General features: G+C 37.4%; 2 protein-coding genes and 1 long non-coding RNA gene across 5 annotated transcripts; 1 reads left to right on the forward strand and 2 right to left on the reverse strand.

Moving 5' to 3' along the window:
* Window positions 1–4,934: 4,934 nt before the first annotated feature.
* On the forward strand, window positions 4,935–81,298 carry JMY (junction mediating and regulatory protein, p53 cofactor). Of its 2 annotated transcripts, none has more exons than XM_028164960.2 (11): window positions 4,935–6,556; window positions 34,544–34,717; window positions 45,392–45,542; window positions 49,132–49,301; window positions 51,896–52,061; window positions 52,547–52,734; window positions 55,044–55,130; window positions 69,286–69,390; window positions 70,893–71,484; window positions 72,549–72,856; window positions 77,008–81,298. In XM_028164960.2, the coding sequence occupies exons 1-10, from the start codon at window positions 5,516–5,518 to the stop codon at window positions 72,851–72,853; spliced, it is 2,979 nt and encodes a 992-aa protein (XP_028020761.2). In that variant the 5' UTR covers window positions 4,935–5,515; the 3' UTR covers window positions 72,854–72,856; window positions 77,008–81,298. The 2 variants fall into 2 exon arrangements, with proteins under 2 accessions (XP_028020761.2, XP_057397093.1); XM_057541110.1 differs by having other exon boundaries at window positions 69,286–69,381.
* Window positions 72,855–89,888, reverse strand: LOC130707286 (uncharacterized). The gene is made up of 4 exons (XR_009007184.1): window positions 89,145–89,888; window positions 87,828–87,913; window positions 82,856–82,987; window positions 72,855–73,011 (listed from the first exon to the last, which is right to left on the reverse strand). It is a non-coding gene; the product is annotated as an uncharacterized LOC130707286 (long non-coding RNA).
* A 15,777-nt stretch (window positions 89,889–105,665) lies between these two features.
* On the reverse strand, window positions 105,666–231,579 carry HOMER1 (homer scaffold protein 1). Of its 2 annotated transcripts, none has more exons than XM_007175868.2 (9): window positions 229,775–231,570; window positions 186,731–186,887; window positions 182,468–182,599; window positions 178,793–178,885; window positions 168,647–168,786; window positions 131,925–132,081; window positions 128,793–128,903; window positions 128,092–128,172; window positions 105,666–108,745 (listed from the first exon to the last, which is right to left on the reverse strand). In XM_007175868.2, exons 1-9 carry the CDS (start codon window positions 229,777–229,779, stop codon window positions 108,557–108,559), a joined length of 1,065 nt encoding a protein of 354 aa, XP_007175930.1. In that variant the 5' UTR covers window positions 229,780–231,570; the 3' UTR covers window positions 105,666–108,556. The 2 variants fall into 2 exon arrangements, with proteins under 2 accessions (XP_007175930.1, XP_007175931.1); XM_007175869.3 differs by lacking the exon at window positions 105,666–108,745 and adding an exon at window positions 108,771–109,875 and having other exon boundaries at window positions 229,775–231,579.
* Window positions 231,580–288,358: the final 56,779 nt, after the last annotated feature.

Raw genomic sequence — 288,358 nt, forward strand, 5'->3', positions numbered from 1 at the left:
TTTACACATCTAATCCCATCATTCTATCTGCTTATTGGAGGATCTTAATACTGTGGTTAAGGGTATGGGCTTCAAAGGATTCCCTAGATGGGACACTGAGAACAAAAGAGAAACAATTCAGTAGGGGCTCAAAGATTTAGGACATAAAGATATAGGATTAGGATTTAGTTCAAGGACGTGAGTGATGACAACTTAAATCTGGTTCTGAATGGACTGATAACATACATTATTATGTAAATATATACAATGGAATTCCTTTTTTTTTCTGGTTTTCACTTTTTATTGTACTTACATTTAAATTACCATTAAATACTAAGCATAAGTATATGCTCATCTTATGCCCAGATTTTTGAAATTACAGATAAATGGATGGATGCCTTAAAAGATATTAGACATTGTAGAGTATATTAAACAATTGCAGAATAAGGGTGTCTCTATACTCTGACACATTTGGTGGTGCAACTCCATAGGGGCAGGAAGATAAATATGAGACTTCAGGCTGCAATTGGAGGAAAAATCTGTTCAGGACTGAGTGAGGAGCTTCTTGCACAATGGAATTCTTTTAAAAACAGTATCAAAGATGTATACCTATTAAAATTTTCAGGAGACATTATTACGTGAAAAAGATAGTTTACAAAGTAGTATTTATAGTGGGATCTCGCTTTTGTAAATAAGTATAGAAAAAAAGTATAAAAATATCCGTATCAAGGTTTTAAAAGTGGTATCTCTAGGTAGTATTTAAAGTTTCTTGTTTTGGTTTATCTGCAGTTTTAAATTTGTCCACAATGAACATGGGTTGCTTTTGTAATAATACCTAAGAAAGTTTTTTTAAGGTTGAAAGAAATATTGAAGTCCTTAATGAAGCATGCTACTCTTAGGTACTGTCAAACATTGAAAGCAGATTTGTATCAGATGTAAATTTTGTTCACCTTCTCAGCTCCCCTCAATTGCTTTTCTTTCTTTTTGCCACTGAGAGGCCCTGGCAAAAGGTGAGAGTCCTCTTTCTAAAATTTTCACTGGTGGTGAGTTGGGACAACGTAACAGTGGACATGTACCAGTGGCTGGTGCGAAGATTTAGGCGTTTGAAATGTAAGGGTAACGATAATATATAAGGATAATGGAAGTGGAGGGTTGTTATGAGATTGGGCTGTCATCCTAAGACTGATAATGCAAAAGCTGTGGGTAACTAACATTGTTTATAGTCTTGAAGGTCACTCTTTCAGGACAAGAGAATTTAACATCCAAGCTAAGACCCTAGTGGATGTTGAAAACTTGCCATGAGGGTGACTCCTAGAAACCTGGAAAAAGCAATGAGCCTCCCAGAGCCTGAATTGAAATGCTTGAATTGCCATGGTATACAAAAGAGGAAGGGAATAAAAGACTCAGGGAAGTGGGAATGCTGGAATGGGTATGTTATGTGAGGCCAGAACAAATATGTTTCCCAGGAAGGTCCCAAGAATATGCCATTCACCAAGGGTGTTTGTTAGAAATGTGTTGGTGAGAGGGGCCCCAGCATCCCCATGAAGTTCACTGTGGCTCTCCTTCGTAGGCCAGGGTTAAAGGCAGAAGTGGTCACAGAATTTGGCTCATTGATAGCAATGGGGATGAGAAGGCCCTGGAGCAACAGAGGCCATTGATAGCATTTCACCATCAGAAGTCAGAGGGTCACAATGTCCACAGTTATGGGATGCTTAATAAACCACAGCATCCCGAGGGGCAAAATAGCAGAGCAGCCAATAGACACTGCTTAATATACATAGTCAAAATAGAGCCAGAATGGATGAGCAGGAGGTTGAGGGAAGTACTCAAAGTAGTCTCTTGCCCAGTTTTCAGTTTTCAGACCTGGTACCATTGACTGAAGAGATGACTGGGTCCCAGTGCAAAGAACTCTGCAATACATAATGATTTCCCCAGTGCTTCCCCAAAGGGATCTAGGCTGTGTACTTGAGTGACTGTTCACTGGGGAAAGGGAAATTCTCAGGCATCTCAAGGACTACTGAGGACAGGGTCTAAGTTGACAACCAGAGACTTCATCGTGGGCTCTGTGGACCAGGTAATAAATGGAGTCTTGACCAAAGTCTGGGTCCACCAGGTATGTGAGGTCACCTGGTACTCATTTCCCTGGTCCCCAAATACATATTGGGATTGACATATGTGGCAGATGGAGTCACCCATACACTGAGTCTGTTGATGAGAGCTATCATAGCAGGGAAGTTCAAGTGGAAGCATCTGAAACTGCCTACCTCCCACCAAGATAGTGAATCAAAAGCACTATAACCCTGGAGAGGGATAGCAGAGATTAATGCCCCTCTTAAAGATGTAGGCATGGTTGTCCCTAGAATAGCTCTGTTTAATATGCTGGTCTGGTTCTTGCAGAATCCAGATGGATTCTAAAGACTATTACTAGCTCAACCAAGAAATAGTCCTGATCACAGCTGCCCAGCCAGATGTAGTTTCTTTGCTACAGCAGATAATATGGTCTCTGGTACTCAATATGCAGCCATTGATTTGGCAAATGTGTACTTTTCTATCCTAGTCAGGAAAGAAGATCAGAAACACTTTGCTCCAGGGCCATGTTAACTCTCCCACCATCTGCCATAATTTAGCCTGAAGACATCTGGACCACCTGGACATTTCACAGAATATCATATTGATACATTACACTGATGACATCATGGTGATCTGGCAGGATGAGTAAGAGGGTGCTGGCATGCTGGAGACATATGCACTCCAGAGGGAGGGAGACAAACTCTACAAAAATTCAGGCACTTGCCAACTCTGTAAAGTTTCTGCACATCCTATGGTCAGGTGTATGTCAGGACATTCCCTTCAAAGTAAAGGACAGATTGGTGCATGATGCAGCCACTACCACAATGACTGTTAAGCCTCCTTGGGCTTTGGATGCAACACATTCCACACCTAGGAAAACTGCTCCAGCTCATATATCAGGCAATGTGGAAGGTGCCAGCTTTGAGTAGGGCTGAAAGTAGAGAATGGCTCTGCAGCAGGTCCTCATTGCAGAACAAGCAACCCTGCCGCTTAGAACAAAAATCCCAGCACACCCTATGGTATTCGAGATGGCAGTAGTAGTAAAAGATACGGTGTGAAGTTTTCAGCAAGTCCCAGTGGGAGAATCACAACCCAGTCTCCTGGGGTTATGGAATAAGGTCAAAATGTAGATTTCTGTAGCTTTACTTATTCCCAGGGAGTATTTATACACTCAAGAGATCTTGCTTGACAATCAGATATAGCCCTAAATAAAGAATTGTAAAGTACTACAGTAACCTGCCATGGGAGTTTCAGTTTGTTTGTTTTTTTTATTTCTAGGATAACAGTTACTAAGATAGAGGAGAATAGAGGAGACCAGAAATATTGAAACAACTTTTTTGACAAAACACAGTTGCCAGAGTATTGGGGGAAAATACTTAACACCTGTGTGACCACAAACAATTTTTCTCTAGCACTATTGTGATAAGACGTAATGTTGTGGATAAATATTGCAATTTTAATATACATGTAAATAAAAATACTTCCCATAAACATATTCTTTTGGCATTCATTCTTAGTATTTATACTTACCTATAATGTATTATAAGAACAGAGCTACAATTATCTCACCACTTCTTATCAGAAAAACTGTTAGTAGTAACTTTTCCACAGAAAAGAGGAAATTTTTCTATAACGTGCTATTGTTTGCTTAGCTGGTGATACAGATTTGCAATGGCTTTTCTCTCTTTCTTCCTGCCTTTCAAAAGGTGTTATTTCTGATTTGCATTTGAGAGTTGCCACAAGTTCAGTTACAAGCTTTGAAAATTTATGGTTCACATAAAGAACTGTAAAAAGGTTTAAAAACCAGTCCTTTTCCCTTTTTGCTCATCCTGCCCTGCCCAAAGTGCCCCCATTTTTTTTTTTTTTTTTTTTTTTGGTCAGAGCAGATCTACAGGTCTAAAATGTCCAGCTGAGTGACAGGACTAAAGCTTTTGGCTGTTTATTCAGATGTTAGGACAATACTGAAGGAAGTATGGCTAACAATGCCAGGTTAATCCAAACGGTCTCGCATATATTTTAGAAATATGGATAAAAGTAACAAATAATTCCCATTGTACTTTACTGTGAATGCAGAATACCTGCAATATGAATTGGATATTAGCAGGAAAAAAGAATGCCAATAATATAAACTAGATTATAAGATCCACTAGGCAATTTTAAGAATTTTCATCACAGTTCAGTATGAACAGAATTCTTCAGATTTACATGATTTTTTTTTTTTGGTATGTGCATTCTGGTAACTCATAATTGAATACTATTTCAAAAGACTCAAGTCAGTGACCTCACAACGAGGTTCACAGAACAGCACACAATGATGAATCCTGAAGCAATAAAACACTGATGAACCGAGATGTAAACATTCATACTATTGGCACATGACTGAATTTTCATTTAATTTTATTTTGTTTTGGAGTTCTACTGGGTTGTCTTCAGACACCTTCCTTTCATATCTTAAACTGTATCGCAAGGGTACTAGGAGAGAACCCAGTAGTCTAGAGGATCCCAATAAAGCTTAGCACATAGTTCACATAACGTTACGGACTACTTCTTTCTGAATATAGGAGTTACCCCTCCGGGCGAATGGAGGAAAATTTACACCTGAGGGTACCTTTGAATGACTGGAGTTCAAAAATTCTCAGCTCCTCCACCTTCGTTCCTCTTTTCCTGGGTTCGGAGGCCACCTGTCCCGCAGAGTACACCTGCCCCTCTCTCTGCATGCGGGTCACTGGCTTCAGACCGCCGGAGCAGGAGGCTGAGTCGGAGGAAGAGAAGACTCAGGCGCGCGGCCGCGAGCGGGCGGGGGCAGGAGACGCAGAGGGGCGGGGCCGACGCGCGCGAGCGGGGTGTGCGCGCCTCCGCCGCCGCGTCACCAGCGTGCGGCACGTGCCCGTGTTTACGTCCCTCGTGGAGCCGCGACGTCAGCAGCCGAATGGCAACATTGTGGCGATACTGAGGCGCAGAGTTTAGGAGACGCGTCCCTCCGTCACGCCGGCTCCAGTGGGTCGGGAAGAAGAGGAGGAGGGGCGGGGAGATCGGTCCGGGCGAGCGGCGGAGGCTCACAAGCCCCCGGTTCCGACCACCTACCCGCCTGCCCGGCGCCAGGCAACCCGCGCCTCACCTCCGGAGCGCCGCAGACGCAGCACCGCGGCCTCGCTCGGGGGGCGGCCCGGGCGGGCGCGAGGCGCTGCCGCAGCGCAGGGCTTGTAAACAGATCCGGCCGCACGTGACCATGTGAACTACCTGCTCCTGCGACGCGTATTGTCTTTCCCGCGAGCCGCACCACAAAGGAGCGCGGCGGGTGCGAGTGCGAAGAGACGGGCGAGCGAGCGGGGAGAGCCGGCCGGCGCGCTAAGATGGCTGAAGGCTCCCGGCGAGGGTGAGCTGGGGGCGCGGTGCAGTCAGCCGGTGAGTCCTCGGGCGGGCAGGGCCGGCGGCGCCTTCCCCGCGGCCTGGCGCCGGAGCCACCATGTCGTTCGCGCTCGAGGAGACGCTCGAGTCGGACTGGGTGGCCGTGCGGCCCCATGTGTTCGACGAGCGCGAGAAGCACAAGTTCGTCTTCATCGTAGCCTGGAACGAGATTGAGGGCAAGTTTGCCATAACCTGCCACAACCGGACGGCCCAGAGGCAGAGGAGCGGCACCCGGGAGCAGGCGGGGGCGCGAGGGGGCGCTGAGCCTGGCGCACCCGCGTCCGACGGGACCCGGGGGCCGGGCAGCCCGGCGGGCAAGGGTCGCCCCGAGGCCACTGCCTCCGCGACTCTGGGCAGGAGCCCCGGGTCCCGGAGGCGTCTGGCCTGGGCGGAGGGAGGCTCTCCGCGGAGTGCGTGCAGCCTTCGGGGGGACCCACTGCTGCGGATGTCGGCCGGCAAAGGGGCGGAGAGCCCTCTTCGGAGCCCAGTGCGGGCCAACTCCAGCCCGGTCCGGAGGACATCTGGAGGCAGGGATGTGGCGGGGGCCGCCGCTGCGGCAGCCCCGCCGGCGCCGAAGGAGGCCCCGGTGTCGTCGGTGCGGGTAGTGAGCGCCTGCGGGACGGTCACCGAGGAGATCGAGGTGCTGGAAATGGTGAGGGAGGACGAGGCGGACCCGGCGGCGCTGGCGCTCTCTGACGCTGAGCAGCCGCAGCCCGCCGCCGAGCTGGAGTCCCCGGCCGAGGAGTGCAGCTGGGCCGGGCTCTTTTCCTTCCAGGATCTGCGCGCGGTGCACCAGCAGCTGTGCTCCGTGAACTCGCAGCTGGAGCCGTGCCTGCCTGTGTTCCCCGAGGAGCCCTCGGGCATGTGGACGGTGCTGTTCGGGGGCGCCCCGGAGATGACCGAGCAGGAGATCGACACGCTGTGTTACCAGCTACAGGTTTACCTGGGTCACGGCCTGGACACCTGTGGCTGGAAGATCCTCTCCCAGGTACTCTTCACCGAGACCGATGACCCGGAGGAGTATTACGAAAGCCTTAGCGAGCTGCGGCAGAAGGGCTACGAAGAAGTGCTTCAGCGGGCCAGGAAGCGCATCCAGGAGGTAAGAACGTAGTCTGGGCTCCACTCATCGCTTTTGGTCCCTCTTCACTGCCGGAGGCTGGAGCCTCGGTCTAGGCTGTGCGCATTTGGGGCGCTTGTGTTTCTAGTTAGACAAGGGAAAAGAATGGTTCCTGACCTATCTCCCTCTTGATTCCTTTCAGTAGTGGGGAAAACCGTGGCTTTCCTTATTTGCCCTCTGAAGGAACTTTGATAAGTCTTTAGATTTCCGCCTCCCACTTAACACATAGATTCTATAAAGTGCTCTGTTTGCTACTAAGTACTGGTAATAAGATTAAAGCCATTTAGCAGAAAGCTGTCCCATAAATATAAGCTAAATGAGCGTTTCTCTTTGTCCCTGAAGTTGTTTCCAGCAATAATTACCCAGATTATTAACCTTACTTTCCTGGCGTCATGTTCATTTATTCAAAATGGTTTGTCTTATGGAGCAAAAACGGTCAGTTTTTTGTCTCCATATGTCATTTGGCAACTTAGGCAAATTTAAAAATCATTGTCCTCCAGATGAGTGGCCTGTCCAAATGAAAAACCCCCTACTGACAATTGGATGCAAATGGACTTTGAAAGGTTTTATACACACTCTAGTAATATAGCAAGTCTTTAGAGAGGGCTCATGTTTCACTCTTGTTTTAGGCAGAAAAAAGGCCCTGGGCAGGAATGTTTATTATGCTTTTGGACTTGAGGAGTAAAAGTAGTGCAAACACTGTTTCAAACGAATCTTTAAAATAACAGGAAACAATGGGAAAAGGTCTGAATGGTTATACACAGGGAGCTCTACGATGTGGAAAAGATACGTATAATTTGGGGTCATGTGTACTTATCAGCTTTTGCCGAAAAAACTACTAAAGAAGTACTCTCGTTTTTAAAGCAATTTATTATTTTTAGTATTAGTATCAGTTGAGGTTGGAGTTGAGGTGGGGAAATGCCCCCTTTTATCATGTTTATATTGCTGACATTGTGTTGTCATCTGTCAGCCTTGCCTACGTTTATGTACTACTTGAATCCTGCTATTAGTGCTACGAAGCTGGAGCCTTGTGGTTTCTTCATAGGATATTACGAAGTCTTTGTTAGACTTAAGGATTTAGGAAATAATACTTTATCACTTATCCCACAGTGCTCTCTTAAAACTTAGAGTGAATCCAGGTTTTGACTTCTGTTAGTTTACTTTATGTTATAAACATCACCCATCATAGTATGATCCTGTAGTTCCAGGAATCTGTTTTTATTTCCCTTTTTATCATCTTAGTTCTGGAGTCTGTGTTCTACCTTAAATCCTTTCTGGAAGGAAGTGACAAATCTTAAAATGGTCACATTCTCTTTAGAGTTTTAATAGTGACCGGTATTTCTTTTAAACTGCAAGGACAAAGTTAGTGCTTCTTTCGCTTATTCATTTTACAGGTATATATTATCCTTTTTTTTTAAACTTTCTATTTTTTAATCCCTGAATGATGTAGGTATGTCTGCTTTCAACTTTACTGATACTCAGAAAAAATAATTCTTTCTGGTTATTTCATTCAAACTGGGTCAAAAACGAAGGCTGCTGAAAAATATAGTTAATTAGAGTTTTCTAGAACTCGTGTACTTTTTTGAAAAAGAGTATTTTTCCTAATTAAGGTTATATTGACCATAATGTTTTATTCTCTTCAACAGAGAAAATTTAAACTTTTAATGAGTATTTTGTTTTGGGAAAAACTCTAAATGAAGTCTATTATAAATGCATTGAACATTAAATACATAAATTTTTGGTTCTTCGCTTAGTTGAACAGTATTTGAAAAATAGCTATCAAGGACAACAAATAGTTTCAGTTATAATGCCCACCCTGATTTCTACTGGAAGGTTATTTTGGAAGAAATTAAGCTCAGTAGGGGGAAAGAATTGCATGATTAATTAGTGATGTCTGCCATGGGCGTGACAGTGGGAGTGTATAGCATAACTGCCATATTTTTTTTTCTTCCCCATCTGCTTAAATTTTTTGCTGTCTTAATAGTTTGCAGTACCATTTTTTTAGGTAAAATCATTGTAGAAGTTGTGTCATTTTTGTTTTATCAATTCTATTGAGTTAGTAATTATGTATAAATCTTTTTTTTTTTTTAATTCCCAGTTCCACAATTCTTGTGGAATTGACTATAGGTTTTTAAAAACTAGGTATATGTGGTAAATCAAACATATTCTTAGGTATGTGTTGCTGGAAAATTTGATCCTTTGGTCATGTTTTTCCTTTAATTTCTCTGAATCTGTTTTCCGGTTCTTTTTTCTACAGTCTTCCTTTTCCTATCCATTTAAAGGTTTCAGTTTAGAGACCACACCTATTTGTGAAAAATGGTCAGTAAATTGTGGAAGGAGGGTTTTTTTTTTTTAATAGAACAGACTGTACAACGAGACTGTAAACTTCTCAAGGTCACCAGCCTTGACAGTATCATGGAATTCTCTTCTTTGCCACCTCTAGTTCAGGGCCACACATCTTGTGAGCACTCTTAATAATAGTGGACAAAGGACACCAATTTTTTGTTGTTGTTGTTTTTTAGTGTTGCAGGAATTTAAAAGATTTACAAGTGTCATTTTAATGTAAAGTTGTGAGTAAATAAAAATTTTGAGCTGATAAATGTAAATTCCTCAAGGGACCATACTGTTTAAAAACTAGGAGAAAAATCTCTTAAAACTGTAAATACTGTACATAACTTCCTAAATAAGGAGTTGTCATCTGGGGTTGGTGAATTTCCTATAAATTGAGGGGAGCTATAGATGGACTTTAATAGAGTACCGTAAGTAGAACGCGTAGGCGCCTGTATATGCATAGGCATAGTCACAGTTTTGGAGGGAAAGGCTTAAAGGTGTTCTTCAAAAAGAGCCTTAAAACCACAATTATAAATTATCTGCTTTGTAAGCTTAGGACATAACCTCTATTGGAATTTAATTTTTGGAATATATTTATGATTTAATATGGGGTTATAAGAAGCAGTCCTATATCTGTCTTGTGGAGTATTGAAGAATTAAACCTTAAGTTTTCTGCCAGAAGTTTTTGTTAATGGTTTACAAATTTGGTCAAATGACTAGTTTGTGAGGTGGTACAATTTATACAATACTAATGAAATTATTTTTAGATGACATAAGAATTGTAGATTGTATACTACTTAGGGCTTTAATCTTGAGTACAAATGAAATGTGAAATTTATTACATGGTAGGCTTGTCTTGGACTTTTACAAGGATTTACTGTAAGTAGTGCTATTTATATAGCGAGCACTAAATCCCTGAATGAATCAAGTGCCACCAAGACCTCTTGGAATGGTTTCTACAGTAGCCTTGGTTGTTGGTTAAAGCTAAGTATCATATTACAAGCCATACTGTGGTTTACCTTTGATGACGTGGATTTTGTAAATAATGGTTTCAGTATAAGGACAACTATTGAAATGATTGTGGTCTTCTAGATAGTAAACCTTAACTATGACGGTAGGCTTGATTAAAATCTAAAAATCATTGTTCACTTTGGAATTTATGATGTTTATAAAACTGCTCAATTCTAACTTTTCTAGTTGAAACCACTGAGAGAAACATCTGTTTTCAAAAGTGCCATGTAAGGCACACAGTAGACAGAGCGTACTCTGTTTGGAGTCAGAAAAATCTGGGCTTGAATTAGTACTCATCACTTCTGTGACCTGTTTAGTTATTTAACCTCTTTAAAACAGAGAAATGGGGGAAATGCTTAAAGGATTTCTGAAGACTTAAGACATGAAAAAGTACCTAACAATGTGTTTGGCACTTATAAAGGAGGCTTCCAGTAAGTGTTGTTTCAAGGCAATGTAAATATTGGCACTACTTAGGTATTGGGGCGCTTCACATTACCTATCCCCTTTCATCCTCCACTCTATCTTTTGAGACAAGTGGCGTTTTATACGTATTTTACTGAAGCAGAAGTTGAGATTTGGCCAATTTTAAACTGCTGAGGAGTGACTAAACTCAGAGATTCAAACTTGATTTGTCCTAATCCAAATATAGGCCTTTTCTGCACATGCCTTGTTTCCCTGATGACATTAGAAAGGATGTCAGTCTCCGCTCCTGAGAATGGGAGGGTGGCATCAATAATTTAAAATCTAGTCAGGTCAATAATGAACTTTTAAATTAAGGTAACTTGTTTGTTTTACTTCAAATTAATCATGATAGGCATAGTGTAGGGCATAGTCCACACGTTGTGTTTTAGAAGAAGTAGGTTGCCTAGGGTGCAAGGATGGGTTTATGTTAGACAAACGTGCCCAATCACTGTTTTCCTTTGTATTTTAAAATGACTATAAACAACTCCTGACTTGAGTTGTTTAAGAGAAGGGGCAAGGAGCTCTATGAAGATTGTTTATTTATCACCCCTCTTCCTAATTATGACTTTACCAATTTTCCTGGAAAACTAAGATTAGCTATAAAACTCCAGAGCACTGCTGAAGCCCCAACTACAGACAGTCCCCGACTTAAGGTGGTTCAGCTTTAAGATGATGTGAAAGTGGTACGCATTCAGTAGGAACCATATTTCAAATTTTGATCTTTTCTGGGTACCTTACTCTTGTAACACTGGGCAGCACACTGCAGCTCCCAGTCAGCCGCAGGATCACTAGGGTAAAGAACCGTTCTGTGCCCATACAACCTTTCTGTTTTCACTTTCAGTACAGTATTCAATCAATTACATGAGATATTTAACACTTTATTATAAAATAAGCTTTTGTTAGATGATTTTTACCCAAGTGTAGGCTAATGTGAGTGTTCTGAGCATATTTAAGGTAGGCTAGGCTAAGCTATAAAGTTCAGTGGGTTAGGTGTATTAAATGCAGTTCTGACTTACAATACTTTCAACTTATGATGGGTTTATCGGGCAGTAACCCCAGTGTAAGTCAAGGAAGATCTGTGTATACATTAGAGAAATGACAGTCGTTTAGGAGTCCTAGGATGCTGGTCTTTGGGCCAGTGAGCCACAACGCATGATTAGGTATAAATAGTAGAAGCAGTCTCGGGAAGGACATAATGTACTTAGTTGCAGAGGAGAGAGCTGTTCTGCCTGGATATTTCCATAAACCTGGTGCAAACTGCTCTTTTACTGTAAAACAGTTAAGGAATAATGAAGCTAAATGAATTTTGTGGGATTCTTGAAAGTTGTGATGAAAGACAACAACGTTATTTTAACAGCTGGAAACTGTTAAAATAATGACTTAGATATTTATCTCTTTCTTCAATTCTATGTCCCAATAAACTTTTGGCCATTTGTCATATTACTGAAAAAAAAAAAAGGTAGGTGTAGAAAAAAAGTTGAATGTATGTTTCTCAGTTAGTGTTTCTGTAAAACAGAAACATGGAGGCTGGTGGCAGGATGGCAGCTTTCCTGATAAATAATTTATGTGGTGGTTTCTCTGCTTGCCATTTAACATCACATGATTCCTGGCCCACCAGATATTTCACAGACGTGTTTCCTCCTTGCTAAAGCAAGACCAACTTGGACAAATACTTTCATAATGTGAGTACTATTGTGTGTGTGTGTGTGTGTGTGTGTGTGTATGTGTGTGTGTGTATGTGTTGAAGGGAGAAGGTGAGTGGGAGGTTTGGTTTGTCAAACATAACAGTTGTTGTGGTTGAATTAGCAATCTTCATTCCCAAAATCTTAACATGTAACTTTAGTCTCACTGTTCTCCATTGCTGCTTTATTTGGCCTTTTATGGATTGTAGAATATTGTTGGAAGTGGTACTTGAAAGCACAGGGTGGCTTTCCATTGATGGTTAGATGTATGTGTGTTTATTTTTTTGTAATGGGAAATTTCCCTGTGGCTCTTTTTACTACTCATTAATAGGCCAAGATCTGCTCCTCTGAATCTACCCAGTTTCCTTAGTTGTCATAGGAGAAAAATTAAGCTGTATGGGTGAGAGGCATAGGCAGTGAAGACTGAACAATAGTTCTTGGTGCTATTTGTTTTTTGATAGAGGTGGTGAAGTTTATTTGGCTTTTCAGGCTTCTTGTAGGGGACTGTTAATACCAAGTAGCCTTAACACAGAGTATCTAAGTTACTAAAACTGCATAGGAGCAGAGAAGGATTCATTCAGCAAAAAGCTAGAAATTTTTGAGTTGTTTTCTTAAGTGTGGGGAATTGCCCTTATGCTTGTCCTTGAATTTTAAATTTTATATAGTTATAATTGCATATAATAGACTTTTCAGACTATAGTGAAGGCTTTGTATAATAGGCTATGAAATAAAAATAGGCCTTGTGAGCTAGACATTTTATAGAGAGTGGTCTTAAGGATAAATGAAGTTCATTTAATGATTTGGGGCTTTATTGTAACTTGTAAGGGTACAGTGAGGGTGATGGCTTGGGGTTTAGTTTATTCAACAAATATTATTAGTGCAATGAAATAATATAGGCACAGGGAGAATACAGTGATAAACAAGAATGGTCATTTTCTTCAGGAAAAAAATTTTAATTAAAATTGGTTACCAAGTCATCCTGCTGCTAACAATTAGTTGAGGTAGGGTACTTTTTAAGAAATGTCTCACTACACTATCTTAATTAGTGCTTAGTGGAAAGAAAACTTACTGAACATGGCTCAGGAAAATCTGTGTTTTTGTCGTAATTGTGATACTAGTTGCTTGACCTTATGCTGTCACTTACTCTTTGTGGGCGTTAATCTCATGTTTGCAGAATGAAATTACAGTCTTCTCTTCCATAAGGATCCGGGGCAGTTTACAAGCACAGTGTGGCAACTGTTGGGACCTGAGCCACTTGTTTTATGTGCTTGTATCCAGTTTTGGGTCCCTCTGTAGTAAGGTGACTGTCTAGGACATAGCACTTCTAATGTTGCTAGAGTTTCTTCAGGCTTTGAAAAAGCTCTGATTCGTTTTTGAGTACACGAGGGCACTGAAGCAGGCAGGAGTGGTGTTTCTGCCTGTTTCTTGTATTTGTTTGCTAGTCCTCACTTTGTTCATTACCATTACTTGAGGGGTTTTTTTGTGTGTGCTTTTCCCTATGAACTTTATTGTTATAACTGCTTTCCCATCACTTTTTTGATAACTTGCTAAAGTTACATTACAAAACCAATGTTTAATTACTAAAATTATTTCTGAAAGCCATTCTTCCTCTTCACCTTGCTATCTGAGTCTGTTCCCTCTTTACTGACTCTTAACAGGGTAATAACTGGGGCAACCAATATGTAGAGATGTATGTGAGGCTCTAGTTTTTTTTAAATTGATTAATTAGTTAATTTATTTGTTTGGCTGCGTTGGGTTTTCGTTGCTGTGCACAGGCTTTCTCTAGTTGTGGTTAGCAGGGGCTACTCTTCGTTGCGCTGTATGGGCTTCTCATTCTGCTGGCTTCTCGTTGTGGAGCATGGGCTCTAGGCGGGTGGGCTTCAGTAGTTGCAGCATGTGTGCTCAGTAGTTGAGCACGCAAGGTCAGTAGTTGTGGCGCACGGTCTTGGTTGCTCCGTGGCATGTGGGATCTTCCCGGAACAGGGCTCGAACCCATGTCCCCTGCATTGGCAGGCAGATTCTCAACCACTGTGCGACCAGGAAAGTCCTGAGGCTCTAGTTTTTAATGATCACAATAACTAACTTTTATTGAATGCTTCCTGTGGGTCAAGCACTGTGTAGAGGTATTTAAATATTGATACATTAAGTTAGCATGTTGATAGGAGTTAAGAGGTAGGGTTCAAGCGAGTTTGAGTCCTGGCTCCTCCACTGAATAGCTTTATGTATTTGGGCCCACCTAATTCTCTCAGTGCCTTAGCTTCCTCATCTGTAAAATGAGGAGAATAATACTGCTGCCTCATAGAGTGATTTAAAAGTAGCTTTTATGTAGGGTACTTAGAACAGTGCCATTTACTCAATAAACACTTGATAAATGTTAACTCTTATTAATATTAATCTTCATGTCAACCTAAGAGATAGGGATTTTACAGTAGAGGAAACAGGTTCAAAGAGATTAGATAAACTTGCCTAAGATAACTTATCTGTGTAAGAGAACCAGATTCAAATCCATGCCTGATTCCAGCTGGTTTTCTTAACCACTAGACTATCTTCACCCCTGTAGAAAGGGAGTAAGGCTAACTGATAAACTTAGCCTTTGTCAAATTGAAATACATGGTTAATGTCTCATCATTGGACAGAAATATTAACAGTGTCTGGCTGATGACTTTTTTTGGACCTTTGTCAAATTGAAATACATGGTTAATGTCTCATCATTGGACAGAAACATTAACAGTGTTTGGCTGATGACTGTTTTTGGAAAACCTTGATTATGTACATATACTGTAATCAACAGTGTTGTCTGTCATTGGAGAACATTGTAATCCCAGAGGAGGTGAATTTAAATTTGTGCATGTATGGTACATAAAACTCTAATGTGAGACAGAATGCATATGTCTTTCTTATACAGACTCATAAAAATAATTTTCCTGTAACCACAGGAAGAATAAATGTTACACTGATGTTTAAATATCTGTTGTAAGTTCTGTTCTATATTAAGCTAGCTAAGGGTGAGTTGGTTTAGATGGTGTGATAATAGCTTACTTTCAAGAAAATTTATTTTCTCCTCCAAACATTTCCTGATACTTTTTCCCCCCACAGTAGAAATAGGGAATTTGGTGTATTCTAAGGTAAGACCTGAAATCTACCTCGTTTCTCATGCTATTTATTCCCATTTCAAACAATTGGTACATAACTTTGAATAGTTAATATTGTACTCCCCTTCCCCTCATAACTATACTTAATAATTATCTTATTTTTCTGGCTAGGCAGAGGAGGAAGGCAGTTAAGGATGTTAACTCTCTTGATTTATTTTCAGTTGGAAATCCTGCCTCCTTTTTTTCCCTTTTATATTAGGTGGTGTGAATTTGGGTATTGGGGTTGCCAGATGAAAATGAAAGGTTATGACAAGTAGGGTTAGAGAAAGGGAGTTTGGGATTGACACGTACACACTGCTATATTTAATATAGATAACCAACAAAGATCTACTGTATAGCACAGGGAACTCTGCTCAATACTCTATAATAACCTAAATGGGAAAAGAATTTGAAGAATAGATACATGTACTATATGTATAACTGAATCACTTTGCTGTACACCCGAAACTAACACAACATTGTTAATCAACCATACTCCAATATAAAAAAAAAAAAAAAAAAAAAAGAAATGGAGGATTAAGAGAGGAAGGGACAAGAATTAACTTTAGCAATATCTGAACATGCATTATTTTGGTAAAAGGAAATTATGTGTCAGCTCACAGTGAAGCCTGTCGAGGTGCTTGATTTTTGTAAACAGTGTGTTAAAAGGTCTCTGGCTCCCTGGAGGGCCTTGGAGTTGGCTCTTGAGCAGGTTTTGCTCTATATGTTGAGTCTTATGAGACCTAAAACTTGAAGGAAAAAAACCCTATTATTTATTTATTTTTATTGAGGTATAATTGATTTTCAATATTATATTAGTTTCAGGTGTACAACATAGTGATTCAAAATTTTTGTAGATTATACTCCATCTAAAGTTACTGCAGGACTTCCCTGGTGGCACAGTGGTTAAGAATCTGCCTGCCAGTGCAGGGGACATAGGTTCGATCCCTGGTCCGAGAAGATCCCACAGGCCGTGGAGCAACTAAGCCCGTGCACCATGACTACTGAGCCTGCACTCTAGAGCCTGCGAGCCACAACTACTGAGCCTGTGTGCCACAACTATTGAGGCCCGCGCACCTAGAGCCCATGCTCCGCAACAAGAGAAGCTGCCTCAATGAGAAGCCAGTGCACCGCAACGAAGAGTAGCCCCCGCTCACCACAACTAGAGAAAGCCCGCGCACAGCAACGAAGACCCAATGCAGCCAAAAATAAATAAATAAATTTACATATAAAACAAAAATTTACTGTAAAATATTAGCTATATTCCCTTTGCTGTACAGTATATCCTTGTAGCTTATTTACTTTATACATAATACTTTGTCCCTTTTAATCCCCTTACCTCTATTTCCCATCCCCCTTTCCCTCTCCCCACTGGTAACCACTGGTTTGTTCTCTATATCTCAGAGTCTGTTTCTTTTTTTTTGTTATGTTCATTCCTTTGTTTTATTTTTTAGACTCCATATATATGTGATATCATACCGTGTTTGTCTTCTCTGAGTTGTTTTACTAAGCATTAATACTCTCCAGGTCCATCCATGTTGTTGCAAATGGCAAAATTTCATTTTTTGTAATGGCTGAGTATTATTCCATTGTATATATATTTCATCGTATTTTCAGTCTTCCTAGACCCAGAAGATTGGTATCATTCACGTAAGGGAAAGGTGATAGACTGGCTATGAGTAGGGACACATAAGGTAGTGGTTAAGAGCTTGAGTTAAGCTGCGGAGGATTCACCTCTATCTTTCACCAGCTACCTAACTTTAGGCAAGTTCTGGTTCTTTGCCTCTGGTTCTTTGTAAAATGGCATAATAGTTACACCTACATCACTGTGTTATATGTACATACTGATTTGTAAATGCGTACTGATTCAGAAATGTTAAATATGAATTTTAGAACTGAAGAACTATGGAGTCATTCATGCATTGGTTACTGTTTTCTCATGTTGCTCCTACACCCACTTTAATCTCACTATTTCATCCTTGGACTATTTCAAGGATGAAAATATTGAAACTATTCAATATTTTGACTAGTTTGGATGGATGGACTATTTCATCTCACTATTTCATCCTTAGCTCTCCTTCAGTGTCTTCCTTGCATTGTAGCCTTTGTATACCTTGCTCCCAAACTATTTTATGATGTGGACCATTTTTAAAGTTTTTATTGAATTTGTTACAATGTTGCCTCTGTTTTATGTTTTGGTTTTTTGGCCCGGCGGCATGTGGGATCCTAGCTCCCCGACCAGGGATCGAACCCGCACCCCCTGCATTGGAAGGCAAAGTCTTAACCACTGGACCACCAGGGAAGTCCCCAAACTATTTTAAAGCATTACTTTGCATATCTTCATACCCAGCTCTTTAGCTGTAACATACACACACCGAACCAAACTCTTCCATTGCTTACCATTGTCCTGTGAACAGATTCCAAATTCCTGACATTCAGAGTCATGCATATTTTGGTTAGCTTGCCAGTCTCTTATCTCTTTCTCTGCTCTACGTGAACCTTTCATTATTCTAGTCAAGCTCTTTTACCCATTATTCACTGAACTCACTGTACACCATGCTCCATTGTATAGGACACCCACCCCACCCATGTTGTCCTTTTTTGTCTAAGTTCCACCCTTCTTTCCAGGGCCAGGTCAGGTGCCCTTCCTGAAGAAAGTCATTTCTGACCACTGTCAGAAACCAGAGGACTTGCTGTCAGAAATTTAGAGATCAGAGAGGCCTTATGTTACATACGGCTCATATCATCCATAACTGCTGCCCTGGTTTTTCTCCTTATGGACCCCTTTTACCCTTTAAAATGCATTTAACCAGGAGACAGAGATGGGTTTTGTTGTTATTCTTTTCTAATGCCTGAATTCCCCAGTGTTTCTGTACACAGCAGGTGCTCGGTAGATGTTCTTTGACATGTTATAAAGCTGGTTTCTGTGTATGATATGTATACATGTACCTAACATTTTAATTAAAGGTGTCTCCTCCCCAGGAGTAAAATGAAATCAAATTTGCCACTCACCTATGAAGTAAAGAATCTGAAAACCAATTTTTAAAATATCAGAATGGGTCATTACTGTCAGTAGCCCTTACACTTTCTAAAATTGGATTTCATCATTAACAGTTGTTGACAATTAATCAGTGATTAACATAGAAATAACAAAAATGATTCAAACAAGAACAGAGTTGAGCAGCGCTTTGTGAATGTGGAAAATGTGTGTGGCATTGGTCCTTACTTGACAGTTGGGGAAACAAGTCACCTAGACCTAAGGGCAGTTCCTAGGGCCACAGATCCAATTTCATTGCTGGGATAGGCCTCTCCCATCTGAGCACCTCATTGCTAGTCTTGAGTCACCCTTTTCCACAAACAGATAATTGTTTGCATGTCTTAATAATTAATGATGATATTATTTGTAGATTTTTATGTTGCTTCTTAAACATCTTTTTTTTTTGGCTCTGTTGGGTCTTCGTTGCTGGGCGCAGGCTTTCTCTAGTTACTGCGAGCGGGGGCTACTCTTCGTTGCGGTGCGCGCGCTTCTCATTGCGTTGGCTTCTCTTGCTGCGGAGCACGGGTTCTAGGCGTGAGGGCTTCAGTAGTTGTGGCTCGCGGGCCCCTAGAGCTCATGGGAGACGTCAGTAGTTGCGGAGTGTGGGCTCAGTAGTTGTGGCGCACGGACTTAGTTGCTCCATGGCATGTGGGATCTTCCTGGACCAGGGATCGAACCCATGTCCCCTGCATTGGCAGGCGGATTCTTAACCACTGCACCACCAGGGAAGTCCTAAAGATCTTTTTTTTTTCCTGGCTGTACTGCGAGGCATGTGGGATCTTAGTTTCCAGACCAGAGATCGAACCCGCGCCCTGTGCAGTGGAAGCACAGAGTCTTTAATCACTGGACCACCAGGGAAGTCCCTTCACATCTTAATTAAGGGAAAAAAATGAGGCACTGTATGGGGTTTGACACATTAAAGTAGGAAGAAAGTTATAAAACTCTGCTCAGGAGAGAGTTTAGCTTCTAAATTTTATACCTAGGACTTCAGAAATTATTCTAGATCTTCAAGGATAGTGGCAGTCCTATAATCCTGAAGTCAGAAAGAGGACTGTAGAACTAACTCTGATTGGCACGGTACAGGATGGGGACTCCACGGGTAAGCACAGGAGGTGCATTCTTTTTCTCTCCTGTATTTGTAACTTTTCACTGGGTTAGAAGCCAAGTTGAATAGGACTAGGGAAGGGAGTAAATGGCACAAGGTAGTTTTGTACTTTCTCTGTTGCAGTGGTTATGGGGAGTCTTGAAAGAAATTGTTTAAAAGCTGTTGTCACTGCCTCCTTTAACAACCTGATGAAAGTTGTGGGTCCTTGCCCTAGCGAAATTTTGCAATAAGCAGAGCTTTGTTTCAAAAATCAGTGTAGGTTAAAAGCTTAGTTTTTATCAGGTTAGATCAGGGGAGGCAAAAAAGGTGTCCATTAGGAAAGCTAGAAAGAAGGGTAGGGGAGAAGTGTTCTACTTATTAGGCTAATATATTTAATTAATGCTTTATATAATTCTGCTTCATTTCTTTTAAGTGAATCAGTAGAGCACAATAACTTTCTAAAATTGCATCAGAGATGTGTCAGATTTGGAAACAAATAATTCAGCTCTTTACTTTCAGCCCCTGTTCCCGCCTGTCCTCCTTTCCTCTGCATCCTGTAGTGAGCATCTCTATATTGTACTGGGTGCAGTTGAGCCCTTCTGAAATCATGCTTTGCAGGCATGTTGTATTCTCAGATCCATCTGCATTCTGACTCCATTTGTGTCCATCAATGAATCTTCTCAAATTAGCAAACAGCATTTTCTCCATTTTAAATTCAGGCCTTCCCTGTACATCCCAAACATCCTTAATCCTAAGCAAGCTGTCTCTCTTTCCAGTTTCTTTGTACTCTTTCTTGTGTGTATTATTTATAGCACCTTTTACATTTCACAGTTCATAACCTGCAAATAGCCACAGTTCAGTTTATTTAGTCCCTGGATTTAGTCAGCTTTGGTTAGCAAAATAGAAAATTAAATACGTTACTATAACAGGTTGTGATTATATTTTACAGTTGAATTCTTTTATCAGAGATTATAGGAAATGGTTTAGACTAAACAGTCTAATGCTTAGTAAATTGCATCTTTTGACATTTTAAAATACATTTCCTTTAAGATTATTTTCGGATCCATAGATTAAAATAGATTGCCAATTGAAGCTATAATTGGTTTTTAGGTAATCGAATGTTAGAAAAACATGAAACTTTATAGCAAAGAAGACAAATTAATAAATTAGCAGTGTTAGGTGAGATGCCTTGAGCTTCTCTGCAGGAGTATTAAGTTTAGTTGGTTCATAATAGCTTTGCAGAAGTACTGCTCTGTTGATCAAAGGCATTTAGGAAATAAATAAATGTTAATATTTGAATTGAATAACTGATTTTCTTTCTTGTGGTTGCATGTCTGTGTAGAGTCTTATTATGATTTAATTAACAAGCATATAGTGACTTGATGTTTTTGTGTTGGTACAAAATAGTATCTGAACTGTTTGGTGCGTTATATTTACTTCAGTGTCTCTGTAAGAAGAGCTCAAAGAAGCTTAGTATTTGAGGATTGTCTTACTGATGAATCCTGTCATTTGAGTGCTTGTAAATGGCTCGGGGAAATTTATTATTGAGAGACGTTGCTGCCATGTTGGGTTTTTCCTCATTCTTTTAACAGTTTTGCTATTCCTAGGACTCGGTAGAAAATCAACGTAAATGTTCCATTTTCAAGTGGAATAAAAAATAAAGGGCTTCTGTGAATGTACATTTTCTTGCAAGGAGAGAATTATTGCCTTTATTAAAACTATAAAAAGATAGTTTAGGGAATTCCCTGGAGGTCCAGTGGCTAGGACTCCGTGCTTTCACTGCTGAGGGTTCGGGTTCGATCTCTGGTTGGGGGACTAAGATCCCACAAGCTGCAAGGCGTGGCCAAAAAAAAAAAAAGTTCATAATTCATTGTAAAGATTACCATTGTTTTGCTGCTATTATACACTCACCTCACCCCCACCCCCCCATTTTCTTGTCCTGTTCTTCCTTAATCTGGTTATTTTATTTCTGATGTGCTGCAGCCTTGGTGTTAAGCTATGGTGGAGGTGAGCACCTTTGCCACGAGTTAGAACTGATTTCTGGGACTTGAGAAGAGTGTCGTGATTAGAAATTGATTATTCACACAGCTCCTATTACTTTCATAATCCTCCTTTTCAATTGTAGCTTAAAATAGATGACTTAACACATGACTTAGCTACTTATGAATAATAAGTAGGTGAGCAAAGGAAGAGAAGCGTGTATCATTTTCATATTTCTCATACTTTAGTAAAAGTTATATGTGTAGTTTTGGATATTAGGGCAAAGAGGATAATTTAATTTTCCTTTTTTGATGTGTAAGCCAGGATACTTTTGGGGTGGGAAAGTAAAGAAGAAATAGAGTATAAGACTTTTCCTTTTAAAAAAAGAGTGTATTTACTTGATAGATCATGACTGAAAAGTGGAATGTAAACCCAACTCCTTCCCCCATCTCCTCATCTCTTCAGAGGCACCTCAGAGGCAGTCACCCATAAGTTTCTTGTGTGTCTTGCAGATTCAGTTACATGTACAAAGACAGAGAGTATATATATGTCCTATTTTCCGCCTTTAAACAACTCAAATGGTAGCATGTTATATACATCTTCGTTTTTTTTTTTCTCTTAATAAACAGTATTTCTTCCAGTTGCTAGAGAATGCTCCATTGAATCGACTTGGTTTGATATATAGGTTTTTCCTGATCTTTTGCTGTTGAAATAGCATATCTTTTCCCACATGTGCATGTATATCTACAGGATAAAATTCTGTAAGAGGAATTGCTGGGTCAAAGAGAAATATGCATTTTGTTAAAATTGCTTTCTGTAGAGGATGTATCAATTTACACTTTTTCAAGCAAAAGGAGGAGGTTGCTATTTGTTTCTGTATCCTTTTAAACACAAGACTGTATTTTCAAAACCTTTTGATCTTATCCATGAAAAGTTTCAGTTTGTGATTTATTTTGAGGTATGAATGAGTCTTCATTTGTTCAGGAGTAATTTCTGTGAACTCATTGATTCCATTTTTTACCTATTTGTTGTTTGGTTTGTTTTGATCTTGGAAATTGTCTATATTGCAAATATTTTTCCCATTGTTATTTGTTTCTTGATTTAGTTTTTTTTGTCTGTAGCCAGATGATTTTGTTGTTTGCATTTAAATTGTTGACTTAAATTGTTGACACTGCTTTAATTTATTTTGGTGTAAGGAATAATGTGGGAATCCAACTTTTTTTATTCCTGACTAAATGACAATTATCACAAACATTTCTTGAATGATTCATGCTTATTGTGCAGTAAACTTTCATATATCTGAACACTTTACTACTTCATTGTACTTGGTGCTTATATTAAATATTTATACTACCTGGTAGGCCATTGCCTTTCTCCACAATTACTCTTTATAAAAAAATTGGGGTGGAGGGGCACTTCATTGGAGGTACAGTGGTTAAGACTCCATGCTTCCAATGCAGGGGGCACTGGTTTGATCCCTGGTTGGGGAACTGTTAGATCCCACATGCCTCACAGCACAGCCAAAAAAAAAATTATTTTTTTTGCTATTTTATTCTCTTATTTTTCCATGTAAACTTTATTTTTTAACATCATTACTGGAGTATAATTGCTTTACAATGGTGTGTTAGTTTCTGCTATTCACTGCTATAACAAAGTGAATCAGCTATACATATACGTACATCCCCATATCTCCTCCCTCTTACATCTCCTTCCCACCCTCCCTATCCCACACCTCTAGGTGGACACAAAGCACCGAGCTGATCTCCCTGTACTATGCGGCTGCTTCCCACTAGCTATCTATTTTACATTTGGTAGTGTATATATGTCCATGCCACTCTCTCACTTTGTCCCAGCTTACCCTCCCTCCTCCCTGTGTCCTCATGTCCATTCTCTATGTCTGCATCTTTATTCCTGTCCTGCCCCTAGGTTCTTCAGAACCTTTTTTTTTTAGATTCCATATATATGTGTTAGCATACTGTATTTGTTTTTCTCTTTCTGACTTACTTCACTCTGTATGACAGACTCTAGGTCCATCCACCTTGCTACAAATGACCCAATTTCGTTTCTTTTTATGGCTGAGTAATATTCCATTGTATATATGTGCCACATCTTCTTTATTCGTTCACCTGTCGATGGACACTTAGGTTGCTTCCATGTCCTGGCTACTGTAAATAGAGCTGCAATGAACATTGTGGTACATGACTCTTTTTGAATTATGGTTTTCTCAGGGTATATGCCCAGTAGTGGGATTGCTAGGTCATATGGTAGTTCTATTTATAGTTTTTTGAGGAACCTCCATACTGTTCTCCATAGTGGCTGTATCAATTTACATTCCCACCAACAGTGCAAGAGGGTTCCCTTTTCTCCACACCCTCTTCAGCATTTATTGTTTGTAGATTTTTTGATGATGGCCATTCTGACTGGTGTGAGGTGATACCTCATTGTAGTTTTGGTTTGCATTTCTCTAATGATTAGTGATGTTGAACATCCTTTTATGTGTTTGTTAGCAATCTGTATATCTTCTTTGGAGAAATGTCTATTTAGGTCTTCTGCCCATTTGGATTGGGTTGTTTGTTTGTTTGATATTGAGCTGCATGAGCTGCCTGTTTATTTTGGAGATTAATCCTTTGTCAGTTGCTTCATTTGCAAATATTTTCTCCCATTCTGAGGGTTGTCTTTTCATCTTGTTTATGGTTAACTGTGCAAAAGCTTTTAAGTTTCATTAGGTCCCATTTGTTTATTTTTGTTTTTATTTCCATTTCTCTAGGAGGTGGGTCCAAAAGGGTCTTGCTGTGATTTATGTCATAGAGTGTTCTGCTTATGTTTTCCTCTAAGAGTTTTATAGTATCTGGCCTTACGTTTAGGTCTTTAATCCGTTTTGAGTTTATTTTTGTGTATGGTGTTAGGGAGTGTTCTAATTTCATTCTTTTACATGTAGCTGTCCTGTTCTCCCAGCACCACCTATTGAAGAGGCTGTCTTTTCTCCTTTGTATATTCTTGCCTCCTTTATCAAAGGTAAGGTGACCATATGTGTGTGGGTTTATCTGTGGGCTTTCTATCCTGTTCCACTGATGTATATTTCTGGTTTTGTTCCAGTACCATACTGTCTTGATTACTGTCACTTTGTAGTGTAGTCTGAATTCCAGGAGCCTGATTCCTCCAGCTGCATTTTTCTTTCTCAAGATTGCTTTGGCTATTCGGGGTCTTTTGTGTTTCCATACAAATTGTGAATTTTTTTGTTCTAGTTCTGTGAAAAATGCCATTGGTCGTTTGATATGCATTGCATTGAATCTGTAGATTGCTTTGGGTAGTATAGTCATTTTCACAACGTTGATTTTTCCAACCCAAGAACACAGTATATATCTCCATATGTTTGTATCACCTTTAATTTCTTTCATCAGTGTCTTATAGTTTTCTGCATATAGGTCTTTTGTCTCCTTAGGTTGGTTTATTTCTAGATTTTGTATTCTTTTTGTTGCAGTGGTAAATGGGAGTGTTTCTTTAATTTCTCTTTCAGATTTTTCATCATTAGTGTATAAGAATGCAAGAGATTTCTGTGCATTAATTTTGTATCCTGCTACTTTACCAAATGCATTGATTAGCTCTAGTAGTTTTCTGGTAGCATCTTTAGGATTCTCTACGTATAGTATCATGTCATCTGCGAACAGTGACAGTTTTACTTCTTTTCCGATTTGGATTCCTTTTACTTCTTTTTTTCTCTGATTGCTGTGGCTAAAACTTCCAGAACTATGTTGAATAATAGTGGTGAGAATGGGCAACCTTGTCTTGTTCCTGATGGTTTCAGTTTTTCACCACTGAGAACGATGTTGGCTGTGGGTTTGTCATATATGGCCTTTTTTATGTTGAGGTAAGTTCCCTCTATGTCTACTTTCTGGAGGGTTTTTATCATAAATGGGTGTTGAATTTTGTCGAAAGCTTTTTCTGCATCTGTTGAGATGATCGTATGGTTTTTCTCCTTCAATTTGTTAATATGGTGTATCACATTGATTGATTTGCGTATATTGAAGAATCCTTGCATTCCTGGGATAAACCCCACTTGATCATGGTGTATGATCCTTTTAATGTGCTGTTGGATTCTGTTTGCTAGTATTTTGTTGAGGATTTTTGCATCTATGTTCATCAGTGACATTGGCCTGTAGTTTTCTTTCTTTGTGACATCTTTGTCTGGTTTTGGTATCAGGGTGATGGTGGCCTTGTAGAATGAGTTTGGGAGTGTTCCTCCCTCTGCTATACTTTGGAAGAGTTTTGAGAAGAATAGCTGTTAGCTCTTCTCTAAATGCTAGAATTCGCCTGTGAAGCCATCTGGTCCTGGGCTTTTGTTTGTTGGAAGATTTTTAATGACAGTTTCAATTTCAGTGCTTGTGATTGGTCTGTTTATATTTTCTATTTCTTCCTGGTTCAGTCTCGGAAGGTTGTGCATTTCTGAGAATTTGTCCAGTTCTTCCAGGTTGTCCATTTTATTGGCATATAGTTGCTTGTAGTAATCTCTCATGATCCTTTGTATTTCTGCAGTGTCAGTTGTTACTTCTCCTTTTTCATTATTGATTTGAGTCTTCTCCCTTTTTTTCTTGATGAGTCTGGCTAATGGTTTATCAATTTTGTTTATCTTCTCATAGAACCAGCTTTTAGTTTTATTGATCTTTGCTATTGTTTCCTTCATTTCTTTTTCATTTATTTCTGATCTCATCTTTATGATTTCTTTCCTTCTGCTAACTTTGGGGGGTTTTTTTTGGTTCTTCTTTCTCTAATTGCTTTAGGTGTAAGGTTAGGTTGTTTATTTGAGATGTTTCTTGTTTATTGAGGTAAGATTGTATTGCTATAAACTTCCCTCTTAGAACTGCTTTTGCTGCATCCCATAGGTGTTGGGTCGTCGTGTTTTCATTGTCATTTCTTTCTAGGAATTTTTTGATTTCCTCAGTCATCTCTTGGTTATAAAGTAGTGTATTGTTTAGCCTCCATGTGTTTGTATTTTTTACAGATGTTTTCCTGTAATTGATATCTAGTCTCATAGCGTTTTGATCGGAAAAGATACTTGACACGATTTCAGTTTTCTTAAATTTACCAAGGCTTGATTTGTGACCCAAGATATGATATATTCTGGAGAATGTTCCATGAGCACTTGAGAAGAAAGTGTAATATGCTGTTTTTGGACAGAATGTCCTATAAATATGAGTTAAGTCCATCTTGTTTCATGTATCATTTAAAGCTTGTGTTTCCTTATTTATTTTCATTTTGGATGATCTGTCCATTGGTGAAAGTAGGGTGTTAAAGTCCCCTACTATGATTGTGTTACTGTCGATTTCCCCTTTTATGGATGTTAGCATTTGCTGTATGTATCGAGGTGCTCCTATGTTGGGTGCATAAATATTTACAATTGTTATATTTCTTGGATTGATCCCTTGATCATTATGTAGTGTCCTCCTTTGTCTCTTGTAATAGTCTTTAAAGTCTATTTTGTCTGATAAGACAATTGCTACTCCAGCTTTCTTTTGATTTCCATTTGCGTGGAATATCTTTTTCCATCCCCTCACTTTCAGTCTGTATGGGTCCTTAGGTCTGAATTGGGTCTCTTGTAGATAGCATATGTATGGGTCTTGTTTTTGTTTCCATTCAGTCAGCCTGTGTCTTTTGGTTGGAGCATTTAATCCATTTACATTTAAGGTAATTATAGATATGTATGTTCCTATTACCATTTTCTTAATTGTTTTGGGTTTGTTATTGTAAGTCTTTTCTTTCTCTTGTGTTTCCTGCCTAGAGAAGTTCCTTTAGCATTTGTTGTGGAGCTGGGTTGGTGGTGCTGAATTCTCTCAGCTTTTGTTTATCTGTAAAGGTTTAATTTCTCCATCGAATCTGAATGAGATCCTTGCTGGGTAGAGTAATCTTTGTTGTAGGTTTTTACCTTTCATCACTTCAAATATGTCCTGCCACTCCCTTCTGGCTTGCAGAGTTTCTGTTGAAAGATCAGCTGTTAACCTTTTGGGGATTCCCTTGTATGTTAATTATTGCTTTTCCCTTGCTGCTTTTAATATTTTTCTCTGTATTTAATTTTTGATAGTTTGATTATTATGTGTCTTGGCGTGTTTCTCCTTGGATTTATCCTGTATGGGACTCTCTGTGCTTCTTGGACTTGATTATTTCCTTACCCATATTAGGGAAGTTTTCAACTATAATCTCTTCAAATATTTTCTCAGTCCCTTTCTCTTTCTCTTCTTCTTTTTGGGACCCCAATAATTGGTATATTGGTGCGTTTAATGTTTTCCCAGAGCTCTCTGAGATTTGCCTCAATTCTTTTCATTCTTTTCTCTTTATTTTGTTCTGTGGTAGTTATTTTCATTATTTTATCTTCCAGGTCACTTATCCGTTCTTCTGCCTCAGTTATTCTGCTATTGATTCCTTTTAGAGAAAATTTTTAATTTCATTTATTGTGGTGTTCATCATTGTTTGCTATTTAGTTCTTCTAGTAGGCCCTTGTTAAACATTTCTTGTGTTTTCTCCATTCTATTTCCAAGATTTTGGATCATTACTGTCATTACTCTGAATTCTTTTTCAGGTAGACTGCCTATTTCCTCTTCATTTGTTCGGTCTGGTGGGTTTTTACCTTGCTCCTTCATCTGCTGCGTATTTCTCTGTTTTCTCATTTTGCTTAACTTACTGTGTTGGGGTCTACGTTTCCCAGGCTGCAGGTTCGTAGTTCCCGTTGATTTTGGTGTCTGCTCCCAGAGGGTAAGGTTGGTTCAGTGGGTTGTGTAGACTTCCTGGTGTAGGGGTCTGGTGCCTGTGTTCTGGTGGATGAGGCTGGATGTTGTCTTTCTGGTGGGCAAGACCACGTCTGGTGGTGTGTTTTGGGGTGTCTGTGAACTTATGATTTTAGGCAGCCTCTCTGCTAATGGATGGGGTTGTGTTTCTGTCTTGCTAGTTGTTTGGCATAGGGTGTCCAGCACTGTAGCTTGCTGGTCGTTGAGTGGAGCTGGGTCTTAGCGTTGAGATGGAGATCTCTGGGAGAGCTTTTGCTGTTTGATATTATGTGCGGCCAGGAGGTCTCTGGTGGACCATAGTCCTGAACCTGGCTCTCCCACCTCAGAGGCTCAGGCCTGACACCCGGCCAGAGCACCAAGACCCTGTCAGCCACATGGCTCAGAAGAAAAGGGAGACAAGAAAGAAAGAAAAATTAAATAATTAATTAAATAAAATAAAGTCATTAAAATAGAAAAAATTATTTTAAAAAAAGTAATAGAAAAAAGAAAAGGAAGAGAGCAAGTAAACCAAAAAACAAATCCACCAATGATAACAAGCGCTAAAAACTATACTAAAAAGAAACAATGGACAGTCAGAACCCTAGGACAAATGGCAAAAGCAAAGGTATACAGAGAAAATCACACAAAGAAGCATACACATACACACTCACAAAAAGAGAAAAAAGAAAATTTTATATATATATATATATATATATATATATATAAGGAAGAGAGCAATGAAATCAGTAAACAAATCTACCAATGATAATAAGCTGTAAATACTAAAGTAAGATAAACATATAACCAGAAACAAATTAGATGCAGAAAGCAAGCCCCAAGTCTACAGTTGCTCCCAAAGTCCACTGCCTAAGTTTTGGGATGATTTGTTGTCCATTCAGGTATTCCACAGATGCAGGGTACATCAAGTTGATTGTGGAGATTTAATCCGCTGCTCCTGAGGCTGCTGGGAGAAATTTCCCTTTCTCTTCTTTGTTCACTTAGCTCCTGCGGTTCAGCTTTGGATTTGGTCCCACCTCTGTGGGTAGGTCACCTGAGGGTGTCTTTTGGGAAGTCTGAGGTCTTCTGGCAGTGTTTAGTAGGTGTTCTGTAGGAGTTGTCCCACATGTAGATGTAGTTTTGATGTGTTTGTGAGGAGGAAGGTGATCTCCGTATCTTACTCCTCCGCCATCTTGAAGGCACCCCCTCCATGTGAACTTTAAAATTGGCCTTTTCTTGTGCCATGAAAGTGTGAAGAGGTTGTTTTATTACCATGTGAAATGTATAGATTAGTGAGAATTGATATTTTAATTTTTACTCTTCCATTTATTTACTTAGTTTTTTTGTACCTTAACATTTTATTTACGTGGCTCTTAAAAGGTTTAAGTTTATTCTTAGGTATTTTTCTGTTTTGTTGCAGATGGAATCCTGGCTGGTTGTTTTGTGTTTAATATGAAAGGGGCTGTTGGTTTCTGTGTGTAAATTATAACACCTTACTGAATTCTATTTCTCTTGTGATTTTCCAGTTTATTCTAAATTGGGATTCTCAGTTGCTAGTTTTTAAATTAATAGAATTCTATCAAAAGAACTGGAATATTTTCATGATCATTTCACTGTTTCTTTATAGTAGTAAAAGGCTAAATTATAATTTTAAAAAAAGGAGTAAACACATCAGAATGAAGGGAGTTAATTTGATGATTTTAATGGCCATCGCTTTTATTTTTTGTTTGTTTTCTTATTTTTTGTTTATTCTTATTTATTTATTTATTTAATGTATTTGCCAGGGGTGGGGGGGTGGGTTATTGCTTTTAAACATCCAGTTTCATTGAATGGCCCATGTATTAGAGGTAACATCCTGGCCAGGGCTGGAGGTAAGGCCAGGCTGACTTTGTCTCTTTGTACCCATCTTCTTTTTTTTTTTTTAAACAGGATTTTCTTTTTCTTTTTGTTTTTTTGTTTTTTGTTTTTTTGGCCACTTTGGGTCTTTGTTGCTGCATGCGGGCTTTCTCTCTAGTTGCGGTGAGCAGAGGCTACTCTTGGTTGCAGTGCACGGGCTTCTCATTGCAGTGGCTTGTTGTGGAGCATGGGCTCTAGGTGCTCGGGCTTCAGTAGTTGCAGCATGTGGGCTTCAGTAGTTGCAGCACGCGGGCTGCAGTAGTTGTGGCTCACGGGCTCTAGAGCATAGGCTCAGTAGTTGTAGCATACGGGCTTAGTTGCTCCGTGGCATGTGGGATCTTCCTGGACCAGGGATTGAACCCGTGTCCCCTGCGTTGGCAGGCGGAATCTTAACCACTGCACCACCAGGGAAAGTCCCTGTACTTGTCTTCTAAAGATGAAGATCATTCTGGGGTTGGCTTCAGTAGTAACTTTTTTTCTTAGATTAGCTAAAAATGCTTTAATAGGGAACTGAACCATAAGAAATGGGGAGTTTTGGCTTAATTTTAATTGAGCTAAAATAAAATAATACTTAAATAGTAAGAGAAAGAGTGAGAGGGGAAAATGATTTTAGATCCAGGAAAAAAATGTTACATACCATAATTCTACAGTTCTCAGTTTGAAAATGGACTACATAATTTGTATAATTTACAGAGACTTTTGCCTCATGTTGTAGTTAATGTGGCCATATAAGGTGTTTACTGAAGCAGTGCTTCTGAAACTTTGCTGTGCATACTCATCACTCATTCTGATTCTGGGGGTCTGGAGTGGGCTCTGAGGTTCTATATTTCTAACAAGTAATCAGATGATGCTGATCCCAGACCATGCTTCAAGTAACCAGGTACTAAATGACCATGACTTTAATATGGTTATTTAGATAAGTTTAACTTTGTAAACTAAAAATCAAACAGGTCCCATTGATCAAATGCATCATTCTTTTTTTCTACTTCATCATTGGTTTCACTGCTTATTAGAATGTGCTGCCTTTACAGTCTCAATGTGATGTCCTGCTCACTAGTGTGTACCCCCTACCCCAGAGGGCATGGTGACACTCTGCCACCCCCGTCCCCCCATCCAGGATTCAAATATGTGACGCGTTTATTCATGTGATTTCTCCAGACTGGGTTGCTCTTCTTCACCTGTCTAGCACTTCCCATCCTTCGAGACCCAGTTCAAATCCTAGCTTTAGAACATCTTTTTCAGCTGCTTTAGCCCACTATGAACCGTGATTGTCTTCTACAATCAGTATTTTACTTACATGTCTGTTTGTTTCCCTAGTTAGATTGTAGACTTCTTAAAGATAAGGTTTATCTTGGACATTTTGCATTCCCTTCATGACCTCTTCTAATGGATATCTAAAAAACACTTTGGACACAGTGTCTCTGAATCCATAATTTTTGCCTCTAAAAACCTGTTTCTATTCCTGTGTTTTTTGTATCAATGAATACCAAAGACCTTAGGGTAAAGAGAAAATCCACTCTTTCATCAAGTCCTGTTAATTTTATCGCCAAAGCATTTCTTAAATCTTTGCTTTTCTCTTCCTCCAATCTAGGCTTACATGGACTGACCCAGGAGATTATGAACTGATCTATCTGCATCCACTCTGGTGCCCCTTCTCACCACTGTAGTATAACTCAGGTCCATCATGTATGTTAGTGTCTCCAGAATTGTCTTTCATTATGTTTCCTTTCTCTGTTTACTCCAGTTTGTAAACCTTATTTTATGGTATCCAGGGATATGCCCTTCTGTCTTTCTGACCCAGTCTTCCCTTTACACTTTGCCTAGTTTATCCCTTTTTATCCTTCAGAATAAAAGTCAAGATTCCCTTACTTGGGAAAGTATTTATTCCCTAATGCTTCCCTGGAACCAGAGAGGTTTTTGAAGGAAAAACAAAACAACAATCCTTTTATGGCATCTCTTTGCTTTCGGCATAAAGCAAGATCCCACTTGGTCTGGCCTTCTGTCTGCATCTGTAAATTATTTATGTGTTATCTGTTGTTAAAATCCCTGATGTTTGAATTGATTCTCTTTCTTCTAGTGGACCTCTATTAAAAACAAACAAAACCAACCTACCGAAAACTACTTGTTAACAAAGCAGAAAGATATTGTTTGATTGGTCTGATCACCTTAAAACAGTAGGGCTTAACAGGGATGAAAATCAGTGTTAATTGGATATTACGGATTTATTTTTAATGATTCTCGGTTTTATTTAAAAAATAAAAAGCATGCATACAGTGAAATATAAAACTATGTCTTTAAATAGGTTTGCTATCATTTAAAAGTTATTAGACTGTTTTATCACTTTCAGGTTTATAGAAAAATTGAGTAGAAAAGCATTGTGCTTTTGTGTTATATCTAAAAAGTCATCAAACCCAAGCTTACCTAGATTTTCCCCTGTGTTAGTTTCTAAGAGTTTTATAACTTTGCATCTTACATTTAGGTCTGTGATCCATTTTGAGTTAATTTTTGTGGAAGGTGTAAGGTCTGTAGATTTCTTTTTCTTTCTTTCGTACACGAATGTCCATTTGTTTCAGCACTATTTGTTGAAAAGGCTGATCTCTTCATTGAATTAATTCCCTTTGCTCTTTTGTCAAAAGATTACTTGACTATTTGTGTGTGGGTTTACTTCTGGAATCTCTTCCATTGATCTATTCTTTTACCGATACCACACTGTCTTGATTACTGTAGATTTATAGTAACTAGTGAAGTTGAATGGAGGGTGTCAGTCTTTTAACTTTGTTCGTCAATATTGTGTTGGTTATTCTGGATCTTTCGCCTTTCCATATAAACTTAAGAATTCATTTGTTGATATCCACAAAATAACTTGCTGAGACTTTAAATGGCATTGCATTGATCCTATAGATCAAGTTTGGAAGAACTGACACCTTGACAATACTGAGTTTTCCAATCCATATGTGGAATACTTCCATTTAATTTGGGTCTTTGAGTTCTTTCATCAGAGTTGTGTAATTTTCCTCATAGATCCTGTACATAATTAGATTTATACCTGTGTATTTCATTTTTTGAATACTTGTATGCAGAACTGTGGATTGGGAGGGAGGGTTGTCTGTAAAGTTATACGCTGATTTTTAACTAGGCAGGGGTTGGCGCCCCTAACCCCATATTACAGTTGTTCCAGGGTCAACTGTAATATGTACAACACAATATGATAACCAAAGCAAGAAGCTGGGAAAGAGGATAGTAGTGGAAACTTTAGGTATGAGAAAGAATAGCAGAATTTTGTGCTTTTGAGGAGATGAGACTGTCACCGAGTAAATGGACACCAATAATAAGTATATAAAATAGTGTCCTGGGAGTTCCTGGCGGTCCAGTGGTAAGGACTCGGTACTTTCACTGCCGTGGGCCTGGGTTCAATCCCTGGGGACTAAGATCCTGCAAACCATGCAGCATGGCCAAAAATAAAATAGTGTCTTGCCACATGGTTCATCCAAAGGTTCTTTAAATTTCAGCTTAAGCTTCCGTGGATAGCCTTTTCTCTCTAAACTGCTCTGAATTAGGTCATAGTTTTTCAGCATCTCCCCACCTCTTATTCTTTCTCATGGAACCCATTGTTTCATTGTGTTACTTTTATTCTTTACTTTTTAAAAAGTAATAATTTTCGTAGCATTTATCACAGTTTGTAATTTTTTAAAACTTTATTTAGTTTGTTTATTTACTACACAGTAAACTCCATGAAGAAAGGAACCATGTTTTTTTTAAATTTAATTTAATTTATTTTTTTATACAACAGGTTCTTATTAGTTACCTATTTTAAACATATTAGCGTATATATGTCAGTCCCAGTCTCCCAGTTCATCCCACCCCCAACCCCCACTTTCCTCCCTTGGTGTCCATACGTTTGTTCTCTGCATCTGTCTCTCTATTTCTGCTTTGCAAACCGAAGAAAGGAACCATGTTTTTGTATGCCCAGTGCCTAACATGTATTAAGATGCTCAGTCCTAACTTGTTGAGAAATGAATGAATATCTTTATAAACGTACATATACACGTGAGTACCAAGGAATGCAAAGTAAGAAAGTTATAAAAATCTATTATAGTCAGTCTTAAACTCTTCAATAGAGTTGAGGGGTGTTTTCACCTAGATTTTGAAGGAAGTGATAGGCATGAGTTGAAGTTTTTGAGGGAATGTTCCAAATTTGGAGGAGGAAAAGAGTGGCAAGATTATTTGGGGAAATTAGTAAAATAATGTTGGCAAGTGTTGATAACTACTTTGTAGATTAGCAATGATTATATAAATATGGAGAAAGCTACTAGATGCTGGGAAAAAAATCTTAAGAGTTAAGGGTAGGCAGATAGTGTGGAATTCCAGAAAATGCAGAGAACAGGAATAATATGGTGACAGTAGTTAGAAAAGGATGCTTTAGGCAGTGGTCTTGTAGTAAGACACCTAAGGCATGGAGATAAGTGATGAAAGCAGTTAGTGCTCCTCATTCTCTTTAATTCTGCATTTCAGAGTTCCAAGGTCCTGAGGTGATAGGGAATTTGCAAGTTTTATAGGCTATTACAGTTGGATTTCTTTGTAGTGAAATTTTCTTGTTCCACAGCTCTTGGATAAGCACAAGAATACAGAGAGCATGGTAGAGCTTCTGGACTTGTATCAGATGGAGGATGAAGCCTACAGCAGCCTTGCAGAAGCCACAACTGAACTCTATCAGTATTTACTACAGCCATTCCGAGACATGCGAGAACTTGCCATGCTACGAAGACAGCAGATCAAGGTATTTTTTTTTTTAATCTAAATAGTAACCTGCCTGTTTCATAGTTCTCAGCGTGGCTGGCTATACATTTTAATTATTAGAGGAGCTTTTATAAATGTAGATATCTGATCCATTGTCCCCAGAGATTCTAGTTTGGTAGTTTTGTGATACATAGAGCCTGAACACCTCATTTTAAAAGCATCTGAAAAGGTGACTTTGCTGAGTAGCCAGGGCTGAGAAAAACCTTGGAAATTTGTAAGTACATTGAGATTCCCATTTTCCCCCCTTTCCTGTGCTTTTTTTCCCCTCTCCATCTACTCCCGTCTCCCTTCTAATGTTTTGGGTATTATCTAGTCTTAGACTTCTTTAGCAGGAGTTTTGAGAACATTTGTTTTGGGAAGACCTTGTTTTGCAAGTTACAAGTTATTAATGGTACAGCTTTAAAATTCATGACATTTGACTTTTGTGTGTAAAATATATATTACATTTTTTGAGGCAAGTGTTAAGGGTTTGGTTTTATAGCTGACCTCAAATCAATGTTGCTGTGTTTAATTCACATGGAAATATTGCTGAACTAGGATATTAAAAAACTGTGCATTAATGCGTGAATTTGGAACATTATTTACGAAATTTATATCTGGGAAATTGCCACTTATTCTGAAAACTTTATGCTTGGGGGCAAGAATGAGTAGTATAATATTTGAAAAATTATTACAAGGTAAAGCATGTTTGTGTGTCTTTTTCTCTTTACTAATGAGGCAAGATATGGAGCAGCACAGACTGTCACATAATTGATACACTCTTCTTTATTAATACTTTTGAAAAATATTGGGTTGTTAAGTCAGTTTTATCATAAACTTGGCATTTTGGGTAAAATGGTAACTAGTAACTAAGAATTTTTAGACACTACAGTGTCCTCCAATTTTAAAAAATGAACTATAGATATTTGTCCATTGAAAACTTGACTGGAAGGCTAGGGATGAACTGGATGATATACATGGAGGCCCCATCTACTTCTAAACTAGGCTGCAGTGTTTAGCTGAGATAATCTATATACAGCTTAACATTGATTATCAGAATCTGTGTGAATTTTTGCTTTCGTATTATATCATGGTTTGTATTGAGTATTAACATTAGCAAATGGATTGAACCTTCTTGTCAGGCTGTATTGTCCACTCGCGTCACTTATTACTCCATTTTTTTCCCCTGGGAAGCAGAGTATAGGTGAGGAGGAACAGACAACATATTTCTTAAACTGTTAACATTTTCAAAGGTAAAAATCGTATTTTACTGCATTGCCCCTCAAATGCCCCATCAACTATGATGATGAGCTAGTAAGAGAACATGAACAAATTTGTGCCAAAAAATTCTACAACTTAGATGAAATGGATACACTTCTTAGAGAAATGCAAATTGTCAAAATAGAGTCAAGAAAAAATAGAAAAAATTTGGTAGCTCTATATTAACAAAGTTGAATTCATAATTTAAAACCTTCTCACAAAGAAAACTCCAGGGCCAGGTAAAGGATCATTGGAGGATTTAAAAGAGGGAACACTTCCCAACTCATTTTTGAGGCCAGCATTATCCAAATCAAATGACATTATAGAAAAAAAGAAAACTACAGATAAACATCCCTCATGAATGTAGATGCAATAATCCTTAACATAATATTGAAAAATAGGATTCAGTAATATACTGTGATTAGGGTTTATCTTAGTAAGGCAAGATTGGTTTAACATTTCAAAAACTAATCAATGTAACTTACCATATTATTGATAAAGGAAAAAAAATCAATATGTCTGGGTGCAGAAATGCACCTGATAAAAAGTTCATTGCCCATCCATGGTAAAATCTCAGCAACCTGGGAAAAGAAGGGAACTTCTTTGAGCTGATAAAGGGTATGTATGGAAAGCCTATCTAACATCATACATGATGGTGAATGACTGAATTCTTCCCCCACTAAGATTGGTAACTAGGTAAGATTGTCTGCTCCCACAACTTTTATTCAGTATTTCTCTGGAGTTTGTCGCCAGTTCAGTAAGGCAAGGAAAAAATAAAAGGCATATATAAATTAGAAAAAAAGTAAAGCTTTCTTTATTTGTAGATCATGTGATCACACATGTAAAAAAAAATTAAGAATCTAAAAGAGCTACTGGAAATAATCTGTAAGTTTAGTTACAAGGTCAGTATTAAAGATTCAGTTGCATTTTCTATCTTCCAGAAATGAAGTTGAAATCAAAATTTTTTAAATGCCTTTTACATTAGCATCTCTGAACATGAAATGTTTAGGGATAAATTTTATAAAATATATGAAAGGACTATATACTGAAAAATTATAAGACTTTACTGAGAAAAATTAAAGCATACCTAAATAAATGGGAGATAGACCATGTTAATAGATTGGAAGATAATCTATTAACAGTAATCAATAATGTTTAGATGTCAGTTATCAACTGATCTGTAGATTCAAATTAATATTCCAGTAGGGTGTTTTTTTTTTTTTAAACTAACCAGCCAATTATAAAATAGCTAGAGAAATCCAGACATTGTGGTGATAGTATAGGATAGATGTGTAAATGAATGGAACTAAACAGAATCCAGAAATAAACCTGTGGTTATATAGTCAATTAGTTTTCTGCAAAGGTGACAAGGCAATTCAGTGTGGGGAAAGAATAGTCTCATCAACACATGGTGCTAGAAGTGTATACCCATATAGAAATAATGAAGTCCAGGCTTCCTTATCTTATACCATACACAAAAATTAATTTGAAATACATCTTAGACCCAAACATAAAGCTCATAGTATAAAACTTTTATAACAAAACTAGGAAGTTTTGACAATCTTTCAGAAGGAAAGGCAAAGGTTTTTTAGATAGGATGCAGAAAACTTCAGCCAAAAACTAAAAAAAAAAAAAAAAGATAAAATTGGACTTCACTAAAATTAAAATTAAATACTTTTGCTATTTTAAAGATTAAGAAAATGAGGAGGCAGGCCACACACTGAGAGAAAATAACTTGTAGTACATCTGAAAAAGGAACTGTACAACTCAGTAAGACAAAACCCCAAAATTTTCAATATGAGCTAGATATTTTAAAAGACACAAAGAAATGGCTAATAATCACATGTGAAGATGCTCAACATACTCATCTAGGAAATCCAAATTGGTACCACAGTGAGATACTATTACACACCCATTGAAGTGAGTACAGTGAAAAAATTCTGGCCCTCCCAAGGGCTAGTGAGGATGTAGAGTAACTGGAATTTTCATACATTGCTAACAGAATTTTAAAGTGGTACAACCACTTTGGAAAACAGTTCGGCACTTTCTTCAAAAGTTAAACATATATGGTTGATCTTTGAACAACCCTTGGGTGTGGTTCCAGGACCTGGACCCACCAATGATACCAAAATTTTCAGATGCTTAAGTCCCAAAGTGGCTTTCCAGATCGTGGTTCCCCATCCGTGGATTCAACCAACAGCAGATCTTGTAGCACTGTAATACTTACGGGGAAAAAAATCTGCATGTAAGTGGACTCATGCAGTTCAAATCCATATTGTTCAAGGGTCAACTGTACAATACCTTACAACTCAACTGTTTGTCTCTTAGCTACTTGTACAAGAGAAACAAAAACATCTGTTCACAAAAAAGACTTACATACCGGTGTGCGTGCCAACTGTATTCCCGGTAGCCCCAAACTGGGACAACCCAAATTACCATACACAGGTGAATGGATAAACAAAATGTGATATTTCCATATAGTAGAATAATATTCAGCAAAGCAAAGGAATTAACCATTGATAGACACAACAACACAGACACATGTCAAAGTCATGCTAAGTTGAAGCCATATACAGGAGGGTATATACCCTCCTGTATATGTGTGAAGGTATGGATGGCAAAGCAGTACGAGAAGGTATGGATGGCAAAGTAGTACAAGAATATTTTGGAGGTGATGGAAATGTTTTATATCATGATTGTAGTGGTTGTTTCTTGGGTGTATACAGCAATCAAAACATCAAATTGAGCACTTTAGATGGATTCACTTGAACATAGTGTATGTAAATTAAATCCTGATTAAATAGCTTATAAAAAATTGTGCTGAGCAAAAGATGCCAGACAAAGAGTATAAACTGTGCCTCCATTTACATGGAATTCTAGAAGATTGTCCTAAACAGCTGTTGCCTGGGGTGGGGCCGGGGAGATCCACTGAGAGGAAGCAGATGTAACAGAATCCTTTGGGGAGATTGATGTGCTTTAAATCTTGATTATGGTGCCTGTTATCATGGGTATATATATTTGTCAAAATTTACACTTAAAACAGGTACATTTTGTTGTATGTAAATTATAAGTCAGATGATTTTTTAAAAGAAAAATGAGCAGTATGTACAAGTTTATGTAGAGATGCATTATGAGGTGATCACCATTGCCTGAAGATACATGGAAAAAGGGGGATTATCAGGCTTCACCACTGAAGAATAAGAATTCAGTAGGAAGTGAGTACGTATGTCTGTATTGGAGATTGGAATTGAGAATATTCCAGATAGGTATATAAGAACAGGAATGGTATAGTGAACAGGCATAATACTAGGGCTTTTAGTCACAATAAGTTATTCAAACATTACTGAGTCACCAACCCAGCACCATGAGTGGAGGCCAGTAAGTGGCATGGCTGGGATTGAAACACATGTTTGGCTGCAAAGCCTGCTTTTTTAGTTATACCACAGGGTGTGAATTGTTTGATATGCCTCAGTCTAAGGATTTGTAGGAGAGGAATGATGGTCAGGGGCTAGAATGCTATCTCATCCTATGGAATTTGACTTTTATTCTTTAGCCTCTTTAAAATACACACCCCTTTCGGAAGCTCCCAGACTCTAATACACTGGTTCTTAAAATGTGACCCCCAGACGAGGAGCATCAGTATCACCTAGAACCTTGTTAGAAATACATATTCTTAGGCCTCACCTCAGATCTCCTTTGCTGAAACTAGGGAGAAGCTCAGCAATCTTTGTTTTAACAAGTCTTCCCGGTAATTCTGATATGAAGTTTGAGAACCACGTGTCTAATAAAATTTGAAACAGCTAAGGGATGGAGCACACTAAATTCAAAGTTACATTCTCTCTGGGCCCCAGTTTTTTCATCCATAAAATGAGATTTAAACTAGATGATCCTTGGGGAATTCCCTGGTGGTCCAGTGGTTAGGACTTTCACTGCCGGGGCCCAGGTTCAATCCCTAGTCGGGGAACTAAGATCCTGCAGGCTGCGTGGCATGACCAAAAAAAAAGCTTAAATAAATAAATAAAAATAAATAAACTAGAAGATCCTCTCTAGATTTTTAGGCCCAGTGTCTTAATGAGTCAGGGTTAGTTAGCGAGTTGACCTACTGGTAGTCTTCCTGGATTAACTATAAGCACTTCAGACACATTGTCCAACTTATTTCTAATGACTTGCTGAAAGTACATAAGCTAGAAACTAGAAGACACCCTCAGCTTTTCCCTCCCCTTTGTAGCCAGTCATGTCATTTTGCAATTCAGTTGTCTTCTAGTTGAAACTTGAATGTACTCTTCTTCCTCCACCCTTCCCCAGGACCAAGCAAATCTATAGGTGTCTTTGTGTGAAATAGAAAAAGTCACCCACCTCCACCCTTATTCCAGCAGACAAATGGGCATATGCAGCAGTACACATGGCTTGGCAAACCCCCCTGGTTTTGTGCAGGGTGCAATTTTTACACCATTGGACCACTATATACTTTACCACGCACACTATGAAATATATAGTGCTACCACTGTACATTAAGGTACTTATCTGTTACCTCAACTATTTTTTCTTTTGGTTTCCTTGTCTTTAGATGTCTCTTACCTTCAAAAAATGCCTCATTTCACACTCTTTCCTGGGAATAGTACACTTAATATTTGCTTTGAATGTAAAAATGCATGAAATAGATGATGCCAAGTCTAATCATGTCATTCTCTTAATCAAGAGTCACCTTCTGATGACTCCTGGGCCTGGAAAATTCACATTAAGGTCTCTACTACATCAGTATATTGACAAGTTTATCTTGACATTTGTTTCACCTAAGAATTGGAATTTTTTTTAAATTACAATCTCAGCAATAGACAGAAGTAACACTTCAGCTTCTCATATAAAACCCAGTATCCAAGCTAGTGATGTACTTTATAATAAGTATTTCCTTGCCAAGAAATTTGTGTTTATAAACTAGTCTCACTATCCTAGCTACCTAAACTGACACATTTTTTTCCATCTTAAAAACAGATACTGTTTTCTTTCTAGCCCTAAAATTGAAAACAGAGGTGTCATTGTTTTTAGCACATGATCCAGCTGACCAGTGCTGTACATCTTCAAATTTGCCAAGTTAGGAAGAGAACTCAGTATCCTAGCTTAATGTCTTAGGTACAGTAAACTGTAATCATGTTTTTAAACAGTTGGCTGCAGCATTAGCTACTGAGTTTCAGAAGTCAGTTAAAAAACCAGCATTTAAGCATAGCATGTTTGTTTTCTGTATATTTGAATATACATGTACAATGAAGGTAAAAATAATCCAACAACAAAGAACAAGTTATCGCCAAATAATTACCACCAGATTTTTTATATTAGTTTTTCTCTTCAAAAGGCCATAATGCAAGGTTTCTCATTTCTGTACAGTGTTTAACTATGAAAGTGAAAAGGGTTTCTATCTTCATGATCTGAGTTAAGATTTTTGAATTTTGAGCACTGCCTGTTCTGGTTATTACATTTCTATTCCATAGTTGTGTCTGTTGGTCTGACCAGAAGATCAAATCAGTTATTTCAACAGAGGGAATTTTAAGAACCAGGTATAAAGTTGTTAACAAGGTAGATAAGAAGGCAACTCTAAGATATCAGAGTTAATTGCAAAAGCAGCCGCCACTCCTAGGATCGGGGGTTACAAAGGGAAGAGGTGGTAATTATTAAAGGATAGGACCTGTGGAGCTGACCTCTGAGAAAGAAGACATTGCTCTTCTAGTGCTGGTGTGTTTGATCTCAATGGAGAGAACCAGATCTCTGGGGATAGGGCAGTGGTGGACAGGTGCTGGTTTGTCTTGGGCACACAAATGAGGTCAGTTCTGCGAAGGTTAAAAAACTGCAAACTCGATTCTGTTAACTCCTTTAAGAAGGTACTGCAGATGCTGGGATGAAGAAGCGAGTCTGGGATGACGATCACAGGAACAGCAAACAGGAAAGTCAAGTGATACAGATAGGAAGAAGCAAATCTTCTCTTCCCTTCAACTCTGAAATCTCCTCCAACCCTTTCTGTTGGCAAAGGCTAAATGTGGTTTTCAGAGCCTGAACCCTAGCATCACAAGGCAGAAGGTTGAACTTGGGAGTTGATAGAATCTAAATACATTTTGACTTTCAAAGTCAGGGAAAAAACTTAGCTAACCTAGCTTATGGTCTTAGGTATAATAAACATACAGAGTTTAATCATGTCATTGAAAAGGACTTCCATCATAACGTGCCGAGTAAGAATTTAAATTTTTGCTACATTTTATTAAATTTATCATAATATCAATTTATTAAATTTCTTTTTCATACTTGTGAACACTAATCTTTTGCTTTTTAACTTGTTTTAAAAATCAGAGGCAATCACAACAAATGAAAGCACGAAACCTTGATGGTTTTATTACAGAAAACAAGTTTTCTAAAACCTTAAATGTAAACTGAAGTCTAAATATGCCACTTATTGCTGAGAATCCCTCAGTGGTTTCCAGTTACCTGTCCTATGCAGTACAAACTCCTCAGCCTCCTCATAGTGATCATAACCTACTTTTCTAGTCTTATCTCCCACTACCTTCATCTGTTTTACCTAAACTCCAGCTAGGCTGGACTGCTCTCTGTCCTTTACCATGCATTGAACTTACTTGCCTCAAGGCTTTTGTTCAGGTTAATTCTTACCTACAGCATCCCTTTTGGGTGGTTCTCTTTTCCCATATGCTCCCCATGTAACTGTCAAAATCCTACCCCTCCTTCAAAGCCCTCTGCAATTAATGGGCCTCAATAAAGTTTGTCCTTATCTAAACAGCTAAATGTGTTCAAAGATTATGGTATCATAAAATACTTCCAGAAAAGGTTTTAATCAATTTATAGTTCCACCAGCAGTATATTATGTGTGCCTGTTTCACCGTGACTTCACTAACCTTGGTTAGTATTGTTTTTAATATTTGCTTAATGAGTCTTCCTACGATAAATGGTTTGTCACCCTACCATCTAAAAACAGCTGTCTTGTGTCTTCTCTCCTCCTGTCTCCTCTACCAATTTATTTTTAACTGGATTCTTTCTTTCTTTTTTAAATTTTTATATTATTTTGGATTATAGTTGATTTACAGTGTTCTGTTACTTTCAGATGTACAGCAAAGTGATTCAGTTATACATATACATAATTCTTTTTCAGATTCTTTTCATAACTGGGTTCTTTCTTCACAGGGGAAGACATAGGTTCTCCCTCTCAACCTGCTCTGTGATCTCCCATTAAAATAAAGCAGAGTGCCTACCCTTAAGCCTTATCCTCTTCTCCACCCTTTTCCCCTCTGTTCACTCACACAGATTTCTCAAAAGAGTATTATACATGTGTCTACATTTCTCTCCTCATTAAAAACATGTATGGAAGTGAATTTTTATTCACTCATTCAGGAAATATTGTAGGTTACCTAGTTCATGCCTGGCAGTGTGCTAGTGAAAAGCAAGCAAGCAGAGATAAAAACCACTTGTGCATTCTCTGCCCTCATGGAACATTCAGAGCAGAAAGCAGGTGATATAAAATAATATGGGGCTTCCCTGGTGGCGCAGTGGTTGAGAATCTGCCTGCTAATGCAGGGGACACGGGTTCGAGCCCTGGTCTGGGAAGATCCCACATGCCACGGAGCAGCTGGGCCTGTGAGCCACAATTGCTGAGCCTGCGCGTCTGGAGCCTGTGCCCCGCGACGGGAGGGGCCGCGATAGAGAAAGGCCCGCGCACCGCGATGAAGAGCGGTCCCCGCACCGCGATGAAGAGTGGCCCCCGCTTGCCGCAACTGGAGAAAGCCCTCGCACGAACCGAAGACCCAACACAGCCAAAAATAAATAAATAAATAAATAAATAAATAAATAAATAAGAAAATCCTTTTAAAAAAAAAATAATAATATGAAGTATGATTGTGATAAGACTTAAGAATGAAGGCTATTTGTTAGATTGAAGAGCTTATACTGCCTATAACGGTGAGTCAGGGACGACATCCATGAACCAGTTAATTGAACTGAGGTCTGAAGATATGGTGGGAATTAATAGGCAAAAGGAATTTGCCTGTACTGCAGAACTGTTGTCGCCAAGTTCATGCTGTTAGGTCCATGGATACTTGTTGTGTATCTACTTGACCCCTAAGCAGTGTTTGATAGTGTTGATTTCTCCTCCATTGAATCTTGCTACTTATATGATTACAGTTCCTTACATGAACTCATTCACTGTTGTTGCTTTAAATGTCTTCTAGTGTGTCAGGGGTACTCAAGCTTATATCTCTGGGTATGACTTGCGAAGTTAAACTTAGCATGCAAAATGAAATCCTTGGCAATTCCATGTACATATTTTTTCCCAGTAACCCTAGGATCATTCTGGACCTCTTCCTCTACCTTGCCACTGTCCCCTTAACATTGCTAATTAATTGTTCTGTGTGTGCTGAGCACTACAGTGAGTGCTCATATGTTTTTCCCTCTTTCTGGAAGACTTCATTTGCTTAAGGAGCAGTATATTGTTGCTTCAAGACTAAATCAACTGTTTTAGACTGTTCCTTTGACTTCTATTTATTGTACTGTTTAGAGACTATGACCTGCATTATTTCTACTTTTGAAATTCATTATAATTTTTTAGTGGTGTATGATAAATTACTTGATCAGTTTTTTTTTTAAGTGTGCCAGGGGTGGGTTAACATTTTTCTCTATAATATTTTTTCCCCATCATCCTAATATGGTGTTATTGTTTAAGTTTTAAGTCTCTTACTCAGTATGTGGTAAAGCAGTACAGAGGGTCTATTGCTGTTCTTCCTGGACTGTACCTTTCTTCCATATTAACATACTGGTTTAGCACTTTTCTATACTTTAATATTGATATTGTTACTTCTGTGACATTCACTTGGCACACCTCTGTCCATCATTTGATTTTCAACTTTCCTTTGTCCTTTTGTTTTAGTTGTGACTCTTATAAATAATACATAGCCAGTTTTTCTGTTACTTATATCCAGAGTCCTTCAGTAGGCAGATAGGCTGATTTTTATATATTGTCTATCTTATTTTATTTATTTATGTCAATGATTAAATAAGCATTTTATTGGCACAAATAATTCTTAACCTGAAAATACAATTATCATAAAGGAGGAAATAAGTTTCTCATCCCAGTACTTGAAAGTAATCAGTCTTAAACATTTTGTTATATGTCCTTTATTTATATATAGAAGAGGGAAGGATGAAGAAGAAGATAGAGGAGGAAGGGGGAACAAATTTCTGCATCAACTATCTTCAACATTATTGTTAAATTAATTGTTTTGTAAATTGATAGCTTCTACTGCAGAGCAGGGAAAAACAAGTATTCTTTCTTTTAGTACCAAGCACAATGCCTGATATATAAACGTTCAGTAAATGTTAAAAGAGAGAAAGAAATGATCTTTTCCATTTTTCTTTTTTCTCTCTATAGATTTCTATAGAGAATGATTACCTGGGTCCCCGAAGAATTGAAAGTCTACAAAAAGAAGATGCTGATTGGCAACGGAAAGCTCATATGGCTGTGCTGTCCATTCAAGATCTTACTGTCAAATATTTTGAAATAACAGCTAAAGCTCAAAAAGGTGAGTTTCCCAGTAGAATTATTTTTGTTAGGTATTTTCAAAATGGATGGAGGTATTTTCAAAAATGAGTGGTTTAAGTATTTTATGTTCGAAATAGTTATATAGAAAAGAATTAAAGACCACTCATAATCCTAGCAGTTAAAGAAGACCACTATTAACAAGTTAAGGTATATCCTTTCAGTCTTCTCTAGGCATATGTGTTTACATATAGCCCACCTTTAAAAAAATTAAAAGTGATGGGTATTAGTATAGCATAATTCAATTCCGACAATAATTGTTCACAGTTACAGACGTCATAGCTTAAAGGCCCAGTCACCAACAAGACTCCCTGCCCTTCAGACACTACTTGCAAATTTGGGGTGTCCTTAGGCCATCTGTACGTCTAACCAACTGGCTACAAATTTGGGGTTCCTATAACCCTTTTAGGTTCAAAAATTCACTACAGTGACTTGCAGAACTCAGGAAAACACATACTTACCATTACAATTTATAAAGGATACAAATCAAGCCAAATGAAGAGATACATCTGGCAAGGTCTGTCTGGCAAGGTCCATTCCTTCCAACTCCCTTCCATAGGAGGCCACAGAAATCGTTCCATCACTCCCTGAGAAGCAGTTTAAATTATTCATTATTTTAATAATCTCTCTGTATACCTGGCATTAAAGTAGTTATTCAGGTTATTCTTTCAGCAAATCCACGTTTCCTTAAAAGTTTCACTCGAAGCAATTGTGCTGAATGAGAATACTTTCCTTTATTCCTCAGCCTCATTTGGCATTGTCATTTAAAAAACAAAAACAAAAAAACCAGTTTAATAGATGAAAAGTAGCACCATGTTTTTAAAATTTGCATTTCTTTGGTTATTACTGAGTGTTCATCTTTTTTGTTTTCATGTAATAATTGGTATTTGCATATCCCTTCCTTTTTTCCCAGTTACTGTCTTCTGCCTATTTTTCTATTGGGCTATTTTCCCCCTATTGATCTATATAAGATCTCCTTGTATTATCTATATATTAGAAGAGGAGTAAAATAGGCCTTTATTTCCTTCCTTATGCAAAGCCAGGTGTAGCCCAATTTTACTGCTTAGTTTTTAAAAACATCTTAAATGGGCCCTTTTCTGACAGGTATATGTATGTTAGAACATTAAGGTTTTTAAAACAAATTTAACATGATTCCGTGTAAACACCAGGACTGTTGCCTTCAGAGCTTTTTTACATATAATCATCACCATAGGATGTTATTACATGGTTGTTATCCTGTTAATGTTATCAGTCATCTTAGCAAGAATCTTTATTCTTGCCAGCAGAGGGAGAGAAGAATCTGTTTTCAAGGTGTTCCAATATTGTTCTAGGGGTATTCCGAGCATTCTGTATTCATAATTTTCTACATTATCTTCATATTCCTGAGCTGTTGGAAAATAACTCCAGGCGAAGTGAGCAGTAATTAGGCAGAAGAATACATTCTATCTAAAGATGTTGGAAGACAAAGTATTGACTAGCTCTTGTGGTAGGTAACAACCTGAGACTGAATTAGGGCAGGGAACTGCTCCACAGACACGGTCCTTAAGTGGGAAGCAAGAGATGAGGCTCCAGACTAGTTCTGATTATGCAGAATGTTTGACTATATGCTGTGATTACAAGTTCAGGTAAAAATGATAGAAGCAGCAGACTAGGTATTTAAGCAACTTGGGTACTAATATAACTCTCCTTTTATAGGTGTGTAACCTTGGTCTTAAGTCACCAAGTTTCACATATCTATGTTGAAGGTGTTGATAATGCATACCATGCCTATTCTATAGGATTGCTGGGCAGATAAATAGAACACTTGGAAAAAGCACTTTGAAATGAACACAACATCATATAAATATGAGTGATTGTGGTCGCGTGTGCATGAGGGAGAGAAGAAACAAAACAGACCATGTATTTGATTAATATTGCCATGTGAAGTGAGAGAAACATTTGAATATCTATTATTCTCTCATTTAATTTCCACAAGTCTTCCGAGGAGGTACTGTATTTCCTTATGTTTATCATTCAAGGGAATTTAGCCCAAGAACAGTTAAGTTTCTTCTGAAAGTTACATGTTGATGGGTAGAAGTGGGAATTTAACTCCAAGCTGTCTAACTCCACACCCCCTGCTGTTATTTTTTCCCCTGCAGTGCACTACTGTATTGATCTTATGGTTGCATAAATATTATCATACATTTTTAAAAGAGATTTAAAATGGCAGAATCATTTGATATGTAAGCAACAGAATTAGTTATTATTTGTTAGAAACCCTAAAATAAAGGATCAGATCAATATTCAAATATGTTAGCATTTAAAGGCCAAAGAAAAACCAGAGAAACCAAAAGAACTATATTGAGAGGAGATTCTGAGTGAGTAGATTGCTCATTTGTCATAAGAACTCAACAGATTTTTAAGACTAAATCAAGAAATGGTAACGTTCTTGAATGGAGGTAACTACCCAGGAGCAGGTTCCAAGTTGGTTGCATTTAGGCATTGGGACTAAGGGTGGGGGGAGAGCTGAGCATGAGAAACTGCTCTTTTCCACTATCAGCGTCTCTGTACAGTTTTAATTTTCAAGTATGTACTCGTATTATTGTAAAAAAATTAAAATTCTGAGACAAATGTTACTGAGATACTTCTTGCAAAGAGGGTTATGATATAGTAGCATTACAAAAGTATTAATCACTTACCTCTGAACGTAGTAAAGAAACTACTAGAGAATGTACACTGATCTAAAGACTACATTAGGTACTGCGTAATCAGATTGCCTGACTCTTTTATGATAGTTAAAGCATGTCTGACCTATTAGGCATAAGGGCCATAAGGATGGTTGGGTTCATTTGTATAAGGACCCAAGATGAGCCAGCACCATGCTGTTATCAGTGATAAACTTCTTTAACTGGAAGATACTAGGTGTTTGATTGTCAAGAAATGTTTCTTGAATGAGGCCTCTATTGTGGCAAACTAAAAAGTTCTTCCTTTTTTTGTGTGGTGGCAAGGAGAAGTTGGGTGTCTTCCTTGTGGCTTAGTTAGTTAAGCCCAGCACTAACTGATTCTGCTCCAGCACTAACCTTAGCAGAATCAGCTCCATGCTAATGTCTAGGATTTATTTCATCCTATGTCATATCGTTAAAATACTTTTGGAGAACTCAAAAGTACATGAATTTAAATAATTTTTAAATACCGTTTAATAGTTATGGTTCTGCTTTCAACTAATATACCTAGGAAAAAGTATAAACCGTCACAGAATAAAGTTTTATAGAAACTTAGAAATTTAATAACACTGGACAATGTGAAAAGAATATTTTTTAAAGTAAGTTTTAAAATTAACCTGAAAACTCAGTTTCATCTTCAGAAAGTTATTTCTGAGAATGATTATTTAAAATTCTTATTGGAGACATTAGAGAGAATCTAAGATACTGTTGAATTATATTTTAGAGCTGTTATAGGTAATTTATCATGAGGGTAGGATTTGTGTGTTTATCTTTGAGTGTGTGATCAGTGGAATCTAAGACTTTCAATTCTTTAGTATCAAGTTGTTTCATGTCTTAATGTCTCAATGTCTTTTTAAAAATTATCAATAGCTGTGTACGATCGAATGCGAGCAGATCAGAAGAAATTTGGTAAAGCATCATGGGCAGCAGCCGCTGAACGTATGGAAAAACTCCAGTATGCAGTTTCTAAGGAGACTCTGCAGATGATGAGAGCTAAAGAGATCTGTTTGGAACAGAGGAAACATGCACTAAAAGAAGAGGTAACAAAAGCCATGAGAAAAATATATTTAAAAATTTTTTTAAATAAGATGTGCTATTTGACTTTTTTTTGGTATAAGACTTACATTTTTCTGACTCTACAGGCAGTTGTTAATTTTGCACTATCTCCATGAGATGATGATAACTTTTCACCATGGGGCCTCTGATAGGAGAGTTAGAGTTATGGCATTTTCACAGCATGCCAGCATGACTGTAGGCAGCAACTGTTAAAAGAAAAAGGAGCACTCGTTTCCTATCTCCCCTTCGGTCCTCCCCACACCTAGGCAACTATTTTCTGTCTCTATAGATTTACTATTCTGGACATTTCATATAAATGGACTCATAAAAGATGCGATTTTTTTAATGCTTTTTCCCCCTCGTAGTGTAATGTTTTCAAGGTGCATCCATATTGTAGCATGCATCACTACTTAATTTACTTTTTTTGGCCAAATGATACACACCACATTTTATGCATTCATCAGTTGATGAACTTTTGGGTTCTTTCTACTTTTGGAGCTTTACTAATAAAGCTGCTATGAACATCCATGTGCAAGGTTTTCATTTATCTTGGCGTGAAATGCTATTTAACCTATTGAGGAACTGTCAGACTGTTTTCCAAAGCAGCTGTACCATTTACATTCCCACCAGCAGTGTACAAAGGATAGAATTTCTCCACATCTTTCTTTACATTATCACTAAACACTGTCTTTTTTATTATAGGCACCGTGGTGGGTGTGAAGTGGTATCTCGTGGCTTTGATTTGCCTTTCTCTGATGGCATTTATGTCCAGTATCTTTCCATGTGCTTCTTGGCCACTTATATATCTTCTTTGGAGAAGTGTCTATTCAGGTCATTTGCCCATTAAAAATTGTTTTTTTTGTGGGGGAGCTGTGCTGCTAGGCTTGCGGGATCCACTGGACTGCCGGGGAACTCCCTAAAATTGGGTTTTTTTAAATCACTGAATTGAAAGAGTTCTTTACATATTCCAGATACAAGTCTTATCAAATATATGATTTGCAAATATTTGCTCCCATTCTGTGGCTTGACCATATTGGCTTCTAAATACATTGAGTATGTATTTGTGAAAGTTGTATATTCTCTACAGAAGAACAAAATGTCATCACTGCTTTTATTAATACAGCTTTATGTAAAATATATTGTTCTACGAATGTGCATATGCATGTCTAACTCTTGTTTAAAAAATAGTGTATGAGGTAATCTATAATATTTTAAGGGTACGATCTAGAAAGATCTTTTTGTTAATGGATTTTAAATTATGGATTTAGATTTGTTAATGGATTTATTTTTCCCTTACATTTTCTGATTTGCTACTATTGTTAAAGGAAAAATTAGAACTTGTTCTGAACTTTTCCACACTATTCAGAATCTCTTCACGGATTTCAGCTCCATCTCTCCTTCACCTGAGGCATTTGCACTCTAATCTTCTTTTCTAGTTAGCTTTCTCCTTTATGTTACTAGGTATCTGGAATTTTCTTAAGGTCTTGAACTTTAAAACTTGAAATGCTAGCATTTTATTGACTGAAATAGAGTGCCACTGTCTTCATCAGATTGACTAGCTTTATTCTAACCAGGATGAATTGTAATGACAACATAGGGTGCCTAAAAGAGCTGCTGAGGTAAGATTTATAACTATGTGCTATTGCAAGAACATTTCTTACTGGAATTGGTCTCCTATGGTAGAGGAAGGATGAGGCTGAAATGGGCCAGGGAGTCTGTCATGTTTATCTGTGGGGTCATTTTCCCTGGGGTTATCCTTAATAGTACCTTAATAGTCTGTATTTGAATGTTCTCGATTGTGTTTGAATTCTTCAAAGGATTTGGTAAAGCTGTCAGTTAGTCATTCTTGCCAGGTTTATGCCTGTTGAGTGATACAATATATGCATTGTGCTTTTTATATATATCTGTGATGATGACTGCACTAGTTTTATTAGCATTAATTTAACATGACCACATGACTCATGAGAAACAGACCAAATGGGATTTATTAAGCCCAGCCGAAACAAATCCCTTGCTTTATAGTACAGTACTACTCTGTGGTTTAAATTATGGGGAGACTTTTGTTCTTTAAAAAAAATGTTGATATGTCACATCTCCTTAGGTTATTTTAAAAACAAAAACGTCTTCCTGATGTGGCAGTGGTATTTGCCATGGTATAATGCTAAACATCAAACAATTTGTAAAGTGACGCTGAAACGTTAAATATCACCCAGGCAAGCAAAATTCTATTTGACTTAAAAAAATTTTAACCACACTTAGGAGTAAGTACTATTCCTTTTTAACCGAGTCTTGATTATCGTCATTCTCACCTCTTTTAAGTCACAGACTTTTGTCCCTTTATGAATTTGAAAGCTAGGAACACTACTCAGAGAAAAATATGCATGTACACACAGCTTTATACACAAATTTAGTAGGTTCTTAAATTATCTGTACATGAGCCTCTGATCCCACATTGTCTGCTGGTGTTCAGTTGCTTCATGGATTTATCCTGTCTGAGTAGTTAGTATTCATTTCTAATCATAACTTAATTTCTTGTTCTCTCAAACTAGATATGTTCTTATTTTTATTTTCAATGCAGATGCAGAGTTTGCAGGGCGGTACAGAAGCCATCGCTCAGTTGGATCAATTAGAAGCTGATTATTATGATCTGCAACTTCAGTTGTATGAAGTACAGTTTGAAATCTTAAAGTGTGAAGAGCTACTGTTGACAGCACAACTGGAAAGCATCAAAAGACTTATATCGGGTATGATGTGTGTCTAATACATAAGTCCACAAAAATACATTTGAATGAATGATGGAATTTCCCCATGTATTTGTTTGCATACATAGGGAAAATGTACATGGACACCAGTTTTATTTCTTCTGTTGAGGCTAAGAAAACTTAATGTAAAGTCAAACAAGTGATTTAGTAGATGTAGCAGTGCAACTATGTTATTCCTTCCTACTTACTTTGTAAGTAACTTGCTTTGTTGCTTCAGCCAGAATCTGTATTCTCAAATTTTTAATTTGGGAGACAAGGTTCTTGGCATTTTACATTGAGCACTTAACTATGTGCCAGACACTGGCACACACATTCCCCCTAAGAGGTATATTTCCTAATCACTCTTTTACAAAGGGGTAATGGCTTTGCCTGAGGTTATAGAATCAGTGAGTGGATCAGAGCCCTGTTCTGTCTGGCTCCGTAGCCCATGCTCTTAACCACTACCCCTTGTTGCTGTTTTGTAACAGAAAAGAGAGATGAAGTGGTATACTATGACACTTACGAAAGCATGGAGGCCATGCTGGAGAAGGAAGAGATGGCAGCGTCTGTGCATTTACAGAGAGAAGAGCTACAGAAACTTCAGCAGAAAGCACGGCAGCTGGAGGCAAGACGTGGACGGGTTTCAGCCAAGAAAGCATACCTCAGAAATAAAAAGGTATAATAGGTTACATATTTATTGAATATAACCTTAATTTTACATCTTGCTTTTATTCATTACTTAATCTTTGACCCATATCCAATAATTCTAACCCAATTTGTCACTAATGCACATACCTTTTAAAACTGAGTACGAGTTGTATCTTCTCAATACTTGGGCCATTATATTGACATTATATGGTTGTCTGAGCATTACTCTCTTAAACACATTGGAACAGCCAGTGGTGATATGCTGTTTGCCTCAGCCACCCAAAGGTGACTCTGATCATGACTACAGGATTCCATGTAATGCAATTCCCGGCTCCTTTTTATTTTAAGGAGGCCAGGGATGCTCTACAATTAAGTTGACTGGTTCTGACCTCAGTCTTCAAGGAAATTTTTATTTATATATAAAAGTGTGTACCAATTTAATCTATCTTCTTCACTCTTCATTCTTATATTAAACTAAATCTGAGGTAGGGAAACTCAGCCCTGTAGATTCTGCCCATTTACACCGCAGCTTCTGATCTGCTGTGACCTATCACAGCACACAGCCAAGGGTCTCTGAATGGTCTTACCCCCTGTCCTCCCCTTTCCCTGCCCCCAGACTCCCAAATCCAACGGCTTAGGTGACAGAACTGCAGAGGGAAGGAGGAATGACAAAAGAAGGCTGGAAAGAGAGGAACTTAGAAACACTGTTCTGAGAAGAAAGATCAGTCATACTTTACCAAAGATCAGAATGGCTCTCTTTGTAACAGCAGCCTACATTCCTTGTTGTCCGCATGTCAGCATCCCCAGGGTCACAGGCTCCGTGGTTAATCTGGCACCCACACTAGAATTTCATACCCAGGGGTAGTTCTCTGGCTATAAGTAAATCATGCCCTGCTTCTCCTGTTGAAAGAACAAAGATGGTCTCTGGCTGTGCCATGAGGACTTGAGGTCTATGCTTTGTGATTAAACTTTTCAAGAAGAATAATAGAAATAACATCGTTCTTTATGTATATTATCTTCTTTTATTCTCCCAGTAGCCAAAAAGCATTCTGATACTTGATTTGGTGGCAAACCCAGACCTGAACATTTCTTTGTCCTACTTACTTTGACTATTCATCTGTTTCGCTGCAAAAACATCAGTAATACTGCAAAAACATCAGTAATGCTTATTATGGGGTGTTGCGTCAGATCCTGCTGGAGTTACTGGGCAATAGATGGTGTATGCAACATATCACCTTTCTAAAATTAAAAAAAAAAATTAATTTTGAAACACATCTGAGTTCTGTTCTTGATAAGGAAGTGTAGACTTGTATCCTCATTTTATAACCAAGGGAACTAAGGCTTCCAGTCGTTAAATAAATTACCTAAGGAAAAGCAGCTAGTATGGGTCAAAGTAGGATACTATCCTAGGTCTGTGTAACTTGGAAGCCTGAGCCATTATATCACTACATCATGCCACTTTTCCCCCTTGGAGACTGCCTTGGACAGGTTCAATCCATGATCAATACTTGTTAGGCAGTAGAGTCAACACAGTGTGGGTAAAGATAGGAAGGAGATAAAAGAGCTGCTTTAAAATACAGCTTCCTGGCCTGAAAGGTTATTCATGTATGACTTAACAAGGTTATAAGACTAATCTTTTGGTATAGCTTTGAGAGTGTTAGAAACTAATGTTTATCTGGAGGACTTCTCCGGAAGGACCCAGAGAAAATGAAGACTTAGCTTGGTGCCAGTAGGAAGTTGCCAGATGATAGGGTATGTGTAAAGAGCACATATCTCTTAATATTATTTTCATGTAAATCTGTAGCATACTATTATTGTACTTTCTAGTCTTTAAGGTGTCTTTTTAGCTCTGAAGTCTATGATCAGAAGATTCAGATTTCATGATATTGTTTAAACCAATCCAGGCAAAATCATGTTCTTTACTTCATCAGAGAGCACTTAAGAAACAGAGTTTAAGTCAAGAGTTATGTGTCCTTTTTTGCTCAGACTAGTTTAAAGAGTACAATAATACTTAGAATCTTCTGGCCACAGTCTTCAGATTTGAAAGAAACTTTTGAGATTATCTAGGTACACCCCCCTTCCACTCTACCATGCCCCATTCCTTCCCTTCCAAAAAAAGGGAGAAATCAGGAATTCTACGGATGTTAAGTAGTTTAACAGAAGAGTCTTTTAAGATCCTAATTATTTGGCTTATGCTGCTTTGATATTCCAGATGAGAAACCAGAGGTGGCTTACTTGCTGTGTAGGTATATGTTAAGATTAAAATTTATCAAATTGAATTAGATTTTGAGTCTTTCAAGTTTCACTTATATTAAAACACATTTCATGTATTTATAGGAAATTTGTATTGCAAAACACAAAGAAAAATTCCAACAGCGCCTTCGGAGTGAAGATGAATATAGAACCCACCACACAGTACAACTAGTAAGTTTGCACTCTGGAAGACTTAGAATAAAACTTCGAATTTTACGTATCTCAAAGTGAATAAAATCTGTAGAGAATAAGAAAATGTTATAGCTAGATGTTAGCATTAAGTCACTGTACAGCCATTCCTCAGTGTCCATGGGGAAATTGGTTCCAGGACACCTGCCCTTCCAACTCCCCCAACCTCCCCACCAAAATCTCCAGTCCCTTATATACAATAGCATAGTACTTGCACGTAACTTGTGCACATCCTCCTATATTCTTCATCTCTAGATTACTTATAATACCTTATATAATGTAAATGCTATGTAAGTAGTTGCCAGTAGGCAAATTCTTCGAGTTTTGCTTTTTGGAACCTTCTGTGGTTTTTTTGCCCCCTGAGTATTTTCAATCCGAGGTTGTTTGAATCCAAGGATATGGAACCCTCAGGTTCAGAGGCCCAATTGTGTATATACTCCTGATAGCACAGCTTCCTCTACCAGTGCAGTCCCACACAAGAGTGGTATGTTTGTTACAGTCTGAACCAACACTGGCACACCATTACCACCCAAAGTCCACAGTTCATCCTTAGTGCTGTACATTCTGTTGGTTTTGCCAAATATATAATGACATGAATCCACCATTATAGTATCATACAGAATATTTTCACTGCCCTAAAAATTCCCTGTGCTCCACCTTTTCATACCCCTCTCTCCGCAAACTCCTGGCAACCACTGATCTTTTGTTTTGCCTTTCCCCCGAACGTTTTAATTGGAACCATATATGTAGCTGTTTCATATTGGCTTATGTAACTTGTAATTTGCACTTAAGGTTCCTCTTTTTATTTGCATGGCATGGTAGATTATTTCTTAGCACTGAATAATATTCCATTGTCTGGATATACCACAGTTTATTTGTCCATTCACCTGGTGAAGACATCTTGCTTCCAAGTTTTGACACTTATGAATAAAGCTGATACTGTGGGAAGGTTTTTGAGTGCACATTAAGTTTTCAGCTCTTTTGGTAAATAGCAAAGAGCATGATTGCTGGATCTTATGGGAAGAGTATGCTTACCTTGTAGGAAACTGCCAAATTGTCTTCCAAAGTGGCTGTACCATTTTACATTCTCACTAGCAATGAATTTAGAGTTCCTTTTGCTCCATATCCTCCATTTAATGTTGTCAGTGTTTTGGAATTTAGCCATTCTAATAAGTGTGTAGTGGTACCTCATAGTTGTTTTAGTTTGCGGTTCCCTAATGGTGTAGGATGTTGGGCATGTTCTCACAAGGCTTATCTACCATCTGTACCTCTTCTTTAGTAAGTGTTAGATATTTTGTTCATTTTTAATTAGGTTATTTGTTTTCTTATTGTGGATAATAGCCCCTTTCAGATATGCCTGTTGCAAATACTTGCTCCTAATCTATGGCTTGCCTTTTCATTCTTTGACATTATTTTTGTTTGTTTCTTTTAATATTATTATTATCTTTTTTCTACAGCAGGTTCTTATAAGTCATCTATTAGTGTATATATGTCAATCCCAATCTCCCAATTCATCCCCCTCCCATGCTGCTTTCCCCCCTTGGTGTCCATATGTTTGTTCTCTACATCTGTGTCTCTATTTCTGCCTTGCAAACTGGTTCATCTGTACCATTTTTCTCGATTCCACATATATGCGTTAATATACGGTATTTGTTTTTCTCTTTCTGACTTACGGCACTCTGTATGACAGTCTCTAGGTACATCCACATCTCTACAAATGACTCAATTTCGTTCCTTTTTATGGCTGAGTAATATTCCATTGTATATATGTACCACAACTTCTTCATCCATTCGTCTGTTGATGGGCATTTAGGTTGCTTCCATGACCTGACTATTGTAAATAGTGCTGCAATGAACATTCGGGTGCATGTGTCTTTTTGAATTACGGTTTTCTCTGGGTATATGCCCAGTAGTGGGATTGCTGGGTCATATGGTAATTCTATTTTTAGTTTTTTAAGGAACCTCCATATTGTTCTCCATAGTGGCTGTATCAGTTTACATTCCCACCAACAGTGCAAGAGGTTTCCCTTTTCTCCACACCCTCTCCAGCATTTGTTGTTTGTGGATTTTCTGATGATGCCCATTCTAACAGGAGTGAGGTGATACCTCATTGTAGTTTTGATTTGCATTTCTCTAATAATTAGTGATGTTGAGCATCTTTTCATGTGCTTCATGGCCGTCTGTATGTCTTCTTTGGAGAAATGTCTATTTAGGTCTTCTGCCCATTTTTTGACTGGGTTTGTTTTTTTAATATTGAGCTGCATGATCTGCTTGTATATTAATCCTTTGTCCGTTGATTCGTTTGCAAATATTTTCTCCCATTCTGAGGGTTGTCTTTTCATCTTGTTTGTAGTTTCCTTTGCTGTGCAAAAGCTATTAAGTTTCATTAGGTCCCATTTGTTTATTTTTGTTTTTATTTCCATTACTCTAGGAGGTAGGTCAAAAAAGATTTTGCTGTGATTTATGTCAAAGGGTGTTCTTCCTATGTTTTCCTCTAGGAGTTTTAGTGTCTGGTCTTACATTTAGGTCTTTAATCCATTTTGAGTTTATTTTTGTGTATGGTGTCAGAGAGTGTTCTACTTTCATTCTTTTACATGTAGCTGTCCAGTTTTCCCAGCACCACTTACTGAAGAGGCTCTCTTTTCTCCATTGTATATCCTTGCCTCCTTTGTCATAGATTAGTTGACCATAGGTGCGTGGGTTTATCACTGGGCTTTCTGTACTGTTCCATTGATCTATCTTTCTGTTTTTGTGCCAATACCATATTGTCTTGATTACTGTAGCTTTGTAGTATAGTCTGAAGTCAGGGAGTCTGATTCATCCAGCTCTGTTTTCTCCCCTCAAGATTGCTTTGGCTATTCGGGGTCTTTTGTGTCTCCATAGATTTTAAGATTTTTTTTTTTCTATTTCTGTAAAAAGTGCCATTGGTAATTTGATAGGAATTGCACTGAATCTGTAGATGCTTTGGGTAGTATAGTCATTTTCACAATATTGATTCTTCCAATCCATGAACATGATATATCTCTCCATCTGTTTGTGTCATCTTTGATTTCTTTCATCAGTGTCTTATAGTTTCCTGAGTACAGGTCTTTTACCTTCTTAGGTAGGTTTATTCCTAGGTATTTTATTCTTTTTGTTGCAGTGGTGAATGGGATTGTTTCCTTAATTTCTCTTTCTGATCTTTTGTTTTTAGCATATAGGAATGCAAGAGATTTCTGTGCATTAATTTTGTATCCTGCAACTTTATACCAAATTCATTGATTAGCTCTAGTAGTGTTCTGGTGGCATCTTTAGAACTCTCTATGTATAGTATCATGTCATTTGCAAACAGTGACAGTTTTACTTCTTCTTTTCCAATTTGTATTCCTTTTATTTCTTTTTCTTCTCTGATTGCTGTGGCTAGGACTTCCAAAACTATGTTGAATAATAGTGGTGAGAGTGGGCATCCTTGTCTCGTTCCTGATCTTAGAGGAAATGCTTTCAGTTTTTCACCATTGAGAATGATGTTTGCTGTGGGTTTGTCATATATGGCCTTTATTATGTTGAGGTAGGTTCCCTCTGTGCCCACTTTCTGGAGAGTTTTTATCATAAATAGGTGTTGAATTTTGTCAAAAGCTTTTTCTGCATCTGTTGAGGTGATCATATGCTTTTTATTCTTCCATTTGTTAATATGGTGTATCACATTGATTGATTTGTGTATATTGGAGAATCCTTGCATCCCTGGGATAAATCCCACTTGATCATGGTGTATGATCCTTTTAATGTGTTGTTGGATTCTGTTTGCTAGTATTTTGTTGAGGACTTTTGCATCTATATTCATCAGTGATACTGGTCTGTAATTTTCTTTTTTTGTAGTATCTTTGTCTGGTTTTGGTATCAGCGTGATGGTGGCCTTGTAGAATGAGTTTGGGAGTGTTCCTTCTGCAATTTTTTGGAAGACTTTGAGAAGGATGGGTGTTAGCTGTTCTCTAAATATTTGATAGAATTCACCTGTGAAGCCATCTGGTCCTGGACTTTTGTTTGTTGGAAGATTTTTAATCACAGTTTCAATTTCATTACTTGTGATTGGTCTGTTCATATTTTCTGCTTCTTCCTGGTTCAGTCTTGGAAGGTTATACCTTTCTAAGAATTTGTCCATTTCTTCCAGGTTGTCCATTTTGTTGGCATAGAGTTGCTTGTAGTAGTCTCTTAGGATGCTTTGTATTTCTGGGGTGTCTGTTGTAACTTCTCCTTTTTCATTTCTAATTTTATTGATTTGAGTCCTCTCCCTCTTTTTCTTGATGAGTCTGGCTAATGGTTTATCAATTTTGTTTTTCTTCTCAAAGAACCAGCTTTTAGTTTTATTGATCTTTGCTATTGTTTTCTTTGTTTCTATTTCATTTATTTCTGTTCTGATCTTTATGATTTCTTTCCTTCTACTAACTTTGGGTTTGTTTGTTCTTCTTTCTCTAGTTCCTTTAGGTGTAAGGTTAGATTGTTTGAGATTTTTCTTGTTTCTTGAGGTAGGATTGTATTGCTATAAACTTTCCTCTTAGAACTGCTTTTGCTGCATCCCATAGGTTTTGGATCATTGCGTTTTCATTGTCATTTGTCCCTAGGTATTTTTTGATTTCCTCTTTGATGTCTTCAGTGATCCCTTGGTTATTTAGTAACGTATTGTTTAGCCTCCATGTGTTTGTGTTTTTTACAGTTTTTTCCCTGTAATTTATTTCTAATCTCATAGCATTGTGGTCAGAAACGATGCTTGATATGATTTCAATTTTCTTAAATTTACCGAGGCTTGATTTGTGACCCAAGATGTGATCTGTCCTGGAGAGTGTTACGTGTACACTTGAGAAGAAAGTGTAATCTGTTATCAGATGGAATGTCCTATAAATGTCAGTTAAATCTGTCTGGTCTATTGTGTCATTTAAAGCTTGTGTTTCCTTATTAAGTTTCTGTCTGGATGATCTGCCCATTGGTGTAAGTGAGGTGTTAAAGTCCCCCACTATTATTGTGTTACTGTTGATTTCCTCTTTTATAGCTATTAGCATTTTCCTTATGTTGGGTGCATATATATTTATAATTGTTATATCGTCTTCTTGGATTGATCCCTTGATCATTATGTAGTGTCCTTCCTTGTCTCTTGTAATAGTCTTTATTTTAAAGTCTATTTTATCTGATACAAGTATTGCTACTCCAGCTTTCTTTTGATTTCCATTTGCGTGGAATATGTTTTTCCATCCCCTCACTTTCAGTCTGTATGTGTCCCTAGGTCTGAAGTGGGTCTCTTGTAGACAACATATATACAGGTCTTGTCTTTGTATCCATTCAGCCAGCCTGTGTCTTTTGGTTGGAGCATTTAATCCATTCACATTTAGGGTAATTATCGATATGTATGTTCATATTACCATTTTCTTAATTGTTTTGGGTTCGTTTTATAGGTCCTTTTCTTGTGTCTTCCACTTAGAGAAGTTCCTTTAGCATTTTTTGTAGAGCTGGTTTGGTGGTGCTAGATTCTCTTAGCTTTTGCTTGTCTGTAAAGCTTTTGATTTCTCTGTCAAATCTGAATGAGATCTTTTCTGGGTAGAGTAATCTTGATTGTAGGTTCTTCCCTTTCATCACTTTAAATATATCGTGCCACTCCCTCTGTCCTGTAGAGTTTCTGCTGAGAAATCAGCTGTTAAGCTTATGGGATTCCCTTGTATGTTATTTGTTGTTTTTCCCTTGTTTTTTTAAATAATTTTTCTTTGTCTTTAATTTTTGTCAGTTTGATTACTATGTGTCTTGGCGTGTTTCTCCTTGAATTTATCCTGCCTGGGACTCGTTGTGCTTCCTGGACTTGGGTGGCTGTTTCCTTTCCCATGTTAGGGAAGTTTTCGACTATGATCTCTTCAAATATTTTCTCAGGTTCTTTCTCTCTCTCCTCCTTCTGGGACCCCTATAATTAGAATGTTGGTGCGTTTAATGTTGTCCCAGAGGTCTCTTAGGCGGTCTTCATTTCTTTTCATTCTTTTTTCTTTATTCTGTTCCGCGGCAGTGAATTCCACCATTCTGTCTCCCAGGTCACTTATCCGTTCTTCTGCCTCAGTTATTCTGCTGTTGATTCCTTCTAGTGTATTTTTCATTTCAGTTTTTGTATTCTTGGTTTGTTCTTTAATTCTTCTACATCTTCGTTAAATATTTCTTGAATCTTCTCGAACTTTGCCTCCATTCTTTTTCCAAGGTCCTGGATCATCTTCACTATCATTATTCTGAATTCTTTTTCTGGGAGGTTGCCTATCTCCACTTCATTTAGTTGATTTTCTGGGGTTTTATCTTGTTCCTTCATCTGGTACATAGTCCTCTGCCTTTTCATTTTGTGTATCTTTCTGTGAATGTGGTTTTCATTCCACAGGCTGCAGGATTATAGTTCTTCTTGCTTCTGCTGTCTGCCCTCTCAATAATTGATATGTTAATAGTATTGAGTCTTCCTGTACATGAACAAGGAATATCTCTTTATTTAGTTCTTCTTTGATTTCTTTTCTAAGAGTTATAGCTTGCCTCATTGATCTTGTTCACATTTTATTAGATTTATACCTAAATTTATCTATCTGCTTTTTGGGGTGTGGTAATGTAAATAGTATTGTAGGGGTTATATAAAAGGTTCATAATTCTAGTGTTTCATTGCTGTTACATCAGAAAGCAGTTGGCTTTTATATGTCAACCCTGTACCTTGCAATCTTGTTATAATTGTGTATTAGTTCTAGTAGCTTTTTTGGTTGTTCTTTGAGATTTTCTACATAGACAATCAGGTCATATGCAAATAAAGGCAGTTTAGTTCTTTTGTAGCAGTCTGTATACCTTTTACTTGCTCTTCTTATTGTGTTAGCTAGGATTTCCAGTAGGGTGTTGAAAAAGAGTGGTGGGAGGAGACTTCTTTGTCTTTTGCTGGTCTTAAGAAAGCTTCTAATTTGTTGTGATTAAGAATGATGTTAGCTGCTGTAGGGGTTTTGATGTTATTCTTCAAGCTCATTTCAGCACATATTAGCTAAAACTCTTCAATTTAAACACGTAAGAGTAGCCAAACTACCCGTAAACTGTAAGATTCATCTTAAATCAACAGCAAATTTATTGTATTTTTATTGTTCAGTACTGTTTTCATGGGCCAGGAACTGCTTTGTAAGGAAAGTCAGACTGTGGGCCAGCTTAAGAGTTAGATGAATAAGAATGCCTCCTACTCTCACCATCAGCCTCTACGCTGTCAGCTTTAAACTCCACACTTAGAATGCGTTCCTTATTGCATGAAGGTTTGGATTCTGATAAAATGCCAATATTTTTATGGATGGAGGAACTAATTAGCCTTTTAGAATGAATGAGTATCAAATCCTTTCTCAAAGAGTTTTACGTGGCAAAGATGAGTAAAAAGAGGAAATTGATATTTGGGGAAATCTCAAAGATGAATGTCATTTGCCTTATAATTTTGCCTACTACCGACTTTGGGTGGAATACCTCACTGTAGGAGAATGAATCCATTAATCATCAATTCTTAACATGCAAAGCTAGAGGAAAATGAAAGTTGGCTTAGATCAAATCTGGCTTTAAACCACCTTTATCACACACACAAGTGTACAGCTCATAAGTTTTCATTTTCACTAGATGAACATATGCATACAGCTAGCACCCAGCTTGTTAAACAATGTTAACAGAAACTCAAAGCCCCTTGTGTCACCATCTAGTAAGTATTCCCTCCCCACCTCCCCTCCACAAAAGGGTAAATTATCTTCGTTAAATAACTTTCCCCTAGCTAGCCAGAGGGGGAGAGGTGATATTCACCCCAGGCCTGTTACTCACTAGGCTCTTAAATACAGTACTGTGCTCTATGAAAAGTCCATACAAACCCATCAGTTCATGCCTGAACATGTCTGAAACTTTCTCTTTCCATTTGGGATCTTTTAGATAATAGTATGATGTGACTCTGGTTATACCGGCTGACAAACCAGCAAAATGATTGATAAGTTTTATTTCTGAACTTCACATTCAGCTATTTGTATATTATGTTTAGAGATGCAGATTCAGAGTTTGAAAACGCTGAATATCTCTTAGACAACTAATTTTTTTCTCAAGTACTAAGCACTATATTCATTAGATAAAACACTCTAAGTATAGAAAAATCTCTTCATCTCTGAGCCAGTGCTACTCGATAGGCCTTAGAAGACCCTTTGTTCCTGAGTATCCCATGGCATGTATCCCAGTGTGGGAAAGTACAAGCTCACTCCCAATTCCAGGTGGTTACCAGATGTAAATATGAGATTTTTTCAGTTCCTTCCTTTTTGTTGGCTCAGCTATGTGAATGGAACTGAGTATGCAGTAGAGGTGAGGAGTTGGGATAAGTTCTTGCCTCACTGTGTCCTTGAGCCATTCTGGGCTTTCCTCTGTAAAGGACAGAATCTACATGGGACGTGTATTTCTTTTTTTTTTTTTAAGATTTTTAGAAATTTCATGTAATGTCTGAAACATTTATATTAACATATTTCCATACAAATACAAATATAAGATTTTTAGAAATTTCATGTAATGTCTGAAACGTTTATATTAACATATTTCCATACATATTTCCATACAAATACAAATATAAGATTTTTAGAAATTTCATGTAATGTCTGAAACATTTATACTAACATATTTCCATACAAATAACCCAATGAAAGTTTAGTATTAGTTGTTTTGTTTGTTTTTTTATACTGCAGGTTCTTATTAGGCATCAGTTTTATACACATCAGTGTATACATGTCAATCCCAATCGCCCAATTCAGCACACCACCATCCCCACCTCACCGCAGTTTTCCCCCCTTGGTGTCCATATGTCCATTCTCTACATCTGTGTCTCAACTTCTGCCCTGCAAACTGGCTCATCTGTACCATTTTTCTAGGTTCCACATACATGCATTAATATACAATATTTGTTTTTCTCTTTCTGACTTACTTCACTCTGTATGACAGTCTCTAGATCCATCCACGTCTCAACAAATGATCATGTCATCCGCAAACAGTGACAGTTTTACTTCTTCTTTTCCAATTTGTATTCCTTTTATTTCTTTTTCTTCTCTGATTGCCATGGCTAGGACTTCCAGAACTATATTGAATAATAGTGGTGAGAGTGGACATCCTTGTCTCGTTCCTTATCTTAGAGGAAATGCTTTCAGTTTTTCACCATTGAGAATGATGTTTGCTGTGGGTTTGTCATATATGGCCTTTATTATGTTGAGGTAGGTTCCCTCTATGCCCACTTTCTGGAGAGTTTTTATCAGAAATGGGTGTTGAATTTTGTCAAAAGCTTTTTCTGCATCTATTGAGATGATCATATGGTTTTTCTTCTTCAATTTGTTAATATGGTGTATCACATTGATTGATTTGCGTATATTGAAGAATCCTTGCATCCCTGGGATAAATCCCACTTGATCGTGGTGTATGATCCTTTTAATGTGTTGTTGGATTCTGTTTGCTAGTATTTTGTTGAGGATTTTTGCATCTATATTCATCAGTGATATTGGTCTGTAATTTTCTTTTTTTGTAGTGTCTTTGTCTGGTTTTGGTATCAGGGTGATGGTGGCCTCATAGAATGAGTTTGGGAGTGTTCCTTCTTCTGCAATTTTTTGGAAGAGTTTGAGAAGGATGGGTGTTAGCTGTTCTCTAAATGTTTGATAGAATTCACCTGTGAAGCCATCTGGTCCTGGACTTTTGTTTGTTGGAAGATTTTTAATCACAGTTTCAATTTCATTCCTTGTGATTGGTCTGTTCATATTTTCTGTTTCTTCCTGATTCAGTCTTGGAAGGTTATACCTTTCTAAGAATTTGTCCATTTCTTCCAGGTTGTCCATTTTATTGGCATAAAGTTGCTTGTAGTAGTCTCTTAGGATGCTTTGTATTTCTGCGGTGTCTGTTGTAACTTCTCCTTTTTCATTTCTGATTTTATTGATTTGAGTCCTCTCCCTCTTTTTCTTGATGAGTCTGGCTAATGGCTTATCAATTTTGTTTATCTTCTCAAAGAACCAACTTTTAGTTTTATTGATCTTTGCTATTGTTTTCTTTGTTTCTATTTCATTTATTTCTGCTCTGATCTTTATGATTTCTTTCCTTCTGCTAACTTTGGGTTTTGTTTGTTCTTCTTTCTCTAGTTTCTTTAGGTGTAAGGTTAGATTGTTTACTTGAGATTTTTCTTGTTTCTTGAGGTAGGCTTGTATAGCTATAAACTTCCCTCTTAGAACCGCTTTTGCTGCATCCCATAGGTTTTGGGTCGTCGTGTTTTCATTGTCATTTGTCTCTAGGTATTTTTTTATTTCCTGTTTGATTTGTTCAGTGATCTCTTGGTTATTTAGTAACGTATTGTTTAGCCTCCATGTGTTTGTCTTTTTTACGTTTTTTTCCCTGTAATTCATTTCTAATCTCATAGCGTTGTGGTCAGAAAAGATGCTTGATAATGATTTCAATTTTCTTAAACTTACTGAGGCTTGATTTGTGACCCAAGATGTGATCTATCCTGGAGAATGTTCCGTGCGCACTTGAGAAGAACGTGTAATCTGCCGTTTTTGGATGGAATGTCCTATATATATCAATTAAATCTATCTGGTCTATTGTGTCATTTAAAGCTTCTGTTTCCTTATTTATTTTCATTTTGGATGATCTGTCCATTGGTGTAAGTGAGGTGTTAAAGTCCCCCACTATTATTGTGTTACTGTCGATTTCCTCTTTTATAGCTGTTAGCAGTTGCCTTATGTATTGAGGTGCTCCTATGTTGGGTGCATATATATTTATAATTGTTATATCTTCTTCTTGGATTGATCCCTTGATCATTATGTAGTGTCCTTCCTTGTCTCTTGTAACATTCTTTATTTTAAAGTCTATTTTATCTGATATGAGTATAGCTACTCCAGCTTTCTTTTGATTTCCATTTGCATGGAATATCTTTTTCCATCCCCTCTCTTTCAGTCTGTATGTGTCCCTAGGTCTGAAGTGGGTCTCTTGTAGACAGCATATATATGGGTCTTGTTTTTGTATCCATTCAGCCAGTCTATGTCTTTTGGTTGGGGCATTTAATCCATTCACGTTTAAGGTAATTATCGATATGTATGTTCCTATGACCATTTTCTTAATTGTTTTGGGTTTGTTTTTGTAGGTCCTTTTCTTCTCTTGTGTTTCCCACTTAGAGAAGTACCTTTAGCATTTGTTGTAGAGCTGGTTTGGTGGTGCTGAATTCTCTTAGCTTTTGCTTGTCTGTAAAGCTTTTGATTTCTCCATCGAATCTGAATGAGATCCTTGCTGGGTAGAGTAATCTTGGTTGTAGGTTCTTCCCTTTCATCACTTTAAGTATATCATGCCACTCCCTTCTGGCTTGCAGAGTTTCTGCTGAGAAATCAGCTGTTAACCTTATGGGAGTTCCCTTGTATGTTATTTGTCGTTTTTCCCTTGCTGCTTTCAGTAATTTTTCTTTGTCTTTAATTTTTGCCACTTTGATTACTATGTGTCTCGGCGTGTTTCTCCTTGGGTTTATTCTGTATGGGACTCTCTGCGCTTCCTGGACTTGGGTGGCTATTTCCTTTCCCATGTTAGGGAAGTTTTCGACTATAATCTCTTCAAATATTTTCTCTGGTCCTTTCTCTCTCTCTTCTCCTTCTGGGACCCCTATAATGCGAATGTTGTTGCGTTTAATGTTGTCCCAGATGTCTCTTAGGCTGTCTTCATTTCTTTTCATTCTTTTTTCTTTAGTCTGTTCTGCAGCAGTGAATTCCACCATTCTGTCTTCCAGGTCACTTATTCGTTCTTCTGCCTCAGTTATTCTGCTATGGATTCCTTCTAGTGTAGTTTTCATTTCAGTTATTGTATTGGTCATCTCTGTTTGTTTGTTCTTTAATTCTTCTAGGTCTTTGTTAATCATTTCTTGCATCTTCTCAATCTTTGCCTCCATTCTTATTCCGAGGTCCTGGATCATCTTCACTATCATTATTCTGAATTCTTTTTCTGGAAGGTTGCCTATCTCCACTTCATTTAGTTGTGTTTCTGGGGTTTTTTCTTGTTCCTTCATCTGGTACATAGCCCTCTGCCTTTTCATCTTCTCTGTCTTTCTGTAACTGTGGTTTTTGGTCCACAGGCTGCAGGATTGTAGTTTTTCTTGCTTCTGTTGTCTGCCCTCTGGTGGTTGAGGCTATCTAAGAGGCTTGATGTGAGGCTCTGGTGGTGGGTAGAGCTGACTGTTGCTGTGGCGGTCAGAGCTCAGTAAAACCTTAATCCACTTGACTGTTGATGGGTGGGGCTGGGTTCCCTCCCTGTTGCTGTGGCGGTCAGAGCTCAGTAAAACCTTAATCCACTTGACTGTTGATGGGTGGGGCTGGGTTCCCTCCCTGTTGGTTGTTTTGCCTGAGGCAACCCAACACTGGAGCCTACCCGTGCTCTTTGGTGGGGTTAATGGCAGACTCTGGGAGGGCTCACGCCAAGGAGAACTTCCCAGGACCTCTGCTGCCAGTGTCCTTATCCCCACGGTGAAACAGAGCCACCACTTGCCTCGGCAGGAGACCCCCCAACACCAGCAGGTACATCTGGTTCAGTCTCCCCCAGGGTCACTGCTCCTTCCCCTGGGTCCCGATGCACACATTACTTTGTGTGTGCCCTCCAAGAGTGGGGTCTCTGTTTCCCCCAGTCCTGTCACAGTCCTGCAATCAATTCCCACTAGACTTCAAAGTCTGATTCTCTAGGAATTCCTCCTCCCGTTGCCGGACCCCCAGGTTGGGAAGCCTGACGTGGGGCTCAGAACCTTCACTCCAGTGGGTGGACTTCTGTGGTATAAGTGTTCGCCAGTCTGTGAGTCACCCACCCAGCAGTTATGGGATTTGATTTTACTCTGATTGCGCCCCTCCTACCGTCTCACTGTGGCTTCTCCTCTGTCCTTGGACGTGGGGTATCCGCCTTGGTGAAGTCCAGGGTCTTCCTGTCAATGATTGTCCAGCAGCCAGTTGTGATTCTGGAGCTCTCGCAAGAGGGAGTGAGAGCACGTCCTTCTACTCCGCCATCTTGGTTCGGCAGCGACGTGTATTTCTTTTAATGAAGAGCTCAGGTCGTATCTTCTTTAATTTCCCATCTGGAAACCTTTAGGATTATATATAGCAATCTGGGACTGTTACTGAGAAATACCTGATTTTTTATCTACTAATAAATGGCCTTTTTGACCTCTTAAGACTCCCCAAGTGAGAGCTCTCTAAAGGGAAAAGGTCTTCTTGACCTGCCATAAGAAGAGATGGAAGAATGTTCATCTTTACTCACCCTTGGCACACCCCTGCACCCTGACCATGAGTTCCATGGGCTGATTTATATACAAAGGATTCAACCCACCTCACCAAGAGATAGAAAGTGGAACCGATCTGTATTGTATGTGATAGTTACATCTCTCTGGGGACGTGGTTGGCCATCGTGGCACTCTTCAGTGCATTCCCTAATTGGTAACTACCTGTCTGTCACCTGACCCTCAGTAGTGAGGTTGTCAAAAGCACTACTCCCACTCTTTATCCTCCTGCCAAGAATGCCACTTTCTTTCCTTTAGAAAGAGCAGTTCGTGTTTAACTTGGCCAACATTGGGTGGGTGGTGATACTGTTAATCCAGTTTGGGAATACAAAATCAAAGAGGTTTGGGATTGGGGAATGGGAAGGAAAGAAATTGAATGAGGTATTAAAACACACACTTAGATTTGTGGCAAGAGGAACAGGTTCAGTAATAGTAGACATTATCTGCAGAACATCAGGCTTAACCCGTATATAATATCTAAATTACCAAACAAGTGGTTGTTTTTTGTTTTTAAGGTCAACTATTTGAGTAGCAGAATATAGCAGTTACAAGTATTGCATAATAAAATTGTTCAAGCCAGAACCCCAAAGATAAAACATTTTTCAGTTCAGAGAAAATATTTACTTTACAGAGTAAACGTCTTTTAATTGGTAGGTCATGCAGAAAGTGAAACAACAATATCATTTCAATTAAAACTGATAGTGTTTCATGCCACAAAACAATGCTTAATACATCATTCTTTGGAGTAATCCAGCTTACATATTGGGAGAACTCTCTTTTTTTCTATTAATGATAAAATATAATGGGACACATTGTAATGGAATTACTCTTTTTTTTTTTTACCAGAAAAGAGAAAAATTACATGATGAAGAAGAAAGAAAAAGTGCCTGGGTTAGCCAAGAAAGACAAAGAACACTGGATAGACTTCGAACCTTTAAACAGGTAGTAAAAGTATGGTCAATTTATTATTTTTCATTGCTTTTTAAACAGAGCTACATATATACTCCTATTGTAAGATTTCTTTTATGAGAAAAACTTGATTGTCCCTTTATTATCTAGAAAACAATTTTAGTTATGGCAGTCCTTGGCTTACCACTTCAGCGATAGAAGAGGAATGGTCAGGGCCTCTGGGAAGCCTGGATTCCTCTTGAATTTAATAAAGTTAGTTCACAACTGACTATCCATTTTAAGCATCAACTTGTTATTAATTCTGTGTACATCAACACTGTGGTAATAATCTGACCAATGGCATAATTAGACGATGGATCAACATACGTGAGAAATGCTTCAGCAGTTCTCTTGCCAGGCTTATCCATGACTCTGGACACTGACATCACAGCAGCTAAGCATTTCCTTGGAATGTGCTTAAACTAGGTAGTTCTGGTTCTTAGCAGCACTCAAGAGCCTTACTTCTACTCTTTATTCTGAGGGGTCTCCTTATAGGTGAAGGGAGCTTTTGATCAAGTGAAAGAGTGGGGGTGGGTGGGAATGGGGTCCTTAACACAAGGATAAGCTTTGTGTTAAGAAAATATTGTCTGCCAAATGCATTAATGCTAGGTTTTACCATAGTAAAAGAATGAGAGTTCTGTGTATCAGTACTCCAAAAAATTTTATTCGTTCTCTTTCTATTCTATCATAAAATGCATATATTGTTTTCAGAGCTTTAAAAAATGCCATGTTACCCTTTGAAGAACATTAATGTTTTAATTTTTTATCTGTAAGCATTTGAAAATACATGTAAGAATCTAAGAATAGTTTTTTAGCTTTCTGCATACCAATAGCATATATATGTTTGACATCATTTGTTTCGTATTTTACACTGCTGCTATTTTTCCATTTAAATTAGTACTTTTATTCACTAAGGATCTTTCTTTTTTTTTTTTTTTAATTAATTATTTATTTATTTATTTATTTTTGGCTGTGTTGGGTCTTCGTTTCTGTGCGAGGGCTTTCTCTAGTTGCGGCAAGCGGGGGCCACTCTTCATTGCGGTGCGCGGGCCTCCCACTATCGCGGCCTCTCTTGTTGCGGAGCACAGGCTCCAGACGCGCAGGCTCAGTAGTTGTGGCTCACGGGCCCAGTCGCTCCGCGGCATGTGGGATCCTCCCAGACCAGGGCTCGAACCCATGTCCCCTGCACTGGCAGGCAGACTCTCAACCACTGCGCCACCAGGGCAGCCCAGGATCTTTCTTTAATCATGTGGTAATTCTGAACAGTTGACCTCTTAAGTGGATAAGAGGGGAGAAGGATTTGATGATAAGCAAATAATAAAGAGTTTGGTGATAATTATTTGTAAGGTATTATTTATTATATTTTGGTATTTTGGTTTTCAGTATATTTTCCCTGAAAAATCACAAAAGCTCTAAAATAAAATCTTGCATTGGAGGGAGAAAATAAACAGCCATTTGTTCATAAATTATAATCTAACCAGTTATAATAACTTCTGATTTCTTAGAGATACCCAGGCCAGGTCATACTTAAATCAACCAGATTGCGACTGGCTCATGCAAGAAGAAGAAGTGCAGCCAGTCCCGTGTCCTGTGAAGACCAGTGCGACCCTCTGCCAGGAGCGCTACAGGTAGAAGAGAAAAGTGAGGGAGTGGAGGAAGGAAGGGGCAAGCTCAGGTCATCACAGACAACAGAAGCCCTAAACCTCACACAGCTTGAAGACAATTCATCAGCACAACTTGAAGCTACTTTGTTACCTCCCGGTGGTGTTACCTCTGAACTGCCTCCCGCCTTATCTCCTCCACTTCTGAGCAAGATTGACCCTAAACCAGGTTCTGCCACAGCAGATCCACTCCCCCCACCTCTTCCTCCGGCACCTCCCCCGCCACCTCCTCCTCCCCCACCGCCACCACCTCTGCCTGTCGGAAAGGACGGCGCCCCAGAGACACTGGAGAAAGGTCTGCCTAGAGTGGAGGGGAACGAGAAGAGGATCCCAAAGTCAGCTAGTGCCCCCTCAGCACACCTCTTCGACAGCAGCCAGCTCGTCAGTGCCAGGAAGAAGCTCAAAAAGACTGCTGAAGGTTTGCAGAGGAAGAGAGGTGAGTTAAAAAAAAAAAAAGATTTTTGAGTTCATCTGTTGACTGAGGCATGTAGTTAAAGGACTGTTTATTTCCTAGGACATTACAAAGCTTTAAACATTTTATTTTTGGACATTATTTGCTAGCAAACAGGTTTTCAGGGTCTCAGCATGGCAGAATTCTTACCAACCCATGTTTGCAAATGTGTACAGACACAAATATGGACCTGCTTGAGCTCTTAGGGATGCTTTTTAAATTATATCTTTTGACTTGATCTATTTGGTAACATGTATTAGGTGGCTCCTTTTGTGTTAGAATATGATTTTAAATCTCAGAAATACAAGAAAAGGGAAGCTATCTGGTCAGGAGAACATTGGCAAAACCATGTAACATTTGGCTACATATTTATTGAGGACCCTGGCATATCTTGTATAAAGAAGCAAAGAAGAATAGGGAGTAATATGTATAATTTATTGCATGTCAGATATGCCTTAATAAAGATGTTTTTGAAACAGCAAATAATTTTGACCCTTAGGAGCTATAGCATTCACAGAGAGAACATTTTGTTTGTATATTACGATTTAATCTGAGAGACCATCCTATAAAATATTTCTTACCATAGCCCAAGTGGAATTTCATATGTAAAGCAGTTATTAAAGAAAAACACACACACACACACAGTCACCATAATGAACCAGAATTTTATTTTTTAAAATTAAATGTGCAGTCCAGTCACTGTCTGAATTTAGATTGGACTTCTGCATTATGGAAACTCTTTAAGAGTCTCACCCATAATAATACTAAAGATCACCCCCCAGCCCCCAGTCTGCTCACTTCTCTCACATGGGAAATGATAGGAATACCAGTAATGCCTGACATGGAATTTGGGTCTTGGAATTTTTTTTTTTTTTTTTAAACAAGCATAATTAGTATCCCCTGTGTTCTGGCAATGTTCTGTCCATGCTTCATGGTCCCTTCTGTAGATGTGTTTTTAGCATCGTGGGCTATCACAGTCCTAAAGTCTGGAGGTTACACAGTTCCTGACTCTAAGTGCAATCGTAATTGTTCTCTTTCATTTTCTAAAGTGAGCTCACCCATGGATGAGGTGCTGGCTTCCTTGAAGCGTGGTAGTTTTCATCTGAGAAAGGTTGAACAGCGAACTCTGCCTCCTTTTCCTGATGAAGATGATAATAATATCTTGGCACAAATAAGGAAAGGGGTAAAATTGAAGAAGGTACAGAAGGAAGTCTTGAGAGAATCCTTCACGCTTCTGCCCGACACGGACCCTCTAACACGGAGCATCCATGAAGCTCTTAGAAGAATCAAAGAAGCATCCCCTGAGTCAGAGGATGAAGAGGAGGCTTTGCCTTGCACAGACTGGGAAAACTAACAAGTAAATGGTCTTACTTTTCTTCAGTAGTGTTCAGTAATACAGCTTTTGTATTGGATGATGAGGTCTGTTATATTTCATTGAATCTGAGGTTCATTATTTATTATACAGCTCAGTTATAGCCTGGATCATAACTTCAGGTTTTACTTCTGTAGTTTCTGGAAACATAACAAAAAAAGTACTTTACAGAGATGTTCCTGGGTAAATGCTGTGTTTTTTTGTATCCTGCTCATTAAAAATTTCTTCAGTACAAGCTATATCCCAAGTAAAAAGGATAGTCTTATTCTAGTAAAGTGACAGTCTTATTCTAGCTTTAAAAAAACAGAAAAGGCTTTTTCTAACTTAGGTATTTCAGTTGCAAACTGTTATGCATATTGAATTTTGATGCTTTGTTAGCTGCCCACAAGGGAATCTAGAGAAGTCATTGCATTGTCAGATTATTTAGCTTTCTAAGCCTTTAAAGTTTATCATTTAGGGCTTATTGTAATTACTGCATTGTCTAGATAAAATGGCAGCTGACATATATAAAATGGCAGCTGACATAATATACATATCTTATTGAGTACCCTGTGGGAATTGGTACACATATGGCATTCTCCCAAGGTAATACAGAGTTGTCCCCCACTACGCTTTAATAAGCTAATTTATATAGTTATGTGGCACAAATTATGCTAAATACATAGAATTGGTGAAGATAACACATGCTATAAATCAAATAGTATATCGAATTGCTGATGACCATAACTGAAATATTATTTGTGTAGAATATAAAGTATGCAAATATATTCTATTAATCATTATGCTCTTTCTTTTTTTTTTAAAATGGGAATTATTTATTTATTTATTTATTTATTTATTTATTTATTTATTTATGGCTGTGTTGGGTCTTCGTTTCTGTGCCAGGGCTTTCTCTAGTTGCGGCAAGCGGGGGCCACTCTTCATCGCGGTGCGTGGGCCTCTCACTATCGCACCCTCTCTTGTTGTGGAGCACAGGGTCCAGACGTGCAGGCTCAGTAGTTGTGGCTCACGGGCTTAGTTGCTCCACGGCATGTGGGATCCTCCTGGACCAAGGCTCGAACCCGTGTCCCCTGCACTGGCAGGCAGATTCTCAACCACTGCACCACCAGGGAAGCCCTCATTACGCTCTCTTGATGGAATATGTATCTATGGGCTTTACTAAAGGGGGAAGTAGGTGGGAGTAGGTAAAGGAAGAATCACTGTGCCTGATCTTAAGAACTACCAGGGGGAGCTTATTAAAAATGCATATTCATGGCCTTCACTCCCAAAGATTCTGAAAGAGTAGAACTGAGTAGAACTATATGTAGGCATACATCTGGATTTTAAAGACTTATTACAAAAAGATAAAACAAAACCCAGAAACTGTGTCATTAGTTTTTAAAATATTGATTAAATGTTGGAAGATACTATTTTGGATATATCAGAATATTACTAAAAGCAGTTTTTACCCTTTTGGGCATGGGTCCATCAGGAAAATGTGCCGATTCCACACTCCCCAACTCCACCCCTCCCCACCAGCATCTGCACTGTAGCTTAACAGAAAGCATGAAAAATCTTGATAAGTGGTTGGGTGTTAACTTTAATGTGCTCTAACCAACATTTGATAGTAACACTGTCTGCCATGGCCATGGGTCTTGGGACTGTTGGCACCCTTTTTTCCTGTTAGTTGTAGAGGCCTTAATTATCGGTCACTTACTGTTTTTGGATCCCCAAATAATTTCAAACTATTTGTGCTTGTACATATGTACACCATGCTTTGTAGAGGAGTGTAAATGTGTCCACTCAAGTGTGTGACTGTGTCTAGAGACTCAGGTGTGCCTGACTGGGAATCTTTCCCACACTGGATGACTGTAGATTGTGTCCCACTTCACAGTGCTTGCTACCTCTTGCCTTGTCCCATTCAGCATGTAGCTTCTCAGTAAACCCCTAAACCTATGCCAAAAACTACCATGTTGGCACTGATTAGGTAATCCCAGTGCTGGACCTTTATTTACATAAGCATGCATTTCATATATTCAAGTAGCTGGGATGTTATTTATAGCTTTTGGCTGCTAATTTAACCTTATGTCAGGTGTTAAGAATATGTCCATAATGAATACCACTCTGAAAATTGCCTAAAACCTTCCCTTTTTTTGGCTGATTGTTCATGGCTGGTGTAGGTAGTATAATGTTGAGAGGAACAATGAAATACTGCCAGAAAATGCATGCACTGGGATAGTGGCAAAGTCACTGAAGACTAAATGTATCCTACACCAGAAGCAAACCAGACTAGTTGTGATCCCTGCCAGCTGAGCAGCCATTGATAAAGAGCTATCTATCACTGCCTGTGTGTGGTCTTAGGGAGTCTTTTTTTTTTCTTTTTTTAATATTTTATTTATTTATTTACTTATTTATTGGTCTGTGCTGGGTCTTAGTTGCGGCATGCAGGATCTTTTTAGCTGCGGCATGCAGGCTCTTAGTTGTGGCATGCGGGATCTAGTTCCCTGACCAGGGGTTGAGCCCGGGCCCCCTGCACTGGGAGCGTGGAGTCTTAACCACTGAACCACCAGGGAAGTCCCTAGGAAGTCATTTTTAAAGGCTCTGAACTTTTAGACACTTTTCTACAGATGGCTAAAAAGGGTGTAATTTGTATTTCCTATTAATTGGTTTCTTTCTTATAGATTCAAAATAATTAATGTAATTACATACTTGTTTTTGAAGAACTAATTTCTTAAAACTTCATGAAATAAAAACTGAAGGTCCTGGACATGTTCAGCCTCATCCTCCTCTAAAAACTCATCTCAGACCAGCCGTAGGTAATAGTGTCTTTGAAGGGGATTTCTAAACATAAGGAAATATATATAATTGTATAGGCTTTTTATTATTTCTAACTTGTTTCCTGTGGGGGTCCTTCTTAAACTCATAAGTAACTATAATGATGGTGTCCAACAGAAATATAATGTGAGCCACATTAAAAAAGTTAAAAGTGATGGGTGAAATTGATTCTAGTAATATTTTACTAAATGATATATCCAAAAAAGTATCTTGTCAATATCAAATTCCGCATTGTAGTTTACTTTTTTTTTTTTTTTTTTGGGTACTGAGTCTTCAAAATCCAGTGAGTATTTTACACTTACTAGTAGCACCATCTCAATTTGGATGCCAAGTATTCATTGGTTAAATTGAATAGTCGTACCAAAACAACCAAGTTGTGCTTAATGGAAAAGTATTTTTTTACAAAGTTTTAGATTTTAATTTAAGTCCAATTCAAATCAGTTTCTCAGTCACACTAGACATATTTCAAGTGCTCAAAAGCCACATGTCAGCTTTTATCTGACAAGTAGGCCATATATATATGTTTCTCCTGTGCTGTGGGTCAGTGCATGGATCTCGAACACAACTATTTTGAATTTTACAAAGTCCTCGTAAAATCATCCATTTAAAGACAGTACTAGCTCTGTCCTCTAAATCTCAATTATAATGACAACTCTCTCTGGTGTATTTTAAACTTGCCGTTTGATAGTTCTTATTATACTGGCAGTTTTGAGGCAAAGATTTTAGATTGTATTTATCTTTTTAGTGTATAGTTTTGACATAAAATGTTAAGAGTATAAGGAAGAAAAGTGAAAGTGAATCTAACGTACAACCTTTTTAAAAAACTCTTTTCCCCAGCTTTATTGAGAATAATTGGCATATATCACTGTATAAGTTTAAGGCGTACAGCATGATGGTTTGATTTACATATATTGTGAAATGATTACCACAGTAGGTTCAGCCAACATCCATCTTAAAGAAAAGAAAGAAAAAGGAGAAAAAAAACATTTTCCTGTGATGAGAACTCTTTAGGATTTACTCTCTTAGCTACTTTCCTGTATATCACACAGCAGTGTTAACTATAGTCATCTTGACATATGACCTTTTAACAGTGATCAAAATCAAAATCCATGTTCAAATTTTGTTTTAATTTTTTTTTAAGAATACAAACATATCCTTTTGTAAGATTTTGTTATATAACATCTATATAAAAAGGTCATTTGAAAGAAAAAACCATCAGTGTTCATACCGGATTTTGTGAAAGGTGTGAGGGAATATATATACATACTGTCTTTAATAGGCTGTCCTTTTTAACATACAGTATTACTTTTGTTTGTAAACAGGTGACTCAACAGAACGAAAAAAATACCTACAGTTGAACATCGGCTCTTACAAAATTGTAAACGTGGTTCCACAATTGGATTCCATTAGATCCAAAGTGTATTGGCTCAGTGGTGTGAAAAAGGAAGCACAATCGGCAAGTTACCACTTTTCCAGTCATTCCAACAGATGGTGGTTAACATGAGTTTTAGATGTGCAATGTTCCTGACTGCAACGGAGAAAAGGCCTTGTGAAGATTCCTGTTTTTTAAGCACCTTCCCCACCTGTCTACCCATTTACATCCTTGTAGTGGCCAGTAAAGCTAGGGGTCGCTATGAGTTGGAAGAACACTGGGTTGACAGATCTACTGTGAGCTGCGTTGAGATTCCTTTGAAATCCATCGTTCAGTGCACTGAATAGTCGTCTGCCCAAAATACAGAGCTTCTTCCATATCAGCTTAAATAGTGTGACATTCTGAAAAAGAAGTTAATCATGATAGCTATAGGGCAGGAATTGGAAGAAATCAGATGGAAATGCACTGATAATTCCCACATTAGTCATCTCCAAAGGAATTTTCATAAAGATGTTGTGCAACATCTGAAAAGATACATAACCATGGAGATACACCTATAAATGTGTTTACCACAACGTGATGCATTTAACATGGCCTATTTTTAGAAGCCCACACACTTACAATTTGTAAGGTTTCAGAGTAAAAATTTCCATGCTTTTAAATAGCCCTTCATAACTGTGAATTTATAATAGTTTGAATTTTATGTGCAGCATTGTTTATGAGAAGCAATACTTTGTAATTTGATATTTCAAATTATTTTTAGTCTTTTTGTTTGAACTATTGCTTGATTACTATAACTCAACATGACTTTCCTATTGAGAATCAAAAATCAGGATTCAATAGTAGGAATGCAGATCTTAAGTCTTTTTTAACATGCACCATTTGTTTTTATTTTTATGCTCCACAATGGAAAAAAAAAAAAACCATGCTCTACAAATGTACAGAAAGTAGACAGGCAGAAAAGCCTCTTTGGCTGGCATTTCACTATCTTCACATGCTTGGAGTTGAATTTTGGGAGACAGCCTTTGTTATCGTCACTAAATTCTTAAACATATGTATGTAGCTCTAGGTGCTGATTTTGCTGTAATGGAGTCCTGAAGAATGCATGGAGCCGATACTAATTCTCAGCAGGACTGTTGTGGGCTTGAATGAAGGTAGATATGTTGGACCCAGTTTACAGTACTCTGTAGAGTGTAATTCTGTGTAAGACAGGTCTTGACCATTATATGAATGGCTGACATACCAAAATGAACTTTATTTCTTATGAGGCAGTTCTCTGGCCTAGACCCAGAAAGCAGTCCTGAAGTAAAAGCCCTCAAACGTATCTGAATTAGTGATCCTGAAGGAAAAAAATGCTCACACCTTTGTTACTTGAAAATGTTATTTCCTTTGAAATAATTATGGAGAAAATTTTCTGGCAACAGGTTATATAAAACAAAATCTGCTTAAATGTTGACTATGTTTATTGATGAGAATATGAGCATTTTCACAATATATTGGCTTTATTCTAGCATCATTCTTACACCTTGTCTGAGAATATTAGAAATACAGATCTAATATAAAGTTAATGTCAATCCCCTGATTACAGTGGGGATGGGTTGTAGATTTTTGTAACACACCTTCAGTAATGCATTGAAACATGCCTTTTAACCTAAAGAATGATTGATTTGATTGATATATTTGAAAAAATTTTTAAAGCAAATTGGCAAATCTTAAATCATGTATCGATTTTATGCCTTTGGATGCTTGTTCATAACGGTTTTTTCAGTTTTGTTTCATTTATTGACATTTAGAAAAATATAGGAGGATCTTATGTCATTATTGACAGCAGAAGCACTGGAACCTTAATATGTCTAGAGGAAATTGCTACCCACTTAGTGTTGCAGCCAGGATTCCATTAAGAGACAATGCTCACTTTTAAAGGGTCCTATAATCTGTTTTCCTGAGCCATGTTGTAATAAGTCTCTAGCAAAGAATGCAGGGTGTTCAGATCTGCATGAATCCTTCAGGAGTGCATCCACAGCTGGAAGCGTACCCCACCACAGCACTCCTTGGAGGTTGTCCTCACACTTGTAGAGCCTCACTAGCAACCCCTATGCTCATTCTCTGGTAGCAACTTTCTCTCCAACACATCCACTTCCCTTCCTCTGGATTCAGGTTCCTCCTTCCACAAAATTACATGTTACTGTAGGTCATCAACCTTTGGAGTTCTCACAAATATTAGAATTTCAGATAACTACAGTCCATGTGTCCAGTTGAATCTACATGATAATTAAAAAGCAGTTTCAGAGCCCAACAAAAATTGTATAAGCGTGGTTTCCTTCTTATCCTTGCCCCTAATAAAATGAGCATCTTTGTCCTTAGTATAAAATTTGTATATATTGTTATGATGGTACTTATATATGATCATGTTTCCAGTTCCAAATTTGCCTGTACTACTTATATGGTTTAAAATACTTGACAGTTATATTTCTGTTAATGTATCATTTCTGTATCAAGAATCTACAAACAGCTGCTTGCTTATGCTGAATCAATTTAGAAGTTAATTTACCAATCTCGTCTCAACTGCAGTATACTTAAAATAGGGAAACAAGTAGATGATGACTTGGATGTTTGGTGGTTAATGTTACTGCTCACTTGAATGTCAATTTTGAATATTTCTTCTACTAATACAACTAAAATTATGTATATATAATCAATGTGGCCTGTATAGAAAAGGTATTCCTAATGATTTAAAATCCTGGTGGTACTGTAGGGTAGCAGTCTGAGGAGGAAATACCTGGCTAAAGAGGAATTTTAAAAGATGAGAATTGCTCACTTCATGTATATTTTATAGGCTTATTGAGTTTGTGAGCAGTATAAAAACAATCATTCTTTAGTTCTTCATTGTGGAACTGAGACAGTTCTATAAAATGCACAGCTGTAACAGTTGATCAGGTGTAGTATTTCCACAGTGAGAATATGGGGGCTTTTCTCATTATGCGAACCCACAGAAAATTTTCTACTCTGTATAATGGGGGTGGGGGGAGCCTTGTTTCTACGAAGCTGAACTATGTAGCAATATTTGTTAACATGTGGCATGACGTCTCTATGTCATAAAATGTGATGTGTTAGATTGTAAAGCATACTTTGGCCATAGCAGACACTAAGAATTAAAACTCTTGTATCAGTGGGACAAAAATCAATGGGCAGTACCCTCTCTGTTCGGAATGGGACCAGTATACAATTAATACAATTTAAATTTATACATTCCCTAAGACTCCATTTTTAAATTACGTTCATTGCGTGTGTGCATAAGGAAAGCTTTTCTTTCACTAAATACAAGCTTGTTTTTTTAACCTTTATAAGTTAATTATTATGTACTTAACATCAGATACCAACCTGTAAAGTGCTAATGGGTCCCTAAAGGCCTTGTCAGGGAGTTGAAATTTCATATACTTATACCAGGTTATTTATAAAAAGTCTTTTTGAACAGCTGTAAAACATTTAAAAACTGTGGCAGATGCATTGTTAACATGCATCCATTTGATAGTGAAAGCAGAAACCTGAACAAGTTTTACCTAACTCTTGCACTGAATTTAAATAATATAAAATTAAATGTGCATTTTAAATAGATTTTATTTCCCATTTATTGCTTAGCATAGAAGAACAACTATGCTTAGTGTTAGAGGATTGACCACAAGATTGATTTTTAGATAGAAGAGAGGTAAGAAAGTAGAAGCACCTTACTATTGGAGCATGTTGCATTCATTTAGTGCTACTGAACAATTCAGTAGTTATTTCTGAACTTTGCTGCAAAGTGCTCTTTATTTAAAGCACATTAAAGTCTCTGCTTAATTGCTTTGTAAAATGAAGCAATGGTATTTTTTATCCTATAAATATAGTCTAATTTAAAAGTTTTTCCTACAAAATGAGTTTATATTATTGCCTAAACTATCATCTATGTAAAGGATTTTTAAAGGCAAAAGGGAGTCTGGATTCCGTGTGTGTGTGTGCGTGTGTGTGTGTCTGTCGGTCTGTTATAAATGTTTGCCCATTGAATTATTTCAAAGATATGTTCATTCTAAAATTTTCTGTTTTACCCACAGTAAATGTTCAGCTTGGTATTTGAGGGACTTAATTGATGGAAATCCAAATTCATGTGTCTCTCCCCTTCTCCAGACACATTTATTATGCCACTGTAAGGCGCATGTACAGAAAATACTTCTGAGGCTGATATATTAAATATTTTATCAATGTTATGCTGAATCTCAAAGCAGTCATTTATTTTGAGGGTTAAGAGAAAGTTTTGGGTTTTTTGGTCAGGTATGACTAAGAGAGGCTCCAACTGGTGAGTTAAGGAAAGTCTGTGGTAAGTGATTTGAGATGTATACTAAAAAGGTGTGGGTGTTGGTTAAAGAGTTCAATTTTAACAAGGGAAGTTTTTTTTTTTTTTAATTTGCATGTTCTATGGTTAACTATCAAAGAGTGCAACAGGTTATTCCAGCTTTTCCGAGTACTAATTATATTGGTTTTAAGAATTCTTCATAATCACAAGATGACATTTTCCCTTCATTTGTGACCAAAGAAGGGTAGACAGTACAACCCATGCAAGTGACTTCTGACTTCTTCGACTTGGACAGAATCCTCACTGTTCCATTGAATTTCTTATTGTACTATATGTCTTGCAAAGTGTGAAACCATAATATATAATTTATGAAAAATCGAAGGCTACAGATCTTTTTGCATGAATAAAAGTCCATTAGGGTGAATGAAACTGATATGTTCTTTTAGCCTTTCTGGTTAAATGAAAATTTTAATGGCAAACCAATTCACCACTTACTAGCTTTGTGCAATATTAAGCAAAACACTAGCACACTGTGCTTGGCTTTTCAGGATGGCTTTAACACCGTTACACTAAATGGACAGTGTGCAAAATGTAAGTGACAACTCTTGCAAATTTACAGTACTTAAATATGCTCAGTTAACATTCTAAAGTATTAAAAGTACAAAGAAAAAAAACTAAGCAAGCATTTAGAGCAATACTATGAAATCTCCAATAATGGTTTTGACTGTTGCCTTTTGCTCTTTAGTGCAACTTTCTGCATTGTAATTATTGTATCGCTTTGTATTTCATGTTTTTTACACCCACGACTTCAAAGTACTTGTACACTAAGTATTGCAATCACCGTTCTCTTCTTGTACATGCAATATAACAACATACAGTTTTGGTGCTTAACAATATTCCTTTTTTTCTTTAATAAAAGATATTTATTGAGTTAAGCTCATTTTGTTTGTTTAAAATAGCAATGGTGGTATATAATGTCACTTCATTTCTAATAAGAAGGAGCATAGCAAGTTGTGCATTTGTTACAACACGATGAACAGGATTCAGACTCTCCACCCCTGTACTTCTGCCTCTTCCTGACCACTGTTTGTAACAAAATATGGTTTAGAAATGTTGACCTCCAAAGTTGGAAGGTCCTTAAATGCCTTTCATTTTAACAGTCAATTTGTGATCATCTAAATTGGGGGAGATTAAGGGAGACATTTCTCCCAAGGAAGGGCCTTTCTTCCATGTATTCCCTCCATAAATATATCTGAAACTAAACAGAGGGCTTTGATTACTAGACAGTTTTTCTGTGAGAGTTTAGAGAATGGACTTAATAGAAGTGCTTTAGCCAAACTGATAGAATCACCTTCTGCCTCAAAATGAGTTAGTTAATACATTAATTCAGCTCTCAACACAGTACACCCTAGTCCACCCTTGTGAAAATCATGCTGTGGCTGGTTTGGAATGGGCTTACTGGGTGACTTACCAAGACAGGCGAAAACCTCTCCTGGAAATCTAGGCCCTGTGGAATTCCTTAGTCCTTTGTGATTCCGTCGTTCATCCTGACCTTGCTGAGTTCTGTAAACTGGTTGAAACTTCATTTTTTTGCTACAGGAGTCTGTGTGGAAGAGGTTTAAAATTCTTTGGTGCAAACCCACCAACATACCATCGCATTCTGTTAGTTACTGAAGTTTAAGCATGTTTCCCAAGCGCTCTGTCCCAGTGCCAAGTGGATGCCTTTCCCACAGAGAGAGACCCACAACTTTGTTGCTCACCAGAAACTTAGTTCTTCCTCACTGCTAACATATTCTCCAGATCTCTCTACTAATAATCTTGCTTGTTCACAAGAGCTCACCAGTTTTGTGCTCTCATCATTCTCTGAACTCAACTATTTGTCAGCTTAACCTCAGACTGCTGACCCATTAATTCTTCTACAGAGTTCAAGCGGGTCCGTCCTCTAATCACATTCACTTCCTACTTGCCCTCATTCCTGCCTCTTCCACCTGCTGTTGCTGTTGCTGTGGAGGGTTTCATAATACTCAGGACATTATGCATCTTTCTTCCCTGTCACCAATTCCAATGGCCAGGCCTTGCGGTAGAGTCCTGGGCTTCCTGGCTGCATGCTGGTTAAGGAAATCGTGCGCCAAGGCCACAAGGCGTTCTGCCAACTTTGGTCTCCTAAGTCTACCTCTAGTATCTGCATTTTCATGCTCAGCTCATGCCTTTCCACCTGCACGTTTCTAAAATGCTGTTCTTACCTCATCATAATCTAAATTCCGTCAAGTATGTTCATTTGGAAAGCACATAGGCAGTATGTGTCTGGCCCTCCTTGTCTGTCAACATTCTTAATCAGAACATTGAAAGGAAAACAAGACATGAAAGGAAGAATCACAGAATCTGATTTAATCTTCACAATTCAAATGAGGCACAAGAAAAGGGTTAGATATTAAACGTGTCTGGGGTGACAACTACTGAGTGGCAGGGAGCTTTGCTTTAAACACTGCCCCACCCAATTAATCTCCCACAGCATCTTCAACTTCCTCTTAACCCTAACCCTGTAAGGTGCAAGTAGCACTTCAGATGGTCTGGAGAAGAGCACTTCATTCTAGGCTAAAACTAGGCCTGAGTCTCCTATGTTGAGATGTGCTAGAGAAACACTCGATCACTAAACATTTTCAAGAAGAATAAAAACAAAGAGTATCAAAGACATCAAGATGCGACTTCAAATAATATTCAAGTAAAGTCAGTCCAAAAAAAGCTATTAAGTTCAAATCTCTTCAGAGGCAACTTATTTTAAGACATGAATGAGTTATATAGCAGATTCCTTTGAAGTGCTTTAGGTGTAACATAGTGCTATTATGCTCTGTGGATTTAGGAACTTTGTTCCCCAGAACATAGTTCCTGCAGGGAGAGTCATGGGGACATATATATCCCCACATAAAAACTCCTAGACCATTATTTGTCTCACTTCCAGTGACGTCTCAGAGTTTCAGATGCTGGGGTGTTCTCTTAGCCTCGGCAGCTTATCTGTATTCATGTGCTTCTAGAGCTAGAAAATTCCCGGTGACTGCAGCCAGGTTGAATTGTTTCAACCCTGAATAAATGCCTTAGTCTATCTCTGTGGTTATCTGGAGGCCTTTTATATTGAAATAATATTTAAAAGTCCTTTTATCAAGTTATAGCAAGTCTATGAGTATGATAATGGTTTTTGAGGAAAAGCCTTAAGCAACTAAAGCCACTGGCCAATTTCTGTCAGAATAGTTTACCACCAAGAACAATTAAAAAGTTACTCATCCCCAAGGGCATTGAACTTCCTCCACTGACAGATGTTTTGTGTAATTGAAGATGATAGATTGGCAAACCTCAAAGAAACCTTAGGTTGTTTGTAACCATTTTCCAATGGAAAGAAAATGAAGTCTAGCAGGAATCAATCAGTTATTCCTAAAACTTGTTAATGAAAGAGTTAGAATAAGCACTACTCTGAATTATTTTATTTTGCAGATATTCTACAGTGTGTAAATATATATTTAAGCTAGAACAGTAAATTAACATTATTGACTTGGGAGAGGAGTGAGATGAGGGAAAGTAGCCAACATGGGCATTTTGCAATATAATCTTATTCAAAATTACATTATGCAAAAGCCACACTATGGCTCTATGGTGGAAGTAGTCCAGTTGGCAAAAACATCCCATAAATGTTTTAGGCCAAAATGATCTTTTTCATGCTTAAAGACCCAAACCTCTGGAATCTTCTTTACGTAAAAGTTCAAGTGTTCCAGTGGCTCAAATCTCAATTTAAAAATTCTCTGGTCTTACCTACAGGCCACTTTGTGACCCACCTCTTGTCTGAAATAGGATGGCCTATCCAGGCAAGTGTGTGGGTCAGGGCCAAGTTTTTGAAACAGAAGGTTAACTCTTCCAACAACCATCAGAAGATGCAACAATAAATTCACTGTGACCCAGAACTTGCTGAAAGGTTTTTACATTTCAATTATGAGTTTCTCTAACGTTATCTAAGCTTTGGTATTGCATTAAGGTGAATCATCAGAAGGTAATACGTAGAATATTATCTCCCCAACTCCAGCAATTCTTTCACTGCACTATAAGCAATATTTCTAGACTTTCTTCATAACCCTTTTCTCTATCTTCTTAGTCTCACCTTTCCCCATGGTTCTAAATGACATTTGTGTCATAATGATTCCCAATTTTATCTGGCCTATACCTCTTCTCAGAACACTGGATCTGTATGTATTCAGCTGCCCCGTGATCTCTTCATTTGGATGCTTCATGCAATTTCAAGTATAACATGTCCAAAATGGTTCCCTTGACTCCTACTCTATTAAAACCTGGACCCAATCCTTCTCAGTTTTATCTTTTCTTTCTTTCTTTTTTTTAAAAAATTCATCCAGTTCTGGAATTCGGAACCTGGAAGTTATCCTTGCTGCCCTTCTCACCCTCATCCTCCATATCCAACGAGTCCTATCAACCCTAACTCCATTTTACATCTGGCATACATCCACTGCTTTCTCTGTCCCTAACCCCTACACTGGTCCAGACCACATTCATTTCTCAAGTAGGATACTGCAGTAGCCTCCTAACTGATCTTTCACTGCCACTCTTGTCTCCTTCCAACTTATCCTCCACTCAAAAGTGGTGAGATCATGTCTCTCCACTGCATAAGACCCTCTAGTTACTTTCCATCACACTTAGAATAAAATCCAAATCTCCTTCCTATGGACTATAAGGCTGAATGTGATCTGGCCCTTCCTACCAGCCTCATGGCTTACTGAGCTCTAGCATTGTGTATAATCTCTCTCTTACCTTAGGGCCTATGCACAAACTGTCCTCTTTCTAGAATTGTTCCTTGTTTTAGTATGGCCAACTTCGTTGTGTCCCTCAAAATTCATATGTTGAAGTCCTGACCCTCAGTATGTGTCCTTTTTTGGAGATAGGGTCTTTACAGAGATAATCAAGTTAAAATAAGGTCATTAGGGTGGGCTGTATTCCACTATGACTGGTATGTTTATGAAGTGGGGAAATTTGGATATAGACATGTATAGATGGAACATTATGGGAAGAGACATAAGGAAAATATGGTCACCCAATGACCCAGTTGAAATATGTGTATCCTTGAATCAGAAGACATATGCAAGAATGCTTATAGCAGCATTCTTCCTAATAGCCAACAACCAAACAACCCAAGGGTCCATCAGCTGATGAATGGACAGTTGTAGTATATCCCTAAAATGTGGTATAGTTAGACAATGGAGTACTATAGAATAAAAATGAATAGAGCTACACAAAATAATTTGGATGAATTTCACTGACATAAAGTCGAGCAAAAAGCAAGAATATCTAATACATGATTCCAGTCAAAGTTTTAAAAAAAATACGCAAAACTATAGTGTTTAGGATATTATTTAGGTGGTAAAACTAAAAGAAAGAAAAAAAAGATGATTGGCACAAAAGTCACGATAATGGTACGTTTGGGGAGAGCAGAGCTTCATGACCAGAAAGGAGCATACAGAGGGCTTCTGTGGGGCTAAGCTTTTCTTTCCTGACCAGGGTAGTGGTGAGATGGGGGTTTGCTTTATAATAATTCAGTAAGCTATGTGTTTATGTTTTTGTATTTTTCTGATTATGTATTACATTTCCAATAAAAAGCTTTTTAAAAACCCTAGAGTTCTTTTATTAGCGTTCTAGAAATTGCTTCTAGAATTCAGTTGCCAAAAATTTTTTTCTCTGCAAAATAATGTGCATGCTTGCTCTACAAAACAATGAGAACCATATAATCTAACATTTCACTTTTTAAAATTAGTTGACAGTAAATCAGAGCCAAATTTAGTGCTCCAATGGAAAAACCAACTCATCTCAGACTTCCGGTCTACACAGCTTCCTTTAATTGGCTCTGTGTGTGTATGCATGTGTGTGTGTTTTAAACTCTATCTCTAGGTGTTTTAATATTGTAAGTTTCCTCTGGGGAAGTAGGTGGGAAAATCTTTAGAAATTTCATCAGGTAGAAGAAAAAGATTTTGCAACAGAGCATGGCATAGTGGTGAAGAGCAAGGACTCTTGAGACACCAGCCATGTGAATTTGGACAGATTACTCTCTGTGCTTCAGTTTTGTGTTCCAAAGGGAGAGACAAATAATGATATCATCTTCATATAGTTGTTGTACGGGTTAAATGAGTGCACAGAAGAGTGCCTGGCACATATATGAATGTTAGCTATTATTACTCGGAAGATCTGATACCAAAATCCTTCACAAAGAACTACAAAGATTTGAGTAACTTAGCAGCAAGGACATCTGAGAGTAGAATAGATGCTCCTGGATAATTTGAAAAAGCAGCAATAACCATATAGATTTCCTTCTTCAATAGAACATAATTTTACTTACATGACACAAAATGAATATTACATAACAGGCAACATTTTAAATTAACAACAAAAATCCTTACCTTCATGTTTACTCTTTGTAGAAAGAACTGGGTGTAGCTGAAAAAGTCAGAATTTCTATTTTCTGACTTTCTGTGGAAAGGCAGACCTAAAGAATCAAAATATAATCCGAAGTTATAAAGAATGCCAACATACTTCCAGTTAAATATGGTGGCTTGAAACATGCCTTTATTGATACTCCCTCCTAAAGCCCTAACATGACAGTAAAGGAATAAAGAACAAAAGAGGAGAAAATTATGGACAAAAAATGTCCAGCCTTTGAAAGATGTATGGGAGGTAAATGGCTTAAGTGAGTGGAGGGAGCTGACCTGAGAGTGTGCAGTGAGACACTTGAGGGGCCGGCGGAGTCCTGAGGGGTGTGGCACCACTAGGGGGCGCTGTGTTCTGTGAAAGGTGGGGAGGAGGTATCAGGTGAAAAGAAGGAGAGTGGTGGGAGTCTCAAACAGGAGCAAGAGACCTTCCCTCCCCCCACCTTCCAGACCCTCCTTTCCCACAGCAAGAGTCTAGAAGTTCATTCCCTGGATAAAGTGAGCCAGGGAAGATCTAGACTCAAATAGCAGTCCAAGAGGAGGTCAGAGGTAATGCTGAACACAGTAGGATCGAGTTACAATCTACCTTCAGAATCACAAGGCCCCTGGCCTCCTCCTCCTGCCTGGTTCTGAGATGGCTCTCAGCTAGGCATCTATACCCTCCCAGAGGAGTCTGGAAGATCCCTTTCCGGAGAAACTAAATCACCCCAGAGAAAAGACCAGCACATGTTAATATTTGGGTGTGAGGAGAGATGGAGATTATCGAATGACAAAGCTGGCCTCCCACCCAATCAACCTACCCCCAAAGCCACCAGTCCACCAGCTCTGCCCTCTTGGTCCCCTAGAGCTCCCAGGGTCTCCCTGTAGAATATGAACAGACTGCTTTGAGTCACACACATTTTCGGAAAGTCCCCACACAATAGACAGAGACCAAAACAAACAAGGTAACTCAGAAAACAGACAATTCAGGAAGTAGTAGGAAAAATTAAAATTAATTTTGTCAGAAAAGTAAGGCAAAATACTACATCCATGAAACAAGAATGTGTTGCAATAAAAAGGAACCATCTGAGAACAAGGGATGACACTGAGAAACAAAAACTCTGACAGCTGACATTACACATGCAATACAAGGTTTAAAAGATAGGCGAGGAACTCTTAGAGCTGAATAAACAGCTAAGGAGATAGAAAAGATAGAGGATCGATTCAGCTAATCTAATATCTGATTAATGCCAGAAAGAAGGGAGAAGTGGAGGGGAGAAAATTATTAAAGAAACCATACTATAAACTTACTGCTTTGTTTGCCACAGTTTGAGTTGGTTTTTCTTCCGTGTGCAGTAGAAGGATTCTCAGATGGTCCTCTAAGGAGCATTCCAGGAAGATGAGGACTCAGAAATGCTCCCCAGAAAGGACGACATAGAGGTTACTGGTTACCTTGGAGAGAGCACTTTTGGCAGAGCAGTGTGGGCAGAAGCCAGAGTGGAGAAGTCTGAAGAACAAATGGAAAGATAAGAAATGGAGATAATTCATGAGCCCACAATTCTTTCAGAAGTTTTTCAGTGAAGAGGGGAGAAATCAACTGATAGCTCTAAGGAGTAAGGGTGGATTTTTTTTTTTAAAGGTAAGAGACACTAGAACATGCTTGTGTGCTGATAAAAAAAAAAAAAGTAAATAGAAAGTAAAAGTGACTTGAAATAGCAATTGTATTCCTGTCTCTTAGGTAAACAGAAGACTACATTTATAATTAATAAATCAATAGAAAATGGAGAAGAAAATTAATTCTGTACTTCAGGTGGCCCAAACACCTTTGACCTCAATGATGGGAATGATTTAAATTCAAAGGATTAGAGGAGGTGGGGAGAATATGTTTTTTTTCGTTGGTTTTTGTTTTTCAAGTACCCATCTCAATTCTCCATGATTGTATATAGATTATATAATCTATTCTGGTCATTAATGAACTTTCTAGAGAGTTTCAGCTCTTCTCCCACAGTTTTTCAATGATTTCTTGTGTCACTGGTACACTGGTTTGATTAGACCATTAAGGCCAGTACCTTATTATCCACTTGCTCAACAAGGAATTCAGCGCTGACAGATGCCCTCGTGGACGCACAGGTGTCGGCAGTGTGAGGGGGCCTGTCCCTCACGGTGCTCAGTGGCGGGACGCACTGGGTACAGGGTCAGACCCGCCCACCCACGGTGCCCACACACGAAAGGTGTGTCCCGCAGCCACGGCACAGCATGGCCCTCAGGACAAGACAGAGTGACCCAGGAAACACCACCACGGGGCAGGGTGGGCCCCAGCACTGTCGACACCCCCAGGACGTGCCGTCGCTTGGTGATCCAGGGGCCCCCGATGTTGCTTCTTCGGCTTGGGGTGATTCCAACAATCCGAAGTCTTCTTCCAGAAGTTACTGTCCTAGTCATTCTACCAAACTCTACAACAGACCTTCTGCAGAGTCTGCGGGAAGAGCAAAACATGTTACCAGTGCACCGGCCAACCAAAGGGCCAAGGCCATGCTAAGTTACACCGCTATCATCTTTGTCTCCCCTGCACCAGCACCAGCTGGCAAGTGCCATCCAGATACCACTGGGAAGCAACCTCACGACCCCCGAGGGGACGTCTCGGCCCCGTGAAACCCCACGCCTGCCCAGGCGCCGAGGGGTCAGATGCAAGAGGAGGAGGTTGCCAAACTGCCAAACTGTAGTTTGGAAATTAAAGCCATATTAGACTGGGTGGTAGTGGAGCTTCCAGAAAGGCCTAATTTACTCCCTGGCAGTGGCTGCTTCTGATGGCAGAATCTGACTCAACTTCAGTCAAGAATCTGCTGTGATGAATGTTCTCTCTGTATGAAATATCTGCTATTTCAACAGCCATCAAGGGGAAATACATGAAGAGTAAAAGGAGCAGTAACGAACAAGAAGCACTTCCCAGTCACAGAGAATGCTTCTACCCAAGAAATAATTTTATTCTATTTCTGCAAATGCAAATAAGAATGGAAATTTAACATGGTCATTTCCACCATGGAACAGGCTTTTGTAATTGCTGCCAAGTTCTACAAGAATCATAAATGCCTCGCATTCATTCCCGTGCCGAGGTTTGATCCTTACATTTCCTCACAGTAGGCCAGAACTGAGAATTTGCTGCTTTCCTCTCAGCTAGAATCCAACCATTTTCCAGCTTTCATTAAAAAAAAATAAAAAATTTTTAAAAATTTAAAAAAATAAAGGTGCAGCAGGGTAATTAAGCTCAGATTTAGGATCTGGCTAGAGATTTTGGGTTGTACTTTTTCAATACGTGAGGAGCCACTGTATTAAAGTGGAGAGACTCCCGGAGAGCAGTGATTTTTAGTCCTGCTTGTGCTTTGTGTTCCTAGGCCAGTCACTTACGTTCTCTGGGCCTCAGCTTCCTCCTTTGGGAAGTTGGACAGGAGAATCTCTGAGGTTCCTTCCAAATCTCACATCCTGTGATTCTACAAGTGGTGCCAACTAAAATCGGTCGCCCCATGTAGCCTATAAAGGAAGAATATGCCCTACAGCTTTCTAGCTTTTCTGAATAGACATTCAAAAAGTAGAATGGAATCCACCCCTGAGTAGACCCGTAAATACCACCTCGGGCAGAGTGAAGGAAGAAATCGGTATGAAGGAGCCTGACTTGCTGCAAAGACAGGAAGCTGCGCACCACCATGTACTTGCCTTTGTTCGTGGAGCAACATACCTTGCTTAGCTCCCAAGGCAGTTCTTTGTTCTGGGCTTTACCTGAAATCAGAAGATAAATTCTTTTCCTACAAATTCATACATGCTGCCCAGAAACTAAAGGGCTTTCCAGAATGTTTAAGAATATTTTGGGTTTATCAATCCTTTTTTGATATCATGGCCCCTCAAAACTTTATCCGCTGCCCATTATGTATTTTCTTCAAGCCTCAGATTGAACAGTCAAGGGCTTACAAAAAAATTTTCCCTGATAACTTTGAGAAACAATTTACATAAGTCGTATTCATTTAAAGTGTGCATTTTGATGAGCTTTGACAGTTGCATCCACCTGTGAAACTACCGTCGCAATCAAAATACAGAACATTTCCCTCCACGAAAAGATCCCTTGTACCCTTCTGCAGTCCACAAGCAAGCACTGACCTGCCTTGTGTAACTGTAGTAGATTAGTTTGCATTCTCCAGAATCTTACATAACCAGAATATACAGTATGCAGCCTTATGTCTGGCTTCCTTCATTCAGCGTAGTGAGATTCATTTATGTTATTGCATGTATCATTTTGTTCCTTTATATTGCTCAATAGTAATCCATTGTATGGATGTACAACATTTTGTTTATTCTTTCATCTATTAATGGGCATTTGGGTTGTTTCCAGTTTGGGGTTTTTGGGAATAAAGCTTCCTGTACAAGTCTTTGTGCAGACATGTTTTTATTTCTCTTGAGTAAGTAGCTAGGAGTAGAATGGCTGGATCATATGGTAGGTCTATGTTTAAAGAAAGGTCTTAATTTTTTGAGACAATAAATGACTTGCAGGCCCACTTTTGCCCCCAGATGATTGAAACCTTAGAGTTTCTTTCGAAGCAATGATTCTTAACCCTGTCCTCTTAATGTATTGAATATTCTAGAAATGGAAGAAGAGGTTGGAAGGAGTTATAGACCATTTCCCTCAGTTGCAGAGGAGGAAACGGGGGCCTGGGGAGATGAGGGGCCTGTCAGAAGCAGAGTTGCAGGGCGCGTTAAAGATTTTGGCAGGTCCCACGTGTGTGAAGAACACTGAATGGCAAACACAAGTGTGTGGACTTGTGTGCAATTGTTCATGGAAGGAAATGTCAGGAAGAACTGCATAGTCCTAAGACGTGGCTCGTATTGTCAGAGTCTGAAATGATCCAGTCATCATTTATAGTGGATGACATACCTCTTCTACCTAGAATCTGGTGGGGAAAAAGATCGTTTTTAGCATGAGCTTCTGACCAAACCCCAGAAGCCCCTGGGACTTAACAGATGTGCAGAGAAGGCCACTTCTCCCAGGCCAGCACTGCCCACCAAAGGGCTGGGCCCTGCTGAATTGGAGCAAATCGGCACCTCTATGGGCACAATTTTACACCTTTGCCAGATGCAAAACCACTAGTAATGAACTTTGCTTGAATTCATTCAAGGGGAATCCAGTGTGGAAATATTTTTTCTCTTTTTCATTCTTGTTTGCAATAAAAATAGAATAAAACCATTAACTGACCACATCTCTTTCTTAATCCAAAACATAAGGCTAACAAAATTCTAATTTAAAAAATCAGTTCATGTCTGCTTTCTGTTGTCACTTGGAGGGATATTTGTAAAATCATCTTTAGCAGTAACAACAAATCATTTTAGACAGGACGCCACTGGATGCATGACATTTTAAGTATTGCAATCAGGTAGATCAGAAAGTGCCTATTTCATGGAAAAAAACATGTCATTTGCAAGTACTTGACCATAACCCAACAACGAATAAAATTACTTTCATTCCTCTCAGAAAAAAAAACTTTGAGAATTTGTGATATGAAAAGAATATATTGGTCAAGTCTTTCTTGCTATGACTGTTTTTCTTGATACACAAAGTGAAAAGAATTGGAATGAAATTCAAAAAATTATTTGACCCAAATAATAAAGAAGGAGAAACAAGAGCTTATTGAAAAGTGTTATCTCTACCACATTTACAAATTTGTCAGTTCTCTCAAAGGGAGCCCAGGCTCTGCAAAGAAAACAAAAGCCCCCATCATCACGTAGCTGGTTTCAGAGCTGGAAGATTAAGTTGATTCTCAGAAGCATTTCTAAGGTTTTCATGCTGCTCCATGCTGCATGTTTTTAAGGAATTCTACATATCCTGGCTCTGAAGAGCCGCTGCCAGCTCCCAGTCTGCAACGAAAACGGTCTCAGTGTTTAGACAAGGCGGAACCTAAATCTTCATTTTGAAATCTGTGGATCCCAGCAAGGCTGAAGTGGAAGGAGTTCTTTACTAGAGAACATGTCTGGGGAAAGGCTAAGAAGGTTCTCTAGGCGGAGGAATGAGGGAGTGTCATCACCTTTGCTACTACTAACCCCTCATTTGACCCCAACTCCAGCAACCCCGGACTCTTTCCAGAGGGAAGAGGAGACAGGAACAGGAGCGCTCTGTAGTAAGAGCACTAAGCTTCCAGAACCCCAAGGCCTGCTTTTCCAAAAACCTGTCCCTGAGGCTCCTCTGAGTCCACATGAATTAGTCTGTCCTGGCACAAGTCGGAAGCTGTATTTGGAGTGTTGTTCAATCACGGCATGCAACTTCCTTGTATGCGTTTCCCCCATTCTGTATAAAGTAGGCATCTCAGGAATCAAGGCATTAGATGGGAGTTGTGAATACTGTATGGATTCTTAGCTTTGTTTTTTTCACCCCAAAGTTACAGCACAGTCTTAGGATCAGATGATAAATCAGGCAACAAAAAGGACTGAATGAGTCACGGTCAGCAATTTAGGAATCTTCCTAAGGACCCTGCCCTGGAGACTCTAGCAATAGCCACCAAGCTCCAATCTTGTTACAGCCTCTTAAGTAAGCAGTCACTCCATTTTTTAGATTATCTTTCTGCCTCTTTTTCTCTCATTGTTGAGGTTGGCAAGGAAAAACATGCCTCTTAGAGAAAAAAAGGAATTAAGCCCATCTGAGTTCAAACTAGATTCCACTCTTTGCTAGTTATATGGCATTGGGTGACCACTGGTTTCCTGGGGTCCCTGGGTGCTATTCTGTGAAGCAGAGCCACTACTGCCCTTCCCAGGGCTGTTTTAAGGACCAAATGACCTGACATGTCCAGGGCCCAATACACACTCTGTGGTTAATAAAAGTTCTTACTCTCCTCCCCTGAAGCTATTGCTCTTTCAAACAGAATGCAGTCAATTAAAACTAGAATTATAGGTTTGAGACATCTTGGTTTGACAATCAAATCATTAGCCAAAAGGAGAGTTTGGACCTTTTTTCTCCTTGTTGGGGTCCAAGCTGGTATTTAGCAGGCATTGGCTGAGGAACCAGGCTACATTAAGTCCTGTGATGAGCCTTATTCAAAGGAGAGTTTCATCCAACTTTCAGTTCAGGTGGCTCAGCGCCATGTAAGTTGGGAGAATTAAAGCAATGGTGATTGGTGACTGCATTCTAACCTGGCATATGTGGCTTAAAGGTTAACTTAGTAGCCAGTGGAGGAAAAGGAGAATTACATGGTATGTTCTTCACTCTCTGAAGGAGGCTGCATCCTCCCCAGGGGCCAATCTTTGGCAGGACTCTTGGGGAAAAATTTTGTCTTGACATAGTCTCTTTCAATCGTTCAGTCTTCACCTTGGAGGGAAGCCTTGTATCTTCCTCACTGGTGATGGTAAAAGTAGATCCTGACACCTAAAAAAGATGTGATAGTCCAAAAGATGTGACAAATGAAAGCATGCCCACAGTTATGAACCTAGCACAGTACATATGCTATTATTTATTTTTGTTGAGTTCTTGCTCATGATAGTTCAACAGTCAGAGCAAGAAGCTTGTTATCAGCTCTGACATGAGATATGGAGAAAAAAAATTTATATCAATGACATAAGATTAGTGGCCACTATTCTAACCAACATGCCATGACAGATAAGCAGAGCTAACAGACAAAAGAGGAAAGCTAATTTTATCACTTCACTGGGGTTACCTTGTCTTCTTAAATGCTCTATAACATAAAGCATGTTTAAGTTTTGCTATTGTTAATATATGGGTTGACTATAGAGAAAAAAAGATTCTCTGAATTATTCAACAGAATGAACTTTGCAACTAATAAATGAAGACAGTTACTAACATAGACCAATGGTTAGCCTTAGACATACAGGTTAAAAAAACCCTGCAAAATTATGATGACATATCTTTAATTTTTTTGTAGCTATTCTAATTCTTGCCAAACTCAAAAAAAGATTTGAAGTAGCTTACTATAAAAATATAAGTACCAGGACTTCCCTGGCGGCGCAGTGGTTAAGAATCAGCCTGCCAATGCAGGGGACACAGGTTCCACCCCTGGTCCAGGAAGACCCCACGTGCCGCGGAGCAACTAAGCCCGTGCACCACAACTACTGAGCCTGCGCTCTAGAGCCTGCGAGCCACAACTACTGAGCCCATGCACTGCAACTACTGAAGCCCACACGTCTAGAGCCTGTGCTCTGCAACAAGAGAAGCCTCCGCAATGAGAAGGCTGCACACCACAACGAAGAGTAGCCCCTGTTCGCCACAACTAGAGAAAAGCCTGTGCAGCAATGAAGACCCAACGCAGCCCCCCCCAAAAAAAAATATATATATATGTTTATATATATATGAGTACCATCAGGACAGTATAACAAAACCAAACTACTGATCAAAAAAACAGGAACAGTAACAAATAAGTAAGGGCCAAAAGGAAGAAAAAAACCTAGAATTCTAAGAACACCTATCTGAGGAACCCTACAGCAATTAAGCCCAATATCTGGTCTTGAGCTTCCTAGCAGCCAGGGTGATAAGGGAATAATGGATGTATATAGTTGTCAATGCCTAGAAATAAGAAGCACAGGTCAAAAGAACAAATTATTTTAGTCTTAATCTCTGAAAATAATTTGTGAGAGCTCTTTTCTTAAAAGGGGAATTGGGTAAGATAGTGAAAAAAAAAGTTCTGACAGCTCCTTGGCATAACATGCAAAAATGCTCTCCGTGTACATGAAGTACGATCTACCTTGCAGGAACACTATGGAAATAAGTAAGGCTTCACCATTTTAACACAAATTAGGCCCTTGTAGTTGGAATCCTGGCATCCTCAGGCAACCAGAATGTGGCCTTGAGTTTGGACATGAGGAAGATCATTTCCTGGATAATAAGGAGAAGAGATGTCACAGAGAATTTTAGTTTGTATCCATGAACTATCCTGGAGCTAGATCCTATTGATTTAGTATAAAATTAAATGAGAGCTATCAATTGGATTATCTGGTGTCACCTGCTAGTTCTTCTCTAGTTTATTTTGGACCTTTCCTCATGAGCTCTTTTCTAATTCCATTTTCTCTGCACACCGTTTTACATGTCAGGGCTTTCCAGGGCTCCGGTCCTGTAATCCTCACCCTCTGTTTGATTTCCTCTACTCATGGCTTCACCAATAGCCTGTTTTCTGGTAACTTTCAAATTCATTTCTTCAGCCTACACTTCTCTCCCAAGCTTCAGATCCATGAGGCTTCTGGAGAAGTACCTCAAACTCACCAGATCCAAACGGAATTTATCTTTCTTCAAACCCAATCTGGAAACCTAGAAGTCCTCGACATTTACCAAGTCCTGCAATGTCTACTGCTAGTGGATACATTTTCCCAGGCCACAATTAGAGTGTGCAAAGAATATAATTTTATTCTAAAATACATTCTGCATAGCAGCAGAAACATTGTTTTTGTCAACATAAACTCAGCCAATCAGAGTTTCCCTTCTACCACCTCCTCCCTGCGGTTACAATTAAGTTTCACCTCATATCAACTGCTTGGGGGGGCTTGGAGAGTATGGGTCCTTGCTCTTTATCCACTTCTGTTGATGCTGCATTTGCTTACATGGCTGGGTTCCCTCTGGCCCTGGTCACTGGCATGTTTCTGTACCAGCATCCACTGAGATGTCCGTCTGGTCATTGGTGCCGGATCCACGCAGGTGACCCTCTATCCCAATTCACTGGCTCCTTTGCCAGTGGCTTCTGTGCCTCCTAGAGAGGGTGAGGCAGGGGAACTTCTCAGCTGCTTCCCTACACCACCCTGGACCCCCAGGAAACTTCCAGGCAAGACTTGGAAACTGAGGCAGGGCTGTCACTTTGATCCTCCATCCTCTCTGGGGACTCACTTATTTGTCCCCCAAACTCTCATCTCAGGCAGTGTTGGCAGGAGGGGCAGTGCTTGGGGCTCCTTCTTGGTGATACTTGCCGCCCTCTCATTGTCTTGTTTCCCTTCCATTCCTCTTCCTTGACATAAGGAGGGAGGGTCTTTTAAAAAAAACCTCATTTGAGGGGAGAAATTCAAAAGTAGGGAGTTGACTCTCTCATTACTACAGCAACGACCCAGTCCTGAGAGCCAGGGAAGAGGATATTTGTGCTGTTGCCTGAACTGCTGAGAGCGCAGGGGAGGGAAAGGAGCAATAAATGCCAGGAAAGAAGGAGAAACTAAAAATTCCAAAATATCACCCCAACACATATCTCTTGAACATCTCTCATATTTAGTTCAGCTGTTTTTGCATCACTTTTTTTTTTTGTCTCTTACCTGGATTGCTACAATTGGAAAAAAAAAAAAAAATAAAGCCACCCTGAACCCTGAATCTGGTCTTGCAGAACCTTTCTTTAACCCATTCTTTTCTCCAGCTTTACTGAGATATAATTGACATGTAACATTGCGTGAGTTTAAGGTGTACAACGTGATGATTGGATACATGTATATGTTGTGAAATGATCACCAGGATAGGGTTAGTTAACACCTCCATCACCTCACATAGTCTTGAATTCATTCTTGATACTGTGGCCAGAGTGACTTACTTTTTCTAAAATGTAAATCCAGTCTCATTACTTCCCTCCCCTGAGGTTTCAGTGGCTTTCCACTCCCTTTAGGAAGAGTCAGAACTGCCGAGAACACAAGACAAGGTCCCATCTGGAATCTGTCCACCGTTGTCTGCTCTGATGCTCCAAGCTAAGCCACTGGGCATTAACCTGAATTTGAGCACGTCTCTCTGTCCTTGTGATGAGCCTTTCTCCTCGGCTCTCCATCCGTTCACCTGATCTTCAAAGTGGACTGCTATTCATCTTTTACATTCAAACGCCACCTCCTCAATGACACTATCTCCCCTCTCTGTATATTCCCCAGAAGCTATGACTCCTTCCATGATAAGGTTAGTGTCTTATTGCACTTATTGGCTAACATACATGCTTCCTCCTTCACTACAGTATAAGCTTCTTGAGGGTAGGGACTCTGTCTTATCAGCTTTGTATTTCCAGGGCCCAGCACAGTCCCTTGTGACATTGTAGGTGCTCAAAAAATCTTTCACTGAATGAACAGCCAAATGGCAGGGGATGGACCAGAAGCAAAGCCACCAATAAGGTGACAAAAGGCTCCTGGCATAAGAGGGAGACAGTAGCTGGATACACCACAGTTTAAGCATCTCCTTATTTCTCCTTTCCTTTTTAAACATATGTCCTTCTTCCCCACTTTGAAGGCTATAAAGCACAGCACTTTGGGTTTTAAACTGTCCTACACACCCTTGGGGGTCCTCCAGGCATCCCCAGATGGTGACCCTGTACGATGGTTGGTGGACCAAGTCACTAAGCAAAGGTAAACATTTACACTAAGCATCCTCTCTTTTCTAAGACAGTAAGCGTGTTCGGTCATGCAGCACATTTACTGAGTGATGACTACGTCCAAAGTATGCTGCTGGTTGCTGCCTGTAGTGTAATTTAGAAAGATTTTCATCAAGACCAGTCAAAAATTTTTTGCAGTTTTAGTTTTCAGGAAAAGTTATTTATCCAGAGTTCATCCTGACTCCCCGGGGACACAAGAGGGACTGTGGAACATTTGATTTGATTAACTGATGATTAATCAATCTTGAATATCCCTAATACTTGAAAAAGTAGCATCAAGGTCAGAAAGAAGGGGGTAGAACAAAAAGTAAGAAAAAAATATGGAAATGCTTAAACCATCATCCATCCATAAAATGTAATACTCTGAAGAAGCTAAAAAGCATGAGGTAGGTCTATGTGTACCAACTTGGACAGATCTTCCCAAGAGATTAGGTAAAAAATAGCAAATTTATAACAAGACATACCATTTGATGAAATTTATGTACTCCCTCCCCTCCAAACAACTAGTTATTTCTATAAGCACATATATGTTGTATATAAGTGCATATAAAAATGCTGGAGGGACGTACATGGAATAGATTATACTAGTAATTTCTGGGGCTGGAACTGAAAGATCAAGGGTGACATTTGCTTTATCTGTACTTTTAAAGACATTTGAAAAAGGAAAGCATATATGAGCCACTTGCATAATTAAAATGAAAATAAAAGGGTTTTTTATCTAAAAAAGGAGAGAAGCAGGGAGATAAGCATTCAAAGACATAATACCTTTGTGAAATGGAAAACGAACGATTTTTCTCATTAAGTGATAGATTGTTAAGTATCGTGAGTTGATAAATTTTTGTACCTGCCTTCTTACAAAAGGTCTGCAGTTCATAGTTCACACACGATGGAGTGGGAAGGGAACACGATTAGCGGGCAGAGGACCTGCGTTCTACTCCTCCTCCTGCCTCTTACTTGGCCCATCACTTAATCTTGCTGAATCTCAGACTCTACAAAATCTATAAAATGGGGATAACAATAACACGTAGGTCATGACATTGCTGTGAAAATCTGTTGTGAGATGGCCACGTGTCATAGACAGTGACATTCCGTTTTATACTATTACATAGAACATGGGATTTTAATGCACAGAATACATTCTAAAATAAAGGCTCTGCCACAGGAGACCAAGATTAATCACTACATAAGAAAAATATGAACAAAGGTGGTTGAAAAGTTAGAGTTTATTTGACAATTCACAAGTGATTTGCAAGTTTTATGGATTAGTTGGAGCCAAATTTGAAAACCAGTAGCTCCTCTTTTCTTCCTGGAATGTCTAACATGCTCTAATTTGTTGCCCAAGTAGTGCAAGCCGTGCCTACTCAAGGAATTCAAGCTAATTTTAACTTAAACTAGAAATAAAAATCAAATATACCACACAGCATTCTAAAACCAAATACAGAGAGTATTTTGTGCTTGTTGCCCTTGTTTGAGATAATTTCTACCAGAGATAATTTGTATACAGTTATCTGTTTATGAATCAGTATGAAAAAAAGAGTAAGGATCATTTAAGATAACAGAAATATTAACTCTCAAAACTTTCTATAGCAATGCAAACACAAACACCGTCTGGTCCTAGTGGTGAATTTAGTATCAAAATAACACATTTAAAAAGGTACATGTAATACACTTAAGCCTCTAGAACTTGACTTTGAGGCGAGGCAGCTGAGCCACAGAAAGATAATAAGCCAAGTTCTACTAGGGAACAGTGACCCTCACCCCTGTAACCTTTTAGAAATGACAGCCACCTGGAAAACCAATATATTAACAGAAAGAATGGTATGTAACATTTAATTTAATAAGTCAATAAGAAAAGTGAAGTTATTTTCATAAACAGCATTTGAGACTGGGTTTACAGAAGACAGACATTATCTTACGTAGACCCTATTTCTGTATTTTGTTTCAGTTGCACAGTATTGAGAAAGTCCTGATTCACATTAAGAAATGGTAGCAGTTCTTTAACAGCTCACCTTGAAATACCAAGGCGCTCTTCAGTTTACCAGAGATGGCTTTATCCTGGCATCTGCACAAAAAGAGTTAACCTGGTACTGATGTTTGCTGGATTTCAGTATTCTAAAATGTTATAAACTGCGTATCTGAGTTTGTTGGCTTTTAATTTTTATGTTCAAATATATTTATCAAATATTAATGAAGAGTTTCAACAGAACACAGTTGGAATATCATTGCCTCAAGACATGAGTTGATTTGTTGATTTATTTATTCGCGTGTGAAATCTGGCTACTGTGCGCTTCCACGAGTCCTTCACTCTGTCTACTCACTGCTCTCGGTCATTCCTTCTGTCTCTTTCACAAGCTCTTGTCTTGTACCTGGCTCAAAGTGACATTTTCATCTTGTAATCTCCCCATTTCTCATGCTCTCAATTACAATTATCAATACATATGCTGACAATTCCCAAGTATCTATCTCCAGCTCATAATTTTCTCCTAAGCTCCAATTAGAATTACATTTCTACTTGGATATTCCATAGGCATCTTAAACTCAAAACAGATCTAACCCATCATTCATCTCGCTTTGTCTTGCCTCCACCAAAACTAACCCTTTCCCCATGTTGAATTCACTATCTGAGTAAATGGGATGGTAGCACCTGGCTGTCCAACTCAAGAGATCTAGGAGTCATCTTACATTCTTCTCTTTTCTTTGCCATCTACTGATTCCACCAAGAAGCCCTACTCATTCTACCTCCCCAATACTCTCTGAATCCATTTCATCTTTTCCATCCCAGTACAACCACCATAAAGCCACCTCTCAACAGGGACTACTGTGATTTGCAGAACTACCTAGACTTTTAAACCATATATTTTAACACTGTATCACTTCTTTACAAAAAAAAAAATCCTTCAATATCTCTAGATTATCTTCAGAATAAAACCCAAATCTTTCATATGACTTACAAAGTCTTTCCTGATCTACCCTTCGCCTACTCCTCCATCACCATCTTTTGCCATATACCTTTCCCTAACACCCTGTGTGTCAGTGTACTAACCCATTCTAACCTTCTAAATGTCTCAATGCTTTCATCCCTCTAAGCCTTTGCACATGACAAATTCTCTACAATTCTCTCACACCCCTTCAACTAGCTAGCTCTTACTCCCCCACCCAAACTCAGCTAGGTATCATCTCTTCTGGAAAAGATTTCTTGACTCTTCTTCCCTCTGGGCTTCCTCATGCTAGTCCTCTGGGCTTCCTCATGCTAGTCCTCTTTATCAGAGTACTTATGCACTGTAAACTGTCTGTGTCCTGCACCGAAGTATGAGCTTCTCTCTTGTGTCTCTATTCCTGGGATATACCAGGTGCTCAACAAATATTTTAGGTAAGAGAATAGAAGGCATGACTTAAGACACCAATGGATCACTTACAGGCCTATTAACAAAATACTAACCCCACAACTGTGATTTCCCAGTGAGAAGGCACCTTGCTCTATGAGTCTTTTTAATTAATTCAATTCAAACCCAACCCTTCCTTAAAAAGTTAAACATAGAATTACCATATGATCCAGCAATTCCACTCCTAGGTATATATTCAAAGAAATGAAAGCAGGATTCAAATATTTGTATATGAATGTTCACTGCAGAATTATTCACAATAGCCAAAAGGTGGAAATGATCCAAATGTCCATCAATAGATAAATGGATAAACAAAATGTGGTATATCCATACAATGGAATATTCAACATCAAAAGGGAATGAAATTCTGACATAAGCCACAACATGGATAAACCTTGAAAACATTATGCTAAGTGAAATACGCCAAATACAAAAAGACAAATATTATATGATTCCATTTATATGAGGGCTACCACCCATCTAAAGAACCTAGGGCCATGAGTCACTTCTGTGAATGATCTAATGGCCTGATCAGTCACAGAGGCCTTAACTTCTGTGGAAACAGAACTGACCACAAAGTTACCTAGTACTGACTGCAAAACCCATATCCTGCTGAACTATTATTTAGTGTTGGAGGATGAGTTTTACAGGTTTACAACTTACTTCATTAGGGAACTTAAGAGATAAATTGTCTTCCCAAGGCCTTTATAAACAGTTTGCTACTTAAATTTTATAGACTGAAATTCTGCATATGAAACTTACTTTCCTTGGATTATCTGAAGCCTGTAAGTTTAAAAAAACTGGGGAGTAAAACATATTGCATGAATATAACACCTGCAAACAAAGTATGACTTGCAACTGAATGATGACAAGCATTGTAAACATCAAATGAGCCTGAAGGAAGACGTTCAAGAAGAGCAAATATGAAATATATAGTTAAGAAGTGTCCTAACAGAGGTATTCCAGACAGGCAAGCTCAAGGGAAAAACGGTACCAGCAACATGAGTAAGATCTCCACCTTCTGACAGTGGGCTGGATGACCAGACTGACTGCTGTGGGAACATAGCAGGTGCATCATCTGAGCCTTTTTCCCTCATCCCCCCTCCAAAGGAAAACCCCTGGCAGGGACCCTATACGTAGAAATGAAATGTCAAACAGTTAGTACAGTGCCTGTCACATAGCAGATATTCAACAAACACCCATTTCTATTCCATTTTATACTGAAGTTGTTGGGAAAGCATTTACTTCAAGTACGTCTGCTTTCTAGCCCTGTTTTCTGAAACAGTCATTCCACTTAAGGTATAACAATCAAATAAGTCATATACACAAGTCATATAGATATGACTTACTATATATATATACATATATATGCATATATAGTAACATAGTTATAAAACACGGATAACAAGATAAAATCATGAATGTAGTTAGAAAAAATACCCACAAAAGAAATTTTTCTATATTACAGAAATGGGCTTAATTTTTGGGGGCACCCATTGTCATCTTAATTTGGTTTTATTAGGAGAAAAGAGAGTAACATTTCTGTCCCTGGGTAGATCTGACGTGAAAATAATTGACAAAAGTAGGTCAGAATCCCATGGAATGGTGAGGTCTGAATGTTAGGTGTCTTATATTAGGTTATAAATCCTGACAGGCAATAATGACAGGATCTTCTGAAAGCCTTTGAAATTCACTAGGGCAGTCCCAACTTGTTTAGTTAAAAGCAGCAGCAAGGTAGGAAATAGAACTTCATGTGACTCTGGCTACCCTGATGTGTCTTAGATAAAAGCTGAAGTCATCATGCTCCTACTCTTTTTGCTGGCTTTGTTTTCACAAAAAATATCCTCTCCTTACCCACATACACTTCTGGTAGCCTTTGGAATGTGTCCTTTAATCTACAAGATAAAAAGGGTACTTAAAGAGATCAACGAATTGACTAGAAATCTGTTGGGAGCTTATGGCCTGTCCCCTATTCTAGATGCAATTTCTCTCCCTGGGTCACCTGTTTTTGGTAAAAATAACTCAATTCTTTTTTATCTAATATACTAAGCAGAAATCGCTTGGCAGTGTAGTGCTGATTTTTTCCTTGGATAAAATTGTTAGCAACTTGTAGTTACTTTACTAAGTAATATCAATATATAAACAAAAAGAGAAAAACATTCATTTCTTTTAATTCATTAGCTATGCTTATTTGTGTGACACCTATATATTGGTTTCCCATAGAGAAAAACTGCCATAAAAATTTAAGGTCCAATTTAACATGAATATTAGTTAAAAATACACTTTCACAATTTAGAGTAAGGTGAATGATACATCTGTTTCCATTCTAAAATGATCCTTTTCTAGTCATCTTTACAATATTTTCTCACATGAAAATTATCTTCTCAACAAATACTTATTATAGCATAGTATCCTACTTGAGAAATTTTTTAAAAATGTGTCATTCTCAACTACTTCTTACCTGAAAGTTTTCCTCTTTAAGATTTATATAAATTAATTGACTTCATGAATGATAAAGGAACAATGTTAAATATCCAGAAGAAAAAAGTTCAATGAAGACTATTTCATGGCTTTAAGCACTGAATATCAGGATGTTAAAATCATTTGATATCAAATAAACAAAAGGATTTCTTTAAAAAACAAAACAAGAAACCACTGCCACCAAACACATTTTCCCAAATGGCCTGCCTCGCATTCCAGAGCTGACAGAAAATCAGGTCTGCAAGGAGACAGCAGCTGAGCTGCATACTCCAGAGTTAAGCAAAAACATGGGAGGCCGGAGCACACATGTGAAAGAATACATTTAATTTTAACAAGGCAAAGAAATGAGTTTTAAAAGGTGGTGGTGGTTTAACTGAGTGTCTCTTTTAGTTCCACTTGAAAAAAAGGTGTAAGTTTTTCCTCTAACTGCTTCCCAACAGTTCAATGACAGCAAAACTTTAAATCTATGGTGGTGCTGGAGTTCTTCTATTAGGGACAAGAGGGATGCAACTTCATGAACTTTTTTTAATCTGCAGAAAGAAAGGGGGAGAAAAAAAAGACAGAGAGAAAGAGAGAGAGAGAGGAGAAACAAAAACTAATTTTCCAGGCAGGGAAATACTTATAAAACCTTTTATGTCAAAGTTAGGATTTCACAACATAACACACTAATGCAAAATCCAGTAGCACCTGTAAGATTTAAGTAAATGCTGCCATCACTTAAATGCTTTTTAAAAAGTATCTGTAAAAGACTGAAGGAAAAAAAGATACATTCTCCAGAGAACAACAAATGTATTTCAAAATAAAAACTGTATTTTTGTTTTTCTTTTTTTCAATTTTTTTTTGTACAAGAATTCATAGTTATCATATAATAACTTACACACAAATGGGATCAATCTCTGCTCTCCTTTTCTGTGTCACTTCAAGTCCACATATTCAGGCTATAGTCCCCAACATTATTTTCTGATAAATATATTACCACAGTTTGATCTAAATATACATTATATAATACTTGTCTCTGGGAAAAATCAAATTTTAATATGCAAACTTTTATTTATATAATACAGAAATGAAGAAAACTACAGTAGGCACACAACCTAATTATGACTTGTAGATGATGATTTCTAGATACTCTCCTACTGTAAATGAATGTTTAAAATAGTCTTAATAAGAAAATTTTATTTATATGTGCACTTGTGTCCACCTTATCCCATATACTGTACACGTCTAATGACAATCTGGGAATTTAAAGGTGCAGCCCTCAAGAAATTGTTTAATCACTAAAAAAAGAAAAAATTAGACTCTATTGGAAAGGAAAAAACTCACAAAATTTCCAATTTTAGATTTCATGTCCATAGGAAAATATTAAAAATAATTTTCTGTATATACATATGAGTATATGTATATATTGAATTACAGATGTCTCATATATCAATACAATTCAAGTGGAGACATTTTGGTGAGTTATTTTCCCATTAAATGACAACTATGTCAAAATTTAAAAATATCTTATTACATCATTAAAATAATTCACTTACCATTTCAACAGCTTACCCTTTTTTTTTTTGAATTTTTAACTCTTCATAAACAAATTTTCTGATCCCTAGCGTTAAATCCCCTATTTAAATTAAAATCTGGTGCTCTGTTACTCAGAAACTGATGGATAAAATCACATCTACTTCAAAATTCCATCAATCAAATAAATTTTATTACCTGATTTATCAGAGAAATAGCTCTGAGCTTGTGTACCTAAATTATCCTCCCTATTATAAACAGGTGAGGAAAATACCCTAAAATAGATGGAGGTAACTTACATGATATTATACCACATATAATACAAGATGATTAAGTGTCTGATATAAACTTTTCAGAGACACCTGAAAACTCACTTTAGAAACTAACTTTAGAAACAAACCATTTATTTTTCACTCTAATATAAATTAATATGTATGTATTTACATACATACACATACATATATAAAACAAAATTGTCTAGTGTTGATTAGCTGTGAGTGAAAAAATGGTTACAAATTGATTAACCAGCTTAATTCTGTACTTAACAATTCAACTGTTTTGGGGTACAGACAAAAAGTCAGTGCAATTGTAAACTCCATGGAGTCAGATACTCAAGCACACACTTTAAATAAGAACCCTCCTCAACATCACAAGCATTGGACAGCAAGAATATATGGACTCTAATGCAGTTCCTACTCCAAAGCAGACTAGACAGCACTTGACTTACTTTTAAAACAGTTTCTTAAAAGAAATATATAAAGAAATGCATGTTTGCTAAAAGTCCTTTAAAATTACCTCAAAACAACATTAAATCCTGTTCACTGAGAAGAGCCCGCTGAATTGAATTCCTGTTTTGAAATGCCTAGTTAACAGTTTAGAATATTGCCTTGTGAGGATTGACTAGAGACGTGGTTGATGTGAAGACCCAGACAGAGTACACGGCTCCAATCCCAATAGTCCTCTGATTGGCTGCTTGATGGAAATGGATCGCCTTTAAAATAGCTATACACCTTAAAATGATCTATAATAAACAGTTTCCCAACAACCATTATTATTTGTAAATTGAAATGCATTAATCATTCAGAAAAGATTTCTTGCAAAATATATAAATAAATGTAACTGCATATTCTGTAAATATACTTAACATTGCTAGACCAGACCGCCAGGGACGGGCTGCTGTATTTCAGTACTGTGTGTCAAATTTATTAGAAATTTAAAAAGAAAGATTTTGGAGGGACTCAGCTGCCTTCATTAGTTGGCTTTAAAATGTGTAATAAAATGGGAGACAATATCTTCTCATAAATACATGGAATCAATATGGAAAAGTAAACTATACAGCAGACAAGATTAGAGAACACCAGAGTGTACCAGAGTGGTCACCAGAGTGAAATATCTTCCAGTATAAAAAAAGGGAAGAACTCTATACACCCAGTTATAGTAAGTATGTTTCAATTAAAGATGCAGCTCACTCTCACTCCTGGCAAGAATTAATTGGTAATGGCACTGCTGCCAGCAGTGCAAAAATATCCTGAGAAATTATTCAGATTACAACAAAAGACAGGGCTTTCATCACTAAGTTTTTGCACAAAACACAGCTTTAGATATCATAAATAAATTAATTTAAAAAGCAGATAACCTTCACTGTGTTGAACACAAAAAGGGGATGTGACCCAGACATTTGTTAATTCTCCCATTGGCTAATATCAGAAAAAAAGATTGCATTAAGTGTCTGTTTATAACTTTCTAGTTAACTATGGCCAATAATATACATGGAGGTAATCTGTAGTTCAAGTTTTTCATCTCTTTTTCCCCAACTAGCTACAAGCTGAACTCTAAAATTTACACTGAAATATACAATTCCAATTTTCAAAAGATCCTCCTCCTGGACAAGGGATATTCAAATTTTTTGTGCAATCTTGATGCAGAGCCCAAACAGTCCTATGAAGAGAGACAGTATATTTTTTAATCAATTGGCACTGAAATTTAACTTTCCTTAGCTGCGTTCTAGTAGCTTGGCCAAGTTATCTCGTAATTCTGTTAGTTCAAAGATTTTTCCATCAAGAATTTCTAACAGTGTCTTCAGGTTATTGCGAAAAGCTTCTTGTTCATTCTGACTTTTCTCCAGACGTTGCTCCAAGTCAGACAGTTGTCCTTCCAGGTCTTTGTTCCGAATTTCTACTTCCTTTAGAAACAGAAGTGTGATATATATATGTGTGTCAGTTTAAGACTTAACAAACAATATAACTTTTGTTATGACTAATATTGTGGTAGTTAATGCAGCTTGATAATTAGGATGACCTTCTGAGTCTTAATGCAACTTAAGGAGGTTTTTAGATTTTGCCATCTGAGAAATCCATGTGGTTTTATTGATTGGCTTGTTCATGAACACATCTGTCCCCCCAACACAAATTTCCTGACTGCTTGCTTTGTGCCAGGCAACACTAGTCTAGGCACTTCAAATACTGAGATCGGATGAAGACCCATTTTGTGGATTATCGCATCTCTTTTCTATTTCTGCCCATGTCCTTTTCCTCTGGCACAATTGTTAGCAATCTCAGATGAAAGCAGGCAGAGAAAAAGAGAGAAATTAATTTTTTCTCCTTATTGGAAATTTTGGAGAAAGATTTAGAGAAGAAAAATGACTCAAATAAGGTTTTAGGATCCTCTGAATATGTTAATTATTCTTTGTTTCGCCTCAATATCAAATGAATGCATATGGTAGAGAATATAGCTCACCTGCTAAAAACTGTAGTGAAGATATATAATAACTGTACATATAAGAGAATTATACAACTAACAATTCCAATATACTGCAGATTAAGGAAAGAAAAAAATGACAAAAGGGAAGTAAAAGTTCATGACAACAAAAACATTTTTAACTTTTGAAACAGAATAAAATCTGGCATACTTAAAAATTATTTAGAAGTTACTATATATTATATCTGAAGGACAGTAGATTTAAAAAAAAATTATTGAAAGGCAATCTGGTAAATGTTAAATGAAAATAACAGAACATGAAGCAGCACACTGCAACAAGGCAAAAATTTGTATGCATGAGGACAAACAATGGGAATTAAAGTACACACAGAAAATAGGAAACAGTTCTGGTTGTTGGCATTATGAGCACTTCTTTCCAAAATGTATTTGTCCTATAATACCAGTAAAATTAAACTTTTGAGAAAAATAATTGGAAAATTGACTTGAATACATATAAGAAAGTAACCATTGATTTAGCATTCTCAACACAAAGAAATATTCACATGTTTAAGAGCAAAGCTCAAGCAAAAGGACACCACAGATGAGTCGAAGAGCCTGGGAAAATACAAAAAAAAGGAAGAAAGCAGTTATAATGACTTATAAAGAAAGAATTTAGGGAATTCCAATCTAATCTTAAAGTATTTACTGTTAGATGTTAACCAGGTATGTTTCTAATCTTTTTCCTTTGAATAATCTACAAGGTGAAGATAAGTAAACTGAGAGCAGATTCTGAAACCAATAAAATATTTATAAATTCAGAAGCCAAGTTCATGGAGGCTCTAAACTATGGGGGAGAAAACAGACCCTGGGATCAAATGTAAAAATTCCACTCATGATTGCACAGCATGCTCTCTTGCCTGCTTAAACAATAAGCTTAAGAGTACTGTAGAATGTTTCCAACTGTAAAAATAGACCAAATGTCATTCACTAGAAAACACCCACTTCACCAGGCACCGCCCAGTTTGCCCTCTAAAGCCGTCCTTAAAAATGAAAGGCTTCCTTGTTCTCCTTGCCAATCAATGAAACATCCAACCATTTTCAGTGGAAGCAAGCAAAACACCAAATTCCCTCAGCTATTAAAATTGAGCTGTTCTCTCCAGGAGTCTTGTGCTCTAAGCCATTTCTCTGATGGAGGAATTTCACTAGGCCCATAACAAAAGGGATCCAATACAATGCAGTTGGTGCTGGTCTATTCTGAGGCAGAGAATAAGATCCCAGAGGAAGAACAGACAACCCAGGATCAGTATGAAGCAACCTGATTGGTGGCATGTCCCAGTTTTCTACCTTCTGTCTATATTTTCCATCCCTTCTTCTTGACTTTTATTCTTCCTCCCAACTCATTCTTCTGCTTATTATCATTTTTGTGCTAGTATTTCCCCTTCTCCTTTACCGATATGTGAGCATATGCCAGGGGCACCAAGATAAAGCATTAAGGCCAGAATTTGCTAAATCCCTTTTGAGTGCTTTAAAAGGCAGTAACTGAAAGTATATAAATACAAATGCTCTGTATTTGTTAGATATGGAGTCTACAACACTACAGTGATTAAAAAAATGTAAACAATTATTACCACCATCAATGGGACCAGGTCAGGTTATAAATTTAAATCTTGCATAATTTAATCTAAATAAAAGCTACAAAAACTTGTCTTTATTGATATCTGATTCACACCTTAAACTCTTAAAAGTAAGATATATTATTGTTCTATTAGATTATTAACCTTCATATATAACATGACATAAATCATCAAAACAAGTATTAATAATTCAACAGAAAAATGGGTAAAAGAAGAAGTTATTCAACAATTATTACTGTCTTCTACATACTAGGCACTGAAGATAAAGTAGAAAATAAACAAAGATGGGCCCTGTTTTGATGGAGCATGCATTCTAGAAGGAAGATACTGGTAACAAAGAAGTCAACAGAACAGACGTCTGTGTAACTAAGGAAATCACTGTGTACACTGAAATCTTTCAACCATCTTTCCAAACTGTGTCAACCAATAATAAGAACAAATAAAATGACATGAATTCCACAACTTCAACTAGAAGAAAGAGAACAATACAAACTTCAAGTTACCTGTAATTAGGAGATATAAGCACCAGTTTCTAGCAAAGATATTTCTCAAGTTCTTACTCTCTTCACAGAGGGCAAGGCAGGGCTGTGGGAAAATGTACAGAAGAAGGAAGAGGAGAATGAAAGGCCTAAGACTGAACTCTAATAATCCAAAGAAAGAGAAAGAGAAAGAGAAAGACCACTGAAAGTGCCAAAATACTGGTGGAAAACAAAAAGTCCTGGTAGACCAGAGCAGCCTACAAGAAGCGAATTCACAGTGTACAGGACACTCGAGAAAGCAACCTTGGAAAGGCATACTTCTGAGAGTAAAAAGAAGAGAAAGGGACTTTGGGGATAGCTAATCATAAAATAAATGGTCCTTCCACTGGGAAATTCATTTAGAAAGTCCAAAAATTATGATATGGGCAAAGGTATACCAGGCAGGGGTTGTAATAGTGGTAGAAAAAGTGGCGAAGAAAGACACCTTTAATGCTAAAAGTGACAACACACAATGAAGATATAACAATTATGTTTATGTACCAAGAAACACAGTAGCCACCTTTATAAAGTAGAAACTACAGGAGCTGTAAGGAGACACAGAAAAAAATACACTGATAAGAGCTTTTAATATTCCACTCTCAATATAGGACAGATCAAGAGGAACAACAACAAAAAAGGTAAGGATATAGAAGGCTTAAACTACAAAATCAATAAAGAGCATTCACAAAATTGATCATATGCTAGATTACACAAAAAATTGGTAAATTATGCAAAGCAGAAATTACATAAACAAACCCTTGTGATCACAACGCAGTAAAACTAGAAATAAGTAACTAAATCATAAAACTAAAAGGCCCTCCCAAGAGCAAATTAAAACATGTTCTTTTAAACACTTCTAGCGTGAAAGGGAAATAAAACCAAAATTACATAATTTCAAGAAATAATGATAATGGAAACACTGTCAGAATCTATGGGACACATTAAAGCAATGACCAGAGGAAAATCTATAGCCTTAAACACAAATAAATAAAAATGAAAATAAAGGAATTAAATTCCCTTCTCAAAATGCTAGAAAAAGAATAAAAAAGTAAACCAAAACAAAGCATAAGGCAGAAATAAAGATAAAAGTAAAAATTCACTAGGTAGAGGACAGAAAAAGAGTAACACTGATTAATAAGTCAAAATCTCCTTTCGCAAAAAACTTAAAATAGACATACCATTACTTAAGAAAGAAAAGGAAAAAAAACAACTATATAAAATAAGAAATTATAAGAGTTCCCACCGAATATTTGAAAACCCAGACGTAAAGCTTAAACAGCCCAATATCGGCAGAAGAAATAGAGAGTAATCAGGGAATTACTCCATAAAAAGCACCAGGCCCAGATGGTTTCAAGGGGAAGTTCTATTAAACTTTCAAAGACTAGACAGTTCCAATATGACGTAAATTATTCCAGAGCATAGAAAATAAACAAAATCTTCCAAATTATCTTATGAAGCTAGTATAGCCTTGATACCTAAATTTTATAAATCAGCTCCCAACTGAAAAAGGAAGAAAGTTACAGACCAATATTACAAATGAATATCATGTAAAAACTGTAAATAATAGGGAACAAAAATCTGGTACCACATTAATAAAACGATACACCACAGCTAAGTGGTATTTATTCTAGGAATGCAACATGGTTCACTTTTAGAAAATCCATTAATAAAATAAACCATATTAATGGATCTGGGGAGAAAAACTATGATTATCTCAATAGATACTAAAAAAGCTATTAACAAAATTCACTCATTTGTGGTAAAAACACTCAAGAAAATAGGAATAAGCCACTCATAATATGGTAAGATACATATATTTTAGTGGTAAAGCCAGCATTTCAATTAATGGAAAAATATTAGAGGCATTTCCACAAAGATGAGGAACAAGATAAGTCTGTCACCTCCACTACTGTTTAACACTGTACCTGTATTTTTTGTTTGTTTACTCCTCAGTGCGTGAGATCTTTTTTTTTTTTTAACATCTTTATTGGAGTATAATTGCTTCACACTGTTGTGTTAGTTTCTGCTGTAAAACAAAGTGAATCAGCTATATGCATACGTATATCCCCATATCCCCTCCCTCTTGCATCTCCCTCCCACCCTCCTTATCCCACCCCTCTAGGTGGTTGCAAAGCACAGAGCTGATCTCCCTGTGCTGTGCAGCTGCTTCCCACTAGCTATCTGTTTTACATTTGGTAGTGTATATATGTCAATGCCACTCTCTCACTTCGTCCCAGCTTACCCTTCCCCCTCCTGGTGTACTCAAGTCCATTCTCTATGTCTGTGTCTGTATTCCTGTCCTGCCCCTAGGTTCATCAGAATCATTTCTTTTTAGATCCCATATATATGTGTTAGCATACGGTATTTGTTTTTCATTTTCTGATTTACTTCACTCTGTATGACAGACTCTAGGTCCATCCACCTCACTACAAATAACTCAATTTCGATTCTTTTTATGGCTGAGTAATATTCCATTGTATATATGTGCCACATCTTCTTTATCCATTCATCTGTCGGTGGATACTTAGGTTGCTTCCATGTCCTGGCTATTGTAAATAGAGCTGCAATGAACATTGTGGTACATGACTCTTTCTTTTTTTTTTTTTTTTAATTCTTTATTTATTTATTTTTGGCTGTGTTGGGTCTTCGTTTCTGTGTGAGGGCTTTCTCCAGTTGCGGCAAGCGGGGGCCACTCTTCATTGCGGTGCATGGGCCTCTCACTATCCCGGCCTCTCTTGTTGTGGAGCACAGGCTCCAGACGTGCAGGCTCAGTAATTGTGGCTCACGGGCCTAGTTGCTCCACGGCATGTGGGATCTTCCCAGACCAGGGCTCGAACCCGTGTCCCCTGCATTGGCAGGCGGATTCTCAACCACTGTGCCACCAGGGAAGCCCACATGACTCTTTTTGAATTATGGTTTTCTCAGGGTATCTGCCCAGTAGTGGGATTGCTGGGGTCGTACTGTAGTTCTATTTTTAGTTTTTTAAGGAACCGCCATACTGTTCTCCATAGCGGCTGTATCAATTTACATTCCCACCAACAGTGCAGGAGGGTTCCCTATATTCTCCACACCCTCTCCGGCATTTATTGTTTGTAGATTTTTTGATGATGACTGTTCTGACTGGTGTGAGGTGATACCTCATTGTAGTTTTGATTTTCATTTCTCTAATGATTAGTGATGTTGAGCATCTTTTCATTTGTTTGTAGGCAATCTGTATATCTTCTTTGGAGAAATGCTTATTTAGGTCTTCTGCCCATTTTTGGATTGGGTTGTTTGTTTTTCTGATATTGAGCTTCATGAGCTGCTTGTATATTCTGGAGATTAATCCTTTGTCAGTTGCTTCGCTTGCAAATATTTTCTCCCATTCTGAGGGTTGTCTTTTTGTCTTGTTTATGGTTTCTGTTGCGTGCAAAAGCTTTTAAGTTTCATTAGGTCCCATTTTTTATTTTTGTTTTTATTTCCCTTTCTCTAGGAGGTGGGTCAAAAAGGATCTTGCTGTGATTTATGTCATAGAGTTTTATAGTGTCTGGCCTTACATTTAGGTTTTTTTTTTTTAACATCTTTATTGGAGTATAATTGCTTTACAATGGTGTGTTAGTTTCTGCTTTATAACAAAGTGAATCAGTTATACATATACATATGTCCCCATATCTCTTTCCTCTTGCATCTCCCTCCCTCCCACCCTCCCTACCCCACCCCTCTAGGTGGTCACAAATCACCGAGCTGTTCTCCCTGTGTTATGCGGCTGCCTGCCACTAGCTATCTATTTTACGTTTGGTAGTGTATATATGTCCATGCCACTCTCTCACTTTGTCCCAGTTTACCCTTCCCCCTCCCCGTATCCTCAAGTCCATTCTCTAGCAGGTCTGCATCTTTATTCCCATCTTGCCCCTAGGTTCTTCATGGCAATTTTTTTTTTTTTTTAGATTCCATATATATGTGTTAGCATACGGTATGTGTTTTTCTCTTTCTGACTTACCTCTGTATGACAGTCTCTAGGTCCATCCACCTCACTACAAATAACTCAGTTTCGTTCCTTTTTATGGCTGAGTAATATTCCATTGTAGATATGGGCCACATCTTCTTTATCCACTCATCTGTTGATGGACACTTTGTTTGCTTCCATGTCCTGGCTATCGGAAATAGAGCTGCAATAAACATTTGGGTACATGACTCTTTTTGAATTATGGTTTTCTCAGGGTATATGCCCAGTAGTGGGATTGCTGGGTCGTATGGTAGTTCTATTTTTAGTTTTTTAAGAAACGTCCATACTGTTCTCCATAGTGGCTGTATCAATTTACATTCCCACCAACAGTGCAAGAGTGTTCCCTTTTCTCCACACCCTCTCCAGCATTTATTCTTTCTAGATTTTTTGATGATGGCCATTTTGACTGGTGTGAGATGATATCTCATTGTAGTTTTGATTTGCATTTCTCTAATGATTAATGATGTTGAGCATTCTTTCATGTGTCTGTTGGCAATCTGTATATCTTCTTTGGAGAAATGTCTATTTAGGTCTTCTGCCCATTTTTGGATTGGGTTGGTTGTTTTTTTAATATTGAGATGCATGAGCTGCTTGTAAATTTTAGAGATTAATCCTTTGTCAGTTGCTTCATTTGCAAATATTTTCTCCCATTCTGAGGGTTGTCTTTTGGTCTTGTTTATGGTTTCCTTTGCTGTGCAGAAGCTTTTAAGTTTCATTAGATCCCATTTGTTTATTTTTGTTTTTATTTCCATTTCTCTAGGAGGTGGGTCAAAAAGGATCTTGCTGTGATTTATGTCATAGAGTGTTCTGCCTATGTTTTCCTCTAAGAGTTTGATGGTGTCTGGCCTTACATTTAGGTCTTTAATCCATTTTGAGTTTACTTTTGTGTATGGTGTTAGGGAGTGTTCTAATTTCATTTTTTTACATGTAGCTGTCCAGTTTGCCCAGCACCACTTATTGAAGAGGCTGTCTTTTCTCCACTGTATATTCTTGCCTCCTTTATCAAAGATAAGGTGACCATATGTGCGTGGGTTTATCTCTGTGCTTTCTATCCTGTTCCATTGATCTATATTTCTGTTTTTGTGCCAGTACCAAACTGTCTTGATTACTGTAGCTTTGTAATATAGTCTGAAGTCAGGGAGACTGATTCCCCCAGCTCCATTTTTCGTTCTCAAGATTGCTTTGGCTATTCGGGGTCTTTTGTGTTTCCATACAAATTGTGACATTTTTTGTTCTAGTTCTGTGAAAAATGCCAGTGGGAGCTTGATAGGAATTGCATTGAATCTGTAGATTGCTTTGGGTAGTATAGTCATTTTCACAATGTTCACAATGCTGATTCTTCCAATCCAAGAACATACTATATCTCTCCACCTGTTTGTATCATCTTTAATTTCCTTCATCAGTGTCTTATAATAAGTTTTCTGCATACAGGTCTTTTGTCTCCTTAGGTAGGTTTATTCCTAGGTATTTTATTCTCTTTGTTGCAATGGTAAATGGGAGTGTTTCCTTAATTTCTCTTTCAGATTTTTCATCAATAGTGTAGAGGAATGCAAGAGATTTCTGTGCGTTAAATTTGTATCCTGCTACTTTACCAAAATCATTGATTAGCTCTAGTAGTTTTCTAGTAGCATCTTTAGGATTCTCTATGTATAGTATCATGTCATCTGCAAACAGTGACAGTTTTACTTCTTTTCTGAATTGGATTCCTTTTATTTCTTTTTCTTCTCTGATTGCTGTGGCTGATACTTCCAAAACTATGTTGAATAATACTGGTGAGTGTGGACAACGTTGTCTTGTTCCTGAACTTAGTGTAAATGCTTTCAGTTTTTCACCACTGAGAACGATGTTGGCTGTGGGTTTGTCATATATAGCCTTTATTATGTTGAGGTAGGTTCCCTCTATGCCTACTTTTTGGAGAATTTTTATCATAAATGGGTGTTGAATTTTGTCAAAAGCTTTTTCCGCATCTATTGAGATGATCATATGGTTTTTCTCCTTCAATTTGTTAATATGGTGTATCACATTGATTGATTTGCATATATTGAAGAATCCTTGCATTCCTGGGATAAACCCCACTTGATCATGGTGTATGATCCTGTTAATATACTGTTGGATTCTGTTTGCTAGTATTTTGTTGAGGATTTCTGCATCTATGTTCATCAGTGATACTGGCCTGTAGTTTTCTTTCTTTGTGACATCTTTTTTTGGTTTTGGTATCAGGGTGATAGTGGCCTCGTAGAATGAGTTTGGGAGTGTTCCTCCCTCTGCTATATTTTGGAAGAGTTTGAGAAGGATAAGTGTTAGCCCTTCTCAAAATGTTTGATAGAATTTGCCTGTGAAGCCATCTGGTCCTGGGTTTTTGTTTGTTGGAAGATTTTTTTTTTTAATTAATTAATTTATTTATTTAGTTTTGGCTGTGTTGGGTCTTCATTTCTGTGCGAGGGCTTTCTCCAGTTGTGGCAAGCAGGGGCCTCTCTTCATCGCAGTGCACGGGCCTCTCACTATCGCGGCCTCTCTTGTTGTGGAGCACAGGCTCCAGATGTGCAGGCTCAGTAGTTGTGGCTCACGGGCCTAGTTGCTCCGCGGCATGTGGGATCTTCCCAGACCAGGGCTCGAACCCGTGTCCCCTGCATTGGCAGGTAGATTCTCAACCACTGCGCCACCAGGGAAGCCCTGTTGGAAGATTTTTAATGACAGTTTCAATTTCAGTGCGTGTGATTGGTCTGTTTATATTTTCTATTTTTTCCTGGTTCAGTCTCGTAAGACTGTGCTTTTCTAAGAATGTGTCCATTTCTTCCAGGTTGTCCATTTTATTGGCATAGAGTTGCTTGTAGTAATCTCTCATGATCCTTTCTATTTCTGCAGTGTCAGTTGTTACTTCTCCTTTTTCATTTCTAATTCTATTGATTTGAGTCTCCTCCCTTTTTTTCTTGATGAGTTTGGCTAATGGTTTATCAATTTTGTTTATCTTCTCAAAGAACCAGCTTTTAGTTTTATTGATCTTTGCTATCATTTCCTTCATTTCTTTTTCATTTGTTTCTGATCTGATCTTTATGATTTCTTTCCTTCTGCTAACTCTGGGTTTTTTTTTGTTCTTTCTCTAATTGCTTTAGGTGTAAGGTTAGGTTGTTTATTTGAGATGTTTCTTGTTTATTGAGGTAGGATTGTATTGCTATAAACTTCCCTCTTAGAACTGCTTTTGCTGCATCCCATAGGTTTTGGGTCATCGTGTTTTCATTGTCATTTGTTTCTAGGAATTTTTAAATTTCCTCAGTCATCTCTCGGTTATTAAGTAGTGTATTGTTTAGCCTCTATGTGTTTGTATTTTTTACAGATGTTTTCCTGTAATTGATATCTAGTCTCATAGCGTTTTGGTCTGGAAAAGATACTTGACACGATTTCAATTTTCTTCAGTTTACCATGGCTTGATTTGTGACCCAAGATATGATCTATCCTGGAGAATGTTCCATGAGCACTTGAGAGGAAAGTGTATTCTGTTGTTTTGGGATGGAATGTCCTATATATATCAATTAAGTCCATCTTGTTTAATGTGTCATTTAAAGCTTGTGTTTCCTTATTTATTTTCATTTTGGATGATCTGTCCATTGGTGAAAGTGGGGTGTTAAAGTCCCCTACTATGATTGTGTTACTGTCGATTTCCCCTTTTATGGCTGTTAGCATTTGCCTTATGTATTGAGGTGCTCCTATGTTGGGTGCATAAATATTTACAACTGTTATACCTTCTTCTTGGATTGATCCCTTGATCATTATGTAGTGTCCGTCTTTGTCTCTTGTAATAGTCTTTATTTTAAAGTCTATTTTGTCTGATATGAGAATTGCTACTTCAGCTTTCTTCTGATTTCCATTTGCATGGAATATCTTTTTCCACCCCCTCACTTTCAGTCTGTATGTGTCCCTATGTCTGAAGTGGGTCTCTTGACAGCATATGTATGGGTCTTGTTTTTGTATCCATTTAGCAAGCCTGTGTCTTTTGGTTGGAGCATTTAATCCATTCACGCTTAAGGTAATTATCAATATGTATGTTCCTATGACCATTTTCTTAATTTTTTGGGTTTGTTATTGTAGGTCTTTTCCTTCTCTTGTGTTTCCTGCCTAGAGAAGTTCCTTTAGCATTTGTTGTAAGGCTGGTTTGGTGGTGCTGAATTGTCTTAGCTTTTGCTTATCTGTAAAGGTTTTAATTTCTCTGTCGAATCTGAATGAGATCCTTGCTGGGTAGAGTAATCTTGGTTGTAGGTTTTTCCCTTTCATCACTGTAAATATGTCCTGCCACTCCCTTCTGGCTTGCAGTTTCTGCTGAAAGATCAGCTGTTAACCTTATGGGGATTCCCTTGTATGTTATTTGTTGTTTTTCCCTTGCTGCTTTTAATATTTTTTCCTTGTATTTAATTTTTTTTTTTTAATGATATTCTTGTCTGCTTACATTCTTTTTATGTATGTATGTATGTATGTATGTATGTATGTATGGCTGTGTTGGGTCTTCGTTTCTGTGCGAGGGCTTTGTCTAGTTGTGGCAAGCGGGGGCCACTCTTCATCGCGGTGCGCGGGCCTCTCACCATCGCGGCCTCTCGTTGCCGCGCACAGGCTCCAGACGCGCAGGCCCAGTAATCGTGGCTCACGGGCCGAGTTGCTCCGCGGCATGTGGGATCCTCCCAGACCAGGGCTCGAACCCGCGTTCTCTGCATTGGCAGGCAGATTCTCAACCACTGCGCCACCAGGGAAGCCCTGTATTTAATTTTTGATAGTTTGATTAATATGTCTCGGTGTGTTTCTCTTTGGGTTTATGCTGCATGGTATTTTCTGTGCTTCCTGGACTTGATTGACTATTTCCTTTCCCATGTTAGTGAAGTTTTTGACTATAATCTCTTCAAATATTTTCCCAGACCGTTTCTTTTTCTCTTCTTCTTCTGGGACCCCTATAATTCGAATGTTGGTTTGTTTAATGTTGTCCCAGAGGTCTCTGAGACTGTCCTCAATTCTTTTCATTCTTTTTTCTTTATTCTGCTCCCTGGCAGTTATTTCCACCATTTAATCTTCTAGCTCACTTATCCGTTCTTCTGCCTAGTTATTCTGTTATTGATTGTTTCCAGAGTATTTTTAATTTCAGTAGTTGCGTTGTTCATCACTGTTTATTTGCTCTTTAGTTCTTCTAGATCCTTGTTAAATGTTTCTTGTATTTTTTCCATACTGTTTCCGAGATTCTGGATCATCTTTACTATCATTACTCTGAATTCTTTTTCAGGGAGGTTGCCTATTTTGTCTTCATTTATTTGGTCTTGTAGTTTTTTACCTTGCTCCTTCATCTGTAACATTTTTTTTTTGTCGTTTCATTTTTGTTTCTTTTTTTGATGGGTGGTGCTGTATTCCTGTCTTACTGGTTGTTTGGCCTGAGATGTCCAGCATTGGAGTTTGCAGTCAGTTGGATACAGCCGGGTCTTGATGCTGAGATGTGGACCTCTGGGAGGCCTCACTCCAACTGATATTCCCCGGGGTCTGAGGTTCTCTGTTAGTCCAGCAGTTTGGACTTGGAGCTCCCACCACAGGAGCTTGGGTCTGACCTCCGGCCTGGGAACCAAGATCCTGCAAGCTGGTCGCTGGGGGTTCCTCCTGTCCCCTTAGGTGTCCATGGTCCCCCACTGGTGCCTGGTAGGTGCCCTAGTTGTGAGGAGACGCGAATTCCGCGTCCTTCTGGTAGGCCACCTTGACTCCGCCTCTGTACCTGTATTTTTAACAGGTGTAATTCAACAGGAAAATCAACAGAGGCATAAGAACTGGAAGAAAAGAAGTAAAATTATTTCTATTTGCAGATCATATGTTAGTATACCTAGGAAATCTTAGAGAATAAATGGAATAAATGACAAAACTAGTTCAAACAATGAAATAATTTAGTAAGGTAGAGGGATATAAAATTAGCAAACAGAATTCAACAGCTTTCGTATATTGGGATGGCCAAAAAGCTCATTCCAGTTTTCCGTAACATCTTACGGGAAAACCCGAATGAACTTTTTGGCCAATCCAATATATAAACAATAATCAACTAAAAGATACGATGGTAGAGAAAACTTCATTTTCAATAGGAAAAAAGAATATTAAATATTTACAAATAAACAAGAAACATGCCAAATTCACAGCATGAAAATCCTAAAATGCTCCTGAAAAACACAAAAGTAGATGTGAACAAATAAGAAGACATCCCTTGCTCTTGGACAGGATGGAAACCACACTTCTGCTAAACTAGCATTATAAATTTTAAGCAATCCTAATGAAATTTTTTATAGAGCTAAACTTTTCATTGATACTAAAATTGGTACTAACGTTAATACTAAAATTTGTATGGAAAAATAAACATGTAAGAATATATTAAAAAACAATGAAAAAGAAAGCCTATGAGGACTGATTGGCCTTATCAGATATTAAAACATACTGTAAAGCCTCTACAATTAAAGCAGTGTGGTACTAGGAATAGATAAGAGTGACTAGTAGAATAGAATAGGAAGTCCAGATATACACCAAAACACACATGGAAATTGAATATCTCAAATCTCTGGAAAAAAGGATAAAGTTTTAAATAAATGGTAGTGATAACTAGATAGACATTTGGAAAAAGATAAAGTTAGATCCATATCTCACACCACACACAGAAGGACAAACCCCAAGTGACTCAGAGATCTAAATGTAAAAAATGAAACCACAGAAGTACTAAAGGGAAATATGGATGGATTCCTAAGTGATTTGAGTTTGGAAAAGAGCTATCTAACTATGATTGACAGCTAGAGCAATGAAAGAAAAGAATGATATATTTGACTACTACATAAAACAACACCACCATCTTATGCAAAGTCAAAAAACATTGACAAACTGAGAGAAAATATTTGTAACATATAATTGCAGATATATAAAGAACTCTTGAAATTTTGTGGAAGAAGGACCAAAAAAGGGCAAAAACAAGAATACACAATCTACATAGGTACAAAAAGATACCAAAATGGCCTTTAAGCTTATGAAAGATGTTTAATCTCACTCATAATATGGGATACACAAATTAAAACTATCATTTCTCACCTATCATACATTGTCACAAGTTAAAAAAGTACGAGAACACATTTTGTTGGTGAAGCTGTGGAGAAACAGGCACTCTCTCACACTGATGATACAAGGGAAAACTGGCACAACACATCATGGAGAGGAATTTGACTACATGATCTTCTCACTTAGAAATCTCACTTCTAAGAGTTCACCCTGTAGATACACCTCCAACAATAACAAAACACCTATGCGCAAGATTACTCATTGTAGTACTGCGGCAAAATACTGGAAACAACCTAAATACCCATATAAAGGAGTGTGGTTGAAAAAACTATCACACATGCAAATGAAGTACTATACAGCCAAAAAAAAAGAATGAACAAGGTCTCTATGAACTGACAGGACATAGAGTGATTTCCAGGACATACCTTAGATTAAAAAAAAGCAAAGTGTGGAAGAGTAATCTAGAGTATGTTACCATTTGCATAGGAAAAAAAGGGGAGGAAATTAAGAAAGAGACATATCTGTTCATTTGTGTAAAAAGAAACACAGAAAGGTTAAACCAGAAACTAATGAGATTGGTTACCACAGGGGGCAGCTGGGAATGGGGGGCAAGAATGGGGGTAGACTGGATTGGACAGGATGACGTGTCCCTGAAGATATCTTCCTGAATAGTTCTGATTTTTAGAACCATGTTAATGTTTCATACGCTCTGTAAATGCACACAAATATGAAATAAAGAAGGATGGGGAAGAAGAAACTAAAATGGAATATAATAAGATACAAATGAACATAAGTGTGTTTCAAATGAATAACTAACCAATTGAAAAGGGGGAGTGGAAGAACTAACCTAACTTTTGAACACAGGCTAAGGACAAAAAGAATACTGATCTCTAGTTAGTAGAGTTTTGTTGTCATTGTTGTTTTGGCAGTAGTATGAATTAGAAACTACTTTCTGTGCTTTCAAGGACTAAGCAAGCAAATAAACATATTGTGGTTTCTTTTTTTGTGTCTTATTTACTTATTTATTTATTTGTTTATTTAACATCTTTATTGGAGTATAATTGCTTCACAATGGTGTGTTAGTTTCTGCTTTATAACAATATTGGGGCAAGGAGTTACTAACAGGAAAATGGGGAAGGCTAAAATGAACTCCATAGTACTGGACTGCAGTGGGAGGTATGAGTATGATTTCAGGTTTGTTTTTTTCAATATAGCTATTGTAATGGACATAATGTGCTATGTGTGTACTTCTAGCTCTGATCATTAATAGAGCCTAGAAACAATGACATCTCAATAGCAAAAGGTATATCTTGTGCCCAGAACTTGGTTTCTAAATGCCAAACTTCGCTAAAAAAAATTTTTCTTTGAAGAAATAGCTAATTTCAAGGCTGGAGCTGATAAATACAACTAGGAATATCTAATTGAGCTAAAACATGAAGTTCTTTAAAAAATGATAGGGTCACATCCAAAGGACACAGAAGCAGGATTAAAAAGGTTCCCACTTGCCAAATCTGGGACAACTTAAACAACAAAATAAATAGACATGACAACTAAATGCAACTTGTGATCCTGGAATGAATCCTGGACCAGAAAAACAATTTTAAAAATTTTGTTATAAAGAGGATTATTAGGACAATTATGGGAATTTGAATAAAGTCTTTAGATAATTTCTTGATTTTGATGGTTATCTAAGAGACTGTCCTACTCTTAGAAAAAACACATTGAAGAGATTGTCATACTGAGTGAAGTCAGACAGAGAAAGACAAATATCATATGATATCGCTTATATGTGGAATCTAAAAAAATGGTACAAATGAACTTATTTACAAAACAGAAATAGAGTCACAGATGTGGAAAACAAACTTATGGTTACCAAAGGGGAAAGGGGAGCAATAAATTGGGAGGCTGGGATTGACATATACACACTACTCTATATAAAATAGATAATAAGAGCCTACTGTATAGCACAGGGAACTCTACTCAGTACTCTGTCATGACCTATATGGGAAAATAATCTAAAAAAGAGTGGATATGTATATGTGTAACTGACTCACTTTGCTGTACAGCAGAAACTAACACAACATTGTAAATCAACTATACTCCAATAAAATTAAATAAAAAATTAAATATGAAAAAAAAGAAAATACACATTAAAGTGTTTAGAGGCAAAGGGATAGCGTATTTGGAACTTATTCTCAAACGTTTAGAAAAAAAATATGAATATATACAGAGAGAGTTCCATAATGATAAAACAAAACAAATATGGCAAAGATGTTAACATCTGGGGGATGTGGGTGAAAGGTACATGAAAAATCTTTGTCTTATTCATGCAACTTTTCTGTAAGTGTGAAATTTCTTCAAAATAAAAAGTTTAAAAATAAATTAAAAAAACAAGATCATTGGGACTTCCCTGGTGGTTGAGAATCCTCCTTCCAATGCAGGGGATGCGGGTTCGATCCCTGGTTGGGAAACTAAGATCCCACATGCCGCAACTACTGAGCCTGTGCACCACAACTAGAGAGCCCACGTGCCACAACTACAGAGCCCACGTGCTCTGGAGCCCGTGCGCTGCAACCACTGAGCCTGTGCACTCTGGAGCCCGCGCACCACAACTACAGAGAAGCCCACATGCTGCAATGAAATATCCTGCATGCCACAACTATGACCCAAAGCAGCCATAAAAAATAAATATATAAATATTTAAAAATTAAAAAAAAAAACAAGATCATTTCATACGATGATAACTGCTACAAGGAAAATAAGACATGGTAATATTATAAAGAGTACTGGGGGAGGGGGCGTGGTGGCCTGCAAAGTAGTGCTTAAATTGGGAAATCAGAGAAATTAACATGTGAGCCAAGACCTAAATTACATTAGAAACCAGTGCATTTGAAGATCTGGGGGCTTAGACCTCCAGGCAAGGATACACCAGGTACTCTAAGGTGAAAATGTACTTGGTGTCTCCAAGATACAGAAGGATGACAATAAGCATATGGAAAACTCGTAATCAAAAACATGATAATACTAAAAAAATAGTAAGCTACCCCTTTGTTCCTTATCAGACAACAAAGATGGGAGGAGACCAATATCCAGAGGGTATCCTGCTGTTCCTGACATCAATTTCTCAGCATAAGTAATTTAAAAACATTGACACCTAGTAATTCTTCTTAAAAAGCTCATCTTAAAGAAATAATGAGAAAGGCAAGGATTATGTAAAAAGATTCATTATGACATTATTTATTACAGCTAACACTGAAAACAAATAACCATCCCTGTAAGAATGTTGGAAGAATATTATGGTACGTCTATATAGGAGAACACTATACAGCCATATGACATATGCAGCTTATGACATAATGTTAAGTTAGGAAAGTAAGACAACAAATTGGTATCTATATGTCTCACATAAGGAAAAAGTTGTCCAAAGAAACATTGGGGGAATAAAATTCTAAACACTTGCCTTAGGATGATGGGATTATGGGTTTTTTTTCCCTGCTAAATTACACTTTTCTAAATTTTTTACAATGAGCATATATTACATTGACATTTGAGGAAAAAAACACTTGCAAATTGGAAAAATCATATCATACTATTTTTAATTTACCCATAACTATGAATTTTTTATCCATATTCATACCTACAATCCAAATCCATGCACTGCAATTTCAAAGTTCCTCTACCATTCCAAATATTTAATGATTACAATTTTTGGACTGAATTTATGAATGGAGGTTCAAGAGTGTTGGAACTTTTGACAAGCAGATGTTTAGGTAGGAGGGGCCAGGCTATAAAGGAGGAACTTTCTTCAAATTGGAAAAAATACAGGTTATTTCTGTGGCTTGGCCTTTTAGAATTCACCCTTAGGTTTTCTGGAAGTTTCCCTGTCCTATTCCAGGTAGGCTGTCTTGATAAGTATTTTTGATATTCAGTGAAAGAACAGGTAAGAATTGATAGTCACAATTCTAGGTGCCAGCTGTAAAATTCAATTACTGCTCAATCAATGATGAAATACATTTAGAAGTTTGATATGAATAAATCATTTCTTGGTTTCTCTGGGACAATGTAAATGTATACATAACTGAAAAAAAACTTCCCAAGAATTGTTAGGGATGGCTTGGATGCTTGGCTGCTGAAACAGTGTGGTAATGCAGAAAGAACAGAGATTTTAGAATCAAAACAAATCTAGGCTTCACTACTTTCTAAGTGCTTTAATTAAACTTGTTAACACCTCTAAACTGCTACCTTCTCTTTGAAAATGGGGATACCATACCTGTTACTGTGAGAGTTAGAGCTAATATGTGTAAGTGCTTAGCAACTGCCTGTATCAAAGCAAGTAATTAAACAAGGGGAGCCAAACCAAAACAAAAGACAAAACTAGCCTGCATTTCTCCCATTTCTTCCAGCACTGATTACATGCTTCATATTTTAATTCTACACCAAGGTTTTCTCAACTTTGGCACTCTTGAAATTTTGGGCTGGATAATTCAATGTTCAGTAGCAACCTTGGCTTCAATTTACTAAATATCAATTCCATTACCCTAGCTGCGAAAATCAAAAATGTCTCCACACATTGCTGAATGTCCCCTGGGGCACAAAACTACCCCCAGTTGAGAACCACTAATCTACACAAATGGTTAAATATAGGAACACTGTTTAATAGGGCAGACCAAAACAAGCAACTTCATTTTTCCCAGACTGCTGAAAGTCAGTGATGGGAGAGAAAGAAGGAAATATCTCATTTCATATAAAGAAACTGTTTGTTTTATGAAGGGTCTCTGTTACAGAATTTGCGCTCATTTAAATGTCGGTTGGACAAGTTAACTTATCCAAGCCTTAGTTTCCTCATATGACTGTTCTATGGATTAAATGCATAATATAAGTAAAGCACAGTATCTGGTACATAGTAAGCACTCAATAAGTGTTGGTCATTCTTATAATAATCTAGGTACTATTTCCAATCCTAGGCTTTCAGGTCCCACTTATCACCCTTTGTCCCAAATTCATCACTTTATACATACATTTATAACTACTCCAAACCCTGAAGTGGTCCTAACCCTTCTTGAGGACATGGGGTATAAGAAAAGTGCCTGAGCTGGCAGCAGGAGATTTTGGTTGTAATTTTGAGAAATTTTCCCCAACCAAGGCTAATTACCACTGACACAGGATATATATATGTGAATTAGAGTCAGGAAGCATACTATTTATGCAGAGAAAAGTGAGTAAAATTAGTTAGGGCAAAGAAAGAAAAAGAACACTACATTGGTTTCCATTAGGGCACAACTACTGCTGTAATTCATACATTAGTTCAGAGTGAAAAAAAATGAGCAGAATTCCAAAACTGAATATAATCCATTTGAGAAATTTTCTTTAAGTTCAGAGTACTTTTTATGTTAAAAAGTAGACATTTCTAAAATAATTTACTAAAGACAATTTATAAAATGACCGTCTATGATGATAAGCTATGTAGATGAAGTTATCAAGTAATATTTGAAAAATCAATGATCAGGCATGAATCAGAAGTCCTGGAAAAGAAAAGTGACCAATAACCTACAAAATGGAGTTGCAGAAAAAAAGTCATTACTAAGTGAAAGAATGATTGATGACTCTCATTTATGCAGAAATGAATAAAAATTTTATTGTAGCTCACCTGTAGTTTCTGAGTCAAAGAGTCTCTCTGTTCTTGTAGTTCTCTGGCATTATCAATTTCTTGTTTTAATCTTTCTATTTCCTAGAAAAAGTAGAGCAATGTCTTTAACAATATTTTAACTATATCAAGGAAAGAGAAGGCCTTATTTTTCCCTGAAATTATTGTCCCAGTCCGTAGAAAAAAGATGACTTAAAAAACATTCCTTTATACTGATTTCAAGGGGTAAATTCATCTTTATGGGTATGTTGTCTAGCACAGCATAATCTTAAGCAACAAATCAGCTTGGTTGCTTTGGTACAGCACTGCTAAGAAACAGCAGTCTGAACATTTTAAGGTTGCTTCAAGCTTTGTGGATATAATTCTTTCCTGAGATATTAAATCTTTTGACTGGAAACTAGAGAAAGGAACAGCTTGTAAAATTCATTTAACTTCTAATGGTTTTCTGTTGATTGTATGAATGCAACTCTCATACAGAAGGCAAGAGGCAGTATCTCAGTCTGACTGCCTCACTGTAGTTCATAACAACAGACACAGGGATGGGAAAAATATGAACAAGCTTAATATCATTCAAGAAAAATTTCATCCTAAAAACACCCCACAACCTGACCTTACTGCATAAAGTACCTTTAAATCTGACATAGACTGTAATGTTTGTACACATATTTTAGTGAGATTACAGACAAGTGAGAAGTAGCAAATACCTCTTCCTTCTCTTTCAGCGTCTCTTCCAATTCTTGTATTGTCTGATTTAATTCTGTCTTATGGGTATGCACGGCATTTGCTTGACTACTAACACATTCAAGCTCAGTAACCTAAAATTAAATGAGAACACCGGTTAAATTACACGACAATTTCAAAGGATTTCTTGCTGAAGACATATAAGTCCCTGATAGGTGACTAATGAATTTTGAATCAATATATCAAAATTAATTTTGAGAAATACTGACAGAGTAGAATGAATAGAATTGATTCTTTAAAAATATCAATTTAGGGGACTTCCCTGGTGGCACAGTGGTTAAGAATCTGCCTGCCAATGCAGGGGACACGGGTTCCACCTCTGGTCCGGGAAGATCCCACATGCCATGGAGCAACTAACCCCTGTGCCACAACTACTGAGCCTGCACTCTAGAGCCTGAGAGCCACAACTACCGAGCCTGCGTGCTGCAACTACTGAAGCCCGTGCGCCTAGAGCCCGTGCTCCGCAACAAGAGAAGCCACCACGATGAAAGGCCCACACACCACAACGAAGAGTAGCCCCCGCTTGCTGCAGCTAGAGGAAGCCTGCACGCAGCAACGAAGACCCAATGCAGACAAAAATAAATAAATAAAATTTAAAAATTAAAAAGAAATATCAATTTGGGACTAAGGAAAAAGACCAAAGGAAATAATTAGACTTGGTCATGAAAAGGTTAGGAAAACTTAAATTAAGTGATTAATGACAGTAGAGAACCCCTGTAACGAAAGTCTTCTTTAAAAGTTTCTTCTGAAAACAAATCCAAAATCAGCCATCTGCCCTCCATCTGTAGCCTTCAAATTAAATATGGGTTCTGAAAACTGGCCTTGTAGAAGTGAAAAATTTTTCAAAGACATTTCTAAAATGTAAAGGAATCTGGAAGAAAAGATATGCTTAAAATACAACTTAAATCATTTGATACTAGAATATCTTCACATCAATTTGTTCTTAGAGCAAAAGAGAACAGTTCTCTACTCAATACAAATTTACTGAGGGTCCAGAGAGCAACGTAACTTCTAATGTGCACTTGCTATTTTTTGAGAGAACAGAGAACGGCATTATCCCTAAAAGTTATACCATCCAAAAACAGTCAAAATAGACAGAAGTCAACATAAACACACGCACACCTTATCAAAGCTCTCTACACGTCAGGATCTCATACATCTTAATTGACTAAAATATAATAAATTGTAGACTACTAAGGAAACAGCAAATCTCTCTCCTTCACATTTTCCAAATATTGAATTAACCTCCATATTCTGTCACTCTACCTCTCATATCGCTTTCTTGCTTTCTATTCACGCTCTAATAGCCTTGTGCAGACCCTTATCATCCAGGTGTAAACAAAAACAATGACCTGCCAGGGGACCTAATTATATCCTTTGTCTATTTTTATCTCTTCTGCAAACTGCTAATAACCATCTTTCATTGTGTGACTGTCCAATTAAAAGCCTTTCAATGGCTCATCTTTTTCATAGTATCAAATCTAAACTCTCAGGTCCTCCATAAGCTAGCCACAAACTACTTAAACATCTCATTGCTCAAGACACCTAGTTATGCACTTTCAACTAAAAGCAGGCAAATCTCCTTGTCCTAAGAACAAACCATGCTCATATCCATCTTGTTGACTTAACTAGAATGTCTTCTCTTACCTTTGAAAACCATTCAAAACTAACCAAACCTTCAACTCTCAGCTCAGAATGCACTTCTCCAGAAAGCCATTCCCATCTACTCAAGTGCTCAAGGTTCTCCTGACCTCTGGTCCACAACACTGAACATCTGTTCAAAAATCTTGAGAATTATTTCTCTACTGTTTAATATATATTAGTTTTCTTTGCTCAGTTAGGTAGTATATTCCTCACGAGGAGTTCTAGTTTTGATAATGATGCAGTAGCTTGTACTGGATTACCTTTCCCTCAGATAACAATTGCAAATCATGGGCAAAATGTAAACATCAACTGTTAGAAGGCCCTAGTGAATGACCAAATTGGGCAAAATTTTTGCTATTTAAAGCAAAAATCCCTCAAGGGCAGGGAATACATAAAAAGGATAGCTCCTCAATGAATGTTTTTTGGATTATGAATCAGTTGTCCTAAGTTAATTTTTTTTATTGTGGTAAAAAACACAATAAAAAACACAGTAAAAGTTTATCATCTTAACCATTTTTAACTGTACAGTTCAGTAGCGTTAAGTATATTCACATTGTTGTGAAACAGATCTCCAAAGCTTTTCGTCTTGCAAAATGGAAACACTATATTCATTAAACAACAACTTCCCTCTTTCCCCCTCATGAGTTGACTTTTATACTTAGGATAGAACGGTGTTTACTCAGGGTTCTTACTCTCCCTCCTGTCTCTACTCAACTTCTATCTTACTTCCCTGGTCATCCTGGTCCACTAAGTACACCCCTCAAATTGTGCTCTAAGTCCATTTCCTTTTGTCTATGGGGTTCACTTCTTTGGCAGCTGTTTGAAAAACAGAAACTAGTGGCATCTGCTTCCTATTGGGTGAATGCATATGCTTTGAATAAAAACCTTCTTTATTAAGTAATTGTTTAGTCTTCTGATATTAATGGTATTGTGATGTCTGATTTTTCTTTTACTGCCCCATATTTGTATTGTCACCAACTTTTATAAAGAATTTTCTACCTGTATTTTTCAAATTTACTGTTGTTTCTTTAAGAAACAACAATAAAATAAAATAATAAAAGCATCATTAACTCAGTGGAATTACATGTCAATTCAGTATCTCAATTTTCACAGGAATTGTACAGAGTCTATGTTATTATTCCTATTTTATAGATGAGAATACTGAGCAGAAAGTGGGGAATAACTTACCAAAGGTCAGACAGCTAATAAGTGGCAAAACAGGAATTTGAAATCAGGTGTTTGGACTCCAAAAGCTGTATATTCTTCATTCCCATTAAACTGCAGAAAATATTTTTCTTAACCAATAAACATATAATACAAACCATATATATGTTTTGATAACCAATAAAAATCTCCATAAGATGTTCCTGTGCTGAATCTACATGTAAATTTCCTCTGATCAAGAAAATCTGTTAGCCATAAATCCTTACCGATAGCAGCCCTGAACTTACCCGTTTGTGCAGACGTTCTGCTTCCTCTTGATATGCAGCAAGTTGCTGTTTCCATTGTTTCACATTGGCAGTGGACTCCAACAGGGCTGCAGTGAGTTTGGCATTATTTCCTTTGAGGGTAGCCAGTTCAGCCTCCCAATGTTTGCTGATTGCTGAACTAAAATAAAAGAAAATTCTACCCATTACGCTGAATATTGTTACATTGAAGAGACAGCAGTACTCACTTCTATTATTTGGTTTATAATCCATGAATGTTTCAAAAACAACCCAAAAAGAATAAAAACACAAATATTTCACTGAAATGTTCCTAGTGAATAAAACCTACCAAGTAAAGAAATATAAAAGCTACCAAAGTAGAAGGCTTAATATGGAAGAGTTCCCTTCTTTATGACAGATACAAGTATCTGCAGAAGAGATTCTACCCATTCTCTTTTGAGGAATAAACATTATATCTTGAAAAATATCTATAAACAAAACCTAACAACGTACTATATTTTTTAAGAGCGTCAAAGCCTGAAGTACAATTTCATTCCTTCATATAAAACATATGAGGATGCTTCAATGTTAATAAGGTCTGGAACATGTAATACAGTATTTCTTTTGAAACTGCTGATTTACGTCATCTTATTCAGAATTTTTAATTGCCCGAAATACAAAATTTACTGCAATAAATTGAATTCAGGTCATATGATAGGCTAGACCTAGAAACTGGTTCTAAAAACTTAACTTCTGATAGAATTCCAGTGTCACTTATAGAACAAAACTAAAGCAATCACCTTTTTCCTCATTTAATGTTCTACTTGATAAGTTACCCAGAGTTAAGTATCTCAACCAAGATAATTTTCTATTACAAAGACAATTCTATTAGGTGAGAAGACCCCTCTCTTGATAATTCCTTCTTAACTTTCCAATGAAGAAAGAATTACCTTATTTGAAAGAAAAAGATGGTTTCTCTTTCTCATTATTGAACAGTTTATTCCTATTAGTGAAATTCTACTAACTTCATCCCATTAACTAGTGATGATAATAGCTTTCTTTAATCAGCATTTTGGGTTTTAAAAAGTCATTTGCATCACAGAGCAAATGTTTTGGTGGATTGATATTTTATAGTAATCTTAATATATATTGTATAAAAGAAAGCATCATTTCAATCATCAAGATTTCTAGAGCTCATCACCAGTAAGAAGACATATCAGCATAACAAGATCATTTCTGTGGCATTCTTCCCAAAAATGCATAGCCATCATTCCAATTTTGAAAAAACATCATATATATTCCACAAAATAACTGACTGGCACAATTCAAAAGTGTCAAGAAAAGGTAAGTTTGAGAAACAGAATGGAGGAGACTAAGAAGAAATAATTAAATGCAATGTGGGATCCTGGATGGGTTCCTAGAACAGAAAAGGGACATTGGTGAAAATTGAGACCTGTAGTTTAGTTAGTAGCATTATATCAATGTTAATTTCCTGATTTTGATAATTATATTATGGTTATGTAAGATGTTAACATGAAGACAAGCTGGATGAGGGTATATGGGGATTCTCTGTACAGTTTTTGCAATTTTTCTGTAAGTCTAAATTAGTTTTAAATGAAAAGTTAAAAAATTTTCTAAAGTTTACAGAAAAAACTTCATCAAACATGAAAGGACAAAATCAAACAATAAGTTAAGCTATTAATTTAATCCATTTCTATCCTTAAAAAGAAAGCTCTTGGGCTTCCCTGGTGGCGCAGTGGTTAAGAATCCGCCTGCCAATGCAGGGGACACCGGTTCGAGCCCTGGTCTGGGAAGATCCCACATGCCGCGGAGCAACTGGGCCCGTGAGCCACAACTACTGAGCCTGCGCGTCTGGAGCCTGTGCTCCGCAACAAGAGAGGCCGCGACAGTGAGAGGCCCGCGCACCGCGATGAAGAGTGGCCCCCGCTCGCCGCAACTAGAGAAAGCCCTCGCACAGAAATGAAGACCCAACACAGCCATAAATAAATAAATAAATAAATTTAAAAAAAAAAAAAAAAAAAAAAAAAAAAAAGAAAGCTCTTTCGATTTCTTCTTTTGTGGAATGATTTTCCAGGTTCAGATTTTCTGAGTAAACCATGCACCGATTCACCTGCCCTAACTGAATTACAGATTTTTAAACCATCTACCAATTTTTCTGCTACAGATGTTAGTTTTATTTAAATGGACTCTACAATCTGACAACAAAAATCTTACTGAACTAATTTAAACACTTGATACATGCAAATGTCAAACCTCTTAAAAATTAAAGAGCAGAAAAAATGATTTTGAATATTTCTAAAACATATTTGTTGAAAATTTCACAATTATAAAGTAAGATTACTGTCTTTATAAAAGGAAAAAGAACAAAAATGAGAGTGCTTTATTTTTTATTTCTCTAGGTTTTATTTTACAATCTGTATGTAGCAAAGTCCATTAAGAATTTGAGAACTCAGCCTACATCACAATTATTTCAGTCATTATTTGTGTATTGTCCAAATGTTAGCCGCTAGCTGCATGTGGCTATTTACATTTAAATTGCTCAGAATAAAAGTAAAAATTCAGCTTCTCAGTCCCTTTGGGCACATTTCGTATGCTCAACAGCCACACGTGACTAGTGGCTACCATACTGGACAGCAAAGATACAGAACTTTTCATCATCACAGAAAGTTCTACTGGACAGTACTGTCCTAGATGATCTCTACATTTCCGTTTTTTTCCCCCAATTCTTTGCATTATGGGCGAATTGTGTCTGCTCACAAATGAATGTGTTAAAATACTAACCCCCAGTACCTCAAGATATGAGTATATTTGAAGACAGGGTCTTAAAAGAGGTAATTAAGTTAAATGGGGTAATTAGGGTGATCCCTGATCCAATATGACTGGTGTCCTTATAAGAAGATGAATTAGAACACAGACATGCACTGAGGAAGGTCATGTGAAGACACTGGAAGAAAGCATCTGCAAGCCAAGGAGAGGTCTCAGGAGAAACAACCCTGTCAACACCTTGATCTCAGACTTCCAGCCTACAGAAAATAAATGTCTATTGTTTAAGCCACCCAGACTGTGGTATATGTTAGGGTAGCCCTAGCAAACAAACTAATACTACATATAACTTAAGAAAAAAACACTATATATCTGTTAATATTGTGATTTATAATAAACATACATTTTGGTCTTTGTCCACGGTTCCTAGTTCAACAGTTCCCCAAACCCTTAGACTTTCCTAAGCAATACAGCAATGGGAGCACCTTTTTTATAATATTTGGTCTTTTGTCCTTAGTTCCTGAAACTGATCCAGAGCCATAAAGGTGAAGTGTGTCTTGTTATTCATAATAAGCCCTGTTCAGCCACAAGTAAGTTTATGTTAATGAGGTGATTTTGGGAAACCCCTAAAGATGGGGGGACTGGCTGCCAAGGGAACCAACCATGAGAACAGAGTTGGAACTTTCAGTCCCAATCCCTGATTTCCAGGGAGGAAAGAGGGGCTGGAGACTGAATCAATGACCAATGGCCAGTGAGTTAATCAATTATGTCTACATAATGGAGCCTCCACAAAAACCCAAAAGGATGAGGTTTGGAGAGCTTCCACGTCAGTGAACCAGAATGCATTCACGTGCCACTGTGCTGGGCCCCAAACTCCACAGTGACAGAAGTTCCAGGGATCCTTGGGTGAGGGAAGAGGCCACCACTGTGGAAAAGCCACAAAGCATAGTCAGGCAAAGGATTAATCTCCAAGATTTACAAGCAGCTCATGCAGCTCAATAACAAAAAAACAAACAACCCAATCCAAAAATGGGCAGAAGACCTAAATAGACATTTCTCCAAAGGAGATATACAGATTGCCAACAGACACATGAAAGAATGCTCAACATCATTAATCATTAGAGAAATGCAAATCAAAACTACAACGAGATATCATCTCACACCGGTCAGAATGGCCATCATCAAAAAAATCTATAAACAATAAATGCTGGAGAGGGTGTGGAGAAAAGGGAACACTCTTGCACTGTTGGTGGGAATGTAAATTGATACAGCCACTATGGAGAACAGTATGGAGGTTCCTTAAAAAACTACAAATAGAACTACCATATGACCCAGCAATCCCACTACTGGGCATATACCCTGAGAAAACCATAATTCAAAAAGAGTCATGTACCAAAATGTTCATTGCAGCTCTATTTACAATAGCCAGGACATGGAAGCAACCTAAGTGTCCATCGTCGGATGAATGGATAAAGAAGATGTGGCACATATATACAATGGAATATGACTCAGCCATAAAAAGAAATGAAATGGAGGTATTTGTAGTGAGGTGGATGGAGTTAGAGTCTGTCATACAGAGTGAAGTAAGTCAGAAAGAGAAAAACAAATACAGTATGCTAACACATATATATGGAATCTAAGGGGAAAAAAAAAGGTCATGAAGAACCTAGTGGCAAGACGGGAATAAAGACACAGACCTACTAGAGAATGGACTTGAGGATATGGGGAGGGGGAGGGGTGAGATGTGACAGGGTGAGAGAGTGGCATGGACATATATACACTACTAAATGTAAAATAGATAGCTAGTGGGAAGCAGCTGCATAGCACAGGGAGATCAGCTCGGTGCTTTGTGACCACCTAGAGGGGTAGGATAGGGAGAGTGGGAGGGAGGGAGATGCAAGAGGGAAGAGATATGGGAACGTATGTATATGTATAACTGATTCACTTTGTTATAAAGCAGAAACTAACACACCATTGTAAAGCAATTATACTCCAATAAAGATGTTTAAAAAAAAAAAAAAAGAATAGTCAGGATTCTTTTCCTCTATGGAAACAAAGCCTTAAATCACTGGGAGAAGGGGAGAAAATCTTGTTACCACCACCCTCCCAGACACAGATGAAGACCCGTGATGGCTAGGGGAAAAGTAGGGAATAAAACTCTATAATCCTGTGAAAAGAACAAAAAACAGTCCTAGACTACTAGAGGTCCTAGACCATTAGAGGTCTCCAACCTTGGGGGATGGGGCAGGAAACTCCTGTACAAGACTGTTCGATTTACAAGGTTGAATTTGTCTGCTACTTGGAGGGGTACAGGATCACTAAGAGAACCCCACCCTGATACCCCAGGACACAGGGCCTGCCCAAGAGTGAGGCTGGACAAGGACAATAGAGAAACCTACCCTATCCCCTACCACCAAGCTGATAGCAGCCTTCTACTGGGGGAAGGTCAAGAGACAGACCCCCTCTGAGGCAAAGGTACATAGAAAAGACCAAAAGCTGAGGGTGGAGCAGAAACAGTAAGAAAACCTTCTAGCAAGCCAAACCCAACTCTAAGCACATGGTGATGCTAGACATGTTTAAAGCCTGTGATGTACTCATGGTAACCATAGCAACAATAAATTCCAAATCCAGGTCAACTCCTGAATAAACCAGCTTAACCTTCACACTAAGAACCTAGCAGAAGAGTCAGGCCCATCTCCAGGAGTAAATACTATTTATCTTTATTGAATGCCTTACTTTTGGCATTCAATAAAAAATTATAAGACATACCAAAAAGCAAGGGAAAAAACCTACTGCCAAGAGAGAAAGCAGTCAACAGAGTCACACCCATAGATGACCACAATGTAGTATTTATCAAACAAGGAATGTAAAATAGCTATGCTAAAGGTTTTAATGGAAAAGGAGGACAACCTGTATCATCAGATGTTGAATTTCAACAGAGATGGAAACTATAAGAGTCAAATGGAGATGCTAGAAGTAAAGAACATGATAATAGAGATGAAGAATTCTCTTGACAAGCTCATCAGTAAACGTGACATGGCTGCATAAAAGTCAGTGAATTTGAAACCAAATAGAAATTAGCCAAACTGAAACACAAATAGAAAAAAGAATGAAAAAAGAAACAAGGTATTCAAGATGTGGGGCAATATCAAACTGTTCAACAAATGTGTAGCTGGAATCCCAAAAGGAGAAGAGAGAAGAAGGCAGAAGAAATATTTTGAAGAGAATCTGGCTAAGAATTTTCAAAAAATAATAAAAGACATTAAACCTCAGATCCAAAAAACTCAAAAACATATTACATATAGAGGAACAAAAGTAACAATTACAGTAGGTTTCTGATCACAAACTAAGTAATTCAAAAGACAATGGAGTGACAGTCATGAAAGAAAACAATTCTCAGCTCAGAATTCTACACGCAACAAAAATACCTCTCTAAATGAAAGTGAAATAAAGAGTTTTTCAGACAAACAATAGATGAGAGAATTCATTAACAGCAGACATACACTATAAGAAATATTAAAGAAAGTTCTTCAGGTTAAAGACTATGATACAAGAGTAAAACCTGGATCTCCAAGGGAGACAGAAAAGACAGGAAAATATCTGAAAATGATTAAAATGAAGATAGTTATAAAGGGTCTAAGACAATCCAAAGGAGAAAGAATAGTCTTTTTAAACAAATGGTGCTGAAACAACTGGATAACCACATACAAAAGGAAAAACAAAGAATCTTGACTCATATCTCATATTCAATACAAAAATTAACTCAAAATATAAACTATAAACTTCTAGAAGAAACCATAGGAGAAAATCTTTGTCTCCCTCAGTTAGGCAAAGGTTTCTTAGATACAACACCAAAAGGATGATCCATTTTAAAAAACTGAGAAAAGGGATTTTATAAAAATTGAAACATTCTCTTTGAAAGACACTATTTAAAAATGAAAAGAGATTCTGGAATGCAAGAGTGGATCAACAAAGCAAAAATCAATATAGTATACCACATTAACAGAATAAAGGGGAAAAAAAACCATGTGATCATCTCAATTGATGTAAAAAAGGCACTTGACAAATTTCAACATTCTTTTGTGATTTTTCAAAACACTCAGTAAACTAGGAATAGAAAGAAACTACCTAACATAATAAAGGCCATGTAAGAAAAGCACATAGCTAATATCAGACTCAAAGGTGAAAGACTGAAGCCTTTTCCTTTAAGACCAGAAACAAGAGAAGGATGACTATTTCACCACTTTAAATTCAATATGATACAGGAAGTCCCAGCCAGAGGAATTAGGCAAGAAAAATAAATAAAAGGCATTTAAATTGGAAAGGAAGAAGTGAAATTATCTCTGTTGCAGATGACATGATCTTACATGTGGATAACCCTGAAGATTCCACAAAAAAGCTGTTAGAACTAACAAATGAGTTCAGCAAAATTTCAGGATACAAAAATCAGCACACAAAAACTAGTTGTGATTCTATATACACTGAACAATCTGCAAAGGAAATTAAGAAAACAATTCTGTTCACAACAGTATTAAACAGAATAAACTACTTAGGAATAAACTTAACCAAGAAGGTGAAAGACTTGTACAATGAAAACTATAAAATGTTGCTGAATGAAATTAAAGAAGACACAAATAAACAGAAAGACATACCATGTAGAGGGACTGGAAGATTTAATATTGTGAAGATGTCAATACAACCCAAAGTGATCTACAAATTCAATGTAATCCCTATCAAAATCCCAACAGTGCTTTTTGGAGAAATAGAAAAATCCATCCTAAAATTCATATGGCACCTCAAGAAACTCTGAACAGATAAAACAATCTTGAAAAAGAAGAACAAAGTTAGAGGTCTCACATTTCCTGATTTCAAATGTATTACAAAGCTACGGTAATCAAAATAATGTGGTATTGACATAAAGGCAGACATATAGACCAAAGGAACAGAGAGTCCAGAAATAAACCCTCACATATGTGGTCAAATGATTTTCACATACATGGTTGCCATGGCCATTCAATGAGGAAACGAGAGTTTTTTCAACAAATGGTGCTGGGAAAACTGGATATCAACATGCAAAAGAATGAACTTAGTTCTGTGTCTCACACCGTATGCAAAAATTAACTAAAAATGGATCAAGCATAAGAGCAAAAAGTATAAAACCCTTAAGAAGAAAACATATGTGAAAAGCTTCATGACATTGGACTTACGATGATTTCTTGGATATATCACAGAAAGCACAGGTAATAAAAGAAAAAAACAGATACAGCTGGAGTATGGCAAAATTTAAAACTTCTGTGCATCAAAGGATACAATCAAGAGAGTTAAAAGGCAACCCACAAATTGGAAAAGATATTTGCAAATCATATATCCAGAATATATGAAGAATCCTACAACTCAACAACAACAAAAAACAAGCAGCCTGATCAAAACATGGGCAAAGGACTAAAATAAATTTTCTCCAAAGGAGATACACAAATGGCCAGTAAGCAATTGAAAAGATGCTCAACATCGCTAATCATTAGGGAAATGCAAATCAAATTCAAAATGAAATACTACCTCACACCCATTTGGATGGCTACTGTCAAAAAAACAGAAAATAACAAGTGTTGGTGAGAATATGAAGAAATTGGAACTCTTGTGCACTGTTGGTGGGAATGGGGCAGCTGCCGTGGAAAATGGTATGGCAGTCCCTCAAAAAATTGAGAATAGAATAACCATATGATCCAGTAATTCCACTTCTTGGTAAATATCTAAAATATATTTGCATAACAATGTTCATAGCAGTATCATTCAAGATAGTTAAAAGGTAGAAGCAACCCAAGAATCCACTGATGCATGGATAAACAAAATGTGGTACATACATCATACATACAGTGGAGTATTACTGAGCCTTAAAATGGAAGGAAATTGGGACTTCCCTGGGGGCACAGTGGTTAAGAATCCGCCTGCCAATGCAGGGGACACGGGTTCGAGCCCTGGTCCAGGAAGATCCCACATGTCGCAGAGCAACTAAGCCCGGGCACCACAGCTACTGAGCCTGCGTGCTGCAACTACTGAAGCCCACGTGCCTAGAGCCTGCACTTTGCAACAAGAGAAGCCACTGCAATGAGAAGCCCGCACACCGCAATGAAGAGTAGCTCTCGCTTGCCACAACTAGAGAAAGCCTGTGTGCGGCAATGAAGACCCAACACAGCCAAATCAAACAAACAAACAAAAACTTTAAAAAAAAGAAAAAGGAAGGAAATTCTTATACATACTACAACATGGACAAACCTGGAGGACATTATGCTAAGAGAAATAAATTAGTCACAAAAAGACAAACACTATATGATTCTACTTATATAAGTTAGCTAGAGTAGTCAGATTCGTAGAGACAAAAAGTAGCAGGGTAGTTTCCAGGTGCTAGGGGGAAGAGAAGAATGGAGAATTTTTGTTTAAAGGGTATATAATGTGTCAGTTTTGCAAGATGAAAGAGTTCTATAGGTTGGTTCCACAACAACGTGAATATACTTAACAATATTGAACTGTACACTTAAAAATGGTTAAGATGATAAATTTTATGTTATATATATTTTACCCCAGTTTTTTTAAAAAGGAAAAAAAGGCTACATACTGTATGATTCCATTCTTTCTTTAATGTATGATTCCATTTATATGACATTAGGGAAAAGGCAAAACTATAGCGACAGAAAACAGATCACTAGTTGCTAGGAGCTGGGGGTAATGGGGAGAGGCTGACTACAAAAGAGCAGGAGAGAATTTTGCGGGGTGATTGAACCCTTCTTTACCTTGATTGTGTTGATGTGTACACAACTGTACAAATTTGTCAAACCTCATAAAACTGTAGAGTAGAAAAGGTGAATTTTACTATACATAAATTATACTTCAAATAAAAATATCACACAACTAAAAGAAAAAAAAGTCTATCGAAGCACTCCTAGATACTCTTTCTATGACTTGTAGGATTACAAATAATAGGAGCTCTGGAAAGTCAGGTCTTCTTAAAATGGGTAGAATGGTCTCTAAGCTGCTCCACTCATGTCTGTATTTGTTGGCATAGGAAGAGACTGGGTGGGCAGGAAACAGAACAGCTGTGACACATAATAAGAGAGTTGAAAATTAAAAGGAAGGAGATGAGGGCAACTGGAGATGGTGATAAGAAGTAGATAGGAGAAATAGGATTAGAGAGGCAGAGATACACGCAAAGGAAAGGAATGGGACATAGACAAGGTATAATTAAAATTGATTTGGGCAGGAAAAAATTAAAACAATGCCTCTGGAACAGGAAAGACAAAGATGAACAAAGTTTTGATATACTATATCTTGTTTACTTCATATGCCTGAACATGTTTTGAACCTCTAATGTATTAAGTAGTGATGTCTGGCCACAGATAAGCTGATCAATGGATTCCCATTAACCTTTTTCTTGTTTCCTCTGCAGAGCCCAAAGTACTGCTGATTGCACTAAAAAACAAATGTTGAAAAAACTGTCCTATCAAATACTTTTACGCATGTTGCACAGGAGTACAGTAAACCATAACAATTTGAGACTTAATAGTGCCGAAATGAATACTATTGCAGAGCAGTTCAATGCTAAGTTTTTGTTTCTGCATTTTTTTATACTTGGTTCCAAGGTAAATAAATATGTGTTGTTAAGGCTATTTTGCCATATCAACCAAAATTTCATCTTTGTTGGTAAATCTGAATCTTTCAGAACATTCTTGCTTCCTGTACTTTATGAGCTGCTCCTCTAATAATCTTTCTAGAGCACCACTTAGGAAGTAAAATGTTTTTGATTTTGGTCAGTCTGCCCTGTTTTCTCTCTACAGCTTCTTTATATATTCCTTTCACCATCCAGTATATTAGAATACCTTCCACAATTTCGGTTTATAATGAATTCTAGAGTGTCCTGAAGGAAGTTCCACACGTGAGCTATCTCAGACATGTTCAGCCCTTACATATAATGTTAAATACTTGGCACACTTTCGCAACTTTGCAAAAACAATGTTCCTTGCTTTAGTCTACAACTCTAAGGTATCATGTTCCTGATATTTAGCGGTAATGAATACCTTGGGATTAATTCTGATACCAACATTTTAAGTTAGCATTTTACATTTCAGAACACTTGTTTTTTTAAAAAAATATTGGGGTTCTCTGGCTACTAATTTGGTCCTTTTTTACAGGTACAGTTTTGATAGTTTCACATTAACTGTTTGCAAAGAAATTGCTTAGCTGGAGACACCGGTGAGTCAGAAGATATACTGAAATACAACTATGATCTCATGTCTGAATGCTGGAGTAAAGGGCAAAATAATTCTTTATTCTTGTGACTGTTTGGTAGAGTTTCCCTTCAAAAAGGACCAGCTGATTTCCTGTTGGCTTGAGATCTAGAAGTCAGATGAAGGAGTTCAAAACACTCCAAAAACATCATTTGAAAGGTTCCTTAAACTGGAATTTTACTGTTTTCCTTCATCTAACGTCAGAGTTCTGCAAGAAGGTAGTAAACTTCATTAAATCAGTTACATAAAATCTAGAAGAAAAAGTACTTCAAAAGTACTATCTAACAAATAGACTGTCTAACAAAATAAGAATCTTATGCACAAACAATGCACTTATTTAACCTGTGGAGTGAATCCTCTATGTGGATGGTCAGTTATAGCATTGAAGAAAGATGCCTCTCTCCCATGCCTCCAGGGCCCAGGATCCACCATCAGAGTCTCTGGAATGGTAGCCCCTTGTATTGATATATATTTCCTAATAAGCATGTTAATTATGTAGAACTGTTAAAAATATCCAGATAAGCTTTTAAAAGAGGATTTAAGATTAGGTTGCAATAGGCTTACTTCTTAACATTAATTTTGGTAGTGAGGTCACTCCCTAACTATGAAAGGAAGAGGGCTGACGTGAGCACACCACCATACTGCCTTGTCTCAGGACCTGCCTGTTGGTTTCTCTCCTCACTCCCTCTCCACACCTGTGGATGCAGTTGCAGCCACCATGGCCTTCAACCTATTTGTGTGTCACTTCCGGGCTAGGTGCTCTCATGCCAGCTTACTGGCCCCAAGCTAGTGCCACTGAGAAACTAAGGCCTTCTTCAACGGTTTGGATCGAAATTTGTTTTTCTTAATACAATGTAAGTTATCCTTTTAGAGCAAAGAAATACCTCTTAAATGAAAACAGTAATTTTGCATTGTGTATAAACAGTATTTAAAGAACCTAGTATACTAAGAATTTTTCTACTAGATATGGCTGAAAGCCCCAATTTGCCTAAATGCTTAACAAGGTGCCTCTCAAAGCTGATTGGAATTTTGGCAACTTCCTTCCTTATCTTTATGCTTATCCTTGGGGCCTTTTTATCAGATGTTCCCTTTGCTCTGTTCCTTACCCTCCTGTTGGCACCTGCTTCTAAAAGCTGCCTCCTCTGACCATTGCTTTCAATGTTTGCCTTGATAATCTCCCAAATTTTACTTTGGAGCTCAGATTCCTTCCCTGCCTCACAATCCATTATCTTTGCACAGAGCCTAGTGTCTCTGGATTAACATACAATATAGAAAGTGATCACTACTGGTAAACAGATGAAGATATGTTTGCCAATAAAGTTTTAAAGACAGCCCTGTCGTGAACTGGAAATCACATGGTTATAATTGGGAAACACAGTTTTTAGAAGTGAAATGGAATTTAAGTATTAAAGCTTTTAATAAACAGTGGTTTGGAAGAAAATCTCAGAGATAAGAGTAAAGTAGTTTTTAAAGAAACACTGTATCACTAATGTTACTGACAGCCCCAAAAGATGATACTGGGTTGTAAAACTGGACATAAATTATAGAATCAGAAAGTGAATTGAAGAGTTGGACTCTGAATATGATGAAATTATAGGAACACCTTAAACCATTTATTTTACATGTATTACGTATGTACAAAAGTGTTACATAGATATATTAATATCTATGTTTAAATATACCTGAAAGAGCTGTTATAGTCAGTTTAATTGACAATGCTTTTTCTTGGTAGTATATAAATAATAGTGTGCCTTATCAAAGGCATCTGGAATCAGATAAACTACAGAATTTTCCTTAGTTCTGGTAAAGAAACTGAAATACCACTGACTTTTCTGAGGAAGTTATGAAACTAATCTGAAGCAAATTACTTCCAAATGTATAATGCATGTCTGTATCAGTCTATAAATAGAAATTTCTAAGTTGTGAAGAATTCTGTTAAAAGTACACATTAAGCAAGAACCAACTGTGAAACAGTGATTAAAAGTATAGGCTCAGATACACTGAAAACTAATACAATGTTATATGTCAATTATATCTCAATTTAAAAAAGGCACAGGCTCAGGACTCCGTTGTTGACATGGTTCAAATCATGGCTCTAGCCATTTGCTAGTTACAGGACTTTGGGCATGTTATCTAACCTCACTGGGTCTCAGCTTCCTCATCTGTAAAATTAGGATTAATACTAACTCTCCTCATTAATTTTGAGGAATAAACAGCCCAAATAAAAGTACCCTTGAAGAAAGCATCTAACCGTCATATGTTAGTGCCTTTTGTACATGTACAGGCAATAAAGAATCCTGCAAGAATCTTCAGTAAGCTATAAAGCTAAAAGAGATTTAACATTAAATATTTTAAGGGAGATATTTTTGATTAGTGATGTAAATAACTTAAGTAGATACAACTCAAGTGAAACCACATCAGGTGGGCACTCCATGATTTCTGCTGTCACCCTTAGGTAAAATAGGTGTATTATTTATACGTTTAAACCTTTGGTGTAGACCTCAGAATAAATTTATCAAGCTAATGAAGGAGTGAGAAAATCAGTTAACAAAAATGATTCTCATAAAGTGTTAAGGTTGCTTTCTGATTGTGAGGGGTGACAAGAGAAGGTGAAATCTGAATTTGAACTACGCTATGTTTACCTCATAAAAACATCATACACTTCAATGCAGAGTTTCCCATTTGACTTTAGAGGACACAAAAAGTCTAGCCCTAGGCCTGTTTTTATTCACTAAAATGGAGGGACCCATAAACCCACTAAAAAGAGGCCCTTAGAAATCCCCTACCACCCATAACTGTGCTCCTAGCAGTAATGGAAGCATATCTATGTGCTAGAGTAGCTTTCACTGGAGATGGCTTCATACTATAGTATCTGCTAAATCTGCACACGGCCTGCCTGGCACAGTAAGGTCTGTGGTCTCTGCCATGTGCCTTAAAGTACCTGTGGTCAAGGAATGGAGATAACAAGGTGAAGGGACAAGGGAGGTCCCAATTTCATTTTCCCTTTTTACTCTCACTGCAACTCCCTACCTCTTCGACCTCTAAAACCTTTAAAGAGATTCCCTTTGAAAATGTAAAGCAGCCTATTCTCTTTAAAGTAAAGTAGGTGTGGATACCAACTTCTTGCTCAAAGATATTTATTTGTGAAAGGCTCAAACTACATTATAGGTGTTTAAAATATTTTAATGTATATCATACTTTCCCTACCATCAGTGAATTTGGAGGGTTGGATGCTGGATGTAAGGGAAGGGAGAAAAAGCTATTTAGGCCTACTGCTAGTTCATAAATGAGAAAAGAAAAGAATTTACTCAAGGTGATACTGTGAATTGTGCATCTACTGCCTTCAGGCAAGTCAATAATTGTGTTGGTTTCCCTCTTATAAAAACTGATCAGTGACTAAAAACTTTCTTTGGAAACTTATTCAGAGAATGATGTTAGATTATCCTATTGGGGAGATGTCTTCAGGGAAACAACCTTACATACTAAGAATTATGTTCCTCTTATCTCTTGTGAATATACATCTATCTTTTACAAAGAGTGAGATCAATTAATATTGAGGCTGTTCTTTTATTTACAGGATAATAGCATTATAATCATCATACTTTATTCAAGACAGAAATGCATATTTTTACCTATCCATAATTTGATTGAGTTTTAGAGGCTAAGATGCCTCTATTTCCTTGCAAAGTAGGTCACTTAAAGAAAATCCATGCTAAAAATTGTTCAGCAATAATTGTTCAGCAACAATATTTAGTATTGTTGGGGAAAACCAAAATATATAAAATACAAATCTCGCTCAGTACTAGCAGAATGGAAAAGATGCTATTAACAGAGATTTTGCAAAAGCTAAAATTGAGTAGAAATATATGGATAATTTTACAGTAAAATCTGTTTTCCAATTTCTTGTCATGAAAACTTTTCATTTTTTTAGAAACCAATTGTAATAAATAATTTAATTGACCATTACTTAATACTCAGAATCAGAGAACTTTTACATTTCAGTTTAAATTTGTTTTTAAAGGTAAGGTCAGAGTCAAAAGACATAACTTCAAATTACTTAAAAGTTTGAGTTGTAGAATGAACAAAATTTTACTTGCAACTATTATTGCTTTTTAGTTGAGGCAGATCATCATTACTAACTTCAATTATTTAATGTATATGTGAGCTATGTAAATAATATGCAAAAGTAAAGGCCCTGACCAGAAGTATTATGCAAACGAACTTTAAAAAGGGGGAGATGATAAGTGAATATACCTCAGAATTAATAATAGCTTAGTCTAACTACTGATTGATTGGCTATTATCAAGACAGGCTTTTTTGGTTTTCCCTCTAAAGCCTGCCTACTCAGCCTGGACGGAAGCCAAAGTAAGTCCAAGAACCAACTTTATTGGCCAAGTTGATGAAGACTGGTTGTACTCCAACTGCAGATTAGTTCTGCAAGAGTCACCACTAGCAATAGAAAGATGATACAACTAAAATCACTGTCAGCAGGATATGTGCTTTGTGTTGTTTTTCTAGTAACAGTGACAGATTTGAACATAACCATCCCACAAATTTAAGTTTCCCTTTTGCTCTAACACCTCTTCCGTAATCTGTGACTTGGAAAGAGTTTTTGTTTGTGTGAAGCTATCACGTATGATATCAAGATCAGTGACGCGGGTTTCATTTATACCAAGCTTAAGTAACTGAATTAACTAACTCAGACTATTGAATCCAAATGCTGTAATGGATGGGGACTTTCTGCCTTCTATATAGCAGCAACAGACCTAAAACTTGAATAAAGACTGCTGCCTTAAAGTTTTTCCAACTAAACCATAAAGCCTTTTTTCACATGTGCTCCTCTGCTCTATTATTTATCACAATAGGCTATACGCAATCATATGTAAGGGTGTTGAGAATGCCATGCAGGTGACTACTTTTCAACTAGCTTAGAATGTGGATTAATAAAAATAATGATCAGATTATACTAATTTAAACAGATTAAGTTTGGATTAAGCAGATTAAACAGATTTAAGTTATTGCTCCAAAGGTCTTCGACATCATAGCAAAATTTGCAAAACATATTTTGAAATGGAGAACGGTTACAAGTATGGATTGACTAATAAAGCAGGATCTCTATACTTCTTTTTGAGGATATGAAAACAGTAGACATCCATATCACTAAATAACTCAAAATCAAGAGACTTTATATTATAGAGATGGATGACTTGTTTTACTTACATTTACATGTAAAAGTAAATAATTTTATAAAACATATAAATGTGAATATCTGCCTAATTACTTTAAGGGCCTTCTATTACTTTTTGCTTGCTGTTTTCTACAAATGAATGCAGATTCTACTAAATCTAGGCTCTTAGCACTAAAATATGCTTTGAGGTTTCCTTGGTTTATTAACAGCCTTTGGCAAATAACCCCAAATAACTACATATCACAGGCTTCAGAGGAGCTTTTATCATATATATTAGTTTGCCCATATTAGTGAAGTCCTTATGTAAATATTTTATGAGCTTGTAATGACTGATTTTTTTTTTGCCTTTCAATTAGTTAAGTTATATCTCTATGATTGTTACTGATTTATAAAAAATAAGTTAAAGGCTTATGATCCCAGGGTCACTGCAGCATTATTCACAATAGCCAAAATATGGAAACAACCTAAGTGTCCATCAATAGAGGAATAAAGATGTGGTATACACACAATGAAATATTATTCAGCCACCAGAAAGAAGTACATCCTGCCAGTTGCAACAACATTGGATGGACCTTAAGGGCATTTATGCTAAGTGAAATAAGTCAGACAGAGAAAGACAAATACTATATGCCAGCGGTCCCCAACCTTTTTGGCACCAGGGACCAGTTTCGTGGAAGACAATTTTTCCACGGAAGGCGGGTGGGGGGCGGTGGTGGTTCAGGCGGTGATGCGCGCCATGGTTCAGGCGGAAACGCAAGCGATGGGGAGCGATGGGGAGCAGCAGATGAAGCTTTGCTCGCTCACCTGCCCACCGCTCACCTCCTGCTGTGTGGCCCGGCTCCTAACAGGCCGCAGACTAGCAGTGGTCCAAGGCCCGGGTGTTGGGGACCCCTGCTATATTCTATCACTTACATATGGAATCTAAAAAAGCCAAACGCAAGCAACAGAGACCGCAATGGCAGTTACCAGGGGATGGGGTTGGGGAAAAGGAATCGAGATGTTGGTCAAAGAGTGCAAACTTCCAGGTATTAGACGCATAAGTTCTGGGGATCTAATGTACAGCAAAGTGATTACAGTTAATAATCCTGTATTATATACTTGAAAGTTGCTAAGAGTAGATCTTAAACGTTCTCACCACAAAAAAAAGAAATGGTAATTATGTAACCTGACACAGGTGTTAGCTAACACAATCATCTGCAATATATAAATGCACCAAATCAACACATTATACACCTTAAACTTATACAATGTTATACAGCAATTATATCTCAAGCTGGAAAAAAAAAATACTTAGGAGAAACTCTGTGCAAATATAGATCTGGAAAGCTAGCTTCCATGCTGAGGTTTTTCAAGAATTATATTAAAATGACATGACTTGTGGCAGCTAACTTCATAGGCAACTTAAAAATGTTAATCTTTTGAGAGTATAAATACTCTTTCAGATGCATTTTTGTAAAACTGAACAGGGAAATTCAAGAAGGAAGACAAGCCTATTTTAGATTCCATTTACTGATACCACTTAACACTAAATAGATGTATATGATATTTTTCTCGTCCTCAAAGGAATTTCTACCCTAATTGTAGAAAAAAAATTCTAATACATAAGGAACAATTACTCAGTCACTTGAGTCAACAAATGTTTTTTGCACACCTACTATGTGTCAAGCACTCTACCAGGCAATGTGAATTTAAGGATAAATAATCATGGCTATTGTTCTCAAATGGTTTACAAGCTCGTGGAGTAGAAACACCTTCATTCTTTTCCTATTTCCTTGCTCTCAGAGCTGCAGAGTGAAAAAACCCTCTCTTTTCTTCCATCCCAGTTTTTCTCTACAGATTCTGTCCATTGTCACTACCAAGACCTCAGATAAGGGCACTAAACACCCAAGGGCTTCAAGGCGGAGGCAGGCACCCCTCCCTCTGCCTGCAGTGCTCCTCCCCCAGTCTTCTAGGTGGTTTCTATTCTCTGGAAGGATGACTGATAAGCGACCCCTCAAGGAGGCCTCCTCTTCTGATCTAGACAGACTACTATGTGCCCTCTCCCTCTCCCTTTGATCTCCTCTTACACGATACTTTTCATAACAGTAATTATACAGTCATTTATTGCTTTTTCTTGCTCCCCCCACTTAAGTTTAAACACCATGAGGACAGAGATGTTTGCCTTGTGCACTGAGGTATTCACAGTACCTGGCACTCAAATATGCCAAAAAGAGTATAAAGGGAAGCATGAGGTCAGAGAGTGTTGAAGTAGCTATGAAGACAGCTGGGGCTCTTTGGGGCTTGCAGAGCACTCCATGAATCACTACCTCTGCATCATCATCATCACCAGCAAATATATGTTCTATTGCCTCACAAAGCTCCTTGAGGGCAATCTTAGTCCCTTTGTCCTGGCACACAGACACGCTCAATAAATGATTTTGAACGAATGAGTATTAAAAAGGACCTATAGGGCTTCCCTGGTGGCGCAGTGGTTGAGAATCTGCCTGCTAATGCAGGGGACACGGGTTCGAGCCCTGGTCTGGGAAGATCCCACATGCCGCGGAGCAACTGGGCCCGTGAGCCACAATTACTGAGCCTGCGCGTCTGGAGCCTGTGCTGCGCAACAAGAGAGGCCGCGATGGTGAGAGGCCAGCGCACCGCGATGAAGAGTGGCCCCCGCTTGCCGTAACTAGAGAAAGCCCTAGCACAGAAACGAAGACCCAACATAGCAATCAATCAATCAATAAAATAAATCTTTTTTTAAAAAAAAAAAAGGACCTATACATGGATAACTTCCAGAAACAGCTGGTCATGTTTATTTTGACCACGCTTTTGCATGTGGCTCATGGTAATTTTTACATATATAATGGGTTAGCTAAATGATTTCTAATCCATGTGATTATATATGTGTATATATATATATATATATACATATAAAAACACTCCACAAAGATAACTGTTCTTTCCAGGTGCTCCTCACCTCTGGACACATCTTTAGAATCACTGGTTTATAGTAGAGCTACTTTTAACCTCTTTACCTTCAAATAAAATTTAGAATCTAATTTTGAACTATTCAGGGCCTATGACCATATTTTGTAGAATACCTTTGAAGCTATTTGCAAGTTTCAACTTGCTGCTCCTAAGAAATGACCTTTGCTGTGAGACCCTCTCTAGATGCTATTAAGTTACCATACCCTTACATGCAAATCTGAGAACTCTTAGGACAAGTGTTCCAAATGTTTGTTCATGCCATGATGGTTTTGGAAACATAAGGGTGAGCTCTAAGCAGTATAAAACCATTAGCCAGCTACTCAGTAAACACCCAGATTGTATTCTTAACTATATTACTAGATCAATAGACTAAAGAGCAAAGAAAGCATATAATGTTTACTATGACACTAATATAAATTACCTAAATCTAAGATTCCCTAATGATTTTCCTTTGCTTGCAGCTATATAATCAAGAATACTATGACTATACACATATACAAGCACACACGATAAACTATTAAAATATTTGTCAATGTAAATAACTCTAAAATCAATATGACCATGCTGACTTAACCAAAATATATAATACATTCTCAAATGAATTAAATGCCTACAGACCTACCACTTACTGGTGAATTTCAACCACATATTTAAAAACTATTGTGCCAAAAAACAAATGAATTTTGTTAATTATCTTTTTCAACTTTGGTCTCCACATGGGCTTAAAATTTCTTCAGGATAAACTGCAAAAAGACTGGGGCAGAGAAGCAGAGGGTTAGAGACAAATTCTAATTCTGATATCTATAGATTTTAGAAAAATTCCCTAACCTCCTTACACCTCAGATTTTTTTTTCCTGGAAAATGAAGAAATTGTATCTGTTCTTCTTCTCATGAGACAATTATAAAATAAAATGAGTAGAGATAAAACTATAAAAAAAGTAAAATGTATATGTATATACTCATCTAAGGCCCTTTAATAAATAGACTTCCATACACACCATACCACTTAATCTTTAGAAGCACTAAGGATAGTGCACATAGCCTAGCATTCAGAGTTCTGAACTGAAATAAACTGACTATTATAAGGTGAAAATGGATAAGTAATAATAACCTATTGTATAGCACAAGGGAACTCTTCTCAATACTCTGTAATGACCTATATGGGAAAAGAATCTAAAAAAGACTGGATATATGTACATGTATAACTGCTTCACTTTGCTGTACAGCAGAAACTAACACAACATTGTAAATTGACTATACGCCAATAAAAATTTAAAAAAAACCAAACAAACACAAGATGATCTCTTGAGGAAGAAAATAAAGGAAGAAGAAACACAAAGATGATTTTTCCCTCAATTGGTATCACTGAACTTCAGTGAATTAAAAGCAAGGACTATTCTCCCCTTGCCTTTTTGGGCATAATGCTTTCTACAAATTAGTTTAGAAGTTGTATTAAACTGTGAGGTATGATTCACAGATGAGACATCAAACAACACTATTTGAAGTGTTAAATGCCTACACTATTATTTCCAGCTGTAGCAATATATTACTTATTAAATTTTTACATCTTACTTTCTCAAAGGACAGCATATCCGACCTCACCATTTTCCATTGGTTAATACCATGTTTCAAAGTGAGCCACTACATAAAGCAAGTTTCTTTCAGTTTGCTGTTTATGATTTGATACTGCTAAAAATCCATTCCCAAGTATAGAAGATTTACTTGTCATTATGGGTTTCAATCTATAAGTCTAGTTATTAGGTAGTATTTAGTGCAGAAATTCATCCCATTATAATAATCCAATCCAGGACATTACAATACTATGCTATCTCCTGTGCTAGCACTCTGATTTTAAATGAAAATTATTATTATTGAAAAGTAATAACTGATGGATCACACATTTTGAATCCACAGTGTCATCTGGAAGGAATTTAAATAATTTTAATTATGTGTGCACATAATGCAAAAGCATAAGACTTCTTTTTCCTAATGTTCTATTTAAAGACAGAGATGGCTAATTTGACTTACGTAGTATAATTTTTTATGTAGCACAGTAACATATCAAAGTTCTTAATGATTATAAACTCAGTACTAAATCTCACGCCCAGCCACAGAACACTGCAAGAGGATATCTTATTTCCTGGATTAAAGGCAGGATCACTTCAAGATAATCAAGAGAAAGGACCTTATAAATCATTACTCACCCCCACCCCTCCGCTTTTACTTAATAGATAAGGAAACCAGCTCAAGTAATTTGATTAAGTAATTTGCCTGAAAGAATAGTACTGGTGGCATAGCCAGAAGAACCCAAGTTCACCTTTTTATTTTTGAGAGGTATATGATGGTAAGAACATGTTTTATTTTTAGAGACCAACAAAATAATCACAAAACCATTATATTATTCACATTTCCTCCCAGGAAATTATTCTCTCTAGAATTATGTCAGGCTCAGGATGTATTTTATAAACTGTTCCCATAATAAAATGGACGCTCATACAAGATAGCCCTTCTAAGTTTTAAACATCAGAAAAAGAATACTGTTAAGGTAATGACTAATATGGTTATATTTCTTCATTATTTCTGAAGCACATGTTCACCAACTTTAATATTTGCTTTCTATGATAGATTGGTTAGAAGAACACACATACTATATTAGATGCTATCATATTTGAGGGGAAAAGAAAGCACTCTACTTTTTTTAATCAAAAAATAACTTCTCAGTGTTTTTGATGTTAAAAAATATCAGTATGGGCAAGAGAAACCAGGTTCAGAATTATTCTTAAAGGAGTTTATTTTTATTAATGCTTATACATAAAATTTATGAATAATTTCATAATTATCCTCAAACTAGCTGTTTACACAGTGTTTTTCTCATTATTATGAGGTTAGAATTTCCAAAATATTATTCTCCCTGCAGTATGCAAACATATCAGCATTAAACTGGATAAAGAATACACTATGAACCAATGTATTTGATTCATATCGGTAGTTGATATGAACATATGCATAAAATGCTTAAAGGAGGGCAAATTATAAAATGTTGAAAAGAGGGATAAACCAAGTTAGCCAAAGAAAGGCCCCTCAACAGTCACCTCCCTATACAAGTTAAAGAAACTAATAATTTAAACAACATGAGTGAGTGAATTTTGTGGTCTATACGACAGTAGGGAGCAGTAGGATCTCTGGTAAAATGAAGCATACAAAGTTCATCTAAAGCCATTCAATTTTTTTAAAGTGAGGCATTCAAAAAATACGGTATTCTGGTTTCAAATGCTTTCTTGATACTAACACACTTAACCCAGGACTATGTCCATTCCCATTTTTAAAGCATACAGAATAAATTATAAAACACACATTTAAATAATATGGCAATTTAGAAAAGATTTTCTAAATTATTTGTTTACAAATGCCAGATTATAAGGCTGACTCCAAAGATTCACTTTGAATTGATTTGTCTTTTGATACTATACACAGTGAAAACAAAGCAGCAGAAAGTAGACATTTGATAGCAATTTAAAAACCTCACTCTGGGAGTCATTATCTGATAATTCACACACTATATCTAAGTTTGATTTGCAAAATCGGGCTGGTTGATTTATGTGGAAGAGAATATGTTATACAATTACTTTCTAAAATATGTTATGAAAATGAAATTGTATAAATGAAATCAAATTCTGCAGGCTAATAAGTTTTTTCTATGCATGAATTTTAGCTAATATTTAAACATTTTTCCTTTACTTAATAAGGCAAATTTCCTTTATAACCCTTTTTGCTGTGATGTGAAGCAAGTGCTTATCAAATCTCTATTCCTATATTAATCCTATTTTTAATGAAAATGTTACTAAAATTTCACCTCTATCTAATTAATAACACAGAGTTTTACTCAAAACCCAAATTCTGGGCACCTCTCTATAACTTTTTCCCTTAAATTATATCTATTTCATTGTATTTTTCATTTTCTATTCATTAGAAATTGATGAATTGGGTTACCTTTCATCTCTCTAAGACATATGAGTAATTAAATCTCAACTAAATAAAAGGGGAAACCAGACACTTTTACTTTAGCTTTTCTTTAATTATAATTGTATAAAAGCTCTTCGTTGAAAAAAAAATCAATGCAACATTTCATTCAGTTAAATTATTTACAAGGATGCTCAGTGATAAATCAAATACAACTTCATTATCTTACTTCCATTTTAACATACCTAATATCCATTTATAACTATAGGAAAGCACTTGTAAATTTTAAAATAAAATCTTATGATTGTAGAAACTACCAACAAAGAGACAGTCAAGAGTTATAAATTCTACACTTTTCTTAGAAACATTTAAAACTTGCCTCACAACATCCCTGTGAGGTGGGGAGTTAAGTGTTGTCATATGACGACAAAAGAAATGGACCAAGAAATGAGTATCAGATTACATGTAGGAAAATAACTACATTAAACTCTTAATAGAAACAGCATCTATGAACCACTTCTACTCTGAAGTCCAGGAAAATTAGGTTGCTTTTTTTCCCCACTATCTTTATCAGGAATAATAGCTATTTTGATTTTTAAGAAACAGAAAATTTTCTCCATCAAGGGCTTTTAAGACTTCCGAAAATTAAGTGGAGCAAGTATAATAGCATTTTGCCAAAGGAACGAAACACAAGATGCCATGCCAAGTCATTTTTTTTTCCTGCTACTCAGAGGTATCTTAAATGCTATCTAGGCATAGTGAGGAACTGATACATTTCAGTATCTTCCTTATAGGTACTAATTCTTTTGGCTCTTCAAAGTTAAATCTGTGATGACTGGGTCTTTTTAAAGTGTCATGTTTCTTCCATGCCAGTTATTCTCTCTTGTCAGGGTCTATTTGCATCTTTTCAATTAGGATAAACTGCAGATCCTCTTCTTCCATGGAAATGGTGACTCCACTACGTTCCAAAACTAGAGGTGGTCACAGAAGTCATCTACCAAGGAAAACTGGTTGTTTCCACAGTAGGAAAAAAATCCAAATTGGAGGACTGATCTTTTCTGACTTTCAAAAAAAAACCCCTATCCAGCAGGTATAAGGATGTAAGGAAGTAAGGAGTCCAGCTTTTCCATAAAAAGAAAAAACATTCAAACAGAAATTTTTCTTAAAGTGGGAAGCGGGGGAAAGGGAAATGAGTTCATTTAGGTATGTGATTTTTCTTCTTTATTGTTTCTGCCCAAGATACCTATTTCTCTCCAAAAAACCAAAATGTGATATATGTCTAGTACTAGTTAAGGGCTTGACACCTAGTAGGTCCCGTGGATTGTGAGACCTGTAGGATAAAGTACATCTCCTTTGCTATGGAAACTAAGACTTTCTGACAATATGTAATAATGACAGAATGGCTTAGCTACACCTTTTAAAAGAAGTTGAAAAGGTATGGCTACTATACAATAGCAGTGTTTGTGCACTCAGATAATACCCAATGATGTGTTTCTTCCTGTAATTTAACAAATTACTAATATTCATTCTCTATATCTCTAGAGAAAAAAAAAATCTATTATTTCATAGAGCCAGAGAGGCTTCAGGTCGTCTCTTTAATAATAAGTTAGCTTGTGAGTAAAGCATACCCTAAAATGATCCAATTACAAAAAACTATTAACCCAAAGGATCATATATACTTTCTAAAGTCACTTTTGCTAACATGCTTTTCCATAAACCTCATGTTATAGATGCCAAAGCAGCTATGAAGGAAATCTCTCTATATAACTGTGTCTAAGGTTTCATATTAAGTATCATGGAGAAATTTTATTGTTAAAATTTTTAAATTAATAAAAAAAAACTTTGGTTCCCCTGGTAAATGACACTAAAAAAATCTGACTAAATTTACCTAGTAACTTAATTTTCTACTTTGTATGCAAAGGCAGGCTTTAAAATGTCCTGCGGCATGATTATAACATGCTTATGTTGCTTAAAGGTTAATGTACAACTATGCTGAAAACTCTTTTAGACTATATGCATCCAGAAACACAACTCCTTCATGGTAAACTAGGTAGAACACTATTGGCATAAAACAAGTACTGATCACGTAACTGATGATTTAAAATAATCATCAGCTAACATTTCTATAATGCTATAAGGAAAAAATGTAGGATTAGTCTTTTCAAGAGTAATATTTACACTAGAAATCAGAGTTATTTGCAATGAATAACTTAATATGTGTATTTCTATTCATATTTAATAAGGACATGCTTTATATTTATTGAAATAATGCTATGATTTATCCAGTTATCATTTTAAAAAGACTATTTACATTCTTTCTCTTCTTAAAAAAAAGGGCATTTTAATCAGTTTTCTCTTAATTAAAAAATATGAGAAAAAAGTCAACTATATCACTTACAAAATCAGATAAGAAGTGAATGTACCACCATTCCCACTGTCTATAAAAGCTGCTTCACATATTCTGGAGATAAAAAGCTAGAAAACTGGAAGGTTTCATATTTTTAGATAGGAAAACTGAAGCCTAGTGATGAGCTTTTAAAAATTAATGACAGTTTTATAAAGAAAATTCTTCCCCTCAAATCGAGTTCTTTTTTTTCCTTTAAACTATCAAAAATGGTACAAATGAACCTATTTACAAAACAGAAACTGAGTCACAGATGTAGAAAACAAACTTATGGTTACCAAGGGGGGAAGTGGGGGAGGGATAAATTGGGAGACTGGGATGGACATATACACATTACTGTATATAAAATAGATAACTAATAAGAACCTACTGTATAGCACAGGGAACTCTATTCATTACTCTGTAATGACCTATATGGGAATGGAATCTAAAAAAGATTGGATATATGTATATGTATAACTGACTCACTTTGCTGTACAGCAGAAACTAACACAACATTGTAAATCAACTATACTCCAATAAAAAAATTAATTTTAAAAAATTACCTTTTAAGAACAATTCCATGTAAGGAAAGCATATGGCTACATTTGTCAAAGCAGAGTTTCCTAAAGCTACCAATTGAGGGGAGGTAATCATTAACCAATCAGAATAAATATTAATGGAAAAAACACTAAAAAACTAGGAATATAGGGGAACTTCCTCAACATCATAAGGAGCATCTACGAAAAGCCACAACTAATAGCATACCTAATGATGAAAGACTGAAAGCTTTCCCCCTAAGATCAGGAACAAGAAGGAGATGTCCACTCTTGTCACTTCTATTCAGCATTGTACTGAAGGTTTTAGACAGGGCAATTGGTCAAGAAAATGAAATCAAAGACATCAAGAATGGAAAGGAAGAAGTAAAATTATCTCTATTTGCAGATGACATGATTTTGTATATAGAAAATCTTAAGGAAGCTACGAAAAAACTATTAAGACTAATGAGTTTAGCAAGTTTATAGGCCACAATATCACTATACAAAATCAACTGTATTTCTAGATACAGCATGATAATTAGAAAATAAGATTAAGAAACAATTCCACTAATAACAGCATCAAAAAGAATGCTTAGGAATAAATTTAACAAAAGAAGTGCAAAACTTATACTCTGAAAACTAAACAACACTGTTGAAAGAAATTGAAGAGCTAAGTGGGAAAACATCACATGTTCATGAATTGACAGACTTAACATTATTAAGATGGCCATCCAAATTTTTCTACAGATTCAATGGAGTTCCTATCAGAATCCCAACTGATTTCTTTACAGAAATTGACAAGCTGATCCAAAAATCACATGGAAATCCTAGGGACTCGGAACAGTCAGAATAATCTTAAATCTTAAAAAAGGAAGGATAAAATTGGAGAACTCACACCCCAATTTCAAAACTTACTACAAAGCTACAATAATGAAGAATGGCATGAGGATAGATCAGTGGGATAGAACTGAGAGTTCAGATATAAACATTTATGGTCAACTGATTTTTGACAAGGATGCCAAGAGAACTCAATAGGAAAAGAACAGTCTTTTCAACAAATGATGCTGGGATAACTGGATATCCACATGCAAAAGAATAAAGTTGGGTCTCTATCCTACATCATATACAAAAATACTCAAAATTGCCCAGATCTAAACATAAGAGCTAAAATCACAGAACTCTCAAGGAAAACAGGTGTAAATCTTTGTGCCCATGGATTAGGCAATGGTTTCTTAGATATGACACCAAAAGCACAAGCAACAAAAGAAAAATGGGACTTAATTAAAATTAACAGCTTTTGTGTTGCAAAGAACACCATCAAGAAAGTGAAAAAGATAACCCACAGAATTGGAGAAAATACCTGCAAATCATTTATCTGATAAGGAGTTAACATCTAGAATATATAAGTAATTACAACTCAACAACAAAGAGACAAACAACCCAATTAAAAATGGGCAAAGGATCTGAGTAGCCACTTCTCCAAAGAAGATATGCAAGTGGACAATAAGTAAATGAAAAGATGGTCAACATTAGCCATCAAGGAAATACAAATCAAAACCACAATGAGATACCACATCACACCTATGAAGATGGCTATAATAAAAAAGAGATAATAACGTGTTGATGATGATGTGGAGAAACTGGAACACTTATATACCACTGGTGGGAATTTAAAATGGTGCAGCTGCTTTGCAAAACAGTCTGGCAGTTGCTCCCAAAGTTAACCATAGAATTACCATATGACCTAGCAATTCCACTACTAGGTATATACGTGGAGAACTGAAAACATATGTCCGCACAAAAACTCGTACACAAATGCTCACAGCAGCATTATTCATAACAATAGTGGAACTTCCAGAAAGTGGAAACAATCCAAATGTTTATCAACTGATGAGTGGGTTAATAGAATATTATTCAGCAATAAAAGGAAATGAAGTATTGACACATTCTACAACATGGATAAAACTTGAAAACACATCCTAAGTAAAAGAAACTAGTCGTAAAAGACCACATATTATGTGATTCCATTTATACACAATGTCCAAAACAGACAAATCTACAGAGACAGAAAGTAGATTAGTGGTTGCCTAGGACTGGCGGAGGCAGGAAGTGTGTGAAGCGAAATAGGGAAGTGACTGCTAATGGGTACAGGCTTTGGGGGGAGGTAATGAAAGTGTTCTAAAATTGACTGTGGTGATGGTTGCAGAAACTCTGTTGTACAATTTTGGTTGTACCAAATATCACTGAATTATACACTTTAAACAGGTGAATTGTCTAGTATGTGAATCGTATCTCAATAAAACTGTTATTAACAATATTAATGGGAATATTAATAGCTAAGTAGACCCCATTAGAATTAAAAAGGTAAACTAATTATTCTTTATATCAGTATTTTTTTTAGCCCTGCCTAGTATATGGTATGTTTTTGATGCTAATGATCAAGTTGCACCAATTTATTTACCCCTTTCTGTCATCTCAGTAACAGTAAGAGCATATACATTTTTTTTTATGCAACACATTTATTCCTTATCTCTTACATGCCTAAATGACTAGAAACAATATGGGCTACCAAGAAATACTGGTACCAATATAACCAATATAATTCTAATATTGCACCAATACAACTCAACAAGGCTTAGCCGGAAGCTAAGACTCTAGCAGGGGAATTTGGCAAGTGGTGTTAAATATGCGTTCAACAATGATTAAAAACTGAGACGTCGAGTATCGGAAAGGTCATACAGAAAACAAACCCTCTTGGAGTTTAGTAGAAGGAGAGTTGCCACAACCAGGATGGACCCTAATGACCACTGACTCTGGAGTCCTTTCTGGTCTTATCTAGCCATCAGCAAATAGTGATGCTGAATACCTCTTCCCTGGACTTGCTTCCATTTCTGTAAAATGAAGTAGCTGGACTATTAATAGTGGAGGTTCCTTCTATCTCCAAAGTTCTAATATCAACATCTCGACTTCAATTTAGGCCAGAGTCAAAAAGATTAACTATTTTGTCTACAATGAATATACGGCTAATCTAAACTGTTAAAGGAAAACGGCAAACTGATAAACAAATAAAAGTAAAATTTACACGTATTTCAATGGTTTAGTTGTATTCACATTTTACATACTCTACAAGGAAGACAGTCCCTGGAACAGGACTACTTTCAATACGTTTCAGTGAATTACTTGTCAGCTTATTTCCTTGTGAAATGTGTTATCCCACAAAGCAAGAGTTGGTCTCCATTTTTACTTTTGCCAAATGTACATAGTACAATTCTCAATTTTAAAAAATCTGTAGTCCCTAAATTCACTTCTTTGAGTCAAATAGTAAGTACTTGTGCTGAACTTTATAAGAGATGATATTTTTAAAAACACAGTTTGCTTCTAACTGGTTTTAAAAACACAGAATATAAATACTGCCTAATTTCACAGAAAATACATCATTGAATTACTCTGCACTGCTTTTGAAATAAGAAAAATTATTCTCAAGAAAGGGATGAAAAATGATTCTATTACATTGAAAATGCACATTTTAGTATCCTTCACATTATTAGGTACTTAATAACACTGTTTATTAATAACACTATCTTTAACATTTCTTTACACAAACTACGAAATTTTGAAGAAAATTAGACTAAGTCAGTTAAACTCAAGTCTTAAGTTTGACAAGAGTGACTGCTTTTCAAAGAATATAACTAGTTTTACATTTTAACTTCAAGGTCTTATGAAATTGTAGGTGTAACTTTAGCTGACTGAAGCACCGTACCAAGGGCATTCAGAGCATATATTCAATTTCTGTGAGGGAAATTGTTTCCTTCGTATGTTTAATGGATGTCTACTGTACTAAGCACCAGTGATACAAATGAATAAAGCACAATCCTTGTTCCAGGAGAGACTGAAAAGCTAATGTTAACCTGTATATGTCAGTTTAGAGGCAAAAGGGATTTAATAGAGGAGACATAATTCAGTCTGAGGACATGAAAGAGAGCTTACTGGAGGAGACGATGCTGGACCTTATGAGGATATACCAGGGTTCACCAGCTGGTGATCAAGTTAGAGGCAGAGGTGGGGTGCAAGGAAGTATGGAGTGTGTGTGTGTGTGTGTGTGTGTGTGTGTGTGTGTGTATGCAGCCACTCTCAAGAGAAGGGAGAACGTTGCAAAAACGAGGGAGCAAAGACTTGCAGATGAGCAATAGCATGGTTGCTTGGTTGTAAGTAGTTACAAGCAAATGCAAGTAACTACTACAGAATCACAAAGTGATGAGGCTGGGGAAGCCTCATCTGATGACCATGGATTGGTCTACATACATAATGCCATGGAAATATTTTAAGGAGAAAAGTGACATGGTCAGATTTTTGTGTCTGAGAGTAGTAATAACACCTATCAGAGTAACATGTCACCAAAGAGCAAATATCCAGGATTCCAAATCTGCAAATCATATCCTCCCAAATACCACCACCAAGAATTTAATAAGGCATCATGACAACGGATATTACTAGCTGGGAATTTTCTTAAAATCCTTACCTTGGGCTAAACCATATGTAAATCACAAAGATTTCTTTTGAAAGTCTAAGCTAGAAACCAGATGGGTCATCTAATCCTCATCTCTCTGTTTGGCCTTATTTTAAAAACTTTAGTATCTTTAGATGAACCGTGTACATTCCACCTTACCACAGACCTCACAATTCCCTACCATCATATACATCACAAACTTCACACATTTATGTGACTTGCTTGGCCTCTGCCTACGTTCACTACTTCATCTTGTCCCTTACTATTCTAGTAAGAGGAAAGATAGAAAGCCAAATCCAAAGGAAGAGTATTTTTCCCTAAGTCCTAGAGCAGAACTGTTATCACACACCTCCCTTCCAATGGAAGCCCCACTATGGTCTTCTAAGAACAGAAATGGAAGGAAAAAAGAATTTTTAGAAGCCCTCCACGGGAAAAAGGTCATAACTAACCTAAGATCAATCTGTTCCACTGTGAATGATCACACCTCTAACTTCAAGCCCATCATCCTGAGAATAGAAACTAACAATCACTAGGGATGGACTGGTGAAAATTCTTCCCATTAATTACAATGGTAAGGCAGAGAAGAAGAAGGGGAAGGGACCGATCCCTATTGAAGGTGGGTTAATAATGTCCTTATCTCATACGAATAGTATTTTTCTTCTTGCAAATAATCCATATTAAGTGATAATTCCCAACAAAATGCATTAGCAAATTTTTATATTTTCTTCAAAATCTTTTAGAAGACATTAAAATAGAATAAAAATTAGTTCTTAAAAATTTAAGATAGGAAATTTAAGTATACGTATGTAAAAACCTAATAAACAGTCTTAGTCACTAAACTGTATTTTTTATTGTGTCTTATTCAAAAATATATGAATTGCTTCTTAGTTCCCAGAAAATGCAGACCTATATATACTGCCAAATTACCACAGCACCTCTTACAAAATGCTATCTGTTCACAATTATGGTACAGGAAATTCTGACATCTCCAAATTGTTTAGTTGCGATCTCTCACAAATTGTCTTGGCCTTCAAATTAATTTTTAAAAACGAATTCTAATTTTGAGCTTCGATGGTAGAGGAATAACAATATTCAAGTCAATTGTAACTAATAATAAGGGGAATCCTACAAGTTAAATTTTTCATCTGTAATTTTATCAATGATAAGGCACTTCTTGTGAAATCAACCCCCAGTTTTATACACAGTTTTATTCAAACAAGAGTTATCCACAGAAATTATTTCTCTTTTACTTCATAACTATAATCTTAGAAGTTTTGCTTACTATCCATAAAAAAGAGAGACAAATGGCACAGCTGTGGAGAATATAGTACCCCAGAGCTCATAACAGTCTTCCAGTTTTTTCCTGTTTGTATCATCTTCAAAGCATGAACAAAATATATTTGATTCAAGATAAAACACTGCTTGTTTTTTTAACATAAAACTAAAATGGTGTGTATATTTTCCAATGAAATTTAGTTTTTGAGATTACAAAAATCCCTAATCACAGTTTTAAAGTAGTAGCTTTTGGAAACTCTGATAATAAATGAAGAAATGAATCTATTAAATACAAATGGAATAAACCCACCCAGACTATGGTAAAATTGTAGTTATACTGATCTAAAGCAAAATCAACATACTAAGGAGTGATGATTCTACACATATTCTTTAATGAATATCTGTTGGAAACACACAAAGTGGCAGAAAAAAAATCTCTTTAACAGAATAGAAGATACATGCAGAACCCCCAAAATGCATAAATTCTAGCAGCACCATGAGAATACATTATCTAAACATTAGAAGAATTTAAATATAATTGGTGCTCAAAACAGCCTATTTTCCATTAAGATAATCAAACTTTTAAAAATGTATCAGTATAAAAATAGCTTCACGAACTACTGCTGTATACACATACCTGCTTTCAACTCTCAAAAATAGGATAACAGCAGTTACTTATCAATATATCACTATATATCTGAGGATCATAAATTCACAATGAACAAAATAAAAAGTTTCAGTTTTCAGTATTATATTTCAGTATTACATTCTAACAGCACTGGGAAACTATAAAATTAACTATTTCCAAGAGAATTTTAGATAGTTTTAAATCTTTTAAAAAAATCCTAGAATTTATTAAGAAATAACAAGTAAATTCCAGACAGCTGATGCTATGAAGCAAATCCCTCCTGGAATGAGAGCACAAAACTTTCCTCCATATATATATATAAATACTATCAAGCATATAGTAGTTATTTTATTTAGTATACAGATGACCCTTGAACAATGCAGGGAGTTAGGGGTGCCTACCCTCCGTGCAGACAAAAAGCCATGCATAACTTTACAGGTAGTCCTCTGTATCCATGGTTCCACATCCACGGATTCAACCAACCGTGGATTCTGTAATACTGTAATATTTACTATAGAAAGAAATCCACTCATGAGTGGACCCTCGCAGTTCAAACCTGTGTTGTTCAAGGGTCAACCATATAGCTAATCTAAGACTACAGTCTCAAAGGATGCCCTGAACACTTCAGTGGGTCAGAGTGTACACTTGTTCAGTCCCAAAAGGAGATTATCATTTAGGTTAAAAAAATATTTTTTAAGAAAAAATAGCAATTTAGATAAAATTTATTACCATTTCCCCAAAGAAATTAGTAAACATTTTCATCCTCATAATCTTCCTATTTTACACACCTCTAGACTTTTAAAAGCATTTAAATAAATATACTAAAAAAAAGTGTTAATTTATCTAAACTTATTCAATGAGAATGTTTTTGCATAGTTTATAACAAGGACACAACACAGTACTATATAGCACTTGACTAAGCATTGAGCAGCCCATACATTTTAAGATTTAGTTCAGCAGTGTAATTTTTAAAAAAACAAAGAAAAGAGTAAATAAAGGTAACTCTATAATGCCAGTGAGTTAGATGGAATATAAAAAGTTGTACCAGCTTAGTAAATAAGTTTTTTAAAAGTTCAAAAGTAATTTTAAAAAAGTATTTGTGGATGAAATTATATGTCTGGAATTTGCTCTAAAAATAATACAAAAGTGGAAGAGTGGGTAGGATTAGAAACGAAACAAGCCTGGCCATTTTTTCCTAAATGTTGAAGCTGGGAGACGTGTTCATGGGAGTTCACTATAGTATTATCTCTTTCAAATATACTTGAAAATTTGTGTTAGTTTAAAGACTAACAAAAAAATCTTGCTTTTCTCTTTAAAGTTAAGTAATACTTTTTAAAAAATAAATAAAGTTTACAGAGAGTAAATAAACTATAAACACATTACTAAATTTTCAGGACCAAATGAAAATCAGGGTTTTCTTTTGGTATGTTAATTAATGAATTAATAAGATTTAGGTATAAAATTTAAATTTTAAGAAGAGCACAAGCTGGCTTGCTAAGTAGCTATCACTACAATCAACTCAATCAACTTGACTGACTAGATCATTGTTCCCTATATCCCTCCATCTTTAAAAGAAAAAACAAAAACCACACAGATATTCTAGTGATTTTGCTCCTAATTTAGCAATAAAATGGTATCAACCAGAACAGAGGAATGTTGGCAAAGTATCTTTTTTCCTATTCATTCTTTTCTGTTGAAATAAGTACTAAGGAAGAAAGACAAAAATAAATAGTATAAGTAAGCCTTAAAAACATAGATTTTAAATGTTCTCTGCTATGGGAAAAAAGGATAGTGTATCAACTTTAAACATTTGTGAGTTTCAGATTTGAATAGAAATTATTTTAATATTCTTTGTGTCTCTCATTAAAGAAACACTGATCTTATTTCTATATAGTTCTCCCAAAATAGAAACAGTTATTAACTTCCTGACACAACAATGTGCTTGTTTTGGGGATTAGACTAAAATGCACTATTAACTAACTGGCAGTACATAGTAGGGTCAAAAGAGCTGAGCTGTAGTTCTAAAGCTGTTACTAATGAACTGTATGACCTAGGACAAATCACCTAACTTCTGGGATGTGTCAAAGGCCCATGCTTTCAAACTTTGACGTTTTACCCTATAATCCAGCCCACACTTAAATATGTATGTTACTGAAACACAATTTCATCTCTTAATGTGGGTTTTATCCTGGTGTTTCTTATTTCATTTTATATTTCATTTTTTCAGAATGCCATGAATAACCTAAGTTGATTTCAAACCACTGCAGTTTGAAAAATCCTAGATTACACCATCTCTGAGGTCCCCTCTGTTATTTTGAGGTTCTAACATTAGCTGTAAAATACTCAATTTTCTACCTCAGGTAGAAATCTTAATTTCAATCAAGTAACTAGGCGAATATTCATTGATACTGATTGATGTAAAAACAAGTTCAGAGAATAAGTTTTCTAAAATCCTATGCTAAAGTGTTTTTTAAATAATAAGAAAACTGTAAGATTATATAATGCCTTTAACATAATTAAAAGCTTAAATTGACCTGTTAAATTTCATTTTCAGAAGTCAAATATCTCCTTGGCTAATTATATATTCCAGTAGTCAAAGAAGCTGTACCTTCACATCAAAGAAAGTAAACTCCTATTTGACTCCCCAAAACAGAGAAAATCAATAGATGACCAATCACAGTTAATAACTCCAAACACTAAGGATTAGCAAAATAATAAACAGTCAGAAAATTTTAGGTGCATAAAGTAAACTAGAAACAGCTTTTACAGATGATAAATATAAAAGTTCTTATTTCATAATGCTACAGTATCCAATGCACATGTCTCATTTAAGTGTCAGCCAAAGAAATCAAGTTTATAATTATGTTCAGTATAGTTACATCTATTTATTAATTGGACGTGTTAAATATAATAGGAAAGAAATTGTTGCTTCCCTCAACACAAATATTTTTTAAACTGCATATGAATCACATTGCTCTTTAGTAGTAATTGCGTATTTTAAAAACCAGTATGGTTTACAAATCAATGTAAACATATAGTCTTCAGATTGGAAGAACCAAAAATGTTCACGTGTTCAGTCATTTTTTAGCTATAGAAAAGAGAACACACTTATACTGAAATAGTTAAAGCATTACCTCTATGAAAATTCTAAAATATGCCTAACTCTTTTATGCAAAATTATTAGCATTTTTAGGAACAAATTAGAATAGCCTCATAGTCAAAGAGTTTTTCCCCATTCATTCCTAGAAAAATCTTAACAAATTCCTTCTTCTTCCTCAGCCTGACTATGAGGTCCCTCAATGTTAGTCTCTAATAAGTTTCGTCCTGTGCCCCTAATATTCAACCAATACAATCAAAATTAAAATTCTCATGAAAAAGAGAGTTTAGAATATCTCACTTCACAATTCTTCTGAATATGCTAAAGAATTTGATCTTTTTGAACTGGTCGAAAGAGATGCACAACAAAGGAAAACTTTTTTCTGAATTTTAATTAAAATTATCTAGGTCAAAAGTTTCCAAAGAAGGATAAAAATTAACTTTAAGACAATGACTGAGAGGTATTTGCTTACATTTACAGTTTCATAGACCTCCTTACATCCTAAAAATACCACAATATGGCCAATAATTAATGTAACTGGTTTTGAACATATTTAGGATAAATTGCATCTTTTAAAGTATCAAATTCTTTAAAATTCAGAAGCATGTGAAGATTTATCTCCTGTTAGGTGGTGTGCAAAAATGAACCTGACATTAACATTAACAGGTCCATACTGGAAGTTATACCAATAACTTGTCTTCTTCTTTGAAATAATACAGTGAGATCACCTCTAAGACTGGCAAAGCTTAATTTCAGAATAGGAAACCTATTTTAAAAAAAAAATTTTTATAACCCTCAAGAACATACATGAAAATGGAAACCAGGTTAACAAAGAGGGCCTTTTAGGGGCTGGGTTAAGAAATAAGTAGAAGAGATTTGCAATAATATGTTGTTTCACTGAAAAACAATTTGTACTATAATTAGCTCAGTAGCCCTTTTTCTACAAAGATAATGGAAATGTCCACTCCAGTCCATCTAGGCAACTATAAATTATTAAAACTTTTCTGAGGTTAACAATTAAAAAAAAAAGTCTGACCTGGAATTTCACTCAGGGTTGTAACTTCGCAAGATTTATCTGAAACCAAGTAAGTTTCTACACATTTTACTTAATCATGATGGTTGAATTGAATCTGTACCTATGTGAAAATGGCAATGCATTCTGAGTCGGTTCAGGCCTTGGCTCTGAGTTCTGGGTCACATCAGGTGTTCTTTCATCATCTGTCCCATTGATACTTTCTGGTGTTAAAGGAGACTGAAGATCCCCTCCTGCTGATTCCTTTAAAAAAAAAAAAAGGGAGTGGGGATAAAAAAGTGTTACACTTTTGTTAAAATACACAAGATCATCTAAAAGTTAAAACTGACTCTGATGTATGCTTACTTATGAAATATAGTTATATTTCAATTGAAATTGGAGTCAAAGACGCAAAAGTGAAATTTGAAGGAGAAAAAATTTTAAAGCAAAGCAACGCACAAGAAAACTAACTGAAACAATACAATTAAAAAATGTAAACATAACCAATTTAGAAATGTAGTTTCAAAGAACTGAAAAACTTTTAGGTTATATAAGCAATTAATTGGTTAAAATAAGATATTCAAATAATTACTTTAGAAGAAAAAGAAGATGGGACAAAAATGCAAGAAGATTTTATTTTTTATTTGGGAGGGTAGGAAGAGAAAGGGAACGAAATCTTCAACAAGTCAATTTTTTTGATCTGCCATAGCTTTCAATTCCAAGAGTCATTTAGAAAAGTAACTGGAAATATTTCTATAACACATTATATATAATGTATTTCAGCTTTTCTTGCCTGCTACTCATAATGAAATTATTTCTCTTTGCAATATTTCCTGTCTTATTTCTATCAAGGTAAATTTAGTTTATCCCACTGGAAAATAGATGGGATTTAAAACAAAGGTCACTCTGACATCTACTCTTATGACTGCCATCATCAGATTATCTAAATTTGATATTAGAAGGCAGAATGAGGAGTCATTTGATAACCCTAGTAACCAGGGAACATCCTAGCACCAGATTGTTAAAGAGCAGCTTGACAGACCCCTTGCAATCTCTGACCAATAAAACGTCACAATAAAACATCAGTGTCCAATAGGGGAGTAGTTGGGGATGGTCATAATTTGTCAACCTGAAAGAATATAAGATTTCCTCAATTAAAAATAAGAAGAATATGTGTAATATAGGAAGATGCTTATAACTAGAAAAAAGAGGACAATATAAGGAGATATCTAGATTATGCTAATTTATATACTTTACATAAAAATTATTGCACATGAAGAAACACTAGAAAGAAATATGGAAAATATTGATATTAATGTGGTGAGACCAACTTTCTTTTCTGGGGCTTCTGGTTTTATATTGCTGTATGTGTTTTATTTTACATTTAAATATTTTAACTAATAGTACCATAGTGCTATAAATTATACAAGCTATCAAAGATCAAAAGACTACTTTCTTGATTCCACATCCTCCCTTAACTATTTTTCAATTATTAATGGGACCTCTAGTTTGACCTTTAATTTCATTCTTTTAAAATCTTTTCTCTGAATTTACTGTTTCTATTAACTGATAGTCAGTGTATGAATAGTTTGTAGTATACTGTGAAAACATGATATTTTGCTTTACAACAAAGTCAAATCCTACTGAGGGAATAGTATCCAAAATGACTATCTCTAGATCAATTATGGACCATGTCAATTAGCCTGAAAAAGTTTAAGCAGGCAGTAAGAGACCATGAGGTATTCATATTTGGTTTCAATAAATCAGGAAAATTTTTCTCCAAGAAAGGCCAAACTAAAATAATCAAGATTGACTGTCCAATCAACTAAACAGTAAGTTGGCCAAGACCTAATTCAGTGGAAGTGATAACAGAAAAAATTACCTTGTTAACCTGAAAGGGCATAACCAGTATTAGCAACTAAGGATTTGTTAGATTTGGTTGATAAGAGTGTGAGGGCCAAAAGTGGATTAGGATTACAAGAAAGAGTCAGAGGAGGAGTAGTGTGATTTCTGGTTCTTATTACCTTCTGGGGTGAAATAAGAAAGATTATGAGGCATGGGTGTTGGGGAGGCTATAACTGTTGCTGCTACTGAAGTAGACACTTCTCAGAGACAAGCTAAGAAGGAGAGAAGGAAGAAAGGGACAGAGGTTGCAACAATTCCAGCATCTCAACAGGGCAAGCTTTTCTTCTGAAAGCTCGAATATTAGCTATATTTAACAAAAGGCATATTGAAATTACCCTAGACACTATACCTAAAATGAAAACAAAAGCCCAAAGCATGTTTCATTTTTAAGAATGTTTAAAAAAAATTAACATTTGCTCAAGAGAACAAGAAATAGTTCCAACAGTACATAAGGGAAATGAAACTCCTTTGCCTTCCAACTACTCCAACTAGGTAGCCGCACAGGCAGCCAAAAGTGTTGTGTGAAACCTTCTAGAAATTTTACATATGCTAAAAATAGCACTGTGAAACTTGTTTTATTTAACATGTTCCAAGCATCTAGTTGTTTTTTAGTTTAAATTTTGTGTAATTTCCTCAACATTCCACTTTAGTTATTCCTTAAAAACCCTAACTTTCATAAAACCTACATTTTACATCTTTAAATCAAACATTAAAATAAAAAGCATGGAGGTATATCTGTTAGACTATGAACTTTTGAGAAAGTAGGATAATTCCTCTTTAGAAAGAGATTCCTAAACTAATATGGCTAGCCACTTCTATGGTAAATGTTTAAGGAAAAAATTATCAAATAATATATTCTTTGATCACAGTTGATAAAAAAATAAAAAGTGCAAAATATAAAAACTGAGATTTAATCAACTTCTATCACCTCTCCATCCTTATTTTGAGAAAATAAAACTCACATCTCACTGTTTCTGGGAAATTTCCCTCACACCCCACACCAAAATAAATAATCTGAAAAAGAAAAATAACAGTCAGATTGAAAAAAAAGTTTGCATATTAAAATGTGAGAGTAGCAAGGAAGCCAAAACTAACACATGTGACCACACTATAAAAAAGGAACCTGAGCAACGACGTAAGACTCAGAAAGTGCTTAAGAATTCTCTCTACTCATTTATGAAGTGGCAAGAAAGCCCTCCCCCGCAAAAAGCAAAAAGCTCCAGAAATATCTTGAATCACATGGAAAAGAAATGATGTTGGCCCTCACTCCAGGCCAGGCCTTCAGGGTGGTGTCACCAGCCTACTCTCAGGTGTATGTGCCGTAGAAGGAGGATGGGGTGTCAAGGGTTAGCTCTACTTAAAGAAAAAAAAACTCAGGAAATTGCAGACGATCAATTACTGGTATGATTTATGTAAGAAAGATTAATAATCAAAGAAAAGCCTTCAGCTTTAAATCAAAATACTGGTGAACAAATGAAACATAATATTATTGAATTTTAATTTATAAATGTAAAAGAATCTTTTTTTTAAAAAAAGTCTTTAACTGACTTTTTAGATTAACTCATCAACTACTGGTTTTGATTCCAACAGATAAGAGGGCTTACACTGTACAACCTCCTATCCTCCCAACCTGTCCCACTCCCTTTCCACCTGCTCTTCAACCTCATCAAGTCTTACATCCTCTTGGCCCTCTGCTATTATGCTAGTTGTCAGGCTCAACCTGGCTTTATTTCTCTCCATACCCAGCCTGCAATAGAAAGTCAATCACCTTAATTATATTCTCAGTAGCATCATCCCAACTTCCGGGCTTCCTTACCTTCCACAACACCCGTCTTGCCAATTTCTAATTCATATCATCATTCCCTATTCTCATGTGCCCAAGCTACCAAATGCTATGGGAGAAAATACGTTAAATATGCTGGTTAGTGTCATGAAAATAATTTTGAGCTCTGACTTCAATTATGCTCTTGAAGTGCCGAGTATTCTTTAATTTTACTTATTCCCACTTGACTCTTCTTTTTCTTTAACTAACAGCAGTCTCAAACCTCTGTTCAAGCTTTCTCTTCCTTCGGTTGTCCTTTCTCTCAGAGAATGATCTAACTCTTCCTTCACAGAAAAAATGGAAATAAACTGGCATAGACTTCCTCGATCTCCCACCTATCTGCATCTAAATCTGTTTTTATCCTTCCCTCTTGTCTCAAATCAAGTAGCTAATTTGTTTCCACCCTTCCCTCTCACATTACCCTCTTCTGCACAATGCTCCATCAATGATCCTTTCCTTCTCGTCTCTTTTTCCTTATCTAACTCCTTCCTTCCATTTAAGAACACATTCCAGTCACTCCCACACATACATTCCAGAAAAAAAATTCTTAGCTCCATATCCTCCTGAGATTATCACGCTAACCCTTTTTCTCCTCATACAAGAGAACAAAATATTTGTTACCTTATTCTTATTACTAAGCATTTTGGCCTCAAGAATAACCTAAAGTCACTATCTCTTTTCATTCTAGAAAGTGCTTCACATTGCCCTTCCTTCACCAACAGTCCCTGTATTTACAAGTGGACTCCACTGTGTTAGGTTTAAAGTCCTCTTAAAGTCTCAACCTAGTGGAACTCTGCTCCCTGCACTGCCAAGTCATTGTCTCCAACTTAAAATGCTCTTCTCTTGACTTCTGTGCTAACATTCTCTGCTGGTTCATTTCCTACTTCTGTGTCTTTCCCTATATCTCCCTCAAATTCCTTAAGTGACCATCTTTTTTTTGTTTAAATTAATTAATTTATTTTTATTTTTGGCTGTGTTGGGTCTTTGTTGGTGCACGCGGGCTTTCTCTAGTTGCGGGGAATGGGTGCTATTCTTCATTGTGGTGCACAGTCTTCTCATTGCAGTGGCTTCTCTTGTTGCGGAGCACGGGCTCTAGGCGCATGGGCTTCAGTAGTTGGGGCTCACGGGCTCTCGAGCGCAGGCTCAGTAGTTGTGGCTCACGGGCTTAGTTGCTCCGCGGCATGTGGTATCCTCCCGGACCAGGGCTTGAACCCGTGTCCCCTGCATTGGCAAGTGGATTCTTAACCACTGTGCCACCAGGGAAGTCCCTTTAAGTGACAATCTTTAAGTGACAATTTTTGACCCTTGTCTCTCCTGTCTTTCCATCCTATTTTTTTCTGGATGATATCATTCTCACCTACAGCTTTAACTATTACTCATTTGTTGATGATTCTTGAGACTTAGTTCCAATTCTGAATTTCTAACTACACACTATTCACCTGTATGTCCAATAGGATTGAAATTCATTCTCTGAAGTAGATATCCTCCTTTGAAGTTCATGTTACAAACCAAGAATAGAAGTTTCAGAAACATCTAACTTAATATCTTACTTTACCATTCTCTCTTGCCTTCACTATCTCCTCAATTCTTACATTTCCTCCAAGTTCAGTCAAGTTCACCATTATGTCTATTCCCTCCCTCTCTATTCTCACTGCCAATACCTAGCAGGTAAACCCAATAGAGAAACAGATAAATACTCCATTGGGACAAGTAACAGGATTAATGACACATATCTCCACTGCCCTTACTTTGGAGAGCAAAAAAAAAATATCCAGGGAACTCTAGCGAAACTTTCCTGAAGTTGTAAAAGTTGTTCTCGTGGTATTTGGTTCAGTAAAACCACACTTGTCATATGATACTAAGAAGGCATCATATTAATGTATAGGCATTCACTAATTCTAATGGTATATTTGTGGGCTAGATATATAAATAATATAGTTTACGATAGTAACAGTTGGCTAATGCAGACCACTTTTCAAAAAATCCATTTATAGCAGGAAAATCTAAAACATTCGAGATTTACTGCACTTGAAATGTCCTTAGAAATGATATAGTTCAAACCTCTGACCTTACAGATTCAAGAACCATGGCCAAAGAGATCAACTGACTTTCATAGGATCAAATAGCTAGTCACAGAGAGCCTAATAATCACTTACAATAAACCAGTGCCATTGGGTAAATATAATTTATCGTTAAAATGAACATTTTAAAAATTATGGTATTTATAACAAAGCTAAATAAACTTTATTTTTCTTTGAATACACACACTCACAAACACATGTAATCCGTTTTTCTATAAAGTGAATTCTAAAAAATCTTGAGGAAGAGGTTTAGACATACTAAATATAAATCAAGATAGCTACTACAATATGTTTAATGCTATACAACCTGATATCTTAAATGGAAAAAAAAAGCCCATGACTTTTGTTTGGTTACAAACAAGTGATGGAGTAAATAGATTTTACTCAATTTAAAAGTCTTAGTCAACTGACAGCTAAAAATAATTTTTTTTCTAAACTCCAATGAAGAAAAATGTGGATTATATGATCATATAGCCCCTTTTTCTTCAATGCATATTCTGAGGAAAGTGCCTAACAAGTTAACTGAAATACAGTATTTTTAAAACTGTGAACTATGTTAGAAATTTCAAGTTTAAAGTCAATCATCTCTCTTGATTTTATATCAAGTTGACTGTTTAAAATATTCCCATGGAAACATGAGAACATAAGATCTCCAACAGAGGAAAAGTTCTAAATTAATGTCTGTTATTTAAAGAGAGATGTGAAAGAAACTGACAACTAATATGTGATTCAAAGTATTCCTAGAGATGTTACCTTGATGAAGACAACATGAAGATTATCTGATATGACCACATATTTATATCAAGTATACAACCTTAGCTCAAGAGTCTAAGAGGGAATTGGCCAACTTTGTTCTAAATGCCAGACTCCTTTCATCACAAGCCTTTAGGGAGATGGAATGGTTTGTCTACAGCACTATTTCTCAAAGTCTGATTCCCCAAGCCATCAGCATCTCTTGGAAACCTGTTAGAAATGCAAATTCTCAGGTCCCATCTCAGCCCTTCTAAATCAGAAATGCTAAGGTTGGGACCCAGCAATTTGTGTTTTAACATGTCTTCCAGGGGCTTCTGATATAGACTTTATTCAATTAAGGCATCTGTATTTTTCTAAATAACTATGTCAAGGCTTTACATCATCATCTTCACCATTACAGCCACATTGGAAACTCAGCTGTTAACATTTATTAAGCCTTTACTATATGCTAAGCACTTTGTAATCCTTATTTAATTCTCACAATAACTTTGTAAGAAAATATTGTCCTTATTCCCATTTTATGGACTAAAGAAAATACTATCGTGCCTAAGTTCAGAAAACTAACAAGGGTTAGAGCCCAGATCAAAGCCAAGCTCTAGAGTCTACATTACTGCCATTATTGTATGACAGTGTCAACATGACATTGCCATTATCATACTTATTCCACCCAACAATCCTGTAAGGTAAGTAATGTAATACTCATGCTGCAGATGTATAAACAGACTTGGGTTAAGCAATTTTTCCAATATCACATAGTGGCAGAAAAAGAACTTATGTCTAAGTTTGTTTGACTTGAAAATACATACGCCTAACTGGTCTGTTATACCACCTCGAATAAAAGCAAAAGCTATGACCAACTCAGTGTCTACTATTATCAATTATCCCATTTAATCTCTCTATCCCCTTTGCTGAATTCCTGAGTAATATTCTAGTCTTCAGGCAGAGCGTTAATTTAGTAGATTGGGTTAAACCAGTGAGACTCAAGCTGTGCTTTCTAGCTGAATAGAATCAGAGTGACCAGAGGTCATAAAATTCGAGTCAAAACAGAAGTAGTAATGACCTCTGTAAGGGACTGTCATAAAAAAAAAAAGAAAGGAGAGGAAAGAGAAATGAAAATACCATTTTCCCCCTATTTCTCTGGCTCTGTAAATTAACAATCAGACTTCAAATATTTTAAAAATATAAATTAAGGTCAGTATATTTTGGCTCTCAAATCCTAATGAACTTAAGACATTTCTTTATTCCTTATATTTCACAGCACTTTCCAAATACAAACATCTTTGATATATTCTTTTGATAGAAAGTAAAGGCTTAAAGACATTCCTTCCACCAAAGAGAAGCAGGTATCTTAGCAGCAACTTTTAACACTTTATGACCAATTAAACAAAAACAAGTTATGATTAGAGAAGCAGGAACTAAGTACGATGGCAAAGTGTAAACTATTACAATTTTATTGGAGTTTTTTCAGTATTCTCTTATTGAATGTGTTATAGCATCCTCCTGTGACACTAGAATCATTCACCCGAGGAACTGGAGCTCCCAACGTGTACTGGTACTAAATTTTAAATAGGCTTTTATGCTTAAGAGCATCACTACATTATCACAGCACTTAGGGAAGATAGATTCAAGGGAAGTTTCAAAATGATCATTCTTGTTATTCCAGGTCACTGCAAGTACAGAGGAGGTATCATGGAGCTTTGACTTCAATCCAGAGTACACCTTTAGTTTATAAGGAAGTATGTACTTTAAGCATACTCAATAGAACTCTTCTTTCCTCTGAAAACACTCAAAGCTATTTATACCAGTAGGGTTTACCAAATAGAGTTGGGTGCCAGGGGTGGGGAGGAAGGTGAAGAGCAAAATATTTTCTAAAATGTTCCAATCATTTGGCTAGTCACAAAATTCCAAGGCAATTACTATTTACTTACTTAAGAAAGTTTTATGTAAATCAGCTACTACTGACATACTTCACAGAAACATTTGTAACATCCAATCCTTCCTTTTATAAAATCTCTTAAGTACACTTCAAAAACAATTACTCTAGAGAAGAACCCAGCACAAAGCTGAACCTTACTCTTAAGATGACAATTGAAATAAAGATTAACTTTAGAAAAGTCTATTATTAAAAAGCTGAAAATTATTGGCTTTCTATGAGTCATATTATTACATTAAAACCTTTGTGAAAGTACTGAAATGTAACTATTTAATGTATTTTATTTGGAGATGTAATTAATTTCCAACTGAAGAAAGACTACAATGGACAAGTAATAGGTATTAACTCATTTGTTAAAGGAAAAAGGGATGCTTTTTCTTTTTTTTTCTTTTTATTTAATTTTTATTGGAGTATAGTTGCTTTACAATATTGTGTTAGTTTCTACTGTACAGCAAAGTGAATCAGCTACACGTATACATATATCCCCTCTTTTTTGCATTTCCTTCTCATTTAGGTCACCAAAGAGCACTGAGTAGAGTTTCCTGTGCTATACAGTAGGTTCTCATTAGTCATCTATTTTATACATAGTATCAATTCCAATCTCAAAAAGGGATACTTTTTTAAAACCTACAAGCTTTGGGTCTCAGTGCTGAGATGTAAAATGTCCCAACTGTCAGATTTAAACACACCTTAAAATCAGGTAGAACAAACTATATTGTTTATATATTTCTATTTTCTGTATATTATGATGTTTTTGGGGTTTTGGTTTTTTTTTTTAATATTTTATTTATTTATTTATTTGGTTGCGCTGGGTCTTAGTTGCGGCAGGCGGGCTCCTTAGTTGCAGCTCGCCGGCTCCTCGGTTGTGGCATGCAAACCTTAGTTGCTGCATGTGGGATCTAGTTCCCTGACCAGGGATCGAACCCGGGACCCCTGCATTGGGAGTGCGGAGTCTTAACCACTGCGCCACCAGGGAAGTCCCTGTTGTGATGTTTTGACATCTTAAAAAACCTTTCTGGCAAGCCAATTCTTAGAGATAGCAGGGGGCTAAGGTGGGAGCATGGCTTTGATATGCAAATTAACCACTCCAGGCCATACCTCCTCTATCTGGCCCCTCCATCCCAGGAGACAATATTCCTCTGCCTTAATCATCCAAGGGGCCCAGCACCAGGCAACTAGGAACTAACTCTATAGTTTACGGCCCACTGAAATCATTCAGACTAGCCAGTCCTAAACTGTTCACCCTGCCCTACCATTACCAACAGAAACCCCAATACAGGCTCTAGCCTTAGTGTTCCCCTGTACTCTTGCTTTCTGCCCTCTGACCACCCTGAGGCATCCCTGATGCCCCCCCAGAGGTGTGTTGTGCCTCCTGTTTCTAGGACCTGTGAGGACAATAAACTTTTATTTTCCCAAGCCTCTCCTATGTCTTCTCTTGTGGGGCTGCACCCGACTGACCATCACAGAACACAGAATACAAAAAATAGGGCAATCTATGTTTTTTATATACAATTGTTTTTAAGTTGTATGCACATTAAAAAACTAAGTTTTAATTACTAAACAGATTTTTCCCCCTGAGATTCTTGTACACATTGGTATATAGGAAAAAAACCCTTTCTCCACTAGTACGGATTAACTGAAGGGTGCATTTCTGTGTCTACTTTGGAATCCAATCACCTTAATTTTGCCATTATTTTCCTAAACTTATCTCTGGCATAAAGGATACCATCTAAAATGAACAAGGCTTATAAGTAAGAATAGAAATTAGATACCCACCTGTGAAGGTGTACTGGTAAGTTCCATCTTTTCTTGTGATTTCTCCTTGGCTAGTCGAGCAGCTTCTTTAAATTCCTGAAACTTTTCTGCAAACTGAATGCAGAAAGACTATATACATTAATCAAATACAAATAGGTCTTAATGCCCACTTTTATCTTAGTTTTCTTCCATTTTACGGAATAACTGACTCTTACACAGCAACTTAGCCCTCAAATCAATTACAGGCATAATATGAAAATGACAGGAAAATAAACCTAATATCAAACATTTGCGTACTATAAAGTACTCTGACAAATCTCATTAAAAAAAATCATGATACAACTAAGTTAAAATTTGGTGTCAGCTAACTTAGTTTTGTCTCTCCGTGGTTGTTCAGATATACCTTACTAAGACCAAGGTGGGGGTACAGGTTGGGAGTGGAATCAGTAAAGATGGGTATACTATGTCTGTTTCTCATGGAGAAAACTAAATCGCTTAAGTGTCCACTCCTAATCATCTCTGTATCTGGAGCATGCTTTTAACTTTTACCAGAATATAAACTCTTGTATTATGTAAGGCATTTTATTTGCAGCAGTACAAACAGCAACGTTTACTACTATCACTAACTGACATTACTAAAACTTCATTTCCAAAGATTCCTAAACAGCTAATGCACAGCAGCAGAAAGGAAAAGCAGGACCCCACAAAGGTATTTAAGATTGGTAACAATTAAAAAAAATTACTTTATATGAAATGCTAACTCTTAGGAACCCATGGTAATCAAATGTCATGGCCACAAACAGTATCTATTTAGGAACTGGAAGTGGAAACCAGTCTGCCACTGTTCTCAGAGAGAATAACGTAAGGCTACAAAATAACCAAATTTTAAAAATCTAAAATCTTTGTGCAACTCAAAACATCTGTTATAGCTAGCAATAAAAATACGAAATTATAGGTCCCTCTTCGAACCCCGTAAGCCAACCCTGATTTCACTGCCATCTTGGGAAGGAAAGCTTTGTAAGGAAAGTCTCATGATACTCTGACCTGCCAATAGGGAGACGGAGGAGGGTCAAAATAAAAGTTGTCATTATTACAACTTTCCTTCTTAAACCTTGTTACCCCCACCTACAACTTGTAGATCAGGAAACTGAATCTGTATTATTATACTTATCTAATTAAAGAGACTATCTCATTACTGTAAAAAAAAAAAGTCTGAATATAGAGCTAAAAAGGTCTCATTCACATTGTTGGAACTGAAATAAAAGCAAAACCATAATTAATTTCTCTTTATGTAATTTGAAATAATACACAAAGTTTTTCTTACACTAATTTGGCATTCCAAAGTAGTTAATGTTTAAAAGTCTTCTCAACTTCATAAAGACCCATGCTGTTGCTAATTTTTATAGGTTTAGGTTTCCATGATAACAAAATACAACTTGTAAGCACTCTAACAATCCAAGCATAGTTGGAATTTTCCTCATACATCAACCTTAGGAGACCACAAATTTCTTTCAATGCTGCTGCTCTCTCATATTTTGAGAGTATCTTGTCTAGAATTGCCTTCAGAGCCTTCTCCAAACTCTTACAATGTTTCATTTCATGTATGATTTTAGTGAAAAAACAAGCCAGAATATTTACATGCTTGCTTCATTCATGTAAAAGATTATGTACTCCTTTGGGTCCCTTATAGTTTACAAAGCACCAACATTAATCTTCAAGGTAGCTTGGAAAATAAGTCATGATTTTGTGATCTCTGGACCAAAACATTCTGAAGAGACTGATCATAAGCTCTTGGAGCCAAGTCTAGTGAATAAACAAACTAGAGTTGGCTCCAGGAGCTACTGAGTTGTTTCCTAATGGTTAATCCACCCTCACAATACAATACTAGAATTCACTACCAGTCAGTTTGGTCAAAAGCATATGTTAACTTTAAAGAGGAAAAATAAAATTCTTTAACTATAAAAGCTATTCTCAGAAAAAAGATCAGATAAGCGGAGACAATATGATTGACAGAATTTAATAAACTATTTCTTTGCCACATTAGCTATCTGCCCAGTAACTTGAAAGATGTAGTAAAAAAACAACAACAACTTAATATAGTCAAAATTACTTAGGCTCAAAAATCATTTCATGCAGGTTTGAGAAATTAATCCACAATTTAGTTCCTTTGTTGTCAAGAAATTCAGCAAGTGTAATATAATTATAGTTTTAATGTTTTTGCTATGGGCTTTAATAGACAATTTCAAAAGAAAATTTCCAAAAAGGTTCTGAGTAACGGCAAAACTATTAGAATAAACGTGTAATTTCCTAAGGGGATTGTTTATGGAGGGGCAATGCTTAACTCAATGCCTGTGTCCCTGCTATGTTGAAATACTTTAAGTCTAAAACTTATAACTTTACCACAGTTCAAGAAATGTATTTAGAGAATATAATGGGTGTAAGAGAAATGAAATCAGGCAACACTTGTTTGTTTTAATCATCTTACAGAGAATGACTTATAATCATCAAGACAAAAGTTAAAATAGTCATAAAATTGAGCTTTCAACTCTAATTTATATCAAAAAGATAACAAAAGCACTTGAAAACAAGTGTTAAGGAAAGTTTACAACTAAAACAAAAGGAAAGAAAGATTATTTTAACTATTGAACTATCTAATTATAACTTCAAGTCAATAAATATTCACAAAAGTGTAAGAGTTTTTAAAAGAAGTAATTTTTAAGAATCTCAATGATTTCTATAACGAACAGCTTAGGTTTAACTTAAGTATTAACGGTGTATATCTAACAAGAGCCTGATTATCCTGCACTTGAGCAATTTCAACTCTCAAGCCATCAGATCCTATGTATACCAAATCATACATAAAATATGGTTCAAATGTAGGGTTATTCTTTTAACTGAATGCTTCAAACAGAGAAGTTTTAAGCATAACTCTTTGGGTCTGGTGAGCATCAAATGTGAAGGGTAAAAGTGAGTAATCCTCATCTCCTTGATCATCTTGTTATCCTGAGATTGTTTCCTTTTCCTTATAAACTCTTTCTTTGTGACATCCACAAGAACTCAAGATGCTGCTGGTATGAACACTGCATGGCTTTTGTTTATATGCAGGAAAACTGTTTTATTTCCAGTATTTAGCCTGGTGATGCTCTGTATTTTATCAGCCGTTCTAGCCACAGTAATTTACTTGGTCAGTTCCGAGAACTCCTCATGGTGTCTCTTAGATCTTACTCTGTGTTGCATCAGAGAGCTCAGAGTAATTCTCACCCAGCCAAAGCACCACTTTCCTAAACAGTAACTTATGTGTGCCTGCTATTATGTCTGAAATATCACTATCAGCTTGAGTTTTCACCATTCAGAAGCGTTTGGTGTCTACTTATCTTACAGAACATCAACCAAGGGTGCTAACTCCCGAGCGAAGTCCATTCTGAAGTGATAATTCCCACAGTTTATTTCCTATCATACCTAGTTAACCACAAAAACCCTCCTCCATCAATGGTGACTGTTTTTAACGTATACAATGTTTCCAGCTGACAGTGGGATCCACTGATCTCTCACTTCTTGCTCTGTTGTCGCTACAGCCGTTCTGAAAATATCAAAGACATTTCTCCTACATTTTATACTCTCCATTTTCTATTATATTATTTAAGACATCTGACTTGAAGATGTAGATTTCCACTCAGATCTTATGATTTAACTTACTTTCGAAAGATGATGCTCAGAGGAGAACCCCAGTCCATAAACAGTGTTTGCCCTGCTATCAGCCCACTGGCCAAACTTCTGAGATGTTTTAGTAAATGTCATGTTTGGGGTGATGGTGCTGTTAATTATTGCCTGAAAAATAAAACAAGTATGAGTAACCAGCCCAAAATTCGCAAATAGGAATTTAAGCACAGGACTATTCAGTTACATAAAAACTCAGGACTCCTACTGTGCCACAATGTTAAATATATAAAGAGAGTTAGAGAAACAGTTTTTAACATTTTAAGTGACAGTATGGCAATATGGTAATAATAGAACTATAAATATAATGGCACTCTTATCATAAATTTTAATACTTTACAAGCAAAATAAGTTTTCCTGTGATGCAAAAACTTTTAAAGAGTTTTTAATGTGGTCAGTGTCTTCTCTTTGAACATTTAGGATCAATATCTATGAATTTTGGATGATATTCACCAGTAGCAAGTAGGTTTTAATAGTTGTTTATTTAAAAGTAAGGTCCCCCTCTCCAAAGAATCTTTCAAAAATGAAGGCAGCAATAGAACAAATTTTCTACTTGATCACTATTTTCTAAAATCCATCAACAAGAATTTTCTTAAAGCCAACTTACCTGAAATATACTGTGATACAGAAAAGACTTTCAATCCTTTAGTAAGTTTTCCTTTACTCAAGAGAAAAACAAACCCTTAAATATATACTTTGCTTCTTTACATATAAAGTGGTATAAAATCATGGTAATGAGAATCACTATCACTTCTGTTTATAACAGAGTTTCTTAGAAAACTAGTCTTTTAGTACTTTATTAAATATTAACTTTGCTGATCACTTTAATAAACTTCAACTATTCTTTAACACATTAATTTCAGTTCATTCATGCCCTCTGCCAGTACTGTTAAGGTGTAGAATCAGTTTTAGTTAAGTAGTCTAATGACTCTGTAACTGAGATTGAGATTACAAAGTGATCCCAGTAATAATAAAAATAGATACGTTATCAAATCCATAAGCAGTTATTTGGTGAACTATTAAATGTGGAATAAGAATCAAGCATTCCAGAACAAAACTAAATCTGTATACCACATGAACAACAGTATAAACAGTAAATATTTATGAGCTATGCAGGTATTGATGAAGTTATAATGGATGCATGACATTTGTCCTACTAAAGTAGACAGTAAGACAGTGGTGGCTTGCCTTCTCTCACAGACAGTAGACATGTTACCTGTTGTTACATGAGAACCCTTATTCTCTATAAGCATTTTCACCTCCGACAAAATTAATACACTAATATACTGCCTTACCCTTTGGTTCAAAAGCTGTTTTTCCTGGCATGTCATTTTAGATTCTGTAAAACGTAGCTAACAACTGCTCTAACATGCAGGGTTGTCATCAAATGAAAGATTGAGTGGGAAAGAATATACTAACGAATGGTAAGGACTCGTTTGGATGTGCAACTTTTCGTGTGTGCGAGTACCTACTAAATGCCAAGCACAACTCTAGGAACTTGAGATACAACAGTGAGAAGCAATGTAATTGTGGATTACATTCTAGAGCAAGAAGAGTCAGCCACTGAACAAGTAAACAAGTAGCTGACCAATGAAATTTCAGAGAGTGGTTAAGTTCTGTGAAGACCATAGACCAGGATGGGATCAAGACTGAGAGGCAGGAAGGCAAGGGCTGGCCAGCACTACTTTAGATTTGGTGGTCCTTGAGTGTTCCCTGAGGAGGGTACATGTACATGTGAGCTGGGATCTGAGTGTTTCCAAGGAGAGATGGGCATCTTACAGCTGACCCTAATAACTCTCACATAGTGAGGCGACCACAGGCTTTATAAGGCATGTAAGAGCTGTGACTCACGAGCTGCTGGTCACTGACCTTCTGGTTTGGCTATTTCAGACTAACTTCTTTCTGCTTTTATGTTTAAGAGTTCCATTTTAATCCCCATTCTGAACCTTTCCTTGCCAACCATATGACTTGTTTGGGGATTCTTTAATCAGTGAATAAAACTTTAAAATAATAGATGATTCTGCACTTAAAATTATTTATTAGAATTCTTAAAATAGAATGCTACTATAAATCCATTTTTAAAAATTTTTAGTTCTTTAAAATAAATATGTCTCTCAATCCCATGGTTCTTGTCTTTTCAAGGAAAAGAAGTAGAAATGCTGTGTCATTACCAACCATATAGTGCCCTGATCCTGGCCCTTGGCCATACTGATGTCTCTGCAGCAGGATTAGAAAACCTTCAAGCAAACTTGACATGCACAGAAAAGGCCTTAAGTGAGAACAAATGGACGTTTTCTAATTAGGGGCACCTAAGGTTTTCCCAACTCATCATGTTGTGCAGAAATAGAAGTGAGGGTGGGGAGAAGAAACTCACCCACTTAGCTGCATCAAATAAACCACTACTGCTTACCAAAAAACTACTCCTGCAGGAAACTGCAATAGTTAATAGCATCAGATTAGAAAAGTAACTAGAAAATGGAAAATGTGATAGAAAATATAACTCCAGTACAGAGAGTAGATTTTATTAAAAGAAATAAAAAAACTTTTTCACAAGAGTTATATAGAGCCCAATAATTACAAGCTACAAAGTATTCAAAAATGGAAATGACAGAATAGTTCATACTGCTTCAGGAGAAAAACACATGAGGATTATTTAATCACAATGGACTTGGGCCTACTTTACTTTTATATATCATTTAACTGCCCTCTCTAATAAAACCACATCTTATCCATGGTTTGGGCCAAGAGAGAAATACAAATTACAGAGAACTGAAGGTTCAAGTCAGGGAAAAGAAATAAATTAACACTCTAGGTTCTGAGATTATAATAATTAATATCTGTTAATTTCACTAAACAGTTACAAAATGTGGCAAAATTATTCTTCATTAAATAAAGCTTCAGAGACATTAACTATTGCTATTTCCCAAGTCCTATAAATCCTGAGTAAAAATGAAAAGAGGATCAATTATTCAAATAAATACATGTTAGTCACTTATATACAAGACAAAGTGCAAATAGCCCCTGGAGTCCTATAATCCAGTTAAGGAGATAAGGAATGAGCACATACAAAAAACAGACTGAAAGTTCAGCATTAAATTAAATTATCTTTTATTCCCCCAAACCACTAGGCAATACATAATTAAAAGCTGAATAATATTAATAATAACAATAGCAGTAAGTGTTTGTATAGTGATTACTATACACGCTTTAAGTGCTTTTGCCTAAATTAATTTATTTAATCTTCACAATAATCCCACGGTGTAATGATGTAGTTATTTACATTAGTCCTTTTTTACAGATGAGAAAACTGAGACATGAAGACATTAAATATCTTGCTCTAGGTCACATGGCTACTAAGTATTAAAGTAAAAATTCAAACCAGATGGTCCAGCTTCAGAGTCTGTGGTCTTAACTCTACACTGAACTGTGAAAATTTCCTAGGAATTATCTACATGTATTATTCAAAATTCATTGAGGAAAAAATGGAACTTCCCCCCTATTGAAGGGTATACTCCATCAGGCACTGAGGTAACCAAGTGCTTTGTAGATACTAACTCAATCCTTACAACTACTACTGAGGTGAGAACAGTGAAGCTCAGAGAAGTAAACAATAAATAAATAATTTGCCCCAAATCGAAAACTTCGTAGATGGTAGAATTGAGATAGAAACCCAGGCAGTCCATGCTCGTAAACATTTTACTATCTGCCTCTCCTAACAAATAAAAACAGGTCTTGTCCATATGCTTCTCTTCTGAATAATGGATGTCAGCTTTATTATTGAATATTGAACTTAATATTGAAAGACTTCCTATGATTTAGGGATTTTGAACTGCCTACTAGACTATAGAAGTATTTCTGAAAAGAAGTCTAGTTCCTCACTAGATTACATGCTCCAAGAGTAGAAACTGTGTCCATTCTGTTGAAAACTATATTCCTAGCACCTAACACAGTGCCTGACACAACAGATATGCAATGAATATTTATCAAATAAACTGACTTCAAATTTGTAGAATATTTTGGCATGTAACTCAATACATATATATAAGGTGGTTAATCCACGTAACTTAGGGGATGAAAAAGTCGCTACCCTAAAAATGAGCAATTTTGTTTTTTAAAAGGTAAGTTTTTAAAGCTCAAAAGGAAATATTTTATTTTAATGAAGAAAAAAATCTTCTGAATGAAACTGAAGTGTATACTATACAAAGCAAAACAGCAAGGTTATTTAATGTAAATGTAACTTACCTTTGAGCCATCTAAACTGATTATCCTATACACGTTTCTTGTGCTGTCATAGAAATAAGACACAGTAACTGCGTGCTTGCTGGTGGGTACCCAGTTCTTCTTTGTGTTTGGGTCGATCTGGAAGACATGAGCTCGAGTGCTGAAGATGGGTTGTTCCCTGTGGGGGAGAAAACAAAATGACAGGATGAAAGCAGCCACTTTTATTCCACGGGACAATAGAACATGAAAACTGTATGATTCCACTTACCCAAAAATTCCCACATCCTTGAAAATAAGAGAAACTTTCTTTTAAATTTGAATACTCAGTATTATAAGCTTCTTTAAAACAATTACAGTCAATCCTTATTATTTGAAGATTCTGTATCTGTGATTTTGCCTACTCAATAAAATGCATTTGTAACCCCAAAATCCATACTTGAGGTACTTCCTTGGTCTTTTCCAGTGACCTGACATGCACCTTTCCACCTGAGGTTGATCAAGGCAGCACTCTGCCGTCCAGTTTCAGCTCTCATACTATAAGCTAGTGTCCTTTTTGCAATCTGTTTAGCACCATGAAGTCTGCATTTTTGTTCTTTTTGTTGGTGCTTTCACTGTTTCAAGTGGCCCCCAAGCACAGTGCTGAGTGCTGTCTGCTCCTAGATGGAAGCAGGCGGTGATGTGCCCTCATGGAGACAAAAGGTTATATACGTTTTGTTCAGGCCTGAGTTACAGTGCTTTCGGCCATGAGTTCAATGGTAATGAATCAACAACATATATTAAAGAGGGTGTCTTTAGACAGAAACGTACATCAAACCAGGTCATTATGGATTGGCTGATGAAAATGTTGTGACCAGAGGCTCACAGGAATCTAACCCTGCGTTTCCCTCCGGACAATGGTTCAATAATACTCATTAATTCAGTGTTTGTGGTGCCTTTATAGAACAAAACCACGGCAAATAATTAGAACTGACGATATGCTGTTAAAATACAAGTATCTTATATGTGACTCTCACTAAGTTAAGAGTTTTTACCCATTTAAAACTACATTATTCTGGTAACAGGTACAGAATTTACTGGGAAAGTTTACTATCAATATAATCTCTACTATACTGAAAAATAGATGGAAAAAAAAGTAGCCCATCATCACAGTATCTTTTACTTAGATCAAGTAAGGCCTTAAAGATAAATAGAGGTTTTTAAAATTATAATTTCAAGAACCAAAACTTATCAAAAATATATATTCAAAATATGATCATTACAGATTTCTTTTACTTAGTATCAAGTAAGGCCTTAAAGATAAATAGAGGTTTTTAAAATTATAATTTCAAGAACCAAAACTTATCAAAAATATATATTCAAAATATGATCATTACAGATTTCTTTTACAGTCTGAAAAAAAACAAGCATGAGATGATCTGTATGTGATAGAAGCATTATAAGGCAAAATTTTCCAAGTTCTCAGTAAGAATTCTCTTGTAAAGAGCATTTACCAAAAATTTTTTTGGAGTCCAAATGTTTCTTTCATTTACATAACACTTTTCTTTCCTAAAGCAGCTTAAGGTCCTAAAGAGACTTTTAACTGGTATTATATATACAATGTTAAAATTAAGTAAGTTTAAATTTTTTAATTTTAAAGAATTAAAATTTTTTCCAATTTTAAATTTAAAGAAGGGAAAAGAGAGTATGGAAAAGAGTGAGATTAGAAAACAGGCAAGGCAAATCTTGGTCTTTGGCAAAATGATTCTTTGGATTAATAATAATGGGCTGGGTGTCACATATGTCTCCTATGATTTACTTTAGCCCTTAGAGAGCTATTAGGAAAGGGAGGTACCTTCCCTGTATGTAACTGGGCTCTTTGAAAGGAAGTGAGCGATACATTTTATGCCCCTCCCTAAAAAATGAAGCAGAAAGTCATCACTTCTGGCTTAACTGCCATTATACATGGGTTCATTCAGCAAATAATTATTAATAATCTGGCAAGGCGCTATGCCAGGATGCAGAATTCTTCCAAATTAGGAGTAGGCCCTATTCATTCCCTTTCCCCACCCTCAATGCTTGACTTTCATAGTAAGGCTGGTGCTACATTTGGGTTATCGTCCAAAAGCCCTGCAACCTCTGCTTTTCTTTTTTTCACCTTTTAATTAAAGTTCAGTGACTGCAGCTAGTTCCAATTCACAGGGAAATTCATTCACACAAAATTCTATGTTTTAAGACACATAAGGAAGGGAAGTGGGCCATTCTTGTCTCTATTGACTTGATAATATTTTTTTCATTTGACAGGGGATAAATTTCTAGATAGTGTAGGCTGATAATTATAAGAATGTGTTCTAATAAATGTATTTTCCAAAAAAGTAAAACTGTTAAGACAATGATATTGCTTTTGCAAGCCTTATATGACCAATCATCAAATCCTTATTCAATGGAAATGCGATGTTTTGAGTCCAATAAATACTTTCCACACCATATTAATTCACACAGTGTAATTAATCTGCACGATTATTCCACACAATTTAATTCCATTCTGAATAAAAACCTTTAGGGTAAACTAGCTATTTTACAAGCAAATGACATCTGACATCAACTAAACACGCTGTTTTCTTCAATTCTTTTCTGAATAGCTGATTTCTTAAAGAAAGTTATAGTTCATTCAAAGAAAAAAAAAAGTTGTAGTTCAAGATCTCCGTGGCTAAAGGCCTAGCCATCAACATCTGGATGATAAAGACTAGGGAAATAATTTTACAGTTGATACACAGGGAAGAGAATTCCTAGAAGTAACGAGGATGTTACTACATCTGTCAGGGCATACAAGCAGATGATTCACCCTTTTACGGAGTATCTACTACATGGTAAAAACAGAGAGAGATGGTCTTTGCCCTTGAAAAGTTCAATCTGGTGAGGGAAGAAAGATATGTTAAACAAATAAAATGCTCTTCACCATGACAGAGTCTCTGAAAATAAGTGGGTAAAGGCTACTGTGGAGAAACTGATGCCTAAGGAGAGTCTGAAACCATGGCACAGTGGTTAGAGGGCATAGTACTTACGCATGTGTAGCAAGAACCTCAGTGAGTATGTGTGCCTTTGAAGAATGAGGCTAGAGATAGAGAGAGAAGCCAGTTCATGAGGGTACCCGCTAGAAACTACTGAGAGATGTAAATAGGAACAGCTTTGCATTTTAGAAAGATAAATTTAGTAGCACTGAAAAGGGTGGGTTGAAGGGAAACAACATTGGACATAGGAACACTAGTCAGAACCTTACAAAGGATCCCAAGTATTAAAAAAATAAAAAGAATAGGAGGTTAGGGAGTGGAATGAAGACATGAGGAGGGGTTAAAGGTAAGTTTAGAAAGTAGAATCAATAAGATAAAGTAACAGTTTGGATGTAGGGCAGTGGTTTATCAAACAGGGGTGAGTTGTCTCCCAGGGGACATTTCACAATGTCTGGAGACATTTTCGGTAGTCACAACGGAGGGAGATTGCTACTGGCTTCTAGTGGGAAGAAGCCAGGGGTGTTGCTGAACATCTACAAGGCACAGGACAGCCTCCTACAACAAAAAACTATCCAGCCAAAAATGTCAACAGTGTCAAGGTTAACAAATCGTGATGTAGGAGATGAAGGAGGAATCCGAGTCTCCTGGGCTTCTGGTCTGGGTGACTGAAAAGAAGACAGTGCCACTAGGCAGTATGGTAAACAGAAAATAAAGTCTGGAACAGGGGGGATGGTGAGGGAAAGCATGAGTTCAGTTTTGACCAAGTTCTGATGCCTACAGGGTTTGCATGTAAAACTGTCTGGAAGGGAACTTAAAATGTTAGTTTGGAGCTCAGTAGAGAAAACTAGGCTGGAGTGAAAAGTTTTGGGAATCATCAAGAGAACTTATCACTAGTCTGTTTAAGGTACATTTCAACACTAAGCATGTGGATAAATTTCATTTTAGAGAAAAGCTGTAGAAGCAGAAGTAGAGAAGCTATACCTGAAATCTTAAAGCACTTATCTCTTAAAGGATCTGAAAAGCATTTGACATTGATTATCCCAAGTGTTCAAGTGCTAATACTTTTTCAAATAAACTGGATGGCACTCATAAATAAAGGTTAGACACACTACTTCCTTTATAACAATTCACACAAAACTAACTGCATCAAATACCAGCATTTTCCAAAGTATGTTCTATGGAACAAAAGTCCTAGAATTGAGTGTTCCATACTTAAATAAGTTCTGCAAACACTTACGTGTTCCACTCTGAAACATTTATAATGCACGTTAACATATTAAAGTTTCTGAGAAGTCCTGCAGTAAAGAAATCCATTTAACTCTGAATAACCCAGCATGCAGCAAAGTGATCTGATCCTAGAATTCTGTTTCACGTAACACAGTAACATCTCATAGGACTTACATTTATAACCACAATATGAGAATCAAAAGATAAATTTTGAGGTAAACACATCTCACTGAAAGCCAATCTGTATATTCTACCATCTTTATTGACATTACTGTTACTAGAATATATACATATATATGGCATAATATAAAATTGAGGCCTTAGTCATGACTACAGTATTATTTCTTAAACAGATATAACAACACAAAGTAATTCTCCTAAGAAATTAAACATTAATCTAAAAATCAATTTTGAAAGCAAATAGATTTTTGCATGAAATGCTTTTAACTAGCTTAGAGAAACAAAACTAAACACAGAACACACAGAGAGAGAGACACACACATTTTAATCCTAGAGAATCATCTACTTTCTAATCTTTTACATCAATAGTCAAGACAGGACTTCCCTGGTGGCGCAGTGGTTAAGAATCTGCCTGCCAGCACAGGGAACACGGGTTCGAGCCCTGCTCCAGGAAGATCCCACATGCCATGGAGCAACTAAGCCCATGCGCCACAACTACTGAGCCTGTGCTCTAGAGCCCGTGAGCCACAACTACTGAGCCCACGTGCCACAACTACTGAAGCCTGCACACCTAGAGCCCGTGCTCCTCAACAAGAGAAGCCACCACAATGAGAAGCCCACGCACCACAACGAAGAGTAGCCCCCGCTCACCACAACTAGAGAAAGCCCGCATGCAGCAACGAAGACTCAGTGCAACCAAAAAGAAAGAAAGAAAGAAAGAAAAATTAAGAAAAAAAAAAGTCAAGGCAATGAGTAGTTCAAATGATCTTACTGTTAGAAGAGGTTACTGAAGTATTTTCCAGAAGGTTCGTAAAATAATTCTAGGAAGTTGGTATAAGAAGAATTCTGAAGGTCTTAATTGTGGGCTAAAACTCTGTAAAAGTATTGATAATACACACATAGCAAAGCGGATATGAAGAAAGTTATGGTTTCAAACAATTGCCAGAATTTCCACTTAATTTTCCAAAAGAAAGTAGCCTGGCAGAGGTTAAAGGTATAAGGTAGATGATACCTTCCACTAAGAGTCTGACATTGCTACAGACACTGCTGGCTGACTATCCGCCAACTATTCCTCCTGGCTCCTTCCTAACACACCTCAGATGTTGTTCTCTACCCTCCTCCACATGACTGTGAGCTTCACTAAGATCATCAATGCAATCCCATTCTCCTTGCCAGAAGTCTGTTTAGGAATGGACCTCTGAAGCAGTTCTGGCTAATGAGATAATCAGGGAAAGTTTGCTGGAAGCTTCTGGGTACACTCACAAAAAGATACACACATAAGAAGGGACGTTCTTTTAAATAACGTTGTTTGCAGTGACACTCGGACCTGAAGAGTCATCTTAGGACCTTGAGGGCAGCTAACCTGAGAACAAAGCCAACACTGTGAACAAGAGCAGATGGAAAAACCAGGAATCTGTTTCCTTGATTATGTCATTGAATCGATGACTCAGCCTCTAGGCTTTTTATGTGATAAAACAAGTTTCCTAGTTGTTCCAAGCAGTTGTCATTTAAAAAATTACACAAATAATAATTGAGGAAAGAGGTTTACATATAATAAATTCTGCAATAACGTGCTCCCCAATAAAATGTGATTGGTGGTCTTCCAGTTCTCCTGGCTAGCTAGCACACACTGGTCATTCATTAACTTTGTAACTCAGATCCACATACAATTAGATTTTTAGGGCCCCATTTAATACTGTAGAGGTAATCAATGGAAAAATTTATAAGACTTAACTGATTGAGATGGGTGGAAGAAATATGGAAATCATAAAAGTTCATTATCAATTGACTTTCTGCTATAAGGATTTAATCAAAAATAGCAGTATAACAGCGTATTAGAGATATGCAGACAACTACCAAGAGAAATAAAAATGGGAATTTGTAAAAAGCAGTTGCCTGGGGGGATGGGGCTAGATGAAGGACAAGATGAGATAGGAAACTTAGTACTTGTCTTTACAAACCTTTAAGTACTATTTAACTTTTAAAACTTGTTCTAGTACTAAAAGATTTTCTTAAGTGGCACAGTGTAGGAAGCTACACTTACATCACAGTTAATGCTGAGAAACGAATGCTTTAGGGGCCACTTTTGAAGACTGCCAAAGAACCATAGAATAAGTGACAATTTTTAATAGCTTGGAACTCAACTAACTTAACAGGACATCATCTGAAAGCATTCTTATTATTCATAAAGAGGAATAAAGGGAAAGTAAGACAGGAGCAGAAATTCCAAATGTGTCCAACTATGGCTCTGGAAGTGCTGAAGGTATGTCCACTTCCCTCCTTCATTAGAAGTAAATACACAGGAAGTAAGACAAAAAACATTCTACCTTTAGCTTGGTTTTTGGAGTTTGAAGTGGGAAGAGAAGTGGGACAATATGTGTTAAAGGCCAAAAGGACATGGGCAAGGATAAGACAAGGAGTGGATGGACACTAATGACCATTTAACCTCAAATGCAATGCCTGAAGAATTTAGTCTCAGTGCCATTATGAGCTGGCAGAGCACGTCTTCAGACAAGCTGGAGCTCAAGCACTGGAATGTCCTCAAAAGAACTGTCCTGTACTAGTTAATAATAGAAAGTGTAATTCCACTGGATTATCAGGTAATTGGTTTACTTCCCCTATCCCACCACCCAGCTCTACTCTCCCAGCACACGCCTGTAAGAAAAATCTTACCGACTAAAACAGCTGTTTTGATGCGGCTCAAAGATTATGACTGCATATTATCAGCTATGTATTTCTATTACCATGTTATGTGTTTAACAGGTGATTACTTATCCATTTTGAATTTTCTTTAAAACAAACAAACAACACATGCTTCCTCTGAGGCAAGCAAAGCTTATCCGACTAATGGCTACCCCACACATAGTTGTACCACAAGAGCGCCATCTAGTGATGAACCAAAAACACAGCAGGTGTTTGTTTAAACTTCCAAGTTACTTATACAGCAAATACAAAATTGTAAAGGATATTGCTATAACATAGGTATACAGACTTAAAATGTGACACCAACAACTACAAAACGTCCTTTCTGGAAGAATTCTTAAAAAGTGTATGATCTGAATTCCTTGGTCTTTGAACTGGTTAATTACACATTCAAACGAAAGATTTTTTAAGAAAATCATTGTATCATAACAATTGCGCATCAGAAATATCTTCATGACATCAGGTATTTGACTTAATTAGCATATCTGAAGAAAATATAATCAAATAAATTAAAAGTTTCAATCTGGAGTTTAAGATTACTAAATTATAAAACTGTACTTCAACAGTAACAACATTGTTTATACTCCTTATATACAGCCTTCATTTTAAGTTTTTTTTTTCTCAGTCTCAGTCCTTTCATTAAGGCACAGCACTAGTTATTAAAAGGGATTACAGTACTCATTTACCTTGGGCACTTTAATCAGTAGCTACATTTAAAAGATCAAAGGAATATGTTCAAATTCATAGGAAAGAGCAAGTAAACCCCCTCAATGCATATATTTAAGCAACATCTTCAATACTCAAAGGACCTGGCTTGCTAGGTCCTTTGAGTATTGACTCCCAAGTGGTATCATCTCTGCCCCACTCCCCCTTTTAAAACCCTATTTATTTCAGATAAAATACTTGGTGTTTTAAAATATACGAGGAGGTATTCCTGGTAACTCAGTTACATTTAAAATTAGTACTGTACTTTCAACATTCTTCTTTTCCCAGTTGATTTCCACTAAATAAAGCTATATTCTGAGAACTCACAGTATACACTAGGGAAATCTAAGGAAAAGAGCCTCTTGTTAATGAGAATTTAATCTTGTTAATACATATGGCACATTCCTAAAAATCCAAAAGAAGTAATTTTCTAGTAGACATCCAATTCCTAAAAACTTTTTAAGTGAATTCAATGTTAAAAGATTATTTAAGTTCTAATACCAACAATACTTCAAGGAACAATACTACTCTTAGGTACTCTTTTCCTTCACACTTAACTACAAACTAACCAAGTGAATATGCAATCCATATTCTATCTGAACAAGCAAATACTCTAAAAAATAAACCTATGATTGAAGAGAAAGATCCAAAGGTATTTTGGCAAAATATTAACATTTGCTACATTTGAATAGTGGTTGCATAGATGTTACATTATTCCCTGTATTATTCTGAATATTTTTAATGGATCAAAACAAACAATAAAACCGCACACCATTTCTCTAGAATTCTTATTAACACCGAGAAACCTGACTAAATCAGCCACATTTTATTTTATGCATATGTAGATTTTTTTTTTTTAAACTGCTGTGCAAAAGTTGGCACTATGATCAGAACTGCACTATCCAATACGGTGACTACTGAGCATCTGAAATGTGGCTCGGGCAATTGAGAAAGTGAATTAGTTTATTTGATACTCAAGTAAGTCAGTTACTGAAATACTTTTAAGCATGTATGGAACAACTTGGATATGTGAATCTACTGTTTCAAATGTAAACTTTATGAAATTTAAATTCAGATCAAGTATTTTTGATAAAAATTTTAGCATCCAAACTGAGAGGTGCTCTAAGTGCACAATACACAGTGGATAGCATGAAAAAAGAATGTAAAATCTGAATCTCTTTACATATGTTAAAAATATTATGGATATACAGTTGACCCTTGAACATGGATTTGAACTGTGCAGGTCTACTTACACACGGATTTTTTCCAGTAAATATATTAGAAAATTTTTTGCAGATTACACAACAGTTTGAAAACACTCGCAGACAAACCACATAGCCTAGGAAAATTGAAAAACTAAGAAAAAGTTAGGTATGTCATGAATGCATAAAATATATGTAGATACTGGTCTATCCTCACATAGGTATAAGGTGAGTAATATTTAATATAAAATTAATAATGAGTTAGTTTTCTTACTGTTTTTTAACTTTGCTTTCAAAGAATTACATTACTGTACAGTATGCCCCTCTCTCTGATAAGTGGAGAAACTGCATTATCAGCCTATCATCACAGGTAAGCAGTTTAAAAGAAAGTAACAGCGGTCTGGTGGTTAAAACTCCATGCTTCCAATGCAGGGGGTGCGGGTTCGATCCCTGGTCGGGGAATTAAGATCCCACATGCCACTCGGCGTGGCCAAAAAAAAACCCAAAAAGTAACAATGTTTCTAATACTATATTATGAATATGACTGTAATACTGTATGCCATAAAAATTTTATAATAATTCATTCATTAGTGTATAGGCAAGGCTACTGTGAAGCAATTGTATTGATTATTAACACTAGGCTACCATAAAGCCATCACATTGTTGCCTCTTCGTTATCAATGCATGAATTGTTACACCTGTAAATAAAAACGAATTTCTTTTTCACATTATCTTATCACTTTTGATGTCTAGTGTTAGCAATATATATAACATCTACACTGTTTTGTATCATATAAGACAATATCAATGTACGTACTGACAGGTGATTCATCTTGTAAGCAGATGATATATACTTAATGATATTGATAAATACAATACTGTAAATGTATTTTCACTTCCTTATGATTTTCTTAATGACATTTTAGTTTATCTAGCTTATTGTATCATAAGAATACACTATATAATACATATAGCATATAAAATATGTGTTAACCAACTATTAATGTTACTGGTAACAGTACTGGTCAATAATAGGCTATCAGTAGTTAAATTTTTGGGGAGTCAGAAGTTATAAGCAGATTTTTGATTGCGTGGGAGGTTGGTGCCCCTAACCCCAGCACTGTTCAAGGGTCAACTGTATTGTCAACATATATTAAAATTTATTTTACCTTTTAAAAACTGTAAAAGTACATTTAAAATTACATATATTACTCATACTGTATTTCAAGTGGAAAATACTGGACAATTTTTGTAGCCACTTCCTTACTGACAGACATATAAGTTGTTCCAATTTTTGCACTATTACAAACAATGCCCCTGTATGTTCACTTGTGTACACATTCAAGAGAGATACTAGAAGCTGAATTCCTGGTCACGGGGTATGCACCATAGCATATTTCCGAATTACTTCTCACAACACATGTACCAGTTTATACTTTAATAGTCTAATATTATTTCCTCACAACACTTGGTAAGGTCCAAGTAATGTGTGCCAACTTGATGGGCATGAAATGGTATTTCACTATTGCTGAATTTGCACATCCCTGATTACTAGTGAGGCTGAGGAGGTCTTCATATATTTCTGGGCCATTTGAGCCCCAAAGATTTCTACCCTTATTCCTAAGGTTGTTTAAAACTCTATTTTAGCTGCAGAGCGTGAAAAGACCGGAATCCAAAGTCATCACTCAAACTATATGCATGGAAACATCTCATATATACAATTCTAACCACATGTTAGAATTAAGGTGAACTAAATTAAGGTGAACACCCACTAACATAGAGAAAGGCAGAGTTGCTTATTTTTCTAAATCTGATGACATTTAATGTTTAAAAATCAATATAGTATAGATATAGCATAAATATTCTGCTATTTTTCAAAGGTAAATTACAGTTCTTTGGTATAAAATTTAGTTTTCATATTTTTGTACCAAATTGTTTCTGACATGCCTCAGAATTTTCTCCTTTGTGGAGGGGCAAGTAGGAGAATGGTAAATGTGTATTAGTCAAACTTTTAACTTAGAGTCATCAAAAAATTTTTCTGTCTTAGCATCAAAAAATAATTTTAACAGATAAAACATATTTAATGTTAAACTAGAGGTCAAAAGTAACAACACAGTTCTCTTCTCAAAGACGTTAAACTCCTGGATGCTTTCCAAATAGTAAACGCCACCAGTCCATTCCCACTCTGTTTCTCTCTGCAATTCTCATTCCAACAGCCCTCAAGCTTGGAAGTGATTCTCACTTTCATCTGATCAAGTTTCCTCTAGTCAAAGCTAATAATTAGATTTATCTCCTTTCTGAGTGGTCCTCAAGTAGTTTAGCTACAAGTCCTACCAATGAACAGCATCTGGTATTTTATGCATGGTCGCCACACATTCCCAGTATCTCAGGATTACCTAGCTTTCATACTATTTTATTTTTCCATTGAAAAGGCTGTATTAAATATAACTAAATGTGATTTATGTTTTCCATTTTTGTCGGCTTTTCAGGTAACAAAAATTATAGGCAAAACTAGCAGATGCTGTGTCCCAATTTGGGGTTTTGCAAATACAATCCATCCCTGTAATGATGTGGTGTTTTGCTCAAATGCATTAGATCTATCACACAACAACTGTGTTAACAATTCAGTCATTATGGTATCACAAAAGCCCAAACAAACAAATTTTCTGACTGCGAAGTTATTTAACATTTTTCACTGACCAAAAATTTGATTCAACAGTACAGTAAGCTAGATTTGGTTGTTTGTTTGTTTCCTCTTTAGCTTTCCTGAAAATGAATTTAGTAGAGGTAAAGGGAGGCTGACTTCTGAGCTACCTGGAAGAGATAATCACTAAAGACAAAAGAGCACCTGACAAGATATAGTACTCCAGAGCTTATGAGAGTGTTTTTCAAACACTGGGTCACAACCCAGAGGGTTATAATTAATTTAATGGGCATTTTAAGAAATGAATGAGAATGTAAAACATCAGAGTGTATCACACTTGGTAAGGGTATATGTATCATTTCATGAAACTTTTGGCTACATATTTATATATGCTTGTCACAAAGCAGGATGTCTTTTTTTTTTTTCTACTGTGGATCATGGTCAAAAAGTTTAAAAACCTGGAGATAAAAAATGCTTTTATTTAATGTTCATGAAAACTCTGTGAAGCAGGTATACAACACCCATTTCATAGTACAAAAGCATAGGTCCTAAGTGACTTATCCAAAGTCACACAGCTAGAAAATGATATATTAAGCATATTTTTTTTAAAATGCAAATGGAAATGAAATTCAACCTCACTAGGAATCAAAGAACTGCAAATTAAAACCACGAGTTATCATTTTTTCACCTGTCTAAACAGGAAACTTTTTTTTTTTTAATGAAAAAATTCAATGTTAGAGTTTAAGGAAATCTGACACTTTCAGAAACACCTAGTGGGAGTATAAATTAGTAAAGGCTTTCCAAAAACACTTTGACAATGCATATCAAAAGGTTTAAATTTCTGTGTATATCCTTTGACATAGCAATTCCATTCTAGGAACTTACCTTAAGGAAATTATATATATATATGCAGAGATTTAGCTATAGGGATGTATCACCACACTGTTTATGATAAGCAAAGATTGTAAATTAAAACATCTAATGACGTAAGATCAAATAAATCATGGTAGATCCACATAACGGAATCCTATGTAGCCATTAAAAAACAAAGTTCCAGAATATTCAGTGACATAAGGTGTCCAATATAGTAAGTGAAAAGAGTTTATGTAAAACTGTTAACACAGCATAATTCAATTTTTGTTTAAAAATTTATCTACAGTTGAATCCTGAACAACGTGAGGGTTAGGGGCACCAATTCTCTGAGCAGTCAAAAGCCCGAGTACAACTTTACAGCCAGCTCTCTGTATCCTTGGATTCAACCAACCTTAGATCGTGCAGTATCGTGATATGTATCTAGCGAAAAAAATCCAAGCATAAGTGGACCCTCGCAGCGCAAACCCGTGTTGTTCAAGGGTCAACTGTATATTCAGAGAAAAAAATCCATGGAAGATATACTTATATTCTGCCCTTGCCCTGCCTTGCCTTTTCCCAACACAGAAACCAGAGTGATCTTTCTAAAAACTGAAGCTAGTACTAAAATACTCCAGGAAAAAAAAAAAGGGGGCGAGAGGTTAGGATAAACCAAGTAAGGCAAAATGAGGCTGCTACTGAAGTGGGTGGGAAAATCGTGGTATAGGAGACTGTATTTTCTACTTTTTTGTATGTCTAAAAAATTTCCTAATATAGAGTTTTAAAGTAATAAAACCTAAATCAGGTGGAGCATTGCTCAAAACCCTCCAATGGCTTCCCATCTCACTCATAGTAAAAGCCAAAGTCCTTAAAATGGTCTAAAGACCTGCCATCAGTGTTTCTCAACCCTGGCTGCATTACAAACACCTGGCCCCAAGCCCTAGAATCACTGGTCTGGTGGGCAGTCCCGCTTCCAAGGTGATTCTCAGGTGGAATCACCTCTCAGGAGGAAAAACCACTACAGGATATGACCCCTGCTCCCGCTCCAACCTGTCTGTAGCTTACTGTTTTGTTTTGTTTTAATTTTTATTGGAGTATAGTTGATTTACAATGTTGTGTTAGTTTCAAGTGTAGAGCAAAGTAAATCAGTTATACCTATACATACATTCACTCTTTCTTTTTCTTAGATTCTTTTCCCATAGAGGCCATTACAAAGTATTGAGTAGAGTTCCCTGTGCTATACAGCAGGTTCTTATTAGTTATCTATTTTATACATAGTAGTATGTATATGTCAGTCCCAATCTCCCAATTTATCCCTCCTCCCCCTTACCCGCTGGTAACCATAAGTTTGTTTTCTACATCAGTGACTCTACTTCTGTTTTGTACGTAAGTTCATTTGTACCCTTTCTTTTTTAGATTCCACATATAAGTGATATCATATGATATTTGTCTTTCTCTGTCTGACTTACTTCACTCTGTATGACAATCTCCAGGTCCATCCATGTCGCTGCAAATGGCATTATTTTGTTCTTTTTTATGGCTGAGTAATATTCGAAAAGATACATGCACCCCAGTGTTCACTGCAGCACTATTTACAATAGCCAGGACATGGAAGCAACCTAAGTGCCCATCAACAGGTGAATGGATAAAGAAGATGTGGCACATATATACAATGGAATATTACTCAGCCACAAAAAAGAACAAAATAATGCCATTTGTTTACTGTTTTTTGCCCAGCCACAATGGCCCTTCTTGTTTCTCAAACAATGCCAAGAACCCCTTACCTCAGGGCCTTTGCCTGAAGCACTCTTTCCCCTCAGATCTGTCTAGAATCTTCCTTTGCCTCCTTCAGGTGTTTGCTCAAATGTTACTTTCGCAGTGAGGCCTTCCTGGTTGCTCTATATAAAAACTGTAGCCCCTTCCTCTCCTCTCCCAGGACTTCCTATCTCCCTTCTTTTACTGTTCCCCACTGCACTTATCACCATCTGACATACAACGTATTTTCTTATTTATTATCCCTCTCCCCCAGCTAAAGTGTTATCTCCTCAAGGGCAAGGATTTTGCCATTTTTAATCAGGGCTGTGATCCCAGCAACTCAAACACCTGGCACATATTAAGCACCCAGAAAATACTTAATAAATAAATGAATAAATGATTATATACCAAGACATTTAGAGTTCTTGGTGGTGGGATTACAAATGACTTATTTTTTCTTATCTCAACTTTTCAATATGTGAACATGTACTATATTTATAAGAAAAAAAATTAAAGCAAACAATTTTAATGCAATATATTTCCTTGCTTTAAAAAAACACAGTTAGTGGAATGTTATCTCGGTGATTACACAAATAAATAGCTATGTAAACATCCATTGAGCTTTAGATTTGTGCACTTTACTGAATATATGCCTTAAATTTTTTAAAAAGTGAATGACAGTTAAAAATATTACAGCCTGAGTGATAATGGATTCATCTGGCAAACAGAGATTTGGAGACACTTGCCTGTGGAATACTTCCTACAAATCATCCACAAATCTCCCCTGACGCAAGTTTTTTCATCAACTAGGTCTCCTCAGAATTCTCTTTATGGTGTGTAACAATACCTAGAGTTATCCTATACAACAGTAATCTAAAACTACTTGTGTGCCTTTAATTGTGAACCAGCAAGCTTGTCCTAAGAAATCCTGTAAAATATCAACTCTAAGAAAGCCAATCATCTAAATCTGGAGAAAGTTCCCTAACTGGTTCTCCAGCTAACAGAGCATAGAAGATGATGATGGATTAACTAAACATTAAGTACAAGTATTAGCTGAACCAATTGATAAATAGAAAAGTATCAATTCTACTAAAGGCTTTGTGTTTGGCAGACATTCCACACTATCTAAGTGGACAATAACAGAACTCGGATTAAGGTTGCCTCATCCAACTATTCAGTGACCATTTAGGAACCAGTTCTCTTCGGTTCTTCTATAAAAGTCTATAACCTGGATTCCGGACAAAGTGGTAAAATCTACTCTTAAATCTTTCCTACTCAAACATAGCCTCTCATCATGTGAAAAAGAGCTCTAGAGCCTCAATTGAATGCTCTTTTTGAGACATTTGAGAAAAAACAAGTTAGCCTTATTTCTCAAGAAGAGAGCAGTGGTCTTAACGGCAAGGGTACTACAGATAGCACATGAACACGGCATGTTATCCTACTACAATTTTCCATCATGGTAATAAAAAAAAATCATATCAAAAATAAATATGGCTAGACTATGGAGAAAAATGCAAAGTTTATATGAATTTATAAGCTAGGCCATAACACTTTTAAAAAAATCAACACCTTCCTATCCCCAGTATCCTAAATGCATTCACTTTTTTCTACTATTTTCTACTTTGGCAGAAATATCAAAAGTATTTGTTGAGTCATTTGTAGTGATGTGGATGCACCTAGAGTCTGTCATACAGAGTGAAGTCAGAAAGAAAAAAACAAATACCGTACATTAACACATATATGGCATCTAGAAAAATGGTACCGATAAACCTAGTGGTCGGGCAGGAATAGAGACGCAGACGTAGAGAACAAACTTGTGGACGTGGGAGGGGAAGGGGAGGGTGGGACGAATTGAGAGAGTAGCATTGACATATATACACTACCATGTGTAAAATAGGTAGCTAGTGAGAAGGTGCTGCATAGCACAAGGAGATCAGCTCGGTGCTTTGTGACCACCTAGAGGGGTGGGATGAGGAGGGTGGGAGGGAGGCCCAAGAGGGAGGGGATATAGGTATACATATAGCTGATTCACTTTGTTGTACAGCAGAAACTAACACAACATTGTAAAGCAATTATAATCTAATACAGATAAAAAAAAAAGAACCCTGCTAACTATTATAAATTCTCCAAGACTAAACCTTCCCTCCCCCTATATTATTAATAGAGTCAGAAGGCAAATTTCTGCTTATCGCAATTCCTTAGAAGAATGCCTTCACTGAATTAAGATTTAAAGTTCTCCCTTGAATCTCTTAACAGACTAACAACAAACTCCCTTTGGATCCCCATATTATTCAGTATTTCATATGACAGTGCTAGGGAAAATCTTGTCTGCTTGCTGTTATACCGAAACAAGACTACAACTCAACACACTTCTCACTCATTTGTCAAGAAGTTCAGCCATGTTCTGTTTTCCACTAATACTGATCTTATCTCAGGTGTCTGCTGTATCTATTCATATTTCAACACTGTATCTTTAACCATCCTGTTTTACCTTGTTCCTGATTTTACAAATTACTGGAAATTCTCTGTAGTAACTGAAAGATTACAGAACTAATATAATAAAAACTGAATAGCTTAAACACTAGTTATTGAATTTTAAAAAGTAATAGTGACAAAAAAGTTGAGTTTTTAACCTTCTGCAGTTGGAATGATATAACATCTTAACCGTTTCCCTTTTTTAAATCAATAAGCATACGACTTCCATCATTTGTGCCAAAGGAAGAGATCCGTAGATTGGATAATTCAAACTAAGAAATTCAAATATGTCGCTCTTAAGCCTGAAAACAAAAGCCTAAGCTTACAAAATGGATATGTGGTAAATTCTTTGGTTATAATTAACATTTTTGAGAGCTCACCATATGGTCAGACACTGTTATACGCACTACGCCTGTGTTATTTAATCCTCTCAACCTGTGTGAGGTAGTTACTATTAACCCTCTTTTGAGGATGAGGAACCTGGGGCATAGAGAGGGTATGTGATTTGCTCAAGATGACACATGGTAGAGCCAGCACACAAACACAGCCTGGCTCCAGAGCCCACATCTTTATCCTGTACTGACTCCTTGGATGGGAAAAGAATTCTTTTACCAGGTAAACCCGAGTTCACTGATGTAACCAAACTCTCGCATGGCCCTTGAGCTGAAATTTTGTTGACAGAAGTGGGGTAGTATAGCTAGACAACTATGCCTACTATGCATGTTAAGCACTGTTAAGAGTACTTAAGTGTTTTCACGGGACATATGTATGTGCACTGGCACCACTTACCTTTTACTTGTATTTTGAAGACAATTTGTATTATAACACTTTATTGGAATGATAGTGTGGTTTGGAAGAATCCAAAAACTTACTTTCAGTCATGCCAATTATCATAGTTCTTGAGCTTTCCTTCTGCAAGGGAAGATAACTCTCTGATCTGTATTTTGATACAATGATTTCACCTCTGTAACAAAATACAATAATAACAACAACAATAACAATAATAGTGTTAGCCTGTCTGAGGTGAAAACATTGGTCTTTGAGACTAGAAGTTACTAATTCCAATGTATCTTATATCTGCTTCAGACGTTAACTAGGTTTCATCACACATGGCATTTCTGAAAAGGATTATATGACAGGAATAATACGCATATTTTGATGACAGAGGAGCTATACACTTGTGAAGATACTTTCTACTTTCTCCTTGTTGTTTTTCCTGCCTTGATTTGGTTTCTTTCTGGCAAAAAACATCTAAGAATTTAATTCTTCCAGCATTTTATTGAACACTTCACCTCTGATAAAGAAGTTTTTCCGGGAAAGTGTTTCCCTTCAGTTTTAAAAATGTAATTCCCTATCTAGTTGTACTTTATACTTTCTGTAAAAGCTGTCTGAACCATTACAGGATTCCTACACACACATGCACGCACACACACACAGTCAGAAAGGTTAGATTCCATAAAAACAAGTTTTATAAATTGGGCTATATGAACTACTTCAGGAAATACTTATCAATTCTTTGAAAATGATGTGACTTTTAAACAGTCTTTTTCTTATCAATCATCACAACTAAGTATTTGTGACGTGGACATAGAAAAAAACATACTTCACTAGGTGAAATTGTAAATAATCAATGTAAAATGGGAGAGCAACAGAAGACTTCAATAAATTGACAGATCTTTTAAATGTAGGGCTGCAAATATACCATTTGAAAAATAGGATTTATTGATATCCTCTTTAAATGATTGTGGAAGGTTTAATAATTGCCCCCAAAGATATCCAGGTCCTAATACCCAGAACCTGTGAATGTTACCTTATTGGTAAACAGGATTTTGCAGCTGTGATTAAGACTCCTTAGACGGAGAGATTCTTCTGGATTATGCTGGTGGACCCGAAATGTAATCACAAGTGTCCTTATAAGAAGGTGGCAGAGGGAGATTTAAGTGAAGAAGAAGCTTATGTGACAAAAGGAGAAGAGTCAGGGAGATTGGAAGATGCTACACTGATGGCTTTGAAATGGAAGAAGAGGCCATGAACCATGAATACAAGGACTGCAGCTCTAGAAAGTGGAAAAGGCAAGGAGACCATTCTCCCCTAGAGCTTCCTGAGGGACTGCAGCCCTGCTGACACCTTGGTTTCACCCCTGTGAAACTGATTTTGGACTTCTGACATCTAGAACTGTAAGAGAATAAATGTGTGTTATCTTAGTACCAACTTGGTGGTAATTTGTTACAGCAGACATAGGAAACTAATACACTAATAGACGGTACAAATCTTCAGTTAAAATCTATTAACCCTCTGCCATTTATAGAATTAATTTATTCTAAACTATGTTAAAAATAAGTTTCTCATCATATATCTCAAATAATATGTTTACTTAATAGGGATAGAATAACTGAAAAAAAATAGCATAAAATCTTAATAGAAGCAAATTTGAATGTATTAAAGCAATTTTAGGCAAGTTGTTTGCCAACTGGGTATTTTCAACTGCGGGTAATTTGATGAAAATTAAAGCTCAAGAATAACTCTTGCCATGGGAAGAGTTACAATAATTGTTCAAGAGTAACAAGAGTAGTTGAGTAGTGACTATTTTTCTCCCATTTCAAACCAACATGTGATTCAAAAGCAGCACTGTTGCAAAATGAAACAGCTAAAAGGAGAAAAGGTAGAGGAAGAAAGTAACATTTTGTTGAATTCCTATTACATATAAATACCTTATATAAATTCTCATTTCCATCTCAAAACAACTCTAAGATATAAAAGAAGTTAGATTAAAAACAAACAAACAAACAAACAAAAAAGGACTTGGAGGAGGGGATAGTTTAAATAATTGGCCAAAGGTCACAGCCAGTACTGGTATCTCTAGGATTCAAATCCAAGACCAACTGCAAAGCCCAGGACTTTTCACTACTTCCAAAGAAAAGAATGTTGTCTGGCAATGAAAACTAGACTTAAGTTTCTTTCTTCTTCATTTTTGAATTACTGACTGACTGATTCAAAATCTCATAGGTTATAAATCTTTGTTATTGTCATGCTAACAAATACATTTTACTTCCTCATTCCCTCTGAGATGAGCGTTATAACTATACAAGTTATTATCTCCATATAAATATTAGAAAATATCCTGCTTTTTTCATTAGACTCTTCTACAAGAATATTTAAAATACAAAAATATTCAGCACTCAATAAACTAAAATTCTAAATATCTAACACTCAGAGAATTAAATCCATAAAGAACAGAAAAATCAGTCAACAGAAAGAGACCCAGAAATGACACAGATGATAGGACTAGCAGACAAGGACATTAAGATAGTTATTATAATGATAGTCCACATGTTCAAGAAGGCAGAGAAAAGCATAAGCATTTTAGGGAGAAACTTGAAGATATATAAAAGCCCCAAATCAGTTTTCTGGAGATGAAAAACATACTGGATGAAATTAACAGCAAATTAAACACTGCGAAGAAAAGAAAACTAATTTGAAGATACAGAAATAGAAACTACTCAAAATAAAGCACAGAGGAAAAGAACACAAAAATAGAGTATCAAAGTAATTTTTATGGAACGACTTCAAGTAGCCTAATATACATGCAATTGAAATCCTCAAAGATGGGAAGAATGGAAAAAAATATTTGAAGAAATTACGGTTGGAAAATTTACAAACTGGAAAATATCCTAAAGCCACAAACCCAAAAAGCTTGACAAATGTGAAGCACAAAGAAACATGAAAAAAAACTACACCAAGGGACATCATAATTAAATTGCTTAAAACCAATGATAAAGAGAAAATCTTAAACACAATCTCAGGATTGTGGGGCACATTACATACAGAGGAACAAAGAGAAAAATGATAGCAGACTTCTCATTGGAAACAACACAAGCCAGAAGACAGTGAAACAACATCTTAAAAGTATGAAAAGAAAAACTCATTAAGAATTCTCTACCCAGTAAAAACATATTTCAAAAATGAAAGTGAATTTAGGGTGATGAAAATATCTTAGAACTAGACAGAGGCAATGTTTACATAACCTCGTGAATGTGCTAAATGCTATATGCTTTAAAACAGTTAATGGTTACTTTCATGTTACATGAATTTTACCTCAAAAAAAAAAAAACCTTTAAAAAAATGAGGGTGAAATTATTTTCTCAAGACACACAAAAGCTGAAAGAATTCACCATTGGCAGACCTGTACTGTGGGACAATGTTAAAGGGAAGTTTTAGGTAGAAGAAAATGATACCTTATGGATATCAATATCTAGAGCTACTCAAAGGAATGAAGAGCACCAAAAATGGTAAATATGTGGGTAAATATAATGTGTTTTTCCTTATTTTAAAAATCTCTTTAAAAATAATCAAGGGACTTCCCTGGTGGCACAGTGGTTAAGAATCCACCTGCCAATGCAGGGGACATGGGTTCGATCCCTGGTCTGGGAGGATCCCATATGCTGCGGAGCAACTAAGCCCATGCGCCACAACTACTGAGCCTGCTCTCTAGAGCCCGCGAGCCACAACTACTGAACCTGCATGCCACAACTACTGAAGCCCGTGCACCTAGAGCCCATGCTCTGCAACAAGAGAAGTCACCGCAATGAGAAGCCCGCGCACTGCAACGAAGAGTAGGCCCTGCTCGCCATAACTAGAGAAAGCCCATGCGCAGCAACGAAGGCCCAACGCGGCCAAAAATAGATAAATAAAATAAATTTTAAAAACATAATTGATTAAGTAAAAATAATAACAATTTATTTTGAGGGTTATGTTATTAGTAGAAGTAAAATGTATAACAATAGCACAAACACTATACTATTGTAAGGTTCTTATTATATGTGAAGAGATATAATACCACCTGAAGGTAGAGTGTGATGAGTTAAAAATACATACTATAAACACTAAAGAATCATTAAACAACAACAAAACATATTTAGAGGTATAGTTAGTAAGCCAACATAGTAAATAAAAGGAATTATAAAATATACTCAAGTAAGTATGCCAAAACAAGGCAAAAGAGCAAGAAGAGAGGGGAACAAAGAATAGATGGGACAAACTGCAAACAAGTAAGATGGTAGACTTAAACCCAAATGATATCAATAATCATATTAAATGTATATGGTCTAAACACCCCAATTAAAAGGCAGAGATTGTCAGACTGGATATAAAGGAACACCTAACCATATGATGTTTATAAGAAAATCATTTTAAAAATCATTTAAAATATAAAGACACATGTAGGTTAAAAGTAAAGGTAATCGTAAAGTCTACTCCCATCCCCAGATCGCAAGCTCCATGAGTTTGTTCACCCTTCTGTCTCTAAGACTCAGCAACTGGCATGCTATGTTTATTAACTAATAAAAGCCTTTAGAATTTGTGAAAACTTCTGCCCCACCTAACTACTCCCAGGCCACAATATCTGAGGCACCAACAGCTGTTTTTCTTGCTGTTATCTATATCTCACTTCGAAAAGTCTATTCTCTCTTTCCTACCCAGTCTCCTGGGGGCTGAGAAACCTGGAACCTAATCTTGTTAGATCTGTGCCAAAAGTAAAAGAACACTGTTTCTGAGTGAGGGTCTGGTTAGCTTTTCTTGGATAAAGTACATCTATTTGGCTGCTCCCTGAGAGTAGTGAGTATTTCTTTGTCAGACCAGCTAGAAGCCTTTTGCCATGAACTGGATCCTAGAGGAATAGGGGAATAGAAAATAGACTTGTGGGTTTAGGTTTAAAAGTACAGGGAGAATAGTAGGAATTCAGCCGTTCAAACTGCTTCCTCCTCCTACCTACTCTCCCTCACAAAATTTATATATGTGTTTCTCCTCTCTACCCCATCCTCACCCTAAGCTAACAGGAGATGAACTCTGAGGAGTTAAAGGACTGACTCCTGGTGTTTCTATATCTCTGTTCCTTTCTTCCAACAAAGTTTGGAATATGCTATTGCTAATGAAAATGTGATATATGATGCTTATATTTGTAAGTTACTAAGAATACATTTTAACATTTCAAAGGATTCTATGCAAGGTACTGGGTATATAACAGGCCTTAACCTTCATGGACTTAAAGAGATAATTACAAACTGTGATCAGTATTGCCAAAGAAAATAGAGAGCTGTGGGAAAGAGAGTGCACATCAGGAATGGAGGAAGAGATTTAGATTGGATAGTTAGCTAAAGAGTGGGAATCGGAGTGATAATAGTGTTTCATAGGCTCAGACAATAGCATGTGTGTGACAAAATGCATTTTCCAAAGATGGCTGCAACAATAACTCCTGTCCCTCTTCCAGAACCATGTCATCCGCCTATCAGGAGGTGGAGTTTATGTCCGCTTCCCTTAAATCTGAATAGACCTTTGTGATTGCTAGACCAAAACAATGAGGCCAAAGTGACGCTGTATGACTTCTGAGACCAGGTTGTAATAGGCCATCCAGCTTTCAGCCTGGTTCTTGTAGGGCACTCACTCTTCAAACTTGACCACGATGCAGAAAGGAAAGCTAAACAGCCTGCGGAGAAGAACCAAGGTCCCTGGCTGAGTTCTCAGTCAAGAGCCAACACTATCTTGCCAACCATATGAATGAGCCATTTAAAAGGAGATCTCGCAGCCCCCAGTTAAGCCACCCCAGACAGTGCCACATAGAGCAGATATGAGCTGTCCTCACCAAGCTCTACCCAACTTGCATACTGGTGAGCTAGATAAATGATACTGTTGTTTTAGGCCACTAAATTTTGAGTGGTTTGTTATGTAGCAAGAGATAATCAGAACAATGTGGATAGATCTTGAGGCTGGCAAGAGCTTGGCAGTTCCAGAAACTGAAAAATACAGTGTGGCTGCAACACAGAGAGAGAGATAACACCAGCACCAGCAACAACCAACAGTTAATATTTGGTATTTATTATTTTGTATGGCATTGTTTTGAGTGATTTATATGTATTACTTTATCATTAGAATCCTATTGCATATACTCTTAAAACACTGACTTTAACACATGCGGAAACCGAGGCACAGAGCAGTTAAACGACTTGCCCAAGATCACACACTCAGGCAGTCTACTACAAGAGCCTATGCTATGAACAAAGGCGTACTTCCACTCAAAGGACAGAATGGCATAACATGAGGTGTAGAAAGGCAGATCAAGCCCAGGTTATGCAGATCTTCACAGAATGGGTGGAAGTTCAGGTGTTAGTTTATGAGTAATGGGATACTACTGAAGAGTTTTAAGCAGGGTAGTACATGATCTAACTAATATTTAAAAGATCATTCTGTCTGCATGTGAAGAACAAATTAGAAGAAAGGCAATAATGTTTGACAGCAAGGTACTCCTTGAGAATAAAATTAGAAATAACTAAACTATAATGGTTTCACTGAAAGAATATAATTGATGGATCAAGTTGATAATACCGAGTCCCATGATCAACGTTAACATACAAAAAGAGAACTGCCAAGACACTGCTATTTGCCTTCTGGTATAATGCAACAGACAGGAAGTAAACCACAACCACCTATGACATATTCTTGGGGGAAAAATTTCAAACCTGAATCCAATCAAGCCTAGACCTAGCCACAAGTTTACCAAAGATAGGAGAACAGAGGAACAAGTTAAACAACACCGTGAGGATACTGCCTGCCAAATCCAGAATATGTAAAATTCTAGATGACAAATTTGATAAATAAACAGCAAGAAAGGGAGGATGCTGTTATAGATTAAAAGAAACCCAAGAAATGTATCAACCAAGTGCAATGTGTGAAACATGTCTGGAAGCTGATTTGAACAATTCAATGATTTTAAAAGACTGATGAGGTAATTGGGGAGCTCTGATCACTGATTAGATGTTAAGAAATTATTAGTGGGATTTTTTTGGTATGATGATAGTACTGTACATATTTTTTAAAATAGTCCTATTTCTTAGTGATACATACTTAATATTTACAGGTAAAATTATATCATGTCTAGAATTTGCTTTAAAATAATGTGCAGAGGGACAGGCAGTATAGATGAAACAATATGTGCCATATGTTAATAACTGTTGAAGCTGGATGATGGATGCAGAGGGGTTAATTATACAAATCTCTTTAGGTTTTTGTATGCTTAAAACTTTTCTTAATACAAAATTTAAATCTTAAAAATTTAGGAGTCTATCTAAGCTCCCCTAATCCAACCAAAGTGAGGCTGTAAACTCAGGCAGAAATGACAGGCTAATGACTAAGTATAAAACCTCCAAGTGTTTTGCTTTTTCCTTCAAGAATATGCAACACAAAAGCAGATAACGCTGTAAGAACAGGTGATTCATGAGAGGTGATTAGGCAGTGCCCCTAGCACTCTCTGGGGGTGAGGGGGTCCCAACAATCCCAGTGGCAGGTGAAGATTGATTCATGAGACTACTGTAGCACTAAACATCCAATCAATTACCTTTACTCATCAAGCAACCTCCTGATTGCAAGGGTTCCACTGTGGCATTTTTTTCTATGGGAGAGGATGTATTTCTAATGACTTATTAATAAATTGCCATTCCAGTTTATTTATCAGTCGCTTTTAAGTTTTCGTAGTGTAAATCAGTCCATAGAGCCCCAAATCAGACATCCTAAATAAATAACTAGTAAGCCAAAAAGCCCAGACTTTACAATCTGATAACCACACTGAAATATTGTCAACTTTTCACCACAGAACTTCCTGTATGTTATTATAAATCCTGCACATAGTAATAGAGCTATTACTAAAATCTGCACATTTATAATAAATAGAAAATAAATTTCAAAATGGAATAGTTACCATTTATTGAGTGGCTATTAGTACATCAAGCACTAGATCCTCTGGATACATTTTACTACCTAAATCTTCAATCTGGATGGAGCACATACTATTTCCATTTTACAGATGAAGAAAAGGATGTAAGTGACCTATTCAAGATCACAAAGCCAAGTTGAGGATGGAGCCAGAATTCAAACCTAGATTTGAGGCTAAACCAAAGAGCCTCTTAAATTGTTGTAGGCTAAATAGATTCTTGTGGGTTTTCATGGTTACCAGACCCAAAATATAATCTCTGTGAGTACATGTTTAATAATTTGAGTACCTAGTGAATACCAGGCATTCGGTTAAGAGCTGTGGGGAATATGCAAAGAGGAACCACATACATATCCTATTCTCACAGAGGTTTCAACTAGAAAAAATTTTTTTCTAATAGAAGATAATTATGTAAGAGTACAAAGTGATAAATGCCACAGGAGAGGTAATATAAAGTGCTAAGAGGATTCAGAAAAGGGAGAGATTTCAAAATTTCAAAATACAAGAAATGTATAAACTTGTTAAACAACTGATTTTTAGGTTGGCTTGTACTAACTAATGGATGGTGTACTGAGTGGTGTATGTTTCTTTCTAGAGGAAAGAACACAAGGCCAAGCAATAGAAGGCTAGGCTCTACCAACATCTAACATTGGGACTTTGGGCAAAGCCCTCACCTGCTTCACTTAAAAATAACACAGGTACCGACTTACAAGGTTATTTCTGCATCTGAAAACAAAGGGAAACAAAACATTAATTAAAAAAAAAACCAGGCAGAATATCTCTAAGGTTCTTTCCTCCATCTACATGAAAACTCTACTTGAAAAAGTTAATATACTACTTTAATTTTTAACTTACATTCAAGTTAGACCCAACATTCAGTTACTAAAAGAGGAAAAACAGGCCCTCTGGGGTCAAACAAGTATTTCAACTGCATAAATGCAACACTTTGACATGAACTGAAATTTCACTCTGCTGCTTAAAATCCTCCAGGGTCCTATGACCTCTGCAGACAGACCCATGGAGGGGACATATGAAGCCCCCTAGCATAACTTGACTTGTAGCCCCTAACAGTAACTGGCTAGGGAAGGAGACTATTTGCACCTTTATACTCAGCCTCTGGGGCAGCTAAAGGGTATAGAGGAACATATTCTTGAACACCTGTCATGTGCCAAGCAGTGCAGATACAATTTACATTAAAATGTGATCTCGTGAGGACTGGAATTTTTGTCTATTATGTTCCCTGAAATATCCCCAAGCACTTCAAAAAGTGCTGGTGCACGGTGGACGCTCAATAAACATCTGTTACTTGAATTAATAGACAAGGCAGTCCCTGCCCTCATGACACTTATGGTCTAAACTAATGCTATCATAAGACTTTAGACACATATTTTCAGGTAATAAGTATGAGTATGTTCTATTGTTTTGTTTTTTTACTTAACTTTTCCTATATTAAACTCTAATCTGAGTAATTTAATAATATCTGACTTTAAAGATTCTTGTAATTGGTGAACATGTCTAATAAGAAAGACCTAATCAGGTATTTAAATAATCTTCTGTAGACCTATTAAGGTGACCAACAAGATGGCTTAACTATACAGAAGAGTTTTCATAAAAACAGTTGTATGTGCATCTTATAAAATTAATTACAGTAGAATAGGTGATTATTCCTATCAAATATAATATTTATGGCTGTGTTGGGTCTTCATTTCTGTGTGAGGGCTTTCTCTAGTTGTGGCAAGCGGGGGCCACTCCTCATCGCGGTGCGCGTGCCTCTCACTATCGCGGCCTCTCGTTGCGGAGCTCCAGACGCGCAGGCTCAGTAATTGTGGCTCACGGGCCCAGTTGCTCCGCAGCATGCGGGATCTTCCCACACCAGGGCTCGAACCTATGTCCCCTGCATTGGCAGGCAGATTCTCAACCACTGCGCCACCAGGGAAGCCCACATATAATATTTAAACCTCAACTTCCTTACTGAGAATTAATATTTTCATGGTTCCATCAAGGCCTCCCAAATCAGGATGTTTCAAGATAATCAATGAAATTAGAACATTAAACAGCTTAAGTTCTTTGGATATAAAATACAGGAGGAAGGGGTTTTTTAATGGGTATTTTATTAGAAGGCGATAAAGTCTACAATCTTATCTTTGGCTTTCAGTAATACTAGAACTTAAAAAATTTTTCATGTTCTTTATTTGTAAGTCAAAAAAACACAAAACTTAATTTTAATACCAGAAATGTAACTGTATAAAAACTCTAGTTATAATAACTGTGATTTATTAAGTAGTTCCTATTGCCACAATGTTTTAACAACTTGTTTATATGTGATCCTTTAACCTTCATAATTCTATCCCCATTTTACAGATGAGGAAACTGAGACATACAACACTTAAGTAACCTGCCCAAGATCACAGAGCTAAGAGGATCAATAATTTAAATGCAGCCACTGGCTGGTTCAAGAGACCTCATTTGATTTCTAAACTGCTCTGCCTGTATTATGCTATGCTATTCTATATCACAGCTAGAGCTTCTGCAGCCTAAATCCATCTCTCGATGTTAAATTAAAAAAAAAAAAACACTTTAAAAAATGGTGCCAGTCCCATCAATTTATAGCTTGATGGTGAAATTAAAGTTTATAGAACAAAAGATGAAGTAAAATTTATTTCACTTCAAAGTCTCTGTTTCTTAACTGATTCTAACTACTACAAAAAAAGAAAAATGCTGTTCAATTTGTTATTTAAGACATATTCCTCCAGCATGAAAGTCCCCATAAAAAATAAAATGCTATCCAAGCTGTCATGATAGTGAAATTAGAATTAGCCAAGGAGTACAGGTACTTTGAATGACTAGAAAGAAATCAAAGCCCACCCATCCAAGAAGACTAAGAGTATTTACATTTATCAAGAGTAAGAAAGACAGGGTAAGTTACAGTTGCAAAACTGCTTCCAAAATAGTAATACTGTACTGAGTTCTCAATAGGCATCGGAGCAATGCTCGAGTGCTTACGCCAATCAATTAACCTCTGTGACTTTCCCCAGTATGACAGAAGAAAAAATTCAGTAAAGGACCTCTCTGCACTCTGGTTCCCCATGAGTGCATGTGTGTGTTGTGTGTGGCGTGTGTACAGGGCACAAGTCGGGGATGGGGAGATAAATAGTAAATGGAGCCCCAGAACTCAGGAGAGCGCCAGGACATGCCACAGGACTAGGCTCCAGGATGCTTCCCACAGAAAAGGCTTCAAATGTTAAGAAACTGGTGCCTTTCTGGCAAACTTAATACTTACTAGGTTGGTTTCCTAATATAAGAATGTTCTCTACAGGAGGAAAAGGGCCACTGGGGTGGGGAAAAGTGGCATATGAAAATAACTCTAAATAGAACACTACCAAAATTGGACATACCTCTTCTGTGCTTCGTTTTTAGCAGAATGGAGGCCAGGAAAGCCCTTCTAAGACACAGTTCTCTGCTCCTCAGCTACAGGAGCAACCTGGATTTAGACTGTTTCCACAACAGGAGCACCAAAACCTGTGGCTTTAACCTCAGGTGGGCCCTCCAAGCTCCTCACTGTTCATGGTCGGTAATCTCTCCCATTCTTCACCTCTCTTCCCAAGGCTCTGACCAACCTTCATCCTCTACACCAGGGGTCCCCAACGCCTGGGCCGCGGACCGGTACCGGTCCGTGGCCTGTTAGGAACCAGGCCGCACAGCAGGAGGAGAGCGGTGGATGAGTGAGCAAAGCTTCATCTGCCGCGCCCCATCGTTCCCCAGTGCTCGCATTACTGCCCAAACCACATCCCTCCCCCAACCCCATGGAAAAACTGTCTTCCACAAAACCGGTCCCCCGTGCCAAAAAGGTTGGGGACTGCTGCTCTACACTCTCAGAAGATGGCCTTGTCTTTCATCATTTTCTAGAATACATGCCCATGAAGGCAAGGCTCTTTGTTCACAGATGTAGCTCATATACTTAGAATAGTGCCTGACGCATAGCAGGCATTTAGAATAAATATTTGTTTATTACATGAATGAGGGAATGAATTGAGGAAATGGAGTCCCCCAGCTAAGGAACTCCCTCCCAGTCTCCTGCCCTTTAACTTACAAACTTAACCCAATCATATCCTTCCATACATACTTCCCTCCAGTCTACAAGGAAGATATGCCTCCTATTTAAGGTTAACTATTTCTCCTGTGCTCCAGATTGCATTCTCTCCCATCTCCTTTCTCAGTAATTATCCCTCTGTACTCTAATTTTTAAATACCCCTAGCTATGGACTCCTTTCTCAGGGCCTAAGAAGAATGCTTAGTCCCATTTTGAAAACAAAACCACAACAACTTCTTGAACTCTAGAGCTTGCTGAAGCTACACTCTATTTCAGAGAAGCTTAGTCTTAAAGCAGAAGCCTACACTTATGATCCCTGCTTCCTCATCCTTCATTAGCTCCATCACCCGGTGGCAATTTGGCTTCCATCCCAGGCTGCTCAAACTTCCCAAGGTAAGGTCTTAAAGGACCACTACTTACCCAACCTAATAGATACTTTTTGCCTCATTTGATGTTTCTGCTACATTTGATCCTAGCTACTCATTTCTGGAAACTCCCTTTCTTGGCTTTTCGACACTGTTCTCTCACTGTTCTAGCCTGACAGCTCTCTCAGCTTCTTTGCTGCCCCTTAAATGTCTATTCCCCCAGAGAGGCCTGATCTGCCCTCTTCTATAAATATCCTGAATGAGCTCATCCACATTCAAAGTTTCAACCACTACTTATATATTCTAATGACTCCCAAAACTCTATCATCAGCCTAGTTCTCTTTTCCTGAATACCAGACCTGGATACCCACTATAAGACATTCCCACATAGTTGGCCATAAATACATCAATTTTTACTCAATTTGTCATCTCACCTCACTGCAAACTTGCTTTTCTCCTTGTTCCCCATCTCAACTAATGGCTGACCAAGCCAATCTCCTTACCCCTCTATATCAACAGAGTTCATTGTCAACGCCTATAGATAGTACTACTTAAATCTCTTTTGAATTCAGCCCATGTTCTACTCTACCTTAATTCAAGCCATTATTCTTGACTAAGCTGCTGCCATTAACCTATTACACAGTTAAATTTGAGGATCTCCAAGACCCCCACTCATTTCTCTCTCATATACACACACCCCTCCTCCAAGTCTAAAACTTCTTCCCATATTGTAACCTGAGTAGTTAATCTAAAACACGAGCATGGTATTAACTCTACCAGCTTAAAATTGTTCCTTTGCTCACCACTATGTAAAGCAATGGCCTCTAAAGTGGGGTACAGGAATAAGTTGTTTCCTCCTCTTTCATTTCTATTTTTATGTTTTATAATATATATGTATGTGTGTTTACAAACACACAGTAGGACATGCAACTTATAAATATACACATATGAAGGAATATGCTCAACATCTTTCATTGATATGGGTGCCACAAAAACATGTGGAGACCACTAATCTACAGAAAGTACAATCCTCTAACATGACACAGCCATCATCTAGCCCTGGACTAACTTTCTAGCCAAATCTACTTTTATATTATATCTGAGTTATGCCAAACTACCTTAAACTTTCTAACTAGCATATGCCGCCTTTGAAGCTAGCTGTACCTTTGCCACTCCCCTCCCCAAAATACCCTAACAACCTCCTCACACATTTTCTCTCTCCTCACTGGCCCCCCCGGCCCTCATCAACTCTTGTTTGTTCTTCAATGCTCCAAACAAACATAATTGGCTACGTGAAGCTTTCTCTGACCTTCCCAGGTAGAGGTGGGCACTTCCCTCTCTGTGCTGGCAGATACAATATACATCTCTATTACAGCACTTAAGTCACAGTAATGTAATTTCTTGTTTACATGACTGTCTACTCATCTTTGTATTGCCAGCGCCTAGCGTGACTCATGACACAAATAAAGTGCTTAATGTTTGTTACAAGTGCTCAAGAGGCACAGTGCTAAGGAACAAACTGTAGCAACACCTTAGCTACCTGACACGTTGAGAGAGTAAGTGCTCTGCTTTGCTGCGGTTTGGGCTGATGATCAACTTTAACTTTTAAATTTTAAGATGTGGTTACATCATGAACTGAGTCTTCCGGTGAAATCAGAGAGATTTTTAGAAAGTCAACACTTCATCACCCACCAAATGCTAATCAATTAACCATCAACAGTGTCAACACATTCTGAAAGATGCCCTATATAAATTCAAAAGCTAAGGCTCAGTGATTCCGGTCAAACATGGCAAATTAATTGCACACATATATCTTCCGTTCCTGAAACTACACTAAAATGAAAGTGAAGGGAAAAAGAAGGTATAAACCCATGAAACCAAAGAACAGAAGTGACTCCACTGTGTAATTTTAATACAATTTTGAAAGAAGTAATTTGGAAGAAGGAATAGTACGTGATTTGGCAAAGCCAAGGAAACTGTATAGTGCCTGCAAAAAGGGAACTAAAGAGTGAACAACTTGCTGGCCAGAATTCAGAGGCAAAGGAATTGCAGGAGAGGGTGTGAGGTATGGGACTGATACTGGGGAGTTGATCCAAAGTTTAAGTAACAGAACAATAAGAGTTCCCTTCCCCCCTTTCCCACCCTCCATAGTCAAGCAACTACCTTTGCCAATAGCAGAAAACAAGGATGAAGCATTAAGAGAAAGGCTGCAAACCCTCCCCTTCATGGTTTTCAGTTTACAGCAGGTAATATGCCTCCTGGGTATATACTTTGCTCTCAGAATGCCAAGAGGTATATACATTGGAAGATTGTTCTCTAGAGTGAACAGTCTCAAAGAAAAGACCTACAATCTCAGAGAACAGATCTCTACTACTGACACCTGGAAATCACCCAAGAAAATGGCCTGTTCACCACCTAAATGCCTAACATGAAGCCCACCGGTGACAGGACTCACTGGGTCACAGAGAGCTTCTAACCAGCTTTTTAGTATCTTACTCTTACACACAGCTCAGGATTACCAGATATTCCAGGAAAGTTTCCATCATGAAAGAAGAAACTAAACAAACAAAAAAGGAACACAAAAGAAAATTTAGGGAACAGAAAACAAAACTTCAAAACACTATAAGTGTCCTCAAATCGATGACATATTGAGAAAGAAGACCTGGAAATTTAAAATTATGTGAAAATTAAAAATCCAATAAAAGTATTAGAAGATGAAGTCAAGGAAATTTCCTTAGAAGCCAGGATAAAAAGAAAAAAACTGGTAGATAAGACAAAAAGAAGGTTACCATCCAACTAATAGGTCATAAAGAGAAAAAAATGTATGAAATGATATTTTTTAAAAAGAGAAGAAAATCTCCCAAACTTAGGGAAGTTGACAGGCTGAAATGGTCCAGCAGTGACCAAAAGAACAATTTAAAAAAAAAAATACAAACAAAAAGCGCCACACCACATCATCGTGAAATTTTTGAACAGCAGAGGGAAAAAAATAAATCCTAAAACATTCCAAAGTGGGGTAAGAGTAACACGTGAAGGAATAGGAATCAGAAACAAGCAGTCTTCAACAGGAACACTGGAAACTAGAAGACAATAGATCAGTGCCTTCACAGTAATGAGAGAAAATTACTTCCTGTCTAGAGATCTAGCCTCAATTGAGGGGGAGGGCACTTTCACATATGTCTCAAAAAAGTTATCTCCTACCTAGTCATTTTCAGGTAACTACAGGAAAAGGAGATTCAGTAAAACAAAAGGATAAATGAAGAAAACAAACAGTGTCCAGGAAACAGGAGATATGATGCCTCCCCACCGCCCCCCAAAAAAATTAAGGGAAAGTCTAGTATGAGGACTATATAATATGCCTAAAGAGTAACCAGTCCATAGTGGAGCAGGAATGCAGAGGACTACAGATTTTTAAAAGTTGAAAAAAAACAAAAAAAAAAAATGGAATGGTCATACTGACACTTGAGCATTTGGAAAATATCCATAGGTATTTGATGTGGTGCAGCAGGCAGAATTCTAAGATGGCCCCTAGATTACTGCCCCCTGGTGGGCATTTTCTGCATAAAACTCTTACCTTAAGTATGGGTAGAAGGGTTGAATACGATGGGATGTCACACAGGTAATTAGGTCACTAATCAGCTGACTTTCAACTAATCAAAAGGGAGGGTACCCTGGGTGGCCCTGACTTATTTAGGCGAGTCCTTTAGAAGAAGATGAAGCACCAGAGAGGGGCTCCTCCTGCTGGCCTTGAAGTCACAGTCACTTTGAGTTCTATAGCTGCAAGGAAATGAGTTCAGCCAACAACCACGGGAGCTTTGAGGGAGATGCTGATCCACAGATAAGACTCTAGTCCCAACTGCCACCTTGACTGCTGCTGCCTTGTGAGACCCTGAGCAGAAGACCCTGTTAAGGTGCCTGGATTCCTGACTCACAGAAACTGAGATAAATGGGTGTTGTTTTAAAGCCACTAAAATTACGGTGATTTGTCACACAGCAACAGAAAACTAATACGATAGGATGTGGACAAACTTAAGGATAGCTAAACAGGATAAACAACTTAGAAGGAAATCATACTTCCTCCAAAAGCATAAAAACTTCAGGAGTCAGACTTCCCTGGTGGCACAGTGGTTAAGAATCCGCCTGCCAGTGCAGGGGACACGGGTTCGAGCCCTGGTCCAGGAAGATCCCACATGCCGCGGAGCAACTAAGCCCGTGCGCCACAACTACTGAGCCTGCGCTCCAGAGCCCGCGTGCCTAGAGCCCGTGCTCCGCAACAAGAGAAGCCCACGCACTGCAATGAAGAGTAGCCCCCGCTCGCCGCAACTAGAGAAAGACCGCATGCAGCAACGAAGACCCAATGCAGCCAAAAATAGAAATAAATTAAAATAAATTTAAAAAAAAAACAAAAAAAACTTCAGAAGTCAAAGCAGTGTCAGGTAGTTTCAAAATAATACATTCCGAAATGCCAGAAAGCAGACGTCACTCTGAAGAAAGGGGCGTTAACTGGTAAGTACTGCTGGAGGTAATCAGGTTTAAAGAGACAGAGATCAGTTTCAAGTTGTCCTGGATCTTTTAGCTTATAAACAGTAGATAAAAGGTTCAATCAGGGTTTCCCCCTTTAGTTCAAATTTATAATGTTTTGCAATTTGCAAGCAGAGAAAAGAAAGCTTCAAGAATCATCGAGGCTTCTGAATGGACAGAAGTTTCTCAAACGTAAGCTTCGTTTTTCAAACGCCATGACTCTCTAAGTAAGGTCCTTGGACCAACATCAACATCACCTGAGAAGTTATTGGAACAGCAAATTCGTGGGCCTCACTTCCAGACCTACTGAATCAAAAACGTGGGTTGAAGTCCAGCAATCTGTGTTTTTAACAAGCCCTCCAGGTGATTCTGATGCAAGTTCAAATTTGAGAACCACTAATCTAGTGTGAATTTCTGCCGCTACCCTGCTATGCTCTGGTCTTCCTTCTTGAGTCAAGAGTTAAAGCATTTCCAAACCTACTGTATCCAACCTAGATCAAAGTATCACAGTCACTAACACATGGTAGGAGCTCGAAAAGTGTTTGCCAAATAAATAAGAGATTAGGATTCAGGTATATTTCTTTCACCAGAGGGTTTTTAGAACACTGGCTATGAATGCCTTCAGGCATGACATGCTCTCTTCACTTTCCCACAGTCCCCACCAATCCTTACTACCTTCTACCTTATATATTCACACATTTTTCTGCCCAGCCAATGATAGCATTACAGTTTGGGACCTCTGGGGGAAAAGATTCAGAAAGAATAACAATTTTAAATCTGTATACAATATGGCCCAGCTGTCTCTTACAAATTCTAGGGAATCAAACAACTTACAGCTGTTGCATGATGATTCAGGAATTGTACTGTATGCTACAAGTGATCCTTCCACTTGTGGGTCTCATGGTCCAACATTAAGCTCTAGGAAAAGTGTTTCAAGATAACATCTTAAGCATTCTTTTTCTGGTCTGAAGTCTTCAGAGAAGTAGACCCTGCTTCCTCACATATTCTTGAGGCTCATGTGTCCAGTAACTACAAGAGCAGTTAACAGGGCTTTGACTGATGGAATTTACACTGTAGAATCAACTTTGGAAACTATACAAAACACATGTAATAACATTTCAATTCATTTATGAGAAAGACTTCAGTGTATTTAAAATATAATGCACTGAGCAGACAATGATTACGCTAAAATTAGAATGCACTTTCTTTCAGTACCATCTAAAAGGAAAACAACATACATTTAGTTAAAACTCACTATCAAGACACTAAGCTTACATTAAATTAGAATGTTTTTTTTTTAACTATGAGGGGTTAGAAACCCCCCCTGTATATGTGAGCATCCACTTAGGATCCCCTGAGCTAATGGTAGGAACCCCAAGGAGCTGGAGATATAGCACATGTTCTGCCCCTGCATAACCCCCCCTAGTCACATTTTCCCTTTGAGCTCTAGCTCCAAAAAAAGTGGGGATTAGTACTAACATTCTGAACTACTCCTTACACTTAAACAAGAAACTATTTTTGCTATCATTGGTGTAATTACTTCTTTAGCCAATTTTGAAAAGAAAAATAAAATTTGAAATAAACAAGCTAAAATTGATACAAACACATAAGTATCTGTATATGTAGGAACAGTGACTGATCCTGGTAACTTTGTACTGTAGATATTAGTATTTTTTAATACCTTCACTCTTTAAACCCAAGAGAAGCTCTAAAACTTAATACATTAATCACAGAGAAACTTAAAGATTCAGAAAGACTCAACAAAATTTCACAATCGTATGTCCCAGAAATAAACATGGTAGCACTTTAATGAATTTCCTTCAAATCTTTTTATGCATGTACAGATGTATTTTATATAGTTGAGAATATACAGTTTTGCATCCTGGTTTCTAAACGACCACTGCACCATCTTTGAAAATATTTTTCAGGCTAGCTTCCTACCATATGACTAGCCTATAGTTTACCCACAGATCATACACTAATTACTCCAAATATACTAATATGCTACCAAGTAAAACTAAGTAGCAATATTGCCATTAATGTCTTACTACCCTCACATTAACATAGGCATAGCAATAAATATCAATTTAGCATTAAAAAAATAGTAAATGAAAGCAACAATAAAAATAGACAACTAAAATCCTATATATTTTCAGTTGAGTAGGGAAAAAAGGCAGCCTGCAAGATCCAGAACTATTTTTTTAATCAACAGAACCTCAAGGAAGATGAGTTGAAGGGTGATTTGTGAGTCTTCCCATTCAGCTGAATGTATACAGATCCCTGGCAAAACTGAGTACACAAGAGTAGGTGGAATCCTCATTCTGTAAACATCTTGGGAGCTGGCAGGGTGATTAAGCAAAGCACATGAATTTTAATGTTAAAAGTCATATGACAGAGATTCATAACTACAGAGGACAGAAAACAGCAGTTTTACAAGATAAGCAAAAAGAAAGCACAGAAACGTAAAAGGATAAGCTAAGCACACTCAAATATTACAGTTGGTTCAAAATAATTGTCCTACCTAAGTTTAGTCATGTACAGACTTACCTTCCACAAAGGAACACGGACAGAAATTTTCTAATACGAGTACTTTGAGCTCTTTGATAGTCAAATCCACTTAAGAGAATTTTGTAGAGACCGTTATTTTTTATTTTTTTATTTTTTTTATTTTTGGGAGACCGTTATTAAGAGCCTAATGGGGGAAACTGAAAGTAACTAGGGCAGAAAATACCAACTCATAGAAAAGCCTTATTCAAAATAACCGTCTTAAACTTCATACTTAAATGAAACAGAAGGAAAGCAACACTACTTAAGTAAGATTGAGGCATGCTTAAATGTAAAGGTTAAAGGATCCAACAATTCACCAAGAAAATTTGTCAGAAGAATTGGTACATCCAACTTATACCCAACTGCTAGGAATCGGCATTTTCTGTACACTAAGAGTGGGGTCTAATTCCCCAGATCCCTTCAACTTACACCGCACGTGTGAGCTCTGCTACAACCTAGGTGGTTAGGAAACACACTGTACAGTACTCAGAGAGATGCGTACCAGAGCTGCGGCTCTCTATCTCTGCCCTCCTACTAAAGACAGGGACAAATGAGGAGCAAGCCCTTCTGTGGGCGGGGCAGGGGTCAAGGACACTCTCTTCCACAGCCCTCTGGACTCTGAGGCATGTGGACACATGGATCCAGATGTGCCCATAGACATGACATCATAAACATGACTTAAAACAACCTAATAAAGGAATAAAAGCTGTTTGGTATCTGTGATCCCTCAGCACACTTTTTTGTTTGTGTTTAATTTCTGTCTAACTCTTGTTTGGTAATTTTACAGAAAGCCCTCAGTTCTTAAAACTGCTCTGCCTTGAGGAACTGGTGCCAACTCTTTTCAAAGATAACACGGAAATGCTTCATGGTTTATGGAAGAACATTAAAAGAAAATGTCCATAAAGCAAAGCAATTTTTAAAAAGCTAATATTAGGTGTTAAAAGACTAACGTGATTTTTCAAAAGCTAGAGAAAGTGCAAAGGTAAACTGTACTATGAAGAGAAAGTACTGACTAGACTGCTAATTTTTCGGATTTTATAATTTTATTTTCTGATACAAAAAAGAGAACAATGACGCTTTGCCTTCTTCCAGTAGCCTATCTTAAAAGAGAAAAGATAATTATGTGTAAATGAAATTCAGATCTTAACTAAGTCAAATGTTTGTTTTACATATTTAAAATTCTTTTAGCTACACAAGAGCCATACTGGGTTCACAATTAATCATTGGGGGGAAAAAAAACCCTCATGAGAAAGAATAGTTTGTTTCTTTTCCTTTGCAAGGTCACTAAAAAGTAATTTAGGGACTTCCCTGATGGCTCGGTGGTTGGGAATCTGCCTGCCAGGACACGGGTTCGATCCCTGGTCCAGGAAGATCACACGTACCATGGAGCAACTAAGCCTGTGCGCCACAACTACTGAGCCCGTGAGACGCAACTGCTGAGGCTCGCACGCCTGGAGCCCGTGCTCTGTGACAAGAGAAGCCACCGCAATGAGAAGCCCACACACTGCAGTGAAGAGTAGCCCCTGCTCGCCAAGAAAGCCGGCAAGCAGCAACAAAGACCCAACACATCCAAAAGAAACAAGTAATTTAGTTTTGTACCTGTAAAAGTAATTCTAAATTATACCTACCAGAGAAGTGAGATTTTTAAAAACTTTTAAAAACAAGATGAGAAATAAATAAAACACAAGTGGAGGGTAATGACAAAGGACAAAAAAAGGTAACATATACATGTGATTAATTTCAACTGCTTCCCTAAAAAATGTTGCTTAAAACAAGCAGCACTGATTCTCATCAATTTCATGTTATTTTCAAATCAGATATTTTATTAGGGAGCACAGAAATAACCAATGTGTTACACTTATGATGGATGAAGAAAGGAAAATCAAACTGCAATTAAGAGCACAAGGTCACTGATAAATCTGTCTCTTTTAACAGAGTGATAATGGATGTCCTAATTTTATAGTATACAGAGATATGTTGTGAAAAGTAAGATTTTTTAACCTAAAAGTAAGACTCAGTTCTGTATGATTACACGTTAAAGACCACTGAATGATTAGCCTTTAAAAAGTTTTACTTACTCTTGCAATGCCCATTCAATAAGATTGGAAAATTTTATCTCAATTCCTGTAATGTATATAAATGCTGCTTATCACATGGAGATTCTTTCGAAATGAAGATACTTAATGAGCATGAAACCTTATATTGTCTCAAAAAGCACTCAACTTTTCAAACCTCAACCGAGAAGTCTTTTTGATTTCTAGGAAAATCTCAGTCATTCCACAAACATAATCAATCTCTTAAACTATAGGGTCACTTTACTGTATAAGCCATGGGTCATTACAAATATGCAACACAAACAAGAAACTGCACATTTCATTCAACTAAACAGATCCTAACTGAGAAATAAAGCTATTTAAAATGCCTTATATTCAGTCATTTAAAAATTGTATCAGGAAACACTTAAATATTTGGAACTCATTTTCCCTACTCTTCTATCCAGTGAGTTGGATTAATCTTAAATAACAAAACAAAGCAATGGAGTAACTAAAAATAAATATTTCAACAAAACACCATAGGTCTGGAAAAACAAACACACTGCAGTAGGGATGTTGGACCTTCTGAGATTTTAACCACCTTTTCATCTGAGACATTTAATCACTTAAAACTAAACTGAGTTTACAACTAAGTATAAAGACACTTTTGTCAATCCCTTAACTGCCATGAATTCCATTTCGGGTAATTATCCTAGATCAACTTCTAAGCTATAAACTCCCTAAGGGAAGAAGCACATGTTACTAGTCTCTGTATCAGCAGTACTGAGCTGCTGTACATGCCATGTGATAGGGGTTCAAACCTGGTAAAAAGAACAAATAATTAAGACTTCCATCTAACTTTCCTGATGTTAGAAATGATTGAGTGGTTGCCTTTGCAACAAAGCCCATTCAGATTGCAGTGCATGCTGGATCAAGATTTCTGCATTTTAGCTAAAGTCCCCGGAGAGCAGCACCCAGTAGCCTGGGGCAGAAAGAGGTGTCAGCTTCCTCTCCCAGCAAAGAAGCGACTTGGTTCAGGTTGCAATGAGGCAGCACCCACTTCCATGCTTCAGGAAGTTATCTGAGGAAAGGTGCAGAAGAGGGTTTCCAGAGGCGCCCACAGGCAGGTGAGATAAATCACAAACAGCTTATCAACCTCATTTGCAGGGAAAATCACATTTTAAAAATAACTCACTCTTAATAAGAGGTGGGAGGGAATATTGCCTTGCTGAGGTCACTAAGTTGCCAATGTGAGCTAAGTAAAACAAAAGGTAGCATGAAATACCTCACTGAAGTTATGTGATTTCTGTTGCCTACTCTAATCATTCCAAAATAGCTCCTGACTCACTGCTCTCCTTAGGAGATACTACTTGGAGGACTGGGGGTCATACCTAACAAGGGCTCCTCGCTGGGGCCCGGAAGTTTTCCTAGACTTTACCTTACATACCTGCTCTCATTTTTAGGGGTTCTGATACACCTATTTCACAAACCAATACTTCAACCACCTTCACTGTAATTAAAAACAGTTCAGGCAGCATCCAAAATACTTTGACAGATTCTGCCAACTGTCAGTTTCAGCTGTTCTTTTTCATTTCCACCATAGTTCATAAACTACTATTACAGGAGCCTTAGATTTGTTTTTTGCCTGAACTAATCACTCATTTTCTTTCAAAATCATTCCTTTTGTTTTGATTTTGCCCCTAGACTTGCAATTATATCCAAAACTAAGGCAGAGATAAATTTTTATTATAACCTAACATTAGTCAAAAAAGTATTCATAAGACATGAAACTCTTCACCCACAATATTAAATTTTAGATACCTGTCAGAGTAAGGTAATTTAGGATTGCCTAGGTAAAACTTTAAAGGCCATTTAAAGCTGTGTTCCCTTTTGTTTTAAGTAGGTGCAGGAGGCTGTGCTTATTCCACAAACACTTATTAGGTACAAACACCTACTAAGTGTGGAAACTTCCACAAATGCCTTCTCTTGACAACTTAGATGAAACAAGTCACTATTACTGAGAATTGCAGCCCCAAACGCAGACTTGCAGAAAAATTATGCCATAAACATTCACTCCTTTGCCTCTCCAGTCCACCTTTAAGACTTTATTAAGGACTAATAAATTAGTTTATAAACATTTAATTACACTGAAGTATCTAAAATCCGGGCTATGTGCAGGGGCTTATTTTCATGTTTTAAAGACCAATCCCCTTCATATTAAGTTCATCTCAAGCTTCCCTTGGTAAAACCATGGACATTCATGCAGCTTAAAGGTTGTGGAAAACCATGAATTTTCTTTCTTTCACGATGCCACCACTCCACAGCTTAGAGAGAATGCCGCCTTCAACATGAAAAACTACCACTTGATTTTTCTTCTCTGACATGTTTTAAACATAAGAGCTGCAGACTCTCAAGGGAAGCCATATTTCAAAGGTTTTGAAAAGTAGTATTTTTCAGTATTTTCTCTCATTAAAATTGGTACAATTCATCCAAAACATTTTTCAAATGCCATTATTTTCCAGCTTACATGCTTCAAAACTGCTTAGAGAAAATCTCTCCATCTGAGAGATTTACTTCAAGAAACCAACAGCAAATATGAAAACTGAAGGAGAAAAAGAAATAATTCACTTTTACAGGCTGGAAAAAATTTTTAAACTCACCTAAGACCTTCATTTTACAGGTTAAAAAAACAAGAGTCCACAAAGGTCAAGCAATTTGCCTCAGATCACCAAGCTACTAATAGCAGCACTAGAAATAGAATGAGGTATTTTAATTGCTGTTAGCAGTATCCCAAAACATGCAAGTTATATACATTGTCATCACTTTGTCATTTAAGTTTTAAAAACAAGTATCACTCTTTCTCATCAGTTCCTGATGGACTCCTACAACGTACGTTCTACATCTTCAAATTTAAGTTAATAAACTTCAAGTTCTAATTCCAACAAAAAAGGGTAGTACTATTAAGAACTTTCCTCTGAACGTTTTAAGAATGAAAGTTTAGGTGTGCACACCCCTAAACTGTCACAACGAATTTCAGTGTCTGTCCTTTCAATCTCTGTCCCTTAACTACACTTTAGATGTGTTTTTTCAACTACAAAAAAGAGAGGGAGAGAAAGAGAGAAAATTCTAGAACTTCCTCTTTGACAAAAAATCATTGAAAATCTGTCAATGAAACTAGATCATTACTCCATTAATATATTATGGAAGTCTGGCTTAAATTAGGAAGAGTCACTAGTATTTTATCGAGTTACTGTGTGAAAAGTTAATTAAAGGTTGGAAAATGAACTCTTGGTTGACTTGGATCTGAAAGAAGGTATACATCTGACATTGTTAACACAAACTGAAGACTTGATCATAAAAGCAAAAAAAAAAAAAAAAACAGAGAAAGTGAACAAGTTCCTTCAACAAAAAGCTGTTTCCTATTCAGGCTCTGATCTTCAACTAAATGCAGGGCACTGTGGAGTCCTCCTAATACTTTCAGATTTTCGTTTTAAATGCCCCAATAGAGCAATTCTATAGATTTTAGCTTCGGCTATTCAAGGGCAAAAAGGAGGGCACAGTGAGGACAACAATTTACACTGGATCATTTTCAAGGACTGTAGTCTAACCACTCATTACTTTACAATTGTCCTTTGTGCACCTGACTATTCTCAAAGTACTGAGAGAACGCAAGACTTCTTTTTGGAAGATACGGGCAACAAAACCTAAGACAACACGACTTTGATTCTAAACTGCTGCGGCACTTCGACCAGGAAAGGGCAGTACGTGTGGTCTTCTTAAATACCACTAATAAAGCTACATTCTGGTTACAATAATAGACGTACGTTCCTTAATTACGGCCTCCGGTGTCACTCCACAAAAATAACTTCTTAAAAGGTTAATACACCTATATTTTTAAAGTACGACCAGGTTAGCAAGGTGGCAAATTTGTTTGAAAACATAAAACACAGACAATTCACCACCACCGCTCAGTAACACACATACATAAACAGACTCGAAGCGGGGTTAAGCACAAAATCCTTACCCCATTTTGCCCAACGAAAACTTGCTCGGAAGTTTCTGCTCTTATGCTACGGAATAACTCCAAAGGAATTTCTCCGTCCGTTATTTCGCAGTTGCTTTTCCACCCCCCGAGATCCTTTTGTGGAGGTATTTCAGTGATGCTGAAAATTCAGTTAGTTCCCTTAGGTAAAATGATTTCTCTCTGGGAAATACCAAAATGTTCAAACAGAGGTGGCATTTGCTTATTAGAGTTAAAATGCTGCGCGGAGGAGACGGTGGTCAACTCTATTCCACAAAACGAGTCTATGAATCGGGAAATGCAGAATCCAGCTTCACGGAGTCCTATAAAAAATGAGTTCAGTGGTCATTTCTCTCCTGTCCTCCTCCACACTCAGGGAGAGCCCAGGTAACTCAGCCTTTTCGGTGCTACTAAGGCTGCGGGTTCAAATTTCTCCACCACACCAGGTCCCTGGGGGTGGAGCGTGCAACCCAATACGACGTGCACTTGAGAGATCCCTACGAGAAAATAAAAATCCTAAACGCAGTAATGCCACTGCTTCCCTGCGCTCACATTAGAAAAAGCTATGTAGAAAAATCTCTTCGAAGTGCAAACCCAGCGGCTCGCGACGTGCACGGCACTCCACATTGGAATCTGTCTTTTAATTTTTTTCCCCCTCCTAAGACTGGGAGCAGAGAGGAGGCGGGGAGGAGGAAGAGAAGGCTGGGCAGGATCGATTCATTCTCCCGAGGAGAACACACGGAGCCATTTCCAGGCTGGCAGCAGGCTGGGGGCGCAGCGCACGCCGGGGAGCAGGGGGAGGGGGCCGGATCCCACCTCCCTCAGCCCCTGCCCGCCCCCCGCCGCCGAGCACAATGGAGCCCGGCTCGCGCCCGGCCCTTCATTCGCTGCTGCCGCTCTTCCCTCCGCTCTTCGGAGCACCGCAAGTTCGAGGCTCCGGCGGCGGAGAATGAATGAATCAGAGAACCAAGCCCCACGCTGGCCCCCGGCACCCTGCCCCCAGCTCCGGGGCGGGCCGAGCAGCGGCAAAGGACGGGGCTGAAGGGTCGACGGGCGCCCGCCCGAGTCGAGGCGGGCGGCTAATCCCGCGTCGGGACCAGGGGAAAGGGGCTCGAAGCCGCAGAACAGCCGCTGCTCCAGCGCCCCCACCCCTGCTCCTCGCCTCGCCCGCTCCGCGCCGCTGCCACACGCCGCCTCACAGTCCCCGGGCCCCGCCGCCGCCTTCTCACACTTCCATCACCGCCCGCCTTCGCCGGCCTCCAGCTCCTGCTCGGCAGAGCAGCGCTGGCCGGGCGGCCCGAAGCCCGCCGCTGCCTCCGCCTCCACCGGCCGCTCACAGAGCGGAGGGCGCCGCTTCCCAGGTCAGCGCCGCCCGCAAGAGGCGAGCGCGGCAGTGGAGCTGGCTGCGAGGGGCGGGGGAGGGGGCGGGGAGAATCGGGAGCAGTGCGGTCCCTCCCCCTGCTCGCGGGAGGGGGCGGGACGCGGCCGCGAGGACGCGGTTGGGCACCAGGGACTGGGGTGCTGATCCGTCTCGAGGGCCCGGCGGGGCCCTGAGGGTAGCGGGAGGAGGCGGCAGCTGCGAGGGCGGCGGGGACGCTCGTGGTCACGGGCCGAGCCGGCCCTCGTGGGGAGCTAGGCCAGGCGGCAGGTCCGGCGGTCCGTCCTTGCTTTCCCCCCCTCCCCTAGTGGTCGGCGGCGCGCGGGCCGTGCGCTCTGCTCCTCTGCTGGCTCCTGGCCCCGCTCCCTGCCGCCACAGCCTCCTCCGCGCCCCACACCCGGTGCTCTCGCTGAGTCTCCATCCTCCCCGCAGGAGGACCTTTAAATAGCAACGTCAGCGCGCTCCTCTCCGCACACACGTCACCCGCCGTTCACGTCACCGGGGTGCGGGGGATGATGTCACGCGGCCGGAAGTACTGCTAAATTAGGGAAGGAGCAGGGGGAGGAGGACTCGGCGAGCTCCTCTGTGCCCACCTGCTCTCGCTTCTCCTTAAAGGCCAAAGCGCAGGAGACAGCCGAGAGGAGCGGCGGGAGGAGATTTCCTTGCAACAAATGTGCCAAACACAAGTGAATCATTCATAGCAACAGTGCCGAAGTGTCAAGCGGGTGATAGCCTATCTCCCACTCCCACCCCTGTTTCAGCAGCTTTCCCGGGTTTCTCAAGTCCCCACTAGCACGGAAATGTGGGAGGAGAGACTGAGCACAGTGGTAGATATGTTTCCAGCAAGACTTGGGGAAAAGCACCTTAATTTTCGAAAGAGTTATTAAATGCCATTATGGACTTAGTAGTCTTTAAAACTTTTTTTCTTTCTTAGTGGCTACCTAAATCACTAAAGAATAAAGAGCGGAGCCATGAACACTATCTTAATGATATGAAGGATAATAATGGGGTGGGGGGCATCAAATGATCTAAACGTTTTCATTTGCAAAACAGCAATGTTTTGGCATAGGATAATGAGTCAATCTTGACTTTGTTCCCTTATAATTATCGTCATGTACAACACATAGCAAATCCCAGTGTACCCTCTCAGTTCTGGTTTATCAAGAATATGAGTTTCAGTCTATGGAAATTGAAAATAAAAAAGACTACCAAATCCTTTTTGTTTAAGTATTAATACAAGAACAGTTAGACTAATTTTGTCTTCCTTAGTTTTGACCGTATAACGTATAACACAATATCTCTTAAGTATGCTGTTTTTCATTTCCTATATGGCAACGATGAGGAGCCATCTATCTATAGGTTTACTAGCTATGTGTGTGTTTGTGTCTATAATAAATCATGCTATGAATGCTCTTCAAATTCCAAATTACTACAAAGTTTTTTAAATGTCTCCGTTATTTCATAGTTTATTATTAGGTCAACTCAAATAATGAACTTTGATTTGATCTGATTTAACATGGTAACCATGGCCCCGAAACAGAGCTACTACAAAATGCCAAAGGCTATTGCTATTTCAGAGTTAGTCTATAAGTTCAGTGACCATGTTTTCCAAACCAAAATCCAAACACATCATTTAACAATAGACAAAATATTTGCAATCTGAAATGACCTGGGAAATTCAGGACATAGGATTGCCAACCTATTCGATGATTGTTAGGAGAGCTGTAAATGGATATCAGTGCAGTTTAAATAAAAGAAGCTAAAACTCTACGGAATTTATATCATGTGTAGTTTTTTTTTTAATGTTTTTAATATTAAACTACTCACATGATTCCTAATTAAGGAACATTGGTTTTTACTTCTTTCTGCATTTACTCTTTCTTGATCAGGTTAGGAGCCCAGGACTAAAGAACACTAGCCAAAAGAATTAGGACCAAGTTGCAACTAAATCAAGCTTTCTGTTATCTTCACATTATAAAATCATGATCTTGCTTATAGTTTGAAATATTGAAACTAGTTTCTATTAAGGTTATAACAAAAGTTGATCAAAAGCAAACCCCTGCTTGCCAATTTGTCTAATATATATATCATATTAATAGAAATTGTACTAATTTATATAACAGACAAATGGAGCTTCTTAAGTGTGTATAAAATATTAAAGCAATAGAGCTATCATTCTTCAAATAAAGTCAACTCTTGGCCCTTGCAAATTAAAATACAAATTATTACTCTACTCAAATTTCTCTACAAGCCATTTCCTATCTAAACTAAATCACTTTTCTCTCTTTTGTGCTCTTGCCATCAATGTTAAAGCTCTCAATTTACCATTTTCAAACACTTCATTCTACCTTTTTATCATGACTTCCTCTGGTTTACAATCTTTTTCCCCCTCATCTTTACTCAGCTGTCAAAACAGTATGTTATCTGCCTCCCTGCTTTTACAATGTTGACCCGTCATTAGCGTTTCTGCTTTTCAAATCTACATGGTCCCTTCTCAACTGCTCTTTTTGTCAACTGAAAATTGAGAACAACTTTTTTTTTCTATATAAATCTCAGGGTGCACTGTGATATAATTACTCGAAGTTTGTGTGATTATTTTTTATTTTAGCCTCTGCACTTAATCTAGAAAATTCTACCAATAATTGGTCAATTTTTCTTTCTAACTTATGTGGGATTAGCATATAAGGTAATACATGCGTTCATGTACCCAAAGGAATAAGTAAAACTTTGTAACATTTTATGTATCATGGTATGTCTGCTCAGAAAATATAATAATAAATTGTCTCTCTCCTCCCTTGAAACAATTCCAGTACCATTCTGAGAGGAGTCAGAGAACCATTCTATATGGCTTTCCATCTAAAAAGTAAATATTTTCTCTCCTAAAACTGAGCTGATGTAACCCAAATGCTGGTCATGAATTTCCTATCCTGATTGTTTTGTTTTTTAAAGTAGTGAGCTTCCTAGAAAGCAATATATTTTCTTTTACCGGAAGAGGCAGAAAGTACTTTAGTAGAGTTTCAAATTTTTAACAGTTCCTTTTTCCCACTATGCTCTGAAAATTTGTGCAAGGTTTATGAATACCCACTGATTTTAGAATCTGTGGGCGGAGGCATCTGTTTTAGTTACAGAGTTTACTTCCGTGCCCTCAATAGGGGATGGTGATGTTCAATGGGATGTTCATAGATAGGTCATGAGATACGTCTTTTTCAATGAAAAGATATCTAGGTAATAGAAAAGCCTTCCATGAAAGAGGGTTAAAGCCAGATTTTATTTTTAATTGCTTAATATTAGATAATAGCAACTCCCCTTCCACGTTCTCTCTTTTTCATTACCAAAATACCACTACTGCTTCAAATAAAGTCATAGGTAGAAATAATAGATTGAAAGATATCTCTCCATACCACAGAAATCTCTAGATTCCTCATTTATGTGATATAGTTATGAAGAAACTAAATAATCAGCAAAGATTAAAAGTAATAAGACTTTTTTAAAAGTTGTAGGGAAATAGAATTTATCTGGTTGATGCTCCAAAGTTATTCCATCTCCTCCATAAAGTAGCAGGTACTGGGTGCCAGTAATTTGGCCTGTTTAAAACCATCTTTTACTATTATCAATAAGGTTCTGAATAGAAACAGGGTAGTTAATGGTCTCAGGGGTGAAAGTCTAAGCATTTGGCACCTCCAAGGCAATGGCTTGAGGACAACTTTTACCCTTCTGAGTATCTGCACTATTTTATCAGAGGGCTTGGGAGTGGTAGAGGAAGGGAAGTCAGAGAATTATCCTTAGGAAAGATATGCTATAAAGCCCATGGGCAGTGATCTCATAGAACTATCTCCTGCTCTGATTTTTACTGTAAATTCATTACTTGTTTTCTAAACATGGTTAAAGAGATACAACTAGAATCCCAGACTTGTGAAAGAACATACCAGAAAGTTTTCAATTGGTGCTGTGAGAAAATCATTGTACAACGGTTTATGTAAATTTTTTTAATATTCAGAAGAGAAGGGGATATGGTGCCTTTGAAAAAATTATCTGGCTTAACTCCAAGTTGTTTGTTTGGTTGGTTGATTGTTCTAAACAGCAGTTACAGAGTACAGGCTGGAAAAATATGCAGATCTGCAGAGAGCTGGGGTAAAGAACGCAAAGTAAAGCTTGCGCTCTACCTGTGCAGTTCCTTAGAATGGAATGCTGTGGAAGCTGATTGCCATGGTAACCAATAATCTTTCTGCTGAATGGGGGAACAGGACAACCATGAGGAAAATGTTTTAAATGATCTACCTTATTTTGTGATGTTTTTGGTGCCAGCTAGGAGAAAAACACCATCCAAGGTATTTAGGACAGCCATGCTTAAAGGAAGCTGCCTTCTTTTCAAAGACACTAAGGCTGAGGCAAAAACTGGGGGCTCTTTCAAAGAGAGATAAGGGGTTGAGGTGACAATTGCAAGCTCTCTGAAGCAGAACATAATTGGTAAAGACTGACATGGCTAAAGCAGGCAGAAGCAATACCTAGAAACTGTGTTGAAGGGTCTCCCAAGCATAAGAGGTCAGACATTAAAAAAGATCCTCGGGCTTCCCTGGTGGCGCAGTGGTTGAGAGTCCGCCTGCCAATGCAGGGAACACGGGTTCGAGCCCTGGTCTGGGAGGATCCCACATGCCGCGGAGCGACTGGGCCTGTGAGCCACAACTGCTGAGCCTGCGCGTCTGGAGCCTGTGCTCCGCAACAAGAGAGGCCGCGACGGTGAGAGGCCCGCGCACCGCGATGAGGAGTGGCCCCCGCTTGCCGCAACTAAAGAAAGCCCTCGCACAGAAACGAAGACCCAACACAGCCAAAAATAAATAAATAAATAAAATTTAAAAGGCTTTATAAAAAAAAAAAAAAAAGATTCTCAACATTTGCGAGTTTCAGCCAAGTTAGTTTATAAGCTACTCGTGAGACTTTTTATTTCTTTTTATCTGGCTGTAAATAGTAATTTCTCTAAAGTTTAAAATGGAAATGGTAAATATATCTTTAGTCAGTATCTATTATTTTAATAATAAATGATATTCTTATCATATACATGATAAATATGTATATTGATATAGACAGATAGCTAGATAGATCTGTATTATATGCCTGTATTGACCGGGTCATCTGCAAAAATCTCTTACCCTTGGAATAAAATCCAAATTCCATGCCTTGGCCTAAGAGACACTGCATGACGGACCCCTGCCCACCTCTCTTACCTTGGTTACCATTCCTTAGCCCCTCCGTTGCTACTGTGTGAGTTGGTGTGTCAACTGCAAAGGATCAGAAACCCCACCTAATGGTGACTTAAGCTAAGATTGGCTTTTATTTGCTTATTTACTTACAAGAAGTCTGAAGTTAGGTGGTCCTACAGTTGGTTTGGGAGGTCCAGTGTATCATTAGGGTCCAGGTTCTTTCCAACCTTTTGCTCTTCTATCTTCATATGTTGGTTTTTAAACCTGGCCCTTTGTCTCATGGTTGTTAAAAGACTATTGCATTTCCAGGCACCATAGTCTCACAAACAGCATCCAAAGCAGAAAAGGAGAGAAAGAGACAGGAATTTTCTCCTTTATGCCTGTTTTTACCAGAGAGAAAAATTCTCAAGAGGACCCCAGAAAATTCCCTCTCATGTCTCATTGGCCAGAACTGGGTTACATGCCCATCCCTAAATCAATCACTGACGCTTTGGAACAGAATTTTCATGATTCGCTTAGACAAATGACGGTTCATCCCTTGAATCTTCCCATTGTGTCTAAACAAAATTAGAGCTCTCTCAGCAAGGAAGAAGAGGCAATGGCTCTTGGACAAGCAAACCATATATTTGCCACTCGGCCCAAAGCTGCTCTGCTATTCTTGCTGCTCTTCAACTATGACAAGCTTGTTCCAAACTCAGGGCCTTTGCCGCCTGGAACACATATGCCTAAGACAGTCACACTCCTCCTTACCATTCAGGTCTATGTTCACGTTGCATCCCTTGAGAGATACCTCCTGAACATCCCGGGGAATCTCTCTAAGTGGAGCTTTCAGGAACGAGAACTGGCAGGAAACAGAATATTCAAATTGGGTACTTCAAGGCATGCTTAATAAAGATACTACTTACAAAGGTGGGGCAAGGTGTAGGAAAACCATAAGAGAGAGGGCAATATCTGGCTTAGCAGGGCAGACCACCCTTCTACGCCTGAAAGGACAAGAATAGAAAGCAGTGGCTAGAAACGAAACGAAACAGAGAAGATTGTGTGGACAGGAGCTGAGTCCTTGGCTTAAGGGTCATAGCCAGCCCACAGAGATCCCACAAGGAGGGAGCCCAGGAAATAAAGATCTCAACTTCACCAATAAATACCTCTCCCCTTACCCCCTCCCCATCTCCTACTGGTGGCCCCCTTCCTAAACTTGACATATAGGAAGCTAGAGGGCACAGGAGTCCAGTGATGTAGTCTATATAGGTTGTCTTCCTGGGGCAAAGAGCAGGGAGAAGAGTGCAGGGTGTATCTGGTGGGGTGAACAGAAGGAATCCAGCCCCAATCATATTCTATTTGTCAGCTGTTAGATTAACAATTATTTAGAGTTTGGCACATGGAAAAACAAGTACAGTTGAGCCTTGAGCAACATGGGGATTAGGGCACCGTCCCTCCACCCAGTGGAAAGTCTGAAAATCTGAGTATAGCTTTACAGTGACCGTCCCCACCTCTCCCATTCAACCAACTACCAATCACGTAGTATTACAAAATCCACATGTAAGTGGACTGTGCAGTTTAAACCCATGTTGTTCAGGGGTCCACTGTACTACCACAGACTGTTAGCAGGAGTGTAAATTGGTGTACCCTTGAAGGCATACATAAATTTTGACATAGCGGTTCTAAATACTTTAAAGAAATTATCCCACAGATATGCTTTCTCATGCATTCAAAGAGACACATGCAAAAATTTATTGTATTGCTATAAAATAAAAAAAGGAGAGCAAACAACATCTATGTCCATCAAAGGGGACTGATAAATAAAAATGGTATAACCGTATAATAAAATACTATGCAGCTATTAAAAAGAATGAGATAGATCCATAGTGCTGATAAGGAAAGATGCCCAATATAAAAAAATTCTGGATGAATACAGTAAACTAAATTGTGCTTTAAGGAGTGGGATTATAAGTTTGAGAGTTAGGGGGATTTTTAAAAACTTTTCCCTATTACTATTGGTATTGTTTGAATTTTTTTTTTAACCATTAACACATTATCTTCATAATGTAAAACCAAACCAACTTATTTAAAAATATTATTTAAAACTCACAAATATGTTAAAACTTAACAGTAGGAGGACAGAATAAGACATTAATATACATTTTATTTTCCTATCTCCCTCATATCCTTTTTTGAAGAAGACTGTGTAAGTTCAAAAATATATTTATACAAAGAGAAGAAATTGAAATAAGATATTTTATTGGAAATAGTGATTTCATTATACTCTTCACTGATGCAACAATATCTGGATATTTTATTTTAGGAAAGATGCTAACGAGATAGCAAGATAACAAAGGTGGTGAAAACTGAGACAAGGCCACGTGAGGTGTGGGTGAAGGCAGATGTTTAATTTGCTGAAGACAAAACCAAGGAGAGACATGATGACTGACTTCATAGCATGTCTGTCCCAAACAATAGTTAATAGCTGTGTGAATATGTGCTACATGAGGTAGTAAAGGGTCAATGGTAAAATTTATTAAAAGGTAACTGTTAGCTCAGTATGAGAAAGAATGCAAAAACCATCAGATCTCTATCAGTAGAATTGATTGCCCTGAGAATAATTGGCTTATTGTTTCCTCACTATGTCTATTACAGCATAAACTGGCTTTATGACCAATTGTTGGGATGATGTTACTCTTATCGGGTAAGAGGTTGGATATAAGACCTTTAAAGTCATTTTTTATTCAAAGATTTTATGACTATTCAAGTCTGAGCTCACATCAAAGTCATCCTTCACCATTAGCTTCTCTACACTGTCTCCTTCAGAAAACTTACCCTCTCCTCTGATGTCAGTCATTGCTACTGCACAACTTACCTTCTTCACTACCCTCCATGCTCTGATCTCACATCTAGCCTACTGAACAGCCCCACTGAGTGTTCTTAAAAATCAAAATGGCTAGAGCAAATTAAACACCTTAATACCCATACTTGTCCTCTTGGGATTTTCTTATTTCTGTACACGATAGGTCAAGAAAGGCTAACACATGTGACTGGTAAAGAAACAGCAAGCCCTTTTAAAATTCAAATAGTTTATTACTTACATAAATAGCAAAAGCAAAGACAGCAAAAGTGCCAGCTCCTCATGTCCCTTGTCCCACAAGACAACACAGAAACAAAAGGACCTGGGTGACAATGCAACATGAGTTGTGGGGACACACTGTTGCTGAGGAACTGATTCCATGCTGCAGCTAAGTAGTTTTATAGCCTGCAGTGATGTGCTAAGGGGGGTGGTGTTATATAATAAAGGATTTGGCTGACATTTTTATTTCTGGTTTCTAGGAGATAACCTCTAAATCCTTGGAATTTCCCAAGGCATAAGAGTGTCTTCAGTATTTATGGTGGGTACCTTGGGCCATACCTGAATTTTTTGCTAATACAATGACTTGGGACAGGAGCTGGCCATGCCAGAAAAACCAACCATATAATTAGAGAGCTGGGGCTTTGAGTCAGGTGACATCAGCCCCAGTCTCTGGGAAGGAGAGAGGGACTAGAGATCAATTCAATCATTTGGTCAATGAGTCAATTAATCCTGCATACATAAAGAAACCCCAATAAAAACTCTAGACACAGAGACTCAGGTGAGCTTCCCTGATTGGTAACCGTACAGGATGTGTGGGAGGGTTACACAGCCTAAAGATATGGAAGCTTCATATTTGGGACCCTCCAGAACTTGCCCTATGTGTCTCTTCAGTTTTCTGGTCCTGATTTATCCTTTATAATAAAACCATAATCATAAGTCTAGTGCTTTCCTGAGTTCTGTGAGTTGTTCTAGTAAATTATCAAACTTGAGGGGATAGTGGGAGCACCTGAATTTGTAGCTAGTTGGTCAGAAGTGTGGGTGGCCTGAGAACCCCTGAGCTAATGGCTAGTGTCTTAAGTGAGCACAGCCTTGTGGGGACTGGGTTTTTTATTTATTTGTTTGTTTGTGTATATTGAAGTATAGTTGATTTACAATGTAGTGTTAGTTTCAGGTGTGTAGCAAGGAACTGTGCTCTTAACCTGTGAAGTCTGACCTGATTCTGGGTGGTTAGCATCATAATAGCATTGCAGAGGGGAAGGCAGAAAACCTCATACCTGTTCAGAACCTAAGAGATGGTGAGAAATGGTCTCATGATACCCTCCCAGAAAGATGTGGAGACAAGTGAGAAATGGCTTTGCAGCAGCAGTTCCTCACAAGCTTCCCACGGTCTCACGTTCCAGGAGGATCACAGAACAGTCTGCCAAAACTTAGATCAGCTGCAGGTAAGCTTTGCATCGAAAAAGGTCTGGAAATATGTTTACCAAAATGATGGCAGTTGTTGTCCCTGAGTCGTGGAATCAGAGTTTTTGGTTTTCTTCTTAATGCCTTTCTTTTTTATACTTTATAGAGGTAATTAAGGAAGTGTTTCACTGTGGGCTCTGGGGACATCCTGCCTGGGTTTGAATCTCAACTCTGTCATTTAGCATCTACATGTCCTTGACAGTGACCCACTACCTGTCCTGAGTCCCAGGGCTCAGCCAGCTCCAGATCCTCCTAGGTGTGCATCCACCCTCCCTTTACCTTCTTCATCTATAAGAACATCACGTGGAACTTGATCATTTTATTTCCCAAAATGAAACTATAATATGTCCATGACAAGGTTCTAATTCATCATCTTTGTTTCTCATTAAAACAACTCAGTGAACAAATAAAAACCATGCTGTTTGGCATGATTGTTTTCCTACTAAACCAAGACTTCAAGCAAATTGCTTAGCCTATCAATGCCTAAGTTTTCTCATTTGTAAAATAAAAACAATAAATAATAGTCCCTACTTCATAGAGTTATTGTGAGGATTAAATGAGTTAATATAAACAAAACCCTTAGAACAGTGCCTGGCACATAGAAAGCACTCAACAAATGTTAATTATTTTTAATACTTTTATGTGTTATTTGATTTGTATACAAGGACCACATATTATTTTTGTAAACAGGAAAAATAAAATTAAAAGATGCAAAAATTCAAATTTTCTATTATGCATAAATCACATTAATTTTTTTCAATTCTCATCTAGACAAATAGGCCAAATTTTTGCTTAAAGTCATAACATCTCATAGTCACCATATAGAGAAATGGAATTAACTTTAGAGAATATTTGAAAACTTCAATGAATATCTTAGATGAATATATACATATATAAAATAGAAGTATTTTTAAAATGTACATATACATAATTTTAAATTACTTGAAATTCTTCAACCACTTTCCAAAATAATCCACAGTTAACATTTTGTTCTCATATACATTTAAAGGAAGAACATTAGATGTTTATAATGTTTTATCTGTGGGTAATGGAATTCTGGATACTTTTTTCTTTATACCTTTATACATATTCTAAATTCTGTCAAGTCATGTATTACTTTTTATAATTAGAAAAATATTATACTTAACTATAAAATTATTTTTATCAGAATCTTTTTTGCACTATATGTAAAAGAAAGTAGAAACAGAAAGCATTTGAGAATCCAGTGACATGAGAGATTGCTTTCAAAACATTCTGAAATTACATTTTTATTGGTTTTAACAAGATTTACAACCTACTCAGTGCAATAGAGTGGGCACCCCAAAACAAATTTGTCTGAAAGCACTAGAGCCAGCACATGAATAGTCATGACATTCAGTGGCATGTCCCTTGTTGAAAAATATTTTTTATAATCTGTAATGGTGGATCCTTTACTAACAGGGTAAGCTGCATGTAGAATAAAATGAAAAGATTTTAAAAGTAGAGATTAAAATATTATAGATTAAAGATGATAAAGTATTTTAATTAAACTTCCTTTTGTTGTGTTAATACAGATTACAATCAAACATGGACTTAAAGAACATCAACAAGTTTATATATATGGATATTAAGAATATGGACTTTGGAATCAGACAGACTTTGACTTTGAGTCTTCTTGACCCTGCCAGGTAGCCTGGATAAATTATTGAATATCTCTGAGCCTCAACTTTCCAATCCCTAAAATGTGTATAATAATAATACCTGAAGGGTTTGCTACAATAATTAAATGAAGAATAAAACACTGGTACATTGCAAATGCTTAGTAAATGCATTTTTTATGTATGAAAGGCAGCTGTCAGTTTTTTATTTCTTTTACTGGCATGAAAATTAATGGCATTCTTCCTACTCCTTCTGTAACCAGCTGTGTAAGAGGAACTATATACATGGAAAAGCAACATTAGACTATGTAAGAATTAGAGAAACTGACTTCAGAATTGTTTCTAAAATGCATTCCTTTCCTTTAAAGCATCCAAAACCTTTGAGAGTTTTACACAGAGGCATACCATACCAACTCTGTGATCTTATCAAGTGTAAAAGGAAAGCAAATACAGAGAATCTAGCATAAAAATACAAAATCTTTTCTACTTTGCCCAGTGATCTCCGAATCCTTCTGAACTACTACACTGTAGTCTCTTCCATCCATTAACTGGTCTGCAGATTATCATTGACCCTGGATTTACCACATAGGTACCAGAGTAAACTCCCAGCCTTTAAAGAATGCCTTTCCTTGCACAAAGGCTCATGTCAAACTTCAAAGGCCTTTGGACATCTCAGTCAAAGTTGACCTCAAAGCCTACCGCATGAGTTAACTGAGCCCTTAAGAGTACATTAGTGTAGGGACTTCCCTGGCGGTCCAGTGGTTGAGACTCCGTGCTTCCGCTGCAGGAGGGGGATGGGTTCGATCCCTGGTTGGGGAACTAAGATCTCACATGCCAAGCAGTGCGGCCAAAAGATAAAAATAAAAAGAGTACATTAGGGTACCTATTACAGTTTTTAGCTAAACGTCCACAAAACATTTTTCCTTAAGGGGAAGATCTCTCTTCATTGTTCTTCTGCCCTTCCCACTCTTACAAGAAGACTTCTCTGGAACGACAGAACATCCCACAGTTTGGAGCCAGAGAGAAAGTCGTCTACCTCTATCCTTCACCCAGCACCTACTTTGGAGTGAACACTGAGGCTTCAGCTACATGGAGCATTCCTCCAGTGCGTGGCATTTCCTTAACCAACAGCATCTCCCTGGGACCCTCTCATCTAAAAAGGGGGTCAACACTCCTGAGCATGAAGTGTACAGGAATGAGAGCCTCTACCTTTCTGCCTACTTACCCAAACTCTCAGATTTTTCCTATCATTTCTCCCATTGCTCTCATAGGTACTTTCTACTTGGAGGAACTCATTATCATCTATGAATCTGATATTGTCTTCCAGATTACCTACACAAATTTTAAATAGGTTTGTCTCAGCACAGAGGTATCTCTGAAATCCTGCTGTTTATACTTCTCTACATTAAGACATGTTCATATACTCTGTTTCCTCATTTTAAGCCAGGTCTCTATCCTTATTTTATTTTTAAAGTACTGCCAATCCACTGATGACCTCATCAAAATTTCTTATTAAATAGTAGGAGATGTCTTTGCATTTAAGGATTTGGGGAAAGTCTTATAAGTTTTGCCCACTAGTTTTCCCTTTGGCACAATAGTCTTTATTTCTCTAAAGACCTCATAATATTTCTATGTGAATTTCCCTTACAAGCTATGGTGCCTTTTCCCCAGTAGGTTGTTTTATACGTTTTTCAATGGTCCTACCATTTAATTACAGATTCAACTGGTTTATCCAGGATGGTGCAATACTCGCTGTCTGTAAGTTTCCACAGCTATGCCTGCAATTCTTCATTTAGATAGAATTCAGATAAGCAATCCATCAGTCCCCGAGAAAGTTTGCCAGCAGTTGCACCATTTAACCCTTGATGTTCTTTAAAAACCTATGTAGATGAAGTCCTGTTGATTCATCTCTTTCTGGTGTGTTAACTAGTAACCAGGCACTTCACAGTATTTATTCATAAGAATAATATGACCTTGTATTTGTATCGTGCTTTATGCTTTTCAATTATTTTCCACTTTTCCATGGGTCCACTAGTATTAATCTCTGTGAATCAAAAGATAAACTACGTTAAAAAATAAAGCCTGTTAATCAAAAAAACATAATTTAAAAGTGGGACTCATGGTCGTGTTTCCTTAGTAACGACGGAGGAGAAAAAAGAAAACCAATTCATTTACCGTTAGGACTGTCTGTTGTATTCCTTTCCACTCCAGGTAAGTAATTCCCCTCATTCTCTGCTTTACCTCTTCTGATTGACTTAAAGGTTCTTTTCTTGGTTTAGGGTTTCCTACAAAATGCTTCTCAAATTCTTATTGACCATCATCTATTACTAAATTATCAGTTGATTTTCAAAGAAAACTACTATATAATAGCTTTTATTTATTGGACATCTACTACATGCCAAGCATTGTGCTGAACATTTTATATTTTTTTAGTCCCACAATAACTTTAATGGAGTGGGTATTCACCCCCGCTTTATGGAAGAGGAACCTGAAGCACAGCAGGAATTTATTTGTTGCTTGCCTGAAGTCCAGCTGGAGTTGAACACGAATCTGCCTAATTCCAAACCTTTGCCCTTAACCCCTATACTCTTTTGCCATTTAATTGGAGTTAAATCAAGCATTTCTAGAACTGTGAGTGGCCAGATTAGGATGTTGACAATCTGCATTCTGGGCTGGTTCTGCCACGAACAGCTATTTGAGCAAGGGCAGGTGACTTGTGGGAACCTGTTTCTTTATGTGTTAAAAGTGTTAGCAGATTACAAGACCTTTTCGTTCTATTTATGTAAATATTCATAACCTTATGTGGTCAATAGAAAGGCACCAAACAAAAGGAAAAAATGTGAAAACGTTCTTCTCTTTTAAGTGGAAAGAGAACAGTTTGATATTATTCATAACAATTCCTCCACACAGGAGGAACATGTGTGTTCTGTTATTTTACTTCACAGCCCTACCCGTCAAAAAAACCCCACTGAGGCGCCCATTGAGCAGTACAGCCCCCACTTTGAGTGTGATGGCACTTATATCTGCAAATGAATTTTATTCATTGCTATGAGTCATGGCTATACATGTTCATTGCTTGACTTGAAACTGCAATAACTGAAAGTTTGAATGTAACAGAGTGTTTATTCCCTTTTTCAGATTGTGTTCAGTGATCTAGTGAAGAAAATTAACAGTCAGGGCTTAGATTTGGCTAAGTCAGACTTGGTTTTTCCCCAGATAATTTTTAGATTTCTAGGCTTCTCTTATTCTTTACATAATAATTCAGCCTTGGGACTTCCCTGGTGGCGCAATGGTTAAGAATCCGCCTGCCAGTTCAGGGGACACGGGTTCGAGCCCTGGTCCAGGAAGATCCCACATGCCGCGGAGGAACTAAGCCCATGCGCCACAACTACTGAGCCTGCGCTCTAGAGCCTGCGAGCCACAACCACTGAAGCCCGTGAGCTCTAAGGCCGGTGCTCCACAACAAGAGAAGCCACTGCAATGAGAAGCCCGTGCACTGCAACGAAGAGTAGACCCTGCTCACCGCAACTAGAGAAAGCCTGTGCGCAGCAACGAAGACCAAACGCAGCAAAAAAAAAAAAAAAATCGTCCTTTTTCTTGTTTCCGTTTATAATAGAAACCTTCTATGGGGGTTATTTTGCATGCCTTCCCTCCCACCCCATCCCCAGTCCTGCCCAAGTCCTAGCCACACCAATCTCCCTCCACCTTTCTCTGCCCTGCTCCATGCCTCAGAAGACGGAAATTTGCTGACTATATCTCCATGACTCTTTGTGAGCTGGAACACGTAGGAGATCTGAGGGTGGAAAGTGTGGTATTTTTTGTGCCCCCCTGCTTTGGCACCCCAGCTCTTGCCCATCAATCTTCAACCACATTTTCTGTCAGATCACTCTTTTTTTCCAGCTCCAGCTCTCACTGGGTTCTGCTAATTCTATTTCCTTTCTTTGTTTCTTCATCCCCAGGGGGGAAATGGCTCTCTCTCTGTAGCTGGCTGCTGGGTGCCTCACCATACTTTATCTTATCCTTGTCTGTATATCTTTGAGTAGTCTTTTCATTAAAGTCTCTTCATTTGAACCACCTAGGGTGAATTTTGTTTCTTCCTTAGGACCCCAACTGATTCACCATCTCTTACCTAAAGGCCATTGAATTGGAATTTAAGCACTTCAATCTAAAGATGACATTGACTTCAGTCAATGAATACATATTGAACATCTTGATATGCTCAGGATTATACTAAGTGCTGTGAGAGGTACCAAAGTCGTTGGTGACATGATTCTTGGCCTTGAGAAGTTTATAATCTAATTAGAAAGTCCATGGTCAATATACTAAAAAATTAACATGTAACACAGCACTTTAAATTTAATTTTATTTTTTGGCCATGCCATGCAGCTTGCGGGATCTTAGTTCCCTGACCAGGAATTGAACCTGGGCCCATGGCAGTGAAAGTGTTATGGCCTAAACGCTGGACCACCAGGGAATTCCCAGGACTTTAAATCTTTTATTTTAAAATAAATTGATTGATCGATTGGTTGATTGATTGATTGATTTATGGCTGCGTTGGGTCTTCTTTGCTGCACGCAAGCTTTCTCTAGTTACGGCGAGCAGGGGCTACTCTTCATTGTGCTGCGTGGGCTTCTCATTGCGGTGGCTTCTCTTGTTGCGGAGCACGGGCTTTAGGCGCATGGGCTTCAGTAGTTGTGGCTTGCAGGCTCTAGAGCGCAGGCTCAGTAGTTGTGGTGCACGGGCTTAGTTGCTCTATGGCATGTGGGATCTTCCGGACCAGGGCTCGAACCCGTGTCCCCTGCATTGGCAGGCAGATTCTTAATCACTGTGCCACCAGGGAAGTCCAGGATTTTAAATCTTAAATTAGGTAGTTCATAAGACTAGTCAGGAGACAGGAGATAAAATTATCATAGGAAATGCTCACCCTCCAGATATGCCATACTTCTTGTATTTTTTAATTTTCTGAATTGGAAACATTTTTTATTTATTACACATAAAATATATTATTCTGAATGAGAAAGTATTAGTGAAATTTTAACCAGCCATGGAATACTCATGCTTGAAATATCCTGAGTAAGTGAAATGTGTCCAAAGGTACCTGCTGTAAAAACACCATGAGGGCCAAAAGGTCATTCTTGTGTACATAAGAGGAATTTGTTAGTCAAGTAAGAAGAATGGTAGGGTATTTGCCATTGATCAGTTTGAAACTCTCCACCATTCCCATACACTATGTGAGTAAGAAACTGATCAACTGCAGCTGACTCTGAACTTCAATGGGAGTCCTCTGATAGGTCCAGAGGTATGCACTAAAAACCAACCTTGCTCATCAGTATATCTCCCTACTAGGTTCAGAGAGAAGGCCCAGAGGTGGGAGAATGAGAAAGGCATACACTATACTCTGGTGCCTAATACGATTATTGTAATCCAGTAAACAGGTTACTATTTTAAGAGTTTGAATGTCAAGAGTACAAACTTGATATTTCAGCCACAGGTTGGGAAGGGAAAGACAGAATGTGCAGAAAGGTGTTGAGTTTCTCTCCCTGTGTACAAACCTCAGGAAAGGCTGTCGTAACAGGAAAGGCTTTATCAGGACATGGGGGTTTGTTTTCAAATTCAATTAGAATTCACTTAGGCAAGAGAGAAAAAGGACTTGTAGGAGAGAGAAAAAATGTAAGGTTGGACAGAAAGATGGAAATGAACTAGGTATTACACATGGGACAATGAAAAAACCAGCTTGACTTGACAGTCAAGTATACTTTGAAAAGTACAAAGTAATATTGGACAGATGAAATAGGGGCAGATCAACTTCCTGTAATGGTGCTGATGAGAAGAGAACACCAGAATTTCTAAGTATTGTCAGCAATGTGATTTTTAAAAATTTTTTATTGAATATAGTTAATTTACAATGTTGTGTTAGTTTCAGGTGTACAGCAAAGTGATTCAGCTATACATATATCCATTCTCTTTTAGATTCTTTTCCCATATAGGTTATTACAGAATATTGAGTAGAGTTCCCTGTGCTATATAGTAGGTCCTTGTTGATTATCTATTTTATATATAGTAGTATGTATATGTTTATCCCAGTAGCCACTCTGTAGAATCATGGTTGGTTAGAAATGCTATCATATTCAACAAGCAGGGCTTGAAGTGGATACCATCTCATAAGATTCCAGATCTGGGAGCTGATTTTGTGGTCCTGCACATGTTACAATAGATGTAGGAAGAGAGGAAGTTCAGAAGTGCATTCTCAGCTAAACTCAGGGTGGGGATAGATCCACTAATGAGGCAACATAAATTTGCAGCTACTGCAACAATAGTCGTTCAAGATTGCTTCCTTTCCCAAAACTGGAGGCAACATAACAATGATTTCCTTTCTCTGCACAGGAGCCTGCTTCCTACCAGGAGTGTGGGAAATCAGAGAAGCTTCGCCATTTATTACTAGCCTACCATGATAGGCACTGGGTAAAGGAAGGGTCATAAAAATACAGAAGTAATAATCGGTGGAGAGAGTAATTTCTAAGGTTTTAGCAAGCACTGTCCTCTTGGTGCTACATTCTACAGACTTTCGTTTTCTCCCATTACTCTCAGTTCTCCCAATTCCAAATGAGGTAAAGTGGCACCGAGACTCCTCCATCATTAACAACTGCTGCATAAATGTCTTTTAAATACTTGGTTCTGGAGTAGCAATTATTGGAGCATTTAGCTAATAAATGCCTGGTGAGTCTAATCTCTGGATATCAGACAATTAAATAAAAATGCCTGAAAACTGGATAGTAAATTAGCAACACCAGTTATTGAAGTGTCACATAAGTGTTTTTTCACATTAAGGTACCAGTATGATATAACGCTCTTATCATGACAGTGGCCTTGACTCCTAGAGTTAGCAGAACAGAGGACTTACACTCTATATAACTGTTTCAGGCAGTGAAAAATTCCAAGTCAGCACCATTTTTTCCTATAAACCTGCACTGCACACATCACACTGATGTGAAGTCAGATAATTATATTAATATATTATTAATGAGATAATTATATGAAGGTGCTTTATAAACTGAAGTTATATAATGCTCAAGGAATTATTATTACTATCATTCAATGAATAATAAAAGAATGTGTTGGAAGGTCACTCATGGGTCAATATTTTCCAATTCTAGAAAAACGCACTTATTCTTTAGAACTAAAGCCACCGAGTTAAATTTTTGAAATGTTATTTATTACAAGTTTGGTATGCTGGTAACAATAATCTGGAGTGCTAACAAGAATGAAATACATACATGAAAACAGTATTATGCCATTACCTTTTTTTAATGCTTTAAAATAGTGTTCCAACTGTACACAGATATGTTTAAAAGGATATTCACTGCAACATTGGTATGGCAAACCAAACCAAACCAACCAATCAAACAAACAAACGAACAAAACCAACCTGGAAACAACCCATGTGCCCATAATTATGGATTTATTTAAATGAATTATGGTACGTTTGTATAATGGGATGACATTTAGCCAAAGAAAAGAATGAAGTAGACTTTGTAAGTACTAACATGTAAAGATATCCAAGAGATATTAATGAGAAATACGATGTGCAAAATAGTATGTATTGTATGATTAGTATGTTTCAAGAGCTATATAATTGTCAAGGAATTATTGAAAAAAGGTCTCTCAGGACAGTAATACATGCTAGTAAACAGGAAAACATTCTTGTGGAATACTGCTACTCCTCTGTTAATAATGGCTCGCCATATCACAAGAGCTTGACTTTCTACAATAATTTTGTAATGTTTGGACTTTTTTTTATAATGAGCTTATCCTCTTTTCATAAGCCTAAAAATTCAAGGCTTTTACAAATGAATAAAACACCTGTGCTTAAACAAAACCTAAACACATTTATGAGCAGATATGATTGACTTTCAATCATGTATTGAAAGAAATATTGGAGGTTTGAATTGCTAAAGCCAAATAAAGTTTAGTTCAACTTGCTGAGACTGATTTGGAACTGTGGGGCTTGGAACAAATGCCTCAAAATATTGATCCCATGGCTCAAAGGCACCAGGCAATAAGTTCAAAATAAGGTTCAGAGTCTCTGTGGGGCTAAAACAACTTTTCCTGCTAAAATAAGCTGAAACAAAGATGAGTTTTATCCTCTTGGAAGATTTTTAGGTTTTATTTGTGACCAATAAATCAAAGGTCCACATGTCTGTTGAATGCACTCTAAGCTCCAGAGAGAAATCAACAAAAATGGCTTGAATTTAAGTTGAACAAAGTCAACTTGGACTTGCACAAAAGGAAATACTGGTAATGACCAAAGTTAGCATTGCTTTTTGCCATCAGGAGCAAAGCAGCAAGAGTGTAAACTGTTCATGAAGGGAGATATTTAAAAGATTCAGCCATTTCAGAGATTAATGATTACTTTTCTTTCATTTGTCCATCCCCATACTAGTTAAAATGCCTAGTTAGTGGCTGAATATAGAGAAAACTATGATGTTATTAAAATTCTCATGTTACAGGCTAGTTAGCAATATGCAAAACAAATCTTATGCAGACACAGAAAATAATAAAATCTCAATTTGTGAAGCTGGTGAGGTTGTAGGCCATTAACATTTTTTCCCATCATGGTTTTAAAATTGGGCAAGCCACAAACTTAAAAACAAACATATTTTTAAAAAGCAAGATGATTTCACAAAAAATTACGGCTTCCTTTTACACATCAAACAGTGCACATGAAGGAAAAAGTCATTCAGTACTATGTTTGCAAAAAGAGTTTGGTTCTAGATTGACTCTTAGAAATCTTCAAGACTAGTTGTAAGTGTAGTATAAGAGAGGAAATTGTTCTTTTGGTATCCTGTGATTCTCTAATTGTTTCAGCTTGTTCAACAGACTTTCATTATAGGCAAACATTCACAATATAAAAAGCCTTTTGGAATTTGGAAGTTAAGTTCCATAAATGCACGCTGTCCCCTCTGCATTATCGTATGAAAATATAGAATAAATATAGATGAATTAAATAATATCTCTTTCTAAAAAAATAAAGATTGGGAATTCCCTGGTGGTCCAATGGTTAGGACTCAGCACTCTCACTGCCAAGAGCCCGGGTTCAATCTCTGGTTGGGAACTAAAATCCCACAAGCCACATGGCACTGCCAAAAAAAAAAAATCAAATGAAATTAAAAAAGAAAGATTAAAATAAGAAAAGAAAGCTCATATCCTCTAATAAATATTTACCACAAGTTCCTAAAAGCCCCTTAGGAAATCTGAGGTCCAAGATCCGTACGGCTTGTAATAAAAATATTATAAACACCAGTATGTCTATAATTTAAACATATGAAATCACATTTAATCATCTTAAAATGGCATAAATAAACCCCAAATTTTAATTTAAAATATAATAAACTTAAGAAACCAGTCAGTAGATAGCATAAGCTTAAATTTTGCTTTAATTCAAGCTAAACTAATATGTTTAACAGCAGGAATTACATAAATTGCGGGGGTTTGAAAAGCTGAAAAGATTGACTGCTAGGTGAGTTACAACATAACATGTTAGAGTTATACTGGTTTTCAACTAACTTTAATCAAAGATTATGCAACATAATTACTTTGTTTTTATCCTTGTAAAAAAAACAGTGAAAATGTAAGCTGTAACATAAATGTATTTGCTTCTACGTGTATAATTGAGCTGCAACACTGTGCTCTTTGTTTCTTCAGCTAAAATCTGGTGTTTGTATATTTGCTAAACATTTTATCCTGTGTACAATGACATTCGCTTCATAGAATAATAACGAGAAATGACAGCGTGTAGAAAACAAAACTTAAAAGCAAGGATACATTTTCTAATTATAATACCTAAGACACAATAAGGAAATAGTAAGAAAAAAATCAGATCACAATGATTTCATGTAACTCTTAAAAACTTTGAGTCCAAAAGATTTTAGAATAAATGGTAGATAAACATGAATAGCCACACAGTTATTAATGTTGGAAGAATGGATTACAAATATTCCATGATGTGAAGACTACAGTTCTCTAGAATGAATGCAGATAAGTTATTCCATATTTTTTCACACTCAGTATTTCAAATAAGAAGATTTTTTATAAGAGTATCAGTGATGGGCTTCCCTGGTGGCACAGTGCTTAGGAGTCTGTTTGCCAGTGCAGGTCACACGGGTTCGATCCCTGGTCTGGGAAGATCCCACATCCCACGGAGCAACTAAGCCCGTGTGCCACAACTACTGAGCCCGTGTGCTGCAACTACTGAAGCCCGTGCGCCTAGAGCCCAAGCTCCGCAACAAGAGAAGCACCGCAATGAGAAGCCTGCGCACCGCAACGAAGAGTAGCCCCTGCTCACTGCAACTAGAGAAAGCCCGTGTGCAGCAATGAAGACCCAACGCAGCCAAAAATAAATAAAATAAATCAATAAATTTATTTTAAAAATTGAAAAATAGAGTATCAGGGATCATGTAACTCCAGAACTTTCTCTTATATTAAATCTATCTGATCAGCTGAAAAAGACATTTCACATAAAAGAAATCTATTTGAACATAAGCATTTTCCTCACATACAGTTCAATGAGCATTTGTTCTTTGTTGACTTTATTACACAAATTCAGACATGAAGAAAAATATAGATCCTGTCCAGTTGAGCAGGAGCCATAAATGAGATACACAAATAATTACAATGCAATGTGATGTGTGCAATTATAGATATGTGTATAGTTGTAGGAGTAGCAGAGGAGGAAGTAATGAACTCCTGGGTTTTGAGGGATGTATAGGAAGACAACATGAAGATAAGGGGCAGAAGGAGTGTACTTCCTATCATCTGTCTCATTGTTTAGCCACAAAATAAAACATATTATAATTCTATCATAATTTTTGCAAGGAACTAATAATAAATTAAAAGTTCTTAAAAGAGTGCAAATTGCCTTAGTATCAAAGTCAATTATTGTAAATCATTTCGATTAAACAAAATAGACTTTTAAATCTACATATTTCGGACTTCCCTGGTGGCGCAGTGGTTAAGAATCCGCCTGCCAATACAGGGGACACGGGTTCAAGCCCTGGTCCGGGAAGATCCCAGAAGATCCCACATGTCGAGGAGCAACCTAGCCCGTGCGCCACAACAACTGAGCCTGTGCTCTAGAGCCCGCGAGCCACAACTACTGAGCCCATGTGCCACAACTACTGAAGCCTGTGCGCCTAGAGCCCATGCTCCGCAACAAGAGAAGCCACCGAAATGAGAAGCCCACGCACCACAACGAAGAGTAGCCCGCACTCACCGCAACTAGATAAAGCCCGTGTGTAGCAATGAAGACCCAACGCAGCCAAAAAAACAATAAGTAAAATAAATAAAAAATTTTAAAAATCTACATTTTTGCAGTTCCATTGAAAAAACTGGTCGAAAATAAAAAGGCACCTCCTAACTTGTAGACGGGGGAAGAGGGAAATAAAGGCACAGACTCTGGTGCCAGACTGCCTAGGGTTGATCGCAGGCTCTGCTTCTTACTTGCTGTGTGATCTTGGGCAAATTATTCAACCTCACTGTCCTTCAGTTTCGTAAAATAGGGATGATAATTACTGTAGCTGATGATTGGTTCAAAACCAACCTGCTGTTCTATCTAAGGGGCTGAGTTTCCCTTGATAAATGTCCCAGGAAAGAACACCCAGGGCTGTCACCTTGGTCTCTGGCCAGTAATTCCAAATATGCTGAGTTGAATCCATTCTGCAGGAAACGTGATCAATGAGTCAGCAGGGAAGAGAACCCACCTCTTCTCCACTGGCTGAACAACTGCTGAAGGACTGTTTTATAAAGTCTCTTGGTCCTGGAGGGCAAGTTTCCCAACACAGGATGTAAACTTGAAGCTACTCTCATGTTGTTTTTCCCAGAAAGAAGGCAGATTAACCAAAGCAAACTAAAGTCAGCTAGCAATGCACAAGCTTATGAAAATGAAATACTGTCATAAAGAAGCAAAACTCAGCTTTAGAATTCTGAAGAACTTACCTAGCAAGTAATAAAAGCAAAATGCCCAGTGAGCTTCACTGGGGAACTCCACACCATCATGTCCAGTCACTGATCTTGAAGCATTAATAATGGAGGATTCAGTGACACAGTCAGATTCCACTGCTTTCCATGCACACAATTTAATATATACCACCAATATTCCCATAAACGTGGTAGAGCATCTGTGAATCACCGGCAGTCACTTGCAGGTATAGCACACTGGTAGTTCCTCTCCTGCTTCTTGAATCCTGTTTTCAGAATGAGAATACTAGCTAAGATTAATTGAGTACTTAATATGTGATACTCATTGTGCTAAAAACTTTTTTCCATATTGCCTCATTTAATATTCAGTCCGATGTGGTAAGTACTATTATCATGCCCATTTTACAGAGCAGGAAACTAAGGCACAAACTTGTGCCAAGGCCATATCATTTTTAAAAGGAAGATCTGGGGTTCATACCAGCTCCAAAGCACATAGCTTTTGCCCTCTACTGCAATCTTCTCCAGTCTCTGGAAGGAAAGAAAGGTTTTTCTGTGGTGGAGGAGGGGCAAGATATGAATAAGTTTAAAAGCGAGCACAATTGGTCTTAGGCAAACTTGTAAATAAGATGGAGCTCTCTTTGGTGCCTGTCCACTTCCATTTCTGAACCTTTCTCCTACACTGTTATGTTTCTTCTGTGATTTGGATTACAAATTTAATACTACTGATTCTGTTATAAAATTTGGTATTGCAAACTAAAATTTCATTATCTAATCATGCTCACAGTTCTCTATCCCCTAATTTCCCATAGGTATTATGCCAGATCAATTTCCTCACTGTCCTACCCTCCTGTCATTTGTGACAGACCCTGATGCTGGTTAGCAGAGAAAGGAAACCCTTCTGCTGCCCTGAATGGGCCCTAACACCAGCCCCTTCTTTGCTTTTTCACTGCTCAGCAGTGGCCTTCTTGGATCATCTCCAAAATCTCTTGCGAACATAACACTGATGTTGTGAGAGCTTCTGTGACAAAGGTATCAGGCTTTAGGCTTGTTCCTGATTACTGACATGTAAATTTGAATGGATGAATTATCTAAAATTCTGGCCCCTAAAAGCTTTAAGTTATGGTGACAACCTACATGGTCTTGAATTCATATCTACACACAGCTTCTTAGGAACAGAATTCTTGGGCAAAATGACTGCGGTGTATTCTGGTTTTCAAACCAACATGTTTGATTGTCACATAACAGTAGAACTTAAAGATCACTCAGTCCAATGCTTTTAGAGATGAGGAAATGAAAATCCTGGAAGCTAAGAACTATCCCAAAGTCACACAACTTATTGATGCTTGTACAGAATTAGAAACCAGGTCTCCTTATCATAGCTCTTCTAGTAAACAAACAATAAGACCAAAGGCAGTATGCTGTGGAAGGACAACTTGCCTAGGAATAACGAGAGCTAGGTTTAGTGCCTGATTCTTCCACTATGTGACTTTAAACTCTTAACCTCTCTGGACCGATTTCTTCAATTATAAACTGATGGATTTGGCCTAGAATTGTCCAATAATTTGGTCATTAGCTATAGATGTGGCTATTGAGCACAAGTTCAAATTAAGATGGTCTGTAAGTATAAAATATCTTTATGATTTCAAAGACTTAGTACTATCAAAATGTAAAATAACTCATTATATCATTTTGATATTAATTACATGTTGAAATGATAACATTTTTGGTATTTGGGGTTAAATAAAACATATTACTAAAATTATTTTTATCTGTTTCATTTCCTTTTTTAAATGTAGCTACTAGGAAATTTTAAATTACCTATATGGTTTGCATTATCTTTTTACTTGGCACACTGCCATAGGAGATCTCTTAGGTGTTTTTTAGATCAGGAGTCAGCAAACTTTCTTTTTTTTTTTTTTTTGGTGAAATGCCCAATAGTAAATATTTTAGGCTCTGGGGACCATATGGTCTCTTTTGCAACTGCTCAAGTCCACCCTTGCAGCACTAAAGCAACCACAGACAATACGTATGAGCTTGGCTATGTTTCAATAAAACTTTATACGTACATACAAGTGGGTATATTTATACAATACATACACCAAAAGATGTGGCTGTGTTTCAATAAAACTACAATTACAAAAACAGGTGATGGGCCAGATGTGGTCCATAGGCTCGCTATAGTTTGCCATCCACAGTCTATGAGTCTATTCAGTCTTTCTTCCACCCAACATTTCCCAAGAAGCTAGTCTGTATTTTAAAATATGGAAGATAAAGATCCAGCCTCTGCTTCAAGTCTAGAGGGGCGGCCAGGAGCATAAACACATAAGCCATCATGATACAGTGTGAACAATGCTATAATCAAGGGGGTTAGACAAGGCTTCTTAGGGAAGCAACAATTTGAGTTAGGGGCCTGAAGAATGAGGAAGGGAGTTTCTAGATTAAACAAGCAAACAAACAAACAGGTATATCTAGAGAAACGTGATAATGTAAGGGGAAGTGTGTGGGGTGGGAGAGGTGCTGGTGGTGGTGGAGGGGAGTGAGGTGGGGAAGAGGCCACGCCCAGATGATGAAATGCCTTCTATGCCACACTGAGAGCATACTAGGACACTATGGTAGTACGTATTCAACAGGAATCCTGAGTGCCAAAGCTTTCCACCTTGGGGGCCAGCCCTGAGCGGAGCACCAGACATGGAGGGCAGCCAGGCTGGCAGGGGGTGGAGAGGCCCTGGAGAACCACAGAAGCAGCTGCAGAAGTGATGAGTGGGCAATCTGCAGGTAATTAGATCAGTGTGTTTTGCATCAGAGAGCTGAAAACCTAGCTCACCTCTGGCCACCAATAGGGCCAAACAACCTTACCAGGTACTGTTGGCAGGCCTGAGGCAGAAGCAGAAATAATGGGGACAAGAAGTAAAGGAAAGGGAGGAAAGTAGTTGAAAGAAAAAGCAGGTGAGGGTGAGAGCTGAGGTCTCTATGGAGGTAATAAATCGCTAATGACCTTAGGAGACCCTCAGAGGTGCTGAGTAGGAGGCTGTTAGGGACTGAGAGGCTAGGTGCACAGGTTCTTGGCCCAGACTATGCATTAGAATCTCTTGTATAATTGGAATTAAATACATATATTTACCCACCAGAGATCCTGATTTAATTGGAATCAGGGGCCCATGCATTAGTAATTTTAAAAGACGATTCCAGTCACAGCCAAGGTTAAGACCCACTGGTTTGGCTGACTGGAAGCTGAACTGATGCCGTGTGACTATTTGGCCAGTAAGAATGATGCTCAAGAGAATCCAGGCAAAGCAAGACAGAGAAACAAAACCCATTTTCATTTGTGGGAAAACAATGACAATTGCATGCCATACTAATCCCCAAATATTTATAGTTGGTTAGTAGTGTTATTTGAAGTGTATGCATGTAAGCTTTTTCTGCATTAGTCTGAAAAAACTAAAATCAGGTGGCTTTGCCAGAGGCTTTTGGTTCCAGATATTCTAGAGTACTGCACTTTCTATTCACAGGATCTTCAACTATTAGAGACAGGTCTTCTGATGCCCAAGATTGCTATTCACTTCAGAAAGTGGAATGCTGCTATAAAGTGATCAATTAAAGCAGCTGCACACAACCAGCAAACCATGAACTCTGGTTTAGGATTTTTTTTTCCTGGCAGATGATAGAGCCACATAAAAATACTTAATCAAGGGTGTATAAGTTCAAAAGCAATTAAAAATAGTATTTCACCTTTTTATAGTGGGAAGATTATAAATGGATATATCTTTGCTTTTAAAGTTAAGAATAGAAAACATGAAACTGTTTCAAAAGACTCAGCCTACCTGGCCACTTTATTTATTATTGCAACTCCCACTCCCTATCCCCCTGCCTTCCTTTATTTTTTCTACCGCACTTCACCTTTTAAGATAGTACATAATTGTTAGCTACTTTGTCTCCCCTATCATCAGTAGGAGGTAAACTCCAAGAGGGCAAGGATTGTTGTCTGTTTTATTCAGCTGTATTCCCAGTACCCAGCCCAGGAGGGGCTCACTAAATGTTTGTTGAAAAATCAAATTAATTGTTTAAAAACTCTGGTTATTTTAACATATTGAAAACTGTTTTAGAATAAGAGAGGGAAGGTCTGATACCACTTTAAGAGTGAGTTTCTTTAAGAAGCAAGTTTTAAAAGAGAATTTGGAATTGTACTAAAGCTGTTTGAAACAAGTTAATAATACATAGATGGCAAGTGAAGGTAAAAAAATCAATTATGAGGTTGAGAGAAATCGGATGAAGTTAGTCCATAGTTGTAGAACTGGCTGTTGACAAAGGGAATCTTAGGATTTTTGTTCAGGTCTGGATTATGCTAAACATTGTCCTCTCTCTCTCTCTCTCTCTCTCTCTCCCCCTCCCTCCCTCCCTCCCTCCCTCCCTCTCTCTCTCTTGCTATGAGGCTCAAAAGATGAGGTCAAAGACAGAAACAGGGAGAATAAGAGAAATTAAATGAATGTTTTCTTTCTATACATTGTAAGCAAATAGTTATGGATCCACTTAGGATTTAAAAGCAGGGTGGAAACTGCCTATGAGAATTTGTTTATGAAAAGTAGCTCTGCAGTCTATAGTTCTGGAACCAGGACATCCCTGCAGACTTCTGATTCTAAAAGAATATTTATGGCAAATTTAATCTGCATGGGCCTAAATGAACCTGGGTTAGTTTAAGCAGTGGACTGCAGAGCAGGGTACTTAGCTATAATTATGTTAAAGGTTAAGAAGAAAGGTTCTTGCCTGTAGAAGGATGTTAGATTTCCTTGACATTTTTACACATTGGGATCTCTTTCTAATAAAAAAAATTCTTGTCTATTGTCATTATGAATTTTACATAATGCATTATGCATTTCAGTAACTAAGTTTTGAGTGAAAAGACGTCTCTTAGTGGCAGTTATTCACTCCTGTAAAAAGTCTTCCAATTTGGGCCCTTGGCTGGGTCATTACTTCTCACCTGTGGGTGGCGGCTACCAAATGGTAATCCAGTCCTGAGGTACTCATCTTCAATCCCAGCCCAATGAAGTGGTGGCACCAGCAGAAAACATTGCCTTTAGTTCTGTTTTACATAAGTGAGAGAAACAACGGACTCAGGGTGCGTGGGAAGAGGGAGGAGAAAAAGATAAAGAGGTGAGAGAGAGAGAGAAAGAGATGAACAGCAGAGAGATCGAGATGGTGCTATCAAGGGGCAGCGAGAATATTATGCCACATAAACTTTTGTGCACACACATACACACCTGTGCACATGCACATAGTGATCCCAGAGAGACAGGTAGACTCACAAAGGAAGATGGACTTTAATGGAGTTTAGGGCTTGGTCCTAAAGGCTTCTAAAGTCATTTCTTTTTTCCCCAACTATAGATATAACTGGGAATAACAACATCTAGTAATTGCAAAGTGAGCTGATACAGTGAAATCAAGAATAAAAAGTTACCCATCCTCTCTCAGGCTACACTCTTCAGGCGTTAAAAAACATTACAGGGCTTCCCTGGTGGCGCAGTGGTTGAGAGTCTGCCTGCCAATGCAGGGGACACGGGTTCGAGCCCTGGTCTGGGAAGATCCCACATGCCGCAGAGCAACTGGGCCCGTGAGCCACAACTACTGAGCCTGCGCGTCTGGAGCCTGTGCTCCGCAACAAGAGAGGCCGCAATAATGAAAGGCCCGCGCACCGCGATGAAGAGTGGCCCCCACTTGCCGCAATTAGAGAAAGCCCTCGCACAGAAACGAAGACCCAACACAGCCATAAATAAATAAATAAATAAATAAATAAAAATTGTATAACTTTAAAAAAAAAAAAAACATTACAAACCCTTCCAGTATTACACATACTTAGGATATGTAAGAATGTATTCAGATATCATGGTGGCCTTGAATGGATCAAAGAAGATCAAAAGAATGCTTTTAAAACCATATATGAGATATTTAAGATGTGAAGGAAAATAAAGTAAGGGAATATGAGTAATAAAGAGAAGATTCAAACTAAAATTGCACCAAAGTCTCTGTGCCTGCACACACCTCCTTTTAGGGACTCTGTCCTGCTCAATTTTGGGTGACCAGGTGACCACATTTTCTACCACGTGACCCTGCCTCTCTCCACTGCCAACCACACACGATGGTGCTGAAAAGTGGCATCTGGTCTAGGGATAGCCAGTTTAGGGTCTTGTCTGTGGCCAGAAGAACGTAAACTCTGTGGCAGCAGACATTTTTATTTGTCTCTTCCACTACTTTTACCCCAGCACCTAAAAGAGTGCCTAGCATATATCAGGTGTTCCATAAATATTGAATGAATGAATGAATGTGGCTTGGCCCAAGGAGATAAGCTGTGTCAGTTCGAGTCCTCTCATGTGGATGTGAAATTTGAGAAAACAGAGGAAGTGCGGGGGCAAAGGGTGAAAGGATGTCGGGGACTTGAACTGTAGCCAAAATTCAGAGGCAAGCTATTCGGAAATTGAAAACAGATGGAGCTGGGAAAGAAGGCCTAGAGAACATATATAGAATGATGTGAAGATGTGACAAGAGATGGAGAAACTGCTCTGTACACACCACATTTCCCTTGAGGCCTTCCCTAGGATCCCCAGGATATCCCTGCAGAGTCTTAAAAACAACCCCACCCTCACCCATTCCCTTGGGTTAGCTTGAGTAATTCTCTGTTCCTTCTAATTATAAATACCCTAACTTAAGCAAGAATGTTGTATTTGATACAGTAATGCTGTCCTAAGATAAGGTTGTTACAACTTTTGATACTTACATGAGAGTGAAGGAAGGAGGCCAAACTGGTATACAGAAATGATTAAAACTTGTAAAACTAGAAAAATAAGATGTATAAAATGAAATCAGTCCAGGGCTAAGCATACTAGAAAATAGTCATTCATGCAACAAAAAAAGTTAAATGTTTGCTAGGTGCAGGCCTTGTGCAACATGAAAAGGCATGATCGACCCTTGTTAAGAATCCACATTCTTAAAGAGGAACAGCCATCCAGTAAAAACTCTGACGATCTCAATATAGTGCAAAGGGAGCATGTGAAAGGGAGAGAGTTTGAACAAAGGTGTGAAGAGTAAGTAGAATTTTGCCAGCAATCAGTGAGAAGATTCTGCAGAAAAATTGTACTAGAGTTGCTGAGTGGGAGGAGGAGGGCTTTTTAGGCAGGAGAAATAAATGTGCAAATGCATGCAGACAGGAAAAAGAGACAATTATGGAATTATGAGTCTGTGCAGTACAAGAAAGGACGAGCACAAGATGCAGGGAACAGGTAGGCAGGGCTAGATGGTGAAGGAACTGAGAGTTTATTCTGCAGTGGATTAGGAGCCAGAAAGAATACCGATCACTAGAAGGGTGTGCCTATATTTTCAGGTGAGAAATTTCACCCTGGTGGTGGATTGGTTTGACTGGAGCTGGGGGAGAGTCCGGGGCGGGGTTTAGGGAGAGGTGGGGCTGTGAATAAAAAGGTCCTAGTGGAATCCAGGGCAGAAGAGGTGGGAATATAGAGGAAGAGCTGGAGTTTTGAAGGTAAAATCATCAAGACTTGATAAAGACAAGATGGGTAAGTTTGTATAGACAAAAATAATAATAATAAATAAAAATATGAAAAACAGTCATTAACATTTGGAAATAATTTTGCAGTCGCTAAAGAGAATTTACACACTCTTAATTAATCATCAGAACGGCACTGGGGCGGAGCTACTGCTATTATCAAAACCTCCATTTTATAGAAAAGAGTAAATCTCAGAGAGCTCAAGGGGCTTGCTCAAGGTCACTTATACTTTAAGAGGCAGAGCCAGAGCTACAATTTAGTTTCCCTGACTTGAAGCTCATTTTTTCCCCCTCAACTGGGCTGTCTCTATGAGTCAGGTGAACAGATAAGAGAGCATAGGAAAAGATTTCCCAAGGCAGCGCCACTGTTGAAAAGACAACAACAGAAAGACAAAGCTAAACTTCTGTCAAAGTATTTTTATATAATTAAACTTATTTTTCATTTATTCATTAAAATTCTGAAAGAACAAAAAACATTCAGGACTCAGAACCTGATTCTTTTCTTTTATGTATCGATTTGGTGTTTAAATTCAAAGGTAAGAGTCTTCGTTTTTCTAATTTTCCTCTCTTTGAAGAAAAATGACATTTTATAGTTTTGTGAGCAGGGCTATTTTTCTTGTTGGGATTTTATACTCTATTTCAAAAATGGCAGGTAATGCATTTCATAGTGCCCTTGTAGCCAGTTTCTGATGATACTGACCTGAGTCTTTACATAACACTGCTCTATAAGGAATATGATATTCTTTACCAACATTCGACTCACTAATCTTTATGATGTCCCTGTCATTTCAAGAAGCATCAGGAATTTTATTCTCTCCTTGCAAATAGAGAAACCCATTCTTAAAGTGGTTAAGCAAGTCTGTTCCCAAGAGCTTTACAAAGTAGATCAATGCCATTCTCTTTTACTTTCAATCCACTAGACAACTCAGGCTCCAGCTGAAAAAAAAGTGTTGTTGTTGGTTTTTTTCAGATGAAGATTCACACTCATCTAACCTGTATTTAATGCCTACTATGGGCAGGGTACTATGTAAGTTATTTTCTTTAATCCTCAGGAACTCTCCGGTCTTTTATCTACAGTACTTAAATAATGATTAATGGCATTAATTTAGTAGAAGGGAAATGTATTAATTAATTTCTTTTTACATCTTGGGCGAAGAAGGCAGAACCTTTTTTTTCTCATTTTGTATTTAAAGTTATTAAAATAAATGCAAAAATTATAAGTGTACAGCTCAAGGACATTATTGTTAAAACCAAATATTCTTGTCAATGAAAAAAAACTTTTATTTAAATGTGTGTTTTCAAAAAATTTAATAACTTCACAAAAAGCTTCCTTTCATTTTCATGCCTTTTAATTATAATGCCTAAAATACATTGTACAAGGACGTTTTTGAGAGACAATAACCACCATTTTAAACCGGTTTCTCCAGTTGCAAGGCCAGAGGACACCACTAGGGGGCGAGCAAAGCTGTCGTTTCCAAAAGAACTTAAAATCACTGAATCAGAATTAGAGCAGGAAGTGACCCAAAGGTCATTGAATCTAAACTTCATATTTTATGGACATGAAAACGGAGAATCAGTGATATTACCTGATTTGCTCAAAAACCACACAGCCATCTATAGATAGAAGCAGCTTAGAAGTCAAGCTTTCTTGTTCCTATCCAGCCCATATTTTTCCCCATAGCAGTCAGTTCTTCGTTCTGTATCACTTGGCAAACCTTTACCATCAATTGATAAACCCCTTCATTAAGACTTCCATACTCTTAGCTCTTGTCTCCTATCAGGAAAAACCTGGGGACTTGAGTTAAGTTTCTTGGAATTTCTTTCTGTGAGATTGGTGATATTTAGTAATGTTCTGAAGCCAGAGCTAGTAAGCAAAGCATGAGCTCTCCTATTTTGTCACTATTCAGCAAGGAGATTATCATCATCATCATCATCGTCATCAAACATATGTTCTGTGAATACTGTGGTTTGACATTGCTTTGATTTCTTAATCTATTTTGATGAATACTAAAACTCTCCACTTCTAGGTTTATATTCTAAAGAAACTTGTGCACATGTACACGGGAGATGTGAATTTAAAAAAACTCACAGCAGCATTGTTCATAAAAAGACAAAAAAAAAAAAGGGAAACAGCCCAAACACCCATCAGTAGTAGAATTGATAACTAAATTGTGGTCTACTCATAACAAAGGAATACCAGAGTAGCAAAACTGAATGAAATACAGCTTTGTGTATCAATAGATGATAAAACTCAAAAACATGTTGAACAGAAAAGCAAATCATACAAGCCTATATATGTATGATTTCATTTACATCAATTGTAAAAGAAGGCAGAATTAGACAATATATTGCTTAAGGATACAGGTATATTATAAAACAATTAATAGAAGCATGGAATGATTAACAAAGTTTCAACATATGGTTACTTATGGTGGACAGGGAAAGGAGCATCACCAGGGAGAGGTAGAAAGGAAACTTCTAAGGTACTGGTTATGTTCTATTTCTTAAGATGGATAGTAGGTACATAGCTCTTCTTTTATTATTCTTCTTTAAACAGCACATATACACATATACACTATTGTGAAGGTATGATATATTTTACACTAAGAAAGTTTAAACAATAACAAGCTAATATTTTTAATTAACTTGGAAATTCTATATTGCAGTTACAAAGATACACCTTAAAAACTTTTCTTTTTTATTTAGAATTAAGGCTTGGTTTTAGCTTAAATCTCAGAACATATTGAGAATTAAACATAGTACAAAATATTGCAATAAGGACCATGTTTTAAGAAATACACTTATACTAAGGGTGGGAAGGCTAAAAATGGCTAGGTCTGATGTTGTTGGAAATAGCTGTATTTATACCGGGCCAACACATTTGAAAAACCAAACGTTCTCTTTTCATTGATGTTTCAGGAAATATGACATCATATCTTAGTGAGTGTTACATTGAAAACCAAATTAACTTAGTAATATTTTCCTCGTGTTTTAGATGTGATATTATAAAAGCTGAAGTTGTCAAAGCGAACAGCAGATATAATCTATTATTCAATTTAATACATCCTCAGCCATTTGGGTAACAGAAATTTGTTCTTCCTGAAATTAACATGGCCTTAAAATAAACAACTCTACTGTGTGTATCTTAGAAACTTTATAAGGAAATCATTTTCTATTACCATGTGTGTATTTATTGTTGTAGATTATTGTATTATATGAATCTAGTTATATCATTAAGCTCTGAAAAAGTAAAGACCTCTTGGCTGAAGGGTGGAGCAATTCTCTATGTCAGTTGCTAGAGGAAGAGGTAAGACCTTAGACAGGAAATGGGAACTGAGAGAGCAGGCTCTAGGTTTGGGGTAACAGCCAGGGAGCTGGATCTCTCTTCCTCTTTCTAGACTTTAAACATTTTAGATGCCCAGTCAAGGCCTCCATACCCACATCATACATGTGTACAAAGTGGAAAAGGCACCCCCTCCCCAAGTCTTCCTCAAGGCATTCTAGTTTCAATGATTATAAAAAGTATCACAATGTATTGACTATGTAACAAGATACTTAGCTGCCATTCACCAGAAAATTATTTTGGTAAACATAGAAATCTGTGATGTTTACAATGCCAATAGTGCCTTCTAAGATGTGATATCTTTGTGCAGTGCCCAACCTGCCTAACTGTATGTTAGTTCTGTGTCTGGGATTGTACACCTATGTGGTGGGTACTCGTGTATGGTATTTACCATGATGAGGAAGATTGGAAGCTAGGAGGAATCCAAGCAAAATTTCTTTTTCTAAGGCCTCATGTGGAACGGGGAGATAGCTGTGAGAAAGCAGAGTCTACCTTGGATATACTTTATTTTTATTTATTCTTTTTTTAAACTATCCCCTAGATTTTAGTCGATTCTTTTTTCATAGCCCAGTCCGTTCTCAGTGTGTTCACAGAGGAGCAGCTCCTTATCATCCAGGTAGGATGGTGGCAAGATGATCCACCGGGAGGGGAACTTCACGGGGGAGAGTAGGGGTCCAGCTGCTCGTTCTCACTAGGAAACTTCAGACTTGGATATTCTGGATTTTATTTCCTTACAGATGATCCCTTGAATTTTGTTGTGAGGAACTAAGGATCTGTGAGTTTTGAAAAGGCAAATACAGGGCAGAGTTCAGATACTTCAGATTTTAATACTAATAACTAATAATAGCTAACACTTATTAAGCACTAATTATGAGCTATGCTAAAATGTTTTACACGCTTACGTATTTTCATCTTTGCAACTATCGTATGAAGTGGGTTTACTAATATAGGAAATCGAGGCTTAGAGAATTTAAATAACTTTTCCCAAAATATACAGGAAGTATCTGGTAGATAGCTGAATTGATCTAATATAGGTCTGCCGATCTGATTGTAGAACCCAATTCACCATTGTACAATCTAGAATAGTCCTTAAAGATTTAATGCTTTCATAAATCGACTGAGTCTTGAGTCAGATTTATATGAAGCCCCTCACTCCCAGAAAGGGCCCTGGCAATGTGCTCACATGGTCTCATGATTTTGTAAAACTTAAAGGCCTAATTTTTTATATTCATTTCCTTAAAGTAGGCTCCCAAATTGTGCAACTACTGAAGCCCACGTGCTGCAACTACTGAAGCCTGTGCACCTAGAGCCCATGCTCCACAACAAGAGAAGCCATCACAATGAGAGGTCCGCGCACCACAGCGAAGAGTAGCCCCCGCTCGCCACAACTATAGAAAGCCCATGCACAGCAACTAATACCCAACGCAGCTAAATAAATAAATAAATAGATAAACAAATAAGATATTTTAAAATATACATGAAAATTGAGAAAATGTGAATACTGACTCAGCATTTGGTGGTATTAAGAACTTTTTAAAAAAAATTATTTATTTTATTCATTTATTTTTGGCTGCATTGGGTCTTTGTTGCTGTGCATGGGTTTTCTCTAGTTGTGGAGAGCGGGGGCTACTCTTCATTGTGGTGCACGGGCCTCTCATTGTGGTGGCTTCTCTTGTTGTGGAGCACGGGCTCTAGGTGCATGGGCTTCATTAGTTGCAGCACATGGGCTTCAGTAGTTGCAGCATTAGGGCTCAGTAGTTGTGGCTTGCGGGCTCTAGAGCACAGGCCTCAGTAGTCGTGATGCACGGGCTTAGTTGCTCCGTTGTATGTGGGATCTTCCCAGACCAGGGCTCAAACCCATGTCCCCTGCATTGGCAGGCAGATTCTCAGCCACTGCACCACCAGGGAAGCCCAAGAACTTTTTTTGTTAATTTTTAAGTGTAATAATTGTGATTGTGTTTTTTATAAAAAATCTGTATCTTCTTGAGATATATAATGAAATATTTACAGATAAATGATATGATATCTGGGATTTGTTTCAAAATAGTTCTGGGGTAGAAGGCCAGGGATGCTGGTGGCTGTGGGCATAGATAAAACAGAACTGACAGTTTGTTGATGATTGTGGAAACTGGGAGATGTATACATCAGTTCACTTTTTATTATTCCCTCTTCTTTCATGTATGTTTTTAAACGTCTGTAATAAGGTTTTTATAAAATGTAAAAAAATTTTCTTTATCTACATCTCTCTCTATCTCTATCACATACTGTTTCTGTTTCTCTGGAGAACCCTGATTAATGCAATTAGAAATAAGGATCTGAGGAGGCTAATATACAGGTTTCCTGTGGGCTGCATGTGGATTACATTAAAAAGAACTGGATTTGGGTCATCTTAAAAGAGACTCCACCAGAGAACAAATGTATGGACACCAAGGAGGGAAAGTGGGGGGGAGGGGGGTGGACTGAATTGGGAGACTGGGATTGACATACATACACTAATATGTATAAAATAGATAACTAATAAGAACCTGCTGTATAAAAAAATGAATAAAATAAAATTCAAAAAAAAAAAAGAGAGACTCCACCAAAACAATCTTTCTAAAGGATGGTCGTGAGCCATCTAAAGCTTCAAGCTGAGATGTGGTGATTGGAGTGGGAAGTGGTGGAGAAAGCAATCGTCAGTCTGAAATCATTTTCTGTGAAAGGAAACTGGAGGTTGGAGGTCTTCAGTAGTGAGAACTCAGAAAGTCCACTGCACCAGGCAGAGAACATTGCCTTTGTCCTTGAATCCACCTCCTCCATTGATCAGACCATAGAAAAGCCACGAAGAGCAGCCTGGAAAGTGTAGAAGTCAGTGGGTCTAGGAAGAAAGAACACCCCTCCCCCCTCCCCCCTGCCCCCATTCCACACAAAACCACCCTGACCTTTCCCATTTGGGGCTTGCAAGCTTGATTCAGGCCTGAGGATGGAGGGAATGGGGGATGGGGGCATAAATAGAAACTTTGAATCAAATGAGACCATAACATTTTAATATTAGATGATATTGAGCTTTTTAATACACGAATGTGACCAGAAAAACTAGGATCTCTGCCTCAGATTTCATCCAAGGCTGGAGAAGAATAATTTGACAGAGGAGGTTTGAAAGAGCAGTGGAGAAAAAGAGCAAAGTGGCTTTCTTTAGTCCCTGATGCAGTCCAGCTCATTCACTTACCCAGTTACGAGCACATAGCTAAAAAAGAAATTTTGGGCATGCCAATTTATAAAACTCCCTTATGAGTACCATTACTATTTTACTTCTAAAAGTACAGTGAAAAGCTGAGTTCCCTTCAGATTTAAGCCTCAGGGGATTCTCTCTCTCTCTCTCTCTCTCTCTCTCTCTCTCTTTCATTCTTCCAACGAATGTACAATAGGCCAGTAAGCTCATTTTCTGAATCAATTGGATAATTCAAAGTTTCTCATCTCCAAAGTATAGCCTTAACATCGTTTAAGCAGATTGAATATTGTAGCTTTGTATGTATTGCTGTAATAATATATGCATCAAAATGACACCAAGACTTAACGAGTCAACAAGGTATGTTATTAATTCAGGGTGGTAAGAGTCTGTTGAAGAGGAGGGGGGTGGTACCTGGCCAGAATCTAATTGTTTTTACTAAGGAAAGACACCTCCACATGAGATTCAAATCATGAAAGTGGTAGGGCAATAGTCTTCAAACACTGCCCCCTTTTCCAGGAAACAATATCTTCGCCCTTAAGTCTTCATAACAATCTCTCAGTGTTTAGCAACTCACTGCTTTTTGCCAGTCAGCAAAGTTCTCTGCTAAAATGTTGTCAGATCATCAACCCACAAGCTATAAACCACCTACCCACTAGCTCCGTTCTTCAACGCTAATTTTCTTTTAATGCCTGTTTGTTTGCCCAGGAGGTGGGGCAAGAGGGAGCTGTTTTGATGATTTATAGCATCTGCTTGCTCATGAAGATTTGGTTTGTTTAAATATGGAGTCTGATATTCAGAGAGCACTTGAAAAGTTTTGCAAGTAAATGAATACCTTTTTCTTGAAATCGAGCCAAAGGAATGATCCTCTTGGTTTCTTCTCGTTTGCCTAAAAGTGGAGAATCAGAAAGCATCAAAATGGAGGGCAACCTCCACTTAAACACTCGAACGGAGTATAAAACCGCCTGCATTATTAGTAATCTAGTTTTGGTTTGCCAAAGCAGCCTCCGCACTCTCAGGACCTAATGAATGGGTGGAATTTTGAGGACCACCAGACTCATCTTGAATTTTCCACATGATGCTATTTTCAGATTTCCACATCCTGTCTGTCCTTTAAAGAAAATTTTTCTTCTGCTTCCATTCTTACTTTTCAAGTCTCAGGGAAACTTCCCTCTACAACTTCTACATATTGATAAAATACGAACATCTCCTGGTTACAGGTCCTTTTTTTTCAAAATGGAAACATGAGAACCTTCGTATTACCAGTAATGATTGAGAATCTCATCAAGAGCTCACTGGGCAGGGCTTCCCTGGTGGCGCAGTGGTTGAGAATCTGCCTGCTAATGCAGGGGACACGGGTTCGAGCCCTGGTCTGGGAAGATCCCACATGCCGCGGAGCAACTAGGCCCGTGAGCCACAACTGCTGAGCCTGCGCGTCTGGAGCCTGTGCTCCGCAACAAGAGAGGCCGCGATGGTGAGAGGCCCGCGCACCGCGATGAAGAGTGGCCCCCGCTCGCCGCAACAAGAGAAAGCCCTTGCACAGACCCAACACAGCCAAAAATAAATAAATAAATAAATAAATAAATAAATAGCTCAGTGGGCAACTGTCCCTTGCATGTTGGAAGCTGAAAGCCTGGCTAGAGTATATAACTTTATCACTTTGGGTCACATATTGTACTGAAACATCATTATACTTTGTTGCCATTCTAGCTCAGGAATTAAAGGAAGCCTTTCTTTCTGTTTACTTTCACTTCAGCTTAGACAAGCCTTCAGTAAACTTTTTGGCCTAGAAGGCAACAGTGAAGCTGTTGATGGGCTTAAGAGGTAGGCAGAGAGAAAAACGAAAAACAAAAAACAAAACAAAAAAAAAACCGGAAAAAAATGGGATTAAGAAAGAGCAAGGGAAAGAGAGGCAAGCCCAGAGGAAGAGAAGAGAAAGAGAGGGAAAGAAGAGAGAGAGAGACGGGAGAGGAGTTTATGAGGAAGACCGGCACATCAAGAGTATCACACATGAGATGTGTGACCACAGATGGCCCACGACCTAATACTAACTAATAAGAAGCATATGCATTGTACAAGTCTTTTGTACTTTCTTGGAATGTAGAAATCACCAGCACATTTTATTTTCCTTGGTGTATTTGACATTTTTGACCTCAGTCATTTTCTTTTTGAAAGAAGAGGTGACACCTACTCTAGGTTTTTGAAGAAAATTATATTAGATGGGATAAAGTAAATATAGCATTTAGCCAAATGCCTGGCATATCGTGAAGTGCTCAGTGAAATGTTAGATTCCCTTCCCTTTAAACAATAGGTAAAACTTTTCTCATGAAAGAGAAAGAGCATGAAGAAAAAAAACAACAACAACAATGAAGATGAAATCTATAAATAATTACATAACCTCCTTTATCTATGGATTCTGAACTCTTCCTCTGGGACTTCTTTTACCAGGGCCATCAGCTATAATAGTATTAGCTGATTTGCGTTTTTCTTCTTCTGCTTCCTCTATTAGAAGAAGTGGTGTTTGTTTTGCTTTGGGGGGGGGAGGGGAGAGTTGTTTTCACAGAAACTTTTAATGCGTGGTAAGAAGAGTGGACTTTATTCCACATACGGAGGAGCCAATGGCATTTTTCAAGCTGGGGGGGAGTGTGACAGGCTTTTCATTTCGAAATATCCATCAGGTATAGGAGTGGAGAGTAGAAGACTGAGGCTGTAGGCTAGAAATCATTGATTTAGTCAACAAATATGCCCTGAGTGCCTATTCTATGTCAGGTGCTAGCGGGACAAGGTCCCTGACCTATTGGAGCCTGACTTATAAGTATTTAAAATAATAAAAAGACTGGAATGATACACCATATAATCTTAGAATTGTTGGAGATTAGAATCTGGAGAATAGGAAAAGGATTGGGACTGGGTATGGGAACAAAGAAGATTTTATTTCTAATGTTTTTTTGTTTGAAAATGTTTTGAGGAAAATATGATAAGGTAATAATTGCCAGTTTGAGGCAGTGAGTATACAACTGTTCGTATGTTTTTGTTGTACTCAGTGTGGTTTTAAAGATATATTTATACATATTTTGATATTCTTCCCCTTAAGAGATGAAGCTTACTTTCCCTCCCCTTGAGTTTGGGTTGGACTTGGTGACTTGCTTCCAGCAAATAGATATGGCAGAAGTGATGGAATGTCACCTCCAAGATTAGGAGAGTGGCTGGGACAGAAGACTTCAGCTTCTGTTTTGGGTTCTCTGTCTCTGTCTGTCTCTGTCTCTGTCTCTCTCAGATTTCTCACTCTAAGGAACGAGCTACCAAGTTGTATGAACAGCCTGATGAAGAGGCCAATGTGGGGAGAAACTGAAATCTCCTGCCAACAGCCATGAGTAAACTTGAAAGCAGATTGTCAGCCCCTTCACGTGACTGCAGCCCTCGCCAATGACATGACTATGAGCTCATGGGAGACCCTGACCCAGAATCACACAGCTAAGTAGAAATTAAGTGAGATAATAAATGTTTATTGTTTAAGCTGCAAAATCTTGGGGTAATTTGTTATGTAGCAGTAGAAAACTAATATGTTATTCATTTTTAATTTTTTTCTCAAAAAAGACAAAAGGACCTCCAAATAAATTTATGTCAATAAAGCTTTGAAACAAAACAAAGTGGAAAGAAACTCCTAGAAAAGAAGTTTCTTTCAAATATCAACACAAAGCAAAGAACTCAAGTGTTTGAGGAGATCAGAGAATCACAGGATGAAAGGTTCAGAGCACGAACTCTGGAGCCTGACAACCTAGACCCAAAGCCCTGCCTCTGTCCCTCACTAGCTGTGTAACCTTAGGCAAGTCACCTAACCTCTCTGTCCCTCAGTTTCCTCATCTGTAAAATGGAAATGATAATAGTAGTACCTGCCTCATATGTTTGCTGTGAAGATTAAATGAATCAACATATATAAAGCAATTAGAACAGTGCTGGTTCTAATACAGTAAACACTTTATACATGTAACTATTATAATTTTTACTATTGTTTCAGTAAAAGGGAACTTAAACATGATCTAATTCAACCCCTTCATTTTGCAAGTGAGGAAAATGTAGGTTCTTACTCACAGACAACTTAATGGTAAAACCAGAACTGAAGCTCAAGTTTTTGATAACAAAATGACTGGCACAAGTACTTTTTAGCCAGTAAAGGTATTTTATAATGGAATTTTTTGATTACAAAGACTTCTCTGCCTACGACCTTGTAGCAGCGGTCCCCAACCCCCTGTTAGGAACCAGATCGCACAGCAGAAGGTGAGTGGCAGGCCAGCGAGCAAAGCTGCATTTACTGCTCCCCATGGCTCCCCATCACTCGCATTACTGCCTGAACCATTTCCTCCCCACCCCGTGGAAAAATTGTCTTCCATGAAACCGGTCCCTGGTGCCAAAAAGGCTGGCGACCGCTGCCTTATAGGATTCTAGAGAAGACATTTTCTTTGTATTTCTGTTTTTGGAGTTTATTATGGGTCACTTTCATGCTCTTCTAAGGATGATCAAAACTGAGATCTGAATTCATCTTTTCAAGGAAGAAGACCTATTTCCACAGGATGCAATGATTTGTCTATTTGATTTCAATAATACTCTTCTACTTGGTTCCCTATACTATATTCAAAAGAGGAACATTTCAGCCGACTACTAGAAATTGGCAAGTCATCTAATGAGATTCAGCAGATTACAAAAAGGCTGAAGAAATACTCCTATTCTGCTAATACTATACTGAAATCTAATATTAGTCAACCACGATGCTTTAGTTTGGTCATTTGATTTTCGCAACAATCCTGTGAAACATACTGAGATTTTTCCTTCTCTTACAGATGAAATAAAAGAATCTCAGGGAGTTGAAGTGACTTGTTCAGAGTAACACAGATTAGAAGTGGCAGAGTCAAGCCTAGAATTTAGACTTTCCTAACTAAATGTCCTTTTCAAAACATCACTATAAGTTCCCCTGTAATTCCACATCTGGGTCTATAGCCTACAAAAATACCACCAAAGTGTGCAAGAATATATGTACAAGGGTGTTCATTGTAGCATTATTCATAATAGTGAGGGCTTGGAGACTACCTAGATATTCAGCTATAGATGGTTATTTAAAAAATTAACATATCCATCCTATGAAAGGGACACCATGGAAGCAGCCATCCAAAACAATGAGGTACACACCACACACAGTGACATGAAGAACAGACCAAAAAATTGTTTAATTTAAAAAAGCAAGTTGCAGAACAATATATGATTCCATTTTTATGTAAGGAAAAACCTTACAAATTAATATGTCTGTGCATGTAAAAAGGTCTGGGAATACATATAAAAAACTGTTAACAGTGATAAGCCTTCAGCAGAGATAGTTGAGAATGGAGGAGAAAAAAAGTACATGAACTCCAACTTACACTGTTTACATTTTTTATAATGGTTATATGTTATTTGATACTTAAATGTTTTAGGTTGAATTATTAACAACTTTTTAAAAAGTAATTCAGCCTCTCAAATATTTATTGAATTCTTCTTATGTGCATGTTCAGCACTCTGCCAGGGGTTAAAGAACTCACAAGGAAGTCGTCTTGGGGAAGTTAGCATCCGGTTGCAGAGAAAAGCAGAACTTAGAAAATGATAGAAGACATTTTCTACTTAACTGTGGGGGAAATGACCAATTAGTGTTAAGAAGAGTCACACAGATTTCATTCTCTGTTGGAAGTTTTATACAAGGGAAGTTGCCTCAGGCTCCAAATTTCCCTTCATCCTAGTGCAACCCTGAGTATCACTAAAAATCATAAATTTCTCATTATTACTTGGGCTCATTAAACTGGAATAATCTGTCCTTTCTATATTCATCTATCATGTGTAGTTCTCAAAGACAGAATTTGATTGGCTTGTCTGCTGTCACTTTGCATCCACAGAAATTGGGCCACTAGACAGAAATTGGGTGAAGCCACTTCAGAGGAACCTGGTATATTTTATTCCTAGCCCACAGAGATCATTTCTGGCTCATATACCAGTTCTCCATCCAGGCCAACCCAAATCATTATGGCTTGGGTATCTGGGTTGGTTTTACTGACAAAGAATGCTTTTTGAGCCACAGAACTTATATTTAAAAGAACTGATTGGTGCTGCTTTTCTTCATGGCAAATATTTTCTTCATGGCAAATATTATGGACTCTTCCTACAGTCTGTTTAGTGCAATAGGTAAAGGAGAGAATAACAGAGGTAAAGGAAGAACATCTTTGAGTATAGCCAGGTTGAGAGACAGTTAAAGAGAAGTTTGCATCTATTAGCTAGCTTTCTGGGGCACGGCTGCTCTGTACAGTTGAACAGGTTGTACCTGCATAAGAGCATCTGCTGAGGGAGTGAGGGGGCTGAAATTCAGGCTGAGCTCTGCTCACCAAACATCGAGCAGTGCTGGCTGTGTGTAACCCTGGCATGTGATTGGGTGCCGTGGGAGGGATATGCCTTTTTTTCAACTAGCATAAAAGCACCCTGTGGACTAGCAGTGGCCCTATTCTTAGGATAATACCGGCTTGTAAACTTGTAAACTGAAGGATCAGAATTGAGGGCCTTTATGGAAGATAGGGAGGGAAGGGACTTCAGAGGAAAACTCAAGTAAATGTTTCCAACTTGAGCCTGGTACAGAGTAGGTATTTAATAAATATTTATTAAATGAATGAATGGTGCTGGGGATCGAGTAGTGAGAAAAATAGACAAAATCTTTGAGCTTATGCAATAAATTAAAGATACAGAACAATATGTACTACATGATACCATTTATATAAAGGGCATAATAAAATAAAATTGAAATGTGAAAACTCTGTTACTCAGAAGTTCTACTCCTAGGTATAGCCTAGAGAAATTTGTACACCAGAAGACTTGTATAAGACTATTAATAGCACATGTTTTTAATAGCAAAACCAGACAATACAAATGAAACAAAACCCCCTAAACTGGAAATAACCCAAGTGTCCGTTAACAGGAGAATGGATACAGTGTAGTATATTTGTACAATGGAATTCCACACAATGGTGAAAATTAATTATCTATTGCCACACACTGATTCGTGAATGATAGATACCATGCTTGGAGCTATGGCAGCCATCTTGACATCACTGAACCAACGCTAACAGCTGCCTATCAAACAAACTCCAATTAGCTTAGGTCATTGATAGCCAGGTTTTCTTGTTAGTTGTAGGTGTAAACATTCCTAGTACATAATAGTGAACTGAGAGGAAGTTTCAAGAATTATTAAGGACGATAAGTCAGGGGAAATTTTCAGTTTGTATTGTTGAAAATTTTTACTATAAGAACATATTTATGGGGCTTCCCTGGTGGCGCAGTGGTTAAGAATCTGACTGCAAATGCAAGGGACATGGGTTCGAGCCCTGGTCCAGGAAGATCCCACATACTGTGGAACAAATAAGCCTATGTGCCACAACTACTGAGCCTGTGCTCTAGAGCCTGCGAGCCACAACTACTGAAGCCCGCGCACCTAGAGCCTGTGCTCTGCAACAAGAGAAGTCACTACAATGAGAAGCCCGCGCACCACAACAAAGAGTAGCCCCTGCTCGCCGCAACTAGAGAAAGCCCGTGCGCAGCAACGAAGACCCAATGCAGTAAAAAAAAAAAAAAAAAAAAGAACCTACTGTATAGCACAGCAAACTACACTCAGTATTTTGTAATAACCTATAAGGGAGAAGAATCTGGAAAAGAATATATATATGTGTGTATATATATATATGTGTATATATACATGTATATGTATATATACACAACTGAATCACTTTGCTGTACACCTGAAACTAACACAACATTGTAAATCAACTATACTTCAATTAAAAAAAAATTTTGCGAGAAAGCCAAGAAATAGAGTGATATGCAATAGATCACATGGGTCAGCTTCTCAATCTTTCTTAAGCAAACTTTTACAATATTTACTTAACTCGCCTTCCCTCAGGTTTCCCCCAAACCATCCACCCTTTCTTTACTTAGAATAAAGGTCAAGCTCCTTAATGTGACCCGTGATGCTCTGCCTTCTCTGATTCGCAGCTCTATCTCACAAACCATTCTGTCTCTTGCTAACAAAGCTTCAGTTACACTGGCCTTATTTTAGTTCCACAAATGTTCCAGCTTCCCAGCTTTGGGGCCTTCAACATGCTATTTTCATTTGCTGAAATGCTCTCTGGACATGACTTGCATCTCCAGCTACCACTGCATTCTTTTCATCTTCCCTGCCCTCTCCCCCGAATCTTTCGCTTTCTCACACAGGTGAGCAGAAGGTCTTTAGTAAAATAATATACCCACGTTGTACTATAAGAGGAGAGCAATATTTGCAGGAAAAAAAGTCTTGTTTTTAAAATGTGTTTGCGGTTTATTTTGTAGGTGCTACACTCTAAAGACCCTAAAAGGCCTGAGTCAATTAAAATGAAGGTTTGAGAGGTCTCACAATTGCCCTCCTAGAACTGTACTAGAGACAGGAATTTCCGTGGACTTGACCACAGAGAGCACTGACTGATGGAGAGGATCCTGGGGATAGGGCAGAGGGAAAAAAAGGGAAGACGAGATGAGACGAGAACAAAAAGGGACTCTGGCACCCATCTGATGCTGTCTCTGCATGGAGATAATTTAATGGAAAAAATTTAAAAATGTTTCACACCATCCTCACACCATGACACTGTGCTCATGACTGGTTAGTTGGAGGATTGTTGTTTCTGGGGGTAGACTGTATATGATTACTCTGCCAGGCATTCTGAGAGCAAAAGCAGGGTCACGGGGTCAGACTTTTTTGACAGCCTGAAGAAGTAAGGGAAAGAAGCAATGATTGGAACCCGGAGACAGAGAAGGCTGTGTGAAAAAAGCTACTGGAAACCTTCAGTTATGAACATGGCCAGCCTACAATGACACCACAGGAAGAAGCCTGCGGAATAAAAACCCAACCTGTCTTTTCTCCCTCCCTCTGATCTCCTGAGGCTCTGGGTTGATCCAACTCAACAGGAAGCTTGGTGGGCAAGGAAACCCGGTGGTAGAGTCCATATAGGTCAGTTTTTCAGGCAGAAAGCAGGGTGGGATGGGTGGGCTAGATATGCAGGCCAAATGGAAAATATCCAGCACAATGCTGGTAGATATGTCCATCCTCTTTTTATAGGGAAGCAATACAGGAAGTCGAATTATAACCACAAGGAGTATGAAATCACAGCAAGGAAAATTAGTTGGCTAATATCATTAAGTCTGATGGCCTAATAAATACATTCTTGAGATCAGTGATCTTGCTGGGAGTTTGAGTTGGTATGTCAAGAGCATTACTGCTGTGTAAGTACAGTCATGCAATAATCTCCTTTTTATCATTTCTTCCCTCTTCATTCTTGGGGTACGTATCTTGGCACCTTCAGAAATCTTCAAATTACAAATTTCTCAATAGCATATCCTTTTTTTAAAGATAAACCTTCTAGTTAGGGACAACTTCTTAGTTTTTGGCCATGCCGCGGCATGCGGAATATTAGTTCCCTGACCAGAAATCGAACCCGTGCCCGCTGCAGTGGAAGTGCAGAGTACTAACCACTGAACTGCCAGGGAAGTCCCAGGAACCACTTTTTTTTTTTTTTCCAGGAACCACTTTTTAATTAAGCTGTTTCTCTTTTTCTACAGTTCCAAACCAGCACTAAAAGTTGGCTTTTTTGTGGAGATCATTTCCACAAAGAAAAAATAATTTTAAAAAATTAGTTCACGCATCCCCATGAATATAAAGGTAAGAAGAGAACAATAAAGTTAATTTTTTAGGTGTATTCCAAGCCATCCTAGGTAGATTCATTCGGTAGCCAGAAATTCTGTGAAACTAGAATTTATGTATATAGAATTCAAGTTCTTACCACAGAAGAATTACAAATCATTACAAGACCAAAGGTCTACTGAACAATTGATTATATTCATAATATTTCAATCCAATCAGACCTCCCTGAGGTTATGTCCAGATTACTTTGGCTGAATTTTGGATGTTTGTAAAACTTAAATCTCACATTAATCGAATAGCTCTTATGATGTGTAATTTCTGACTTAAGAATTTTATTTTGTCATTACGTATAACAAATACATAAAGTATTATTATTAATAACAATAAGTGAACACCCAGGTACCCACCACCTAGTTTAAGAAATAGAATATTACTACTCTATGCCCTGTGCTCTGTCCTTCAACTATTTCATCCCTCTTATTTCCTCCCTTTCCCCATGGATATCTGGTACCCTGAATTTTGTATTTATCATTCCCTTGCTTTTCTTTATAGTTTTACCACGTATGAATGTATGACTAAATAACAAATTTTGGGGGTTTCCCTGGTGGCTCAGTGGTTGAGAATCTGCCTGCCAAGGCAGGGGACACGGGTTGGAGCCCTGGTCTGGGAAGATCCCACGTGCCGCGGAGCAGCTGGGCCCGTGAGCCACACCTACTGAGCCTGTGCGTCTGGAGCTTGTGCTCCACAACAAGAGAGGCCGCGGTAGTGAGAGGCCCGCGCACCGCGATGAAGAGTGGCCCCCGCTCGCCGCCACTAGAGAAAACCCTCGCACAGAAACGAAGACCCAACACAGCCATAAATAAATAAATAAACAAATACTTTAAAAAACAAACAAACAAACAAAAACCAAATTGTTTAGTTTTGTGTGTTTTTGAACTTTGTATAAATGGAATCATCTTGCAACTTGCTCTTTTTATTTTTCTTCAGCATTCAGATTTGGGAAGTTCATCCGTGTTGACATATGTAGCTACAATTTATTTTCACTGCTGCATTCCTTTTATGAATAAACTACAACTTATTCACTCAGTTTCTTGTCAACAGATATTTGAGTTACCAGGTTTTTATTTTTTTCTATTTGAAACAATGCTGGTATTAACATAATTGTACATGTCTCCTGGGTAAGAATTTCTTTAGAGTATATACTTAGGAGAGGAATTGCTGGATTTCAAAATATATACTTATTCAAAGTTATTTGAAGTGCCAGTGTTTTCCAAAGTGGTTTTAAACAAAGTGGTTTTAAATACCAGAAGTATTTAAGATTTCTCATTGTTTGACATCCTTATCAACACTTGGTATTGGCATATTTCAAAAATTTTGCCAGGGAAATCATTCTACAGATGGCTGAACATATCTTTGTATTTTTATCTTCATATTTTTCATTTTTGAGTTAAATTTAACCTCAGTTGGCAGGTATCTTTTCCTTCCTTTCATCACTTATATTTCTTATCTATCTTTTTAAATACATCTACTTTCTAGATGCTACATAAAGAGCTGGATGATATTCAGATTGATTTAATGAATAATATCGATTATTTATCAGAGTGGTACCATCTGGGTAGTGTGTTGGTACAATTTGGTGTATTCAGCATCCTTTTTATCCCCTTTCCCTCACCTCCACCTACGCATCCCTCAAAAACATCAAGTCGTGGTCTGTGGGAATCAAGCTCCCCTGATTTTGATACTGCAATACCTAAAAGAAGCTGGCTTCTAAAGTTCGTAAGCATAATTTTAATGTCAAGACACATGCCTCTGTTATGTGTTTGGAATTTGGAGCTACCTGCTGAATTCAGTGACTGCTAAAACTAAAATCTAAAATTTCAATTCATTAGATATTTTTTATAGACCTACTTTATTTTATTAAAGCTGAAGTTCAGCTTAGGGTTCTCTCCTTACGGTAGCAACCAGGTGTTCAAGTTGCAGGGTGACTCAGAAAGTACTTATTACTCAGCAATCCTATGCATGTTCTCAGTTTCACCTAAAAACAAAGGGTCTGGTAACTTTGTTTTGGGGCAGGTGGTGGTGGAAGGGAAGGAGTCCCGGCCATTAGTAGTAGTTAAGGCTACCATGATGATACTCAGGAAAAGACGAAATGGACAAGTATCTGAGTTGAAATTTAGCAATTCTTAATAATTACTAAGAATCTAATCCTCACAACCAAGACGCAGATGCTCTTATAATATCCCCAGGCAGATAAGGAAACTGAGATGTGGAGATGTTTAAAGTTACTTGGCCAAGGATCTCACGTGACTTGAAAGATGTAGCTGATATGGAGACAAAAAACATAGGCAAATAGACTTTTTGTTTTTGAAATATGCCAAGACTTTTAAGTTATTTTTCTTTTCTTATTTTATTTTAATCACATTTCTATTTTCTGTAAACCAGAAGCCCCACTCCAAAACTTTATTCTTAGATTTCTGGCAGCTTGGACGTCTACCCAGATGACTGGGATTTCAGTCATTTTTCTTTTCAAAGTACTTACTTGTAGGTGGCGGTGTTACTTTCAAACCCTACTTTGATTTTTTTTCCAAGGAAGATTAGAAAAAGCCATCTGGTTAACATTTCCCTGAAAAATTCTTCTCTGACTGGAGCTCCTTAAGAAGAAATTGCAAGAGAAGAGAGTGTGGTATAAAGCTAGGTGGAATGCAAATAGAAAAATTTAGAAACTGAAGCATTACATTCTGATACTTATGAGAATTACCTTTTTGGACAGTAAGCTCACTTTTCTTCCAGCCCTTGTCTTTACTTTTCCTTTTGAGGAAAGATTCTTTTGAATTAAACCCTGTTTCTCAATAACGCTTTTCTAGCTCTTGTTGTGGTTTAATCTTGTTCACATACTACATGTTTGGTCTTAAAGTTTGGCTCCTTCTCTAATTAGCTGTTTCTTCTATTCAGCTTTTCATTACTACTACCCTCCACCTCCCAAATAGTGACATTCTTATTGTAACTATTTATCCAGAAGATAATGGGTGCTCAATAAATATTTGTTGATTGACTGAATGACTGATTAAATGAATGAACAAATGAGTTAGTGAGTGAAACCTTCCCAGGAGGGAAAGACACAAGATCAAGAGAGTAAATGTGAAACAAATCCTTAGTGATGAACTATGTAAAGAAGTGTTTGTGATACTGATTTTGTTCCTTTACATGTCCTTAGAATTTGTTAACCTTTACATAACGTTGAAAAATCTATATATCCATATAACTTCAGGACTCGGGTTAGAAAAATCAGATGCCATTTTAAAAATGACTGTTGAGTCAATGAAAAAAATAAGGGTTTGGGGGTTCTAATTAGCTCATTTAATTGCAGTTATTCTAACAAGTTGTTTGGAACCTACCACTAAGAACGATTTTTTAGATCCTCATTGCCTAGTAAATTATTCTTCCATTCACAGAATTTCTTTTATTTTGAATCTCTTAGAATATTATTTTAGGTTGTTCAGTTCTTGAGTTTTCAAAGTAATAAAAGTTAAAGACTGTGATATTAATCTGGGCCATATTGAATCATATCTGTTAAACAAACATTCATGATGATGAAAATTGAGATTTTGATTGGCATTTAATTCTTATTTTTGTCTTCATGAAATTAACCTTTTAAAAGCCAGCTTTCAGGTCACAGACTTTAGTTATATTGTATCCCATCAATTTTAATTTTTTACTTCCTTCTTGATACATTTCTGTATTTTCTAAAAATTTCCCAGTAAGCCTTTATTACTTTTATAATCATACAAAGCAATAAATTTCATTAACTCCTCTCCCCACTAAATCAGGCTTTTATCACTCTGAGCAAATTGCTACTCAAATTTATATTTTTCTATAGTAATTTCTGAAGGCATGAGAACCCATGGCAGTAATTTCAACTTGAAATTTCCAAGGGCTCGATCCAGATGAATGAGTAGCGAACTACATTCACAGTGTATTCATGTAGAATTTACAACTGCCTTCTTTGATTGTTCTGTCTATTCTCGGGCAATATCTAAATTGAAATTATATGCTGATATACTTTAAATGATTTAGTACATATTAATTCATTTCCTTGTCTATCTTTAATACATCCATTGTTTTCTTACATATAAAATGAGGAGCAGGGATAATTGCTAAACTTCATTTTAGTTCTAATACTCTATAATCATTTGCTGAGATTGTTCTACAATAAATTCATTAGAGATAGAATGATGCAATAGTGTATTTTGAATTCCCAAGAATACTGCTAAATTCAACAGTCAGTATTTGTTCTCAAGTTGCACCCAAAAGAATGCACTTTGAAAGTGTCCCCATGACATGTAGAGGATCACACTGGATAGTGAGAAGTTGGTAAGTTTGAAGAGTTTTAAAGTCATCTAACTCTATCTTGTACCTCTGGTTTCAGTCACTCCTTCCTAATTAGAAAGACATCTGTGTATCTCCAAGTAGCATTACTTTAAGAGGAACTGCCTAGGATTTCTTTCAACCTTCTGTTTCTCTGACTATTGAACCCTGCTTGCAACATGGACTCCATTAGTGAAATCCTATCCAGTTACTTCATGACTTTCATACACATCACCAGGGTAATTCAGGATGTCTCTCTTTTTTTTTTTTTAATCTTTATTGGAGTATAATTGCTTTACAATGGTGTGTTAGTTTCTGCTTTATAACAAAGTGAATCAGTTATACATATACATATGTCCCCATATCTCTTCCTTCTTGCATCTCCCTCCCTATCCCACCCGTCTAGGTGGTCACAAAGCACCGAGCTGATCTCCCTGTGCTATGCAGCTGCTTGCCACTAGCTATCTATTTTACGTTTGGTAGTGTATATATATGTCCATGCCACTCTCTCACTTTGTCCCAGCTTCCCCTTCCCCTTCCCTGTATCCTCAAGTCCATTCTCTAGCAGGTCTGCATCTTTATTCCCATCTTGCCCCTAGGTTATTCATGAACTTTTTTTTTAGATTCCATATATATGTGTTAGCATACGGTATTTGTTTTTCTATTTCTGACTTACTTCACTCTGTATGACAGTCTCTAGGTCCATCCACCGCACTACAAATAGCTCAGTTTCATTCCTTTTTATGGCTGAGTAATATTCCATTGTAGATATGTGCCACATCTTCTTTTTTAAAAAATTATTATTATTATTTTATTTATTTATTTTTTAACATCTTTATTGGAGTATGATTGCTTTACAGTGGTGTGTTAGTTTCTGCCCCATAACAAAGTGAATCAGCTATACATATACATATGTTCCCATATCTCTTCCCTTTTGCATCTCCCTCCCTCCCACTGCCCCCATCCCACCCCTCCAGGCGGTCACACAGCACTGAGCTGACCTCCCTGTGCTATGCGGCTGCTTCCCACTAGCTATCTATTTTACGTTTGGTAGTGTATATATGTCCATGCCACTCTCTCACTTTGTCACAGCTTACCCTTCCCCCTCCCCATATCCTCAAGTCCATTCTCTAGTAGGTCTGTGTCTTTATTCCCGGCTTGCCACTAGGTTCTTCATGACTTTTTTTTTTTTTTCCCTTAGATTCCATATATATGTGTTAGCATACTGTATTTGTTTTTCTCTTTCTGACTTACTTCACTCTGTATGACAGACTCTAACTCCATCCACCTCACTACAAATAACTCAATTTCGTTTCTTTTTATGGCTGAGTAATATTCCATTGTATATATGTGCCACATCTTCTTTATCCATTCATCCGATGATGGACACTCAGGTTGCTTCCATGTCCTGGCTATTGTAAATAGAGCTGCAATGAACATTTTGGTACATGACTCTTTTTGAATTATGGTTTTCTCGGGGTATATGCCCAGTAATGGGATTGCTGGGTCGTATGGTAGTTCTATTTTTAGTTTCTTAAGGAACCTCCATACTGTTCTCCATAGTGGCTGTATCAATTTACATTCCCACCAACAGTGCAAGAGGGTTCCCTTTTCTCCACACCCTCTCCAGCATTTATTGTTTCTAGATCTTTTGATGATGGCCATTCTGACCACTGTGAGATGATATCTCATTGTACTTTTTATTTGCATTTCTCTAATGATTAATGATGTTGAGCATTCTTTCATGTGTCTGTTGGCAATCTGTATATCTTCTTTGGAGAAATGTCTATTTAGGTCTTCTGCCCATTTTTGGATTGGGTTGGTTGTTTTTTTATTATTGAGCTGCATGAGCTGCTTGTAAATTTTGGAGATTAATCCTTTGTCAGTTGCTTCATTTGCAAATATTTTCTCCCATTCTGAGGGTTGTCTTTTCCTCTTGTTTATGGTTTCCTTTGCTGTGCAAAAGCTTTTAAGTTTCATTAGGTCCCATTTGTTTATTTTTGTTTTTATTTCCATTTCTCTAGGAGCTGGGTCAAAAAGGATCCTGCTGTGATTTATGTCATAGAGTGTTCTGCCTATGTTTTCCTCTAAGAGTTTGATGGTGTCTGGCCTTACATTTAGGTCTTTAATCCATTTTGAGTTTATTTTTGTGTATGGTGTTAGGGAGTGTTCTAATTTCATTCTTTTACATGTAGCTGTCCAGTTTCCCCAGCACCACTTATTGAAGAGGCTCTCTTTTCTCCACTGTATATTCTTGCCTCCTTTATCAAAGATAAGGTGATCATATGTGCGTGGGTTTATCTCTGGGCTTTCTATCCTGTTCCATTGATCTATATTTCTGTTTCTGTTACAGTACCATACTGTATTGATTACTGTAGTAATAGTCTGAAGTCCAGGAGCCTGATTCCTCCAGCTCCATTTTTCTTTCTCAAGATTGCTTTGGCTATTAGGGGTCTTTTGTGTTTCCACACAAATTGTGAAATTTTTTGTTCTAGCTCTGTGAAAAATGCCAGTGGTTGTTTGATAGGGATTGCATTGAATTTGTAGATTGCTTTGGGTAGTAGAGTCATTTTCACAATGTTGATTCTTCCAATCCAAGAACATACTATATCTCTCCATCTATTTGTATCATCTTTAATTTCTTTCATCAGTGTCTTATAATTTTCTGCATACAGGTGTTTTTTCTCCTTAGGTAGGTTTATTCCTAGATATTTTATTCTTTTTCTTGCAATGGTAAATGGGAGTGTTTTCTTAATTTCACTTTCAGATTTTTCATCATTAGTGTATAGGAATGCAAGAGATTTCTGTGCATTAATATTGTATCCCGCTACTTTACCAAATTCATTGATTAGCTCTAGTAGTTTTCTGGTAGCATCTTTAGGATTCTCTATGTATAGTATCATGTCATCTGCAAACAGTGACAGCTTTACTTCTTCTTTTCCAATTTGGATTCCTTTTATTTCTTTTTCTTCTCTGATTGCTGTGGCTAAAACTTCCAAAGCTATGTTGAATAATAGTGGTGAGAGTGGGCAACCTTGTCTTGTTCCTGATCTTAGAGGAAATGGTTTCAGTTTTTCACCATTGAGGATGATGTTGGCTGTGGGTTTCTCATATATGGCCTTTATTATGTTGAGGAAAGTTCCCTCTATGCCTACTTCCTGGGGGTTTTTATCATAAATGGGTGTTGAATTTTGTCGAAAGCTTTCTCTGCATCTATTGAGATGATCATATGGTTTTTCTCCTTCAATTTGTTAATGTGGTGTATCACGTTGTTTGATTTGCGTATATTGAAGAAGCCTTGCATTCCTGGGATAAACCCCACTTGATCATGGTGTATGATCCTTTTAATGTGCTGTTGGATTCTGTTTGCTAGTATTTTGTTAAAGACTTTTGCATCTATGTTCATCAGTGATATTGGCCTGTAGTTTTCTTTCTTTGTGACATCTTTGTCTGGTTTTGCTATCAGGGTGATGGTGGCTTCGTAGAATGAGTTTGGGAGTGTTCCTCCCTCTGCTATATTTTGGAAGCATTTGAGAAGGATAGGTGATAGCTCTTCTCTAAATGTTTGATAGAATTCACCTGTGAAGCCATCTGGTCCTGGGCTTTTGTTTGTTGGAAGATTTTTAATCACAGTTTCAATTTCAGTGCTTGTGATTGGTCTGTTCATATTTTCTATTTCTTCCTGGTTCAGTCTCGGAAGGTTGTGCATTTCTAAGAATTTGTCCATTTCTTACAGGTTGTCCATTTTATTGGCATAGAGTTGCTTTTAGTAATCTCTCATGATCCTTTGTATTTCTGCTGTGTCAGTTGTTACTTCTCCTTTTTCATTTCTAATTCTATTGATTTGAGTCTTCTCCCTTTTTTCCTTGATAAGTCAGGTTAATGGTTTATCAATTTTGTTTATCTTCTCAAAGAACCAGCTTTTAGTTTTATTGATCTTTGCTATCATTTCCTTTATTTCTTTTTCATTTATTTCTGATCTGATCTTTATGATTTCTTTCCTTCTGCTAACTTTGGGGGTTTTTGTTCTTCTTTCTCTAATTGCTTTAGGTGTAAGGTTAGGTTGTTTATTTGAGATGTTTCTTGTTTCTTAAGGTAGGATTGTATTGCTATAAACTTCCCTCTTAGAACTGCTTTTGCTGCATCCCATAGGTTTTGGGTCGTCATGTTTTCATTGTCATTTGTTTCTAGGTATTTTTTGATTTCCTCTTTGATTTCTTCAGTGATCTCTTGGTTATTAAGTAGTGTGTTGTTTAGCCTCCATGTGTTTGTATTTCTTACAGATTTTTTCCTGTAATTGATATCTAGTCTCATGGCGTTGTGGTCGGCAAAGATACTTGATACGATTTCAATTTTCTTAAATTTACCAAGGCTTGATTTGTGACCCAAGATATGATCTATCCTGGAGAATGTTCCATGAGCACTTGAGAAGAATGTGTATTCTGTTGTTTTTGGATGGAATATCCTAAAAATATCAATTAAGTCCATGTTGTTTAATGTATCATTTAAAGCTTGTGTTTCCTTATTTATTTTCATTTTGGATGATCTGTCCATTGGTGAAAGTAGGGTGTTAAAGTCCCCTACTATGATTGTGTTACTGTTGATTTCCCCTTTTATGGCTGTTAGTATTTGCCTTATGTATTGAGGTGCTCCTATGTTGGGTGCATAAATATTTACAATGGTTATATCTTCTTCTTGGATTGATCCCTTGATCATTATGTAGTGTCCTTCTTTGTCTCTTGTAATAGTCTTTATTTTAAAGTCTATTTTGTCTGATATGAGAATTGCTATTCCAGCTTTCTTTTGATTTCCATTTGCATGGAATATCTTTTTCCATTCATGATATCTCTTGCCCTGTTTTTAGAAGAGGCAGTGGCCTTTAGATGGATTACGAATTTAAAAAATATATATTATACACATTTTCTTTTCAAAGCCCACTTTCAAATCCTCTGAGGGGAGCCAGTATAACTTGATATTTAAGCAGTTAAGAATAACAAGCTTGGAAACAAACAAACCTAAGTTTGTATCCTAGTTTGTGCTTTTCAACGGCTGCCTCACCTTGCGCAAGGTACTTTACAGTTCTTGTCCTCAGTTTTGTCATTTGTCATAATAGGGATAATAATAGAACTCCCTTTGTAAAACTGTTTATGAGGAATAATTACTGGCCCTACATAAAGCACTTGTATTCCATTTAGTCAAGCGATGTTTATTGAGTATTAAGCATGTGCCAGGCACTGTGCCAAGCTCCTGTCTAACTCAGGGCTGTTCTCTTTCTTCCTTCAAATTTTCATCTAACTTCTACTCCCTTAGGTCTTCGCTTAAATGGCACTTTCACAGGGAAAGCTTCCGTGTTAGTTCGAGTCCTCCAAGAAGCGGATGCCAAGACAGGATTAGACATGCAAGAGATTTATTAGAGGATATCCCTGTGGAAGATAAAAAGGAGGAAGCAAGAGTAAGCAGGGAAAGCCTCAGGTTCCAAGGCACGTCTGACATTTATTGAAGGAGGAGAAGGAAGGAGAATTGGTTAGAAAAAGACTGCAGCACTCTTCTAAGAAAGTTTTGGCTAGGCAAATGGGGAGTTCCCAAGTCAGAATTGCCCATTAGAAGGGTCCTTTGTCCTGCAGGAAGCCAGGCTCTAGCATCTCTGCAGTGCTCAGTCACTGGCTGGCCGCAGTTCAGCAGGGACATGACCTCGGTTCCAAATGTGGTGGTAGATCCAGAGAGGCAGCAGCTGGGGTTGTCAGTCAGCTATGCTCCGCACACAGGAGATCTGAGTAGCGCACATTCTTAGCCATAGTGCTCTTCATGATCGGTTAGATCCCCTGGTTATTTGCTTTTCCTTTTCTTAGTTACTACCATTAAAATTAGATTTTTGGGGACTTCCCTGGTGGTGCAATGGTTAA

This window comes from Balaenoptera acutorostrata, chromosome 2 (genome assembly GCF_949987535.1).
Source record: "Balaenoptera acutorostrata chromosome 2, mBalAcu1.1, whole genome shotgun sequence".
NCBI lineage: Eukaryota > Metazoa > Chordata > Mammalia > Artiodactyla > Balaenopteridae > Balaenoptera > Balaenoptera acutorostrata.

Bases quoted from the DNA above. Each gene is read 5' to 3' on its own strand.
- JMY (XM_028164960.2), top strand. From the start codon at position 5,516: ATGTCGTTCGCGCTCGAGGAGACGCTCGAGTCGGACTGGGTGGCCGTG. The intron at 6,557-34,543 runs GTAAGAACGTAG...CTTGTTCCACAG, and splicing joins CCAGGAAGCGCATCCAGGAG to CTCTTGGATAAGCACAAGAA. The intron at 69,391-70,892 runs GTATGGTCAATT...CTGATTTCTTAG, and splicing joins CCTTTAAACAGGTAGTAAAA to AGATACCCAGGCCAGGTCAT.
- HOMER1 (XM_007175868.2), bottom strand. The intron at 132,082-168,646 runs GTACAGATTCAA...CTTTTATTTTAG, and splicing joins GCATTGCCATTTTCACATAG to TTCAGCAATCAGCAAACATT. The intron at 128,173-128,792 runs GTATTTGCTACT...TACTTTTTCTAG, and splicing joins CGCTGAAAGAGAAGGAAGAG to GAAATAGAAAGATTAAAACA.